General features: G+C 47.8%; 5 protein-coding genes across 10 annotated transcripts in view; 2 read left to right on the top strand and 3 right to left on the bottom strand.

The window, feature by feature from the left end:
• The window catches only part of LOC120395729 (guanylyl cyclase-activating protein 1-like), a 20,580-nt gene extending 1,721 nt beyond the window's left edge, over positions 1–18,859 (bottom strand). The window contains exons 1-4 of the mRNA XM_039520402.1: positions 18,590–18,859; positions 10,023–10,172; positions 8,264–8,354; positions 1–1,395 (exon numbers count right to left, since the gene is read on the bottom strand). The exon at positions 1–1,395 is cut by the window's left edge and continues 1,721 nt beyond it. Coding sequence (XP_039376336.1) covers positions 1,268–1,395; positions 8,264–8,354; positions 10,023–10,172; positions 18,590–18,787 — 567 coding nt within the window. The 5' untranslated portion in view covers positions 18,788–18,859 and the 3' untranslated portion in view covers positions 1–1,267. The remainder of the gene's footprint in view (positions 1,396–8,263; positions 8,355–10,022; positions 10,173–18,589) is intronic.
• Positions 18,860–44,798: 25,939 nt separating this feature from the next.
• On the top strand, positions 44,799–158,569 carry GOLGB1 (golgin B1). 6 transcript variants are annotated; one of them, XM_039520397.1, is made up of 23 exons: positions 44,799–44,998; positions 59,100–59,196; positions 60,698–60,844; positions 61,363–61,518; positions 71,151–71,309; positions 71,946–72,068; positions 72,567–72,680; positions 74,576–74,987; positions 76,508–76,623; positions 76,898–77,012; positions 84,954–85,027; positions 91,167–91,257; positions 92,420–92,493; positions 93,876–99,097; positions 100,537–102,487; positions 113,036–113,214; positions 114,087–114,255; positions 139,362–139,511; positions 148,267–148,425; positions 148,638–148,735; positions 149,343–149,477; positions 150,837–150,942; positions 156,597–158,569. In XM_039520397.1, the coding sequence occupies exons 2-23, from the start codon at positions 59,107–59,109 to the stop codon at positions 156,729–156,731; spliced, it is 9,975 nt and encodes a 3,324-aa protein (XP_039376331.1). In that variant the 5' UTR covers positions 44,799–44,998; positions 59,100–59,106; the 3' UTR covers positions 156,732–158,569. The 6 variants fall into 6 exon arrangements, with proteins under 6 accessions (XP_039376331.1, XP_039376332.1, XP_039376333.1 ...); XM_039520398.1 differs by having other exon boundaries at positions 44,837–44,889; XM_039520399.1 differs by lacking the exon at positions 44,799–44,998 and adding an exon at positions 45,782–46,091.
• A 9,000-nt stretch (positions 158,570–167,569) lies between these two features.
• On the top strand, positions 167,570–226,600 carry HCLS1 (hematopoietic cell-specific Lyn substrate 1). Its single transcript, XM_039520395.1, has 15 exons — positions 167,570–167,694; positions 174,331–174,414; positions 183,736–183,809; positions 199,345–199,474; positions 203,349–203,459; positions 205,054–205,108; positions 206,784–206,894; positions 208,022–208,132; positions 209,419–209,474; positions 216,960–217,029; positions 217,352–217,509; positions 220,223–220,336; positions 221,776–222,106; positions 224,071–224,142; positions 225,726–226,600. The coding sequence occupies exons 2-15, from the start codon at positions 174,331–174,333 to the stop codon at positions 225,860–225,862; spliced, it is 1,614 nt and encodes a 537-aa protein (XP_039376329.1). The 5' UTR covers positions 167,570–167,694; the 3' UTR covers positions 225,863–226,600.
• A 1,968-nt stretch (positions 226,601–228,568) lies between these two features.
• LOC120381102 (olfactory receptor 5V1-like) lies at positions 228,569–232,502 on the bottom strand. The gene is made up of 2 exons (XM_039499221.1): positions 231,394–232,502; positions 228,569–228,619 (listed from the first exon to the last, which is right to left on the bottom strand). Exons 1-2 carry the CDS (start codon positions 232,327–232,329, stop codon positions 228,569–228,571), a joined length of 987 nt encoding a protein of 328 aa, XP_039355155.1. The 5' UTR covers positions 232,330–232,502.
• A 31,665-nt stretch (positions 232,503–264,167) lies between these two features.
• Positions 264,168–265,151, bottom strand: LOC120381036 (olfactory receptor 5V1-like). The gene has a single exon (XM_039499101.1). The coding sequence runs from the start codon at positions 265,122–265,124 to the stop codon at positions 264,168–264,170; it is 957 nt and encodes a 318-aa protein (XP_039355035.1). The 5' UTR covers positions 265,125–265,151.
• Between the last annotated feature and the right edge of the window lie 10,293 nt (positions 265,152–275,444).

The raw sequence follows: 275,444 nt of genomic DNA, 5'->3' as shown, positions 1-275,444 counted from the left end.
TGTGACTGCACTTTGCACCTTTAATCAGAAGAGTTCCATGTTCTGGCAAAAGCTGCAAACAACACTAATAATGGTGCCCAGTTCAGTTCAGTCCCTGGGAGTCAGCAGGGAACAGGATCCATTACCACTGCCCTTTGGGCACTGCTCCCCAAATGGTGAGTCCCAACCCACTGGTGAGTCATGGGAAGGTTCTAGATAGGTTGTGGGGCCCTAAGCAAACATACACTTGTCCTGGCCTGGTGCAGTCTCTCCTATCCCATGGAGTGGGTCCGGCTCCCATACTAGGCGTTGTGACCTTGCATATGGGTCACAACGCCTCTCACTCAAATTTGGCCTAGTCTCTGTTATGACAGAGGGGTGGCTGGACCAAACCTGAGTGGCTCTGCAACCCTGTGCAACAGATCGCAACACCTGGAGCCAGGTGAAAGGCCCAGTTCTGTGAGATGGGAGCTACTCTTGTGGGGATGAGTACAGAGCAACTTCTCCCATGACCTCTCCCCTATACCAGACAGGGAGGTATTAGGGAGGAGGATGCATATATGTAAAGGGGTGTGTGTGTGTATAAAAAGATAAAAATGAAGTTGATGAGTAACCTTAGTAAAAAGTTTTGGGAACCACTGCCTTAGAAGTTAATTTGTTTCTTCTAGCTAGTTGGCTTTGTGTGAGCAGGGCCACTTCAGACAGGCTGCCAAACTTACAGCACACGTGTGCCTCACCCAATCAAGAGAGGGTGAAGTGCTATCAGGACCATTAGTGCACTCACACCAATGCCACGTCAAGTGAAGCATGAGTTGCTTTGTGCTGACAGAGCTCTATGATAATAAAAGCTGACTCCCCTGGGGCTTTCCAGCCTCCCTTTTCTCCAAGCTTTTGCCACAGACACAAACATATGTGCTGGACACATTACATATTCCCCACCCCATGGGTTTGACACTCTCCCTGTTATCGGGCATGTCAGAGCAATCTGGGGCAGGCAGAGGGGAGAAAGTTGTGCACTTGGCCCTTTTGGCCCAGAAGGCCAATCAAATAGCATCATGGGGTCCAAGTTTGCTGAACCAGCGTTGTGTGTATGTGTCTGAGTTGCAGCATGTATTCAAGCACACACACACGCATATGCAAAAGAAAACACACACACACAGAACCACATCGCTCTCTCTCTCAACCTACATACCATATCTGTTTTATTCTCACACCCACTTTCTTTACCTAGTTGCACACCCATCCGTAGTCTCTCTTTCACAAACACCCCTCTCTCTCCCAGATGGCTCTAGACACTGTGCCGCCGGTTGTTGATCATGGTCACAATGTGTGACAAGTCCAAGCTCTTCATCATCACCTCCATGAACTCCTCATCTTTTCTGGCTCCTTCCACAAACTCATCCAGTGAAAGCTCACCTGTTACAAAGAGACAGATGACAGCAGGTCACTCTCATTCATGTCTGGGGCACAGAAAGGTGGGAATAATTGCCCCCTGCACAATCAGTGAGGCTCGCCCCCTACAGAGTCAGTGTTTGGAAGTACCAAACAGCTTGCTCATTTTGAAGCCGCCAGAACTGGCAGTGCTGGTAGGTCTGGAGCCTCCTTTATCTCCTGGTAGGTCTGGAGCCTCCTTTATCTCCATGCAAGTCTGACCTTCGCTCCTGCCTCCTGCCCAAAAAGGAGTTAACCCATAAGAAACTGGTTCCTCTCCAGAGACTGGTCACTTGGGGGTACATTATGGGGCAGTGTGCCATGCAGAAGGGAAGGTCTGTGGGGCCAAAGAGGAAGGGCCATGGAGAGACTGCTCTAAACAGTGAGTTGACATTGGCCTGAGTCTCCCAGGGCTAGTCTGAAGTACTGCTGTGCCCATCTCCCCCACTACTGGCTCCTGCCCTCTCAAGGCTAAGCAGCAACAGAAGCAGACAGTGCACAGCAGCAGCTTAGAGAAGCTCCATGCAGGCCAGGCAGCCAGCAGCATGGGAGTGGCAAAGCTAATGTTCAGGGAACGGGTCTCTTTCAGAATTCACAGGGAGGCAACTGAATGGGGCTTATGTTGGGGGAATAGGAGAGAGTTAGAGAGGGAAGGATAGAGGACAGGAATCCAGAAAACCTATTTAAGCTGAAGTGGCATACCTCCTGTGACTCTACTGCCTGCCCTGGCCCAGGTGACTTTTTATTATCCCAAGCTCCAATTCCCCCAATCCCCATTTAGCTGGGACCCTAGTTTCCATCCCTAATTCCACTTTCTCTCTTGGAAAATTTCTGGCACCAGTTCTACATCCTCCATAAACGCAGAGGGAAAAAATGATTGGATTTTTGCCAATATCTCCGTCTTCTGTCTCAAAAGGCTGGATTCTGTGCAATGCTGAGTCCTACAGTGCTCACTGGAAACAGAGAGATTGCCAGGGGTTGCTGGCTTCTAGGAACACAGGAATTGCAAGACTGGATCAGACTCATGGTCCGTCTAGTCCAGTGTCCTTTCTCCAACAATGGCCAACAGCAGATGCTTAGGGGGAAGAGTCAGGAAACCTCACATTAGGGACCTAGGATTGGAAGGGACCTCCTGGGTCATCAAATCCATTCCCTGTAATTACAGGAAACCCTGGCATATAATCTCGTTAATAATGTATTTCAATATCCACCCTGGAGCTAGTTTGTTTGCACCCACTACTCCTATTGGAAGACTGTTTCAGAACCTCATTCCTCTGATAGAAACCTGCTAATCCAACATTGCTTAAACAGTTGTTCTCCCTCTTTGTTGTTTCTCCCCTGATGTATTTATAAAGACCAAGCATATCCTTTTTCTCCCTTAATTTTGCTAGGGTGCACAAGCCAAGCTCTTTTAGCCTCCTCACATGAGATGGATCCAAAAAAGAACTAGATAAATTCATGGAGGCTAGGTCCATCAATGGCTATTATCCAGGGATGGTGTCCCTAGCATCTGTTTGCCAGAAACTGGGAATGGGTGACAAGGAATGCATCACTTGATGATTACCTGTCCTGTTCGTTCCCTCTGGGGCACCTAGCATTGGCCACTGTTGGAAGACAGGATACTGGGCTAGATGGACCTTTGGTTTAACCCAGTGTAACTGTTCTTATGTTCTCTATTCCCCAGCCATCCTGGTAGCCCTTCTCTGCACCTGTTCCAATTTGAATTAATCTTTTTTGAACATGCTGACCAGATCTGTATCCAGTATTCCAGACAAGGTGTTCCCAGTACTTTGTAAAATGGCTTAAATATTTCCCTCTCTCTACTGGAAAAATACTTCGCCTGATAAATGTTAGATCTGTGTGTATTAGTCAACTGCAGCATGCCTATGAGGCTCCAGTGTAATGGAGCTATAAAAAAAGCAAATGCAATCTTTTCTCACCCTCTGTCATTTCCAGCGTTCACACACACACCCCACCCCAGCCTACACAAAAATTCTTCTTAGTTTCTAAATGCATGAATTTGCACTTTAGGAAGCTATAGGATAATCTGTCCACAGGAAAGACTCCTCCTAACCCCCACTAGTTAGACAGTGGCTGAAGCCCTAAAGCAGAAAGTTTATAACTCTTCCAGAACTCTTTTGTTAGTCTTCACTGTTGTCATTTTGGATATGCTTATTATCCATATAACCATCTAATACCTCTTGAAGTCTCTGTTCGAACCTTGGCTTGAGCCAGTTCTGCATTTTTGCCACTGAACATCAACACTCATCAAAATGTGAAAATCTCTACCAGGGACAATGTGGCCCACAAGCCTGGGAAAAGAACTAGTAGCTGATGCTGCTCTGCTGCCTGGTCAAAAAAATAAAACCTAGTGTGACAGAGTGGGATATGGCTGTATCAAACTGTGAGTGAGCTTTTGTTTTGTAAACTCCATTTTTGTACCCTAGCTGCCATTTTGTGTTCTAGGTTAAAAAAACAGCCTGGCCTGGACAAGGTCTGTCTGTTCCAGACACTGCCCCACTCAGGAGGCACATGGGACACCTTGTAGCGGACTATTAATGATGGAGCCATCCACTTTGAAAAACTCTCAGTGACTACCCAGCTCAGGGGACAATGGTTTTCTTCATATAGGACTCACATAACAGGTTGGCATTTCCCAGCTGGGTACCTGGCAGAACAGGGTCAGACTAGATTCAAGGAGGGGGCTTCTCTGAGAGAGGGGTCAGCACCTGTCAGATGTCTAGGCTAGAAGAGGGATGCTACCTAGCCTGAAATGCTGACCAGACCTCAGACTCACAGAAGGGGTGAGATCAGACTAAGTGGGGGTGGGCATAGGGCAGGGAGTGCATCTCAAGACTGTTTGTTATTTTGCAAAGATCTGTAACTCTCTAGTGCTTTCCTAAGAGTAAATTGATAGTGATTAAGATTCCTTGACTAGGTCTGTGTTCTTTGCTTGCTGGCCAAATTGTCCCTGAAAGGGCTAATTGAGAAGCTCAGTGCTCCCACAGCAAGGTGGAACTCTGAGGGAACAGGTCTAAGGCAGCTGGACTGCTGAGCCCCACATCCCAAGCAAGGGTGGAAGATACATTTTGTGCACCTGGGAGTGTACTTTAAAGACCCAGAGCTTGGAACAGGGATTCAGCTTTTCCCCGACCTGGTTGATGTAAGTTGTGATGAACTAGAAACGGTCTTAATGTTTTCTCTGAATACTGTGTTGGTGCCTCAGTGTCCCCTCTGCAGTTCTTCAGTATCTAGGTAGTGGGATAAGGGTGTATGGTTTCTGCAGAGCAAAGGGCCAGTGCACCTAAATGCCTGATACCCTGTCTCCTAGCAACTGATGGTGCCAACTGAAGGTGTTGGAGACAAAGAGGGATCAGGTGACCTCCTGGTCCGAGAAAGGAACTGAGCAGAAAAGGAGGGGCTGGAGGGCGTTTTCAGTCTGGAGCTGTCTGGGGAGGAGGAGTGAAGTGCAGACATGGGTGTCTGTCTCACTGCCCCCCAAAATGGACCCGGTTGAGGGGTCCGGTTCTCTGTACCTGCAAGCTCTGTTTTAGATCGTTTTCCTGTCATCAAATAAACCTCTGTTTTACTGGCTGGCTGAGAGTCATGTCTGACTGCGAAGTGGGGGTGCAGGACCCTCTGGCTTCCCCAGGACCCTGCCTGGATGGACTCGTTGTGGGAAGCGCACGGAGGGGCACATGCTGAATGCTCCAAGGAGAGACCCAGGAGGTGAAGCCCTGTGAGCTTCTTGCCCTGGAGACAGTCTGCTCCAAGGGAGAGGAGGCTCCCCAAAGTCCTGACTGGCTTGGTGGGGAGCAGTTCCAGAGCATCGCCTGGGGACTCCGTGACATAAGTGCGCATGGAATCCAGCAGTTGGCTTTACTCACATCAGTATTGTGTCCTCTCAGAGGGGCAATGGGCCATGTACTGACACTTAGGCCTGGTCTACACTACGAGTTTATCTTGAATTTAGCAGCGTTAAACCGAATTAACCCTGCACCTGTCCACACAACGAAGCCCATTATAGCGATATAAAGGGCTCTTAATATTGATATCTGTACTCCTCCCTGACGAGGGGAGTAGCGCTGAAATCGGTATTGCCATTTCGAATTAGGGTTAGTGTGGCCACAATTCGACGGTATTGGCCTCCGGGAGCTATCCCACAGTGCATCATTGTGACCACGCTGGACAGCAATCTGAACTCAGATGCACTGGCCAGGTAGACAGGAAAAGCCCCGCGAACTTTTGAATTTCATTTCTTGTTTGCCCAGCATGGAGTGCTGATCAGCACAGGTGACCATGCAGTCCCAGAATCAAAATAGAGCTCCAGCATGGACCGTACGGGAGATACTGAATCTGATCTCTGTATGGGGAGATGAACCTGTTCTATCAGAACTCCATTCCAAAAGACGAAATGCCAAAATATTTGAAAAAATCTCTAAGGCCATGATGGACAGAGGCCACAACAGAGGCTCAACGCAGTGCCACATGAAACTTAAGGAGCAGAGACAAGTGTATCAGAAAACCAAAGAATCAAATGGATGCTCACGGAGGGAGGGGCAACTGACGACTGTAGCTATCTCACAGTTCCCGCACTCTCCGAAAACCATTTGAATTCTGGGCTGAGCTCCCAAAGCTTGAAGGGTCAAAAACATTGTTGCGGGTGATTCAGGGTATATGTCATCAGCCCCCCCCACTTCCTCCCTCTGTGAAAGCAAAGGGAAAAAAATCGTTTCTCGCCTTTTTTCAATGTCACCATATGTCTACTGGATGCTGCTGGCAGATGCGGTGCTGCAGCGCTACACAGCAGCATCCCCTCACCTTGCCTTGCGGACAGTACAGTATGACTGATATCCATCATCGTTATCCCATGGGTGCTCCTGGCTGGCCTTGGTTAGGTCCGCCGGGGGTGCCTGGGCAAAAAAGGGAATGACTCCAGGTCATTCTCTTCTTTAAGTTTTGTCTAATGGAGATTCAGTTCTGCCTGGAATATCATGGCAGCTGGAGGCTTCTGCCTCAGGCTGCTCTCCCAGTCAGCAGCACCGTGCAGTCACGCCTACCCCAGCCTACTCCTTGCTACCAGGGCTCACAATCAGATACTTAGACCTCTACATTTTGCTGCAAATAAAAAAATTAAGCTGCCATTTAGAACTGTCCCCAAACATACATATCCTGGGACATTTTGTACTTTACCAGTGTCAACCAAAGGCCCACACACAAATGGAGATTCAGTCCTGCCTGTGCTTCTATCCTAGTGCTTGTCATAGATTCCTATTTTCAGCTATAGGCTGAGCAAGTGCAGAATGGTGGTTCACTCTACTTCACTGTAAGCCAACCGCCCTCCCCTCCCCCCTTTGATCTCTGCTTGCAATAAAGTCAGTGTTGTTTCTTATTCATGTATGTTTTATTACTTCATCACACAAATGGGGGGATAACTGCCACGGTAGCCCAGGAGGGGTGGGGGAGGAGGGAAGCAATGGGTGGCGTTGTTGCAGGGGCACCCCCTAGACTGGCATGCAGCTCATCATCATTTCTGTGGGATGTCTGGGGCTCTGACCCAGAGCGGCCGTTTGCCTCTCTGGTTCTTTAGTAGGCTTGACTGATATTCTAGGCAGGACTGACTCTCCATTAGACAAAACTTAAAGAAGAGATCCATGACAGCAGACGGTACAGTATGACTGGTAACCGTCATTGCCACCTTCCAAAGCAGCAGACGATACAGTAGGGCTGGTAACCGTCTTTGCTAACTTGCAAAAGGCAAGGGGATGCTGCTGTGTAGTACTGCAGTACCGCGTCTGTCAGCAGCATCAAGTAGACATACAGTGACAGTGAAAAAAGGCTGAACGGGCTCCATGGTTGCCGTGCTATGGCGTATGCCCGGGCAATCCAGGGAAAAGGGTGCAAAATGATTGTCTGCCGTTGCTTTCACAGAGGGAGGATTGACTGACGACATTTACCCATAACCACCCACAACAAATTTTTGGCCCCATCAGGCATTGGGATCTCAACCCAGAATTCCAATGGGCGGGGGAGACTGCGGGAACTATGGGATAGCTACCCACAATGCAACGCTCCGGAAGTCGACGCTAGCCTCAGTACACGGACGCACACCGCTGAATTAATGTGGTTCGTGTGGCCGTATGCACTTGACTTTATACAATCTGTTTCCAAAAATCAATTTCTGTAAAATCGGAATAATCCCGTAGTGTAGACATACCCTTAGTAGCTCAAGACATCTGAACTATCTGGAGTAGAGGGCCTGCAGAAAGTGAGGAGCTTACCTACCACAATACTGGGGTATTAGCCTAGACTCTAGCTTCCCAAGACAGATGTCCAAAAGCTGGAACCGGCCCAGACAAGGCAGGTCTGCTGGCAGGTCTGACTTTCACTTCCTGGCTTGATCAGTTCTCTTCTCCTCTCCTCTTCTGATGTACAAATCTTTTCTCTACCCTTGATTGTTTTATCATTTTTTGTTGCCCCATATTAGGGCCTGTCATCCTCACAGGCTTCCCATTCATTTGTGTCCAACTGAAAAAGTTGGAAAAAGCCAACTGGCTGTTAGCTCAGGCTGCAGAGCAGAATCATTTTCTCTCTCTAAGTGGTCTCGGTGCCACTAGATAGGACAGACCACCACACTCAGGAGGTGTGTGGATTACAGAAGCATTAAATGAAAGGAGCAATGCCTCAGAAAGGGCATAGATGGAGGGGTGTGTGAGATCTTATCAAAGACAAGAGAGCGTAAAGTCAGCAAGGAGGCTACTGGAGGAGACTGGGCCCCAGTGTATTTCTGGCAAGATGAAGTGTGAGGGGCTGAAGGATTAGCTGAGTCAGAGGGCAGAGACAGGAATCTCACCATCGCCATTGACATCGATCTTATTGAAGACTCGGTTGGTGAACTCCTCCGCACTAGTTTCATGGTCACAGCCATTAATAGCACGAATAGCCTGGAAGAGAAGAGGAGGAACTAAGCAGCTGGCCCAGGATTAATCTGCTGCCATGGGACCATGGGTGGGATTGATCAAACACACACCTCATAGTGCAGGCTCAGAATATAGAACATTGCTCATATTGAGGCCATTTGTGAAAGGTGTCTCCTCACTGTCACCCACCGTTTCCAAGGGAAAAGCCTGGGGAAACCATCAAGCCTCACAGCATGCCCTGAAGGGCATGAAATCTGGCCTCTGGTGCATGGAATGAGCAACTAAAGCTCATTGAGCATGCCATCCAACAGCCTCCACTCATGCAAGATAGTGGAGTACTAGCCCAAGCAGCTAGTAACAACTGCCCGTGAATCAGACAATGCCAGAGGCAGGAAGGCAGGACCCAAATTACTTAGGTCTTTAGAGGTTAAAATTCACCCCTTGAACTTTACCTGGAAATCAGTTTGTACTAAGGAAAAGTCATGGAGCACTGGTGGGGTCACATGCTCTCCAGAAATAATGTTGCTGGATAAACAGACCACCATATTCAGAACTAGTTGCAGTTATTCATTCAATTTAAGATGCAGCCTCACAGAGTGCTTTGTAGTAATCCAAACACAAGACAACAAAGGCTTGGGTAAACCCAAAGGGCATGCACCCAAAAGAAAAAGGTTGCAAACCTTGTGTCAAGTGCAAATGACAAAAAGCACTCCTAGAAACATGGAAACTACCAGGTTGGCTCTGAGCAGGATCCATACAGCTCAAGATGCTATCTCAGCCAACAGCCAGCAAGCTGATTCTAAGGATTTTAATTTTATCATTTTGAGTTGAGAGACTTTTTAGCAACCTTCTTCAGTCTTTTTAAAATGTCTTTTTCTAAAGTTAAGTGTCATCTTGTTGTGTTTTTGGTACCCTTTCTCCCCCAAGAATGTTGCATTAATTTATGCCATGGTCACTCTTACTTAGTGGCCTAGCTACAGTTATATTTTAAACCTGCTACTTAGTTCTAAGTCAATAGTTAGCTGACTCCCTAGCTGAACTCGGATGGCTCCCAAGAACTCCCAAAGGGAAGGGTGAGCTAGAGTGGGGGAAGTGCATTCAGGATGTTTGTTGTTTTCTATGGTCCTGTACTTCCTGTGTATTTCTCATGCTATTAAAGACAGAGCAATGGTGTTTTAGAAACCTGTGCAAAGAAAGTCTGAATGTGATATGTGCTATGCCTACCATATGCCCCTTGAAGAGGTAAAATAAACCAGGGTCCCAGAATACCTACATCTGGAGTGCAGGGAGATAATGTGTTTGAACTAAGAGGAAGTCTGGAGGCATCAGCCTTGGTAAGAGGGGCTAGGCAGTTGGGCTGCAAGGTCTCTATCCTCAGGATGGGGTGCTTGACAGAGAAGCTGCATCCCAAAAGTGTGTCTAGAATCCTAAGGCAGGGGCAGTGCCTAGACTCAGTTCAGACTTTGGCGGCTTAAACATATGAGATCCAGTAGCTGGAGCACCTCACGGGAGTCTGGTGAGTGGCGAAAGGATCTGTGACAGGGACAGCTGCCAGAATTGAGAGCTGCAGCACAGCAGGAATCCCTCTGGACTCTCCGCTGGTCCACCAGTGCTGGTGAGATTCAGTGTGGGCATCCCACTGATTTACAGAATAATGAGGGCCAAAGTGTACACAACCCTCTGTGTTACCACCTTAATGATGTTGAGCAGTTCATGTCGGTCAATGCAGCCATTGCCATCCACATCATAGAGCTTGAAGTACCAACGCAATTTCTGTTCCATCTTTCCCCGGAGAACTAGGCTGAGTGCAGCCACATACTCCATGAAATCGATATACCCATCCTGTGAGAAAAAGAAAGGGAACATGAGAGTTAGGGTTCACAGGCTTAGGTGCTGAGAGAGTCCTGCCTCTACAGCTAATATCTCTGCAAGGTCAGGACTGGGAAACGTGTAGCTAAGTGCCTGGGCACCAGAAGCTTGGCCTTAGCAGAAAATGGCTGGCTTTAGTCTAAATTGGGAAGAGGAAACAGGCAGCAGCCTGGCTCTGCTCAAGATGCATGTGATAATTATGGGTCAACTTCAGATTTTTCTACAAAATGGTTCTGGAACACTTGAGAAAACGGGCTCTATGTAATTATTCTCTCTTACATGTTTATAAATTATAATAGCCTCTGTGCTCAGTGCTTTCCAGATGTGAAGCCCTCACTCCACATGTACATGAACATGTCCTTCTCACCACAAGCCATGACTGACTGAGGGCAGAAGAGCCAGCCCCAGAACACTGGTTGGCTAGAGGACTGGGATGACATCTCACCCCTGACTTCCTGGTGTCAGCCCATCTCTCATTGTAGGTGAGGAAAGCCAATTCAGAGCAGGAGCTCAGCCATTCCCAAGTGGTTGTATCCATGCCAATCAGATGGCACAGGGAACTGAACTCCATACAGGGGCGACAGGGCTTAGGCAAGAGCACACATTGCTATTGCTACTGCTGGGAGGAGGAAGAGACCCAAATGTATCTTGAACTTGGGGTTAGGGTATCAGCCTAGGGAGCAGGCTGGGGCATATTCACAGGAAAGCTGGGAGGATGCAGCAAAGGAGACCTGACCATCATGGCATCCATGAATATGGACACCAGACAATGCAGCAGAGATGAATTCACCACTCCAAGCTAGCACAGGCAGTAGCAGAAGTAACCCTATTTCGGGATGAAGAAATTTTGGCCAGCGGCTGATAGGACTCCTAATCAGATTAGAGAGCATTCCTCTGTATATTTAGGCACAGGGGACTTGGTCCACTGTACTATTGCTGAGGTAGGGGAGGCATGTGTGACTTTCCCCTCCTAGGGGCCCCTGAATTGTCCTTCGTACTAACTGAGGTCTGGCTCTACCCAGCTGAAAGTGTTCATTTATAGCTGAGTGCAGCAGTTTTTTCTGGGGTTAATTTCTGACTCAGAGAAGACAGAGGTCAGGGGAACAAATGGGGATTCGCTGTGCTGAGATCAGAGCATGGATCTGGATGCCATGTGTTCTAATGTACTAAGGTACTTCACAGATTTTAGGCCAGAAGGGACCACTATGATCAAGTCTGACCTCCTACATAATGCAGGTCTTAGTTGTTACCAACAGATTCTTGCATCAAGTCCATAACATTTGGTTGCAATACAGCAGTGGTTCTCAACCAGGGGTATGTGTACCCCTGGAGGTACTTAGAGATCTTCCAGGGGGTATATTAACTCACCTAGATATTTGCCTACATAAAAAGCACTAGCGAACTCAGTATAAACTAAAATTTCATACAGACAATTACTTGATTATACTGCTCTACATAATATATAATGAAATGTAAGTACAATATTTATATTCCAATTGATTAATTTTTTATATGGCAAAAAAGAGAAAATAAGCAATTTTTCAGTAATAGCATCCTGTGACACTTTTGTATTTTTATGCCTGATTTTGTAAGCAAGTAGTTTTTAAGTGAGGTGAAACTTGGGGATACTTGGAACAAATCAGACTTCTGGAAGGGATACATTAGTCTGGAAAGGTTGAGAACCACTTGTGACGAAGTGGGACTATTCTTACTGTTTCCTCTGAATACTGTGTGGATGCCTCAGTTTCCCCTATGCATTTCTTAAGTGTTCAGCGTGCATAAATGGCCAGGGCCATTCCCCCCTGCAAGGGGATGGATAAAGGTGAACAAAGAGATCAGGTGACCTCCTGGCCCGGGAAAGAGACAAAGGCCAGAAAGGAGGGGGTTTCAGTTTGGAGCTGGCTAGGGATGAGGGGTGAGTGCAGATGGGGTTGTCTGGCTCGCTAGGCCCCAGAATGGACCCAGCTGAGGGGTCCCATTCTCTGTACCTACAAGCTCTGTTTTAGATTGTGTTCCTGTCATCTAATAGACCTCTGTTTTACTGGCTGGCTAAGAGCCACATCTGACTGCAAAATGGGGGTGCAGGACCCTCTGGCTTCCCCAGGACCCTACCTGGGTGGACTTGCTGTGGGAAGTGCTCGGAGGGGCAGAGGATGGTGAATGCTCCAAGGAGAGACCCAGGAAAGTGAAGCCGTGTGAGCTTCTTGCCCTGAAGACAGTCTGCTCCAAGGAAGAGGAGGCTCCCCAAAGTCCTGACTGGCTTTGTGGGAAACAGTTCTTAAGCATCACCCAGGGACTCCATGACACTACTGCACTAGAGCATCACTTTTAGAAAGATATTTAATCTTGTTATAGTGATAGAGAATCCAGCACATCCCTATATAAATTGTTCAGCAAGTTCATTAACCCCATCACAGATATTATTGGCCTGCACCTGCTGGCCACCCATGATACTGCTATGAGGAAACCCAAGCCACTAGGTTCCTAGGGTGTTTTAAGCAACTGGAGCCTAAACAGAGTCCAGCTATTGCCCCTCCACCTTGGGATCCTTAGGTACAGTCTCAGAGTGCAGACCCTCTGTTTTGCACTCCCTCTTGAGAGCTGGGTTTGGAGAGGGTCCCATAGGAGGAAAGATTAAAGAGGCTAGGACTTTTCAGCTTGGAAAAGAGGAGACTAAAGGGGGATATGATAGAGGTATATAAAATCATGAGTGATGTGGAGAAAGTGGACAAGGAAAAGTATTTACTTATTCCCATAATACAAGAACTAGGGGTCACCAACTGACATTAATAGGCAGCAGGTTTAAAACAAATAAAAGGAAGTTCTTCACACAGTGCACAGTCAACTTGTGGAACTCTTTACCTGAGGAGGTTGTGAAGGCTAGGACTATAACAGCATTTAAAAGAGAACTGGATAAATTCATGGAGGTTAAGTCCATAAATGGCTATTAGCCAGGATGGGTAAGGAATGGTGTCCCTAGCCTCTGTTTGTCAGAGGGTGGAGATGGATGGCAGGAGAGAGATCACTTGATCATTGCCTGTTAGGTTCACTACCTCTGGGACACCTGGCATTGGCCACTGGCGGTAGACAGATACTGGGCTAGATGGACCTTTGGTCTGACCCGGTACGCCCGTTCTTATGGAAACTGTGATGATTTTGGTGATCTGTCTACAGCTTATGAAGTCTGATTAATATTATGGAATTGCTCTTATGAAAACTACTGTATGATGAATGCCTCTCTGTGTGTGTATTCATTATTCCATTCTATTAAGAGTCATACAGCATTCCTCACCATAGTATCTGTGCACATTCCAGTCACACATTAAGCAATGTGACCACACATATGTTGTATGTTTACTCTCATCCTCTTCCCACAGAAAGCAGCATGTGCAGTGGAAAATCTTGTTTTGGTGGTGTATAGGTTTTTTTTTTTTAATATAAATATACCTGTTGCTATGTGTTTATGTTAGAGAAGGCAAGGTCAAAGAAGTGCCTGATATTAAATGAGGATATTAATATAATATAATAGACATCACAGAAACTTGGTGGAACAATTATAATTAATGAGACATGGTAATACCAGGGTACATAATACTGTATATAGGAATGACAGACTAGGGCACACTGGGGGAGTGGTACTATATGTGAAAGAAAGCACAGTCAAATATAGTAAAAATCTTAAATAAAATCAGACAGTACCATAGAATCTCTAGGGACATAAATTCTGTCCTTGACTAATGAATACAGCAATAGGAATATACTAGCAAACACCTGACCAGGATGGTGATGGCGAATGTGAAATGCTCAAGGAGATTAGAGAGGCTATAAAAACAGAAAACCCTATAATAACGGGGGAGTTCAACTATCCTCATATTGACTGGAAACATGGCACTTCAGGATAGGATGCAGAGATAAAATTTCTAGACACCATTAATAACTGCTTCTTGGAGCAGCTAGTCCTGGAACCCACAAGAGGGGAGGTAATTCTTGATTTAGTCCTAAGTGGAGCACAGGATCTGGTCCTGAATATAGCTGAACTGCTCAGTAATACAGATCATCATGTAAACTTACATTTAACATCCTTGGGGCGGGGGGTGGGGGGAGAAATACCAGAGAAACCCATCACGGTAGCATTTACGTTTAAAAAAAAAGGGGGGGGGGAAATTACACAAAAATGAGAAAGCTAGTTAAACAGAAATTAAAAAGGAACAGTTACAAGAGTGAAATGCCTGCATGCTGCATCAATACTTTCTAAAAACCCCATAATTAGAGGCTCGTACTATATGCATACCCCAAATTTAAAAAAAAACCTAATTGGACCAAAAAATGTCACCATGATTAAATGATAGAATCATAGAAGATTAGGGTTGGAAGAGACCTTAGGAGGTATCTAGTCCAACCCCCTGCTCAAAGCAGGACCAAACACCAACTAAATCATCCCAGCCAGGGCTTTGTCAAGCTGGGCCTTAAAAACTTCTAAGGAAGGAGATTCCACCACCTCCCTAGGTAACCCATTCCAGTGCTTCACCACCCTCCTAGTGAAATAGTTTTTCCTAATATCCAACCTAGGCCTCCCCCACTGCAACTTGAGACCATTGCTCCTTGTTCTGTCATCTGCCACCACTGGTAACTGCCGAGCTCCATCCTCTTTAGAACCCCCCCTTCAGGTAGTTGAAGGGTGCTATCAAATCCTCCCTCACTCTTCTCTTCTGAAGACTAAACAATCCCAGTTCCCTCAGCCTCTCCTCATAAGCCATGTGCCCCAGCCCCCTAATAATTTTCATTGGAGAGAGTCCAGTGGGGGGCAATTTCTGTAGTGGGCGGCCCAAAACTGGACGTAATACTCCAGATGTGACCTCATCAGTGCAAAATAGAGGGGAACAATCACTTCAATCAATCTGCTGGCAATGTTCCTACTAATACAGCCCAATATGCTGTTAGCCTTCTTGGCAACAAGGGCACATATTTTTCCTAATGGCACAGAGAAAGCAACTGCCTTTGCATCACAAATACTCACCACTTCTAAGAAAAACTAGGCACCAATAGACCGTGAAGCTCTCAGCATTATCTTTGGAATTTGGAAGTTCTATACCTATCTGTATGGTAGACATTTTACCTTGCTGACAGATCATTGCTTGTGCCTTTCAATTTTTGTACTGAAACATGAAATTCCACCATTAGCTGTTGCTTGTATGCAGTGTGGGCACTGCTACTTCCAGCTTAATCCTATACTATTCAATTCTGTAAAGAGACTCAGCACCGCAATGTTGTTGCACCTCAGGAGAGTTCTCAGAGTCTTAAGCTGTTCAGGAAAACTGGCTCTTAGGTCCCCCCAGGATAATCCTGGTATTAGGTGAGACACTTATGTAATTCAGCTCCTCACACTAGGGATTGATTTGTTTCCACTATTAACTGTTCTGCTTTTTTCTCTCTCTCATGTCTATAATACAAAGTTAAATATTCCTGCACCCACAGCAAGCACCTTCTGCACACAGCACTTGGCCTTGCACAGTGTGTAGTGTCCAAGACCAATGCATGGATGCATTAGAAAGCTTGGAAGCCCTAGGTTCAGGTTCAAGGATGGTTGCAAGAGGGACTTGAAAATGTTTAACGCTGACACTACAAGCTGAGAAGTTGACGCTAGCAATGGGCTACAGTGGAGGGCTGTGCTGCACCAGGGAGTCAAAGAAACTAAAGAGAGGTGGTTGAAAGAGGAAAACAAAGAGAACGAAGAGGCATGCATAGCTGGCCTCAAGCATGAGTAGTGTGTTGGCTTCATCATGTGGCTCTGTGCTTTATGCCTGGATTATCTGTGGCAAGACTGTCACTCGAGAATTTGATTTTTTAGCCACTCGCAATGTTGCAGCATAACAAATTGTATCTCAAGAGCTTTGGTGCTTATACCATCATCTTTTGAGAAAGATGGTTGCCATTCACTACAAAGCTACACATAGTCTTAGTCCTATGCTCTGTAATAACCCTACACAACAGCTCAACACATTAGGCTCCCTTCATACTTAAAGGGAAATCTGTTATACACCCTGTGTGAGATTGGAGGTCACCTGTACTGACCTGCCAAACCTCAGCTTCACACCCATTACTCTTGGGTTGTTATGGCTTTATTTAACTACTCCAACTTCAAATCTAGTTATTTTATTTAAAAAGTGACAGTGTCCTTTTAAATAATTAATATTTATTGCACAACCTGGTGCTTAAACACTATAGTGCCAGGCACTTGGGAATATATATAAAATATTCTTTTATCATTAATAACATACTGAACAGCCCCCTTCAATACTTCTCACAGTCCCAAGATACCTCAAGAAAGTGACTCTGGAAAGCAAGTTTCAGAGTGGTAGCCATGTTAGTCTGTATCAGCAAAAAAGAATGAGGAGTACTTGTGGCACCTTAGAGGCTAACAAAATTTATTTGGGCATAAGCTTTCGTGGGCTAAAACCCACTTCATTGGATGCATGCAGTGGAAAATACAATAGGACACACACAAACAAAATTTGTTAGTCTAAGGTACCACAAGTACTCATTCTTTTTTTCTGGAAAGCAAAGGGCTTTGTCTGAGCTGTCTTAATATTTTTGGGTGGGCCTGCAAAACCAATTTCCTGTTTACCATGGTCACCACTCTAGACACAGGACCGACCTGTGGATTTTAGGAAGGGACACTGATTCTTTGGAATAGGAGATATTTATGTAGAACCCTCAGCCCTGTACAGCTGTGCAGGAGTGCAGCTGCTCATCTCTCTCAGCTTTGGTGTCAAGTATCAGAGGGGTAGCCGTGTTAGTCTGGATCTGTAAAAGCAGCAAAGAATCCTGTGGCACCTTATAGACTAACAGAGGTTTTGCAGCATGAGCTTTCGTGGGTGAATACCCACTTCGTCGGATGCAAGAACGAACGAAGTGGGTATTCACCCACGAAAGCTCATGCTGCAAAACCTCTGTTAGTCTATAAGGTGCCACAGGATTCTTTGCTGCTCTCTCAGCTTTATAGCTTGATTTACATCCATATAGGTTTTCAAGGTTGTTGTCACAAGGAATGGAGCTAGAGACATACTGTTTTCCCTCAATGAAAGCAGACAGCTACCTTTAAATTTCCAGACCCACTGAATCAATGGCTCATGACTTGGCTTTACTGGGCCCCAAGGCGGCTCTGGTGCTTTTCAGTTTCTAAGCACTTTACTGTAAACTGATTGTACTTCCCAAAAATGCTGTAAAAGCAAAAGGACAGAGGATGCCTCAGCATCTCTATAAAGAGAGGACACCTAGGGAAGCACTTGGACCTGGTAACTCCTGCAAGACCTTCTGATTCCCCTTCCCCCAGTGCTTTTCTTTCCCTCTACCAACCTGACTGCAGTCATCTATCCATTTCACATCTGCCAATGATTAGTTCCTTCCTTGACCCACAGATACTGAGGTGGCAAGCTAGAGAGGAGCATGTAAGATAGTCAGTAGCTTGCAGCAGGGAGGTAGCTACATGAGATGCATCAGCCTTGGAATCAGGGGTTTCAGGCAGCAGGGAGGAGTCCTACCCTGCCTCCTAGGTGCTCTAGACCCCATTTCCCTATCCTCTGTTGAAAGCCCTAAGCTGAACCCCCCTACACATCCATAAGACAGTCATTTCAATTGCAAACAGTCTGGAAACTGCCCTATTGTGTAAAGTTTACAAATAAATCTATTTTAGTGTTCCATATTCTCAAGTGATATCTGATACTGGGCAAACTACAAGACTGTAATGAAAGAGATGAAGAGAGCCTGGTTCAATCCACTTCCTACAATGCTCTATTAGCTAAGCACGAGAGATACACTGCAGCTTATGGCAAGCACCTGAGAAGAGGGTTCATTATGCAGGTGACCAAACTCAGGACACACAGACAATGAAGTGCCATAGCAGAAGATGCAGGTACCTCTCTTACCTAGAATCATCCAAAAATACAAAAAATGAATGTAAAATGCATAATTTTGCATTCCTACACACTACAAATACACAGGATTCCTGAAATATACTAATCCTGCCAGAGCAATGAACAGTAATGTGACAGTCAGGCTCCCCTCTCTTTTTCAATATTCTAAACTCCGTCTCCCCGCCCCTCCCTGAATGTAAGAAAGGCACATTTCTTACATTCAGATGTTTAAGTTTGGTGCCCCTGCTATAAAGTATTTTGCTGACCAAGATTTGGAAGTAAAATCAGAGATGCAATCATGACTGCACTAACTATGATACTTTGGTTTCTTTGTGAGCAGTACAAGGCTGACTACATGCATCCGACAAAGTGGGTATTCACCCATGAAAGCTCATGCTCCAATACGTCTGTCTATAAGGTGCCACAGGACTCTTTGCTGCTAAGGCTGTCTAAGTTTCCCATTGGGTAAAAACATACCTTGTTCATATCAAAAGTGCGGAACATCTGTTCAATGTACTCATTGGCCGCAGGATCCAGCCCCCGAAGCCCAAAGAACTGTTTAAATTCATGCTCAGTCAGCTGTCCAGATGGACACTCGGTCATAAACTTTTTGTACCAATGGTGGATCTCAACAGCTTGCAGATCATCTACTGTGGAACTACCACTGTTCCCCATTTGTGTGGTGGGATGCTAAGAGCCCTCTGGAATCACCTCTTCCTCTTACAGTTCTCAAAGCAATTTCAGTCTGCTGCCTTCCACCTTCACTCTCAATATCAGCTCATTTAAGTGAGGGATATACCCTCCCAGAAGCCAATTACAGTTGTTAATCTGCTCTTATGCTGACTTAGAAACCTTAAAGCTTCAATGATATAAAGTCTCCTGGAAATGGAAAGAAGTTGAAGGATAATCTAGCAAAGCACTGCTATTTCAGGAGGTAAATCAGAAGGGGTGAGAGATAATCAGATACTGGCAGGAGGAACTGCTTTGGTATTGCCCTTGTTTTCCATGCATTGGTCTAATTTTACATGAAGATGTTATTGGACCTCTCTGGCCCAAGAAGGCTGTGGTGTTTGCAGTAAAAAAAATAAATGAAGAATTAGAATTCATAGACTCATAGACTTTAAGGTCAGAAGGGACCATTATGATCATCTAGTCTGACCTCCTGCACAATGCAGGCCACAGAATCTCACCCATCCACTTCAACAAACCCCTAACCTATGTCTGAGTTACTGAAGTCCTCAAATTGTGGTTTGAAGACCTCAAGCTGCAGAGAATCCCCCAGCAAGTGACCCGTTTCCCACGCTGCAGTGGAAGGTGAAAAACCTCCAGGGCCTCTGTCAATCTGCCCTGGAGGAAAATTCCTTCCCGACCCCAAATATGGCGATCAGTTAAACCCTGAGCATGTGGGCAAGACTCACCAGCCAGCACCCAGAACACTGTCTCTTACCCAGCCAGAGGTCCCTGTTTCAGAGACTTTTCTTGGGGTTTTTTGTCTTTGTAAATCCTCAAGCCCACACCTGGTTCAGATAGCAAACGTGGCTGGCTCCATGGATGTCAATTCTTCTCAGCGTTGATTGAATTAGCCCTGAGACTGCACCTTGCCTTTGGTGACAAGTCTCACTTTAATAGTTTTGAAACCTAATATTCTATATTTTACATATTTCTTAAATTATTTCCCATCAAAACCTCTCCCAATAACCACGACAATCAGCTCATTCTTTGTTTTTGACTGAGCTACCATGGCCCCCTTTGGTGAATTTGTGATCTGCTCCTATGTGGCTTCACAGTGACTGAGTCAAAGTCTTGGATAACTTTGTATAAAAACACATATGGGGAGATTTTGGTATCACATAAAAACTGTCCTATACATGGCAGAGAAGACTCATAGGCAGAAAGGGCAATAACCTTCTCTACTCTAGAGATTCCATTACAGCCTCTCTTCAGACCCAGTTTCCCTTCCACACAAACAGGTCTCTCTCTAGAGTCCCCTTTCACACAATAACACATTATTTCTACAGTGTCCCTCACCAGGGCCGGCTTTAAGCTGATTCCCCAGAATCGGGCCCCGCGCCTTAGGTGTCTTTTTTTTTTTTTTTTTTTTTAAACCACACACTTACTCGGCGGCAGGGGCAGGGGTGGGGTCCACTCCAGGTCTTCGGCGGCATTTCGGTGGCGGGGTCTGTATGTGTGTGTGCGCACTCTCCGGGTCTTTGGCGGTGGGGGGCGGTCCTTCGGTGCCGCTGAAGACCCGCAGCGGACCCACTGGTGCTGAAGTGCTGCCGAAGCCCTGGACCGCTGCCAGGTATTTGAATCAGGCCCCCCTGTTCATAAAGCCGGCCCTGTCCCACAAAGGACCAGGGCACTTTTTAATTAAACTAAGAACCATCTCTTCAATTTTGACATGAAATCTAGAACAGTGGCCACCAGTTCTGCAAGCAAGGAGCCAATACTAAATGTACAAGGCTACCTAAATATTCACTAAAAAGAACAAGGAGTACTTTTGGTACCTTAGAGACTAACATATTTATTTGAGCATAAGCTTTCGTGGGCTAAAACCCACTTCATCGGATGCATGCAGTGGAAAATATAGAAGGAAGACACACACACACACACACACACAGTGTTGCTATACTAACTATAATGAGAGTAATCAATTAAGGTGGACTATTATCAGCAGGAGAAAAAATAAATACTTTTGTAATGATAGTCAGGATGGCCCATTTCCAACAGTTGACAAGAAGGTGTGAGTAACAGTAGAGGAAAAAATTAGCATGGGGAAATAGTTTTCCTTTGTGTAATGTAAAGCTGGACGAGCACAAGTCCATGGGGCTGGATGCACTGCATCCGAGGGTGCTAAAGGAGTTGGCCAATGAGATTGCAGAGCCATTGGCCATTATCTTTGAAAAATCATGGCGATCGGTGGAGGTCCCAGATGACGGGAAAAAAGCTAATGTAGTGCCCATCTTTAAAAAAGGGAAGAAGGAAGATCCAGGGAACTACAGGCCAGTCAGTCTCACCTCATTCCCTGGAAAAATCATGGAAGAGGTCCTCAAGGAATCAATTCTGAACCACTTAAAGGAGGGGAAAGTGATCAGGAACAGTCAGCATGGATTCACCAAGGGCAAGTCATGCCTGACTAACCTAATTGCCTTCTATGATGAGATAACCGGCTCTGTGGATGAGGGGAAAGCAGTGGATGTCCTATTTCTGGACTTTAGCAAAGCTTTTGATACAGTCTCCCACAGTATTCTTGCCAGCAAGTTAAAGAAGTCTGGACTGGATGAATGGACGGTAAGGTGTATAGAAAACTGGCTAGATGGTCTGGCTCAACGGGTAGTGATCAATGGTTCCATGTCTAGTTGGCAGCCAGTATCAAGTGGAGTGCCCCAAGGATCGGTGCTGGGGCTGGTTTTGTTCAATATCTTCATTAACGATCTGGAGGATGGTGTGGACTGCACCCTTAGCAAGTTTGCAGATGACACTAAACTGGGAGGAGTGGTTGATACGCTGGAGGGTAGGGATAGGATACAGAGGGACCTAGACAAATTAGAGGATTGGGCCAAAAGAAATATGATGAGGTTCAACAAGGACAAGTGCAGAGTCCTGCACTTAGGACGGAAGAATCCCATGCACTGCTACAGACTAGGGACCGAATGGCTGGGCAGCAGTTCTACAGAAAAGGACCTAGGGGTTACAGTGGACGAAAAGCTGAATATGAGTCAGTGTGCCCTTGTTGCCAAGAAAGATAATGGCATTTTGGGTTGTATAAGTAGGGGCATTTCCAGCAGATCGAGGGATGTGATCATTCCCCTCTATTCAGCACTGGTGAGGCCTCATCTGGAGTACTGTGTCCAGTTTTGGGCCCCACACTACAAGAAGGATGTGGATAAATTGGAGAGAGTCCAGCGGAGGGCAACAAAAATGATTAGGGGGCTGGAGCACATGACTTATGAGGAGAGGCTGAGGGAACTGGGATTGTTTAGTCTGCAGAAGAGAAGAATGAGGGGGGATTTGAGAGCTGCTTTCAACTACCTGAAAGGGGATTCCAAAGAGGATGGATCTAGACTGTTCTCAGTGGTAGAAGATGACAGAACAAGGAGTAATGGTCTCAAGTTGCAGAGGGGGAGGTTTAGGTTGGACATTAGGAAAAACTTTTTCACTAGTAGGGTGGTGAAGAACTGGAATGGGTTACCTAGGGAGGTGGTGGAATCTCCTTCCTTAGAGGTTTTTATGGTCAGGCTTGACAAATTCCTGGCTGGGATGATTTAGTTGGGTTGGGTCCTGCTTTGAGCAGGGGGTTGGACTAGATGACCTCCTGAGGTCCCTTACAACCCTGAGATTCTATGATTCTATGACTCATCCACTCCCAGTCTTTATTTAACCCTAAATTAATGGTGTCCAGTTTGCAAATTAATTCCAATTCTGCAGTTCCTCGTTGGAGGGTATTTTTGAAGTTTTTGTTGGAGTATTGTGACTTGAGATCTGTAATCGAGTGACCAGGGAGGTTGAAGTGTTCTCTGACTGGTTTTTGAATCTTATAATTCTTGATGTCTGATTTATGTCCATTTATTCTTTTGCGTAGAGACTGTCTGGTTTGGCTAATTTACATGGCAGAAGGGATTGCTGGCACATGATGGCATATATCACACTGGTAGATGTGCAGGTGAACAAGCCTCTGATAGTGTGGCTGATGTGATTAGGTCCTATGATGGTGTCCCCTGAATAGATATGCCGACAGAGTTGGCAACAGGCTTTGTTGCAAGGATAGGTTCCTGGGTTAGTGTTTTTGTTGTGTGGTGTGCAGTTGCTGGTGAGTATTTGCTTCAGGTTGGGGGGCTGTCTGTAAGTGAGGACTGGCCTGTCTCCCAAGGTCTGTGAGAGTGAGGGATCATCCTTCAGGATAGGTTGAAGATCCTTGATGATGCGCTGGAGAGGTTTTAGTTGGGGGCTGAAGGTGACAGCTAGTGGTGTTCTGTTACTTCTTTTGTTGGGCCTGTCCTGTAGTAGATGACTTCTGGGTACTCTTCTGGCTCTGTCAATCTGTTTCTTCACTTCAGCAGGTGGGTATTGTAGCTGTAGGAATGCTTGATAGAAATCTTGTAGGTGTTTGTCTCTGTCTGAGGGGTTGGAGCAAATGCGGTTGTATCTTAGAGCTTGGCTATAGACAATGGATCATGTGGTGTGGTCTGGATGAAAGCTGGAGGCATGCCATGGTCTGGTTGTTAGGGGGCATATTCCTTCACCCTCTCACTTCCCTGGTCCTTCCTCGCATGAACAGAGAGCAACAATACCCAAAGTCCGAAGATGCAAACAATTCAATGTTTATTGGGGTGATCTTCCAGCAAGCATGATTCCAGTTTCCTTCCTTAGTGTCCCCCTTCCCAGCTCTGACACCACAGAGCCGTCCCTGTTCCCATTCCCCCCTTAGCAAAGCATAATTCCAATTTCCCCACTGTTGGAAAGCTTAAAGAACTCAATAGAACAAGGGACGTGTATTTACCTATGTCAGCTATCTGCTTATCAGCTTGTTTGGCCCCCCAAGTATATGCAGCTGTTTTCCCATGTATGTTTCCAAAGTATTTAGTACAAAGGGTCAACAGGTGTATCTTGTTTCCCCTTCAGAATGACAAATGTATCCTCAACAGCTGCATCTTGTTTCCCCCTTAAAATGATATATGTATCCTGTGTACCCAATTATCCCCTAATAGATACATTTACAGGTTCTATAGGTCAGCCAAATGACGTGGAAGGATGTAGGCTAAGTTGTTTGTTACTGGTTATAAAAAGGGGCCTGTTTGGCCGTGTGAAGGTGTGTCTCTCTTCTGGCACTAGCCGATGAGAGCACCCGCTCAGCTGACCGATCAATAAAGAGAGTGGTACTCGTCTTCCTGTCTTCCGTGCCTCCTTGGTGTAATTAGGTAAGCTCCGGGGGGAAACGAGCCCTTTTGGCTAACACCACCTCCAGTCCCTGTTCTCATTCCCCCCCTTACTTCCTGATTGACTGCAAACTATATAGTAAAACTTGAGTTCTGCTTAGCTATACCTTAACCAATCATTTTACTGAAATTTAAACTAACCAATCCTAACATTGTAACATGGTTAGGGTTAGGAAGTGGAGACTACAGTGATAGAATACAGAAATGAGGATTTCACATCCCAGCTATTGATAAGGGAGTTCTTGCCAGACAGGATGCTATCAAACTAAGTTTCCTTTTACATCTTCTAGGCTCTTCCCTTTCTCTGGAGGTGACAGGAGTATCAGGACAGGATTGTATTCCTAACAGCCCAATAGCACCTTATTTCAATGTGACTAGTTTGGAATGTGAGGATGTGACCATACACTTCCCAGCTTATGGCTGGCCTCTGCTGCTTAGCAGAAGGCCTTAGCCTAAGAACCAGGCCTCAGACTGTCACAGTAAGAGAAGGCTATTACACAGACAGAGATTTTGATTCTCTCTTTTATACCTCTAGAACTAGCTAAGTGATAAGAATGCACTTAAATTCTTAAAGTATAGGCCTTTGCAGATAGGCCTGAATATCTATATCCTAACACTGGTGATGGCCTTCACACTTATCTAATACATACATTCCTCATTAACACACAAAACAGAATTGATTTACACAGAACATTTGAACAGGAACATCAAATTGCAATGCAAGAGAAAAAACAATCATTGCATTATTTTACTTATTTTAAAATGCTAAACCTACAACAAAGTGGTCACCCTAAAAGGTCAGTTACTGCCTTGAAATCAGCACAGACACAGATTCTGGTAAAGATGCATCTTTACCAGTGGCCACCCTAGGCCATTCCTTTCTGCTTTCAGAAAGGGTGGCTGGCAGGATATGGTATAGTATTAATCTTTCATTCTAAATTATACAATACACAAACAAAATACTACTACAAGCATTCAATATAAAATGAGATGTTATGAAGTGTAAAAAATTGATAGAGAAGGCTAAAGATATCAGGGGAAAAAAAATAATCAGACCCAGCTGCTTAATAAAGAGTCCCTGTGCTGGAACTAGGGTTGCCAACATTGTATTTCAAAAATATGGAATGGTTTTCTTAGCACCTCTGCCCCACCCGACCCACATCCCAATATCATCAAATAAGCAATACTCACCTATGTTCACCAAGGACATTTCTTGATGCTTTTTGCTGCACTCAGCGACTCTGGATCTTGCTGTATAGAGATGAAAAAATAAATAAGGGACATCCCTTGTAATAAGGGACTGTTGGCAACCCTAGCTGGAACCCAGAGCAGCAGGAGAGTCTGTGTTCGCCTTCCAGCACTCAGAAAGGGGTGTACAAGCCCAACATAAGAACTATTGAGACCATATTGTGGCTGGAAACTGAGCCTTAAGGATAAGCCAAAGAATAGCTCAAGAAGTGGGTAGACATTTTTTATTGTGCTGGACTCTGTTACCCTGGAAAGGTTATAAACAAAACATGACCTGCCCAGAGAACTCAGCCACAAGAGGAGGCAGGGCCAGAGCACCCATAGCCATAGGGTGACACTGCTACATCATGCACAGCTATGAAGAGGTGCTTCAGCAGTGAGTCCATCTTTCTACATATGTTAAATGGATTAAATGCTGGATAACTGACAGATCACAAAAAGTAGTAAATCATCTGAAGACTTGAAGTATCATTGACTGTTCACACAGGAGAACTTTGAACTGGTAACATTTAACTAATACTACAAAATGGAGAAACTTCCTGGGTGCACGTTGAATATGTACACGATAGTACACATCTTGCAAGTCAAAGGTACTGAACCAGTCAACATGATCTAGGGAGGTTTTTGAGAGAAGTGAGTGTTATGTGAAATCTGAGGTCATGAATTTACATGTTTTGTGTCAGAGGTTGAAAAATCAGACTCCAACCCCCTGTCTTTGGTGGAATCAGGAAGTATGGAGAATAAAATCATCTCCACAAATTGGGGAGGAACTCTATCAGACCCCATTGTAACATCAAGTCTCTCTTGTTGCATGACCACCTTGTGAGAGTGGTCCCTGAACAGGGATGAGTAAGGAGGAGGAATGGACTGTAATTGTATAGCTTAACCATCTTGAATGACTTGAAGAACCCAGGGAAGAGCATCTTTGCAAGCAGGCTGGCTAACCTAGTGAGGAGGGCTTCAAACTAGGTTCACTGGGGGAAGGAGACCAAAGCCTTGAAGTAAGTGGGGAAAATGGGATACCAGGAGGAAGCATGAGCAGGGAAGTGCAAGAGGGGAGGACTCCTGTCTGTCCCGCTTTCTCGGTCTAAATCAGTGAGTTATCTTAAGTGCCTATACACAAATGCAAGAAGCCTGGAAAACAAGCAGGGAGAACTGGAAGTCCTGGCACAGTCAAGGAACTGTGATGTGATTGGAATAACAGAGACTTGGTGGGATAACTCACATGACTGGAGTACTCTCATGAATGGATATAAATTGTTCAGCAAGGACAGGCAGGGCAGAAAAGGTGGGGGAGTTGCATTGTATGTAAGAGAGCAGTTTGACTGCTCAAAGCTCCGGTATGAAACTGCAGAAAAACCTGAGTGTCTCTGGATTAAGTTTAGAGCAAGAAGGGTGATGTCGTGGTGAGAGTCTGCTATAGACCACCAGACCAGGGGGATGAGGTGGACGAGGCTTTCTTCTGGCAACTAGCAGAAGTTACTAGATCGCAGGTCTTGGTTCTCATGGGAGACTTTAATCACCCTGATATCTGCTGGGAGAGCAATACAGCGGTGCACAGAAAATCCAGGAAGTTTTTTGGAAAGTGTAGGGGACAATTTCCTGGTCCAAGTGCTGGAGGAACCAACTAGGGGCAGAGCTCTTCTTGACCTGCTGCTCACAAACAGAAGAGTTAGTAGGGGAAGCAAAAGTGGATGGGAACCTGGGAGGCAGTGACCATGAGATGGTTGAGTTCAGGATCCTGACACAAGGAAAAAAGGAGAGCAGCAGAATATGGACCCTGGACTTCAGAAAAGCAGACTTTGACTCCCTCAGGGAGCTGATGGGCAGAGTCCCCTGGGAAAAGAACATGAGGGGGAAAGGAGTCCAGGAGAGCTGGCTGTATTTTAAAGAATCCTTATTGAGGTTGCAGGAAAAAGCCATCCCGATGTGTAGGAAGAATAGTAAATATGGCAGGCGACCAGCTTGGCTTAACAGTGAAATCCTTGCTGATTTTAAACGCAAAAAAGAAGCTTACAAGAAGTGGAAGATTGGACAAATGACCAGGGAGGAGTATAAAAATATTGCTCAGGCATGCAGGAGTGAAATCAGGAAGGCCAAATAACACTTGGAGTTGCAGCTAGCAAGAGATGTTAAGAGTAACAAGAAGGGTTTCTTCAGGTATGTTAGCAACAAGAAGAAAGTCAAGGAAAGGGTGGGCCCCTTACTGAATGAGGGAGGCAACCTAGTGACAGAGGATGTGGAAAAAGCTAATGTACTCAATGATTTTTTTGCCTCTGACTTCACAGACAAGGTCAGCTCCCAGACTGCTGCACTGGGCAGCACAGTATGGTGAGAAGGTGATCAGCCCTCTGTGGAGAAAGAAGTGGTTCAGGTCTTTTTAGAAAAACTGGACGAGCACAAGTCCATGAGGCCAGATGCGCTGTATCCGAGGGTGCTACAGGAGTTGGCGGATGTGATTGCAGAGCCATTGGCCATTATCTTTGAAAACTCGTGGCAAATGGGGGAGGTCCCAGATGACTGGAAAAAGGCTAATGTAGTGCCCATCTTTAAAAAAAGGGAAGAAGGAGGAGCCGGGGGAACTACAGGCCAGTCAGCCTCACCTCAGTCCCTGGAAAAATCTTGGAGTAGGTTGTCATAAACAGTTAGTTAAGGGTTAAGGTTTTTGTCTACCTGTAAAGGGTTAACAAGCAGTACCTGTGGACACCTGACCAGAGGACCAATGAGGGACAAGATTATTTTCAAATCCGTGTGGAGGGAAGTTTTTTTTCCTGTTCTTTGTTTTTTTGGAGAGTCTCTTTTGGGAATTAAGAGAGTCCAGACATCTTAATCAAGTCCTCCCAGGTTTCTGCAATAAATTCTTCTATTCAAGCTAGTGAGTATTAGCAAGGAACTAGTATTCTTATACTTTTATTTCTGTATTTGCAATTCTGTGTTTTGCTATAGAATTTCTTTAAGTCTGTACTGTATTGCTTTTACTGAGAAAGAAAGGAGGGGGAATTCTCTCCAGAAATTAATAAGTTTAGACCTGTATATTGTTCCATCTTGGTTACAGAGACCGTGACTTTCTTTTTTTTTTAATTCTTTAATAAATTCTTTTCTATTAAAAAAAAAATCTTGTCCCTCATTGGTCCTCTGGTCAGGTGTCCACGGGTACTGCTTGTTAACCCTTTACAGGTAGACAAAAACCTTAACCCTTAACTAACTGTTTATGACATAGGTCCTCAAGGAATCAATTCTGAAGCACTTAGAGGAGAGGAAAGTGATCAGGAACAGTCAGCATGGATTTGGCAAGGGCAAGTCATGCCTGACTAACCTAATTGCCTTCTATGAGGAGATAACTGGGTCTGTGGATGAGGGGAAAGCAGTGGATGTGTTATTCCTTGACTTTAGCAAAGCTTTTGATACAGTCTCCCACAGTATTCTTGCCAGCAAGTTAAAGTAGTATGGGCTGGATGAATGGACTATAAGGTGGATAGAAAGCTGGCTAGATCGTCGGGCTCAATGGGTAGTGATCAACGGCTCCATGTCTAGTTGGCAGCTGGTTTCAAGCGGAGTGCCCCAAGAGTCAGTCCTAGGGCTGGTTTTGGAAGGGATAGCTCAGTGGTTTGAGCATTGGCCTGCTAAACCCAGGGTTGTGAGTTCAATCCTTGAGGAGGCCACTTAGGGATCTGGGGCAAAAATTAGTCCTGCTAGTGAAGGCAGGGAGCTGGACTCGATGACCTTTCAAGGTCTCTTCCAGTTCTAGGAGATTGGTATATCTCCAATTATTACCTTTAATATCCTCATTAATGATCTGTAGGACAGCATGGACTGCACTCTCAGCAAGTTTGCAGATGACACTAAACTTGGAGGAGTGGTAGATATGCTGGAGGGTAGGGATAGGATACAGAGGGACCTAGACAAATTAGAGGACTGGGCCAAAAGAAACCTGATGAGGTTCAACAAGGACAAGAGCAGAGTCCTGCACTTAAGACAGAAGAATCCCATTCACTGTTACAGACTAGGGACCACATGGCTAGGAAGCAGTTCTGCAGAAAAGGACCTAGGGTTACAGTGGACGAGAAACTGGATATGAGTCGGTGTGCCCTTGTTGCCAAGAAGGCTAATGGCATTTTGGGCTGTATAAGTAGGGGCATTGCCAGCAGATTGAGGGACAGGATCATTCCCCCTCTATTCGACATTGGTGAGGCCTCAGCTGGAGTACTGTGTCCAGTTTTGGGCCCCACAATACAAGAAGAATGTGGAAAAATTGGAAAGAGTCCAGAAGAGGGCAACAAAAATCATTAGGGGGCTGGAGCACATGATTTATGAGGAGAGGCTGAGGGAACTGGGATTGTTTAGTCTGCAGAAGAGAAGAATGAGGGGGGATTTGAGAGCTGCTTTCAACTACCTGAAAGAGGGTTCCAAAGAGGATGGATCTAGACTGTTCTCAGTGGTACCTGATGACAGAACAAGGAGCAATGGTCTCAAGTTGCAGTGGGGGAGGTTTAGGTTGGTTATTAGGAAAAACTTTTTCACTAGGAGGGTGGTGAAGCACTGGAATGGGTTACCTAGGGAGGTGGTGGAATCTCCTTCCTTAGAGGTTTTTAAAGGTGAGGCTTGACAAAGCTCTGGTTGGGATGATTTAGTTGGGAATTGGTCCTGCTTTGAGCAGGGGGTTGGACTAGATGACCTCCTGAGGTCCCTTCCAACCCTGATATTCTATGAAGGACAGGTGGGAATCAAAAGGAGAGAAAAAATATACGTCATCTGTAACTTTGACCATATCCTCAAAATGATTTATTTTGAGAGTGACCAAACTGAGGTGAGATATTAGACAAATTAAATGATTTTCTCTTCTGGAATCTTGGTCTGTCTACTGTCTTGAAAGTAAGATGTCTGATGAAAGATGTAACCAGAAGTAGAGGTTTGAGGACTCTTCCTATAAATTTGTGGTCTATATTGTTTCTTCTTGAAAGACAGAATATAAAGACCCTGGGGTCTTAAGTAGGTCTTGAATCCTTTAAAGAATGTAATGCATCATCCATCTTGGAACTAAACAGATCCTGACCCCTCACAGGGTAAATATATATTTTAGCTCCTAGAACTGGAAGGGACCCTGAAAGGTCATTGAGTCCAGCCCCCTGCCTTCAGTAGCAGGACCAAGTACTGATTTTGCCCCAGATCCTCAAGCGTCCCCCTCAAGAATTCAACTCACAACCCTGGGTTTAGCAGGCCAGTGTTCAAACCACTGAGCTATCCCCCCCACACCAATCCTATACTATAGTCTGAACCTCTTTTGTTAGGCCTGATGCCGAAAGCCAAGAATACCTCTTGTTCATGCTCCTGTATCCACTCCATCCAGAACTGCTTGTAATGAGATTTTAGCACTTAAGCTGTCATTGCATAAGGAAGTAAAACTGCCCTCTGAATTGAGAGAAGAGTTATCTTGAAAACTTGCCACTCTGACTCACTGTATGTAAATATATTTGGTTATCACTGCTTGATAGTTAAAAATTCTGATATGAAGAGGGGCCAAAGAAAAAATGTCCCCGCCCTTATTCCTTCTCCTTTGTTGCAGATCTGGAAATCTGTTTGGATTTCTCATGAACAGCAGTAATTACTAAGGATGAAGGGGAGTATAAAAATATTCCTATCTACTTATTTGGAAGTCTCAGATACAGAAAATGGTGTTGCCCATAATTCCTTTGCTGGCTCAAGGATTCCTTCATTAAATAGGTAAGACTACTTTATTTTGAGTAGAAGATTGTAGGATATCAAATTTTTCATGACTTTCTTGCACAAGTTCCAAAGGAATTTCTGATGTCTCCAATATCCTCTTTAACAGCTCTTGGTAAGTTTTGAAGTCATCTACTGTTGTTGGAGTAGAAGATGCAACAGCCTCATCAGGAGAAGGAGATGGCATCCCTCCTTCTGGAGGCGGATCATTCTGAATCTGCTCTTCATCTTCCTTGGATAGAGGTGGAATTACAGACTGAGGAGAACATGTATGCAATTAAACTTGCCTCTGTGGGCATCTGCACCCTGAATTAGAAGGATACAAACACTGCTGATTTGGATTGTGTTAAAGAATGCAGTATGGCCAAATAAGTGGGGTCTCTTTTAAAAAACCTCACTTCTGCTAAAGGAAAAAGGAACATGAAATGTATTGAGTAAAGCTTTTATTTTAACTTTACATTTCAAATGCTTTAACTGTTTTCTCTTTGTGATGGGTTGGGACTGCCACCTGATGTGCTGAGATTACCTCTGAGCCTGTTTTCCCTGGCAGCTTTGGACTTCAGTACTCTGTCTTATTGAGCCAGACACTGCTGCAAACACAGACCCAGGTCTGTACCATGTCCCCCAAAAGCTGCAAACTTAACAGAAAACAGCTTAAGTGCTCCTGTCTCTAGCACCCAGACACCCAGTTCCCAGTGGGGTCCAAACCCCAAATAAATCCATTTTACTCTGTATAAGGTAATAATTGGAGATATACCAATCTCCTAGAACTGGAAGGGACCTTGAAAGGTCATTGAGTCCAGTCCCCTGCCTTCACTAGCAGGACCAATTTTTGCCCCAGATCCCTAAGTGGCCCCCTCAAGGATTGAACTCACAACCCTGGGTTTAGCAGGCCAATGCTCAAACCACTGAGCTATCCCTCCCCCTGTTACCCTGTATAACGCTTATACAGGGTAAACTCATTAATTGTCCGCCCTCTATAACAGTGATAGAGAGATATGCACAGCTATTTGCTCCCTCGGTAATTATTTACTCTGGGTCAATTAATAAGCAGAAATGATTTTATTAAGTACAAAAATTAGAATTTAAGTGGTTTCAAGTAATAACAGACAGAACCAAGTAAGTTACCAAGCAACACAAAAACATGCAAGGCTAAGCCTAATACAGTAGGAAGCTAAATGCAGGTAAATCTCACCCTCAGAGATGTTCCAGTAAGCTGCTTTCACAGACTAGATTCCTTCCTAGTCTGGGTCCAGCAATCACTCACACTCTTGTAGTTACTGTCCTTTGTTCCAGTTTCTTTGAGGCATCTCTTTGGGGTGGAGAGGCTCTCTTGAGCCAACTGAGGACAAAATGGAGGGGGGGGTTAGGGCCTTTTCTATTCTCGCTAGTGGGAGGAAACCCCTTTGATCTCCTGTGCAAGATCACAGCCACAAAATGGAGTCTGTAGCCACCTGGGCAAGTCACCTGTCTATGAATGATTCAGCTTTTTGCAGGCTGATGCCATTGTTTTACATGTTTGTTTGAATGTTCCCAGGGAGGCTCAGATGTGGATTGGTGTCTCCCAAAGTCCATTATCAATTAAGTGTTTCTTGATTAGGCCCTTACTGAGAATAGTCCTTTCTCAAGAAGCTGACCAGATGCTTCACTGATGCTACTTAGAATTAAATGATTACATAGCCAATATTCATAACTTCAAATACAAAAATGATACACAAATACAGACAGCATAATCATAACCAGCAAACTACAACCTTTCCATAGACACCCCACTTGGCCTCTTCTGTACAAGGCCTGGTGCAACCATAGGACCCTGGTTGCAACAATGATCTATACAATCACAGTTCCTGTCAATAACTCCTTCTTTACTGTATCTTTAATCAAATATTTAAAAGAACGTTTGTGTTTGTGCCATGGTTTTAAGCAGGCGCAGTCTTTGTATACCAAACCTTGTTTAATAATGTTCAATGTTGAACAGTTTCAGGGACATGTTAACATCTTAAATGTTTTGGGTCCTTTATTCCATCTAAATAAATAGAACAGATGAACAATGCTGAAAGAGACCAAGTGGCGATAAGATAGGGAACTCAGTGGTGGATAGATCACAGTAGTGTTTGGTGAACACAAGGCCTAGTGAGTGGAGACTGGACCCAAGTCTGCAAGTCAAAAGAGGTGGTGGGGCTAAGGGGTCCAATGGGCCATCAACAGGGAAGTTGAAGGGTGATGAGGGACTTCAACTACCCAAACATCTGTTGGGAAAATAACAGCAGTTCTTAGAATGTATTGGAGACTTTTTTCTTTTAAATTTCAGAAGGCAGAGAAAGCTACTAGGGGAGGGGCTGTTCTAGATTTGATTTTGACAAATAGGGAGAAACTGGTTGAGAATTTGAAAGTGAAAGAGATCATGAACTCATCACTTCATGAGTTTAAGGAATGGAAGGAGGGAAAACAGTACAATAAAGACAATGGATTTCAAGATGACAGATTTATCAAACTCAGGGTGTTGGTAGGTAAGATCCCATGGGAAGCAAGTCTAAGGGGAAAAAGAGACATTAAGAGCACAATAGCAAACTATCCCACTGTGTAGGAAAGATAGGAAGTATGGCAAGAGACCACCTTGGCCTAGCCAGGAGATCTTCAGTGATCTGAAACTCAAAAAAATCCTATAAAAAGTGGAAACATTACACAGGATGACTATAAACAAATAACATAGGTATATAGGGATAAAATTAGAAATGCCAAGGCACAAAATGAGATTAAACTAGTTAGAGACATAAAGGATAACAATAAAACATTCTGCAAATACATTAGAAGCAAGAGGAAGACCAAGGACAGGATAGGCCCATTACTCAAGGGGTGGGGTGGGGTGGAGAACAATAACAGAAAATGTAGATATGGCAGAAGTGCTTTCACCAAAAAGGATAGTGGTATTTGGATGTAAAACATAGTGAATGTCAGTGAAAATGAGGTAAGATCAGAGACTAAAATAGAGAATTAACAAGTTAGATGTTTTCAGGTCACCAGGGCCTGATGAAATGCATCCTAGAATACTTAAGGAGATGACTGAGGAGCTATCTTTAAAAAGTCATGGACGACAGGAGAGATTCCAGAGGACCAGAAAAGGGCAAATATAGTGCCCATCTAAAAAAGGGGGATTAAGGGTAACCCAGGGAATTACAGACCAGTCACTTTAACTTCTGTACCTGGAAAGATAGTGGAGCAAAAAATTAAGCAATCAATTTGCAAACACCTAGATAAGGTGATAAGTAACAGTCAATGTGGATTTGTCAAGAAAAATCATGTCAAACTAACCTAATAGCTTTCTTTGACAGGTGACAGAGCTTCTTCTCCACCTTGGTGGGTCATACACTTCTGTTTAGCAGTGTGCTGGGGTATTCCTCTTTCCTCTGAGTTTCCCCCATGCACCTGGGCTTGCTGCTGGAGCAAGGTTCCTCCCATCCTCCTTGAAGGAGGGGTGGGGGGAAAGGGGCAACAGAACCTCTCAGTCTCTGGTAGCCTCTGCAGGCATGGTAGCCACAGACTAGACAACCAGTTCAGTCTCTCTCCTCGGGAGGGGTCTCTTCCCTCAGATCCCAGTTGGGCAGAGATTCTCTCACCCTTCCCCTCTGTACCTGCAGGGTTTCTTTCCTGGTGCTTGTCAGCATCTGCATTACCCAGCTCACCAGTTGTTCACCCTCCTCTCCTAGCACAGGTGCCTATCTGGCTGGAGGGGAGGCTTTTAACAGGTTTGAGGTTTGGGCAGGTCCTTGATTGGCCCCAGGTGTCCTAATTAACCTAGAGTACCCCATTCAGCTATTAAGAGAAATGGGACCTGCTTAGCTTGGGGATAAAGATCGGCCTTCCAGACCACTCTCTTGCAGGTGTGGAACTGCTGCTGGGCCCAGGGCTCTTGCTGCCTCAGTTTCTTATCTGGGTCAGAGCCCTGCTGCCAACTTGCTGGCTGGTGGACTCCCTGGTTTCTGCTTCTCCTTGGGGCGGGGGAGCCTGCTGGCCTGATCCCTGGAGGGGGAGTGAGGGACACTGCCCCTGTTGTTGCCGCTGCCAGCACCAGAGGGGTCTCTCCTGCCTGGTTGCCAGACTACCTGCTGGTGCTGCTGCCACTGCTGCTTGGTAGCCTGCTGATGCCTTCAGGAGGAAGGAGACCTCTGTTTCTGAGGGAGTGTGCAGAAACCCTGCAGGACACTGTGGAGGGGGACCTCCTGAAGGACTGAGTAACTTTCCATCTTTGCTCTTATGGTGGGGGTATTGACTGTTGCTGTGGAGTGACAGGGTGTGATGTGGAGCCTGCCTCTGGTCCATCCGCCCACTTCCCGGAACCCAATAGGTATACTGCCCCTCCTGAGTGATAAGGGTAGTTAGCATGAGCAACTCCATTTTGTGGGTATCAGAGTAGCAGCCGTGTTAGTCTGTATCTGCAAAAAGAACAGGAGTACTTGTGGCACCTTAAAGGCTAACAAATTTATTTTAGCATGAGCTTTCGTGAGCTGCAGCTCACTTCTTCGGATGCATAGAATGGAACACACAGACAGGAGATATTTATACATACAGAGAACATGAAAAGGTGGAAGTATGCATACCAACAGGAAGAGTCTAATTAAGATGGCCCATAGAAGGTGTGAGGAGAACTTACACTAACCCTAACCCTAACCCTAATTGAATCTATTTCCCTATGTTAAGTTCTCCTCACACCTTCTATGGGCCATCTTAATTATCACTTCAAAAAGTTTTTTTTCCTCCTGCTGATGATAGCTCATCTCAATTGATTAGACTCTTCCTGTTTGTATGCATACTTCCACCTTTTCATGTTCTCTGTATGTATAAATATCTCCTGTCTGTGTGTTCCATTCTATGCATCCGAAGAAGTGAGCTGCAGCTCACGAAAGCTCATGCTAAAATAAATTGGTTAGTCTTTAAGGTGCCACAAGTACTCCTGTTCATTTTGTGGGTAGTTAGCATGAGCAACTCCATTTTGTAAGTTTCCCTATTTTGTAACCATCATTAACTAAAAATGAGCACATCACATACACAGCTCCCAAGGGTAGCATTAAAGAAAAAGTCAGGAACAGGAAAGAGGATAGGAACACAGCTGTAGCAATATAATTAAGGAAAAATTCTAGTATGCAAGGTAACAGCTGGACTGCACACTAGCCAGCACGCGGACAGTGATTGACTGTAATAGGCTAAAGATAAGAAAATGGCTTGTTTATTGGTTAAGGCTTCCGATTCACGAGGGTAGCATGCACTCCTAAAAGGTATATAACTTCTATGTAATCTGTAGCCTGGGTCTCTCCCTGACTAGCAGGGGGACACCACGTTTGAACGTTGTTTGAACCTTGCGCAATAAAACTTTGTTATTTGGACACTGTAAATCTTTGGTTTTTGTGCCTCAGCCTAGAAACGAACGGTGCGTGGCCTACAGGTATAATTCGCAACACGAGGGAGAGGAGGTTGGCCGCCAATGGAGACTCCTGTGACTGTGGGGCTTGTTTCCGATCCTCTGTCCGTTCATGTATCCGGGCAGAGTTCCTCTGGGCGGTGTCCACCAGCTCCCTTGACGCCTTCAAGGAGCAGTGGGCGCTGTCTGGGGTTCTCTGCTTGGTGTTCCCGTCAGGCTCTCTTCTTTTGACCCTCTGAATGCACTCTTGTCCCTATTCTTTTATTAGTTGTCCCCTGAACTCAGTTGGGTTTTCTGGTCCTGTAGATCCTCCCCTTAGGCTGGGGGGGGGTCCTTTAGCAGTGGGTGGGCTTCTGCCTGCCCACTTCCTGGAACCCAATAGGTACACTGCCTCTTCCGGTCCATCCACCCCCTTTTTTTTGCTGTGGCTCCGGTAGCTTCAGTTTGTTTGCCTGCCTCGCCCTTGGGTGTTTTGCTTGTTTGCCTGCCCTGTCCCAGCCCCTGAAGTTAGTACTTTTCCTTTGCTTGCCCTGCCCCCATCCTGTTTCTAGCCTGTTTGCTTCTCCCCGTCCCAGCTAGACCCCTTGTGCCAATGTCCTTCTCCTACATGCTTGTGCCCCCCCTTTTATGTTGAACCTCAGTATTCACTGCACTCCCCATGACGTTGTAGTCATCCCCCGCCTCTGATGGATCCGGAGGAGCTGGTAATCTCATCTAGTGTTGGTGACCGTGCCCCTCCTTCCCTGCCTTGAGAGGTGCCCCTGTGCTCTCCCTCCTGCAGCCTAGTGTGGAGGAGCGGTTGACCTTCACCCCCCCACCCTATCCCTACCCTTGACCGTATCTACCTCTCTCCCCAGCTTAGTATCATCCACAAATTTGTTGAGGGTGCAATCCATCCCATCATCCAGATCATTAATTAAGATGTTGAATAAAACCAGCCCCAGGACCAACCTCCACTTGATACTGGCTGCCAACTAGACATGGAGCCGTTGATCACTACCCATTGAGCCCGACAATCTAGCCATTTTTCTATCCACCTTACAGTCCATTAATCCATTGTTGTAGGGGACAACCTTGGCTCGAGTGATCATGAGCTAATTCGTTTCCAAATAAATGGGAGGATAATCAATAGTGCATCTGAGACTAGGGTGTATGATTTCAAAAGGGCTAATTTTACTAAATTAAGGCGACTAGTTAGGGAAGTGGACTGGGCTAACATATTTAGGGATCTAAGGGCAGATGACGCCTGGGGTTACTTCAAGTTGAAGTTGCAGGAGTTGTCAGAGGCATGTATCCCGAGAAGGGGGAAACGGCTCGTAGGTAGCAGTTTTAGACCGAGCTGGATGAGCAAGCGTCTTAGAGGGGTCATTAAGAAAAAGCAGAAAGCGTACCAGGAGTGGAAAATGGGAGGGATCAGCAAGGAAACCTACCTTATTGAGGTCAGAGGGTGCAGGGAAGCTGTGAGAAAGGCAAAGCGACGAGTGGAGATGGATCTAGCGAAGGATTAAAACCAATAGCAAACGGTTTTTTAGCCATATAAATAGGAAGAAAACCAAGAAAGAAGAAGTGGGACCGCTTAAAACTTTAAATGGAGTGGAGATTAGGGATAATCTTGCAATGGCACAATATCTGAACGAATACTTTGCCTCGGTCTTTAATGAGGCTAATGAAGGGCTAAGGAATAGTGATAGAGGGACCGATGGGAATGGAGATATGGGGGTAGACATTACGGTAGCTGAGGTAGAAGCCAAACTGGAACAGCTTAACGGAAGTAAATCGGGGGGCCCGGATAATCTTCATCCTAGAATATTAAGGGAATTGGCGAGGGATATTGCTAGCCCGTTAGCGATAATCTTTAATAAATCCCTAAATTCGGGGATTGTACCGACTGACTGGAGATTAGCTAATGTAGTTCCTATATTCAAGAAGGGGAAAAAAAGTGACCCAGGGAATTATAGGCCTGTTAGTCTAACATCTGTAGTATGCAAAGTCATGGAAAAAATCTTAAAAGAGAGAGTGGTTCCGGAGCATGAGGCCGATGGCAACTGGGATAGATTACAGCATGGATTTACGAAAGGTAGATCGTGCCAAACCAACTTGATCTCCTTCTTTGAGAGAGTAACAGATTTTTTAGACAAGGGAAATGCGGTGGATCTCATATATCTGGATTTCAGTAAGGCATTTGATACGGTACCGCATGAAGAATTACTGGTTAAATTGGAAAAGATGGGGATCAAGTGAAAATCCAGAGGTGGATAAGGAGCTGGTTAAAGGGGAGACTGCAGAGGGTAGTATTGAAGGGGAACTGTCCGGTTGGAGGGGGGTTACCAGTGGAGTTCCTCAAGGCTCGGTTTTGGGTCCGATTTTATTCAATCTATTTATTGCTGACCTGGGAACCAAGAGTAGGAGTGGGCTGATAAAGTTTGCGGATGACACCAAGTTGGGGGGTATTGTCAATTCGGAAGAGGATCGGGATATTCTCCAGGGAGATTTAGATGACCTTGTAAACTGGAGTATTAGTAACAGGATGAAATTCAATAGTGAGAAGTGTAAGGTTATGCATTTAGGGATGTCTAACAAGAACTTTAGTTATAAGCTGGGGACGCACCAGTTGGAAGTAACGGAGGAGGAGAAGGACCTAGGAGTCCTGGTTGATCGCAAGATGACTATGAGTAGGCAATGTGATGTGGCCGTTAAAAAAGCTAATGCGGTCTTGGGTTGCATTAGGCGAGGTATTTCTAGTAGGGACAAGGAGGTGCTAGTCCCATTATATAAGGCGCTGGTGAGACCTCATTTGGAGTATTGTGTGCAGTTTTGGTCTCCCATGTTTAAGAAGGATGAATTCAAACTAGAACAGGTACAAAGAAGGGCCACTAGAATGATCCGAGGAATGGAAGGCCTTTTGTATGAAAGGAGACTTGAGGAGCTCGGTTTGTTTTCCTTAACCAAAAGAAGGATGAGAGGAGATATGATTACACTCTTTAAATATATCAGAGGGATAAATACCAGGGAAGGAGAAGAATTATTTCAGCTCAGTGCTAATGTGGACACGAGGACGAACGGATATAAACTGTCAGTCAGGAAATTCAGGCTTGAAATTAGACGAAGGTTTCTAACCATCAGGGGAGTGCAATACTGGAACAGTCTACCGAGGGAAACAGTGGGGGTGAAGGACCTCCATGACTTTAAGATTAAGCTAGATAAGTTTATGGAGGGGATGGTATGATAGGATAACGGGCTTAGTCAATAGGTCAATTATGTGCCTGGTATGATATAACCTTTTCCAGAGGGTTTGGCTGGAGAGTCTTGCCCGCATGCTCGGGGTTCAGCTGACCGCCATATTTGGGGTCGGGAAGGAATTTTCCTCCAGGGAAGATTGGCTATGGCCCTGGAGGTTTTTCGCCTTCCTCCGAAGCATGGGGCAGGGTTCACTTGCTAAGGAGTGGGTGGATTGGCTTATGTGGCCTGCATCTTGCAGGAGGTCAGACTAGATGATCATAATGGTCCCTTCTGATCTTGAATTCTATGATTCTATGATTCTATGATTCTATAATCCAATCATACTTTTTAAGTTGCTGGCAAGAATACTGTGGGAGACTATATCAAAAGATTTCTCTTAGAGGAGAGTCTATTGATAGAGATTCTCTAGGTTTTAGTCAGGAGGAGAGGATGGAAGAGGATAATGTAAGGGCCAGATCAGATGACAAACATTCACATAAAAAGAATCGGACACATCAGAAAAGGGCAGACAAATAAACAGTGACAAGTTTTTAAAGTGCTTGCACATAAATGCTAGAAGTCTAAATAATAAGATGGGTGAACTAGAGTGTCTCGTGATAAAGGAGGATATTGATATAATAGGTATCACAGAAACCTGGTGGACTGAGGACAATCAATGGGACACAATCATTCCGGGGTACAAAATATATCGGAAGGACAGAACAGGTGGTGGTGGGGGGGAGGGAGAGTGGCACTATATGTGAAAGAAAATGTAGAATCAAATGAAGTAAAAACCTTAAGTGAATCCACATGTTCCATAGAATCTCTATGGAGAGTAATTTCATGCTCTAATAAGAATATAACATTAGGGATCTATTATCAACCACCTGACCAGGACAGTGATAGTGAGGATGAAATGCTAAGGGAAATTAGTGAGGCTATCAAAATTAAGAACTCAATAATAGTGAGGGATTTCAATTATCCCCATATTGACTGGGAACATGTCACCTCAGGATGAAATGCAGAGACAAAATTCCTCAATACTTTAAATAACTGCTTCTTGGAGCAGCTGGTACGGGAACCCACAAGGGGAGAGGCAATGCTCGATTCAGTCCTGAGTGGAGCGCAGGAATTGGTCCAAGAGGTAACTATAATAGGACCACTTGGAAATAGTGACCATAATATAACAACATTTAACATCCCTGTGGTGGGAAGAACATCTCAACAGCCCAACACTGTGGCATTTAATTTAAAAAAGGGGAACTGTGCAAAAATGAGGGGGTTAGTTAAACAGAAATTAAAAGGTACAGTGACTAAAGTGAAATCCCTGCAAGCTGCATGTATTCTTTTCAAAGATACCATAATAGAGGCTGTCATAAACAGATAAGGGTTAAGGTCTCTTTTACCTGTAAAGGGTTAACAAGCTCAGTAACCTAATGAACTCCTGACTAGAGGACCAATCAAGGGACAGGATAATTTAAAATCTCTGTGGAGGGAAGGCTTTGTCTGTGTCCTTTGTTTGATTTGAGTGCTCTCTTTGGATCTAAGAGAGGCCAGACATGTCTCCAAGTTCTCCTGGAGTATTTCCTACTATCCAGTATAGTGAGTATTAGAAAGGCGAATTAGTCTTATAATTTGATATTTACATTTGCAATTGTGTGTTTGCTGGAGAAATATCTTTATTTCTGTTTGCTGTTACTTTGATTATTCTGAGAAAGGAGGGGAGGGGGAAAAGTGAATCCCTCTTTGTTTGATTCAAGGAGTTTGAATCCAGGTATCTCTCCTAAGTACTAGGAGAGGGGAGGAGGGAAATGGATTATTTCCCTTTGTGTTGAGATTCAAGGTGTTTGGATCTGTGTTCCCCAGGGGAAGTTTTTGGGGGAACAGGGAGTGTGTCAGACACTTAAAACTTGACTGGTGGCAGCGAGAACCAGATCTAAACTAGGATTTTAGTTTAGAGGAGTCCATGCAGGTCCCCATCTTGTGAACGCTAAAGTTCAAAGTGGGGAATAAACCTATGACAGAGGCCCAACTTAAATGTATATCCCAAATTAAAAAACACAGTAAAGGAACTAAAGAGCCACCGTGGCTTAACACCATGTAAAAGAAGCAGTGAGAGATAAAAAGGCATCTTTTACAAAGTGGAAGTCAAATCCTAGTGAGGTAAATAGAAAGGGGCATAAACACTGCCAAATTAAGTGTAAATATGTAATAAGAAAAGCCAAAGAGGAGTTTGAAGAATAGCTAGCCAAACACTCAAAAGGTAATAACAAAATGTTTTTTAAATACATCAGAAACAGGAAGCCTGCTAAATAACCAGTGGGGTCCCTGGATGATCAAGATACAAAAGGAGTGCTTAAAGACAATAAAGTCATTGCGGAGAAACTAAATGGATTCTTTGCTTCAGTCTCCATGGCTGAAGATGTTAGGGAGATTCCCAAACCTGAGCTGGCTTTTGTAGGTGACAAATCTGAGGAATTGTCACAGATTGAAGTGTCACTAGAGGAGATTTTGGAATTAATTGATAAATTTAACAGTAACAAGTCACCGGGACCAGATGGCATTCACCCAAGAGTTCTGAAAGAACTCTAATGTGAAGTTGCAGAACTATTAACTATGGTTTGTAACCTGTCCTTTAAAACGGCTTCTGTACCCAATGACTGGAAGATAGCTAATGTAATGCCAATATTAAAAAAGGGCTCTAGAGGTGATCCCGGAAATTACAGACCAGTAAGTCTAACGTCAGTACCGGGCAAATTAGTTGAAACAATAGTAAAGAATAAAATTGTCAGACACACAGAAGAACATAAATTGTTGGGCAAAAGTCAACATGGTTTCTGTAAAGGGAAATCATGTCTTACTAATCTATTAGAGTTCTTTGAAGGGATGAACAAACATGTGGACAAGGGAGATCCAGTGGACACAGTGTACTTAGATTTCCAGAAAGCCTTTGACAAGGTCCCTCACCAAAGGCTCTTACATAAATTAAGTTGTCATGGGATAAAAGGGAAGGTCTTTTCATGGACTGAGAACTGGTTAAAAGACAGGGAACAAAGGGTAGGAATAAATGGTAAATTCTCAGAATGGAGAGGGGTAACTAGTGGTGGTCCCCAAGGGTCAGACCTAGGACCAATCCTATTCAACTTATTCATAAATGATCTAGAGAAAGGGGTAAAAAGTGAGTTGGCAAAGTTTGCAGATGATACTAAACTGCTCAAAATAGTTAGGACCAAAGCAGACTGTGAAGAACTTCAAAAAGATCTCACAAAACTAAGTGATTGGGCAAAAAAATGGCAAATGAAATTTAATGTGGATAAATGTAAAGTAATGCAGATTGGAAAAAATAACTCGAACTATACATACGATGGGGGCTAATTTAGCTACAACGAGTCAGGAAAAAGATCTTGGAGTCATCGTGGATAGTTCTCTGAAGATGTCCACGGAGTGTGCAGCGGCAGTCAAAAAAGCAAACAGGATATTAGGAATCATTAAAAAGGGGACAGAGAATAAGACGGAGAGTATCTTATTGCCCTATAGAAATTGATGGTATGCCCACACCTTGAATACTGCGTACAGATGTGGTCTCCTCATCTCAAAAAAGATATACTGGCATTAGAAAAGGTTCACAGAAGGGCAACGAAAATGATTAGGGGTTTGAAATGGGTCCCATATGAGGAGAGATTAAAGAGGCTAGGACTTTTCAGCCTGGAAAAGAGAAGACTAAGGGGGGATATGATAGAGGTATATAAAATCATGGGTGATGTGGAGAAAGTAAATAAGGAAAAAGTTATTTACTTGTTCCCATAATATAAGAACTAGGGGCCACCAAATGAAATTAATGGGCAGCAGGCTTAAAACAAATACAAGGAAGTTCCAACTTGTGGAACTCCTTGCCTGAGGAGGTTGTGAAGGCTAGGACTATAACAGGATTTAAAAGAGAACTGGATAAATTAATGGAGATTAAGTTCATTAAGGGCTATTAGCCAAGATGGGTAAGGAATGGTGTCCCTAGCCTCTGTTTGTCAGAGGGTGGAGGTGAATGGCAGGCGATCACTTGATCATTACCTGTTAGGTTCACTTCCTCTGGGGCATCTGGCATTGGCCACTGTCGGTACACAGGATACTGGGCTAGATGGACCTTTGGTCTGACCCAGTACGGCCGTTCTTATGTTAGTACCGGAACAGGCTTCCTAACCCTAACCCTCACTGATTCCCCTTGTCCCTCCCTTTATCCCCACTAATCCAGCCCTATAGACCCTACTAGGTCCCCACAGTCCCAAACCTTCCAATAGTAACAGTTTGTAGTGCTGACTTTATTTTCTGGAGGATGTGCCAAGCTCTATGCACTGACTGGCTTTTATCCTTATGTTGTTGTCTTTCGAGACCAAAGAGGACACCGACAACAGTATTACAGCTTGTGAGTGTGTGTGGTTAAAAAGGCCAATGGATGAATGGCAGTCCTTTCCACACTGAATGCATACGTAGTTCAATATTGAGGAAGGAATTAGTCTCTGCCCACTGAATCTTCTGCTGTTTATGACTCATCCTTTGTGCCTCAAGATCCATACGGCCATTAACCTCGAACCGAGTAACTGAACTGTTGACTGCTGCTCGCCACAGTGACCCATTGCTGATGACTCCCAGCATCAAAGCTGCACTACTTCAAGCTGTGTTTCAGTGTGTACTTGACGTGTTGTTGTTTTTTCAGGCCCCCTGGCAAATGGTTACCCACTGTCAAGTCCCCCTTGAGCAACTCTGCTTTGGCTTCTGGTGCCATCCGTCCCCAACAGGCCTATGCCAGCACCAGGGTGATGTGCTGAGCATGGGGTCCATCCCCGCTCGTGGCTGTGCCCCAGAACCGGCCTATTGGGACTTTACCTGCCATTTGACCAGGGGTGTGGCACGTGGCACTCAGCGCCCAGCCTGACGCGACACCTGTAACAGGTCCCGGCCCCACACACCTACCTCAGCTGTGTTTGACGTTTAACTCCGCCCGCGGCCAGCCTGACTTTCAGACCGAACCAGCTATGTCTGCTGATTGGCTGCTGTGTTGTTATTGGGCGGATCCCCTTAATCCCTCTTGTGATTGGCGGTTTCATGCCTCGTGTAACTGTAACCCTAGCAACGGCTCAAACGCCTCATTGTGACTGGCAGGTGGCTATGTCCATCGCTCTGTGCGGGTGGCTGGCTAGTCCAATTCGGAGGCGGGAGGAGAGGTGACGCCGGAAGTAGCTGTGGTGTGTTCCGGTGCTGATGTGGCTGGGGGTGGCGCTTGGCACCGAAGGTCGGAACTGGGGGCGCTACCGGAGTCGGGTGAACGCGGGGGAGACCGGGCTCCCGGCGCAGGTGAGTGGCGGGCGGGCCCCTGAGCAGCGAGTCCGACCTCAGGCGGGCCCCGAGGCCCGCCAGTGAGAGGAGCCTGCTCCGGGTCCCGGGTGCCCGGCTGAGGCGCTGCTCCGGGCCACCACCCCCTGATGCGTGGCTGCTCCGGGTCCCCGCCGCCCGGCTGAGGGGGAGCCCTGCTCCGGGCCCCCACCCCCCGCTGCGTGGCTGCTCCGGGTCCCTGGTGCCCGGCTGCGGCGCTGCTCCGGGCCCGCACCCCCTGATGCGTGGCTGCTCCGGGTCCCCGCCGCCCGGCTGAGGGGGAGCCCTGCTCCGGGCCCCCACCCCCTGATGCGTGGCTGCTCCGGGTACCAGGTGCCCGGCTGAGGCGGTGCTCCGGGCCACCACCCCCTGATGCGTGGCTGCTCCGGGTCCCCGCCGCCCGGCCGAGGGGGAGCCCTGCTCCGGGCCCGCACCCCCCGATGCGTGGCTGCTCCGGGTCCCAGGTGCCCGGCTGAGGCGCTGCTCCGGGCCCGCACCCCCTGATGCGTGGCTGCTCCGGGTCCCCGCCGCCCGGCCGAGGGGGAGCCCTGCTCCGGGCCCGCACCCCCTGATGCGTGGCTGCTCCGGGTACCAGGTGCCCGGCTGAGGCGGTGCTCCGGGCCACCACCCCCTGATGCGTGGCTGCTCCGGGTCCCCGCCGCCCGGCCGAGGGGGAGCCCTGCTCCGGGCCCGCGCTGCTGTCTCTTCCTCACTTCCCAATAGGAACCGTTTCCCCAATCAGCTCTGGGTCGCTGCTGAAATAATGACCTTTGTCCCCCCCGTGTTTCCGGTTCCCTGAGAGCCCGCGGGGCGCTGCCTGATCCCAGGGCGCTGCTGCTTCTCGCTTCACGGCAGGGAAGAGCCTGAAGGCGTGTAAAAAGTATCTAGAGAGGAGGAGCCGCGGGCTCGCTGCCGCCTAGGAGAATAAACAGGAGCGGCTTTCAGCGACACGAACTGCCCCTCTGCAAGGGGGAAGGGAACTGAGTAGCAGGAAATAGTGTTTGAACGGAGGGGTCCAAAAGGAGAGAGTGGCAAAGTTTGGCATGGGTCATGAGGCGTGAAAGGAAGAGCAAAAGTAGGCAATTGTTTTGCTTTCATTGAAAAAAGCTAATCTAAGCACCACTTTTAAATCACAGGTTTCAGAGTAGCAGCCCTGTTGGTCTGTATCCGCAAAAAGAACAGGAGTACTTGTGGCACCTTAGAGACTAATGCTAAAATAAATTTGTTAGTCTCTAAGGTGCCACAAGTACTCCTGTTTTTTAAATCACACATTCTCTTACTGTCACTGTGTAAACAATTGCTTTAGATGTTATAAAATCGTGAATGGGAAGGGAAGTGTTGAGTCACAAGTAATCTGTTAAACTGTGGTATGTGCTATGATAAAGTCTGAGAACCTTTGACCTCAGAGTTTAGAGAGAGACTTTTCTAGCAGCCAAATTTCATTTTGAAATTACTATAATTCCAATATAGTCAAAATTAATCTAAATAAAATCTCCTGCTGTGTTCAGCTGAAGCTGCAAGTGCTATAATTAGAAGCAATTAAGAGAATTTAGTTCCAGAGGAAGAATTTTTTTTGTCTCTTTGGAACCTTCACCTTTTGCTGCACTCACACCAACCCTAGACACAGGGATGAGCTTTGCACCTATCATTTACAAGAATGTTGTTAACCCCCCACCCCCCCAAAGTGCATGCTGCCTTCCTCTGAACTGATAAAACCTGAAATGTTGAACCCAGACAAAAGATGTAAGGCGATGCTGGTGGGAAGAGTTTTTCATATTACTTCCTTCTTCCTAACAATCTAATCCTCAAAGGCATCTGCTCTCATTTTGTTGAATCAGTTCTTAGCCTGAAAATCCTAGTGGATTCCACACAGCGCTTAGACACCTATATAGTGACAATGGCAGAAAATGCTCACTTCCATTTGTGACTGACAGAAGATAGCATAAGAATCTATCAGACTTAGACCTGGTCACAGTGATAGTTCCCTCATATTCATACTTCATATATTTGTTAAAAAAGGGAGTAAAATGATGTTTGCTTCTTGTCCTCAGGAAAAGAGAAATACTGCTGTCACTTAATGGAGGGATATGTCAGCTATTACAAAGATGGGCAGATATATAATACAAACTTGGATGAATCATAGAATATCAGGGTTGGAAGGGACCTCAGGAGGTCATCTAGTCCAGCCCCCTGCTCAAAGCAGGACCAGTTCCCAACTAAATCATCCCAGCCAGGGCTTTGTCAAGCCTGACCTTGAAAACCTCTAAGGAAGGAGATTCCACCACCTCCCTAGGTAACCCATTCCAGTGCTTCACCACTCTCAGAGTGAAAAAGTTTTTCCTAATATCCAACCTAGACCTCCCCCGCTGCAACTTGAGACCATTGCTCCTTGTTCTGTCATCTGCCACCATTGAGAACAGCCAAGCTCCATCCTCTTTGGAACCCCCTTTCAGGTAGTTGAAAGCAGCTCTCAAATCCCCCCTCATTCGTCTCTTCTGCAGACTAAACAATCCCAGTTCCCTCAGCCTCTCCTCATAAGTCATGTGCTCCAGCCTCCTAATCATTTTTGTTGCCCTCCGCTGGACTCTCTCCAATTTATCCACATCCTTCTTGTAGTGTGGGGCCCAAAACTGGACACAGTACTCCAAATGAGGCCTCACCAGTGCTGAATAGAGGGGAATAATCACATCCCTCGATCTGCTGGAAATGCCTCTACTTATACAACCCAAAATGCCATTAGTCTTCTTGGCAACAAGGGCACACTGTTGACTCGTATTCAGCTTTTCGTCCACCGTAACCCCTAGGTCCTTTTCTGCAGAACTGCTGCCCAGCCATTCGGTCCCTAGTCTGTAGCAGTGCATGGGATTCTTCAGGACTCTGCACTTGTCCTTGTTGAACCTCATCATGTTTCTTTTGGCCCAATCCTCTAATTTGTCTAGATCCCTCTGTATCCTATCCCTACCTTCCAGCGTATCAACCACTCCTCCGAGTTTAGTGTCATCTGCAAACTTGCTAAGGGTCCAGTCCACACCATCCTCTAGATCGTTAATGAAGATATTGAATAAAACCGGCCCCAGCACCGACCCTTGGGGCACTCCACTTGATACCGGCTGCCAGCTAGACATGGAACCATTGATCACTACCTGTTGAGCCCGACCATCTAGCCAGTTTTCTATCCACCTTACCGTCCATTCATCCAGCCCATACTTCTTTAACTTGCTGGCAAGAATACTGTGGGAGACTGTATCAAAAGCTTTGCTAAAGTCCAGAAATAGCACATCCAGTGCTTTCCCCTCATCCACAGAGCCGGTTATCTCATCATAGAAGGAAATTAGATTAGTCAGGCATGACTTGCCCTTGGTGAATCCATGCTGACTGTTCCTGATCACTTTCCCCTCCTCTAAGTGCTTCAGAATTGATTCCTTGAGGACCTGCTCCATGATTTTTCCAGGGACTGAGGTGAGGCTGACTGGCCTGTAGTTTCCCAGATCCTCCTTCTTCACTTTTTTTAAAGATGGGCACTACATTAGCCTTTTTCCAGTCATCCGGGACCTCCCCCGATTGCCATGAGTTTGCGGACCCATTGGCCATTATCTTTGAAATCACATCCACCAACTCCTTTAACACCCTCGGATGCAGCGCATCTGACCTCATGGACTTGTGCTCGTCCAGTTTTTATAAATAGACCCGAACCACTTCTTTCTCCACAGAGGGCTGATCACCTTCTCCCCTTACTGTGCTGCCCAGTGCAGCAGTCTGGGAGCTGACCTTGTTTGTGAAGACAGAGGCAAAAAAATCATTGAGTACATTAGCTTTTTCCACATCCTCTGTCACTAGGTTGCCTCCCTCATTCAGTAAGGGGCCCACCCTTTCCTTGACTTTCTTCTTGTTGCTAACATACCTGAAGAAACCCTTCTTGTTACTCCTAACATCTCTTGCTAGTTGCAACTCCAAGTGTGATTTGGCCTTCCTGATTTCACTCCTGCATGCCTGAGCAATATTTTTATACTCCTCCCTGGTCATTTGTCCAATCTTCCACTTCTTGTAAGCTTCTTTTTTGCATTTAAGATCAGCAAGGATTTCACTGTTAAATATGGCAGGTGACCAGCTTGTCTTACTATTCTTTCTACACATCGGGATGTTTTTTTCCTGCAACCTCAATAAGTATTCTTTAAAATACAGCCAGCTCTCCTGAACTCCTTTTCCCCCTCATGTTCTTTTCCCAGGGGATCCTGCCCATCAGTTCCCTGAGGGAGTCAAAGTCTGCTTTTCTGAAGTCCAGGGTCCGTATTCTGCTGCTCTCCTTTCTTCCTTGTGTCAGGATCCTGAACTCAACCATTTTATGGTCACTGCCTCCCAGGTTCCCATCCACTTTTGCTTCCCCTACTAACTCTTCTCTGTTTGTGAGCAGCAGGTCAAGAAGAGCTCTGCCCCTGGTCGGTTCCTCCAGCACTTGGGCCAGGAAATTGTCCCCTACACTTTCCAAAACTTCCTGGATTGTCTGATTCCTGGATTGTTCTGCGCTGCCTCTGGAGGTCGGTCTGATCTCCCCACCAAGAGTGGCCATGCAGTGGAAACACAACTCTTGTCTCTCTCTAGTGTGTCTGGACTAGCAGCTAGGAGCCCCTGGCCCAGCAGCAGGGGAGGTGAGATTTCACAGAGAGAGGCTGATTTCACAGTCTGTAACACATTTTCCATGGCTGTGTAATTAGTAGGGCCCTAACTGAAAATAATCACAGTAATAGAATTGGATACCAAATACAAATATATTGTATTCATTGTTATCCTGGTAGGGCAACATTCTCCTCTCTTCACTGTGCTGTGTGTTGTAAGGTGCTTTTGTGTATGGAGACTATGTAAGGAGAAGGTAATTTATCTCGCCAACCAACACGTCCTTGGCTCTGAGGCGTTAGGCAAGTCTTGTATATCACTTCTGTGAACTATAGTCACAAGTAAGTATGAAATTAGTGCAAACTTCAGAGGACTGTTGTCATATGAGTGTTTTTGGAGTGATTTTTAAGGGTAGCTCCATGTGGAGTCCATTCCAGGGATCCAAATGCAGGGATAAATGAGGTTGGGTCTGTAGTTGAGGTAACTGATTGGAATTTTTGTATAAAAAAGGAAGCTTCTGACTAATGCCACTAGAGACTGGAGAAGTAGCAGGAGGATCCAGAAATATCCCTCAGATTATGAATCTTAGACAGATGGTGGCCACAGTCATTGGGGCTTGCATCCCCACTAAGTTATCTTAGGGGAGGGATAGTTCAGTGGTTTGAGCATTGGCCTGCTAAACCAAAGGTTGTGAGTTCAATCCTTGAGGGGGCCATTTAGGGAACTGGGGTAAAAATCTGTCTGGGGATCAGTCCTGCTTTGAGCAGCGGGTTGGACTAGATGACCTTCTGAGGTCCCTTCCAACCCTAATCATCTATGATCTAGGTGCTTGCACCAAACAACTAGCATTTCCTGTTTCTTATCTAGATTAGGGTTTAGATGAGTGAGCTTGCTGCAGCTCAAGATAGGAGAAGCACGGGAAAAACAGAAGTGCTGTACTGCCCAAATTTGGTGAAAGACCTAGGGCTGAGAATCATCCACACACTGATGGTACCATTTCCCAACCCGCTAATTGTCTCTTCCGAGCAACCTCACAAGTTTTGAACAGGACAGATGATAGATTAAAACCCCGCAGAACCCTATGTGAGAAGATTATCTGTGGCAATGAGCAGTTATACACCACCCAGTGCACTGTGAAAGGTAGGAATGGAACCACTCAAGTATCATCTTGCTTACATCAGTCAGGGTTTACAGTCAGGTTAATAATACCTCCTGGTTCAACATATCAAAGATTACTTACGGGCCTTGCAGGCTTATTGGGGATGCCTAATGTTTGCCCATCATAAGAAGAGAATTACAACCAGTGGTAAAGTGCAGTTTCAATATTGAACCTAAACTGGACTTTGTATTGAGGCAGGTCAAGGAAATCTCAGGGCTCCAGATGATGTAAGAATTGCCTTCCCATCACGTCTCATAATCTTCCCAAAAAGGGCATGTTATTGACAGGGCAATCATGAGATCACACTGGCTAGGTAGATGGTGAGCTGCAACTACTGTTCAACCTTGACTTGATATTGCACAATATTTTGATTTAAAAAAAAAAAAAAGAATGATATAAAATGAACATGGCACACATTAAATGGATTAAAAACTGACTAACTGATAGGTCTCAAAATGTAATTGTAGATGGAGAATTATTAAGCAGGTATGTTCTGAGTGGGGTCCCATGTGGATCGGTTCTTGGCCTTGTGCTTTTAAACATTTTTATCAGTGATCTGGAAGAAAACATAAAATCATAGCTGATTAAAGTTTGCAGAGGACACAAATTAGGGAAATGATAAATAATGAAGAGGACTGATTCAAAGAAATCTAGCTTGCTTGGAAAACTGGGAGCAAGCAAACAATGTGTGTTTTTAATACAGCTAACTGTAAATGTGTACGTCTAAGAACAGAATGTTGGCCATACTTACAGGATAGGGGACTCCTGGAAAGCAGTGGCTGAAAAACATTATGGTATCCTGGTGGATAATCAGCTGAACATTACCTCCCATTGCAATGTTGTGGTCACAATGGGCTAATGCGATGCATAAAAAGGAAACTCTTTAGCAGGAGTATAGAGCAGTTATTTTACCTCTGTATTTGGCACTGGCATAACTGCTGCTGGAATCCTGTGTGATAAATCCTGGTGCCCACAATTCAAAAGGATGTTGATAAATTGGAGAGGGGTCAGAGAAGAGCCACAAAAATGATTAAAGGATTAGAAAACCTGCCTTTATAGTGAAAGATTCAAAGAGCTCAATCTCTTTGTTAAGCTAAACAGAAGATTAAGGGGTGACTTGCTTACAGTCTGTATGTATCTACCTGGGGAACAAATATTTAATAATGGGGTCTTCAGTTTAGCAGAGAAAGGTATAGCATGATCCTGTATCTGGAAGTTGAAGCTAGACCAATTCAGACTGGAAATAAGGTGTAAATTTTTAATGGTGAGACTAACCATTGGAACAATTTACCAAGAGTTAGAGTGGATTATCCATCACTGACAATTTAAAAATTATAATTGGATGTTTGTCTAAAACACGTGCTCTAGAAATTATTTTGGGGAAGTTCTCTGGCCTGTGTTATGCAGGAAGTCAGATGAGATGATCACAATGGTCCCTTTTGGCCTTGGAATTTATGAATCTAAGAAAATCTATAACTTGATTGTTTCACTGTTGCCTTATCTTTCTTTTCCCCCTTCCTTCAGTCTGTTTATCATCCACCAATTGTGTCTTGCCTTAAACCTAAATAATAAACTCTTAGTTTTTGTGCCAATCCTCTTACTTCACATCTATGCAGTACCTTGCATATTGAGGCCTCTAGGTGCTTCTGTAATACCAGTAATCTCAAGCAAAGGCCTAACTACTATGCATTTGTGGTAAACTAGCACCTTGCCCTCCATTAAAAACATGCATCAAATCCAGTGCATGTGAGGGCATTGTATCTGAATATCTGCCAGCTATCCATTTATTAAGCAATGATTATTAGAGTCATAGAAAAAGTAACTCAAATAAAACTTACACACCTCCTTAAGTTCTCAATAACTTCCACTTTGAAAGTGTGTGTGTGAGAGTTCCTGTTCTCTCCATTTGCTCCTTCTATTTAACAGGTTAAATTAAAACACTTCACTCTTATTTTTTAAGCACTTGGAGGAGAAAAAGATGATCAGGAACAGTCAACATGGATTCGCCAAGGGCAAGCCATGCCTCACCAACCTGATTGCCTTCTATGATGAGCTAACTAGCTCAGTGGATATGGGGAGAGCAGTGGACATGATATAGCTTGACTTTAGCAAAGCTTTTGGTATAGTCTCCCACAGTATTCTTGCCAGCAACTTAAAAAGTATGTTTGGATGAATGGACTATCAGGTGGATAGAAAGCTGGCTAGATTGTTGGACTCAATGGGTAGTGATCAACGGCTCCATGTCTAGTTGGCAGCTGGTATCAAGTGGAGGTTGATCCTGGGGCTGGTTTTATTCAACATTTTCATTAATGATCTGGATGATGGGATGGATTGCACCCTCAGCAAGTTCTTGGATGATACTAAGCTGGCGAGAGAGGTAGATATGCTTGAGGGTAGGGATAGGGTTCAGAGTGACCTAGACAAATTGGAGGATTGGACCAAAAGAAATCTGATGAGGTTCAACAAGGACAAAAGTCCTGCACTTGGGACGGAAGAATCCCATGCACTGCTACAGGCTGGGGACCAACTGGCTAAGTGGCAGTTCTGTAGAAAAGGACATGGGGATTACAGTGGGCAAGAAGCTGGATGTGGGTCAACAATGTGCCCTTCTTACCAAGAAGGCTAATGACATATTGGGCTGCATTAGCAGGAGCATTGCCAGCAGATCGAAGGAAGTGATTATTCCCCTCTATTCAGCACTGCTGAAGCCACATCTGGAGTATTGCATCCAGTTTTGGGCCCCCCACTACAGAAAGGATGTGGACAAATTGGAGAGAGTCCAGCGGAGGGCAACGAAAATGATTAGGGGGCTGGAGCACATGGCTTATGAGGAGAAGCTGAGGGAACCAGGGTTATTTAGTCTTCAGAAGAGGTGTGTGTGTGTGTGTGTGTGTGTGTGTTGGGATTTGATAGCAGTCTTCCACTACCTGAAGTGGAGGTTCCAAAGAGGATGGAGCTCATCTGTTCTCAGTGATGACAGAACAAGAAGCAATGGTCTCAAAAAGCAACAAAGAATCCTGTGGCACCTTATAGACTAACAGACGTTCTGCAGCATGAGCTTTCGTGGGTGAATACCCACTTCTTCAGATGCAAGTGGTGGAAATTTCCAGGGGCAGGTTTATATATGCAAGGAAGAAGCAAGCTAGAGTGGGGGAGCAAGCTCAAGTTACAGTGGGGGAGGGCTAGGTTGGGTATTAGGAAAAACTATTGCACTAGGAGAGTGGTGAAGCGCTGGAGTGGGTTACCTAGGGAGTTGGTGGAATCTCCAGCCTTAGAGGTTTTTAAAGCCTGGCTTGATGAAGCCCTGGCTGGGATGATTTAGTTGGTGTTGGTCCTGCTTTGAGCAGGGATTTGGACTAGATGACTCCTGAGGTCTCTTCCAGCCCTAATTTTCTATGATTCTATTCTACTGGAATACCAAAGGCATTCCATCATCTCAAGTATTTCCTTTCCTTTCAAATATGGTACCTAAATGCTTTCCCCCACCCTCCGTATTGCTCTCCAGTATCTCAGTTCTCTGCTTGCTAAATCCTTCCAGAACCACAGACATTCTCAAAGCAGCTGAATTCTATTTTGTAAAAAAAGTTCTCATGAGATTTAACTTGGAAATTACAAACCAAGAGATCACAGTCATGAAACAAGAATATCAATCTTCTGTCAAAGAGATTTAATAGCAGGTAATGCAGCTATCTGATAAAACTCATGTTTTGGCCATGGCGTTGCACTGGGAACTCATGTTCAGCTATTTATTCACCAGGACCCCCAAATCATCTTCTGAGTACTGTAAGTATGGCCTACATTCTTTTTTCCTAGATGAATATATTTACTTTTGGCTGTTATTAAAAACTTGTATTGTTTACCAAGTGATCTGCACTGGTCTGTATCAGCAACCTGTCATCTTCATTATTTACCACTCCATCAATCTTTGTGTCATCTGCAAACTTTATCAGTGATGACTGACTTTGTTTTCTTCCAGGTCACTGATCAAAATGTTAAATAGTGTTGGGCAGAGCCGTAACTAAGCATTTTAGTGCCCGGGATGAGCAAGCATATTTGCTCCCCCTACTGTTTTTCATCATTTTCCCACCTCCAAGCCTTTGCGTCTTGGGCGACTGTCCTACTCGCCCTGGTAATGGCTCTGGTGTAGGGCCAAGAATCGATCCTTGCAGGACCTCAGTAGAAACACACTCACTCATTTATGATTCCCCATTTACAATTACATTTGGAGACATGTCAGCCAGTCTGTAGTACATATAATATAAGCCATGTTAATTTTGTATGGTTTTAGTTTCTTCATAGAAATATCATGCAGTACCATGTCAGAGTCTTACTGAAGTCTAAGTATGTTATATCAACAGTTTACCTTTTATCAGCCAAACTTGTAATCTCATAGAAAAAAAAACTCAAGTTTGACCGCATCTATTTTTCATAAACCTGTGATGATTGGCATTAATTATATAACCCTCCTTTAATTCTTTCATAATCCTGTCTTGTATTAGTTGTTCCATTATTTTGTCTGGGATCGATGTCTGGTTTACAGACATATAATCAATCACTCAGGTCATCCTGTTTACCCTCTTTAACTATTGGAGCATCTCTAGTTTTCTCCCAGTCTTCTGAAACTTCCCCAGTGTTCCAAGTGTTATTGAAAATATAGCACCTCAGCCAGCTTTTTAAAAATCCTTGGATGCTAGTTCTCTGAACCTGCAGATCTAAAAATGTCAAGTTTTAGTAGCTGCTGTTTAACATCTTCCCAAGTTGTTATTGGAATAGAAAGTGTTTCTGCCTCATATGATTACACATTTTTTCCCCAAATACCAAGCAGAAATATATATTGAACACTTTTATGCCTTTTTTTGCAGTACTGTTGACAGTGTTACTTGTGACAGGTTCCCCCTGGGGTGCCACTTGGAACTGGGGTACCACTGAGTCCCCCTGACCCACCAGCCTGGGGTCCCTCTCACCCTGTGCTGCTGTGCTAAGTTGCCAAGTTCTCCAAACTTGCTCTTTCACCAGTATTCACACAAGCAGGGTACGCACCCAGCTGCTGTACTTGTAGGCTACTGTGATCAGCTCTGCATGGGGAGTCTAGAGCTAAGGAATTGCCCAGCTGCTCAAGAACACACCCCCTTCTGGGGTGTAAACCCACAATTATACAGTCTTGCACTGCACAGAGATATGTACAGCGTAAGCTCATGAAATTTGCCCCCTCCCTCAATGAGGAGAAGGCATATACAACAGCTTTTTGCCCCAAATTATGACTCCCACACATGGGTTTGTGATAAAGTAAAAACAAATGTATTAACTACAAAAGATAGATTTTAAGTCCAGTGAAAGGAGTGTTCAGTTTGAATAATGTTTGGAGTGAAGAAAAATGTTTGGTCCCATTGGATTTAGGTCTTAAGTTACTTAAGCACTTTTGAAAATTTTAACCCATGTTAAAATCCTCCAGTCCAAGACATATGCCTTTATTGCTGAGTAAGAAGCTGGCAGTAGTGACACCATAAGAATTTTTTTTAAAATGTACTTTGTCCTTTGTATATTTCAACCCCCTAAAAATGTCACCATAAGTGTCCCTTTTTATTCTTTTGAAAATATGGTCACTTTACTCAGTAGATGTTTCCAGAACTGCATTATCAGACCGTTCGAAACAGTAATAATGTGACAGTAATAAGAAAACATGTGAATTGCTCCTTTCCTTCACCCCTACATTAACAGAAGACTTTAGGTGATGGGAATGTTTCTTTTTTGCAGTGGCCATCTGTTTCTGTGCTATGGTTATCTACTTTGGATCTAAATTAATGGTTGACATAAATGTTGACATTGACTTGCTTATATCAGTGGAGAATTTAGCAAATGATCTCAAAGGAATGCTTCTCTTATATGTGCACTCTGCCACAGAGTGCAGCAGAGAACTCTAAAATCTGCCATCCTGGAAGATGATCAGTTTAAACAGCAAGAAATACCTCATCATCCACAAGAATCTCTCAGATTAATGTTGTTCATTATAATAAAGTACCCAGAAGTCTGCTGAGCACTTTACGGTAAACCTAGAGAGAGATCACCCCTGCCCCAAAGAGCTGATAGTCTAAATGTAAACTGGGATAAAGCAAGTAAGGGAGACTACCAGTGGGAGGAGGAGGACAGGAATTATACCAACATAATCATACTGTGATTCAGGGCTGGTCTGCGCTGAAAACATACATCAACATAGCTCTGCTCTTAGGAGTGTGAAATCCAGACCTATAATTATAGCTGACATAACTCCAAGTGTAGATGGTGTTAGGTTAATAGAAGAATTCTTCTGTCGTCTTAGCTACTGTCTTTTGGGGAGGTGGAGAACCCTTCCAATCGCTATAGTGAGTGTCTACACTGAAGTGCTACAGTGGTGCAGTGCAGCATTTTAAGTGTAGACATAACCTTAATTTAGGCACATATTGGTAGTTTTAGTTAAATATTCATTCATACTGGTTAAGGCACTAGACTGAGGTTCTGGAAATCTAAGTTCAGTTCCTGGCTCTGCTGCAGACTCCCTATGTGACCTTGGGCAAGGCACTTGATTCCTGTGTCTCAGTTCTTCATATGTAACATGGGAATAACAGATACTTCCTTTGTTCCACCATTTGTCTACCTTGCCTTTTTAGATTGAAAGCTATTTGGAGTCAATTATTGTCTTTTGCTATGTGTTTGCATCGCACTTCGTGCCACAGGGCCCTAATCTTTGTTGGGACATCTAGATACTCTTGATCTTTTTCAGTAATAAAAATGTAAGTGACCATTGTGAATATTAGTGACTCACTTGTAGGTGTCACAGAAGTACTGAGATTTCAGGAAGAATTTTATATATATTTTAAAAGTGAACTTGAAAGACTTTAAACTTGCCAAGACCTGAGTTCAGTCCCAGGTTTTTGTGTTTGTAGCACCCAAATATGTGCCCTACCATAATGTTTCTCCTGTTACAGTAGATGCCACCATGGATGCCTAATGAAGCAGTTCTCAACCTTATCCATACTGCAACCACCACTTCTGGGACTCTCCTCCAATTTAGCAGTCTGGGAAGGGCAAGGGGATTGTGACCCCGTAATGCCTGTTGTAACCTGGAGAGGAGAGAGGGAGTGGGCAGGAACTGGGGAGGAGAGCAAGTTGGGGCTTGCAGGGCTGCTGTGGCCCTCTCCCCTGGCTCCAGAGCTCCCACGTTACCTGCCGGCAGCGGGAAGAGAGGACCCCTTCTCCCGGAGCTCCTGTGCTGCCTGCCAGCAGGGAGAAGGCTAGGGGGAGTCCTCTGGCCCCAACCTCGGGGCAGCCTGCCTGCACCCCAAACTCCTCATCCCTGGCCACACCCCAGAGCCTGCACTCCCAGCCAGAATCTTCATGCCCCTCCCACATCCCAACCCTCTGCCCCTGCCCTGAGCCCCTCCCCCACACCCCAAACCCATCATCCACAGCTTCACTCTAGAGCCCTCACCCCCACACTCCACCCTCTGCCCTACCCTGGGCCACCTCTCATGCTCCGAACCTTCAGCCCCACCCCATGTGGCTCTCACATTGAAGGTTTTTTGCCAAAGTGGCCCCCACTTCAAAAATAGTGAAGCGCACTGGTCTAATGTGTCCTGTGACCAAAGTATGATGCATGTGACATTTTTTCCTATTCAAAGGCAGATGGTTGCAAGGTCTGCATATTATATAGGCTATAAGAATGATGCAGCACTGTCATTTCCCCACACTGAGAATAGGGATACTAACCAGTTCCTATTGGAGGTGTCAGTGTAAAGATCAGAGCACTGAGGAAATGTTCTCAACAACTTCAGTCACTAAATGTGTATGCTGCTATATTAGTGCTAGGTGGAAGTTTTTTTCAGGGTATATGGCTTCATTCCTGTGGGTCTCAAGCCTGGAGGTCATGAATGTGTGGATCACTGTAGCCAGCTTCTGGCAGTGCTGCAGCTGAAGCACTTGTAGTATGGACATACCCCACACTTATTTAGTCTCTCCTGTAAGTCAGGTTTTTCAGATATTGCATCATTCTTGTAGCTCATTTTTTTGTCTCACTTATACATTAGAAAGAATACCTCCCTACTTCTGCTTTGTATTCCCCTGCTTATACACCTAGGGTCTGAATTACCCCTCTTAGCCACAGCATAACAGTTATTGACTTCTTGGGTTTTACTTTGGCTTCTGCTTTATCAGCAGGGAAGAAATGTTTCGTGTTCCATGGTACTGGAGATCAGCAGGGAGATGCACTTGCTTTCCCTTGCTCTTTTGCCTCTTACCTAAAGTCGTTGTCTTTCTTTTTGTGCTGCTGTTTTGCTGCAGGCCTGAGATGCTGAGCCGCTTATCAGGGTTAGCAAACACTGTTCTGCAGGAGCTGTCGGGGGATGGAAGTGATGCACAAGTTGAGTCCTCTGCCACTGTGAGTACACTCTGTCATGCCAGAACTATCACTGTTGCTGCTCAGAGCTGGTTCAGGGTGTCTGAGGCACTAGAGTGTTGTGAATAACTATCTCCTGATTCCTGTCACCGTGCACCTCACCAAACTTGTGGCCCCCACCTTTGCCACTCCCTCTGCATTTATGGCATCTTCCGTGCTGCTGCAGTGCAGAACCATATGATCTCTTCAGCTTATTAGATCAACTTGAGAGCTGGGAAAGAAGCTAGAGTTGAAGCGAGCTAGGGGGTTTCTGGGAGGGTTTTGGAGAGCTGACTACTGAATCACATGGGGACCTGCTCTCATGTTGCACTCTGGCTGTAGGAGCAGTGGATTGCATAGGGAGCAGTGGTATCGCTGCTGTGTAAAGTCTTTCAGGTTTGCTGATGTCCTGTGTCAAGGTTCCTTCCCCACTCTGAACTCTAGGGTACAGATGTGGGGACCTGCATGAGAACCTCTAAGCTTAACTACCAGCTTAGATCTGATTTTGCTGCCACCACCCAAATTCTTTGAGTCATTTGGGAAACTCTGTCTACCTCCCGCCCAGAATATCTCCCTCCCAAGTACTATAACCCTTCCCTGGGTAGCCTTGAGAGACTTCTCCACCAAGTTCCCGGTGAACATCGATCCAAACCCTTGGATCTTAAAACAAGGAGAAATTAAACATTTCCCCCTCCTTTCCCCCCACCAATTCCTGGTGAGTCCAGATCCAACCCCCTTGGATCTTAAAACAAGGAAAAATCAATCAGGTTCTTAAAAAGAAGGCTTTTAATTAAAGAAAGAAAGGTAAAAATCATCTCTGTAAAATCAGGATGGAAAATAACTTTACAGGGTAATCAGATTCAAAGAGCCCAGAGTAACCCCCTCTAGCCTTAGGTTCAAAGTTACAGCAAACAGAGGTAAACCCTCTAGCAAAAGGCACATTTACAAGTTGAGGAAACAAAGATAAAACTAACACGCCTTGCCTGGCTGTTACTTACAAGTTTGAAATATGAGAGGCTTGTTCAGAAAGATTTGGAGAGCCTGGATTGATGTCCGGGCCCACTTAGTCCCAAGAGTGAAGAACCCCCAAAACAAAGAGCACACAAACAAAAGCCTTCTCCCCACCAAGATTTGAAAGTATCTTATCCCCTTATTGGTTCTTTGGGTCAGGTGTCAGCCAGGTTACCTGAGCTTCTTAACCTTTTACAGGTAAAAGGATTTTGGTGTCTCTGACCAGGAGGGATTTTACAGTGTTTATAGTTATGACATCCTGTTACAGCAGAGATGCTCCTTTTAATATTCTTTGAGAGTATCTGGAACTTTCCTCCTGATTTCAGCTGGTCAGATCTAGTTCATTAGACTAAATGGAAAGTTTTTGTGAGGCATTTAGCCTAGGCTGTAACATAAATACAGAATTTCAGGTCTCCCTCTGGGCACTATGCTGTGGTCTTGGAATTAGTTTTAGTGAGTTACTTTTTCAGAGTGTCTGTTTGACCTTCTCTAGGTGTCAGAGCCAGGAATGGAGAGCAGGGAGGAGATGCCCAAGGATATACTGGAGCGTCTGGCCCACACAGAGCAGCTGGCTGTCCAGCTGAAAGATTTGGTCCGAGAGAAAGATGCCCAGCTCCAGCAGAAAGAAGTTGAACTCAAGGTACCATTCCTTCCACCAAGGGTCTGGGAGTAAGGCTGAAGGTATGCCTACAGTGCAATTTGACACCTGGGTCTGGCCCATACCAGCTGACTTGGACTCACGGGGCTTGGGCTAAGGGGCTTGTTAATTGCAGTGTGGACATTTGGGCTCTGGCTGGAGCCTGGGCTCTGGGACACTCCCACATTGCAGGGTCCTAGAGCCCAGGCTTCACTGGAAGCCCAAATGTCTATACCGGCAATTAACCAGCCCCTTAGCCTGAGCCCCGTGAGCTGGAGTCAGCTGTCACAGGCCAAACGTGTGAAATTGCAATGTAGACATACCCTGAGATGCTGCTATTACTGTTTTTTTCTGTGGAGTGCAGTCTCTGGCTTCTTTGGGGTCTCCTTTCTGATGTGGAGACACTTAAGTCTGTTTGACATTCCCTAACACTGCAAGCTGGTGGCTTCAGGGCGAATTAATTTCCTTGTGGATGGTGCTATGGAACCTTGAGTACAGTCTTTGTGTCTTTTCTTCCACAGGAAGAGAGAGAGGCTGCAGATGCTAAGTTGAAGAAGCTGAAGCTGCAGGCCAAAGCCAAGCTGGCAGCTCTGAATAAACGCATTGAGGAGCTGACAGACCAGGGGTCAGTGTTGCCTGCAAAGAGCCTGCCAGAAGAGCAGCTGCATCACAGGAAGGTGGGAAAGATATGGCTTTAGGGAAAGCTCTAGCATGTACTGACAATCTGGGTGTTGGAATACACCAATGAGCTGCTAGGTTCCCTTTCCTCTCAGGGTAGGTTCCTGTGATTGTAGTATTCTTGCTTTTGGAGAGCAATTAAGTTCCTGATGTCTCCTGCTATTCATGATCCTCTTTTTAAATGGCCTCTTTTTCTCTCTGAATACCCTGCCCCTAGAGGCACAGTGCCTGCTATTAGAAACACTCCAACAGGAATATGGGCACTCTGTGGGAGCCAGAGTCTGGCCTGCTTCCTCATGGTGTGGAGGCCCTCAGAGTGGTTAGCTGTGATCTCTGCAAGCCACTTACCTGCCTGCTTCCCTTTGCATGCCTTATCTGAGCCCTATTGATATTTCTACACGAATAATCTGTTCTTTAGGCCAAAAAACTTTGCATCTTTCATCTGAGCTATAGGTTTCTATCAAATAGGAACAGAGGAGGCAGTGTTGACAGAGATGCAAGAGCAAGAACCCAGATGTCAGCTAGTAATTCGATGGTAATTTGAGAGTGCTTCCTGTTTTGAGATAACTGTACGTTGATCTAAATAGGTTCTGAGGTCATAGGCAGAGGAGTTTATTAGCCCACAATATAGCTATTGTTATTACTGAGTTAATAGTTGTTATACTTCTGTGATCACCGTCTTGTCACTGATCCAGGTCGCCTACACTGTGAAAGCATTCTCTGTCCCACCCTCTGTCCCCCCGGTACCGACACTGGTCTCCACGCCACCAGTACCAGTCCCCTCTTACTAGACACCAGTCCTCGTGGTCTTGAAGCAGACCCAAGCATCCACGACCCCTCCGTGGTCTCCAGAAGGCACTTCCTCTGGTACTGAGGGAAGGTTTAACCCCTCACCTAGAACCCAATGGCACAACTTGCATACTGGGCTGCATTAGTAGTAGCATTGCCAGCAGATTGATGTCCGAGCCTCCATACACTGTTTTTCACAAGGACAGGGTCCAACTCAGGCCACACCCAGCGTTCCTCCCTAAGGTGGTCTCCCAATTCCACAGGGGTCAGGACATTTTTCTCCCTGTGTTCTATTCCTAAACCACATTGCTCCCTGCTGGAGGATAGTCTGCATTCCCTGGACATTAACATTTTATATCGAAAGAACCAGACCATTCGGGAAATCAGTCCAACTTTTCGTTGTTGTGGCCGACAGGATGAAAGGGCTACCTGTCTCGTCACAGCGTATCTCCTCCTGGATCACGGCCTGCATCCGTGAATGCTACAATCAAGCTAAGGTGCCTGCCCCGCCGATCACAGCCCACTCCACAAGGGCACAGGCCTCTTCTGCGGCATTCCTGGTTCAAGTCCCGACACAGGAAATATGCTGAGCTGCCACATGGTCTTCAATCCATACTTTCACGTCGCATTACGTCATCACGCATCAGGCTACAGACGATGCAGCCTTCGGCCGTGCAGTGCTCCAATCTGCAGTAAACTCCGACGCCACTGCCTAAATTCAGGCTTGAGTCACCTGCTTGGAATGGACATGAACAATCACTCGAAGAAAAAATGGTTACCTTCTCATAACTGTTGTTCTTCAAGATGTGGTGTTCATGTCCATTCCAAAACTCACCCTCCTGCCCCACTGTCAGAGTGCCAGCAAGAAGGAACAGAGGGGGTGGAGAGTTGGCAGGACCCTATATAGGGTGTCATGGTGGCACCACTCTAGGGGGCACCTGGGCCGACCCTATGGACGCTGCTAAGGGAAAATCTTCTGGCTGGCATGCAAGCGGCGTGCACACCTGCTTGGAATGGACATGAACAACACATCTTGAACAACAGTTACGAGAAGGTGAGTAACCATTTTTTTAGCATGGTTTCACTGGCCTCCATCATCCCCTCCCTGGATCTTGGAGACTGGGATGCTTATTTCCACATTTCCATATTCCCGGGTCACAAGTGTTTGCCCACCATGAAGCAGAGGAAACGCCATTCCCAGTTCATGGCGCTGCCCTTTAGCCTGTCTTCGGCTCCAAGGTGTTCACAAAATGCATGGCGCCAGCGGCCACTTACCTGAGACGTCGAGGGATCCAGATTTTTCCCATATCTCGACGATTGGCTCATCAAAGGCAGGTCTCGGGAGCAGGTGCAAAGGAGCCTTGATCTGGTGAGTTCTACCTGCCACGATCTGGGCCTGTTAATAAACAAAGTCACGTTAACGCCAGTCCAGAGGGATGCCCCGGGGTGTGCTCACCTCTTCAGCTTCAGCCAGCTGCTTACACAGACGTTATTGTTCGTCTACCACTGCCTCCCATTCCCTGGCCATGTCCTTGGCATTCACCTCTGCTTCGCGGCAGGCCTGCTCTTCAGCCTCCAGCTGCACACAGAGGCCAGAGTCTCCCGACACCTCTTCCTTGAGGGTCTGGGTCCATGTTGAGGCCTGCTCTGTGACAGTCTGAGTCCCGGCCTCTTGCTGGGCCCACTCTGTCCCAGTGTCCTTCCATCTGTCTGGGATGGCTCCTAGGCAGGTCTACTGCCATCACTGCAGCATCCCTCCTGCTTGCCTTCGACCCTTCTTGGTCCTCCAGCCCCTTCTTCCTCAGCCACCCTCCCATGAGGGGGTCGTGAGCAGCCCCTTCTTTATATGGCCCTGCACACGGCAGCCAAAACAGACTCTCTGCCCCTTTGCTGCCTTGAGCCGCTCAGAGTCTGTCCCAGGTCCCCCCTTCTTGCTGGGGCTCACCTGCCTGGGCATTCCCCCTGCAGGTGTCCTTTTCGTCCACAGGCCCAACATGTCTGTCGCCCCCTGGTTCTCCTTACCAGGCGGGCTGTCTTAGGGACTTGCCCCTTTCTCTGCCCTGGGTGAGGTGCCCTGCCCCATCTCAGTAGGGATAATCCCTTTTTAAATGTTCACACCACCTGCAGGCATAGCAAGCCTTGCGCTCCGCCACAGGCCTCCTGGCCCTGGCACGCGGCTTCTCACACTGTTCTCCACGGCTCCTCCGAAACTCCCTTCTGAGGAGCTTTATCAGGGCCCATTGTTCCTCTGCCAGCCTCTCCAACTGTTCCTGCAGGGCCCACTGCACCTCACAATGCCTCTAGTGAGTCTCTCCAACCTCATGCACAAGCCTCTCGTGCTGTCAGACTGCCCCTTTCCTCTGGGGACCTGACCCTGGAATGGCGCAGGAACCCTCAGCAAAGAACCCCTCCGTGTAACCAGGATCCATCGTCCCTATCTCTAGTTCTCTCCAGGCAATTATTCCCAGTCCTTCTCCTTCCCCCTATATCCGAGGTGACCGATTATACCTGCATTCTCCACCATATGCAGCATGGCAGAGCACTCGCCGGCTCAGAGCCTCCTGCTGGTTGGTCTGGGAATTAGCCCTTCCAGCTTTGGAGCGCCTCCTGCAGGCCATTGTCTCCCTTGCTGCTGCCTGCTTCTTCCTTTCTTCAGGTACCACTCTTTAGTTCAGGCCCCACGTCCCTCCCGGCCCACGGTGCCCCTTCTCTGGGGTACTGCACCGCAGCAGTGCCCCACACTAAGGGATCCTTCTCTCTCTGGGGAACCCTAATTCCCCAAAGCTCACCTTGCCTCAGTGACCAACTGCCAGTCTTCATCTATTCCCTTTTCTCAGGGGCAAACTGTAGTCTGAAATGGCTGCTCATCATTGGCAAGGAGGCTTGGACCTGCTGCCTTTTCCTGGCCTGGCTGCACTACTGCAGCCTCCGTACCACCACAGGCCCTTTTAGCCCAGCCTCAGCCTGGGGACTCGCCTGGCCAGAGCTCCCTAGCTCTGCCAGTCCTTCCCCAGCACTACTCTATTTGAGAGACCCTTCTCTAGCCAGCAGCCAGGGCCTTCCTACTCCACCACTGGAGTGAGACTCCCCTTGCCTAGCTCCCAGCCCTTTTATCAGGGCCAGCTGGACCCTAATTGGCCACACCTGTGGCTGCCTTCCCAATCAGCCTCCCTTGGCTGCTTTCAGCCCCAGCCATCTCTAAAAGGGCCGGCTTTTACCCCTTTCCGAGCCGGAGTGGGGTGACCACCCTGCTACACTGGTCTGGACTTTATTTTATTTACACATTATAAATGTGATCAAGTGCTGATCATTTGTACCTAAGCTACCATTAATTTTTAGTTCTGTGGAAGATGGGTGATATTCCAGAGGACTGGAAAAGGGCAAATATACTGCTAATCTATAAAGAGGGGAATAACTCAGACATAGGCTAGGGGTTTTGTTATAGAAGTGGATGGGTGAGATTCTGTGGCCTGCGTTGTGCAGGAGGTCGGACTAGATGATCATAATGGTCCCTTCTGACCTTAAAGTCTGTGAGTCTATGAGAACAACCCAGGGAATTACAGACCAGTCAGCTTAACTTCAGTACCAAGAAAGATAATGGAGCAAATAATTAAGCAATCAGTTTGCAGACACTATCACCTTATTAGCTTCTGGGTAACAGCATGGATTTGTCAAGAACAAATAAATCAAAGCAACCTAGTAGCTTTCTTTGACACAGGGTAGCAAGCCTGGTGGAAGTGGCAGATGTGGTATATTTTGACTTTAGTAAGGCTTTTGATACTATCTCACATGACCTTCTCATACACAAACTAGGGAAATACAACCTAGATGGAGCTACTATATGGTGGGTGCATAATTGTTTGGAAAACTGTTCCTAGCAGGGATTAAATTCAGCTGGAACCCACCAGAGGAGAGTTCCGGTAAATATTTTTAAACCCGCAGGAGTCCTGGCGCCTCCCGCTGTTACCTGGGGTTCTTTCAACCCAAAGCTCTTGGTAACTTTTACTCTGTGCGAGCTGGTGTCAGGAAATAAATCAGGGGAGACACGGCCATCCAACCAATAGATGGCTGGCACAAACAGGACAACACAAGAGTGCTTTCACTTAAAGCTAAACTTTACTTAGTCTTAAGCACTTACAAACATCCGCAACAGGTTAGTAAAACACCCCCAACCCTTGATAATTACCAAAGCTGAGTGTGGCTCTCGAGTGACACAGCAGCAGGCTCCCAGTGGCCAAATCTTCCATCTGCTGGTGGGGACCGCAAGATGTATCCAGAGGGAGAGTCCAAATGAGTCCCAAAAGAGTCCAACTACCTCAAACTTTTCCCCCTTTTCTGTACATTAGTAATAGAATGACATGGCACTTAAAGACAACTTGTTAAGTAAGCAGTTTCAATGGTCAAGCTAGAAGTTCCTTCTGATTATTGATTAACCAGGTGTGGGTTTTTCCAGAGTTTGCAGCCTTGAGGCCCCAATACACATTCCTGGGGCACACATGCATTTTAGAAGAGCAGGATATCAGCAACGTCAACACAGTTCTTATCAGGTAGGACGTGGGGTCAAGCTGGCCTTTCAGTGACACCCCAAACCCTCTCCCCTCCTGCCTTGGTCAAGCTGAGACTGCTGATATGCGATAAGCCATAGTGGTTTCAGGTACTTTACTGGTTTGCCAAAATCTCCCCGTACACTGCGAGGCTGAAGCCAAGAGCCCCGAGTGGTATGGGGGGTCTCTGGGAAATAATCCTTGAGAATTTAAACCCTGGTTCCCAGAGAGTAGTTATCAGTGGTCCACAGACAACCTGGAAGAGGATATCAAGGTAGTCCCACAGGGATCATTTCTGGATCCGGGTCTATTCAATATCTTAATGATTTAGATAAAAGCACAGAGCTGGGGAGGGGTTGCAAGTGCTTTGGAGGATAGGATTAAAACTCAAAATGATCTGGACAAACTGGTGAAATGGTCTGAAGTAAATAGGATGAAATTCAATAAGGACAAATGCAAAGTACTCCACTTAGGAAGGAACAATCAGTTGCACACATACAAAATGGGAAATGACTGCCTAGGAAGGAGTACTGCAGAAAGGGATCTGAGGATCATATTGGATCGCATGCTAAAAATGAGTCAACAGTGTAACACTGTTGCCAAAAAAAAAAAAAGCAAACGTCATTGTGGGCTGTATTAGCAGGAGCATTGTAAGCAAGACATGAGAAGTAATTCTTCCGCTCTACTCTGCACTGATTAGGCCTCAACTGGAGTATTGTGTCAAGTTCTGGGTGCCACGTTTCAGGAAAGATGTAGACAAATTGGAAAAAGTCCAAAGAAGAGCAACAAAAATTATTAAAGGCATCTAGAAAACATGCCTATGAGGAAAGATTGAAAAAAGTGGGTTTGTTTAGACTGAAAAAGAGAAGACTGAGGGTGGACATAACAGTTTTCAAGTACAGAAAAGTTGTTACAAGGAGGGGGGAGAGAAATTGTTCTCCTTAACCTTGAGTATAGGACAAGAAGCAATGGGCTTAAATTGCAACAAGGGCAGTTTAGTTTGGACATTAGGAAAAACTTCCTCACTGTCAGGGTAGTTAAGCACTAGATAATACTTAGTCCTGTCTTGAGGCCAGGACTAGAAGATCTCTTGAAGTCCCTTGCCTTCCTCTGATTCTGTGACACAAATCTAGGGTGGGTTGCCAATACTTTGGAGGATAGAGCTAAAATTCAGAGTGATCTTAATAAATTGGAGAACTGGGCTATAGAAAACAAAATGTAATTCAACAAAGACCAATGTAAGGTATTACACTTAGAGAAGAAAACATCAAATGCACAAATACAGAATGGGGGATAACTGGATTGGGAGCAGCACTGTTGGGAAGGGTCTGGGACTTGTGGTAGTTCACAACCTCAACATGAGTCAACAGTGTGATGCTGTTACAAGAAAAGCAAATGCAATTTTAGGTTTCATTAACCGAGGCATAGCATGCAAATCATGCGAGGTGATACTACTGCTCTGCTTGGCGTTGGGTAAGCCTCAGCTGGCGTACTGTGTCCACTTTTGGTCATCAATGTATAGAAAGGATAAGAACATAAGAACGGCCGTACCGGGTCAGACCAAAGGTCCATCTAGCCCAGTATCTGTCTACCGACAGTGGCCAATGCCAGGTGCCCCAGAGGGAGTGAACCTAACAGGCAATGATCAAGTGATCTCTCTCCTGCCGTCCATCTCCATCCTCTGACGAACAGAGGCTAGGGACACCATTCTTACCCATCCTAGCTAATAGCCATTTATGGACTTAGCCACCATGAATTTATCCAGTCCCCTTTTAAACATTGTTATAGTCCTAGCCTTCACAACCTCCTCAGGTAAGGAGTTCCACAAGTTGACTGTGCGCTGCGTGAAGAAGAACTTCCTTTTATTTGTTTTAAACCTGCTGCCTATTAATTTCATTTGGTGACCCCTAGTTCTTGTATTATGGGAATAAGTAAATAACTTTTCCTTATCCACTTTCTCAACATCACTCATGATTTTATATACCTCTATCATGTTCCCCCTTAGTCTTCTCTTTTCCAAGCTGAAGAGTCCTAGCCTCTTTAATCTTTCCTCGTATGGGACCCTCTCTAACCCCCAAATCACTTTAGTTGCCCTTTTCTGAACCGTTTCTAGTGCTAGAATATCTTTTTTGAGGTGAGGAGACCACATCTGTACACAGTATTCGAGATGTAGGCGTACCATGGATTTATATAAGGGCAATAATATATTCTCAGTCCTATTCTCTATCCCCTTTTTAATGATTCCTAACATCCTGTTTGCTTTTTTGATCGCCTCTGCACACTGCGTGGACATCTTCAGAGAACTATCCACGATGACGCCAAGATCTTTTTCCTGACTCGTTGTAGCTAAATTAGCCCCCATCATGTTGTATGTATAGTTAGGGTTATCTTTTCCAATGTGCATTACTTGAAATTTAATGTGGATAAATGTAATTTGCCATTTTGTTGCCCAATCACTTAGTTTTGTGAGATCTTTTTGACGTTCTTCACAATCTGCTTTGGTCTTAACTATCTTGAGTAGTTTAGTATCATCTGCAAACTTGGCCACCTCACTGTTTACCCCTTTCTCCAGATCATTTATGAATAAATTGAATAGGATTGGTCCTAGGACTGACCCTTGGGGAACACCACTAGTTACCCCTCTCCATTCTGAGAATTTACCATTAATTCCTACCCTTTGTTCCCTGTCCTTTAACCAGTTCTCAATCCATGAAAGGACCTTCCCTTTTATCCCATGACAGCTTAATTTACGTAAGAGCCTTTGGTGAGGGACCTTGTCAAAGGCTTTCTGGAAATCTAAGTACACTACGTCCACCGGATCCCCCTTGTCCACATGTTTGTTTGACCCCTTCAAAGAACTCTAATAGATTAGTAAGACACAATTTCCCTTTACAGAAACCATGTTGACTATTGCTCAACAGTTTGTTTTTCTATGTGTCTGACAATTTTATTCTTTACTATTGTTTCGACTAATGTGCCCGGTACCGACGTTAGACTTACCGGTCTGTAATTGTCGGGATCACCTCTAGAGCCCTTTTTAAATATTGGCGTTACATTAGCTAACTTCCAGTCATTGGGTACTGAAGCCGATTTAAAGGACAGGTTACAAACCTTAGTTAATAGTTCTGCAACTTCACATTTGAGTTCTTTCAGAACTCTTGGGTGAATGCCATCTGGTCCCGGTGACTTGTTAATGTTGAGTTTATCAATTAATTCCAAAACCTCCTCTAGTGACACTTCAATCTGTGACAGTTCCTCAGATTTGTCACCTACAAAAGCCAGCTCAGGTTTGGGAATCTCCCTAACATCCTCAGCCGTGAAGACTGAAGCAAAGAATCCATTTAGTTTCTCCACAATGACTTTATCGTTTTTAAGTGCTCCATTTGTATTTTGATCGTCAAGGGGCCCCACTGGTTGTTTAGCAGGCTTCCTGCTTCTGATGTACTTAGAAAACATTTTGTTATTACCTGTAGAGAAACTGGAGAGGATCCAGAGGCGAGTAACAAAGATGATCAAAGGGATGGAGTGCAAGCCATATGAGCAAAGGCTGATGGAACTGGGTATATTTTGTCTGGAAAAGAGGAGATTAAAGGGGGGACATAGCAGTCTTCAAATACTTGAAAGGCTGCCATAAAAAGATGGAGAAAAGTTGTTCTCTCATGCCACAGAGGGCATGACAAGAGGCTGTTGGTTCAAACTAGAGCATAGCAGATTTAGATTAAATCTCAGGAAAAACTTTCTAACTGTAAGAGCAGTAGGACAATGGAACAGACTGCCTATGGAGTTTGTGGAAGCTCCTTCACTGGAGGTTTTCAAAAGGAGGTTGGGTAGCCATCTGTCTTGGATGGTTTAGTCACAACAAATCCTGAATCTTGGCAGGGGGTTATACTAGATGACTCTTGCTGTCCCTTCTAACCCCATGATTCTAATAACAGTACAGCATGCTCCACTCTGGTTGAGACTGTCTAATACAGAGGTTGGCAACCTTTCAGAAGTGGTGTGCCGAGTCTTCATTTATTCCCTCTAATTTAAGGTTTCGTGTCCCAGTAATACATTTTAATGTTTTTAGAAGGTGTCTTTCTATAAGTCTATAACATATAACTAAACTATTGTTGTATGTAAGAAGCTTCATTTAAAATGCAGAGCCCCCCGGACTGGTGGCCAGGACCCGGGCAGTGTGAGTGCCACTGAAAATCAGCTTGCGTGCCACCTTCGGCATGTGTGCCATAGATTGCCTATCCTTGGTCTAATATAATTAACTAATATCTACTTTTCTGATTTCTCCTCTCCACTTGCAGCTTCAGAATAATCAGAGGACCAATGAAGAGCAGAAAGAGGAGGCTGAAGCACTCAAACAGAAACTCCAGGAGCAGGAGGAGACTGTCAGGAACCTGATGGAGCAGCTGGCTGCAACTAGAGAGAGCCTGACAGATACTCAGGCCAAGCAAGCAGCCCAGGTATGGAGATGGATTTCTAGCCATTGATATATTTACTGTCCGCTGGTAACAATCAGTGACTTCATAGTGAAAGGTGAGTAAGAAATGGCAAAGTAAGAAGACTATTGTCCCAACTAGGGGAGTGAGCACTGTGATGTTATGTTAGGTTGTTTTATATAGTGCCTTTTAATACCAATCTTTACAATATTAGCTAGACTTGCAGGCTTTTGATTTTGATGGCTATAATGATGGATTGTGACATTCAACACAAGTCCAACAACAGAAACTGTATGTTTCTGTAATTGCATGGAAATTGTAGCTTTTTAGACTCTGGGTATATGTAAAATGTAATCTGCACTTTTTACACTTCCTGAGTCTGAAATGTTATCAGTAAATATGTAAGCATATGTGAAATCATCTCTTTGAGTTGGCATGGCTATCACAGAGGCTTGTACTACTCAGGACATCTTGGCTTCTAGTTCAGATCTATTCTCACATGTAACACATGCCACAAAAAGTAGGATGAAAAACTCCTGATGGTCTGTGTGCCTGACACCCTCAGAATGGGCCTCAGTCCTTTGTACTGTCTTTGGAATTTCTACCTTGTTTCTCAGTTAGCCAAGTGACATTTCTCATGCTATGTACTATGGCTTACAGCTGAGCTCCCTGCAGGAGGTGATTCGTGAGAAGGATGCTCTCCTAGAAGAGCAGGTTCACCAACACCATGCTGAATTACACCTGGCAGTGGCCCAATCAGATCGGGAAGCTGAGATGCAGCAGGTGTGTTTGATGGGTTTGACAGTCACCTGCTTTTTGTAGAACCTGAGAAGGGAAAATTGCATGAGTTCAGTGGGATTTGCGACTCAGGGATGTGTGCAGGCAAACAAAGGAACTCGGTGGGAGTTGAGAGGAAGGTGGTTCGGTGATTAGGATGCTATCCTGAGACTTGGGAAATCTGGATTCAGTTCCCTGCTCTATCACAGACTTCCTGTGTTACTATGGGGTAAATCACTAGTGTCTCTGTGCCTCAGTGCCGGGTCTGTAGAAATGGGAATAATAGTATTTCCCTACCTCACAGGGGTGTTGGCAGGATAAATACACTGACAAGTATGAATGCTCAGATACTAAATGGGAGCTATATAAGTACCTAAGGTACACAGAGTTGGGATATGGCAGGGATGGGATCCTCCTGTGTAAGTAGCCCTCCTGTGCTTTGGGCTGCTACTGTCCTCTCAGCTTCTAATGTAGATGATGCAGCATTTTGTGTATCTCACATAGAACCTGAGGACACTGCAGAGAAAGCTGGAGGAACAGGAAGCGGCTCTCCTAGGACGAACTCAGGTGGTGGAACTGCTGCAGCGGGAGCTGCATGGTGCAGAAGAACAGAACAAGGTACCTCCTCATGCTTTCAATGTACTATAGCCGTGCTCTATTCTCTTGTGTTCCTTTACTGTTAACAGGTGCAACTGTCTCGTCAAAAGCCTAGCGCCTGACATAGCTCCCTACTACAGGGGCCATGTCTCTAGCATGAGAGAAGCTGAGAATTCCTTGAGCTCAAAGTTCAAAACTGCCAGCTCCCGAAGAGAGTGCATTTTTGTTTTGGGCACTGTATTGGGGGTGTGGTGACCCTTAGTGTCTTAATTAGCAATCTTTTCTGACCAGAATTGATGGCGCAGCTCTGTGACTGAGTTGTTGAGTCTTGTTACCTTCAGGTATGGGGCCACCTGACTCATTTTTATGCTTGCTGTAGAATCCTCAGAATGTCTAGTTCCAGGCAAAAACATCCTTTTTTCTAACATTGTCTCCTCCAGTGTCACCAGCTGACTGGGGCTTTGAACTTGGAGGTCCCAATATTTTGAGCAACACCAATTCTTGATATGAATGCACTGCAGCTTTTGGGGAATATGTAATATTACCACCTCCATGGGGTTTTTTTAAACAGTTTTTAGGAACTGTGCAGGATTTGGCCACTTCCAGATTCCCCTGCCAGCCGTGGGAGGCTTATAGGAACTCCAGTAGCAGGTAGGATCTGACCTTTATTCATCTTAAGAGTTTTAGGGGACTAGAAAGAGACTGGCTCATAGGTGAGCTGCCTCAGACTCAAGCATGTAAGTGCTTACCTGACTCAGAGCTGAGACAGTTTCTTTCTACTTTCTTAAAGATTTAAGAAAGTGAATAGGGTTATTGCCTATTTTAATGGCTCTTGCAGTATGTGAAACGTGTTTGACTAGTATAGGATTTGCAGTCTGTGTGCCTTTATTATGTAATTTAGGGGACAAAGTTAAAGGAACGCAAAAAGAAAAAATTGCTTTTTGTGCCACTGTGCTTCTCTTTTAAAGAGGCCTGAAAGGGTTGGTTTTGCATAGTTTTTACATTAGAAATCCAGTTCTCCTCTATCATGTTTTTTCCTGAAGCACTGGTAGGATAATGATATTTCAGGCAAGGGAAACTTCATGGAGAGAGAAAGTGATTTTGTTTGCTTCCACCAGTTCAGTCCCCTTCCTCCCATTCATGCAAGTCATCCTAGGCTTAAGGGAGGTGTGTGGAAGGTTCTTGCTCCTGCTGGGGCAGAGTTGTTCACAGAACTGTGGGGGCTGAGCTCTCTGAATAGTACATTGGCCCTACTGTCTGAGAGTAGGTTATACCTCCCAATGTTTCCTCACTGACAAATCCGTACCTATGCAATGCCTACTTCTCACGCCAAAGGAGCTGGCATTTGTGATACAAAGATCATTGCAGTGCCAGTCATGCTAGTCTGGTGCTTGGGAGTCAAGGCAAGCAAGAATCACTCCTGCTACCCCGAATGCCTTAGAACTTTGATTTTTGAGTTGTTTCCACCTGGCTTTTTGCTAGGGCTGGGAATTGGTTGCACTTATTTCTTCAGAGAACAGCAATTCTAAGCAAGCAGTTATCTAGCCTTTCTGTCTAAGCAGAGGTTATGTTCTCTGTGCTGGAGTGTCCTAGAAGGAGAATGTGTTGGATATTAATTCCAGCTTACAATTTCTCTCTTTCTTCACTCTAGTTCAGAGTTCTGATGTGTCTCAGCAGAGTTTTGATATTCCCGTAGGAGTCAAAAGACAGTGTTTCTTCCTGTGGAGGTTTAGAATCCCCATCATGTGTTGTTCCTTTCCTCTCATGTCTTGTCACTTGGCTAGTTGAAATTGCCTCTTGTTTAAGTTGTGTACTTAGCATGGACCCATTTTTGCCCAGTGCCTTAGGGTCTAAAACAGGAATCAATTTGTTTTCCCTTCTGGTTGAGTCCCTCCCCTTCCCATCTCCTTTTCCAGACTCTCTTGGACCAGTGTCAGAGGATGGAGGCAGAGCTGAGCTCCTTAAAGAAAATGTTGGATGCAGAGAGAGAGGAGTCTCAAAGCCTTGTGGAGAAGATGGAGCTGGAATTGGCTGAGAAGAAGCTGTCCTTCCATCAGTTACAGGAGGAGGTGCAGTATCTCTCAGAGCAGCTGGAGCAGGCAGGAAGAACTCGGGCTGAACTGGAATCTGAATGTAGAGCTCAAGACCAGAAACACAAGCTGGAGGTAGAAGAGCAAAAGCTGCATATTGCTTACCTCCAGATGGCTGAGCAAGAGCTGCGAACTAGCCACGATGCCCTCATAGCCCAGAATGATCAGCTGCTGCGGGATATTGATCAGCTGCTGGTGCAGTCTACTGAAAACTCTGCTACCATACAACACCTGCAAGGTCAGCAAGTATAGCAATTGGATCGAGTCAGCACCTTAGGAGCCTCTCTGTGGTTCTGATTTGTGTGCTTTTTTTAATGGCAATTCTCTAGCAAGGGGCAGGTAATACCTTATATGACAAGAGGAAGAATAAACCTTTCCTGGCTCCCAGGCTAATGGGAATCCTTAATCTTGTTTCAGCCTTTCAGAGCTGTAGTTACTTTCAAATTTTAGTGATGTTTGCATATTAATTTTATAAAAATGATTTAAAGGATATCCTTAACTTAGCATCAGAGGGGTAGCCGTGTTAGTCTGGATCTGTAAAAAGCAACAAAGAGTCCTGTGGCACTTTATAGACTAACAGATGTATTGGAGCATAAGCTTTCGTGGGTGAATATCCACTTCCTCAGACTTAGGAATCCCTCTTCTCTCTGAAAGTATTTAACGGACTATTGTTGCAGCTGGCACTTAATTAAGGTGATTTATAACAGAGATCAGAGAATGTTTTTATTTTGTGTAGTCAGTTTTATTGTTTTCCTGGAACAGTCAGTTATTCTTTTTGGAAATATGGGAAAATTTAATGCTAAAACAAAAAAAATTGACAATGGGACTGAGGGAGATGTACTTGAAACTACTTTTAACTCATTGTTTAAATTGATTAGATTTCACATTGGTGGCATCCCAAGAAAAACCTGGTTTACGGTGAGAGACTAGAGAAGCTCAATCTATTTAGTTTATCCGAGAAAAAGTTAAGGGATGACATGAGCATGGTACCTACATTAGGAGAAGATTTCTGATAGTAGAGGGCTTTTTCATCTAGTAGACAAGGGCAGAACAAGATCCCATGGCTGTAAATTGAAATTAGACAAATTCAGACTAGAAATGAAGTATGTATTTTAACAGTGAGGGTAATGAACTGCTGGTACAACTTACCTAGGCATGTGCTAGATTGCCCATCACTTGAAATAATTTTAAATCAAGATTAAATATATATTTCTAAAAGATATCTACTTTAGCCCAACTGACGATTATGGGCTTGATGCAGGAATTGCTTGATTGGAAAAAAAAATGGTTTTGCTATGCAGGAGATCAGACAAGATGATCATAATTTTCCCTTCTGGCCATGGCAAAGAGTGAGCATGGGTGAAACGTCTAGCTAGATAGTACAGACTTATACTTGTAGCCACTCTGCAATCTTCCTTGACAATGTGTCTAAATCCTCTAAAGAGGAATGTTCCATCTCCTCGTCTGTTCAGTCCCGTGCTTCTCTATTGGGAGGGCATTCCCTGATCCTTTGGTTGGCAAACGATTGTGGTATTTTCTGTGATGTTCTCTCATATCCACTAAGAACTGGAACTAGATTCATTTATTTAATATAGAACTGTCAGGTGATATGGACTTACTGCAGCTACCGCTTGGGGCCAGAATAGAAGCAGTGACTGAGTGGTGAAAGGTTCCATATGCCAGTGTACATACATCTAAAGTAGATCTACTCACACACAAGCAGAGATGTGTATACTTATGTTTAACTTTTTCTTTTAGATGAGCTCACACAAAAATCTGAGGAGTTCGTCCATTGCCAGACTGAGCTAAAATTGTTAAAATCTGAACTAGTGATGCAGGTCTCTCAATCAGAGGAGCAGGTACAATCTCTAAAGGTAATTGTATCCTAAGAATAAAAAAGATAGTGCAGAATATGGAAATACCTTCTCTTGATCAAATTGGCTGAGAAGGTTAATACAGGGTCTCTTTGCAAACTTCTCCAGTCTGAGCAGATGTTTTATGAAACTGCCTGCAAAAGGAGTAAACTAGTATGGGTCAGTCAGGGGAATTTAGAAGTTACTAATGGATTTGTTGAAAGTGTAACTGAAAGAACGAGGGCTAATACCTGTGGGAAAACTGTTGGTAACTTTCTATCTTTCTGCTCTCCAGACAGTCTCTGAGCAGAATGAAATACCTCTTCAGAAAAATGTGGTGGAGCAGGAGGATGAGAAGAGGACTTTACTCCTACCCACTGCGGCCTTGGAGGGGGCGAGGGCTGAAAATGGTATAATTACACTTCCTTCTGCCTATTTTTAGCTAATAAAAACACCCATGATTACTGGATTAATCAGCGCTCTCTTCTGAGGATTTCAGAACTGCTCTCTAATTCTTTCCAGAAACTATAATTGGAATTTAATTCTGAGGGCAAGAGAAACAATTTAAATTTCAGTCTGTGAGCAAAGAGTAAAAAAGATTCCCAAACTAGTGGGCCAATCTGCTGGAATGATTAAATCACAGTTTTTCTCTTTGTGATAGCAAGTAGTGATTGGAGAAGATAATCTAAGTAAAGATCAGGATGGCAAAAGGAGAGAACATGGGGGCTTGGCCAAGGAAAGGATAGGGCGAATGTGAGGCTGATCAGATCACATGGGAGGCCAGGATACAGAGTTTGGAATGCAGCGTATATTGTATTTAGGTTAATGGTTTTGGTTAATTATTAGAGTTCTCTAATTCTGTTGATATTTTATAATGCCTATGTCCAAGTCTGTTGGAATTAATTTTGTGTTTCAAGGCAGTGTGCACCTAGCATACTCCTGGATGCTATAAAATAATGTATGATAATATACAGGAATAAATAAGGTAGTGACTCCCAAATAGAGAGGAGACTTTCACAGATGTCACTGGAGGAGTACAGAGCACATACCCATCTGGAGGAATCTGATGGATCTTGCTTTAAGCTAAATGAGTATCTGAGAGTGTAGACTGAAAACAGTCACAATTCTGATAGTGTGGTAGTGCAGCTTTGAAGAGATGGGTGGCCCATGGCTTTCTATGGGTGGGTTGGAGATGACTCTTGGAATCTAGGAGTCTATTTTTAGAAGAAACGGTGAGATGAAATAACAGGCTGTACGGGAAAGGGTTTGTTACATCTTCCAGTGGCTGGTTCCTTCTGCTCCCCATCACTCTGGAGTTTGTGGGATACCCTTCTCTTGAGATTCTGCTGTGGAAGTAATACCACTATTTCTGCCATTCTATCTGTACAATACCCATGAACACCTACCTCTGCCCTCCCCTTTGAGCCCAGATTATCTGCCCACATTCTCCTCAGCTTCTGAGATTCCTGTCAATGGTTTGTTAGGATATATAAGAGGTAGCATTTGCAAAACTAGCTAAATTCCATTTTCAAAAGTCACTATTACTACTTAGCATACTCATAACATGCCTCGTGTGGCACGTGGCTGGGATTCTTCACTGAATTTGGTCCGCTGGTTGGATTATTAGCTTCCAGCTCAGGCCAGGTACTGATGGGGAGTGCAATGTGAACACTGATCCATGCCCCTAAAAAGTCACTTAAGGCTTGTCTTCTACTCAGTGCATTAGTGCGCACCAACTGGGGTGTAAATTCTAGTGCACACCAGCATGTTGGGCACTCACTGTCCATTATTTACCCCTTCACATAACACAAGAACCAGGGTCACTCAATAAAATTATTAGTCAGCTGGTTTAAAACAAACAAAAGGAAGTACTTCTTCAAACGGTGCATAGTCAACCTGTGGAATTTGTTGCCAGGGGATGCTGTGAAGGCCAAAAGTATAATTGGGTTAAAAAAAACTAGATGTGTACAGATGTGGTCTCCTCACCTCAAAAAAAGATATTCTAGCACTAGAAAAGGTTCAGAAAAGGGCAACTAAAATGATTAGGGGTTTAGAGAGGGTCCCATACGAGGAAAGATTAAAGAGGCTAGGACTCTTCAGCTTGGAAAAGAGAAGACTAAGGGGGGACATGATAGAGGTATATACAATCATGAGTGATGTTGAGAAAGTGGATAAGGAAAAGTTATTTAATTATTCCCATAATACAAGAACTAGGGGTCACCAAATGAAATTAATAGGCAGCAGGTTTAAAACAAATAAAAGGAAGTTCTTCTTCACGCAGCGCACAGTCAACTTGTGGAACTCCTTACCTGAGGAGGTTGTGAAGACTAGGACTATAACAATGTTTAAAAGGGGACTGGATAAATTCATGATGGCTAAGTCCATAAATGGCTATTAGCCAGAATGGGTAAGAATGGTGTCCCTAGCCTCTGTTCGTCAGAGGATGGAGATGGATGGCAGGAGAGAGATCACTTGATCATTGCCTGTTAGATTCACTCCCTCTGGGGCACCTGGCATTGGCCACTGTCGGTAGACAGATACTGGGCTAGATGGACCTTTGGTCTGACCCGGTACGGCCTTTCTTATGTTCTTATGTAGATAAATTCATAGAAAATAGGTCCATCAATGGTTGTTAGCCAAGATGGTCAGGGATGTAACCCCATGCTCCAAGTGTCCCTAAACCTCTGACTGCTGGAAGCTGGGACTGGACAACAGGGGCTGGATCATTCGATACATTGCCCTGTTCTGTTCATTCCCTCAAATATCTGGCACCAGCCACTGTCGGAAGACAGGATACTGGGCTAGATGGACTATTGTCTGACTCCGTATGGCCATTCTTATGTAATTATGACCCTGAGGGCCTGCACTAAAAGTTCATTAGTATCTAAAAGTTCTTTAGTGCACATTGATGTAGTGAGTATTTCCACGGAATGTCAGTGTGCATTAAATAACTTTTAGTGTGGGCCAGCATGGTCCACATGGACAGTTACTGCATGGTAGAGTTGGGTGCACTAGAATTTACATCCCAGCTTGTGCATACTAATGCACTGTGTAGCCAAGCTCTTAGACATTTTGAAAATTTTACTGTGGTCTTAATTTAAATCAGCATGACAATGCATTGTGCCTGTTAGTTGTTTGGCCCTCTTGTGCCCACATTGAAACCTTCAGCTCTTCCTGTGATTCTTGCATCCAGAGCAGTCACCAGCTGTCTCTATGCTTTTGACCCATACACAGGCTGTCATTTTCACCTTTCTCTCCCCCCTCCTTGACAAGACAAAACTGTTTTCTAATCATCAGTTGGTAATTTCTCATGGGGAAAAAAAAACTTACAAAACCAAGTTCATCTCAGAGTAAAACACAGGGCCGGCCCATGACATTTTGGCACCTGAGGCGGGGAGCTCAAATGACGCTCCCCATGCCCTCTCGCTTGGGCCAAAACTTTGAAAGGTCTCAATTCTGCCTTCTTCCTGTTCTACTCCTCTCATGGTACTGCTCTGCTACCTACCCCAATAAAGGAGAACTAACAAGTTAAAATGCCTTGTTCAAAAATTTTCAGTAACGCTTAACTTTCAAACGCCTGAACAGCAAATGTAACTTTTCTTGTCTGCATAGTAAACACTGGCATTTTTATCTGTTTGAATAATCAAAATGATGCTTTCCGTGCCTTCTTGGTTGCAAAGATCTGAACTGCTTCCTGTGGAAAGTTCACAGTCTGGGCCAGCTCATGCTCTATTGAGACAATTGCAAGGCCAACTAGCCTCTCCTGTGTCATTGTGGAGCGTTGATGTGTTTTACTAACTTCAGCTTGCATTCTCCACTGGTAGCTGTTACAGGAAGTGTTAGAAGTATGCGCAGAGCAACAAAAGCATTTGGAAAGAACGTGGTCATCTTATTTGTGCACATATATTCCAGAACAGCCTTTGGAGTTGATCCTGTTGAAATGTATCTTGAAAGGGCTTTCAGTTCATCACCTAAATCACATCAATATCGCTCATGTCATCATGTGTCAACACTGTCTCTAATGCCCTGCATTGCTGGTGTAGGTCTTCTTCAGCTATAATGAGGAGTTTTGAAAGATCATACAACATCCCAAATATATTGCTGTGTTCCTTGAGCTGCATGAAACGTTCTTCAACTGACTATATTGCACAATCTAGCACCTGGTTAAAGAATTCAACTTTGAATTGTTGTTTCGGGTCTCTTATGGGATTATCCCATGCCTCGTAATCAAAATGTTGTCTTCTTCGGTGACTCTTGTATTCTTGAATGGGTGGGAAAATAGCTTCAGTGTGAAGTTTCTCTGCTAACTTCTGTGCACTCTTCAGAACATTTTTAAATCCCTCATCTGACCGGTAAGACTGTAAGTATGACTTTGCTTTGTCCAGTTGTTCCATTGCTCCAGATATATTAAGGTCAACACCTTGGAGTCTCTTGCTTACAACATTTATTTCAAACAGTATGCCATGCCACAACACTAAGCCACACAGAAATTTGAAGTTATGTATGTTTCTAGTGATTCCATTTCCCTCTGCCACTGTTCTCCCGTGAACAGTTCCTGCCATAGCATTATCGATCATATTGGCAACTATGGCATCATCTAGCTTCCCAATTTGGTGTTTGATAGGCTTTATCACCTCCACTTGACTTTCCCGTCATGTGGCACTCAGTGGTTTCAGTGTCAGAGAGGATGTTCTCAGATGTTGCTTCAAAATTTGCCATCAATGAGTTGATGCAGAGAAAAATACATAGATGCTGCATCACTGACCACCATCAGCTTCTAGTGAGGCTGCTGAATTTTTTAAATGTAATTCAAAGCAAGTTCAATGAATGAGAACCGCATGGGACAAAAAAAAAGCTCAAAGGTTTAACTCTCGGATCCGCATCTGCACTCCTCTGTTCTTTCCTCTCATGTTGGCACCATTATCGTAGCCCTGACTTCTCATGTCAGCTGTCGCAATTCCTGTGTCTTCCAGCTTTTTAAGAAGCACATTTGTCATACCAGCTCCTGTAGTATCATCAATGTCAATAAATTCTAGAAAATGCTCTCTGACAGTCACCATTGCAGGGACATTGTCACTAGGTTCTGTTGTTGTTACAAAACGCACCATTAAAGTCATTTGTTCCGTATGGCTGATGTCAGGTGTGCAGTCCAGAATAACAGGGTAATATCTTGCTGACTTCAGATCTGCCACAACTTCTGTTTGACTTTTGTTGCCAGTAACTGTATGATCTCATTTTGAATGGTTTTTCCAAAGTAGTAGTGTGTGTACATTTCTTGGGTGGTGACTCTTCTTAGATGCTCCTGGAGTACAGGATCAAACTCAGCCATCAGCTCCACAATTTTAAGGAAGTTTCCATTGTTTGGCACATACAGGTGATCTGAAGTGCCACACAGTGCTAGGTTTTGGGTAGCAAGCATTCTCACAATGGCAATGAGCCCTTTCAGAACATTTTGCCAGTAAAGAGACTCTGCTGCAAACTTCTCTTGATGCTGATCATCTATGGTGGCCTTTAACCTTGGTCTCATCTCAAGCTCTTTCCACCTATGGAATGCTCTGTGGTGATTTGCTGCCTTCTCATGGCATGCCAAATTTCTAGCCAGATTTTTCCAGTCCTTTGTTCCTGTAGAACCCAATGTGGCTGGAACATTAGACTAGAAGAGTTTGCAACAAAAACACCATGCAGCATTCTGGGTTTTGAGTACATAAGCCATGGCCTCTTCACTTTGTCACCATTGAGGATTTCACACCAGTAATGTGTTGGACGGAAACATCTATTATTGTCTTTGGGGAGCATGAAGTTTTTCACTTGCTGTGGCCCATGCAGTACAAGTCCCCCAGGCTACTGCTCAAGTGGGTCCACAGTCCTGGATCATCTAGACTTAAGGAACTAAACTCAGTAGCAGCTGTTTTTTGCACCTCCACCACACTCTTCTCTGATCTACACTTTTCTTCAGGAATGTGCATGGTTACATCCATTTGGGATGGAGATATGGATGCTGCAATAACTGGCAGGTCACCTGCACTCTGACTAACTGGAAGATCAGGCGTCTTCTCACCACTCACATCCTCACTGGGGCCGGAAGGCTCACTGTGATTATTTGTGTCTATGTATCTCAGGAGAGCTCCTTCCTGCTTATACAGAAAAGCTTCCTTTGCTTTCTTTCTTTCTTCTGAATGCTGCCCCAGGGGGTGTTTTTCGTCTTTCACTCATGACTGCTGTTCTGTGCCAGCTATAGTGGCTCTTAACATGCAATTGAAGGGGGCGAATAAGCAGGCTGGTAGCAGGCCTGAGTGAGGGAAGATATCAGTGTCTTAAGGGCCTAACTGGTTCCTACTACTTCAGTTGACTGCCTGTTCTCTTCAGGTGGGTTCAGGGAACCAGCAAGAAACAGGAAGCTCCCTGAGAGCTGGTGTGAATCAGTCCAGGCTCCTGAGGGTGCTAGAGAGGTACATAAGAGGCTCCTCCTCCTCTCTCCCTGCAGCTCCTGCTGCTTTCTGTTATTTCTTCTCACCTTTTCTCCTGCCTGCCTGTTATGTCTCTTGTGCCCTCCTTCCTCCAGCACAGTACTCCACTATCTCTGTGCATCTAGAGTAGAGAGAATACATATGCACCAGCAGCAGACACAATTTTCTACATTCTGGGTCCTAGTGGCACCCCCACACAGTCTGGCACCTTAGGCGGCTGCCTCAGTTCACCTCATGGCAAGGCCAGCCGTGGTAATACAGTGTCTGGGTTGAGAACCACGTAGGGTGACCAGACAGCAAATGTGAAAAATTGGGATGGGGCTAGGGGGTAATAGGAGCCTATATAAGAAAAAGACCCAAAAATTGGGACTGTACCTATAAAATTGGGACATCTGGTCACCCTAGAACCACTAGGTATAGATGCCAAAGATTATGAAATGTCTGTTCATCTTCACTCTGTAAACAGATTACAAAATATGTAGCATTTTCTTGATCCACTAGGTGGCAAAAAGGGTATGGCTATCCCTGACAAAGTTCAGTGTGAGATGAGTCCAGTGAAAATGAATCAGCAGCATGAAAAGCAGACCAGCCAGCCAGTGTGATATAAAAATGTGACAAATCTCAGAGGGAGTAGTTCATCAGGGCTTTCTCAAAATGCATGTTAGGTGTTACTTAAGCAAATATTTGTCCTCTGATGTCAACTCTAAATGTAACAAACAGACAAAAAAACAAATGAACAACCGCTATCTCACTACATTAATGCAATATTAAGGTTGTACATTTGGAGCCAGGAAGTGCAGAAATTAAGGTTCCCACAACAGTGTTAGCCTGGTCCTATGGCTGGTTCTGTATGTTATCATATTTTACACCATAATAGAAAACTGTGTTTAACCAGAAAAAAAGGATCAGTTTTTGCAATGTGCTGAAGTTAGTGTTGCTGGAGGGGGGAAAAGAAAACCTTGCATAAATTGCATCTTAACTGGCCTTTTACACTGCTAAAAGGCTGAGGCAACATCTTTAATAGAATTGACTATTAATAAAATGAAAAACTCCTAGTGGCAAGACACGAGCATGAAAATGAACAGGTTACATGTCTAGCTCTTTTATGCAGGCATAGCTCTAGGAGAATGTATTAGAGGATACACATTTAAAAATCAGTCACGATAAAATCTGGACAATAACTTGTCACAAACAATACTAGATCCAGATGGAAATTCCTTGCCTGCAGTAATGAATCAAGAAAGTCAATTCTTTATTATTTAAAATCATTACCTACAAATATAATAGATCAGCACTTCTATCCCGGTTTCTGTTTCTGTCTAGGTTTTTGTAATGTGTCCATCACCATAGTATTTAGGTGCCAGTTTACAGAAAGTCACTGAGGCAAATTGAGTGCTTTCTTCTAACATCCTCACTTTTAAATTAAGGCCCTTGCATTTTGAACCCTATTCCAGTTTATTCGGATAAATTATTTAATTTAATAACCCTTCTAATAGTTTTTCATTTCACTTTATCAAAATGAAATGTGAAGAGTTCTGTTGGAATGATTGTGGGTTTTTCCCTCATAGCAAACGTTCTTAAAGCCTATCAGCTCTACTGACTGCCCTTTACTTTCCCTCTCCAGGACAATAATAGCTTTGTTCTGAAAGGTGCCCAAAGTAGTGCTCTGTCCTGGTGACATGCCATGACAGGGCAATCCTAACCTTTCTCTGAAGAGTGCCTGAAGTAATGCTCTGTCCTGGGGTGACTCCATATCTCCTCCTCCTTGCATGTTGTGGACAGCCCTGGACCCTGCTCTCTGGAGAGTACGAGAGTGCTTCCCTCACTCAGGGAGAAGAGTGTTTTCTCTGAAGGTTAATGACCACTTGTTTGTGAACATTTCAGAGACCCTGTGCTCTCAACCTACCCTCCTGGAGGCTCAGCATGAAGCTGTGATGAGTATGGAAGATTCAAACCAGGTAATGACCAAGCAGCCAGACTGAACAAAACCTAAAATAGGTTGAGGACGTGACCTTAAACTGCTTCCCATAAGCTGTTGAGTCTTCTTCTAACAATCCTCTTTGCTAGGTTATTATTAGGCGGATTAATGTGGAAATGGCCTCTAAATACAGCTTGTACTTGGCTGGAAAGCAAACCCCATCCTTGTTCACTAGTTATGTGGGATTTTTTAAGCCCCCTTCATCCATTGTCAAACCTCCCCAGTCCACACAACTGCTCCCTGTTCTGCCATATTTCTATTCTGCGGTGTCCTGTGTCCAGTTGATACCCAGTTGATCTAGGTCCTAGGGAGCACCACTCTAAAGGTTTAATTTTGTGTTACAGGTTGCATTTCAGCCCCATGCACTCCCATTGCCTTATAAGGGATCTCTCATAGAAGAGAAATATTTTTGTCCCTGTTGGTTAGAGCAGGGAGATGGAACCTTTGCACAGTCCATTCAATGGTGAACAGCTCATGGTATGATGACCTTACAAACAACCTGTAGATGAGGGCAAGAGTAGTAGTATTAGGGGACCACCTATTGCCTCACTCCATGCTGGATAGACTAGCTGATGGGGGTGGGGGTCCTCTGCCCCCAAATACCTGCATTAAGAGTTTAGCTGAAAGCAAGATCAGGGCTCTTTCCAAAGCCCCATCCTCCATTCCAACCAGTTAGCAGGAGTGCAGTGGTGATGGTGTAATACCACTGCCCACCCTGCACACCCGTCTCCTGTTGGCTTGGAAGAGTGAGTGGCTTGTGGCATGGGGCTCACGGCCTCTAAGCTATCAGGCTGTTCCTCGGTTATGTTTGTGTTTTAGATGACTGTTCACATTTTGCCACTGTCTAACTCTTTTTATTAGTCATTGATTTAAAAGCAAGGGGGAGTTTGTCCCATTTCGGGATGTACCAAAGCCACTTTATTTGGTTCTTTTTACTACTAATGGTCACCCTGCGCAAGAAGCTACAGATTAGATGGGGCCCAGTGCTGGGAATGGGGAGGGCCATTGCCATTTAAGCATCTTTTATCAAATCTTTATTTTAGACTGAGATTTGTATGAATATGAATCCAACACAGGGGGAGGCTGGACGCATGCTCAGATCTAATCTCAATTGGACAGCCATCCTCTTTCTGGTTTGTATAAATATAGGTGACGTTGCCACTCATGAAGGCAAAAGCAGTCTTGCACTTTGAGTTGGGGATCGTGCCTAATGTAGCAGTGTGTGATGCTGAATGACTCCCCAGTGGCCTGTGTTGCTATGGTATGGTCTGTACGTGATGGTAACAGACATCAGTTTTGCTCCCAAAGCTTTTCAGTGTCTCCGCATTGCTTTTGAGAGTGATTGTTGAGAGGTTTGCTTAGGGCTACTGCTGCTATAAAATACACAGCTACATATTTCTCTACGTCCCTGCTCTGATGGGAAGCTGTAATACTTAATTGACTGGTATTGCTGGAACTGGCTTAAATTTAACTTCAGCCTCATTTCTGCTTTGCTAGCTTTGAATACGAAGTGTGCTGTTTCCTTATGCCCCCTGATTTGCATTATTTTTGTTAAGGGGGCACCCTTCCTACCCTAGCTTTGCTAATTGCCTCAGTTTTGAGCCACAGACTCTTGCTATTCTGGTCTTGGTTTGCTTCTGCACAAATTACCAGTACGGCCAAATGTCTGTGGTGGTTTGTGATGTTGGCCAGTGTGTACTGGGAATTAAGATCTGAGACTTAAGATCACAGAATTCTTTTTAAGTCTGTGTCAATCCATATGTGAACCTCTTTTAGAGATGAAAGGCCTAATGCACTGAGTCTTACAAAACTAGATCCCTGTCTACTAGGTTTTAGTAGGAAGTTCTGGGGAGGAAGGAGAGTCTGTCCCCTCTGTGAGCAGCACATTCTACTCTTTCTTTCCACAATATGCTCCGCCTTCTGCACTTCTTGGGTCCTGTCACCTCAGGCTAAAAAGCAGCAGAAGATAAGGGGCATAAAGCAGCAACAATTGCCAGTGACAGAGTTTCTGGAGAGTATGGGCTTGTCATGCTGTCTGAAGTGGAAGATTGGACAAATGACCAGGGAGGAGTATAAAAATATTGCTCAGGCATGCAGGAGTGAAATCAGGAAGGCCAAATCACACTTGGAGTTGCAGCTAGCAAGAGATGTTAAGAGTAACAAGAAGGGTTTCTTCAGGTATGTTAGCAACAAGAAGAAAGTCAAGGAAAGGGTGGGCCCCTTACTGAATGAGGGAGGCAACCTAGTGACAGAGGATGTGGAAAAAGCTAATGTACTCAGTGATTTTATTGCCTCTGTCTTCACAGACAAGGTCAGCTCCCAGACTGCTGCACTGGGCAGCACAGTAAGGGGAGAAGGTGACCAGCCCTCTGTGGAGAAAGAAGTGGTTCGGGTCTATTTATAAAAACTGGACGAGCACAAGTCCATGAGGCCAGATGCGCTGCATCCGAGGGTGTTAAAGGAGTTGGCGGATGTGATTGCAGAGCCATTGGCCATTATCTTTGAAAACTCATGGTGATCAGGGGAGGTCCCGGATGACTGGGAAAAAGCTAATGTAATGCCCATCTTTTAAAAAGGGAAGGAGGAGGATCCGGGGAACTATAGGCCAGTCAGCCTCACCTCAGTCCCTGGAAAAATCATGGAGCAGGTCCTCAAGGAATCCATTCTGAAGCACTTAGAGGAGAGGAAAGTGATCAGGAACAGTCAGCAAGGATTCACCAAGGGCAAGTCATGCCTGACTAACCTAATTGCCTTCTATGAGGAGATAACTGGGTCTGTGGATGAGGGGAAAGCAGTGGATGTGTTATTCCTTGACTTTAGCAAAGCTTTTGATACGGTCTCCCACAGTATTCTTGCCAGCAAGTTAAAGAAGTATGGGCTGGATGAATGGACTATAAGGTGGATAGAAAGCTGGCTAGATCGTCGGGCTCAATGGGTAGTGATCACCAGCTCCATGTCTAGTTGGCAGCCAGATTCAAGCGGAGTGCCCCAGTGGTCGATCCTGGGGCCGGTTTTGTTCAATATCTTCATTAATGATCTGTAGGACGGTGTGGACTGCACTCTCAGCAAGTTTGCAGATGACACTAAACTGGGAGGAGTGGTAGATACGCTGGAGGGTAGGGATAGGATACAGAGGGACCTAGACACATTAGAGGATTGGGCCAAAAGAAACCTGATGAGGTTCAACAAGGACAAGTGCAGAGTCCTGCACTTAGGACGGAAGAATCCCATTCACTGTTACAGACTAGGGATTGCATGGCTAGGAAGCAGTTCTGCAGAAAAGGACCTAGGAGTTACAGTGAACGAGAAACTGGATATGAGTCAACAGTGTGCCCTTGTTGCCAAGAAGGCTAACGGCATTTTGGGCTGTATAAGTAGGGGCATTGCCAACAGATCGAGGGACGTGATCATTCCCCTCTATTTGACATTGGTGAGGCCTTATCTGGAGTACTGTGTCCAGTTTTGGGCCCCACACTACAAGAAGGATGTGGAAAAATTGGAAAGAGTCCAGAAGAAGGCAACAAAAATTATTAGGGGGCTGGAGCACATGACTTGTGAGGAGAGGCTGAGGGAACTGGGATTATTTAGTCTGCAGAAGAGAAGAATGGGAGGGGGGGATTTGATAGCTGCTTAGTGGTTCCTGATGTCAGAACAAGTAGTAATGGTCTCAAGTTGCAGTGGGGGAGGTTTAGGTTGGATATTAGGACAAACTTTTTCACTAGGACGGTGGTGAAGCACTAAAATGGGTTACCTAGGAAGGTGGTGGACTCTCCTTCCTTAGAGGTTTTTAAGGTCAGGCTTGACAAAGCCCTGGCTGGGATGATTTAGTTGGGGATTGGTCCTGCTTTGAGCAGGGGGTTGGACTAGATGACCTCCTGAGGTCTCTTCCATCCCTGATATTCTATGATTCTATGAAGTATCTCTCAATCTTTATTTCATGCTCCCATGCTTTGTCATCTGCCAGGATATGCATACAGACCATTTCTGCTGTAGCAGGATCTGGGGCATGGGGTGGCTGAGTCCCAGCCTTCTGGTCAAAGTCCATCAGCAAACCTCCTAGTTCCTTATTTGAGGTTTTCTTTCCAAAGGATAAACTCTTTTCTTTACATAATTTTTTAAGGTATTTCAAGTCAAGATGCTCATATGATTGTTGTTCACCAATTGTGACTAATTTTTAACTCTTAAAACTCTCAATATCAAATTTAAACTTTAAATACCATTGGGTTCTAATTGTTAAGCCAGTTGGCCTGTGGCATGTGAATCCTGTTTGACTACACCAGTTGTCACGCTGTCTGAAGTGGCTTCGCAACGGTGAGTGCCAATTTCAAGTCAGACTGTCAGAAAGCAGGGCAGACACCCCAAACTGATGTTGTATCCTATATTTAGATTTCATCAAGCCAATAACAAATGTGCACTTCTGGATCGCTGTATTAGTCTTACCATGAGGTCACAAACAGTCTCCTTAGGTTCTCCAACCTGCCTTGCCACCCAGACAAATTGGACTTTGTGATAATGGTCTCTTACACCAAATTCCACATCACATTAGGTTATTCCCAACCCCAAAGAGTCAGTCACTTACCGAGATAAATGAATAGTCTTGATTTCTCACCAAAAACAATTCTGGAAGCCGATTTCTCTAGTAAACGAACTAAAGTTTTATCAGTAAGAAAAGTAATTAGAGTTATTGAGAGGTTAAAGCAGGTAAAATACCAACTGACTCATCTGTTAATGTAAGTCCAAAATGATGATAGAGATGTAGTGATCTGATAGTTTTCCAAAAGTTCCTCAGGGTTGCCCAGGGTCTTGTCTACTTGTTCAGTAGTCCGCCCTGTTAGAATCCAAAACAGTTCAGAGATGGTATCAGAGGGGTAGCCGTGTTAGTCTGGATCTGTAAAAGCAGCAAAGAGTCCTGTGGCACCTTATAGACTAACAGATGTTTTGGAGCATGAGCTTTTGTGGGTGAATACCCACTTTGTTGGATGCATCTGACGAAGTGGGTATTCACCCACAAAAGCTCATGCTCCAAAACTTCTGTTAGTCTATAAGGTGCCACAAGACTCTTTGCTGCTAGTTCAGAGATACAGGATCAGTGCTTGTATCCATTCTTATAGCTGCTTTCTGTGGAAAGCAATCTGGCAAATGTTTTCATCACAACATGGGCTCTTCTTTTGTTGATTAAATGCAGAGTCTGTGAACAACAACCCATGCTCCGAAGTCAGCAATCTTTTACATTTTCAAGACTCCAATCTTGTGCAATGGGTAAACGTAATATAAACACAATGTGATAACCAGAAACAATCTTTTGTTATTTTTTCAATAAGTTTACATATCCAGTACATTTACATCTTAACACTAGTACACACTTCAATCTAGGGTTATTTAATTACCTGGTATACATAATGTAATACGATAGTAAACAACAGGTTATAGGTAAGTGAAGACAATAACATTTCTTCTGTTTTCCAGAAGCTGGGAATGGGCAACAGGGGATAGATCACTTTATATTACCTGTTCTGTTCATTTGCTCTGGGGTACCTGGCATTGGCCACTGTCAGAAGACAGGATACTGGGCTAGGTGGACCTTTGGTCTGACCCAATATGACCGTACTTATATTCTTATGTTCTTTGATATGCGCACACAAGTGAAATGCTCCATGTATACCAGGACACTTAACATTTCTTTGATATTCACCCATAAGTGAATTAATCTATGGCTTTAATCTGAGTTGGCCTGTTAAGGTCACAGGATGCTCTGCCTGCTTGGAAAGGCCCTCATCTGGTGTGTCGAAGGAAGATGATGGAAGGATAGGAAAGTGGAGTTGCTCCTTTTTGGAGAGAAGGAATGTGGGGGTCACATATAGGGTGTGGGGGGGGAGGTGCTTAGGATGTTGATATTTCTTGGTGCCCTAAGGGTTAACTTGATAGATCACTGAGATCTGCATTCTGGCTTTTATCTAGTATCTTATACAATGTTTTGTATCTCCATTAGGCTGCAGATGTAGGTCTTAAAGTAGCAGGATTCAAAGTGGTCAGACAGTGTGCCAGGCAGCTAAAACAGCTGAGTCCAAGGGTGATGATTACAGCTCTGAACCAACCAACCAATCTTTGTTTTTCAATAGACTGACAGCACTGGAACTGATTCCAAGTTATTGGACTTGCTCACTCAAGAAGGACCATCCTGCTCTGGATACTGCTCACCTGGGCCTGATGGTAATGTCACAGAATTGGAGAAGTTAGGGAGACTGCACAGCTGGGGAGAGGCTATGAGGCCTCATGGAAGGGTCTGAAGTGATTCAGGGAGCGGGACTTTGAGGTCAGGTTCTGAAGCTGTGCAGAAAGAGGAAGGTTCTGATACTATACATGGGGAGACAGAGGGAGTAAATCTGAGGTGGCACAGTGGGGAGGAAGATTTTTATATTGGGTTGTGAGGTGGCCTCTGAGATAAAAAGGAGAGAGAAGGGTTGGTAGGATCAGAGTCTGAGGTAGTATATAGGAAAGGTGTGAGGCAGCATTGTCCAGTGAATAGGACACTGGGCTGGGAGTCAGGAGATCTTCATTCTGTTCCTTGCTCTGTCACTAACCTGCTGTGTGACCATAGGCAAGTCACTTCCCCTCTTTGTGCCTCTGTTTTCCCTCCTTTGTCCATCTTGTCTAGTAAGATTCTTACATACAAATAAGACAGTCAAGCTCTTGAAAATTAGGAAATACCAGATTTAGTTTTTCTTACATCTGTCCACTTGTGTGTCCTGCACTGAATGAAGCAGGTGTCCTGTGGAAAAAATAGCATGTGATTATGTAAGTAAAGACTGTATCATAATGCATATGCAAAGGGGAGCAGAATTAAAGTGCATGGGAAACCATAAATCTGGCATTTCCTAACATTCAAGAGCTTGACTTGCCGCCTCAGTGTTCTTTTAACATAATTTTTTGTTTTTAATTTCCTGTGGGGGGTTTAAAGCAAAAGGTAAAAACTAAATCTGTTATGTGCTACCCCTTGAACTTCAGGACTAACTATGTTAACAGCCTTCTCTTGCTGCCAGCTGTTTCAGAGAGGGGGAATGGACTTGCTGGATCCTGGTGTGGGAGCCTTCTCTGGTTTCCCTTCTATTCCCCCTTTCTCCAACTCACTGTAACCCCACGAGTTAAGCAAGGTCCTGCACCATGTGGTGCCCCAGTCAAAGGTATAAGCTGCTAGGTCTGGAGGGTGAGGGGAGCCTGCCCTAGAGCACCACTGTCTGTCTCTCTTCTCCCCTCACTTCTTGAGGACTTGAGGAAGCTCCAGCCCCATGTGTCTGGATCTCTTTCCATCTGTTCACTGGCTTGCTGTGGATCTGGATTTTCTGCTGGTGAAATGTATGTATTTTGTCACTAGGTCATTCAGCAGCACTAGTGAATAATGAACCACAATCTCCTCAGCCATCTGAAGATACCATGGCTCTAACCCAGGTATGACCTTGGCAATATAGGTTCTATCAACAAAGTTAGACAAGTCTATAGTCTAGATAATGTCCAATCTAGTTTGAAAAGGCTTAAATTATAGAGCTTCCACAATCACACAACCTGATGGTGCTATTATGGTGCTGAGCAAGGCTCTAAGTATTTAGCTCTCTTTAATCATTCCTTGTTAATCAGTCCAGCTTGACAGCAGCACATCCATTGCAACACCAGAACATTAATGTTATGGGGAGTTAAAGCATAAATACGAGGGGGTGGGGGGACAGGTGACCTCCACCCTTTGCTCTGAGGAGGATTCATTGCCCCCCTATCTCCAGAAGAGAGCGAGACCACAAGGAATACTATTTGAATAAGAGCAAATACCTTTGTCCACATGTCCTATTTAGCCCTCTAATCCTGGCATCAGACACAGAATAGGGAACAAGCCTCTTGTTTTAGAGCCCTATAAACGGGTTTGGTCCCCACTGAGCCTATCTGGCTTACAGCCCAGCAACAGAAGTGGCAGAGGATGCTAAAATGGTTAAGGATTCGATGCTGTGTGTGAACAAGATCTCCCACAGGAGTCTGGTTACATTTCTGGTCTGAAGTTCCTGTCATGCTGAGCTTACCCTTCTTCCCACACCCAATCCCAATGTGGCAATTCCTTGATTCCTGCACTGAAGATGTGAGACTGGGTGTGCTGACCTTTTCCCTGCACTGGCAGGGAAAGAATGAACCCTTTTGCCCTTGGAATGGCAGCAGCTGCTTGTAATCACTGTAAAAGACAATTAGGAAGGGTCATGTAACTGGTCAAATAATCAAGGCAGGAAATAAAAAGTAAGTTCTTCTCATGTAGTACAGTTAAACCAGAAGCTGGGAAAGACCTGGTATAGATCTCCCCACAAAAACTCTGTTTGAAGTGGTACCAGGAGAGCTCCCTACCCAGAGGGATCTGGGACAGGAGTCCAGGAAGATACTGGTGGAAGAGGCCTACAGGGAGACCTGGGAGAGGCACAGGAAGAGAAGAACACTTTAGAATCTGTCTCTGCAGGGATCTAGAGAAACTATGGGCATCTTGAGAACTAGCAGGTCAGCCTATGGCAGGGCGCTCAGAGTCAATCCCTGAAGCTCTGACACGGGTAATTGGGAAGGATATAAAAGGACCTGAAGGGGACTGCCGTAAAGGTTCTTGAATATCTTTATGTTCCAATAAACAGTCCAAGAAATGGGAACCTTAGCTGCAACGTGTAAAGTGTGTACACTTTATGGTATCAGCAAAGTGGGAAAATGAGGCAGAGGCATCCAGATGCAGGGTAAGAGTAAGACAGCCCTCTCATGGGGTTCAAGAGAATTGTGGTTTATTTGAGACTAGCTCTTTTTTTTTCTTGTTCTAGACCGGTACAGAGGAACCCCCCAGAAGCAGCAGTGGGCAGTCTGCTGAAGAAAGTGGCCCAGCTAGCATTCTGGAGTATCTTTCTGCAGCGAAACATAAAGAGCTGTCAGTCTTGATGCTGGAATTGAGGGAAGCTCAAGAAGAGATAACATTTCTGAAGGGACAGCTCCTGGATCCAGGAAGCCAAACACCTGCAATGAACTGGGCAGAGGAAGAAATAAATGTTATGGGAGGAAGATTCCAGCCAAGATTCCTCGAGGGAGAAGGACAAAAGACCTCATCTATCCAGAGTGAATTGAGCAGCTGCTCGCTGACAGTGGAGGAAGTGCAGAAAACCTCTGTGCTTCAGGAAGAGACAAACAGCTTCCCAGAAGTACCCCTGGAGCACATCACGCACAGTGGAGGGGAAATGGATGCAGTGCAAGGGCTTAGAGGAGGGCTCTCTGCAGCAACTACAGAGCTTGGTCTTTCTCAGCCTCAGGAGCTGATACAGTTGCAAAGAAAAATTATGGAGCTGCAAACAAGTCTGCAGAAATCAGAGGAATTGTATAAGAAAGACTCAGAAGAGAAAGTGGCAGAAATAAATAGGCTAACCCAGCTGGCAGAGGAATGCAGGAAAAATGCAGAGAACTCTAACAGTGCATTGCATGTTCTGACTGAAGAGAGAGATCAGCTCTTGTCTCAGATGAAGGAGCTTTGTACCATAACAGAACTAAAGGAGCTTGAGGGAAATCTAATGGATTCAGAAAAGCAGAGGCTATCTGACTATGAAAGCAGAACTATACAGCACAGTCTACTGAAAGAACAAATCCAGAGCCTGAAAAATGAATATAAATCCAAAGAGATAAAAATTGAAGCTTTGCAAAAGGACCTGGATGAGGCACAGCTTCAGCTTTCGAAACAGGACGCTCTAGCAAAAAGTCTGAGAAACCAGCTCCAGAAGACGGAGTGTGAAGTGCTTGATCTACAAGAACATCTGAGGAAGAACACAGTCAAGATAGAGGAGCTTACCCAAGGCATTGTCTCAAAGGAGCTTGACACAGTAAGGCTAGAACAGCTTCTTGCTGAACGGACTGGGGATAATGAGAACCTCCAGCAAGCTTTACTGGAGAGGGATCAGCAGATGACTGAAATCAGCATCACAATGTCTGCGAAAATAGGCCAGCTGAATGAAGAGAAATTTGCTCTGGGGAGTGAGCTAAAGGGCCTTAAAGAGCAGATGAGCTTATTGCTGAATACTGAGGCAATAAGAGACCAGCACACGGGACAAACAGGAGAAGCAGAAGACTTGTGTCTGAAATGCGAGGGGTCTGAGCAGCAGAGTGAGATGGTGGCAGGAATGTGTAAGGAGAAAGAGGTGCTAGGAAGTGAACTGGAGCATCTCAAAAAAGAAAATGAGCAAGTGAAGCGAAAGCTGCAGGCAGCTCTCATCAACAGGAAGGAACTTCTGAAGAAGGTCAACAAGCTAGAGAATGAGCTGGTGCAAGTGAGAGGGACGTTTGGGGCAGAAGCTCAGAAAGCTGAAGTGGAAGGTACTACAGCAAGTGGCCTAAATGCAGAGGGAGACGTGACTCCTGAAAGCCAAGCCAGGGAGATGTCTCTCATGCAGTTGCTTTCTGAAAGGGAAGCTGAGCTGCAGAGCATCCAGAAGGACTTGCTGGAGAAGGAAGCAGCTGAAGCACAGTTGCAGGCTCTGATTGAGGAGATGAAGAAAAGTTTGCAGGATAAGACCAACCTAATTGATACAAAGAAGGCTGAAATTATGGAAAGTCAGTCAGCCATCCAGAAACTTATCACAGCCAATAAGTGCTTAGAAGGTTCTGACCCAGCTGCTTCTAAAGAGAATGAGGTGAATAGTCCAGCTGCTGCAGGGTTTGAAGAACACCATAAGTCTGCCCTGAAAGAGAGAATCTCAGCCCTTGAACAAGAAAAAGATCAACTTCAAAAGAAGCTTCAGGAAGCACTGACTTCCCGTAAGGACACTATAAAGAAGGCTCAAGAAAAAGATCGACACCACAGAGAGCAGCTGAAACAGCAGAAGGATGATTACAGTCTCCTACAAGAACAGTTTGGTAAGCAAAGCAAAGAGAAGGAAAGCATTCAAGATCAGCTCAGACAACTCCAAGCACAGAGAGAGTGTACAGAGAGCCATTCTCTGCCAGGCATCCATTTCCAGAGATCAGCTGAGTCTGTACTTGATGTAACACAAGAGCTTGCAGGAAATGTACAGCATTCTGACTGGAGCCAAGGCTGGATTGAGTCTTCATGCTTGAAAGTAGAAAATACTAAAACAAATAACCTCTTACAGGAGACAGATGTTTCTGTGGAAGAGTTTAAGGCAGAGCTCAAGAATCTGCAGACCAAGAAAGATGAACTAGAAGACAAAGTCAGTCATTTGGAAAGTGATCTTGCTTGCAAATCAGAAGCAGTCATTCAGCTACAAGAGCACATAGCACAGTTGCTCTCAGAGATGGAAGGTCTGAAGAGTACCTGTCACCAGGTGGAATCCCATGCACCAAGTCTTCAGGCAGAACTGGAAAAAAGTCAAGCAGAGATTTCCAGACAGGACAGTCTGAAGGCACTTAAACAAGAAGTAGAGGAGCTAAAAAATCTCATGAGCAAAAAGGATGAAGAAATTGAACTCTTAAACTTGCAGCTAAGGGAGAAAAGCAAAGCTCTTACTCAGGTACAGAGAGATTTCCTGGAAAAAGAAGACTTGATCAAGACTCTGCACAGTCAACTGGAAAAACAAACTAGTATGCACGAGGAACAAAGCAAGCGATTGAAAGCTGAGCTTCTTGAACTCCAGCAGAGACCAGATGAGGGGGCTGAAGAAGCCAAATATAAGAACCAAATGCAGAGAAAGCTGCAGGCTGCACTCATCTCTAGAAAAGAGGCACTTAAAGAGAGCAAGACTCTAAAAGAGGAGCTGGCTACTGCCAAAATGACTATAGAAAATCTCTCTCTGAGGTTGGCAGATATGGAGAGCCAGGTTTGTGATTGGGGTAGGGAAAAAGATGCATTATCAGAAAAGTTAGTAGGTGTCACTGAAGAGAGAGAGAAACTCATTGCAGAAGTTGACAAAGCTTTAATGGAAAATCAGAACCTTGATAGCTCTTGTGAAAGCCTGAAGCTGGCTCTAGAGGGGATCACTCAAGAGAAGGAGAAGCTAGAGAAGGAGATTGAATCCTTGAAATGTTCGCAGGCTGCTGAGAGTTCTGAGTGGCAAGAGAAATATAAGGAACTGCAGAAAGAATATGAAACCCTCTTGCAGTCCTATGAGAATGTAAGTAATGAGGCTGAGCGAATTCATCATGTTCTGGAAACTATCAGGCAGGAAAAGCAAGACATTTTCAGCAAGCTGAAAGTTGCTGAGGCTAAGAAAAGAGAAGTAGATAAGCAGCTGCAGGAGGCTGAGCAGGAGATGGAGGGAATGAAAGAAAAAATGAGGAAGTTTGCAAAATCCAAGCAACAAAAGATCCTGGAAGTGGAGGAGGAGAACGAACGGCTGAGAGCAGAGTTGCACCCTACAGAGGGTGACCTAAACAGGGATGGAAATATGTCTCTCTTGACAAGCACTAGTCTTAAAGAGGCACTAGAGAGCTCTAAGAGGGACTGCCAATCTCTTTCCATTCAACTTGAAGCATTAATGGCTGAAAAGGGTTCTCTTAGTCAAGAAGTTCAAGTCTTAAAGCACCAATTACAGTGTACAGAATCCAAGCTGAAGGAAAACCTAGATGCAGCAGCCAAGCATGGTGTCCAAAAAACTATAGTGGAAGAAGCAAATCAAGCTGTTCCCACAGCAGCATTACCTCTAGAAGTGGCTGACAATCAAGTGGATTTAGGGCCCTGCACAAAGTCTTCAGAGCCTCTTAGAGCAGGTGTTGTAACTGAGGCAGAAGAGAAATTAAATGAAGGTAGCAGCTCACGTGATGAAATTAATACTTACTTACAGCAAATAGTTCAGCTCACAGAGCGAATCACAGAACTGGAGGAAAATAGAATGGCTGCAGAAGAACAAGTAGGCAGCATCTTCAGGAGTGTTGAAACCTTAGGAGAGGAGAAGAAGGCCTTAGAGAGCCAAGTGGCAGCAAAAGTCCATGAACTGAACACCCTTCAGGAAACAGTAGCCAAGATAGAACTAACTAACAGACAAATCGAAGAACAACTTGTCAGAATGACAAAGCTGAAGGAAATGCTGGAGGCAGAGAAGGATGACTTGGAGGAAAGGCTCATGAATCAGCTAGCAGAACTTAACGGAAGTATTGGAAACTATCAACAAGACATGGCTGACCTCCAAACCAAAAATGAGCAACTGAAATCTGAGCTCCAGAGCTTGCAAAGAATGGTAAGTGAGCTGGAGGAGGAGAAGCGGCAGCTGGTGAGAGAGAAAACTGAGGCAGAAGCAGAGACACAGAAGGAATATGCAGAAAAACTAAAATGTGCTCGGAAGGGAGATGGCAGCAGAACTCATGCAAAAGAGCTTCAGGAGCTGCTGAAACAGAAACAGCAGGAGGTGAAGCAGTTGCAGAAGGACTGTATTAAAAGCCAGGAGAAGATCAGTAGTCTAGAGAGAACTGTTAAAGCTCTGCAGTTTGTTCAAAGTGAGTCTCAAAAGGAACTCACAGCAGCCAAAGAGAACTTAGCCAAAGCATGTGAAGACACCAAGAAAGCACAAGAAGAGCTGGCTTCCTGCAGAATATTACTGGATGATGCTCAGAGTGAGACAGCAAGGGTTTTAGCAGAGAGTCTCAAAGTGAAGGAGGAACTGCAGGCAAACAAAGAGCATGTTAAAATTCAAATGAAGAGAAAGGATGAAGATTTTGAGAGAAGCCTGGGACAAGAAAAAGACAAGCACTCAAAGGAGATAAATAACATGGAGGAAAAGCTGGCATCTTTGCAGAGAGAGAGAGATTATATGGAAGGGACTGTCAGAGACATTCAAGACTCCTTGCACAGAAGGGAACAAGAAGCCAAGCAGCTACAAGGCAGCCTTAACAAAAACCTGGCCCAGCTTGCAGCCTTCACCAGGAGCATGACTTCTCTCCAGGATGACAGGGATCGAGTGATAGATGAGTCCAAAAAATGGGAGAAGAAGTTCACTGAGGCTATTCAAAAGAAGGAAGAGGAGATCCATGCTAGAGAGGAGACCTGCACTGTTCTAAAGGATCAGATGAGGCAGATGTCTATGCATATAGAGGAGCTACAGATTCATGTATCCAGGTAAAGAGAAGATGAAAGTGAGCGGTGGTTACTTTGGTGTTATGGTCTTTCCTTCCATCTCTCATTTCTCAGTTATCAGCAGATACTCCTTTTTAAGACAGATTGTAGTTTATAGTCACCTTAACAAACTGTAGTCAGCAGGGAAGCATCTGTAGTCTCTCTCTACTAACATGAAACTTAAAATAAGTTCTGCTGCATATAGTGATTATATTTTGAAGTTACTAAGATAGCAAGTAAATGATGCCTTCAAGAATTCAACAATTCCTATTTGATCCAAAATTTAGATTTTTTTTTTTTTTTTTTTTGGTGGGGGGATTGCAGAGTCAAAGGGCAATAGAAATGTACCATGAAGTTAAAAATTCCAATAGAAAATTGTTTAGAAACAAATAAACCTTTCTCTGTAATATTTGCAACCCAAACACTGTAGCAATTAGAACTTGAAAGAGAAATGCATGACAAAAAAATATGACTGTAATTTAAATGACGTTCCTTAAGATCAGAGAGATGCCGAAAGTAAACATCTGGCTTAAAATGTGAAGAGTACATGAGAGTTTTTACTGTCTACATTTTAATAATTGACTGTTTCTTAGTAACATTGGTAAAGTTTTTTATTTCACCAGATAGGATTTTTAAATTGACAGTGTTCTTTTTACAGGGAATAGCACAACTAAGCTTATACAGACTTTTGAGATGTATGAACTGCTCCATTCATGTCAGTGGATGTTACATCCCCCTCCCCCACCTCAGGGCCTGAGAGCCTATGATATGTGTCAGACATGCCTATTCTCAACTCCCTGCCCCATTCTCAGCAGTGTTCTTGGTGCATGCTTCCAATGTGCCTGTTCTCAGCTCCCTGGCTAGAGGTGCAGGGCTTCCCCAGATCCTGGCTCACAGGGTGGGAAGAAGGGTCTCGGAGCTCCCATACAGTCATAGCATCCACCCAAGATCCTGGTCATAGATGCTGGAACTAGGGGTGCTCCCGCACCCCCTGGCTTGAAGTGGTTTCCATCATATCCAGAGTTTACAATTTGGTTCAATGGCTCTCAGAACCCCTACTATACAAATTGTTCCAGCACCACTGATCTTGGTACATGCACACACAACAGAGGAGAATGTGGGCTGATAGGAACCCTGTCTCTATTCTTCCTCTGCCTCCCTGCCACTCATCCCATGTCCCCTCCCCAGTGTCTCTCCCCAGTTCCTATCCCCTACCCTATCACCTGCCCCCATTTGTGGATGGTAGGGAAGAAAGGTGCTCTCATGTGCTCCCATGAGGTGCACCAGATTTCAAGGAAGTCCAAGTAACTGGATTTTAGAGCAGTTAGTCAAACTTTAAACCTTAACTCTAATAGATCTTGCAGTCTACTATAAGGGATACAAATTTGGATATTGGGATATGTTGTAGATCTGTTTGTAATAGTCTACTGTCTGTTTTTCAGGCTGGAACACAACAAACAGGATTGGGAGTCTGAGTCTCAGAGAGTAATTCAGCAGCATCAAAAGATGTCTGACATGCTGCAGGAGGAAAACAAAGGGCTTGTGTCTCAGTTAGAAGAGTATCAGAGACTGTATACAGACTCTCAAAATGAACTGCAGAAGCTGGATGCAGAAATCAAGCGCCTCAGAGACCAGCTTGCTGATTTGCATAACTCCTTCACTAAGTCTGAGGTAGCAAGAGAAGAAATGGAAAGCATGGTCAAGCAACAAGAGGCCAGCATCCAGAACTGTAAATTCAACTGTGAGCAGCTTGAGGCTGACCTGCAGGCCTCCAAGGACCTGACAAACAAGTTGCACAAAGAAATTGGTGCCAAAGATCAGAAGATTATCAGTCTACTGTCTGCCAAGGAGGAGGCAGTCATGACTGTTGTATCTGAGTTACAGCAGCAACACAGTGAAGAGGTTAAAAAGTTGGAGGACAGGCTGGGCAAGAAGGAAGAAGAGAAAGTGACCTTGGAAAATGAGAGAGAGAAAGCACTGGACAAGCTTAATCATCTCATGGAAACAATGAAGATAACCAGAGAGGAAAGTAAGCAGCAGAAGGCGCAGCTGGCTTCCTTCACCAAATGCATGTCTTCTCTGCAGGATGACAGAGACCGTGTGCTGAGAGACTATAAACAGCTGGAAGAGCGTCATCTTGTTATAATCCTGGAGAAAGACCAGTTGATTCAAGAGGCTGCTGCGGAGAATAACAAGCTCAAAGAGGAGATTCGAAGCTTCCATAGCCAAATGGATGACCTCAACTCTGAAAATGCCAAACTGGATGCAGAACTCGTGCGGTATAGGGAGGACCTGAACCAGGTGATTTCAATAAAGGATTCCCAGCAAAAACAACTCCTCAAAACACAGCTTCAGCGAATCCAAGTGCTGGAAAATGAAAAGGTCAACATAGAAGGGCATCTGAAGGAGTCTGAGCATGCTGTAGAAGATCTCAGGCAGTGTGTGGAAGCCCTGAAAGAGGACAAACAAAGCATGTCCAAAGAGATTGAGAACATGACATTCTCTCTCTCTCAGATTCAGAGCGAGATGACAGCTTTACGTGAAGAGAGACTCATCGTGGAGCTGGAGACACAATTAAAAGATCGGGAGAAGGAGGTGCAAGAGCTGAGCAGTAAGCTTGCTCTCACACAGAAGAGGGTAGCAGAACTAGAGGAGGAACTGGTCCATGTCCAAAGGAATGCAGCTGAGAAGGTGGGAGAGGCCGAGGACAAACTTAAGAATGAACTGAAGCACCTACATCATGATGCAGGGGTAATGCGGAATGAAACTGAAACAGCAGAAGAGAGGGTAGCAGAGCTGGCAAGGGACCTGATGGAAATGGAACAGAAACTTCTTACAGTCACAGAGGAGAACAAAGATCTGAAAGCCCAAATTCAGTCTTTTGGGAAGTCCATGAGCTCTCTCCAGGATAGCTGGGACCAAACCAATGAAGAGCTTCAGGTGCTGGGAAAGAAATACTCTGCAGACTTAGAGAAGCAGCAATGTCTAGTACAGAGCCTCCAGAAGGAGATGGCTCAATTACAGGAAGAGCAGCACTCCACTGCCAGAGAGAGAGACTCTCTGATGTGTGAATTGACAGCCCTGAAGAACACTGATGATAAAAAAGGCCTGTTATTTCAGCTTGAGGAACTTAACCAGCAGCTGAGAGTCAAAGATGAAGAGCTTTTCCGCTTGTCTTTGGAACTGGAGGAGTCCTCCAGTCAGGTAAAGTCCTTCTCTAGGGCCATGGCAAGCCTGCAGGATGAGAGAGACCGTCTGTTGAGTGAATTGAACAAAGCACATAGGGTGGAGGAAGTGAAGCAGCAGACAGTAGTGAACTCTTCCACCAGCCCTGCAGAAGTGCAGAGCCTGAAGAAGGCATTGTCCTCCTTACAGGATGACAGAGACAGACTGGTAAGTTCTCTTTCCCGTTCTCCCATCTTTAGGAATGTTGGCGGTAAAATTCCTAATGTTTCATTAGGGCCTCTCTTTAGAATTTTCCTTAAAACCCATGAGATCTAGGTCTGATATTTGAAATGCAAAAACATACTACCGCTTGTTGTATACCATTGTTGTGACTCCATTGTTAACTTTAAGATAATAAACTTGATTTTCAAACATAGACTCATAAAAATTAAAGGTGGGGAAACCTTTTCAACTTGCCCAGCCCATATCCTGAGGGCCAGTTCAGCACATCATAGTTTTTGATCCAATCTAATTTTAGAAGTTCCAAGCAATGCCCCTTTCTTTGGGAAACCATTGCACAACTTCATACCCCATATCCCCAGACCTCAGTCTGAACCCCTTGTTTGTCTCATCTACCTGTTTCGTCTTGCCCCAAAGACTGTCACTTCACATATGTATATGAAATAAGAAGGTAAAATTAAGGCTGAATACTAGGAAAAAGTCTTCATGACAGTAAGGTCGTCGTCGTCGTCGTCATTTAACATCGAGGCCTAGAGGCACACCACGGAGCCCAACCTGGTTGATGTCTCTAGGCACTATTGCCATACAAATGTTAAATGATGATGACAACCTTACAGTCAAGAAGACTTTTTCCTCATATTAATCCTTAATTTTCGCTTTTTAGTTCATTCAGTTAGTCCAAGTTACAACCCCTGTACCCAGGGGCGGCTCCAGGCACCAGCACGCCAAGCGCGTGCCTGGGGCGGCAAGCCATGGGGGGCACTCTGCCGGTCGCCGCGATTGCGGCAGGCAGGTTGCCTTCAGCAGCATGCCTGCAGAGGGTCCGCTGGTCCCACGGCTTCGGCGGACCTCCCGCAGGCTGCCGCCGAATTCGTGGAACCGGGGACCTCCTGCAGGCAAGCCGCCAAAGGCAGCCTGCCTGCCATGCTTGGGGCGGCAAAATGCCTAGAGCCGCCCCTGCCTGTACCACACTAGATAACTCCTCCCCTTCCTTGGTGTTTACATGTTCGTAGACTATTCTGTCTCCCCTCAGTTGCGGCTTTGCCGAGCTTCTACCTACATTGCTCTTTTAATCTTTCCTCCTGATTTAGTTTGTTGTCTTTCTGGTACACAGTGATACCCAGAATTGAACACATTAGCTGGAGAGTCCCTTACCTCAGTAAGCAGTCTGTGTGTCCACAGTATGCAGATTCTGGGACTATAATGTGTTACCTGAGGACGTTGGTTGTCAGAATCAAATTGCAAAAAAAGACTAATTTTTCTTCTGTAAAATATTTCCTCGGGAAAAGTTACTCAGCATTTTTCCAGCAAAGTATTTGGGAATATTTACTTGTCCTGTAAAGGATTGGTCTGTGAAATTCAGAGACTACATTTTATCAGTAGAGTGTAAAATAGAGGACTTAATCTATTCTTAAACTATATCCATATACTGCCTCATGCAGAGCAGATGTCTAAGCACTACTTTTCACTTACCACAGTGCCTTTCTTGGCAGTCTCCCAAAGTGTTTTGGAGACTAGTACAGGGGGTTCCAAAACGCAATCCATGTTTTGTGAATTGTGTTGCTTGTTTTTGTGTACACATCCTTGAAATTTTGCATCTGCCTGTGCATCTCCTTGTTGGATATTCTTAGATGTATGATGATGGATGTGGCATGAATACCTGAATAGAGTAGAACAGAATTAGATAGAAGTTATCACAAGATCCTTTGAAGCTTCTGTGCCTCAATTTTGTTTCCAGAGACTTTATAGCACAAGGATACAAAAAATTCTCTAAAAGTGCTGGTGTCTCTGCCTATTGGACACTGATCCAGATGCCTTCCCTCAAACTTATGGTATGCCCTGGATGAGATTATACAGTAGAACCTCAGAGTTGCAAACACCTCAGGAATGGAGGTTGTTCATAACTCTGAAATGTTTGTAACTCTGAACAAAACGTTATGATGGTTTCAAAAATTCAACTGAATCATAGAATCATAGAATCTCAGGGTTGGAAGGGACCTCAGGAGGTCATCTAGTCCAACCCCCTGCTCAAAGCAGGATCAAACCCAACTAAATCATCCCAGCCAGGGCTTTGTCAAGCCTGACCTTAAAAACCTCTAAGGAAGGAGATTCCACTACCTCCCTAGGTAACCCATTCCAGTTCTTCACCACCCTACTAGTGAAAAAGTTTTTCCTAATATCCAGCCTAAACCTCCCCCTCTGCAACTTGAGACCATTACTCCTTGTTCTGTCATCTTCTACCACTGAGAACAGTCTAGATCCATCCTCTTTGGGACCCCCTTTCAGGTAGTTGAAAGCAGCTATCAAATCCCCCCTCATTCTTCTCTTCTGCAGACTAAACAATCCCAGTTCCCTCAGCCTCTCCTCATAAGTCATGTGCTCCAGCCCCCTAATCATTTTTGTTGCCCTCCGCTGGACTCTCTCTCCAATTTATCCACATCCTTCTTGTCGTGTGGGGCCCAAAACTGGACACAGTACTCCAAATGAGGCCTCACCAGTGCTGAGTAGAGGGGAATGATCACATCCCTCGATCTGCTGGAAATGCCCCTACTTATACAGCCCAAAATGCCATTAGCCTTCTTGGCAACAAGGGCACACTGTTGACTCATATTCAGCTTTTCGTCCACCGTAACCCCTAGGTCCTTTTCTGTAGAACTGCTGCCCAGCCATTCGGTCCCTAGTCTGTAGCAGTGCATGGGATTCTTCCGTCCTAAGTGCAGGACTCTGCACTTGTCCTTGTTGAACCTCATCATATTTCTTTTGGCCCAATCCTCTAATTTGTCTAGGTCCCTCTGTATCCTATCCCTACCCTCCAGCGTATCAACCACTCCTCCCAGTTTAGTGTCATCTGCAAACTTGCTAAGGGTGCAGTCCACACCATCCTCCAGATCGTTAATGAAGATATTGAACAAAACCGGCCCCAGCACCGACCCTTGGGGCACTCCACTTGATACCGGCTGCCAACTAGACATGGAACCATTGATCACTACCCGTTGAGCCTGACCATCTAGCCAGTTTTCTATCCACCTTACCGTCCATTCATCCAGCCCATACTTCTTTAACTTGCTGGCAAGAATACTGTGGGAGACTGTATCAAAAGCTTTGCTAAAGTCCAGAAATAGCACATCCACTGCTTTCCCCTCATCCACAGAGCCGGTTATCTCATCATAGAAGGCAATTAAGTTAGTCAGGCATGACTTGCCCTTGGTGAATCCATGCTGACTGTTCCTGATCACTTTCCCCTCCTTTAAGTGGTTCAGGATTGATTCCTTGAGGACCTGTTCCATGATTTTTCCAGGGACTGAGGTGAGACTGACTGGCCTGTAGTTCCCTGGATCTTCCTTCTTCCCTTTTTTAAAGATGGGCACTACATTAGCTTTTTTCCAGTCATCCGGGACGTCCCCCGATCGCCATGATTTTTCAAAGATAATGGCCAATGGCTCTGCAATCTCATCGGCCAACTCCTTTAGCACCCTCGGATGCAGCGCATCCGGCCCCATGGACTTGTGCTCGTCCAGCTTTCCTAAATAGCCCCGAACTACTACTTTCTCCACAGAGAGCTGGTCACCTCCTCCCCATACCGTGCTGCAGAGTGCAGCTGTCTGGGAGCTGACCTTGTTTTGTCTGTGAAGACAGAGGCAAAAAAAGCATTGAGTACACTAGCTTTCTCCACATCCTCTGTCACTAGGTTCCCTCCCTCATTCAGCAAGGGGCCCACACTTTCCTTGACTTTCTTCCTGTTGCTAACATACCTAAAGAAACCCTTCTTGTTACTCCTAACATCTCCGGCTAGCTGCATCTCCAAGTGTGATTTGGCCTTCCTGATTTCACACCTGCATGCCTGAACAATACTTTTATACTCCTCCCTGGTTATTTGTCCAATCTTCCACTTCTTGTAAGCTGTTCTTTTGTGTTTAAGACGAGCAAGGATTTCACTGTTAAGCCAAGCTGGTCGCCTGCCATATTTACTTTTCTTCCTACACATCGGGGTGGTTTGTTCCTGCAACCTCAATAAGGTTTCTTTGAAATACAGCCAGCTTTCCTCAACTCCTTTCCCCGTCATGTTATTCTCCCAGGGGACCTTGCCCATCAGTTCCCTGAGGGAGTCGAAGTCTGCTTTTCTGAAGTCCAGGGTCTCTGTTCTACTGCTTTCCCTTTTTCCTTGTGTCAGGATCCTGAACTCGACCATCTCATGGTCACTGCCTCCCAGGTTCCCATCCACTATTGCTTCCTCTACTATTTCTTCCCTGTTTGTGAGCAGCAGGTCAAGAAGAGCTTTTCCCCTAGTTGGTTCCTCCAGCACTTGCACCAGGAAATTGTCCCCTACACTTTCCAGAAACTTCCTAGATTGTCTGTGCACTGCTGTATTGCTCTCCCAGCAGATATCGGGGTGATTAAAGTCACATGAGTTGCCTGCAGGCCTGGCTTCAAACAGTGTACTCTCCACACAGACTCCGCCTAAGCAGACTGCTCATGATGCTGAGGAAGATCAAGGACTCACTCAAATGATGGACACAATCAAGAAACATCTACACAGGGGCCCCATTTCTACAAAGGACCCCAACAATGACAGTCACCACAGATGCCTCTCTAATAGGCTGGGGAGCTCATTTTACTCAACACAGTCCAAGGCCAATGGTCCCCTTTGGAGTCCAACATGCACATAAACTTGCTGGAGCTAATGGCAGTCCGCCACACATGCAGTCACTTTCTACCTCTAATAAAAAACAAAGCCATCAGGATCCTCACGGACAATGTAGCGTGCATGTCTTACATAAACTGCCAAAGAGGTGCACGATCGCAATCCGTATGCACAGAAGTGATATGGCTCTGGAATTGGTACATCAGCAACAACATCCACATGTTGGCATCCTACCTGCTGGGATGCCAAAACTCAACAGCCTTAAGCCGAGATTTTGCACAGAGCCACGAATGGGAGATAGATCCCAGTGCTCTACATACAATATGCAAACGATGGGGATTCCCTACCATAGACCTCTTTGCAACAGCCCAGAATACCAAAAGACCATGATATTGCTCCAGAGCAGGATTGCGAGCCCTCTCCCTAGGCGAGGCTCTCATCATATGGGATCATAGAATCATAGAAAACTAGGGTTGGAAGAGACCTCAGGAGGTCATTTAGTCCAACCCCCTGCTCAAAACATGCGCCATTAATGTATGCATTTCCTCCGACCCCACTCTTAACCCGTGTCATACACAAGATCCAGAAAGACAAATCCAAAGTAATCATAATAGCGCCAACATGACCCAGGCAAACATGATTCCCATACCTTCTGAGATGGTGATACGCCCACCTCAAACTCTTCCTGTAATACCTCACCACCTCTCATAAGATGTGGGACGTGTCCACCATCCCAACCTCGCAGTTCTCCACCTAAAGGCCTGGCTGCTCCGTGGCTAAGATGGGTCAAGACTGCCTGTTTGGAGGAAGTAAAAGACCTATTACTAAACAGCTGTAGAACAAGTAGAAGAAACACATATATCCAGAACTGGAAACGGTTCAACACTTGGTGCCAAGATAGACAGATTTGTGCCTATATCTTGCTCGTTACCAAGGGTCCTGGGTTACATATTAGAACTTAAAAAATTGGGGCTGTCCACAAGCTCTATCAAGGTATACGTGGCGGCTGTTACAGCCTTCCACAAGAAAGTGGATGGAGTCACCATATTTGTTCACCCAACGACTAAACACTGAGAGGCATTGAGAACACTTACACCACAACAAGGAGCCTGCCATCCATGTGAGACCTCAACCTCATCTTACGCTGACTCTTGGGAAAGCCATTTGAGCGCCTCGCTACCTGCTCATTACTCCACCTGTCTATGAAGGTGGCCTTCCTCATTGCCATCACATCCGCCAGCCAGGTGAGAGAACTAGGTGCCCTAATGGCGCATCCCCCTTACACAATGTTCTTTAAAGATAAAGTTACTTTAAGACCTCACCCTAAGTTCCTACCCAAAGTCACCTCCCCCTTTCATTTGAACCAACACATTTACTTACCTGTGTATTTCAAAAATACATATGCAGACAAAAGGGAGGCATCACTTCACACATTGGACATTCACAGAACTTTGACTTTCTACATTAAAAGAACAAAAACATTTAGGAAATCATGAAACTATTTGTCTCCATAACAGAATGCTCAATAGGACAAACAGTCTCAAAACAGAGACTGTCCAAATGGATATCGGGATACATCTACCTTTGTTACCAAAAGAGTCACCTACAAGCCCCAGCAGGATTACTCTCTACCAGAGCACAGGCAGCATCTGTGGCTTTTCTCAACAATGTACCAATTACTGACATTTGCAGAGCAGCAACCTGGGCATCAGTCCGCACATTCATGAAACACTATGCTATAGAGCAACAATCAGCATCAGATGCTCGCTTTGGGCTCGCTGTGTTATCCACCATCTATAATGCAACTCTGAAGCCCCTCCCTTCCACTGAGAGAGACTGCCCAACAGGCACCTAAAGTGGAGTACCCACAGGAACGCACCTCAAAAAAGAAGAGTTACTCATCTTGTGCAGTAACTGGGGTTCTTCAAGATGGTTGTCCCTGTGGGTGCTCCACTACCCTCCCTCATCCCTATCCAATTAAAATTGGATTAGATTGAGTTCTAATCCTGTTCTCCAAAATATTTGCAACCCCTGTCAGCTTGATGTCATCTGCAAATTTTGTAAATGTACACTCTACTTTATCATCCAAGTTGTTAATGAAAATATTGAATAGTACAAGACCCAGGACATAACAATGTGGGACCCACTCACTTGATAGGTACTCCTCGTTTGACTGGGGACCGTTGGCAAGTACTCTTTGGGTATGTTTTTTTTTCCAATCAGTAGTCCACTCACTTTATACTAATTTCATGAAGACCACATTTTCATAGTTTTCTTATGAATATAGAATCGGAAAGGACCTCAAGAGGTCATCTAGCACAGTCCCCTGCACTCAAGGCAGGACTGGGTATTATCTAGACCATCACTGTCAGGTTTTTGTCCAACCTGCTCTTAAAAATCCCCTATGATGGAGATTCCACAACCTCCCTAGGCAATTTATTCCAGTTCTTAGCCACTCTGACAGGAAGTTTTTCCTAATGTCCAAACTAAATCACCCTTGCTGCAATTTAAGCCCATCGCTTCTTGTCCTAGCCTCAGAAGTTAAGGAGAAATATTTTTCTCCCTCCTCCTTGTAACAACCTTTTATGTACTTGAAAACTGTTATGTCCTCTCTGTCTCCTTTTCTCCAGACTAAACAAACCCAATTTTTTTCAGTCTTCCCTCATAGGCCATGTTTTCTAGACCTGTAATCATTTTGTTGTTCTTCTCTGGATTTTCTCCAATTTGTCCACATCTTTCCTGAAATGTGGTGCCTGGAACTGGACACAATACTCCAGTTGAGGCCTACTTAGCATGGAGTAGAGTGGAAGAATTACTTCTCGTGTCTTGCTTACAACACTCCCACTAATACATCCCAGAATGATATTCACTTCTTTTGCAACAGTGCTGACCTGTTGACTCATATTTAGCTTGTGATCTACTATGACCCCCAGAACCTCCTCCGCAGTACTCCTTCCTAGGCAGTCATTTCCCATTTTGTATGTGTGCAACTGGTCTGTAATTCCCTGGGTTGTCCTTTTCCAGTCTTCTGGAATCCCTCCCTTCTTCCATGACTTTTCAAAGATAATTGCTAATGGCTCAGATATCTCTTCAGTCAGCTCCTTAAGTATTCTAGGATACATTTCATCAGGCCCTGGTGATTTGAAGACATCTAACTTGTCTCAGTAATTTTTGACTTGTTTTTTCCCTATTTTAGACTCTCTGATCCTACTTCATTTTCACTGGCATTCACTATGCTAGACATCCAATTGCCACCAACCTTCTTGGTGAAAACTGAAACAAAGAAGTCATTGAACACCTCTGCCATTTCCACATTTTCTGCTACTGTCTTTCCCCCCCTCATTGAGTAATTGGCCTACTCTGTCCTTGGTCTTCCTCTTGCTTCTAAGGTATTTGTAGAATGTGTTCCTGTTTCCTTTTATGTCTCTAGCTAGTTTGATCTTGTTTTGTGCCTTGGCTTTTCTAATTTTGTCCCTACATACTTGTGTTATTTGTTTATATTCATCCTTTGTAATTTGACCGAATTTCCCTTTTTTGTAGGACTCAAAAAAGAGTTTTAGGTCATTGAAAATCTCCTGGTTAAGCCAAGGTGGTCTCTTGCCATACTTCCTATATTTCCTACACAGTGGGATAGTTTGCTCTTGTGCCCTTAATAATGTCTCTTTGAAAAACTGCCAACTCTCTTCAATTGTTTTTTCCCTTAGACTTGCTTCTCCTACCAACATAGTATTGTGCACATGAGTGCTTACACTGGCAAAACTTATGTCGCTTAGGGGTTGGGGGGGGCGGGTTCATAAGTGCTAGTGTAGACGTGGCATTAGAAAACGTAGTGACAGCGCTCCTCTGCCTTGGTGGGTTCTGTGCTTCCACTTGTTGTCAGAGTGCTACCGGTATGGTGCTCTGCTTTCTCCAATGTTGATATCACTCGGCTGCGTGCGTGTGTTCCCTCTGTGTGCTGTCCCAGCTCTGCGCAGATCGCTGACACAGCAAATCCCGAGAAAACCCCCAATGACCACAGAGTCCAATAAGGTACGAAGGCACATCGGCCAGGTTTATTGCCGCATTGGACACAATGATAGTTCCCCGTAAATTACTTAGTCTACCGGGCATACTACTAATATGTGCCCACGGTCAATGGACTCTGCTCAGTCAGTGGTGGGACTTTCCACTGCCCCCTCGGCCGGACAAAGACACCGCCCCAGGGATGCATTCTTATATACAAGTACAAACAAGTTACACATCACTCCTGACGTATTGAGGTGCAACCCTTCCACGTAGCAAGGTACAACCCCTCTACGTAGTAAGGTGCTGCCTCTCACCTTGTACATGTTGGTTTGAACAAAACAACTCTATCCATCATATTACCCTTTTGGCCCTGTCATTGGGATGGGTCAGCCTGTTCCTTGTTATTTGTGTGGGATGTACAAGTATGTGAATGTTCTGATATCTAGTGTTCAGTATCTTTTAGGTACGTATCTTCTTGCAGCATCAGCCCTTTCCTTGCCAGCTTCTGTGAGCAGGGCCTGCCTCTGGCTCACAGCTTAACTTTGCTTTATGTTAGCAAAGTCTTGACCATTACTTTAGTTCAGGCCTTAAGCCTCATTCCGGGCCTTGATACCAAGGTTTATATCTCAGGGCCTCCTCTTACTACACCACTTAGTGGTGGGCCGGTGTATTCCTCTCTACCTCAGAATTTCTCCATGTCCCTGGGCTTGCTGTCCACACCTTGCCTGAGCACGGTTCCTTCCAGCCTCCCTGATGAAGAAGTGGGAGGGAAGCCTCTTAGTCTCTGGTAGCCCCTCTGGGCACAGTGGCAACAAACCAGGCCCCTCAGACCTCTGGGGCACAGAAGGATTGCTCATCATGTTGGGTAGGGTTTCCCCTGCACTTCGCCTCCTGTACCTGTGGGGTTTTCCCTCCTGGTGCTTGTCAGCATCGGCACCACCCAGCTCTCCAGTAGCACACTTTCCTCCCACCGCTCCTATCACGCACGCCTAGCTGCCCGGAGGTGAGGCTTTTAACAGGTTCTGGCAGGCCTTTGATTAGCCTCTGGTGTCCTAATTAACCTAGAGTAACCGCTGTTCAGTTACCAAGGGAAAAGGGACTCGGAGCACTGACATCATGCATGCCAAGTGGCGCTGGCTGGTGATGTCAGGCTCTGCATCCCTGGACATGTTTGAACAGGTCAGCCTCATGACCCTGAACAGTTTGCAGAAATGCGTCTTCAGCTACAACAGCAACTGCAGGAGACGCCCAGTGACTACATCGTGGCCATCCTGGAGCTCAGCTCCCTGGTGGTGCAACGCCATCACCACCTGCTCCTGCTCTGACTTCCTGTAGTACTCTCCCATAGCTGTCTGGCCTGACCCTTTCACAACGTGCTTTATAGTGATTAAACTCAAGGGTATCAAGTCCTTTAGCTTAGTGAAGAGAAGGCTAAGAGGTGATGATCACAGTTTATTTACTGCTTACATGGGGAACAAATATTTGATAATGGACTCTTCAATTTAGCAAAGATGTACCAAGATCCATTGGTTGGAAGTTGAAGCTAGACAAATTCAGACTGGAAAGAAGGTGTAAATTTTAACAGGATAATTAGCTATTAGAACAACTTACTAAGGACTGTGCTGGGTTCTTTGTTTCTGGCAATTTTTAAATCAAGATTGGCCAGTTCACCAGCACTGATGCTGTTCTGAGCTGCTTTTAGCAGGACTCGTCTAGTAAGTGGTGGCTCACTCCATAAGCCCTGCCTGACTGCTGGATGTGACCACCTTCTCCAGATGCCATAGTGAAGACCACCTTAGGAATTCCTGTAAATTAATTTAAAAAACCTTGCCTGTCTATTCGGCATCAGTTACAGGATTTGTCATTCTGCTGTTTTCCTTTGATTAAAGTTGACAGAGCTGAAGAATCTGCAGCAGCAGTACCTGCAGATTGGCATGGAAACAGCTGAGATCTCTCACTTAAAGGCTCAACTGCAGGAGTATCAGCAAGAGGCTGATAAACAGTATTGTCTCCAAGAACAACTGAGGCAGGAAATGCTGTCCTGCCAACAGGAGCTCGACCAGCTCAGGTGAGAACAGCCCTTCTGCATACGGGTCCATGGGGGCAAATAATCTCCTTGACACAAGATTTGGGGGGTCCCATTGGGAATAGAGCGGATGGCTGGAGGATGAGGTCAGGTGGTTATATAAAACTGTCATTCTGGAACTCTTCTAATTTTGTTTCTTGCCTCCAGCGGTGGCTAGTATTGCATATTGCAGAGGAATGTATAACTGCCCCCATCCAATATTATACCTAATTTATACAGTACTAGAACGTGGGAGCAAATTTCTCCCTCCCCCACTGGTGACCAGTTTCTTCTCTGAGGCCCCGTAGATAGTTAACCTAATTTGTGTTACTGCAGAAGCCATCCTTACTTATGGGTAAGTAATTCTTTATTTTATTAGTTTGATGCCCAACCCATGCTGCTGTCACCCTTAACAAATGCAGTCCATAAATATTCACACAGCAGTCTGTCCTTCCCCCACAGAGCCAAAATTAACCAGCCAGTGAGAAGACTGATTTACCTTTCATCCCTGCCTTGCAGACTGACACGAGTTGTTTATCACAGTCTAGTCCAAGCTGTCTGAAGACAAAGGAAAACATATTGTCCAGGGGTACTGTAAGTGTGTAGCAGTGAACGTGCTGCAGCCCCCAAGCCAACTGCAAAATGGCTTCCTGAAACCTGCTCTGTTTAAGTCCTCAACTGTGTGAGTTGGGTGTCTCTGTCTCTAAGCAGCAGTGTCTTGTTGCAAAGAAACTCTCCTGGCACAGGTTAACTGTGGGGAGTAATGAGACTGTTCCCCTGCTAGGCCTGTGCTGGGCTTCCTGAGTACTGCAGGTGACTATGCAGGACATACTGTAGGAAGTGCCCTCTAATGTCGACTATATGTTGCTTTGCAGACAGGAGAAGGCCACATGGGAGATGCAGAACAAGAGGGCAAAAGAGCAGTACTTTATGGCCTTGGCGGACAAAGACCAGCAGCTAAGTCACTTGCAAAGGATTGTGCAAGATTGTGTGAAGTCACCCCTGTCCAAGTCGCAGGTCATAGAGGAGCAACACCAAAGGCAGGTGAGCAAGGATGGAGTTCCCTTCATATTATAGGGAAATTGGAAGCTTGGAATTCAGTCAGGGAGGAGCCAGAGTGGAGGAGTGGGGTCACAGCTAATCTGAAAGCAGGTGGGTCAAATGTATTAGAGTGGAAAGCACAAGTTTTTCTTTGAGCATCCTCTGTATGTTTCTATTCATGGGATGCACCAACTGTGCAGTGGGGATAGGTGAAAACATCTAGAAAGCAGTGCTTGTTGGAGCGTCCTTGTGTGTCCCCTTTCCCCGCCCTCACGGCTCAGAATGCTCAGAGAGTTAGAATAGAAACAGGGTGAGGGTGTGTCATATATTTCATTTACTTCCAATCACAATAGCGAGCAGATGTGGAACCTCACTCAGCTTTCTTGACCTGGGTTTTTGGAACTTTGTTCCCAGGGCTTTTTTATTCTTAAAGTCTTTTGTTTGTTTTAGTCAATTCTAGTTGGTTCTAGTTTATTTGCTCCAAATTCTGATTTTTAAATACATTTTGGCACCTGTGTGGCTGTTTGTGCTCTTGTCATGAGTCCTTGGGTCTGATATAGCAGATCAGACCTCCAAGAGACTTGCACCTCTTGTTCCGGCTGTTCTCCACATGGGCATCTGAAGTGGGAAATATGTTAAGCTTGCCCCATGGAAGGGCACTTGTCTGCTACATGTGCAGGACCTTAACACCATGGGCTAGGAAAGAGCTCCAGAACTAGCTGCAGGCAATGTTCTGCAAGGGGGGGGGGGGTCTTGCAACCAAAAAGCCCCAAATAGGGTCTCTGAGCATGGAGCATTCCAGGAGACTTGCTTCAGGCACTGATCCCCTCCAGGAGCGGCAAAAGGACCACACTTGATTCATAAAGCAGTGACCTACTTAGCTGGAGCTGAGCCTAAGGATCCACCTGGCTCAGCTCCAAAGAAGCCAGCTTCAGCCTGTCTCAGCTCACTTCTCTTTTACCCAGAACGGGAGTTACCACCACCTTTGGTAGCATCTTGGAGACTGTCAAACAAAAGGGGTTTTGCTTTAGAAAACTCTCTCCTGCTAAAGGGCGAGAGAACAAAACATGTTGTTAAAACGAAAGCCTTACTTAATACTTTACATTTCAAAGGCTTTAATTGTTTTTCCTTCTTTTCTGTATCTTTATTAAAAGATTAAAGCACTGTTTAATTATATGCTTGTCATGGTACTAAGCAGGCTGAAGTTTCTGCATGGGAAACCCAGAACCTCATTTCCAGTTGTTTAATGTTGGACAGTGACTGAGTTATGTTAACACCTTTTAGCCCATATATTCCATCAAAATTAGTTTAAGATCTATTATTTTGTGTTAGATGTAACCAATTGTCTCCAGTACTTCTACCTACTTGCTATTACTTGAAGCTCTTTTCTTGGCTAAATAAACTTATACTTGTTTTTACTGTAAACAAATCTAAGAGCTGTAAATTAAGCAGAGCAGTGATCCTGAGGTGTACCTGGAAAACTGAGGTGTACTATTCCTTTGGGAATAGTGTATCTGTGATACTGAGTGTCCAGTGGACCAGGGGCTGGGTACTACAGGGAGATGTTTGGAGGGCTCGGGGTTGGAGTGTGCCTATTGCTAACCTGCAGAAGGATAGCACAGCCTGCATGGGCTGAGAAGGGAATGCTTGCATTGCCCATGGCTGCTGGAGTCCTAGATTCATAGATAAGGCTAAGATTTTGTCTCAGATATTTTTAGTAAAAGTCACAGACAGGTCACAGGTAGTGAAGAAAAATTCATGGAAGCCTGTGACCTGTCTGTGACTTTTACTAAAAATATCTGACAAATTGGGACGCTCAGCTGCAGGATCTGCTGGGAGTGCTAGGGGGTCCCTGCCAGCTCTGGGGGTCTCCCGCTGCGTGGCAGGGGTACCCTGAAGCTACCACCCATCTCAGGTAGAAATTAAAAAATCATAGCCTTATTCATAGATTCTAAGGCCAGAAGGGGATCATTATGGTCATCTAGTATAATCTCCTGTATATCACAGGCCATAGAACTTCACCAAAATAATTCCTAAAGTATATCTTTTAGAAAAACATCCAATCTTGATATAAAAATTGTCAGTGATGGAAAATCCACCATGATCCTTGGTAAACTGTTCCAGTGGTTAATTACTTATTCATTAAAAATGTATCCCTTATTTCTGCTCTGAATTTGTGTAGCTTCAAATTCTAGCAACTGGGTCATGTTCGACCTTTCTCTACTAGATTGAAGAGCCCGTTATTCAATATTTGTTCCCCACGTAAGTACTTATAGACTGTGATCAAGTCATCCCTTCACCTTCTCTTTTCTAAGCTAAATAGATTGAGCTCCTTGTGTCTTTCAGTATAAGGCATGTTTTCTAATCCTTTTATCATTCTTGTGGCTCTTCTTTGAACCCTCTCCAACTGATAAACATCCTTCTTGAACTGTGGATGCCAGAGCAGGACACATTCCAGTAGTGGTCGCAGCAGCACTAAATATAGAGGTAAAAAATAACCTCTTTACGCCTACTTGAGATTCCCCTGGTTATGCATTAGCCCTTTTGGCCACAATGTAGAATCATAGAACTGGAAGGGACCTCGTGGCAGGACTAAGTATTATCTAGACCATCCCTGACACGTGTTTGGAGATTTTTAAGAGCAGTTTAGACAATGATGGTGATACCTAAGGTAATAGGTAATAATTGGAGATATACCAATCTCCTAGAACTGGAAGGGACCTTGAAAGGTCATTGAGTCCAGCCCCCTGCCTTCACTAGCAGGACCAATTTTTGCTCCAGATCCCTAAGTGGCCCCCTCAAGGATTGAATTCACAACCCTGGGTTTAGCAGGCCAATGCTCAAACCACTGAGCTATCCCTCCCCCCCTGCTACAACCTCCCTAGGCAATTTATTCCAGTGCTTAACCACTCTGACAGTGAGGAAACTTTTTTCCTAATGTCCAAACTAAACCTCCCTTCTTCAGTTTAAGACCATTGCTTCTAGTCCTATCCTCAAAGGTTAAGAACAATTCTTCCCCCTCCTCCTTGTAACAGCCTTTTATGTACTTGAAAACTGTTATCGTGGTCCCCTCTCAGTCTTCTCTTCTCCAGACTAAACAAACCCAGTTTTTTCAATCTTCCCTCATAGGTAATGTTTTCTAGACCTTTAATCATTTTTGTTGCTCTTCTCTGGACTTTCTCCAATTTGTCCACATCTTTCCTGAAATGTGGCGCCTGGAACCGGACACAATACTCCATCTGAGGCCTAATTAGCACGGAGTAGAGTGGAAGAATTACTTCTCGTGTCTTGCTTACAACACTCCCACTAATACATCCCAGAATGATATTCACTTCTTTTGCAACAGTGCTGACCTGTTGACTCATATTTAGCTTATGATCTACTATGACCCCCAGAACCTCTTCCACAGTACTCCTTCCTAGGCAGTCATTTCCCATTTTGAATGTGTGCAACTTATTGCTCCTTCCTTAGTGGAGTACTTTCCATTTGTCTTTATTGAATTTCATCTTGTTTACTTTAAACCATTTCTCCAGTTTGTCCAGATCATTTTGAATTTTAATCCTGTCCTCCAAAGCACTTACAACCCCTCTCAGCTTGGTATCATCCACAAACTTTATAAGTGTACTCTCTATGCCATTATCTAAATGAATGAAGATATTGAACAGACCCGGACCCAGAGCTGATCCCTGCGGAACCCCACTCATTATACCCTTTCAACATGACTGTGAACCACTGATAACTACTCTCTGGGAGTGGTTTTCCAACCAGTTATGCACCCACCTTATAGCAGATTTCCCTAGTTTGTTTGAGAAGGTCATGCAAGATAGTATTAAAAGCTTTACTAAAGTCAAGATATACCACATCTACCGCTTCCCTCATCCACAAGCCTTGTTACCCTGTGAAAGAAAGCTATCAGGTTGGTTTGACACGATTTGTTCTTTACAAATACATGCTGACTGTTACATATCACCTTATTATCTTCTAGGTGTTTGCAAATTGATTGCTTAATTGTGTGCTCCGTAATCTTTCAAGGTACAGAAGTTAAGATGATTGGTCTGTAATTCCCCGGGTTGTCCTTATTTCCCTTTTTATAGATTGGCACTGTATTTGCCCTTTTCCAGTCTTCTGGAATCTTTCCTGTCTTCCATGTCTTTTCAAAGATAATCGCTAATGGCTCAGATATCTCCTCAGTCATCTCTTTGAGTATTCTAGGATGCATTTAATCAGGCCCTGGTGATTTGAAGACATCTACCTTGTCTATGTAATTTTTAACTTGTTCTTTCCCTATTTTAGTCTCTGATCCTACCTCATTTTCACTGGCATTCACTTTGTTAGACATCCAATCATCACCAACCTTCTTGGTGAAAACTAAAACCAAGAAGTCATTAAGCACCTCTGCCATTTCCACATCGTCTTCTGTTATTGTTTTTCCCCCCTCATTGAGTAACGGTCTGATCCTGTCCTTGGTCTTCCTCTTGCTTCTAATATATTTGTTAAATGTTTTCTTGTTACCCTTTTCTGTCCAGCTAGCTTGATCTCATTTTGTGCCTTAGCCTTTCTAATTTGGCCCTACATACTTGTGTGTGTTTGTATTCATCCTTTGTAATTTGACCTAGTTTCCACTTTTTGTAAGTATCTTTTTTGATGTTTAGATAATTGAAGATAATGGAAAATGGCTCTGCAATCACATCCGCCAACTCCTTTAGCATCCTTGGATGCAGTGCATCCGGCCCCATGGATTTGTGCTAGTCCCGAACCACTTCTTTCTCCACAGAGGACTGGTCACCTTCTCCCCATACTGTGCTGCCCAGTGCAGCAGTCTGGGAGCTGACCTTGTTTGTGAAGACAGAGGCAAAAAAAATCATTGAGTACATTAGCTTTTTCCACATCCTCTGTCACTAGGTTGCCTCCCTCATTCAGTAAGGGGCCCACCCTTTCCTTGACTTTCTTCTTGTTGCTAACATACCTGAAGAAACCCTTCTTGTTACTCTTAATATCTCTTGCTAGCTGCAACTCCAAGTGTGATTTGGCCTTCCTGATTTCACTCCTGCATGCCTGAGCAATATTTTTGTACTCCTCCCTGCTCATTTGTCCAATCTTCCACTTCTTGTAAGCTTCTTTTTTGCATTTAAAATCAGCAAGGATTTCACTGTTAAGCCAAGCTGGTCACCTGCCATATTTACCAATTCTTATTTACTACACATCGGGATGGTTTTTTCCTGCAACCTCAATAAGGATTCTTTAAAATACAGCCAGCTCTCCTGAACTCCTTTCCCCCTCATGTTCTTTTCCCAGGGGATCCTGCCCATCAGTTCCCTGAGGGAGTCAAAGTCTGCTTTTCTGAAGTCTAGGGTCCGTATTCTGCTGCTCTCCTTTCTTCCTTGTGTCAGGATCCTGAACTCAACCATCTCATGGTCACTGCCTCCCAGGTTCCCATCCACTTTTGCTTCCCCTACTAACTCTTCTGTTTGTGAGCAGCAGGTCAAGAAGAACTCTGCCCCTAGTTGGTTCCTCCAGCACTTGGACCAGGAAATTGTCCCCTACACTTTCCAAAAAACTTCCTGGATTGTCTGTGCACCGCTGTATTGCTCTCCCAGCAAATATCAGGGTGATTAAAGTCTCCCATGAGAACCAGGACCTGCGATCTAGTAACTTCTGCTCATTGCCAGAAGAAAGCGTCATCCACCTCATTCCCCTGGTCTGGTGGTCTATAGCAGACTCCCACCACGACATCACCCTTGTTGCTCACACTTCTGAACTTAATCCAGAGACTCTCAGGCCCGGGAAATTCTGTCTCTGCCAGTACCAGGGGCACCGCCATGGTTGTCTCCCTGGTCCAGAGGCAAGCCACCGCTTGGATCTCCACAGTCGCCACCTGATCAGTACCATTCGCAGTTGAGGGAATGTTCCCAACGTCTTTCACCTCTCAGTGACCGCCCCATGCGCAGTCCGCACTGGTCCCCGTCAACCCCCACCAGGTTGTCTGGCTGGGTTCCGACTGACAGGGGTTCCAGGCACCGCTCTGCGTCGAGGGACCGGATCCTGTCGAGACCGAGACAGAAGGAACTGGAGGTCCTCATCTCTGAGAGGCTACCGTAGCCTGTTGCAATACAGGCGTCGACGCAGTTCCCATTCTTCATCTCATTCCAGGACCTCGCCATGGCACTGCTCCCGCAGTCCCAGGCATCGATTGCCAGCACCTTGCTGTAGCGGATTTGCCCGCCTGAGCCAATCGCAGAGCAGCTGCTACCAGCAGTACTGCTCTTCCACGTTGGGATCATGGTCTCGTGGTCAGCACCGTTCCCGATGCCACCGCTCCTCCCGATCCAGGGACAGCGACAGGTCATACGCCAGCCTGGCCTTCCTTCGTAGTCATCGGTCAATGGGACAGGCTAGTCAGGCTGAACAGCCAGCTCCGCCGGTGCCACTGCAGGTGCGGTGGCACTGGGCTGGCACTGTGGTACCTACGGCCCCCGGCGCAGCACCGGTGGGGGCTCGCTCAGTGGCTGGAGCCTTGGAAAGACCGTTGGCCTCCCTTTCCCAGCTTCCCGTCTTTGGTTCTGCACTTGGAGGACGACCAAGTGGTGGGACCTCCAGTACGGGTGGGTACACAGAGCACCGCACACACCTCCTCCTCCTCGATAAGGCAATTACAGCACCTCCTCCCTCTGTTCCGCAGGAGGACTCTAAAGCTCACCAGGAATTATTGGAAAGGGTGGCATCAAGCCTCCTCCTTCAGGCCAAGGAGGTGGAGGAAGCCTCAGATTCCCTCTTCAATGTCCTATCGGCCTTGGCACCGGGCAGGGTGGCCCTCCCCACTCCACAAAGGGGTGGCAAAAATTTCAAACACCTTGTGGCAAACCCTGGCTTCCTTGCCCCCCATCTCTAAGAGGGCAGAATGTATTTTGTGCCCACCAAGGGGCATTAATACCTGTACACCCACCCTACTCCCAACTCCCTGGTGGTCGAGTCGGTCAGCCACAGGGAGAGGCAGGGCCAACCAGCCCCTACTCCGAAAAATAAAGACTCAAGGAGGCTGGACTTATGTGGGGGAGAGGTTTATTAGTCCTCAAGTTTCCTGTTAAGGGTGGTGAACCATCAGGCTCTCCTGGGTCGGTATGAGTTCAGTTTGTGGGGCTCTCTACCCAAATTCGAGGACTCCCTCCCGGAGTGTGACAAGGAGTTCAAAGCGCTGGTGGAGGAGGGTACAGTGGCTGCCAGGGCAACCCTGCAGGCAGCATCAGATGCTGTGGATACAGCTGCAAGGTCTGTGGCCTCCGCGGTGTCCATGAGGGAGGACGTCGTGGCTCCTGCTGTCTGGGCTGTCCAGTGAGGTGCAGAACTCCTTGCAAGACCTTCCATTCGATGGCAAGGCCCTATTTGCGGAACAGACGGACATGAAATTGCACGGCCTGAAAGATTCCCGCACAACACTCTATGTTCCGGCTCCAGCCAGGACCAAGTTTAGGCCTTAGCAGGCTCCCACCCAGGCCAGCCACTCTAAATATAAGCCCCCTTATAAAAAGTCTCAGGACTATAAAAAGCACCTGCAGAGGCAGTCCCTGTCTGCCCCCCAGCCTGGGCCTTCCAGTGGCAAGCAGGCAGGAAAATGTTAGTTTTGACGGGACGCCCGGGGGCGACTTCTCAGTTCATACCAGGGATCCACCCGCAATAAAGCTTCCCTTCTCCAACGGGTTGTGTGCTTTTCTCCTGGAGTGGTCACGGCTGACCTCGGACTGTTGGGTCTTCAGTACCGTCTCCCGGGGCTATACCCTCCAGTTTACCTCTACCCTGCCCATACCCTCTGTCCCAGTCCATCCTGGGGGACCCCATTCATGAGGCCCTGCTCGAGCAGGAGGTGGGGCGGCTCCTTGGCCTAGGAGTGGTGGAAGTGGTGCCAGCGGAGTTCAGACGCAAGGGGTACTACTACTCCTTTTTCCTTATCCTGAAGACCAAAGCGGGGCTCAGGCCCATCCTGGACCTGCGAGGCCTGAACCAGCACATGGTAAAGCTCAAGTTTCACATGGTCTCTCTGGCCTCCATCATCCCCTCCCTGGATCCTGGGGACAGGTACGCCGCCCTCGATCTGCAGGACGCATACTTCCCCATTCATATATTCAAGGGGCACAGACGTTTCCTCCATTTCACAGTTGGACAGGAGCACTACCAATTTACGTTCTTCCTGTTTGGCCTGTCCACTGCTCCCAGGGTATTCACAAAGTGCATGTCTGTGGTGGTGGCCTACCTCAGATGTCGCGGGGTCCAGATCTTCCCCTGTCTGGACAACTGGCTGGTCAAGGGCAGCTCCTGGTCACAGGTGCAGGATCACATTGCACTCCTTCTGTCCACATGCGCCACCCTGGGCCTGTTGGTAAACGACACCAAGTCCACATTACTTCCAGTGGAACGCATAGAGTTTATCGGGGCAGGCCTGAATGTGACATCGGCCAGGGGCTCCCTCCCACCGGACAGGTTCGAGACCCTAAGAGGGCTCATCGACACAGTCACAAGGTTCCCTGTGACCACAGCCAGAGTATGCCTCCAGCTCCTGGGTCACGTGTTGGCATGCACATATGTGGTTCGCCAGGCTGAGGATGAGGCCCCTCCAGCTCTGGTTGGCCTCGGTGCTCTCCCAGTCCAGAGACAGGATGGACGGACAAGGTCTTCACTGTGCCCAAACCGGTGATCGCCCCCATCGGTGGAGCTGGTGTCTGACATAGTCGGCTGGGGAGCCCATGTGGGGAATGTTCAGATCCAAGGTCTGTGGTCCACACCGGACCGTGCCTTTCATAGAAACATCAAGGCAGTCAGGGCAGTCCGTCTGGCATGCATAGCCTTCCGGTTGCACCTGGAGGGCAGAGTGGTCAGGGTTCTCACAGACAACATGGCTTCGATGTTTTACATCAACCGGCAAGGCGGGACCTGCTCCTCTGCCAGGAAGCCCTCAGGCTGTGGACTTCAGCATAGCCTACGATATCTGCCTGGAGGGCCACCAATTACCGGGCGCCCGGAATTCCTGGGCGGATTGCCTGAGCCAAGACTTCTCTCAGCACGAGTGGTCACTACACCCAGAGGTGGTGCACAGGATTTTCCAAACATGGGGCACTCCCCAGGTGGACCTGTTCGTGACATGGCAGAACCGCCGGTGTCCCCGCTTCTGCTCCAGGGGGTTGGGCATGGGCACCATCTCCAATGCCTTCCTCTTATCCTGGTCGGGCTGGCTTCTCTATGCCCTCCCCCCGATACCTCTGATCTCCAAGACCTTGCCGAAGAAATAAATGAACAGGGCCTGGGTCCTCCTGGTCATCCCGGCGTGGCCCAGGCAACATTCGTACGGTGCTGTCATGAGCCTGGCAGTTGCCCCGCAGTGGCCGCCCCACCCGGACATGCCCTCAGGACCAGGGCTGCCTCCTCCACCCCAACCTAGTGGCACTCCGCCTCACAGTGTGGCTGCTCAGTGGTTACGCTGGGAGGAAAGGACATGCTCGGAAGGGGTTCAGCGCGTCCTCCTGGAAAGCAGACGGCCCTCCATGAATCGGACCTACCTGGCAAAGTGGTCTCAGTTTTCACAGTGGGTGGCTGATCGGGGAGTGTTGCCCATGGCTGCCCCAATTCAGCTAATTTTGGACTACCTCTTTCACCTTAGAGCCCAGGGCCTAGCGCCCTCATTTGTCAAGGTGCACTTGGTGGCCATATCGGCCTTCCACCTGCCGGTGTAGGGACACATGGTCTTCTCCCATGCCATGAATGGCCGATTCTTTAAGGAATTGGATCGTCTCTTCCTGTACATTAGGCCCCCAGTCCTGCAGTGGGACCTGAACTTAGTGCTTGCCCAGCTGACAGGTCTTCTGTTTGAACCACTAGCTACTTGCTCCTGGTCGTACCTCTTGTGGAAGGTGGTGGCGATCACGTCAGCCAGATGAGTCTCGGAGCTCAGGGCCCTGACCTCCGAGCCCCCTTACACAGTGTTCCATAAGGATAAGGTTCAGGTCCAACCATATCCTTCATTCCTCCCCAAGGTGGTCGCCACCTACCACATGGGTCAGGATATCTTCCTGCCAGTGCTCTGGCCCAAACCCCATGTCCAGTGAGGAGCGCCACCTCCACATGCTGGATGTGAGACAGGCTCTGGCCTTTTACCTGGAGCGGACTAAGGCATTCAGGAAATCCTCGCAGCTGTTCATTGCCTTGGCCGAATGCATGAGAGGTCTGCCTATCTCCACTCAGCGGCTCTCCAACTGGATCACCTCTTGTATTCGTAACTGTTACGACCTAGTGGGAGTCCACCCGCTGCCGATTGTGAGGGCACACTCGTCTAGGGCGCAAGCCTCTTCGGCTGCCTTTCTAGCCCATGTTCCCATTCAGGACATTTGTTGGGCTGCCGCCTGGTCTTCAGTTCACATGTTCACCTCGCATTATGCGATCATCTCCCAAACCAGCAAGGACGCTGGGTTCAGCAGGGCTGTACGCCGTACCGAGAGTCTGTGAACTCCTACCCACCTCCAATAGATACAGCTTGGAATCACCTATTGTGGAATGCACATGAGCAATCACTCGAAGAAGAAAAGCCAACCTTGTGTTCTTTGAGATGTGTTGCTCATGTACAGTCCACATCCCGCCCTCTTTCCCTTCTGTCAGAGTTGTATGGCAAGAAGGAACTGAGGAGGGGGGAGCGCACAGCACCCCTTATACCGTGACATAGAGGCGCCACTCCAGGAGTCACTAGGGGTGCTCCCCTACGGGTACTGCTAGGGGGAAAACTTCCGGCACCGGTGCATGTGGCGAGCATGCGCACCTATTGTGGAATGGACATGAGCAACACATCTCGAAGAACACCAGCTACGGAAGAGGTAACTGTCTTTTTTTTTTCACCCAGTTCCTCCCTATTTGTCAAAATCAAATCTAGAACAACCTCTTCCCTAGTAGCTTTCTCCACCTTCTGAAATTAAAAAAATTGTCTCCAGTATATTCCAAGAACTTGTTGGATAATCTGTGCCCTGCGGTGTTATTTTCCCAACAGATGTCTGAGTAGTTAAAGTCCCCCATCACCACCAAGTCCGGTGCTTTGGATCATTTTGTTAGTTGCTTAAAAAAAGCCTCATCCACCTCTTCTTCCTGGTTAGCTGGCCTGTAGTAGACCCCCTACCATGGCATCACCCTTGTTTTTTACCCCTTTTATCCTTACCCAGAGACTTTCAACAAGTCTGTCTCCTATTTCCATCTCACCCTCAGTCCAAGTGTACACACTTTTAATATATAAGGCAACAACTCCTCCATTTTTTCCCTGCCTGTCCTTCCTGAGCAAGCTGTACCCTTCTACACCAATATTCCAGTCATGCATATTATCCCACCAAGTCTCTATGATGCCAACTATGTCATAGTTGTGTTTATTTACTACTAATAATACAGTGATAATACAATAATGAAATAATAACTGGCGTTTCGAATTCTTCCTGCTTATTCCCCATACTTCTCACATTAGTATACAGACACCTAAGATACTGATTTGATTTCCCCCACCCCGAGTTTTGTCTTCTCTCCTTTATCCCTGCTATAGCAGCCCAGGCTCCCCCCAAATTCCAACCTTTCTCCCAGGTCTCCATGTTTTTTACTTACCTGTGGGCTTTGGTCACCTACTCCCTTCAAACTTAGTTTAAAGCCCTCTGTCACGGAGTCCCCGGGCAATGCTCTGGAACTGCTCCCCACAAAGCCAGTCAGGACTTTGGGGAGCCTCCTCTGTCTTGGAGCAGACTCTCTTCAGGACAAGAAGCTCACATGGCTTCACCTTCCTGGGTCTGACCTTGGAGCATTCAGCATATGGCCCTCTGTGCGCTTCGCACAGCGAGTTCGCCCAGGCAGGGTCCTGGAGAAGCCACAGGGTCCTGCACCCCCACTTGGCAGTCAGACGTGACTCTTAGCCAGTCAGTAAAACAGAGGTTTATTAGATGACAGGAACACAATCTAAAACAGCTTGTAGGTACAGAGAATGGGATCCCTCAGCTGGGTCCATTCTGGGGCCCAGCAAGCCAGACAACCCCGTTTGCCCTCACTTCCCATCCCCAGCCAGCTTCAAACTGGAACCCCCTCCAGCCCCCCCTTTCTGTCCTTTGTCTCTTTCCCAGGCCAGGAGGTCACCTGATCTCTTTATTTACCTTTAGCTATCCCTTTGCAAGGGCCCTAGCCATTTGTTGCTAGGAGACAGATTGTCAGCCATTTATGCCACTGGAGACTTAAGAAATGCATAGGGGAAACTGAGGCACCCACACAGTATTCAGAGGAAACATTAAGAACAGTCCCACTTCGTTACACCCTCCTCACTAGGTTAGCCAGTCTGTGTCCAAATATGCTCTTCCCCTTTCTCGATAGTGTTAGAGGAGAGCAGGCTTACCCAGAGGCAAATTGCATAGACGGGCTTCTTTATTGCGGTGCTTGTTCCTCTCAACCCAATTGTCGAGTAAGCACTGAATTAGTTACTAACTTAGATAAAAAGAATGTGCTGTATGTAAATACCTGCATTTACTACAACACCCCCAAAACCCTTATTGAGTAATATGAACGCCCATACAATTTAATATCAATAGCTATATACTGAATGTAATTCTCCCCACCTTGATTGCTGTTTACAACATTAGCATATCCTACAGATACATATTTTTGCAATAATTGCAGCCACGAATTCCCTTGATCAGCAGTTCACAGGGAAGGGAGGAAGGGGCCATGACCCCGAGCTCGTTTATGTGGCTGGGAAAGGAAGGGATAGGGAGATCTCACTGCTTTATATGAAGAGTAGTCTTTAGATCCTCACATTCCTTATGCAGCTGCAATGCTTATCAGTCCTTAACAAGGAGAAGGGAAGGGAGAGGGATAGCACTTTATCAAGTGAAGAGACAGTGCCTGCCTCTGCCTTCCTCCCTAATACCATGCTAGCGGTTACCTGGGTCTTTACTTAACCCTTACATATCCCAACAGATAGGTGGATCCCATCTCTGCATAAGCAGTCCTTCTTCCTGGAACAGCATCCCATGGTCAATGAAGCCGAAGCCCTCCTGGCGACACCATCCTCGCAACCAGGCATTCACCTCCAGGATGCATCTGTCTCTGCCTAGGTGCTTACCCTTGATTGGAAGGATTGAAGAGAACACTATCTATCTGTGCTCCCAACTCTTTCACCCTTATTCCCAGAGCCTCATAGTCACGTCTGATCTGCTGAGGGGGTCATACCTTGCAGTATCATTAATGCCTGCATGGATGAGTAGCATGAGGTAGTAGTCACAGGACTGGATGATCCTCGACAGTCTCTCCTTAACATCTCAGATATGAGCCCCTGGCAAGCAGTGTACCTCCCACTCAGAAGAGAGTCACCAACCACCACTATCCTACATTACTTCCTGGGAGTGGTGGCTGCAATTCTCCACGCCTTGGGGATACATAGCTTCTCCTTCTCCACCTTTGGGACTGATTCCTAATAGTTCGTTGCTAGGTCAGCACATCGGTTTTCCATCACCATGGTGGGTGGGTTGAGATTAGCGGTGGAGCTCTACCTGCTGCCAGAAGTAACCACCAATGTCCTTCCTGTGACAGAGCCATATCCTTCTCCAGTGTTGTGACAGCAGTCCTCTGTAGCTGGATAGCTTCCTCAGCCTTGGATGGCTCCATATGAATCTCTCGAGGAATTCCTCGTGGGCATGGATGCGCCTCAGCCTAGTCACCTCCTCCTTTAGCTCTCCCACCTGGTTCCTGAGAGATTCCACCAGCAGGCACTTTTCACACTGGATGGTTTCCCCCCCCCCCCAGCCTGGCTTTCTGTGAGTGGGAAATGCAGGACACAGTCTCTGCAAATCCACACCAGGATCTGGGTAGAGGCAGCCTCCTACTTTGAGCAGGGTGTTGGACTAGATGACCTCCTGAGGTCTCTTCCAACTCTAATCTTCTACGAGTCTATGATCCGTGGTCAGGTTGTCTGTCTGGATACAGGCGCAGGTGGAGGAGACAGGAGCAGTGTTCACACTGGCAATGAGACCCTTCCTAACCATAGCGACTATATTATGTCAATATGTCGTGTTCAGCTGATTATCCACCACAAACTACAAATCTGTTTCAGAGTCACTGTTTCCCAGGGTAGAGTTCCCTGTAAATATGGCCGACATTCTTTGTTTGTAAGTGTATACATTTACATTTAGCTCTCTTAAAACACACATTTGCTTGGCACCCAGTTTACCAAACAATCCTGATCACTGTGAATCAGTGACCTGTCCTCTTCATTATTTACCACTTCCCCAATTTTTGTGTTATCTGCAAATTGTTCAGTGTTTATTTTGTTTTCTTCCGTGTCATTGCTAAAAATAGTATAGGACCAAGAGCCAATCCCTATAGCAGGCCTGCACAACTCGTAAAGCGGCGAGGGCCACATTCCTCCAAAGAAGACAGCTGAGGGCCGAAACCTCCCGGCCCCGCAGAAACACCCCGCCCCAGGGCCGCCCAGCCCTGCGGAAACAAACCCTCCTTCTTCTTCGAGTGATTGCTCCTATGCATTCCAGTTAGGTGTGCGCGCCGTGCGTGCACGGCTCTCTGGAACTTTTTTACCCTAGCAACTCCGGCGGGCCGGCTGGGCGCCCCCTGGAGTGGCGCCGCTATGGCGCTGAATATATACCCCAGCAGGCCCGTCCGCTCCTCAGTTCCTTCTTACCGCCCGTGACGGCCAGTTGGAACTGTGGAGTGCTCTCTGTCCTCCACAACCCTAGCTCTCGCTACTTGTTTTTGTATATAGTTCGTTTAGTGATTAGTTTACATAGTTCTGTTAGTTAGATAGTTAGTGTTTTAGATAAGGTTAAGGGGGGTTCCCCCCCTTGCCTCCCCCGGTGCGGGCTCATGCCCAAGGCACCGGGCTTTAAGCCCTGCGCATCGTGCCAGAGGCCTATGCCAGTCGGGGACCTGCACGACGCCTGCCTCCGTTGCCTGGGCGAAGGACACCGGACAGATAAGTGTTCTTTCTGTTCCGCCTTCAAGCCGCGAACTCGGAAGGAGCGGGACATTCGCTTAAAACAACTCCTAATGGAGGCGTCGCTCCAGCCCCCGGCACCGTCCGCGCCGGCACCGAGAGCTTCATCGGTGCAGAGCGCACCGGCGGCACCGAGCCGCTCTGGCACCGCGGCCCCACAGCCTCAGCCAGCGGCTCCGAAGACCCGGCACCGCTCGCTCTCGCCTTCAAAAAAACACAAGCTGGCGAAGGCACTTGCTAAGGCCCGCGCTGAGGACTCAGCGAAGACGATTGCGCCACCTGTGGCCCCCGCGGTGGCCGTGCACAAGACGTGCACCGGGCCATTGACTCTGGCGCCGCAAGGGCCGTCGAGTCCGGCGCCGCCACGCTCCCCGGTACCGACCGTGGTCGAACCCCGTCTGCCATCTACACCGGAGACATTCTCCTCGGCACGTGAGCTTATACAGCTCATAGAGGCACCGAGCCTCCGGCCCCCGGCACCGCCGGTGCGGGCTGCCATGTCGGCAGGAAAGCCGGCCAGGATGACCCGGCCGCCCTCTCTGGACAGACGGCACGGACGACGGTCCCGGTCACGTTCCCGGTCCCATCGCAGGTCCCCGTCCCGTCGGTTGCGATCTCGGCACCGCTCACCATCGCGGTACCGGTTGCCGTCTCGACGTCGGTCGCAGTCCCGGTACCGCTCATCATCGCGGTACCAGTCGCACTCCCGGCGTTGCACCAGGTCCAGATCGCCGTCGCGTCGGCACCGACGGAGGTCTCCGTCCCAGCACCGTTCCCGGCACCGCGACTCGCGCAGCCGCTCCCGGCACCGCAGATCCGGATCCAGGTCGAGCTCCCGGCACCGCGGCGGACATTGCTCTCGGTCGCCATCCCGGTACCGAGCAGACCGGCACCGATCCTCGCTACCGTCCGGGGACAGACTGCCTTATTCGACGGCGCACTCCGTCAGTGCCTTGGCACCTCCATGGCCATCCCGCCCCGCGTTGGTCGCTTCCGGGGCGGACGGCTACGGGCACCTGCCACCTACCCCGCAGGACCAACCTCGGGGGGCACAGCAGTGGGGCTTCTGGGTTCCCTGGGCCCAGTATGAGACTCAGGGGGTGCCATTCCCCCCGAGAGCCCCGGCCTCTGAGCACAGGGTACCAGAGGCGACCGTCAGCCGACCGGCCCCTTCGTCACCAGGCGCGCGTTCCATACCGCCTGAACCCCAGAGGCACACACAGCCCGACCCTCCCGACGAGCAGTCAGCAGATCCATCGGCGGAGGCTGTCGTCCAGGGCTTATCCTCCTCATCCTCACCTGATGAGGCGGTGGCCGGAGCGTCGGCCAAGGAGCCTCCGCTGATAGACTTGAAGGCGCACCAGGACCTGCTTCGCCGCCTGGCGACGGCTATGGCTCTCCCAGTGGCGGAGGTCCAGGAGGGCGAGGACCCCATAACGAATGTCGTTGGGACAGAGGCTCCAGTCCGCGTGGCATTACCATTCGTGCGGACGATTCAAAAGAATGCCACCACACTCTGGCAGACGCCTGCGTCCATCCCTCCTACGGCCCGTGGGGTTGAGCGCAAGTACTCTGTCCCTCCCACGGGCTACGAGTATCTATATACTCACCCGACCCCGGACTCGTTGGTCGTTCAGTCGGTCAACGACAGGGAGAGGCATGGTCAACCTGCCCCTGCGCCAAAGTCAAAGGACGCGCGACGTATGGACCTGTTAGGCCGTAAGGTCTATTCGGCTGGCGGTCTGCAAATGCGCATCGCCAACCAGATGGTCCTCCTTGCCAGGTACGTCTTCGACATCATGGCGTCCCTGGCGAAGTTTACAGAGCTCCTGCCAACAGCCTCCCGCCAGGAGTTCTCGGCGATGTTGGACGAGGGAAAGAAATCATCCAGGTCCTCCATCGCGGCCGCCCTCGATGCTGCGGACTCGGGAGCTCGGACCTTAACCTCCGGCGTGACGATGCAGCGCATCGCCTGGCTGCAGTCCTCCACCCTGCCGCCGGAGGTGCAATATACACTACAGGACCTGCCGTTTGACATGCAGGGTCTCTTCTCCGAGAAGACTGATTCCCGGATCCAGACCCTGAAAGATGGTCGCATTGCCATCCGCACCCTAGGGATGCACATGCCGGCAACACAGCGCAGGTCCTTCCGGCAGCAACCCACCCAGTCCTTCTACCAACAACGCTACCGCCCGTATAACAGCCGGTGACCGGCTCCAAATCGCCGTCGTCCTTCCGGCAATAGGCGTATCCAGGGCCAGGCCTCTTCCAAGGCCCCTCAGGGGTCCAAGCAGGCCTTTTGATGGGACGCACGAGGACGGCCCATCACTCTCCCTACCTGATCCTACCCCTTTATTTTACAACTGCCTTTCCCATTTCTTTTCGGCGTGGTCCCAATTAACAACGGACAACTGGGTGCTTCAAACAGTCCAGTCGGGATACCGCCTGCAATTTGTTTCGCCCCCGCCTTCCCACCCACCCTCCCTGTCCCTCTTCAGGGACCCCTCTCACGAGCAAGTCCTCTTACAAGAGGTCCAGACTCTGTTGAGCGTGGGTGCCATAGAAGCAGTGCCTCAAGACAGGCGGGGCAGGGGATTCTACTCCCGTTATTTTCTCATCCCCAAAGCGAAAGGGGGGCTACGTCCTATCCTGGACCTTCGCGAGCTGAACAAGTACCTGCTCAAGCCCAAGTTTCGCATGGTCACCTTGGGGACCATCATTCCCTCTCTGGATCCGGGAGACTGGTTTGCCGCCCTCGACATGAAGGACGCCTACTTCCATGTCGCGATCTATCCTCCCCATCGACGTTACCTCCGGTTTGTGGTCAACAACGCCCACTACTAGTTCGCCGTGTTGCCGTTCGGGTTTTCCACCGCACCGAGGGTATTTACCAAATGCATGGCGGTGGTTGCCGCAGCCCTCCGCCGTCGTCGGATACATGTCTACCCGTATCTCGACGACTGGCTGGTTCGCGGACAGTCTCGACAGCTGGTGATGGGCCAGTTGACAGACATACTGTCCCTCTTCTGACGACTCGGTCTTCTCATCAACACCGAGAAGTCCACCTTGATCCCGTCGCAGCGGGTGGAGTTCATTGGAGCGGTCCCTGTCCCTACCATCCTGGACTACCTCTGGTACCTTAAGGAGCAAGGTCTTGCGGTCTCCTCCTTGAGAGTTCACCTGGCAGCAGTGTCCGCCTTTCGTCCATCTGTGGAAGGTCGGTCCATCTTCTCCAACCAGATGGTTTCCCGCTTCCTTAAAGGCCTGGACCGCTTGTACCCGCCGGTGCGGCGTCCTGCCCCGACCTGGGATTTGAACCTCGTGCTGGCCAAGCTGATGGGTCCTCCTTTCGAGCCCTTGGCCACGTGCTCCCTGCTCTACCTCTCCTGGAAGACAGCTTTCCTCATTGCCATTACATCAGCGAGACGAGTCTCTGAGCTTCGCGCTCTAACGGTGGGTCCACCATACACCGTCTTCCACGGGGACAAGGTACAGCTTCGACCACATCCGGCCTTCCTCCCTAAGGTGGTGTCGGCCTTTCACCTCAACCAGGAGATCTTTCTCCCGGTCTTCTTCCTGAAGCCGCATGCCTCGCCTCGGGAGCAACAGCTGCACACCCTCGACGTCCGCAGGGCGCTCGCTTTCTACATCGAGCGGACTAAGCCCTTCCGGCGTTCGCCCCAGCTGTTCGTAGCGGTTGCTGACCGCATGAAAGGCGAGCTGATCTCCTCCCAACGGATTTCCTCCTGGGTCACTGCGTGTATCCGGACCTGCTACGAGCTTGCTCGCGTGCCACCATGCCGCCTCACCGCACACTCGACGAGGGCGCATGCCTCATCTGCTGCCTTCCTGGCCCACGTTCCCATCCAGGACATCTGTCGAGCGGCCACCTGGTCTTCGGTCCATACCTTCGCCTCCCACTACGTGTTGGTGCAACAGTCTCGAGACGACGCAGCCTTCGGCTCCGCGGTACTACACTCCGCCACGTCTCACTCCGACCCCACCGCCTAGGTAACGCTTGGGAATCACCTAACTGGAATGCATAGGAGCAATCACTCGAAGAAGAAAAGACGGTTACTCACCGTAGTAACTGTTGTTCTTCGAGATGTGTTGCTCCTATCCATTCCAGACCCGCCCTCCTTCCCCACTGTCGGAGTAGCCGGCAAGAAGGAACGGAGGAGCGGACGGGCCGGCTGGGGTATATATTCAGCGCCATAGCGGCGCCACTCCAGGGGGCGCCCAGCCGGCCCACCGGAGTTGCTAGGGTAAAAAAGTTCCGGAGAGCCATGCACGCGCGGCGCGCACACCTAACTGGAATGGATAGGAGCAACACATCTCGAAGAACAACAGTTACTACGGTGAGTAACCGTCTTTTCCCCAGCGCCACCCCACCAAAACAGCTGTGGGCCAAAAAGGAAGGTTGGGGGTGGGGAGGTGATGCTTTATTTTAAATCAACCAGGGGCCCCCAGCTGAAGAGGTGGCTGGGAGCCCTCAGGGGCAAATTAAAGGGCCCGGGGCTCCGGCGGCTGGGGGAACCTGGCAGGGCCGGCTCTAGGTTTTTTGCTGCCCCAAGCAAAAAAAAAAAATTTGGCTGCCCCCCGTCCCAGCCCTGGGCTCCCCCCTGCTTCCCCCTTTCCTCCCCACCAGTGCCCTCCCCCCACCCCACTGCTGCCCCAGCCCTGGGCTCCCCCCCACCAGTGCCCCCCACACACACCTCCTGCGGCCCCAGCCCTGGGTCACTGGTAACTCGCTCCCAGGGTGGGTCATTGAGCAGGAATTTTGGATGTGCACAAAACACAGACAGGATTGGTTCCCATATAGTTACAGAGCTGCAGTAAAGTGGAACAATTTTCAGCTTGTTTGATAGGAGAATATCTGGATGCATATTATAAGACTGTCCTCCATAAATGAGGAAAAGTTGAGGTGCTTTTATTATTCTTTTGTTCCACTCTTTCTTTCTATGGGGAATTTGCCAATGCAGTATCACTGTCTTCCTTTTAAACAAACAAAAAAAAAGGCAATGGCTGTTGAAAATAGCAATTTCAGTCTAATAAGCATTTCTTGCTCAATTTTATCCTACTTTTTCTACAGCAAATTACAGTGGATTTGGGATATTTGATTTGGGAGAAATGAAGTAACAGCTTCCCAAACTGAGCTTGAGCACTCCTGAATTTTGAGGTGTTCAAATCTGGAAGGCAGGTGCTGAGGGTGGGGCGCGGGGGGGGGCTGTGGGCTCTGCGGGGGAGCATGGCAGCAACATGTCTGGAGCTGCTGGAGCCAGACACACTGGTCTGAGTGGCACGGTAAGGGGGCTAGGGGTTGGAGAAGGGGTCGGGAGTTCCGGGGGGCAGTCAAGGGACAGAGAGCAGGGGGGTTGGATGGGGCGGAGGTTTGGGGGGAGCAGTCAGGGGATAGGTAGCAGTTGGATAGGCATGGGAGTCTCAGGGGTTCATCAGGGAACAGGTAGGGGGTGAGGTCCTGAGGGGAAGTCGGGGGGATCTCAGGAGGGGGCAGTTGGGGTCAAGGAAAAGGGAGGCTTAGATAGGGGTCCCAAGGGCCAGTTAGGAGCAGGGGCGGCTCCAGGCCCCAGCATGCCAAGCTCGTGCTTGGGGCGGCATGCCGCGGGGGGCGCTCTGCCGGTCGCTGGGAGGGCGGCAGGCGGCTCCGGTGGACCTCCCGCAGGCGTGCCTGCGGAGGGTCCGCTGGTCCACCGAACCCTCCGCAGGCACGTCTGCAGGAGGTCCACCGGAGCCACGGGACCAGCGACCAGCAGAGTGCCCCTCGCGGCATGCCGCCGTGCTTGGGGTGGCAACATTGCTAGAGCTGCCCCTGGTTAAGAGCAGGGGTCTCGGGAGGGGGCAATCGAGGGACAAGGAGCAGCGGCATTTAGATAGGGGGTGGGGTCCTGGGAGAGGGGTATCAGGGGACAAGGACCAGCGGTGTTAGATGGGGGTGGGAGTCCTGGGGGGCAGTTAGGGCAGGGGTCCGTGGAGGGGGCAATCAGCGGCCGCGGCCAGGGATTCAAAGGGCTCTGGGTTGTCCGCAGCCGCGGGGAGCCCAGAGCCCTTTAAATCCCAGCCACGGCGGGGAATCAAAGGGCTCTGGGTTGCCCGCAGCCGCGAGGAGCCCAGAGCCCTTTAAATCTCAGCTGCAGCCAGGAGTCAGAGGGCTCTGGGCTGCCCGCAGCCGCGGGGAGCGCAAAACCCTATGATTCCCTGCTGCGGCTGGGATTGACAGGGCTCTGCGCTCCCCGCGGCTGCGGGCAGCCCAGAGCCCTATGATTCCCTGCCACGGCTGGGATTCAAAGGGCTCTGGGTTGCCCGCAGAGCGCCGTGTGCGGGGGGATTCAGAATCCCCCCGCGGGCCGCACAGTGAGGCTCCGCGGGCCGCATGTTGTGCAGGCCTGCCCTATAGGAATCCACTAGAAAAGCACCCCTCAGTGATTTACAATTACATTTCAAGACCTGTCATTTAGGTAGTGTTTAATCTGTTTTGTGTGTGCCATGTCAATTTTATATCATTCTAATTTTTTAATCAAAATGTTGTGAAGTACTAAATCAAACATCTCACAAAAGTCTAAGTATATTATGTGAACACTATTACCTTTATCAACCAAACTTGTAATTGTTTAAAAAATAAAAATTCAATTAGTTTGACAGGATTTGTTTTCCATAAACCCATGTAGATTTGCATTAATTATATTAGCTGCCTTTGGTTCTTTATTAATTGAGTCCCATATAAGCTGCTCCATTATCTTGCCTGGGATTGATGTCAGGCTGACAGTCCTATTATTATCTAGGTCATCCTATTTTACCCTTTTTAAAAATTGGCATAACATTAGCTTTCTTCCTGTCTTCTGGAACTTCCCCAATGCTCCAAGACTTGGTGCAAATCAACATTAACATTAGAGCAAGCTTTTCAGATAGCTCTTTTACAATATTGGATGCACGTTATTTGGACCTGCTGATTTAAGTGTCTAGCTTTAGCAGCTTTTGTTTAACATCCTCCAGGTATAACTTAGATAATATTTTTACTTCAAGGTCCCAGAGACACAGACAAGGTTTTCGTCTCGAGGCCAAAAGACCAAAAACATCAAGACACTTGATCACGGCCTTGGATAGGCCAAGAGACTACTTACACTTGATCTTGAGTATTATCACCATATGATAAGACTATATCCTCTCTCTTTTTTCCCCAAATACCGAACAGAAATATTTGTTGAACACTTCTTCCTTTTTTGCATTATTATTGATTATTCTGCAATTTCCATCTAGTAATGGACCAATAGCATTGTCAGGATTCTTTTTGGTCCTGATACATTTTTAAAACTCCTTCTTACTATCCTTAACTCAGCTGACCATAGAGTTCTCCTTGTATCCGTGGGCTTCCCTTTTCAGTTTTCTACAGTTCTTAATTTCTGCTGTATATTCATTAATATCAACTTCCCCATTCTTCCAGTTGTTATTGTTTGTTGTTTTGGTTTTTTTTACAGCTGCCATCACTTCCCTTTTAAACCAGGTGGGGATTTTTAACAGCACCGCCTCCTTCCTCAATCATGGGATTGTGGCTTTTTGGGTGTCTAGTAAGGTGTTCTTAAATTATTCCCAATTATTATTCACATTTTTTATGATTTCTTCCTCCCAGCTGATATGGCTCATAATTGTTTTCAGCTTTGTGAAACTGGCCCTTTTAAAGGGTGTGTGTGTGTGTGTGTGTGTAAAATTGGTCTGAATTTTATTCTGTTTGCACATTACAAATGTGATCGATCATGGTCACTTGTACCTGATATACCATCAACTTTTAGGTCTGTGATCAGTTCTTTATTTGTTAGGACATGGTCTAATATAGAATTCCCCCGTGTTGGATGCAACACTTCTTGAGTTAGGAAATTGTAATCTATAATTGTTAGAAATCCCAAGGATGTTTTAGTACTGGCATCATAAGACCTCCAGCATATGTCACTCAAATTGAAGTGCCCCATGATCACACAGCTTTTTTTCCTACATGTTATAGAAAGATGTGTAAAGAGGCGGTCATCCTTTTCCCTAGTGTGTTTTCTGATCTGTAGCAGACACCAACTAGTCCTCTATTCAGGATCATTTTTGCATGAGTTATCCAAGACCCAGAAACAGGTAATACCATTTTTGACAGAGTGCCACTCCCCACCCCTTTGCTCACTTGATCCTTCCTAAATAGGTTAGAAAAATTGATTTTAACATTCCAATCATGCAAACCATTCCACCAGGTTTCAGTAATACCAGCTAGATTGAATTTATGCTTATAAATGAGTAATTCCAGTTCCTCCTTTTTATTACCCAGGCTCCTAGCATTGGTGTATTGTCAATTCAGGAATTTCTTCTCTTCATATCCTTTGGTTCCTTGATTAATCTTGTTCTTAACATCTCATTTTCGTGCTGAGTGTTCGTACTGTCCGTGTTCTAACCCTCTCCGTTTGCTGTTAGTTCAACCCTCTCCTGACTATTCTATCCAGCCTGTTCCCAAGGAGATTGATCCCACTTCTGCTGATGTGGAGGCCATTCAAACTATACAGCATTCTTTCCCTCTAGGGAGCTGACCCCTGCCAACCACAGACAAGGCTTCCTCATGCTAAGGACAAGTGGTATTGAGGTGCCTCGTAGCCCTGGGAAACATCACAGCCCCACAAGTGGTTTCATGGTTCCCAAACCAAATATGGATTGTGAGACACATCCTGTGTGGCTCCAGCTTTTAGACAGGAATGTGTGCACCAGACCACAATGGCACACTTTCCCTTGCCGTCAAGGCCACAGGGAAAAAGCATAGGTCTGTTCCAGCACCAGAAATCTCTCCTTCTGTAATGCGGAGAGAATGCAGACATGAAGCTGTCAGAAAGATATTGCTGTGCTAACATCCCCAGAAACTGTGGTTCTGGTTCCCTCTTACAGGTTCTCAGAAACTTGACAGATCATCCCTTAGATCCCTGTTATGGGTTAGGCCCATCAGCATGTCAGTTCCTTACTTGAATCCAGCACTGGACTAATGATGGATGCTCTAGGTGTACCTCAGATAGATAAATTCTATGACTCTGACTGTAGAGAATTCTCTTCAGCACAAGCATGCTGATGTGTTAGAGGTTAGGGACCCTCAGTGTCTCAGCAGCAGCCATATAAAAGGTTCCAGATCCAGAGGCTCTGAGGGTTGTTTGTTACTTATATAATAATCTCTACCACTTACTTGTTGTTGCTGTTGTTCATGTGCAAAGTGCTGTACAATTGTCAATTCTCCCAATATCCCTGTGACATGGACTAGTGAGAATTATTTGCATTTAGCAGATGGAGACACTGGGGAAGAAGGTGTGGCTTGACTATAAAGCCACAGATGATGTCCATCCTACACTGGGATGAGAGCTCAGGAATTCCTGATTCATGGGTCCCTGTTCAGTTACACTGTAAATACTTAGCAATGCTGGTCTCAAGCAACCACTCAAGGTATCAACAACAAAAAATGGGAAGAGCTATGTTTGGGGATAGTGCTTTGAGAAGTTCTCTTAGGATAGCAAGCTGCCTAATAAGGATGTTCTCTGTTGCTGATTTCATACTTTAAGCTGAAGTAGAGTACTTAGTGTGGTAGACAAAGCCACTGTCTCAGAGACCTTACAATCTGTAGGCCCAAGTGGGAACAATACAGCTGGCTGGAGTGTACAGTTGTGGAGTTCTTGCATGGATCATGTGAAGGAAAGGGAGGCAGAGTGCCAGTTTTTGTCCTCTAAGCTGAAGAGCCATAGGGGCAAGGATGTCTTTGCTGATGCCCTTGCACATTCCTGTCCATGTACTGGTGCCTTTTGAGCCACTGCTGCTGTAGATCTCTAAGGAGGCTGTTGGGCAGACAGGGAAGGGCCAAAGTCCCGTGTGTGAGCCAACTGAACTTTCACTAATTGTTCTACTCTCCAGCTGCCCTGTATGCTGTGGCCATTTACTCTCACCCCTTTGGCATTGGCAAGCAAGGCTCTAGATATAGGCCCAATGGAGGGTTTTGTGACTTGTACACCAGACAGGTGCGCGGTTAAAAAGGGAACGGGATTCAACAAAGAGATCTCTGCAACAGGTACTTTCATCACTCTTTTCTTGGCAGACTTCTCCAGAGACCCACAGATCCAGTGAGACTTTGGGAGGGGACCCGTCCAGCCTAGAAGCCGAGGCAGATCACCTCCGGGTCCAACTGGGTGACAGCCTGAAAGAGCTGCACCAAAAGGAGCTGAGAATTCAGCAGTTAAACAGCAAGGTACAGCAAGTCGCCTCTGCCTGATTATGGAACTTGGGACTGAGGACAAGGAAGAGAACGGATATGCTATAGGACTTGGAGGAAGGGTGCAGTCCTCTGCCTGCTTAAGGGACTTGTGCTGGGAATGTAGACTCCTCGGAGGTCCCTAGGGCTTGTGGCGAACAAACGTCTGTCCCAGAGCCTACAGACCCCCACCCAGAGAAGTAATGAGACTCAGGGTGAATATCAGGAAAAGCTGTTGGGCTGCAGAACAACTTCCCTAGAAAAGAACTGGGGGCCCCATCACACCTTGACAGGGCCATGGGTCCAGCCAGAGAATCATCCCCAGGGGAAGAGCTGGGGGCCCTGTTGAGCCCTGGCACAGGGGTGGATCCCAGAGGAAGGGCCAGGAGCCCTGCCACTCCCCATTAGGGAGATGGATCCAGTTCATGAACTGTCTTCTGTGGCGGGGAATTCCAACACTGGGGACACTTTAAACTGGGGAAAATACTAATAAATATAGCTGCACTGGCTTCTGGGAGATTGAGTTGGCTCCATCCAGTCCATCTCTTACATCTATTACTTCTCCATTAGTCAGGGCTGTATGAAGGCATAAGCACTATGAGCCTGTGTCTAGGGCCCCCACTCCTGGAGTCATGTGATTACATCAGATTCTTCTTCTAGTGATTAGTCACGTCCATTACACATTAGGTGTGTGCGTACCACGTGCATGGACGTCGGAAACTTTTTCCCTTAGCGGCTCCCGTCAGGGCGGCAGGGGAGTCCCGCCAGAGTGGTGCCTCATGCTGGTGCATATATACCCCTGCCGACCCGACCCCCCTTCAGTTCCTTAGCTCTCTATCTCTTGCTTGCGAGTGTCCCTTAGCATAGTTTCATAGACTTAACGTCAGAAGGGACCATTATGGTCATCTAGTCTGAACTGAACTGATCAGCAGTTAACAGTTATCAGTAGTTAGTAGTTATCAGTAGTTGGCACTTCTTAATAACAGATAGTCAAGCTTTCTTTGTTTAGGTGTTGAAAGTTGTCTCCAGCACCAGCCCTGGGCTGCGGGGCGTGCCGCAGGCCCAAGGCTTTAAGGCTTGCACCATGTGCCACAAGCCTATGCCGATTAGTGACCCCCATGACTCGTGTCTTCGTTGCCTGGGGGAATTGCATCAGACAGAAAGCAGCAAGGTCTGTAAGGCTTTTAAGCCAAGGACTAAGAAAGAAAGACTTTCGCCTCAAGCAGCTACTCACGGAGGCCGTGCTGCAACCTTCGGCCTCGGGCCATCCGGCCTCGGCACCAGTGTCCTCAGTGTGGAGTGCACTGGCGTCAGTTTGCGATCCGGCACCTCTGGGGCACCGCAAGCATGCTGCACCGAGGCAACAAGAAAAACCTCGGCACCATTCGACCTCACCGGCACGGTCGAAGGGCCAGCCTACAAGCCGACGGCGCTCCCCACATAAGAAGCCAGCAGCGTGCAAGCAAACGAGCTCTCATAAGGGAAGTGCTGCCCCAAGACGTGCTCCGGCTCTGGTGGCTCTGGCGCTGAAGAGCCCGTTGAGCCCTGGGCTAAGCGCCTTGAGTGCGGAGGAAGTGCTGGAGGAGCTCCTCAAACAGCCCTCCACACCAGACATGTTTGAGGCGGCAAAGGACCTCATCTAGTTGTTGGTGGCAAGCCCCCTCCTTGCCAAAGAGAAGCCTCTGGCACCATCTCCTAGAGTGCTATCAAGAGGCAAGCCAGCAATGATGTGCTGATCGAGGTCACCACCCCGGCACCGCTCCCAGCATCGGGTCCCGGTCGAGCTCGGCTTCTGTGGATTCCCAGTTGCCCCTGACCCAGCAGGACTCAAAGGCACCAGATCCCAGCCAGCATACGGCACCAGTCCCGCCAGGGAACCACTCCCCGGCACTATCGCCAGGCTGGCTCCGAAGCGACAAAGGACTGAAGTCCCCGGGCCCAAGCAGAAGCCAACAATCCCAGTCCCGGGAGTATCAGTACCATTCTCTGTCCCAGTCGACAAGGAGCCGTTCTCCAGCCCCCCGGTGGCACCGTTCTACGGCATCGCCTTGGCCTTCCAGGTCGGTGTCCTCGGAATCTGAGGTGGACTCAGGCCGCTCCAGCTATGCCCACAGGGCACCCGGCGAGCAGGGAGCCCCCAACCATGGGCCTATCACCAACACCAGGGGCCCTCCTCCAGAGCCTTGAGATTTGGCTATTCAATGCATCGGTCCCGGTCTCCGCACAGGCACACACACCCCTCCACGCCCAAGGAGGCCACAGTATCCAGGCCACCAGACGCTTCTCCGGAACACAGGAGAGCGGAAACAGCACCGAGCCCGGTGCCGTCCCGGAGGCAGACACCTCAGGCAGGACCTGAAGGAGCCCCCAGCATGCGAGGAAGGACAAGTGGGGCTGGAAGACGAGATGCAGAAGGCCCTCACCTCTTCGTCATCCCCAGATGAAGCCGTTGTGGGCACTGTGGTTTCGGGGTCTCCTCCAGTTAACCACAGCGCACACGAGGAGCTGCTCCGTAGGGTTGCCCAGAACTTGGGCCTACAGGCGGAGGAAGCAGTAGAGCAGGAGGATCCTATGGTGGACATCTTAAGCCCCGAGGCACTCTCCAGAATTGCACTCCCGCTCATAAAGACAATCCAGCCCAACTACAAGACAGTCTGGCAAACCCTGGCCTCTAGCGCACAAACAGCAAAAGGCATAGAATGGAAGTACTTTGCCCCTTCCAAGGGGTACAATTTCCTCTTTTGTCACCTGGCCCCCTGTTCGCTGGTCGTCTCAGCGGTAAATGAACAGGAACAACATGGTCAGCAAGCCCCGGCTCCTAAGGCCAAGGAGGCTAAATGTCTAGACCTATTCGGCAGGAAGGTCTGTTCTTCTGGGGGCCTCTAGTTGAGGATCGCAAACCAGCAGGCGATCCTGAATAGACACAATTTTAATTCCTGGACGGCAGTTTCCAGATTTGAGGACTTCTTGCCCCAGGGCTCACAGACTGAGTTTGCAGCCCTCGTGGATGAAGGAAAGACAGTAGCCAAGACCTCTCTGCAGGCCTCTCTCGACTCATTGGATACAGCAGCCAGAACAATCGCCTCAGGAGTGGTGATGAGGCACTCGGCATGGCTGCAGGCTTCAGGCCTTCTGCCAGAGGTCCAGAATACCCTTCAGGACCTCCTCTTCGAAGGGTCTGGTCTCTTTTCGGACCAAACAGATGCCAGGCTGCATAGCCTCAAAGACGCCTGGGCAACCCTCAGGTGGTTGGGGAATGCACCCCCCAGTGACGCAGAGGATGCCTGTCAAGCCCCCGCTGCCTCAGCAAAGACAATATCAGCCCCGCCCTAGGCAGGAGCCGTATCGTAGGAGAGGCAGAGAGAACAGGCAGAGGCGGAACAACGCGCCTAGCCAAGACCAAGGCCAGGGCCAGGGCAAGCCGCAACCCGGCAACAAGCAAGGGTTTTGAAGGTGCGCTCGAGGATAGCGTATCAAGCCAGTTACCGGATCTTTCCTGAACCACTTGTCCCGCTTCTACCGTGCGTGGTCTTGTATAACATTGGACCGTTGGGTCTTGCGCACAGTACAAGTGGGATACGTGCTTCAGTTCTCCTCCCTCCCACCCCCCCTTCCCCATCCCTCTTCAGGGACCCCTCTCACGAGCAACTCCTTATGCAGGAGGTACAGACGCTCCTCCAGGTGGGGGCAGTGGAAAAGGTCCCTCGGGATCCAAGGGGGAAAGGGTTTTACTCCCATTATTTTCTTATTCCCAAAGCAAAGGGGGGTCTTCAACCCATTTTAGACCTGCACTGACTCAACAAATTCTTAGTCAAGGTCGGCTTCCGCATGGTCTCCCTAGGCACTATTATTCCATCCTTGGATCCAGGGGATTGGTACGCTGCCCTCGACATGAAAGATGCGTACTTTCACGTTGCTATTCATCCCGCTCGCTTGCGGTTCCTGCGGTTCACCATAAACCAGCACCATTACCAGTTTATGGTCCTACCCTTTGGCCTGGCGGCAGCCCCCTACATACTCACAAAATGCATGTCAGTAGTGGCGGCCTTTCTACAAAAAAAGAGAATTTGAGTATACCCGTCCTAAACGACTGGCTCCTCGTGGGTCGGTCCGAGAAGGAAGTCCGTTCCCATGTGACGGTGGCACTGGATGTATTCTGCAGGCTAGGCCTTCTAGTCAACGTGCTGAAGTCCTCCTTGATACCTGCGCAAAGGCTGGAGTTCATTGGGTCAGTCCTGGATTCGGTACAGGCACGAGCAAGCCTCCCAGAATCCAGATTTCTGGCCATCCAGCGTGCCATAGACTCAGTGCTGAGGTTCCCCACAACCGTGGCCAGATGCTGCCTGCAGCTCCTAGGACATTTTTCGGCGTGCACCCACGTAGTCAAACACGCTCAACTGTGGCTCAGGACTTTGCAGTTGTGGCTAGCCCAGTTGTATTGCCCAGGCAGAGACCCCTTAGACCTTGTAGTGACAATCCTGCCCAGGTGTTGGACTCCCTGCGCTGGTGGCTCAACCAGCAGGTAGTTTGCGAAGGAATCTCCTTCGCCGCACCGCAACCCACACTGACAATGGTAACAGACACGTCAGACCTTGGCTGGGGAGCACACTTGGGGGACCTTCGGATGCAAGGCTTGTGGTCCAAGGACAAAATGTTGCTTCACATCAATGTAAAGGAGCTCAGCGCCGTTCGCCTAGCCTGCCAAACCTTTCATGCTGCTTTAGAAGGTCACAGCATGACAGTTCTGAAAGACAACACTACCGCCATGTTCTACATAAACAACCAGGGCGGAGCCCGATCCTCTCCCCTCTGTCGAGAGACCCTTCTCCTATGGGACTGTTGTATAGCCCGCTCAGTACTCCTCGTAGCATCATACCTCCCAGGGGAGCAGAACGAGCTGGCGGACCGCCTCAGCAGGTCATACAACATGCATGAATGGTCGATGAGACCGGATGTCTTGCAATCGATCTTCCAGAAGTGGGGATTTCCCCAAATGGACCTCTTTGCCACCAGGGACAACAGTCAATGCCCGCAGTTATGCTCTTTCCAAAACCACAGTCCGGGCTCAGTCGCAGATGCCTTCGTGATCCCTTGTAGCGGGAGCCTGAAGTATGCCTTTCCACCTCTCCTGCTCATCCACAGAGTTCTCCTCGAAGTTTGCAGAGACAAGGCAGTAATGATTCTCATCGCCCCAGCTTGGCCCCGCCAACATTGGTTTACGACTTTGCTGGAGCTGTCAGTGGCTACCCCGATTGCCCTGCCCTTGCACCGAGAGCTCATCACACAGGACTGCAGGCACCTGCTCCACCCGAACCTGCGGTCTCTGCATCTCATGGCGTGGAAACTCTGTGGTTGAACGCGATGGAGAGCCAGTGCTCTCTTCAGGTGTGACAAATTCTCCTCGGCAGTAGGAAACCTTCCACTAGGGCAGCATACCTCACTAAGTGGAAGAGATTCTCCTGCTGGTGTGAACCAACACATATACAGCCGCTTCAGGCCTCCATTCCAGTTATTCTGGAATACCTGCTGCACCTTAAACATCAAGGTCTCACCTCCTCCTCAATTAGAGTACATCTGGCTGCCATTTCAGCATTTCACCTGGGGAAGTTGGGGCATTCTGTGTTTTCCAACCCCATGGTAGCCCGGTTTCTCAAAGGGCTGGAGAGGGTGTTTCCCTACTCATGCCCTCCGGTCCCTCCCCGGAACCGTAACCTGGTCCTGATCAAGCTCATGTGACCCCCTTTCGAGCCCCTAGCCTCTTGCTCTGTCACTCACCTCTCCTGAAAGGTGGCGTTTTTGGTGGCCATTATGTCCACAAGGAGGGTGTCCGAGTTGAGGGCCCTAACCTCGGAGCCCCCTTATACAGTTTTTTATAAGGACAAAGTACAACTTAGGCCACACTCTAAATTCCTCCCTAAAGTAGTCTCGCAATTTCATATGGGACAGGACATTTGTTTGCCAGTGTTCTTTCCCAAACCACACACAGACCCGAGTCACGGTAGCCTGTATACTCTGGATGTCTGTAGGGCCCTAGTGTTCTATCTGGAGTGAACTAGACCCTTCCGCAAGTCAACATAGTCGTTCATTGCCATTGTGGAGAGAATGAAAGGACTCCCTGTCTCAGCGCAGCAGATATCATGGATTGTGGATTGCATCCACACGTGTTATGAGCTCGCCAAGGTGCCGGCCCCAGTGATCACGGCTCACTTGACTTGGGCTCAAGCGTCCTCAGCAGCTTTCCAGGCACAGGTTCCACTCCAGGAGATCTGTAAAACAGCCACCTGGTTGTCGGTGCACACATTCACAACCCACTACACAGTCCATCAACAGGCCAGAGAGGATGCGGCAATCGGCAGGGCCGTGCTTCAATCAATTGTTCCATGGCTCCTACCATCCTCCTATGGTAAGCTTGTGAGTCACCTAGTGTGTAATGGACGTGAACAATCACTCGAAGAAGAAAAAATGGTTACCTACCTTTTCGTAACTGTTGTTCTTCGAGATGTGTTGTTCACGTCCATTACACTTCCCACCCTCCTTCCCCTCTGTCGGAGTCTCCGGCAAGAAGGAACCGAAGTGGGGGTCGGGTTGGCAGGAGTATATATGCACCAGCATGAGATGCCACTCTGGTGGGGCTCCGCTGCCGCCCTGACGGGAGCCAGTAAGGGAAAAAGTTTCCGATGTCCATGCACACAGTGCGCTCACACCTAATGTGTAATGGTTGTGAAAAATACATCTCGAAGAACAAGTTACGAAAAGGTAGGTAACCGTTTTTTAGGAGTTCTCATTTTTTAAAAAATAAGTTCCTTGCCCTTATGGTTGTGAAGAAAAACTTGAAAATGTGGCCTGAGTGTAACCAATACACTGACTGTCTGAGTTTGCACACAGCCTGAGATAATAGCTCCAAAAGGGCGGAACTCTCCCATACATCTCAATGGAGTGTTAACTCTGACCCATTGCTTTAGAGGCCCAGGCAACCCATCCCAGACAAGGGTTCTATATGGCAGATGGGGAAGAGTATAGCAGACCCAGCCCTCACCCAAGCAGAGACAGTCTGGCAGTGGGATAGTTATTGAAGGACAGTGGGGATGGGCACTTGCTGCTATTCCTGCCTCACTGGGAGGGAGAAGGGGGCCTTTGCTGCTCCCAGAGGGTGAAGTATCCCAGCTGCCATTCCTGGATGGGAAAAATTTCCTGATTCTGCTGCCCCTGAGCTCTCTGGGATCGGATGAGGGCCCCCTGTCACTCCAGATCGGGTACAGGGCTATATTGTGGGACTGGACCCCAGAGGTCCCTATGTCATGGTGTGCCTAGGGCTCCAGATTGCTTTAATTCAGTCCTGATAGTCTGTAGCCCTGGCACCAAGCATCCTTTTCACATTCATATTGTGACACAGTTCCTGCCAACTGGTAAGAAACAGATCCCGGACAGCTTCTCCTCTGCTTGCAGTGCGTAAGTTTTGAGTCATCTCTCTTTGCGTAAAGAAACAAGCAATGATGTACAAAAGAAAATGATCAGAATTGCAGAGTCAAGCACTCAAAAGTTAGAAAATGGTAGAATTATGGTGGCCTGTGCATGCTTAATTGTGGTCCCTTGTTCCTGTTCATTTTGGTACAGTCCCCTGTGTTAGTCACTACATACCTTTCAGCAAATTATCCAACAGACAATAGCCTCATTTACTACCCAACAAAGCCTTATTCGCCATCCACCCTGAGCACTGAATGATCCAGGAATCCTGGACACATTCAGATCTCAGACACACACACAATTCTGCTCACCGAATTTTTCCAGAAACTTTACTTGGCAAATTCAGTATTAAGCCTAGAGCTGGGCATTTCATATTCTACCTAATACCACCTAAACCCCTCAGCATTCAGTAAGATCTGTGCTAGTGTAGTCCCAATAAAGCAGCAGTCATCGCCATTCTCTAAGGGCTAAGCCTGCTCTCTGGGGGTGCATCTTTATAAAACAGCCAGCCTGATTACGTGAAGTCTAGTTTCAGTGAAATAAATTGCATGGCTTTTATCTTGACCGTGGCCCTCTTATCACTTGCCTCATTGCTGAGTTTTTGTTTTTTTAAATCTCCGTAGTCCTCTCTCTCTGTCACCACCCAGTCTGACCCATCCTCTCTCCAGCAGAAAGACCTTCCCCACACCAGTTCCCTTCTGCTGCTGGTCCTTACTCTTAAATGCCTCGTTGAGAGCCAAGAGCAGGGAGGTAGACTATATAAGGAAAACAGGCCACAAGTCGGTCAATTTCTATCAACTTAAGTCAGTTTCTATCAACTTAGGTCATTGATCTTTAGTGCCCTCTGCCTGCCTTCTGCAGCGCTATGGGTTGTAAGACGCCATCTCATTCCTATATAAACTAATATGGAAGTCACTGAGCCTAAGAAGTTAGCAGGATTCAAAGAGAGATTTGGACATGTATGTTGATAAGAATATCTAACATTATAAGAGTTATTGCTAACACAAATTTTAGAAGGGATATTAAGCCTCCTGCTTCAGTTCTAAAGCCAACCTCTAACTATTGAAGATCAGGAGACCTAATCTGCTATTGTGAGGTTCTTGCACCTTCCTCTGAAGTATCAGGTACTGGCCGCTATCAGGGATGGATCCTGGACTACATTAATTTTGGGTCTGATTGAGTCTGGCAATCCCTACCTTCCTAATAAAGCTCTTTTGCTGTGGATGCCAAGGGGAGCAGCTTCTCTCAGAAGTTCTGTTTTAGCATCTTTGCTTGGTCTTCTTCCCAGCTCTCTCAGATCTTTGAGGAGAAAAATGCCCTCTCTATCCAGCTGCGGGGCAGCAGCCAGAATCTCCGTGAGAGCCACCAGCACTGCCGTGAGGTCCTGAACCGCTGCACGACTCTGGAGAGGCAGCTGCAGGAGCTGCAATCCCCAAACAAGGACATGGTAAGGGGCGGAGTAATAGAGGGAAGATGGTATATTCCTCTTGATAGCCTAGGTGAATTGAAGGGTGATTCTCACTGCAGACTTTGTTTGCTGTGTGACATGGCAGCTGGTCTGGACTCTGTTCTGTTTGAGACTTAATCCTGCTCTCCCATTGCTTCACTGATTGCCCTGGCCATCACTTGATGCATTGCCACACATATACTCTGTTTCAGAGGTCACTCGTGACAGATGCTGCTCCAGGAGCCCCCCAGGAAAAGAACGAACTTCAAAGAGAGTGTTACACTCCAGAACTGCAGGAATTACAGCTGAGGTGAGGACAGAGGGAAGGGTGTAAATCCTGACACAGGACCTTGGCTGATGCCCAGTGGAGCAGGGAAAAGTCTGAGTCCTGCTGTGGCACCCTAGAATCTCCTGGAATCTCTGAGGTGCACTCAGTTGTTATGACTCACTATTCCTTTAGATGAAACCACAGACACTGAATGCAAAATGTAGCAATTGCTGCTGGCCAGTGTGGGTCAGCTTAGCTCCCCATTCACTACACTGGCTCATCAGTAAATACTGAGTACATTTATGGTCCTGGTCTCAATCTTCAAGGCTCTCAATGAGCTGGACCAGGGCTGCCTCTGGGACTGAGACCTACTATGACAACGGTGCTCCTTGGGAATAATGGAACTAACAGTGGGAGTGGGTGATGGAGCCCAGGGCTGTGGAACTCCTTTTCTGCATTGACCACAAAACCTTCATGGCTCAGTGCAAGACCCACCTCCTTATCTCAGCATTCCCACAGTAAGTAAATAAAACCCACCTGTTTGTGGAGACAAGGGAGAGAATCTCCATGTACTAGAATAGTGAATACAGTATAAGCAGAGGTCCCCAGAGAGACATTTTGGGCATTTCAGTGTCCTATTTTCTACCAGGTTATCGGCGGCCAAACAGTTGCACAGCAGCACAAAGCAGGACCTGAGGCATTTGGAAGAGCAGCTGCAGGAGGAACGAGATCAGCGTCTTGCTGCAGAGGAGGCTTTCTCAGCAGCACAGGATCACATCAGGAGGTGGAGTGTTTCTAATCAAGCAAGCTGTGTTACCTTAGTGCATCACCAAGTTTCTAGCTGTCTGTCCGTCTCTGCTTTTTATAGAATGTCCATCACTTCAAAATCCAGGCTCTACCTTGGAAAGGCTGAAAGTTGCTTATCATTTTTCCTTAAAATCCCAGTTTTAAAGGAAGCCTCATGGTCATTCCCAGTCATCTCTGAAATCTAGGATAGTTCTTCCACTTGTGGGTAGGAAATCTCCATTAGTCTGCCCTGGCCACCAGAGCTTTTTGAGCCTTATCTCAATTATGGCAGTGCCCAGATTCCCCGCTCAGGATCAGGCCCATTGTGCTGGGTGCTTCACAGACACTTCGCCAGACATGGCTCCTGCCCCAATGAACTCACAAGTTAATTTGAAATAAGACTCAAACAATGGGAAGTTGGGGTAGGGCTGGAACCAAGGTCATGCCCTTACACAGGTTGCTGGTAAGTAATTTGGATTCCCGGGGATACTAAATTTTTACAAACAAGTTCTCCTCAAGTGATGGCATAATCATGCCTTCACTGACTGACCAATTCCTTGTAGGCATCATGGCTTATTGTTTGTGGTTTCCTATTATCCCATTGTGTGTCCAGAGCCCTGGTCAGGGCATTGAAACCTATTAATCATAGAATACTAGACTAGTCATCTAGTCCAGGCCCCTGCACTCAAGGCAGGACTAAGTATTCTCTAGATCATCCCTGACAGGTGTTCATCTAACCTGCTTTTAAAAATCTCCAATGACAGAGATTTCATAACCTCTCTAGGCAATTTATTCTAGTGTTTAACCACCCTGACTGAAAGTTTTCCCTAATGTCCAACCTAAACCTCCCTTGCTGCAATTTAAGCCCATTGCTTCTTGTCCTATCCTCAGAGATTGAGAACACTTTTTCTCCCTCCTCCTTGTAACAACTTTTTATGTACTTGAAAACTGTTATCATGTCCCCCCTCAGTCTTCTCTTCTCCAGACTAAACAAACACAGTTTTTTCAATCTTTCCTCATAGGTCGTGTTTTCTAGACCTTTAATAGTTTTTGTTGCTCTTCCTTTGACTTTCTCCATTGTGTTCACATCTTTCCTGAAATTTGGCACCCAGAACTGGACACAATACTCCAGTTGAGGCCTAATCATATAGGCCTTAAACACCAGTCTCTTGAACCACACCCAGAAGTGACTAGGAAGCCAGTGCATGAGCTGAAGTAATGCACTGTTTATGGCTAGCACTGCCCAGCAGGTCAGCAGCCATGTTCTGCACTGGTTCTGGCTTCTAGGTGACCCATGTGAGCAGCTTGCTGCATTGTGTGTTCTAGCGATTAATGAGTGTTTCTCTCTCTTCTACAGGTTGGAGTCAAGTGAATGGGCATCTGCTCTGGGTTCCAGCATTGATGTGTCTCCATCTCATGAACATTCCTTGCTGATTGACCCCAGGGACAGTTCCTTTAGCAAGGTAAGAATACTACTGCAGTGGCTGTGTCCAGGGAGCTAGCTTCATAATGTAGGACATGTGAACAACTGCTGCTGCAGAGGAATGTAGCCAGAACATGGGGAACGGAGCCATGTTGATTCTAAGCACTGGATATAGTCTATAGCCTCTAGAACCTACCACTCCAACTGCATGGCTCAAGATGTCTCCACATCCTGCATCATTCAAGATCTGCAGCTACACACATGGCTCTTGCAACTGTGACCTTGAGAACTGGTTGGGCTCCTGGAGGCCAAGGTTGCATCAGGGGCTTCTCCCTCCTTTCAGGACCTTGTAATATTTGCCCAAAGTTCTAAATAAAAGAAAGTAGCAGCTGATTGTGCAGAGAGGGCTTATGGACTCAGTAAAATGGTCACTGTCTCATGTACAAAGTGCAGTAGTTAGACTCCTCCCCATCACCCACCAACGGGATGGACCTTACTCTGTGCCAAGAAGGTCAAAAATCTCAGAGTATCAGAGTCAAGAGTCACTCTGAGACTGAGCCGGTGGTTCAGCATGAGCAAGCACAATGTCAGAATCGTAGGACTGGAAGTGACCTTGAGAAGTCATCTAGTCCTGTCCCCTGCACTCCTGACAGGACTAAGTTCTATATGTTGCCTGATCATGGCTGCAGTGGTAGCAGCACATTGCCCGGACAGAAATCATATGGGCCTTATACACTGAACCACACTCAGAAGTGGCTAGGAAGCCAGTTCGTCAGCTGGAATAATGCACTGCTTATGGCTAGCACTACCCAGCAGGCCAACAGCTATGTTCTGCACTGGCTCAGGCTTCTAGTTGACCCATGTGAACTGCTTCCTGCAGTGTGTGTTCTAGAGATCACTAAAACAGGTCACCGGGGCTTGCATCCGAGATGGTCCCAGTCACCCTGCCCAGCATGGAGGGCCACAATGCCATACAAGAACACAAAAGCATCCCCAAATGGAAATCTCTAGAGGCCATCCTGCCATTTTACCAGTCCCCTGTATTCTCTGGATGGAGTCTCAGCTAGCTCATTCCCATCCAAGCCACCTATATTTGCCTCCCAGGGTCTGGCTAAGATGCCACTGGAGATGCAGAGCTGTATGCCAGCTGCATGTTGGCCTTGCAGAAGCCCAAGCTGTCTCAATGTGTGTTGAATCTCCATTGAGAGAGTTCTTGGGCAGAGGAGCCCTCTGGAGAATCCAGGAGGAAAGGTCAAACCACTGGAGCAACTGCAGCCCAGCCAGAGTCAGCAGCTGAGTCATCAGAGCTGCTGCCAGTGCTGTGGTGACTGGATGCTGCCTTGTGCTCGTGGCTGGGAGAGTATCAGCCAGACTCTATTCCAGGGGTGGCCAACCTGAGCCTGAGACGGAGCCTGAATTTACCAGTGTTCATTGCCAAAGATCCACAGTACTACATCTGTTACTGGGGGGGAGGGATAGCTCAGTGGTTTGAGCATTGGCCTGCTAAACCCAGGGTTGTGAGTTCAATCCTTGAGGAGGCCACTTAGGGATCTGGGGCAAAAATTGGTCCTGCTAGTGAAGGCAGGGGGCTGGACTCAATGACCTTTCAAGGTCCCTTCCAGTTCTAGGAGATTGGTATATCTCCAATTATTACCTTTTATCAGCAGCAGCCCCAGCACCTCCTGCCTGCCAGCAGCCCTGCCGATCAGCATCTCCCCATGCTCCCTACCCACTGCAATCAAATGTTTCGCAGTGTACAGGAGGCTCTGGGATGGAGAGAGGAGGAGCAAGGGGGGAGGGACAGCTCAGTGGTTTGAGCATTGGCCTGCTAAACCCAGGGTTGTGAGTTCAATCCTTGAGGGGGCCACTTAGGGATCTGGGGCAAAAATTGGTCCTGCTAGTGAAGGCAGGGGGCTGGACTCAATGACCTTTCAGGGTCCCTTCTAGTTCTGAGATAGGTCTATCTCCATATATTATAAGGGTGCAGCAGGTTCAGGGGTGGGGGGCTTGGGGTAAGGAGTGGAGTGGGGGCAGGGCCTAGGGTTGAGCAGTGGAAAGCACCTGTAGCTCCAGCCCCAGAGTCAGCACCTATGCAAGGAGCTGCATATTAACTTCTGAAGAGCTGCATGTGGCTCCGGAGCCACAGGTTGGCCACCCCTGCCTATTCCATGCTGATTCTCAAGCCTCACCAATGTGAATCCAGGAACCTGAGGTGCCCAGTGAGGCCAATGCTGTAAGAGCACTGGTGCCTGAGTGCCAATGCTCGTAACAACCCATTCAGCAGAACCTGGCATCCTGCCCTCCAGCTATGGATGGGTTAATGATCTTCAGCCAGTTCCCTGCTGCCTGGCCAAAGGGGTAGGATGGGTTTCTCAGCACCTCAAGTCTTCAGCAGTGCTATCATCATCATTTATTATTGTCTGTTGATGGTAATAGGTAATAAGGCAATAATTGGAGATATACCAATCTCCTAGAACTGGAAGGGACCTTGAAAGGTCATAAAGTCCAGCCCCCTGCCTTCACTAGCAGGACCAATTTTTGCCCCAGATCCCTAAGTGGCCTCCTCAAGGATTGAACTCACAACCCTGAGTTTAGCAGGCCAATGCTCAAACCACTGAGCTATCCCTCCCCCCTTGCTCCTCCCCTCTCCATCCCAGAGCCTGTGTGGCTTATCTTGATGCTATTGATCAAGATACATCTGTGATATATGTTGACTTTAGCAAAGCTTTTGATACGGTCTCCCACAGTATTCTTTCCAGCAAGTTAAAAAAGTATGGATTGGATGAATGGACTATAAAGTTGATAGAAAGCTGGCTAGATTGTCAGGCACTTGGCAGCCGTATCAAGTGGAGTGCCCCAGGGGTCTGTCCTGGGGCCGGTTTTGTTCAACATCTTCATTAATAATCTGGATGATGGGATTAATTGCACCCTCAGCAAGTTTACAAATGACATTAATCTGAGGGGAGAGGTAGATACACTGGAGGGGAGGGATAGGGTCCAGAGTGACCTAGACAAATTGGAGAATTGGACCAAAAGAAATCTGATGAGGTTCAACAAGGACAAGTGCAGAGTCCTGCACTTAGGACGGAAGAACTTCATGCATTGCTACAGGCTGGGGACCCACTGGTTAAGCGGCAGTTCTGCAGAAAAGGACCTGGGGATTACAGTGGACTAGAAGCTGGATATGAGTCAACAGTGCACCCTTGTTGCCAAGAAGGCTAACGGCATATTGGGCTGCATTAGTAGGAGTATTGCCAGCAGGGGAAGTGATTATTCCCCTTTATTTGGCACTGGTGAAGCCACATCTGGAGTATTGCATCCAGATTTGGGCCCCTCACTAAAGAAAGGATGTGGACAAATTGGAGTCCAGCAGAGGGCAACAAAAATTATCAAGGGGCTGGGACACATGACTTACGAGGAGAGGTGGAGGGAACTGGTCTTATTTAGTCTGCAGAAGAGCAGAGTGAGGGGGGATTTCATAGCAGAACTACCTGAAGGGGGTTCCAAAGAGGATGGATCTAGACTGTTCTCAGTGGTGACAGATGACAGAACAAGGAGCAATGGTCTCAAGTTTCAGTGGGGAAGGTCTAGGTTGGATATTAGGAAAAACTATTTCACTAGAAGGGTGGTGAAGCACTGGAATGGGTTACCTAGGGAGGTGGTGGAATCTCCATCCTTAGAGGTTTTTAAGGCCCGGCTTGACAAAGCCCTGCTTGGAATGATTTAGTTGGTGTTGGTCCTGCTTTGAGCAAGGGATTGGACTAGATACCTCCTGAGGTCTCTTCCAACCCTAATCTTCTATGATTCTATGTTTCCTTACACTGCACCTGAAGGGGTTGAAACTTAAACCTGGTCTACGGTACAGAGTTAGGACAACGTAAGGCAGCTTACATTGACCTAACTCAGTAAGCATCTACACTAAACTGTAGCTCCCACCGATGTAACTCGCCCACTACACCAACTTAATTCTACTTCTGTGAGACAAGTAGCACTTAAGTCGATGTAGTTAAGTGTACGCCGTGTCAGTGTAGACACTGTGTTGCTTACATCAACTGTTGCTGCCTTTCAGAAACTGTCCCACAGTGCACCACACTGGCAGTTAAATCGGTGCAAGCAGTCCTGGTGAGGACGCGCACTGCTGACACACAGAATGTAATGTGGACGTATGAAACCAATTCAATTGCTGCGGTGGCTGTACATCAGGGGAGGACAAAATATGTGGCCCGAGGGCCACATCAGGGTATGGAAATTGTATGGCGGGCCATGAATGCTCACAAAATTGGGGGTTGCGGTGCAGGAGGGGGTGAGGGCTCTGGCTCAGGGTGCGGGCTCTGGGGTGGGGCTGGGAATGAGGGGTTGGGGGTGCAGGAATCATAGAATCTCAGGGTTGGAAGGGACCTCAGGAGGTATCTAGTCCAACCCCCTGCTCAAAGCAGGATCGAACCCAACTAAATCATCCCAGCCAGGGCTTTGTCAAGCCTCACCTTAAAAACCTCTAAGGAAGGAGATTCCACCACCTCCCTAGGTAACCCATTCCAGTGCTTCACCACCCTACTAGTGAAAAAGTTTTTCCTAATGTCCAACCTAAACCTCCCCCTCTGCAACTTGAGACCATTACTCCTTGTTCTGTCATCTTCTACCACTGAGAACAGTCTAGAAGGTGCTCAAGGCTGGGACTGAGGGGTTCAGAGAGTGGGAGGAGGATCATGGCAGGGGGTTGGGGTGTGGGAGGGGGTCAGGGGTTCATGCTCCAGGCGGTGCTTACCTCAAGCAGCTTCCAGAAGCAGTGGCATATCCCACTTCCAGCTTCTACACAGAGGCATGACTAGGCAACCTTGCATGCTGCCCTGTCCGCAGGCGCTGCCCCTGCAGCTCCCATTGGCCCTGGTTCCCAGCCAATGGGAGCTGTAGGGGCCACGCTTCAGGCGGGGGCAGCGTGCAGAGCCCCCTGGCTACCCCTACACATAGGAGCTGGAGGAGAGACATGCCGCTGCTTCCAGGAGCCATGCAGAGCGGGGCAAGCCCCCGGCCCTGCTCCCCACTGGGAGCTCGAGGGATAGATTAAAACGTCTGGAGGGCCAGATGCAGCCCTCGGGCTGTAGTTTGCCCACCCCTGCTGTACATTGATATAACTTAGGTCAACTTAATTTTGTAGTGTAGACTTGCCTATAGGCACAGATGTTAGGGAATGTGTTGTACACTCTGCCACTCAGCCCTTCTTTGAGCAGGCTGTGGGTTTGCGGGGAGGTGTTTGCTAAGCCCCATGCTAGCCTGAAGAGGGAGGGCTGGTGAGCAGAACAGGAATATGTGGGACACTATTTCACTCTTGCTTTGCAGTTTTGCCTTTAAGGTCTCCCTTGCAGTGTGATTCCTACCCTGGTGGGATGGTGGAGCTTATGAGATGGGAGAGGAGGTGGGATAGGAGCCCTTCAGAGTTCTGTCTTGGTGGTGCGGGGGAGGCCCTATAGTTAAATGGTGAATTGACCCTACAGCTCCATAGCTAATCAGGCCCTGAAGCTGGAATCACATGGGTGGAAACCTGTGAACGCTGGTTAGACAAGTGCCTGCTTCTGGAGGAGCTCTATGTCTGTGCTTTGTTGGACTGGTCTCCCATGTACTTTAGGGCTTTGGGTGCAGGTGGCTGGCTCAGTACTTATTAGCACTAACTGGTTTCTCCTTTACTCTTCCCCTCAGACTCGGAGCAACTCTGGTTTGTGGCGGCAGCTGCGCTCTCTCTTCTGTTCCCGGACCCGCCTTCCACTGCTGGTGACTGTGTATTTGTTCATGCTGCACATCCTACTCTTCCTATGCTTTACAGGCCACCTGTGAGCAGGGCCAACAGTCTCTCCCTGAGCATCAGACCTTTACCGCATTCCTGCTCCAGACAGGTTTTTGGGCCAGCTGTCACCAGTGCCCCGCACCAGCTACCCACTCACATAGCTAGCTCTGGGGGGCAACTGAGCCCATCAGTCTCCAGTGCTCGCCCCTGAGCTGCTTTCTCTGGCCCAGCTGGGTGGCTGCTGCGGCTGAAGGTCGGGGTCTGTCTGTTTCTAGAAGACAACCTTTCACACACACCCCTGCAAAGTGTTGTCCAGTCATCTTTTCTGAGCGAGGCTCGGAATGAGTGAAGGCAGTGATATAATCTGCAGCTTCCACCTGCCGAGGGCTCCACTCCAGCTATTAATCATCTGTGATGGGGGTTGCAGAGAAAATGCTGTCATGTGGCTGCAGCTCCCCAGTGCCTTCAGCAGGTTAGCTGGCACCATTGCATCTTGTCATCCTTACACTCAAGCCGGTGTCAATGACTGTACCAGCCTAGAAAGGGGCATTGGCCACCTGCCCCTCATTAGTCCACATGTCACTGGCTTTGCAGGAGGTGGCTCACCCTACCCATCTGCAGTGTTCCTTCCCTTTCACAGATAGCACCATCATATTGCAGAGATTGCACCAGTCCATGAGCAAGGGAAGGAAGCACCCTCCCCCGTCATCCCTCAGCTCTTAAACCCACCCACTTGGGCCCTTCTAGTGATGATTTAAACAAGAAAGGGAAGTTGTGGAGTTTTTACGGGATACTATATACAACCAATCAGGGTCTGTTTTATACCTTTTTCAATGGGGCTAGTTTTTGGGTTTCAGCTCAGTAGAGTTCCCTGCAGGAGAAGGGCAGTCACTGCAGCATGCAGACATGCTGAGCCTTCCATCTAAGGGCTCTTGTAAGTATTTGCTGTTATGCCCCTGCAGGAGAAGGGCAGTAATTTAATTATTGAGGGAATAGGAGACTTGAACTTTTATCTCTAATTTAATCATTGCACTAATTATAAAGCTTGTGCAGCTCTTGCTGAGGACAGGAGGGGAGAAGAGAAGAGAAGACCTGCTCCTGCACCCTGTTTCCTTTTCAAAAGACTAAACCTGGACAGTTTGTGCTACAGGGTATAGCTCCAAGGGGTCTGGGCTCTCCGTGGACTACAAGAACCTCACAGACAAACCCCTCCCTGTTGTGAGGGGAAGATTCCTAAGACCTCTGCCCCAACCCCACTTCATGAGACTTCTTTCTGGAGCAGCCTGTGACTGGTGTTGCTGGGGTGGCTGCATGGACCCTATGGCATACACTCTAAGTGCAGTTGGACCTGTTCCCATTGATTGTGTAGATGGCAGAGTTCAGAGCTCTCTACAGAGCCCCTGAACATGCTCCATACAGATAGTGAGATACTAATGTACCTGGAGATGAGGATTCTGAACACAGCAGTGACTGCTCCAGTTGAGAAAGGAGGGTGGAACCCATCAGATAAGCCCTCACTTAGTGCTGCCGTCTACTTTGTAAGGTGTGCCTCTCCCTTCCTGGTTTTAGAATGCCCTCCCTCCCCCCACACACAGTTTAATGGAGGAAAGTTAATGCTCCTGATGCTGTTCTTAGTCCAGGTTTCCAGGGCCACTGAACTGAGCCTGTGAAGAAACAGGAACTGGTTCCTTTGCTGTCCCTAAAGCATCTGGGCCTCTGGCTAGGTCCAGAACACTGAAGCCATATACCTGTACTCCCCCATGAGTATTTATAGAGAGCATGCCCTGCAGGATTCTCCCTTTGATTCTATGAAATCCAGTGACTGAATCTCTCACCTACAGCTTCCTGGGGCACATGCTCCTGTGTACAATAAATATTATTTTTCAGAGTGAAGCCGAGTGGTGTTTTGGTGTGAGTGTTGCTATAGGAGCTGACCTCTGAGGTTCCAGAGCTGCAGGCCATGAGCATGACCTACTGTGGGAGCAACACAATACAGTGGCTGCGCTCATTATGCTTTATCCCTGGTGCAATGGGAATTCCCTCTCTGTTTCCTCATATTGATGAGTGTCCCATGGAGATTGCACTAGCCTCTTCCTCACCTCCCTCAGATGCACAGATCCTACAGTGGCTGTGAGGGACAGGAATTATAATTTTGAGAACAGTTCTGTCTGCTGTCTTTACTGTTTCTTGCTATCTGAGTTTAGGCAGAACTATGCAGCCCCATGGGCATATGTAGTTTCAAGATGTGGTGGATTACATGGTAGCCACCTTGACTCTCCTGATGGTACCTGCGGAAGAGACTTCCCACCCAGTATTTGACATAATTGGTGCCACTGCCAAGAGTAAAATATCACTTCCTGTCCCGGATGGATTGTTGCAACTGGCCAAATCTTTGTGGTCCAGTGCCACTTGTGAGCCCATCTCCAAGAAGGCTGACATGCTCTACCAGCTTCCCTCTCATACTTTCATGCCCACTCTGTGCCCAATTCACTGGTAGTGGCTGCTGACAGCAACAGAGCAAGGTCATGCCAATTACACTCCATACTAAATGATAAAGAGGAAAAGAAGAGTGACTCTGTGACGGGGTCCCAGTGGGGGCCAGCTATGGTCACTCAATTAGGGTGACCTGCAAAGAATGGGGCAGAGAAACTAAATGGATTATTTGCTTCAGTCTTCACGGCTGAGGATGTTAGGGAGATTCCCAAACCTGAGCTGGCTTTTGTAGGTGACAAATCTGAGGAACTGTACCGGGTCAGACCAAAGGTCCATCTAGCCCAGTATCTGTCTACCGACAGTGGCCAATGCCAGGTGCCCCAGAGGGAGTGAATCTAACAGGCAATGATCAAGTGATCTCTCTCCTGCCATCCATCTCCATCCTCTGACGAACAGAGGCTAGGGACACCATTCTTACCCATTCTGGCTAATAGCCATTTATGGACTTAGCCACCATGACTTTATCCAGTTCCCTTTTAAACATTGTTATAGTCCTAGCCTTCACAGCCTCCTCAGGTAAGGAGTTCCACAAGTTGACTGTGCGCTGCGTGAAGAAGAACTTCCTTTTATTTGTTTTAAACCTGCTGCCTATTAATTTCATTTGGTGACCCCTAGTTCTTGTATTATGGGAATAAGTAAATAACTGTTCCTTATCCACTTTCTCAACATCACTCATGATTTTATATACCTCTATCATGTCCCCCCTTAGTCTTCTCTTTTCCAAGCTGAAGAGTCCTAGCCTCTTTAATCTTTCCTCGTATGGGACCCTCTCTAAACCCCTAATCATTTTAGTTGCCCTTTTCTGAACCTTTTCTAGTGCTAGAATATCTTTTTTGAGGTGAGGAGACCACATCTGTACACAGTATTTGAGATGTGGGCGTACCATGGATTTATATAAGGGCAATAATATATTCTCAGTCTTATTCTCTATCCCCTTTTTAATGATTCCTAACATCCTGTTTGCTTTTTTGACCGCCTCTGCACACTGCGTGGACATCTTCAGAGAACTATCCACGATGACTCCAAGATCTTTTTTCTGACTCGTTGTAGCTAAATTAGCCCCCATCATGTTGTATGTATAGTTGGGGTTATTTTTTCCAATGTGCATTACTTTACATTTATCCACATTAAATTTCATTTGCCATTTTGTTGCCCAATCACTTAGTTTTGTGAGATCTTTTTGACGTTCTTCACAATCTGCTTTGGTCTTAACTATCTTGAGAAGTTTAGTATCATCTGCAAACTTGGCCACCTCACTGTTTACCCCTTTCTCCAGATCATTTATGAATAAATTGAATAGGATTGGTCCGAGGACTGACCCTTGGGGAACACCACTAGTTACCCCTCTTCATTCTGAGAATTTACCATTAATTCCTACCCTTTGTTCCCTGTCCTTTTAACCAGTTCTCAATCCATGAAAGGACCTTCCCTTTTATCCCATGACAGCTTAATTTACGTAAGAGCCTTTGGTGAGGGACCTTGTCAAAGGCTTTCTGGAAATCCAAGTACACTATGTCCACCGGATCCCCCTTGTCCACATGTTTGTTGACCCCTTCAAAGAATTCTAATAGATTAGTAAGACACGATTTCCCTTTACAGAAACCATGTTGACTATTGCTCAAGAGTTTATGTTTTTCTATGTGTCTGACAATTTTATTCTTTACTATTGTTTCAACTAATTTGCCCGGTACTGATGTTAGACTTACTGGTCTGTAATTGCCGGGATCACCCCTAGAGCCCTTTTTAAATATTGGCGTTACATTAGCTAACTTCCAGTCATTGGGTACCGAAGCCGATTTAAAGGACAGGTTACAAACCTTGGTTAATAGTTCCGCAACTTCACATTTGAGTTCTTTCAGAACTCTTGGGTGAATGCCATCTGGTCACGGTGACTTGTTAATGTTGAGTTTATCAATTAATTCCAAAACCTCCTCTAGTGACACTTCAATCTGTGACAGTTCCTCAGATTTGTCACCTACAAAAGCCAGCTCAGGTTTGGGAATCTCCCTAACATCCTCAGCCGTGAAGACTGAAGCAAAGAATCCATTTAGTTTCTCCGCAATGACTTTATCGTCTTTAAGCGCTCCTTTTGTATTTTGATCATCAAGGGGCCCCACTGGTTGTTTAGCAGGCTTCCTGCTTCTGATGTACTTAAAAAACATTTTGTTATTACCTTTGGAGTTTTTGGCTAGCCGTTCTTCAAACTCCTCTTTGGCTTTTCTTATTACACTCTTGCACTTAAGTTGGCAGTGTTTGTGCTCCTTTCTATTTGCCTCACTAGGATTTGACTTCCACTTTTTAAAGGAAGTCTTTTTATCTCTCACTGCTTCTTTTACATGGTTGTTAAGCCATGGTGGCTCTTTTTTAGTTCTTTTACTGTTTTTCTTAATTTGGGGTATGCATTGAAGTTGGGCCTCTATTATAGTGTCTTTAAAAAGGGCCCATGCAACTTGCAGGGATTTCACTTTAGTCACTGTACCTTTTAACTTTTGTCTAACTAACCCCCTCATTTTTGTATAGTTCCCCCTTTTGAAATTAAATGCCACAGTGTTGGGCAGTTGTGTTCTTCCCACCACAGGGATGTTGAATACTATTGTATTATGGTCACTATTTCCAAGCGGGCCTGCTATAGTTACCTCTTGGACCAGCTCCTGCGCGCCACTCAGGATTAAATCTAGAGTTGCCTCTCCCCTTGTGGGTTCCCGTACCAGCTGCTCCATGAAGCAGTCATTTAAAGTATCGAGAAATTTTATCTCTGCATTTCGTCCTGAAGTGAAATGTTCCCAGTCAATATGGGGATAATTGAAATCCCCCACTATTATTGTGTTCTTAATTTTGATAGCCTCTCTAATTTCCCTTAGCATTTCATCATCACTATTACTGTCCTGGTCAGGTGGTCGATAATAGATCCCTAATGTTATATTTTTACTGGAGCATGAAATTTCTATCCATAGAGACTCTATGGAACATGTGGATTCGCTTATGATTTTTACTTCATTTGAATCTACACTTTCTTTCACATATAGTGCCACTCCTCCCCCTGCACGACCTGTTCTGTCCTTCCGATATATAAGAAACGCCCCATCATCTCAGTGGCGTCGAGAGAAAGCAGGGGGAGGGGCTAGACCCGCGTCGAGCAGCCCCAGTCCCCTCCCGCCCCCCCCAACCAGGCTCCAGGGCTCCGACTCATGTCGAGCGGAACAGCCAGGTGGCATCGACTCAAGCCTCTCCGGATGTCCGGGTGCCTTCAATGCCAGAGGCCCTGCAGGCGGCCCAAGACATTATGACTCTGCAGGTACCCAGGGCACCACCGGCACCCAAGCCCTGCTCTAGACATAAGCCGCCGCTAGGCTCTGGACAGTCAACTCCGACCCAGCACAGATCCCGGTCAGGGGACTGCTCTAGGGCACGCTCGCCGCTCAGCGCCCTGTCAGGACACAGTCTCCAGGCTCCACTTTCGTCACCCACCAGGTTGTTTGGTCGGTGCCATCGGATCGGAGTTCCAGGCACCATTCCACACTGAGCAGAGAGTATTGATGAACCGGGCATAGGCACCATAGGTGCTCCCCTTCTCGTCGGAGCTACCATAGCCGCTCCCGACACAGGCACCGTCACCGTTCGCACTCCAGCTCGCTCTCCTTGAGTCACTGCATCCACAACTCCCGGCAGGGGTCACCATCGCCGCGCTTTCACGGATCTCAGCGTTGTAGCGTCTCAAGAAGTAGTAGCTCGAGACAGCACCGTTCCTCGATGTCAGAGTCCTGGTCCTGTGGCAGACATCATTCTCAGCACCATCGATCATACCGCTCCCTTGGTACCGATTGGTCATTGGTAACCCCGACCTCCACCCACATGAGGCCCCCTATGGCTCAGCCCGGCCAACCTGACCAGCTGGTGCTGCCGGTGCTGCAGCATAGTCAATGGCAGGGATCCCCATGGCAGGGCCAGTGGTGCCAGTGGACCCCTTGGTCCCCCATGCACGCCCAGCCAGGGACTCGTTCGGTAGCAGGGGCTTTGGCGGCTCCCTCCACTTCACTATCCAGGCCTCCAGGTGATAGATCAGTGGGTCATGGATCCTCGGCACCGCACACAGAGTCCAACCAAGGGGCAGAGCCCGCAGTGCCGACCGACGTGCAGCGCTCTGTACCGGCCTCCTCCCCTCACTGGATGACAAGGTTGTGGCCCCACCCCCCTCCGCACCGCAGGAGAACTTCAGGGCGCACCAAGAGCTACTGAAGTGAGTAGCGTCGAGCCTCCATCTCCAAGCTGAGGCGATGGAGGGACCCTCAGACTCACTCTTCAATGTCCTTTCGCCTCCGGCATTGGACAGAGTGGCCCTGCCCCTGCACGAAGGGGTGGCTAACATTTTCAATGCCCTCTGGCAAACGCCAGCCTCCCTTGCGCCAATATCAAAGAAGACAGAGCACAAATATTTTGTGCCCACAAAAGGGCACGAGTATCTCTATACCCACCCGGCTCCCAACTCCCTAGCGGTGGAGTCTGTAAATCATAGGGAGAGACAGGGTCAACCAGGACCTACACCCAAAAATAAGGACTCTAGAAGGCTGTACTAGTTTGATAGGAAACTTTATTCATTGTCCAGTTTCCAGCTCCGGGTGGCCAACCACCAAGTCCTCCTCAGTCGTTATGATTTAACCTGTGGGGGTCACTGCCTAAATTCAAACCCTCCCTTCCAGAAAGAGAAAGGAAGGAATTCAAGGCACTCATAGAGGACAGTGCCTCTGCTGTGAAGGCTGCTCTGCAGGCATCATTGGATGCAGCTGACACGGCTGCTCGGTCCATGGCCTCGGCGGTGTCCATGCGCACGGCGTCATGGCTACTGCTGTCCGGGCTCTCCACGGAAGCTCAGTCTGAGATGCAGGATCTTCCCTTTGATGGCAAGGGCCTGTTGGCAGAACAAACAGACGTGAAACTTCATGGCATGAAGGACTCATGTATGACCCTTCAAACCCTCGGGCTTTATGTCCCGCCCAAGGAAAAGCCTAAGGCATGACTGGGCATTTCCTCAAAGGGCTAGACCAATCTTTTCTGTACGCTAGGCCCCCTGTTCCTCAGTGGGATGTAAATTTGGTACTATCCCGCCTCACCAGGGCCCTGTTTGAGCCCCTAGCCACATGCTTATGGTCTCACCTTTCATGGAAGGTAGCCTTCCTCGTGGTTATCATGTCAGCCTGGCGGGTTTCGGAGCTCAGGGCCCTGACCTGCAACACCCCCCCACACACACATACATACACACACACACAGAGTCTTTCACAAGGACAAGGTGCAGCTCTGCCCACACCCATTCCTCCCTAAGGTGGTCTCCGCTTTTCACATGGGCCAGGACATCTTCCTGCCTGTCTTCTGCCCCAAACCTCATGCCTCTAGCGAGGAGCACCACCTCCGTACGCTCGCTGTGCACAGGGCACTGTCTTTTTATCTGGATCTGACTAAGCCGTTCAGCAGATCTTAGCAACTCTTTGTTGCTTCAGCCGAGCGCATGAGGGGCCAACCGGTCTCAACCCAGAGGCTTTCCCGGTGGATCACGTGCATCCGGACATGCTACAACTTAGCAGGGGTTCCCGCACCACCTATCGTAAGGGCTCACTCGACAAAGGCCCAGGCCGCCTTTGTGGCCCACGTCTCTATCCAGGACATCTCAGTGCACACATTCACCTCACACTACGCAATTGTCTCACAAGCCAGGGATGACGCTAGTTTCGGTAGGGCTGTGCTTCAGCCAGGGAATCTGTGAACTACTACCCACCTCCATCAGCTATAGCTTGGAGTCACCTACTGTGGAATACACAGGAGCAGTCACTCGAAGAAGAAAGGACAGTTACCTGTTCCATAACTGGTGTTCTTCGAGATGCATCGCTCAGGTGTATTCCACATCCCACCCTCCTTCCCCTCTGTCGGAGTTGTCTGGCAAGAAGGAACTGAGGGTGGGGGGAGCTCATGATGTCAGCCTCCAGAATCCAATTCCGACGAAGTGGGCATTCACCCACGAAAGCTCATGCTGCAAAACGTCTGTTAGTCTATAAGGTGCCACAGGATTCGTTGCTGCTTTTACAGAACCAGACTAACACGGCTACCTCTCTGATACTTGACAGATTGAAGTGTCACTAGAGGAGATTTTGGAATTAATTGATAAATTTAACAGTAATAAGTCACCAGGACCGGATGGCATTCACCCAAGAGCTCTGAAAGAATCAAATGTGAAATTGCAGCACTACTAACTATGGTTTGTAACCTGTCCTTTAAATCAGTTCTGTACACAATGACTGGAAGATAGCTAATGTAACGCCAATATTTAAAAAGGGCTCCAGAGGTGATCCCGGCAATAGCAGACCTGTAGCCATGCGCAAGACTCACCCCTGTGGCACCCCCTGCTTGTCATCCAGGGAATCAGCTCATCAGCTCCAGGGTGCCCTCTGTCGGCCGGTGTCTCACCTTATGCTGGCCCGTGTCCCTCCCGGACCCCGGGTGACCCTTTCAGTGGGTACTTTCAGTGGGTACTGCCAGAAAGCCTTTGACAAGGTCTCTCACCAAAGGCTCTTACGTAAATTAAGTTGTTATGGGATAAGAGGGAAGATCCTTTCATGGATTGAGAACTGGTTAAAAGACACGAAACAAAGGGTAGGAATAAATGGTAAGTTTTCAGAATGGAGAGGAGTAACTAGTGATGTTCCCCAAGGGTCAGTCCTAGGACCAATCCTATTCAACTTATTCATAAATGATCTGGAGAAAGGGGTAAACAGTGAGGTGGCAAAGTTTGCAAACTGCTCAAGATAGTTAAGACCAAAGCAGACTGTGAAGAACTTAAAAAGATCTCACAAAATGAAGTGATTGGACAAAAAAATGGCAAATGAAATTTGATGGGGATAAATGTAAAGTAATGCAAATTGGAAAAAATAACCCCTACTATACGTACAATAAGATGGGGGGCTAATTTAGCTACAACTAATCAGGAGAGAGCTCTTGGAGTCATCATGGATAGTTCTCTGAAGACGTCCACGCAGTGTGCAGCGGCAGTCAAAAAAGCAAACAGGATGTTAGGAATCATTAAAAAAGGGATAGAGAATGAGATGGAGAATATTTTATATAAATCCACAGTACGCTCACATCTTGAATACTGTGTACAGATGTGGTCTCATCTCAAAAAAGATATATTGGCACTATTAAAGGTTCAGAGAAGGACAACTAAAATGATGAGGGGTTTGAAGCGGATCCCATATGAGGAGAGATTAAAGAGGTTAGGACTTTTCAGTCGGAAAAGAGGAGACTAAGGGGGGGATATGATAGCAGTATATAAAATCATGAGTGGTGTGGAGAAAGTGAATAAGGAAAAGTTATTTACTTGTTCCCATAATATAAGAACTAGGGGCCACCAAATGAAATTAATGGGCAGCAGGTTTAAAACAAATAAAAGGAAGTTCTTCACACGGCGCACAGTCAACCTGTGGAACTCCTTGCCTGAGGAGGTTGTGAAGGCCAGGACTATAACAGTGTTTAAAAGAGAACTGGATAAATTCATGGAGGTTAAGTCCATTAATGGCTATTAGCCAGGATGGGTAAGGAATGGTGTCCCTAGCCTCTGTTTGTCAGAGGATGGAGATGGATGGCAGGAGAGAGATCACTTGATCATTACCTGTTAGGTTCACTCCCTCTGGGGCACCTGGCATTGGCCATTGTCGGTAGACAGATACTGGGCTAGATGGACCTTTGGTCTGACCCAGTATGGCCATTCTTATGTTCTTATTTTCTTAAGATGCTTGGGGCAGGGACTGTCTTTTTGTTCTGTATTTGTACAGCACTGAGAACAATGGGATCCTGGTCCATGACTAGCACACCTAGGGGCTACAATAATACAAATTATTATTTATTATTATTTTATTTATTATTAAGGATCAAAGTTCCTGGAGATCATCAGGTGGTTCCTTTCTATCGTCCTTGACCAACCTGTTCCACTGTTGCACTCTGACTTGGCAAGACCTTTTTGGAAATGTCCCTTAAGGCACCTAAACTCCCAATTCTCCAACAGCTCCTGTAAGCAGAGGTCTGATATCTCAGCTGCTCACTTGACAGAGCCAGTTCTAGGGGCTTGAGTCATGTAACATTTCTAAATTGCCACAGAAGTATGTGGCACTTTCTGGAGCAAAATCAGATGTGGTCCCTGTCCTGAGGAGTTCACAGGCTATTACTGACTAACTTAAATGTGCCCCATCAACTCCTGTTGGCTTAGGCAGAGTACCATCCCAGTCCCTGACAGTTCCTGAGAGAATAGATAGGGCTGATTCTGTGTCTCCCTGACACTTTTAGTACCATGTTTTCTTCCTGGACTTTGTCTGCGTGACACTGACTTATTCTACTCAGAAGCTGTGCAGAGGGCTGAGCTGCAGGAAGTGCAGTTAGCTGAAGTTAAAACAGGAACTGTCACAGTGCACTGCAGTCTCATAGAAGCAGCCAGCGAACAGGTAGTTGGGCAGAAAGGAGCAAGCGTGACGCACCTCTACCAAGGTAAGTACCAGTGTAAAAGTGGCATTTGTCGAAGGAAAGTTACCAGATAATGTTGAGGGTCCATGGCCTTCAGGGATGGGAGTGGGAAATTCTTCCCTGATCAGGCCAAATGCTACTCTGCACCTCTTCGCAGTTACTTCTCGAATGCAGGCTTTGCTCTCTGGGAGCTGTTGTAATTTTTCAGGGTCCAAATGACAGATGCCTTATCTAAATCAGGCTAACCAAGTCTCAAAACTGCATGCAAGCCCATGCTTATGCTTGTGGTTGGTCTGGGCTATAGATACATTAGGGCTAATTAAAAATGGGACAAATTAAACTCACTGTGGTGTTGCCGAGTCTCAGTGTTAGTCTATAAGGTGCCACAGGATTCTTTGCTGCTTCTACAGAACCAGACTAACACGGCTACCCCTCTGATCAGTGTAGGGGTTATCCTAATCCTGTGTGGTAGTACAGGCCACGGTTTGTAAAGAGACCCACCATAGAATGGTGTGCCTGGGCAGGTCAATATAAAGGTGGTCCAGCTGTTATAACTGGTTAAAAAGATGGCTTGCTAAGCCAGTGGCTCTCAACCTTTCCAGGTGACTGTACCCCTTTCAGGAGTTGATTTGTCTTGCCTACCCCTGGTTGAGAGCTAAGCTGAGGCCTTGGTTAGGCTGCAAAAACAGTCATGCCAAGGAGCCCTGTGTTAGCCTAATCATTAGTGCTTTAGTGTCCAAATGTGAGCAGTCTTGTGCAGGCCATACAGAGATGTTGTCCCTGCATTGTCAGTCTCTGATCTTTCGTGCCTCAGACTTCTGTCTCTGATTGTCCCAAGAGCCTCATGTGACAGCTACAAGCTCAGAGCAACACACCAGGCTGGACTCTGCTTTATTCATCTGTACATTCACCCTCCCACTCCCACCCCACTCCTATTTTCAATTTAGATTATTGGCCTGTCAGAGGTTGCCAGTTGGCGGTTAGTGGCCTCTGCCCGACTTTTCAGACACCTGGGTCCACACTGGAGGTGAGGAAGAGGAGCCAGCAGGCATGACCTTAGTAAGGAGATGGCTCAGAGCAGCAGCATGAGCTCCTAGTCCTTGGACCTCAGCCCTGGGGAGCAGTCAGCTCTGGCTGAGGGGGAGAAAAGATTGTGCAGGCTCAGGAAATAAGGTGTGGGGGCGACATCTGCTTGGGATGATCAATCTATGTCAGAGAGTGGCACAAGATGTGGACAAGGTGAGTGAGCTGGCACCGCCACCGACAGTCTTACTGGAGCCACAGGAAACCAGCCTTTCGTTCACTATTGCTTGGTTTATATAAATGCTGATTCTTTTTTCAAGCAGCAGGAAGAAACGCAGGGAAGGACTTCTGAGGTGAGACGCTAGCTCTTAGTGGCTGATCGTAGGCCTATGGGACCATTTGTGGGGAGACTTTGTGGTCTGAACAATTTTGTCTCTAAATAAGGAATGTGTCTCCTTTAAATATAAGTGCAGAATTTTTTAAGTTTTACACTGAAATAGCATTCAACTTCCTCTTCCCCACTTCCTGCGCCCAGCACGTCCTCCAACTGGGCTTCCTGTCTTGTCAGCACATACAAACTGTACAGCCGCAGACCTCCCCATGCACAGGTTATAAAGCCTGTCTCAGGGTTGGGGTGCGTAGCCCCTGACTGCAATCGCTAGTTACATCTTTCTTTTTGAAACGCAAACACAAATAAAACATATTTTGGTAAAAACAAAAACAACAGCCACCAATGGATACAGGCAATTGGCAAAAGGCACAAATAGAGAAGCCATGTTAGATGACCTAAACTCTCTGACAGATGAGACAATTATTCTACCTTTTACTGGAACTATGTTGGCAAAGACCATCTTCAAACCTTAATGGCTTCTGATCACTTGGCCATTGCTTATTCTCAGAACAGTGCCTTCTGCTGTGGTCTGCTCAGGTGTAGCTGCCTCTTGAAGCCTGCGTTTGCTGCTACTCCTCTTAATTGTCCATGACTCAATGGGCATGTGCTACTTCTGTCAGTGTGGGAGCACTGTGTGTAGCAGGGGTGTCAAACTCATTCTGTGGTGACGGCTAAATTACCCTTTCAGTTAGGGTCCACGGGAAAGTGTGGAGCCTCTTTAGCTAATACAGTTAACTGAGTATGCACTGAAGCTTTACCACAGGGATGGCCAACCTGTGGCCCCGGAGCCACATGTGGCTCTTCAGAAGTTAATATGAGGCTCCTTGTACAGGCACCGACTCCAGGGCTGGAGCTACAGGCGCCAACTTTCCAATGTGCCGGGGTGCTCACTGCTCAACCCCGGGCTCTGCCACAGGCCCTGCCCCAACTCCACCCCTTTCTGCCCCCTCCCTTGAGCCGGCCGTGCCCTCGCTCCTCCCCCCTCACTCCCCGAGCCTCCTGCATGCCACGAAACAGCTGATCGGGAGCTGCAGGGAAGGAGGGGGAGGTGCTTATTGGCAGGGCTGCCAGTGGGCAGGAGGCGCTGGGAGTAGGGAGCAGGGGGGAGCTGCTGACATATTACTGGGTGGCTCTTTGGCAATGTACATTGGTAAATTCTGGCTCCTTCTCAGGCTCAGGTTGGCCACCCCTGCTCTACCATGAGGGTGAGCTTGGGGGGGGGGGGCGGGGGAAGACTGGGCATTGTTTCCTCATCCCGTCACATGACAAAGGGGAGTGTCACAGGGGCCAAGACCCACCAGCCAGACATCTGGGAAAGAATTCTCTTTAGTAACTCAGAGTGTCCCATCTCTGGCTGGTTGAAGATATTTGCTAATAGCAGTCGCAGCTGGGCCATATGCCATGAAGACAACCCCATTATACCATCCCCTCCATAAATTTATCAAAGTTCAGTCTTGAAACAAATTAGATTTTTTGCCCCCCACTACTTCCCTTTGAAGGCTGTTCCAGAATTTACTCAGTCATCTAATCTCAAACTTAAATTTGTTGACAATTTATATCCATTTGTTCTGGTGCCAACATTGGCTCTTAACTTAAATTAACTCCTCTCCCTCGCTGGTGTTTATCCCTCTGATTTATTTATAGAGAGCAATCATATTTCTCCTCACCCTTTGTTTTGTTAGGCTAAACAAGCCAAACTCCTTAAGTTTCCTTTCATAAAGTAGGTTCTCCATTCCTCTAATCATCCTAGCAGCCCTTCTGTGCACCTGTTCCAATTTTATTCATGTTTGTTTATTACTGTTCATCTTTCTTAAACATGCTTTGAGCAGGGGCTTGGACTAGATGACCTCATGAGGTCTCTTCCAACCCTAATCTTCTATGATTCTATGGGAGACCAGAACTGCACACAGTATTCCTGATGATGTCTCACCACTGTCTTGTAAATGGTAATAACACTTCCCTAGCTCTACTGGAAATACCTCATCCAATGCATCCTAGGATTGAATTAACCTTTCTCATGATTGCATCACATTGGTGGCACATAGCCATTCTGTGGTTGACCAATACACCAAGGCCTTTCTCCTCCTCTGTCATTTCCAACTGATAAGGCCTGAGCTTATAGCAGAAATTCTTGTTAGTCTCTCAGCACATGACTTTCAACTATGAAATTTCACCTCATTTTTACTACTCCAGATTTCAAGGTTGTTCAGATCTTTTTGTATGATATTGCTTTGGTCCTCCATATGGGCAATACCTCCTAATTTTGTGTCATCTGCAAATTTTATTAGCACACATTTTATTAGTGTTTATTAGATACCATGCCTGCCCATCCTGGTTAATAGCCAATGATGTCCCATCCCCCATGAATGTATCTAATTCTTTTTTGAACCCTGTTATCGTCTTGGCCTTCACAATATCCTCTGGCAAAGAATTCCACAGGTTAATTGTGCATTGGGTGAAGAAATACTTCATTTTGTTTGTTTTAAACCTGCTGCCTATTAATTTCATTTGGTGACCCCTAATTCTTGTGTTACACAAAGGAGTAAATAACACTCCCTTATTTACTTTCTCCACAACAGTCATGATTGTATAGACCTCAATCAATGCCCCCCAGTCGTCTCTTTTCCAAGCTGAACAGGCCCAGTCTTATTAATCTCTTCTCATACGGAAGCCGTTCCATACCCCTAACCATTTTTGTTGCCCTTTGCTGATCCTTTTCCAATTCCAATATATCGTTTTTGAGATGGGGTGACCACATCTGCATGCAGTATTCAAGATGTGGGCGTACCATGGATTTATATAGAGGCAATATGATCTTTTCTGTTTTATTATTTATCCCTTTCATAATGATTCCCAACATTCTGTTCGCTTTTTTAACTGCCACTGCACATTGAGTGGATATTTTCAGAGAACTGTCCACAATGACTCCAAGATCTCATTCTTGAGTAGTATCAGCTAATTTATACCCCATCATTTTATATGTATAGTTGGGATTATGTTTTCCAATATGCATTACTTTGCATTTATCAACATTAAATTTCATCTGCCACTTTGTTGCCCAGGCACTCAGTTTTGTGAGGTTTCGATCCATATCAAATTAGATCTTGGGGGGGTGTAGCAGACCCCCAAACACTATCCCAGCCAGGGCTTTGTCAAGCTGGGCCTTAAAAACCTCTAAGGATGGAAATTCCACCACCTCCCTAGGTAACCCATTCCAGTGCTTCACCGCCCTCCTAGTGAAATCGTGTTTCCTAATATCCAACCTAGCCCTCCCCCACTGCAACTTGAGACCATTGCTCCTTCTTCTGTCATCTACCACCACTGAGAACAGCCGAGCTCCATCCTCTTTGGAACCCCCTTCAGGTAGTTGAAGGGTGCTATTAAATCCCCCCTCACTCTTCTCTACTGCAGACTAAACAAGCCCAGTTCCCTCCACCTCTCCTCATAAGTCATGTGTCCCAGCCCCTTGATAATTTTCGTTGCCCTCCGCTAGACTCCAATTTGTCCACATCCTTTCTGTAGTGGGGGCCCAACACTGGACACAATACTACAGATGTGGGCTCACCAATGCCGACTAGAAGGGAATAATCACTTCCCTCGATCTGCTGGCAATGCTCCTACTAATGCAGCCCAATATGCCGTTAGCCTTCTTGGCAACAATGGCACGCTGCTGACTCATATCCAGCTTCTCATCCTCTGTAATCCCCAGGTCCTTTTCTGTAGAACTGCTGCGTAGCCAGTTGGTCCCCAGCCTGTAATTCTTTCTTCCTAAGTTAAGGACTCTGCACTTGTCCTTGTTGAACCTCATCAGATTTCTTTTGGCCTAAGTCTCCAATTTGTCTAGGTCACTCTGGACCTTATCCCTACCCTCCAGCGTATCTACCTCTCCCCTCAGCTTAATGTCATTTGCGAACTTGCTGACAGTGCAATCCATCCCATCATACAGCTCATTAATAAAGATGTTGAACAAAACCAGCCCCAGGACCAACCCCTGGGGCACTCCACTTGATATTGGCTGCCAACTAAACATTGCGCTGTTGATCACAACCCATTGAGCCCAACAATCTAGCCAGCTTTCTATCCACCTTATAGTCCATTCATCCAATCAGTGCTTTTTTAACTTGCTGGCAAGAATACTGTGGAAGACCGTATCAAAAGCTTTGCTAAAGTCAAGATATATTACATCCCACTGCTTTCCCCATATCCACAGAGCCAGTTATCTCGTAATAGAAGGCAATTAGTTCCAGCAGGTTGCACTTCATGCAAGTGAAGCACCTTCCAGGTACCTCTGCAGAATAACGTACATCCTGCCGCTTCCACATTCAGTCTTCTTCACTTGCCTCTTCCATTCTTCAGATCCCTGTAGATGCCATAGACTTCCCTCCTAAATGCTTGTCAAGACCCTTCCCCCCTGAAAAAAAATCCCAAACACACACACACACACACCTCCCCCAAATTCCCCTTACAAACTTCCATGCAAACTCTCCTGTTTTCAGCTGTTTGCTGGTTTCTGTGCTGCTGACTGGCCAGCGGGCTGCCTTTGTAGGCTGGCTGCCTAAGGAAGCCCCACCACCAATCAAGATTCAGCTGTGAGCAAAGTCTTTGCTTCTCTTCCAACATATTGCCCCCATCAGACTCTGAAACTGAAAACAAACCAGGAAGCAAGCAAACACTCTTTCAAGAATTCACTCACCAGCCCTAAGGAATAGGCGTTTGAGTCCCTTGTCCTCCAACAGATCTCCACTCAGCCCCCGCTGCTATCAGCTCTGTTTTCTGGCTTTCATGCCATTGTGCTGCCTAGGAAAGTTGTCCCCCGCCCCCACCCCCATCGAGGTTTCAGCTGTGATTAATAGAGCGCTCTTCCAGCCAGCAAAGGTGTAACACAATCCAATGGCTGGCAGCTGAAATTAGACAAATTCAAACTGGGAATAAGGCATGAATTTGTAACAGTGAGAGTGATCAATCATCGGAAAAACTTACCAGCCTCATGGTGGAGTCTCTACCACTGGAAATTTGTAAATCAAAATTGGATGTTTTTCTAAAAGATCTGCTGTAGGCATTATATTGGGGAAATATGAGCATAAATAAATGGTCAGGCTAAATGAACACAGTGGTCCCTTCTGACCTTAGAATCTATGAACCTATGAGCCTGGTCATTGTGCACTTTACACTGTGGACGGGAGGAGGCTATAGGCTCGTCCCAACCCCACCTCCTGTCTCTAACACTGTGCTCTCACCCTGGGCAGATGTGGAAGGCAGCTGTAGGGCACAATGTGGCTGTGAAGGAGGAGTCCCAAGGAGATGACTGGGACACCGATCCTGATTTTGTGGTGAGTTTCACTCATGTTTCTGGACTGTGTCAGTCATGGGAACTCAGAGCTAAGAGTTGGGACTTGAGCCCTCATAGGTCCCATGAACGAGATGGGGATACAGAGCTCCTTCTGATCCTTGGGGATGTTTGTTGCTGGATCTATCAGCCTAGTCTAGTGGCTGGGGCACCTGGCTGAGAACTGGGTGACCTTGGGTGTTCTTACCAGTTCTGCCATGACCTGCTGTGCATCCCTGGGCTAGTCACTTCCTCTCAGTGCCTCTGATTCCCTTCCTAGCATTTTTGTTTCATGTCTCTTTAGACTGTAAGCTTTTGGGTGCAGACTGTAAGCAGATCAGGGCCCCACAACAGGGCCCCAATCTCAGCTAGGACCTCTAGGAGCTACCCTAATACATATAACAACAATTGGCAGTCTCTGCTCAGCAGAGGTGTAAGACTGACATAGCATGGGTCTGCAGTAGAACTGTTCTGAGAACAGAACTGGAATAACAGAGTGCTGTGGGTTGGGGTTAAGGGGCATCAGCAGAGCTGTGGGGGAGACCAGTGTTTGACTAGGAGATGCTGTGTTACACAACACAGGCTTGTGTAGCATTTAAGGTATTTCTAGGCAGTAGAGTGGTGCAGTGCTGGGGGTTGATATGTTTTATAGTCACAAAGAGCAGCCATATTCTTAGTCTGGGTTACTTTATTTTCGATTAAGGGAAACAACAAAAAACTCAACTCAAGTCAAGTAACTTGAGAGAGTGGTGTGTCTCCTCTATAATATTCTGTGTCCCCAAATAGCAACTGCCCCTGCAGAGAGTGGGTTTCTAGACATGCAGAGGTGCATTTACACTCTCACTGGTCGCCATCAATGTGCTGTTTGAGTCTCTGCAAAAAAACAAATTCAGAGTGATCCATTTAACCTAGGACATTGGCATGCAGGAATCTTTGCACTAATTTCTTTGTATTTGTACATTCTTCTTTGAGTGATTGCTCCAATGCATTCCAGTTAGGTGTGCGCGCCGCGCGTGCACGGCTTCTCCGGAACTTTTTCCCCTAGCAACCCCGGCGGGCCGGCTGGGCGCCCCCTGGAGTGGCGCCGCTATGGCGCTAAATATATACCCCAGCCGGCCCGTCCGCTCCTCAGTTCCTTCTTACCGCCCGTGACGGCCGGTCGGAACTGTGGAGTGCTCTCTGCCCTCCACCACCCTAGCCTTCACTCTTCGTTTTTTGTATATATATAGTTAGTTGTATAGTTAGTGTTTCAGTTGTTATAGTTATCTTAGTGTAGTTGTTCTAGGTAGTAGTTGGTTAAGGGGGGTTTCCCCCCCCTTTTCCCGCCCCGGTGCGGGCTCATGCCCAGGGCACCGGGCTTCAAGCCCTGCGCTGTGTGCCAAAAGCCTATGCCCGTTGGCGATCCACACGACGCTTGCCTCCGTTGCCTCGGAGAAGGACATCGCACCGACAAGTGCGTTATCTGTTCTGCTTTTAAGCCACGGACACGCAAAGAACGGGACCACAGGCTTAAGCAGATACTTATGGAAGCGTCGCTCCAACCGGCGGCACCAGCGACGCCGGCACCGAGAACCTCCTCGGTTCAGAGCGCACCAGCGGCACCGGGCCGCCCCGGTACCGAGGTCCCGCAGGCCCCACCCCCGGCGCCGAAGACCCGGCACCGCCGCTCGCCGGCGAGGCGTGGGCTTCGCCAAAGCCGTAGCTAAGTCCCGTGCTGAGGACTCAGCTAAAGTGCTTGTGCCGCCTGCGCCCCCAGTGGTGACTGCGCGCAAGGCAGACACTGTGCCGTTGACTCCGCCAGGTCCGTCGAGTCCGGCACCGCCGCGCTCCCCGGTGCCGTCCGGAGTTGAGCCAAGGCTGCCGACGACGCCGGAGACGTACTCCGCCGCGCGAGAGCTAATTCAGCTCGTAGAGGCACCGAGCCTCCGGCCCCCGGCACCGCCGGTGCGGGCTGTTCCGTCGGCTGGAAAACCGGCGAGGATGGTCCGACCACCATCTGTGGACCACCGGCACGGTCGGCACTCTCGGTCCCGCTCGCGCTCCAGGACCCGTCGCCGCTCACCGTCCAGCCGATCGAGATCTCGGCACCGCTCCCCATCGCGGTACCGCTCGCCATCTCGCCGCCGGTCGCAGTCCCGGTACCGATCGTCATCCCGGTACCGGTCGCACTCCCGGCACCGGTCAAGGTCCCGATCACCGTCGCGTCGGCGCAGCCGGAGGTCCCCGTCCCGGCACCGTTCCCGACACCGGAACTCCCGCAGCCGCTCCCGGCACCGCAGGTCCGGCTCCCGGTCGAGCTCCCGGAACCGGTCGAGCTCCCGGCACCGCGGTGGCCGTTGGTCGAGGTCTCCCTCCCGGTACCGGACGGACGGACACCGGGCCTCCAGACCATCTGGCAGTATCCCGCAAGCCTCGGTTTCGGGCTCCGCCCCACCCTGGCCGTCTCGTCCGGCATCGGTCGCCTCTGGCGCGGACGGCACCGGCTCATTGCCGCCAACCCCACACGACCACCCTCAAGGGGCTCAGCAGTGGGGATTCTGGGTGCCCTGGGGTCATCACGAAGCGCAAGGCATTCCGCTTCCCCCACGAGACATCGCCGCGGAGCGCAGGGTGCCCGAAGCGTCGATCAGTCGCCCTCCGGGGTCACCTCCCCGCGAGCCCTCGATGCCGCGGGACCACCAGGCCCCCGTCCAGCCTGACCTGGCTGAGGCGCCTCTAACGGCCCCTCCCGTGGAGGCCATCGGACAAGCAATGTCCTCGTCATCGTCCCCGGACGAAGCGGTGGCTGGGACTTCTGCTAAAGACCCGCCCCCCATTGACCTTAAAGCCCACCAGGAACTACTCCGTCGGGTGGCGACGGCCATGGGCCTTCCGGTGGCAGAGGTCCAGGAGGATGAGGACCCCATTACTAATGTGGTCGGTTCGGACACTCCAGTGCGCGTGGCACTGCCTTTTGTGAAGACCATACAAAAGAACGCGGCCACGCTCTGGCAAACACCCGCGTCCATCCCTCCCACTGCGCGGGGGGTAGAGCGGAAGTACTCAGCCCCCCCCACGGGCTATGAGTACTTATACTCGCACCCAACCCCGGACTCGCTTGTCGTGCAGTCTGTGAATGGCCGTGAACGGAACGGTCAACCGGCCCCGGCGCCCAAATCCAAGGACGCTCGGAGGATGGACCTGCTAGGCCGTAAAGTCTACGCCGCGGGCGGCCTGCAGATGCGCATAGCCAACCAAATGGTCCTCCTGGCCAGGTATGTGTTTGACATCATGACATCCCTGGCAAAATACACCGAACTTCTGCCGACAACTTCCCGCCAGGAGTTCTCGGCGATGCTCGAGGAAGGAAAGACGTCCTCACGTTCGTCCATTACGGCGGCCCTCGACGCGGCGGACTCGGGGGCGCGGACAATAGCGACAGGGGTGACGATGCGTCGCATCTCATGGCTGCAATCCTCTACGCTCCCACAAGAGGTGCAGTACACGCTGCAGGACCTGCCGTTTGACACGAAAGGCCTATTCTCCGAAAAGACCGATTCGCGGATACAGACCTTGAAAGATGGGCGTATTGCCATACGAACTCTTGGCATGCACACGCCGGCTCCGCAACGCAGGTCTTTCCGGCAGCAGGCCCCTCGGTCCTTCCCGCAGCAGCGTTACCGTCCGTACACGTCTAGACGTCAGGGACAAAATCACCGGCGGCCTTCGGGTAACCGTCGCAACCAGTCCCAGGCCTCTTCCAAGGGCCCGCAAGGGTCCAAGCAGGCCTTTTGATGGGACGCCCGAGGGCGGCCCATCACTCTCCACCTCGGATCCTCCCCGTTTGTTTTCCAACCGCCTCTCCTATTTTCGTCCTGCGTGGTCCCGAATAACATCGGACAGCTGGGTTCTTCAGACTGTCCAGTCGGGATACCGTCTACAGTTTGTTTCGCCCCCTCCTTCCCACCCACCCTCCCTGTCCCTCTTCAGGGACCCATCTCACGAGCAAGTCCTCCTGCAAGAGGTCCAGACTCTACTGAGCGTGGGTGCCATAGAGGTAGTGCCTCCAGACAGACGGGGCAGGGGATTCTATTCCCGTTATTTCCTCATCCCCAAGGCGAAAGGAGGGTTACGTCCTATTCTGGACCTTCGCGAGCTGAACAAATACCTGCTCAAGCCCAAGTTTCGCATGGTCACCTTGGGGACCATCATTCCCTCTCTGGATCCGGGAGATTGGTTTGCCGCCCTCGACATGAAGGACGCTTACTTCCATGTCGCAATTTACCCCCCTCACAGGCGCTTCCTTCGGTTTCTAGTCAACAAAGACCACTACCAGTTCGCCGTGTTACCTTTCGGACTTGCCACGGCACCGAGGGTGTTTACAAAGTGCATGGCAGTGGTAGCAGCAGCCCTCCGCAGGCGCCAGATCCACGTCTACCCCTATCTGGACGACTGGTTGATTCGGGGGCAGTCGCAGGGGCTAGTACAGCGACAGGTGGCGGAAATCCTGTCCCTCTTTCAACACCTCGGACTGCTTGTCAATGCCGAGAAGTCTACCTTGCTCCCAGCACAGCGGGTGGAGTTCATCGGCGCGATCCTCGACTCCTCGGTGGGCCGCGCCTGCCGCGGTCTCGGCACCTGACAATGGTCTCCCTCATCAGGGAGCTGGTCAACTTTCCGACCACGACGGTGCGGTCATGCCTCCGCCTCCTCGGTCACATGGCATCGTGTACATATGTCACCGCGTACGCGCGACTCCACCTCCGTCCGTTCCAGTCGTGGCTGGCGTCGGTGTACCGCCCGCACCGCGACCACATCGACATGGTGGTCACGGTCACGAGACCGACCCTCGAGTCCCTCCGCTGGTGGCTCGACCCAGAGATCGTCTGCGCTGGAGTGCCGTTCCACCCTCCTCGTCCGTCCGCGACGCTGACCACGGACGCCTCGGCACTCGGTTGGGGGGCCCACCTGGGAGGCCTTCACACTCAAGGCCTCTGGTCGCCCCAGGAGCTCGCTCTCCACATCAATGTCCGCGAGCTCCGGGCGATCCGTTTTGCATGTCACGCCTTTCGGACCAACCTGCAAGGCCGCTGGGTGACAGTATTCACGGACAACACAACAGCACTAGCCTACGTGAACAAGCAGGGCGGAGCTCGCTCGTCCCCCCTCTGCAAGGAGGCGATCCTCCTCTGGGACTTCTGCGTGACCCACTCCATTCACCTGGAAGCGTCCTTTCTTCCGGGAGTGCAGAACACGCTAGCCGACCGCCTCAGCAGGTCGTTTCTCTCCCACGAGTGGTCCCTCCGTCCCGACGTTGTACACACGATTTTCCAGAGGTGGGGGTTTCCCCGGGTCGACCTCTTCGCCTCCAGGGCGAACAGGAAGTGTTTCCAGTTCTGCTCGTTCCGAGGGCACTCGCCGGGATCTCTGTCCGACGCCTTTCTCTATCCGTGGCAGACTCACCTCCTCTATGCCTTCCCTCCGTTTCCGCTAGTGCACAGAGTGCTCCAGAAGCTTCGGAGGGATCGAGCCACCATGATACTCGTGGCTCCGGCCTGGCCGCGGCAGCATTGGTACACCCTGCTGCTCGAGCTCTCCGTTCGGGAGCCCATCACCCTCCCATTGTGGCCGGACCTCATCACACAGGACTTCGGCAGACTCCTCCACCCCAATCTGCAATCTCTCCATCTTACAGCCTGGTTCCTGCGTGGTTGACCCACGCAGAGAGGGGCTGTTCGGCAGCCGTACAGCAGGTCCTGCTTGAAAGTAGAAAGCCTTCCACCCGTACTACATACATGGCGAAATGGAAGAGGTTCGCGCTCTGGTGTGACCAGCAGGGGCTCAACCCATTCGTGGTACCCATCACTACCATCCTGGACTACCTATGGTACCTTAAGGAGCAGGGTCTGGCGGTTTCCTCTTTGAGAGTCCACCTCGCCGCGGTGTCCGCCTTTCGTCTGTCGGCGGAGGGTCGGACCATCTTTGCCAATCCGATGGTCTCCCGCTTCCTGAAGGGCCTCGACCGCTTATACCCGCCGGTGCGTCGCCCCGCCCCGACCTGGGACCTGAACCTCGTCCTGGCCAGACTCACGGGTCCTCCATTCGAGCCTATGGCCACGTGTTCTCTCCTCTACCTCTCCTATAAGACGGCCTTCCTGGTTGCCATAACATCGGCAAGGAGAGTCTCGGAGCTACGAGCATTGACGGTGGGCCCTCCCTATACCGTCTTCCACGCGGATAAGGTGCAGCTTCGCCCTCACCCGGCCTTCCTACCAAAGGTGGTATTGGCCTTCCACCTTAATCAGGACATCTTCCTCCCGGTCTTCTTCCCAAAGCCCCACGCTTCGCCCCGGGAGCAACAGCTCCACACCCTCGACGTCCGTAGGGCGCTGGCGTTTTACATCGACCGGACAAGGCCTTTTCGGCGTTCCACCCAGCTCTTCATCACAGTCGCTGATCGCATGAAAGGCGAGCCAGTCTCTACCCAACGCATTGCCTCCTGGGTGACCCAATGCATCCGGTCATGCTACGAGCTAGCTCACGTGACTCCATGCCGACTCACCGCTCACTCTACGAGAGCGCAAGCCTCGTCCGCCGCCTTCCTGAGCCATGTCCCCATCCAGGACATCTGCAGAGCGGCCACCTGGTCTTCGGTCCACACCTTCGCCTCCCACTACGCGTTGGTGCAGCAATCTAGAGACGACGCAGCCTTCGGCTCTGCGGTTCTACACTCCGCCACGACTCACTCCGACCCCACCGCCTAAGGTAAGGCTTGGGATTCACCTAACTGGAATGCATTGGAGCAATCACTCGAAGAAGAAAAGACGGTTACTCACCTGTAGTAACTGGTGTTCTTCGAGATGTGTTGCGCCCTACAAATCCAGACCCGCCCTCCTTCCCCACTGTCGGAGTAGCCGGCAAGAAGGAACTGAGGAGCGGACGGGCCGGCTGGGGTATATATTTAGCGCCATAGCGGCGCCACTCCAGGGGGCGCCCAGCCGGCCCGCCGGGGTTGCTAGGGGAAAAAGTTCCGGAGAAGCCGTGCACGCGCGGCGCGCACACCTAACTGGAATGGATTGGAGCAACACATCTCGAAGAACACCAGTTACTACAGGTGAGTAACCGTCTTTTAGAATGTGTCTGTCACTGGTGTAAAACATACTGCAAGAGTAAAAATGACATGCAGCTGATTTTTCAGTTGTGGCTGCAAGTAAACAGCAGTGTGGGAGGGTGTTCCACTTTGTGAACTGCAGATACTAGTCCTCTCCCCTCTTCCACTGTGGCACAAGAAGAGACACTGCATCACCCTCAGCTTTCTGCTGCAGTTGCTCACGATACATCCAGATGTAAGTAGGCTGCATGTGGGTTGGTATCACAAATAACCGGGGTCAGGTAACATTGCTGGGCATCCGGTGACCCTGTTGGTTGCTCACCCTGTGGCACAGTGACTCTGATGGTGTAGTACCCCATTGCTGTTGCCTCTGCAAAGTTCTGGTTCAGTGGATGAAACCTGCCTGGCATCTCTGCCAAGGATCCCACCAACTTCATGGGCAGGTGTCATACTACAGATTCTGGTCCAAACAACCTCTCTGGTGACAGATCCCTGGAGCTGGAGGCCATATGTGCTGCAGGCCTGGGGCTAGGGCAGTATCAGAGCTAGAGCTGGTCAGGAACCAGAATTTTCAGCTCTTGAGAATATTGATGTTAAAAGAAAATGGTTGCCAATAAGAATGGAAAGCCAAAATTGTGAAATTTCCTGAGAAATGAAATTTTAGGGAAAAAGGAATTTGGTTTGGGGGGGCTCAATCAAAATATTTTGTTTCTATTTAGACATTATTATATTTTTATTTTATAGTAAAACAAAACAAGCACACATTGTTATATTTAATATTTATATTGAATATTATTGTATATGATAATTTATAATATAAAATTCGTAAACAGAAAATTAAAATATTCCATTCCAATAAGGTCTAAATGGAACATTTTGACTTTATTGAAACATTTTGTTTTGATTTTTATGCAAAATGAAATTTAATTAGAATCAACACATTCCAGCAGAATGTGTCAATTCAACTAATCATAGAATCATAGACTCAGCATTTCCTCATGGGAAAAAGTTCAGCAGGAAACTTTTCATCACATATCGTCCATGCACTCATCTGCCTGGGGAAGCCACGTGTCTCCTCAGGGGGGAATTTCTAAGAGGGGTTTCTGAATGCAGACAGGCCTGCAGTCATACTGAAATATTCTGAAAAGCACAAGGTGCCACTGAGCTGAAAGAAATTTTCTTGGAGACACAGCTGCTTCCTTTAGCTGGAGCCTGCCCAGCTGTGGGGTAATATCATGTCGGGATCTCAGTCCATTGACGTGTATGGGTGTGGTAAGGTGATCCTATGTGCCAGGCTCAAAGCTTGTCAATAGGTGCACGTGCAGTAATGGTAACCCCTATGCCATGGGCAGGTCTTGCTCCATCCATGGGTGCGTGCGCAGTAATGGTAACCCTGTGCCGGGGCAAGGCTTGGTCCATCCATGGATGTACATGCAGTTATGGTTAACCTGTGCCACGGGCAGGTCTTGCTCCATCCATGGGTGCATGCAGAGTAATGATGAGCCTGTGCCACGGGCGGGTCTTGGTCCATCCATGGGTGCACGTGCAGTTATGGTTAACCTGTGTCATGGGCAGGTCTTGCTCCATCCATGGGTGCGTGCAGAGTAATGGTGACCCTGTGCCACGGGCGGGTCTTGGTCCATTCACAGGTGCATGTGCAGTAATGGTGACCCTGTGCCACGGGCGGGTCTTGGGCCATCCATGGGTGCATGCAGAGTAATGGTGATTCTGTGCCACGGGCAGGTCTTGGTCCATCCACAGGTGTGTGCACAGTAATAGTGACCCTGTGCCACGGGCAGGTCTTGGTCCATCCACAGGTGTGTGCGCAGTAATGGTGAGCCTGTGCCACGGGCGGGTCTTGGTCCATCCACAGGTGCGTGCGCAGTAATGGTGACCCCGTGCCAGGGAGTTTGTCTGTTGATGGAAGCGTGCATGGTAATGATGACTCCTGCACCTGAGGGGTCTTGACCCATTGATGTGGGTGCGAGGTAATGGGGATCTCTGTGCTGGGTTTTTTGGCCAGTTCTAGGGGCAGGCGAGCAGGGCAGTTGCCCAGGGCACCAGCTTCCAGGGCCACTGAAGTGCTGTGCCCTCTGCTGGTTTCAGCCCTGGCCAGTAAAACACCTGGTCCTATTCCAGTCTGCAGGCAGCAGAGGAGTGGTTCCCTGCACCCAGCACTGTTGTCCCCAGAAGCCCTGTGGGGCTCCTCTCATGGGGCTTGGGTTTGTTTTGCAGAACGACATCTCAGAGAGGGACCAGAGATGGGGAGCCAAAACCATTGAGGGCTCCGGACGGGCCGAGCACATCAAGTAAGTCTCCTCCTTTTAGCTGTTATCCAGGCTGTCTGCTAGCACCTAGATCAGCTCAGTCCAGGAACCCATTTGGTCCAGTCTCCAGAGCCAGGTGTGTCAGATGGGAGATTCCCAGGGGTGAGGAGGGGGGTCCCAGGTCACAGTCACATGCCTGTGCACAAACACCAACTTTCAAACCCTCCCAGGTGGTCCATAGCTAATTCTGGGTTCTTATTTTGGAGTGGCACTCATCCTTCCACCAGTCAGGCAGAGTAGGGGGAGAAAGGAAGGGGCAGGGGGAAGGGGCTCTCTACCCGGTTTCTCTGAGTACTTCTGATAGAACTTGCAGTATGGTTGGGGCGTGGATGTTCTCTACCAGGTCCAAAGACCACTTGTCCACTGTAGCCCTCCCAGTCCACCAGGTTTTGAAGCCTTTCCCTAACTCACTGAAAGGTGAGGATTTGGTGAACCAAGCATGCCGCCTGTCTGCAGACTGCTATGGGTGGTGGTGGCAGGTATGAGGGGCTTGGGTGTAGGTTCCCACTGTAGAGTGGTAGTCTAGTTTGGCAGATAGGTGGCTGAATTTTAAGGTTCTGGGCAGAGCGCCACACCTTGTCCCCCATGGACAGATTAGGGGCAGCCTGACGATCTTGGTCCATGTGGAGTTTGTAGGTTGCTTTGGAGGACTGAAAGGATTCCTTGAGCTCCTGGTACACTAGGTGGGAGGCTACACCCACAGTGGCTGGTACTGGGGAACTTACGGGTAAGTCTGGGCAGAAGTGGGGGTGAGAGAAATAGTTCCCAAAGAATGGGCTATGTTGGATCAAGGCGTGGATTGCATGGTTATAGGAGAATTGGTGTAGCACAGCAGGCAGAGGCAGTCATACTGGTGGTAATTCAGAAAACAGTGAAGATACAGCCAAGATTTGGCTGACTCTCTGCTTGCCCATTACACTGTATATGATGGGCGGATGAGGTAAGGGAGTCGATACTAAGGAGTCTGCGGAAATTCCTGCGAGAAACAGGAGATGAACTTGGGTCCACAGTCTGATACAATGCCTGTTGGTAAACCACGGTAATGAAAGACATTTTCCAGGAAGCTGTCTCCCATGCGGTAGAACAGTAAGCACGGGATGAAGTGTGCCATCTCTGTGAGGAGACTGACATCACCCAAGATTACTGAGTGTCATGGGAGCATGGCAGCTCTACAATGTGGTGCATTGATATAGTGGACCAAGGCTGTGGGGGCATGGGTAGAGGCTGGAGGAGACCTAAAGGTTTTGATCATGGGTTCTTACTATGGGTGCAGAGGTTGCAGGACCTTATATAATCTTTGATGTAGGCCTGGCCACCAGAAGCTCCTTGAGACCAGATTCCAGGTCTTGAATTGGCCAAAATGGCCTATAAGCAGTGGATCATGGCATAGCTTCAATACATGAAGCCTAGGTTTTCCCTTTGGAACATAAATATAATTCTTGCAATAGAGGAGGCCATTTTGTAAATGGAACTCAGAATTGGGTTGGGTAGTCACATCGTTCAGGGTCTGGTGGATCTGGGTTGCAAACAGGTCATTGAGAAGCAGGGAGCAGATGGAAGACAGCAGATTGCTGTCAACTATCTCATTGGCAAAGCTGGACACCTTGAACACAGTGACAACAGGCTCTTTGCCAATGCAAGATATTCATCTTGCCTTCCTGTTTCTCATCCCTGGACAATAGGTTACTACAAAATTGAAGTGAGCAAAGAAGAGGGACCAGTGGATCTGGCATTAGTTAAAGTGTCTAGCAGTCCATAGATATTCCAGTTGTGGTCCATCAAGACTTGGACTGGGAATCAGCCCCTTCTAGGAGGCCGAGTCACTCCTTAAAAGCTGCGTTGATAGCCAGTAACTCGTTGTGCCAAATATAGTATTTTTTTTCTACCAGTGTTAGCGTCTGAGAATAAAAAGCACAGGGGTGCAGTTGGTTGTGGGCCTGCATGTTGAGACAAACTTGCACCTTTGGCAAAATGGTTTAGTGAGTGTTACATTCCAAGGTGAAATCCAGACCAGTGAGGTGTTGTCCCCTCTGTCCTATACCTTTGGGTGCCTCTCAGTGACTTGCTGCTGTAGCTCCCCTCAGACCGCTCACAAACAGCCTGCCAGCATGCAGGTCACACCATGAATGTCTGTGTATTGTCACAGCCCTGGCCCACCAACTCTGGCTTCCAGCAGACTTGTTTACTACTTGTAGGGTGAGCCCAACACACTCCCAGTCCCAGATTTTCTCCCCCCAAAACATGTGTCCTATACTGTCCATCCCTCTCCTGGACAGTGCAGATAGATTAGGTCTGTTGCCCTTTTAAGGGGATTAATATACAACAGTCTGCTACCCCCAATGGAGTTACCCACACAGTTCACAACACTGGATTAGTTTTGATTAAAGAATAAAACAAGTTTATTTAACTAAGAAATAGATTTTAAGTGAGTAAAAGTATAAGGCATTAAAGTCAGAAATGGTCACAAGAAAAATAAAGATAAAATGCTTCCTGGTACTTAAACTTAACAAACTAAACTTGGTTCAAGCTAAAATTCTTACCACATGCTCCCAGCAACAGGACTGACCAAGTTTCAGGTGAGGATCTGCTCCCAAAGTCCAATGGCTGTTTCTGTGGTTTTCTTTAGTGAAAAAGTGAGAGAGATGGATAAGGAGAGAAATAACTTGGAGTGGTTTTGCCTCTCACTTTTATAGTTAAGTCATCTTTAGAAAATGCATTTTCCTGAGGGTTACACCTAGATAAAATTTATCAAAGGCTGACTGAGCCTGCAAGGAGCAGGCCAACCAGTTCCCCTTTTACGGGAATGCCATTATCGGTGCAACCAGGCTAAAGAATCCTTTAATAAATTGCATGTAGAAATTGGCAAACCCCAGGAATCACTGCACCCAGTATATATGCCTGGGTGCAGCCCAGTTGGATACTGCTACTACCTTACATGGGTCCATGGTGAATTCCTTAGGTGACATCATGTATTCCAAGAATTCCACTGTGTCCTTATTGAACTCCTATTGCTTGAACTTTGTGAGGAAGTGGTTATGGTAGACTCTCTCTAAGACAGTGCATATGAGATGATTGTGGAGGTCCTGAATTTTGGAGAAAACGTGTATGTAGGCCAGGAAAATGATGACAAATTGGTCCAGCGTGTCCCTAAAGATGTCATTTATGAAATGTTGGAAGGTCACCAAGGTGTTGCACAATCCAAATGACATGACCAACTACTTGAAGTAGCCATATCTGGTCCAGAAGGTGGTCTTCCATTCATTTCCTTCCTAGATTTCCTCCAGGTTATAAGCTTCATGGAGGTCCAATTTTGTGAAGACCTTAGCAGATCAGAGTTTTTGGAACAGCTTATGAATAAACAGTAAGAGGTACTGATTTTGAATTGTACTCTTGTTCAGAGCTTGGTATTCCATACAAGGCCAAAAGGGATCCCTCTTTCTTTGCCATGAAGAAGATTGGGGCCCCTGTGGGGGATGTGGAGGGGCCAATGAACTCTTTCTACAGGTTCTTCTTGAGATACCTCCAGAATGCCTGTAGTTCTGGTTTAAAGAGGGAGTAAATGTGCCTGAAGGGAGCCTCTGCGCCCAACTGGAGGTCCAAAGGGCATTCACAGCTGTGATGAAGTAGAAAAGTGTTAGCTTTTTTTTTGTTGGCACAGTGTTGCTATTTAACAGGAATCTCTGGAGCCGTTGGGGCGGGGTAATGTGAGGGTTTCTGGGGTTACCTTTGAATCTTCTCTTCACATCTCGGAATTATTTGGAAGACCAAGTAAGCTGCAAAGGGTTGCTGGTCCTGGATCAGCTCTTGGGTAACAGGACTGTCGGCAAAATGGGGAGTCAAAATGTACCATGCCTGACCACCAGAGGATGTTCTGGTCATGGGTAATGAGCCAGGAATGCCAAGAACAACTGATGAATTAGCCCAAACTGAATAATTTCTTGGTGGCCTTGAAGGGTAGTTACCTCTAAGGTAATTGTCTGGTAGGTTTCTGGTCCTGATGAAAGGAGTGACCAGTCAATGGACTCCACTAAATCAGGGGGCTTCTTGTGCTGGGGGTGGGGGAACATGGTGTGGGTGGGTGAACTCTAGATCCATGAAATTGCCTGAGGGTTAGTGTTAGGGTTAGGGTCAGTACCTCTAGGTTGGTGTCAGGCATTGCAGGGTGCTGAGCCGGACAGGGAGTTGGAGATGTGTTGGATGGTGATTGGCCTTCACCAGGGTACAAGTGGACAAGCATTGGTGTAGATGTCTGGGAATGGCGTCAACCCAGCCAGGAGGACAGGTTTTTTTTCCTTGGAATCATTTGGTCAGGCAGACATTGATCTTGATGCATAGGTTGACAAAGACATCCAGGCCAGATGGGATTCCACCCCTACCAGTTCATTTCTAATATCATTGTTTAGGCTGACCCCAGAAATGATATTACTGGTGTTAGGCTCTGATGGAGTCCTCCCTATGGGATAGGGGAGCAGGCAGATACCGGACACAGTGTTGGTATATAATATTCTAAATACTTTTACTGATTACAATATAAACCCCAATCACTCCATATTCATACCCCTTTCAAACTACACAAGAGTCTGAAGATTAGAACGAAGTCCCGATGGCCAGTCAAGGTCTGCTCCAATCATAAGGTGTGGGGAGCCCCACAATGCACACCTCTTCTTTATCAGGGCTCTGGATCAATGTCTGGCTCCAAATTTCAGATATGTCAGGGAACTATTGATAGACCAGTCCATCGCATCATTAGCTCTTTGTCTCTTTGCTAAGCCTTTCACCTATAACTCCAGGAAAACAGTTCCCGGGGAGGCCGTCGTAATCCAAGACATTCCATTTCCTCCAATGAACATGACAAAGTTGTTTTGCACAGACAATCCTTGACCTCTCATAACCTAGAGCTAGTCTGCTGACTCTTCCTACCCATCAGGAAGTGCAGCCAAACAGGCAGCCTACTACAGACACCTGCATTCATTATGTTGCTCAGAGACTGGCTCTGCTGCAGGCCCTGATTCTGGACAGTCTCAGGTTTGGCCCATGTTAGTGACTACAGTCCAGCCTCAGGCTCATGGACCCATTCTGGGGCCCCGGACCCTGGTTCATGTCTATTGGCAGCTGGCCATGTCTGCTGAATGTCAGCAAGTAGGGGTTATGCTTTGTGGAGGTGTTTGCCATGCTATTATACACACAGGTCAGCTCTGGCAGGTAGGAAGGTCAGTCTCTCTGCTGTGTCTCTGATTGGGTCCTTGGCCCCGTTAGTGGCATCTGTTGGCTCACTCACAGAGGCCATTGCCTTGTGGGTAGTGGGCTGTCATCCTTATGCCATATCAGGTCAGCCCGGGGGTCAATTTCCCCCAGTCTCCAGTGGCAAGTGGAACCCCAGTTATCTGAGCTGGAATCCCAGTGTATAAGGCAACACTGCTGAGCCCACTGCTTTGCAGGCTCCACTGGAGGCATAGGCTGCACAGTGGCTGCAGTGTCACTATCATAACGAAATAATTGATTGGCAAGTCACAATGACAAAGTGAGTTGCATGTGTGCTGTGCAAGCCCAGTCAGCTGGTCTATGGGGATGAGGCTGTGGCGAGTCTGAACTGGGATGCTAGCTGGTGGCCAGGGTTGAGGTCACCAGTACACAAGCCTTAGACAGGAAAAACAGATTCTTTGTGTTACAATGTCAGGGTTACTGCACCTTTGAGCCCTGCTGTAGTCTGCTCTAGGAATGCCCGTCACATCTCAGGCCTCAGCTGTCATGTCTCTGGTCAGAGATCCGCGTCCCTCTCCTTTCTGCCCGGGGCTTTAGGCTATAGCCCCCTGCTCTTTACTGCCATTGTCCCCTGGTCTGACAAACATCCAGCCCCTGCTCTCTGGCTTCTGTCCAAGGACAATGACAGGGTTTTTGTAAATGAGCAGACAGCTCTTCCTAAGCAAGTACATTTATTAAAGGACAAAGGCATGCAGAAAAAAACAATACAGGTATATACACACACGCTAAACCTACCAGAAGTCACCCAGCCACCCTATTGGGCCCTGGAAGGCCAAAGTCCTTCCAATACAGCAGCAAGGGTTTGGGACTCTCTTGGACAAAAGGTCCTGTCCATTTCCTAGCCCAGAAAGAAGGCACTGAGTCTGGTTAAACTCAGCCTCTATATCCCAGAAATCTTTTCCTCCCAGCATCTTGGAAACTGGTAAAACCCATACATCCCCCTGGCCCCAGGTAGCCAAGCTTCCAAAGCAGGGTATTGGCGTGCCCAGCCTTGGGATTCTGTATTTATCACCCCCTAGTGATTTCAGATTCCACAGGAACACCCCGCCCCTATGAGCCAGGAACACATAAATACACATCATCTGTATTGGTTCAAAGGGCTATGAATAGTCTATGGCTCAAACCATCTGGCCCACCTCAATAGAAAGTCTTTCTTTTTTGAAGTTTTCATGCTTTCAACATAAGATATGCTCTGGTCCCCATGTCAGTCACTATCTGCCACACTTTGTAAGCAGCATTGTAGAAAGAAGTGATGGATTCGCAGACAGACACTGACTCTGGCAGCTTTGGGTGCCGAGTCAAAGAGAGCCTGTTGCGGGGGCTCTAAGCGAGGCAAGCGGTGCAGGGGAGAGAAGGTCACACAGAGGTGGTATTTCGCTAGAGCTCTGTGTAAGGGAATGGCGATACATCCTCCCCACCCCCAGCTCCAGCCCCAGAGCGAGCTCAGGCACCAGACTGCCTCTGGTTGTTTCATTACCTCTAGGACAGGCTAGTGAAGGAGCTGGGAAGCGTCCTCCAGCCTATGGGACTGGGCACACAAGCAGGGCCTCCTCAGCCACTGTGAGCCCAGCAGATCAGCACCATTAGTTGTGAGTGACATCTCCCTGCGTGGATGGAGTTTGTGCCATGACTCCCACTCCTAGGCAGTAGCCCAGCTGCAGCGCTCTGTCTGGGAGGGGCAAGGGGGAACCACAAAGACGCCTGGGCCTTATGAATAAAAGCAGCTTTTGGACTTCAGATGTGCAGAGTTCCTGGGGACAAGGCAGGTGTGACTCTGCAGTCCCTGGAGCTGCAGCTGCTCCCATCGCTGGCCTTTGGCATCTACCTAGAGTGAACAGAGATGTGGCAGGTTAAATGGCTGAAAAATAGAATAGGGGCTTCTGCATTAATGTCCTGATCCCACAAACCAGGGCTCAGTCTCCTGCCCCACACAGCCTCCCAAGGGTTCCTTGTACAGGGCTATGGGGAGACCAGGGGAAGGTCACATATGCCTCAGCACCCACTGCCAACAAGCCTGTTAGGTTCCCACAGACCTCGCATTTCATCTACTCTCAGGCCTCTTCCATCTCCACCCACATGAGAGTCTGAGCCAGATGGGATGGGCCCCTAAGGGAAGGGGAGGGAGCCCTTGAAAGCTAGAGGGGGGGACCCTTTAGGGGTGGAGGAGGTGGTGTGTCTCGGGGGTCGCAGCACATTTGGGAATGATTCTGGTCTTGGGAGCGTTGCACAAGGGGTACACTCCTGGCTGGGGATAGTGTGTGTGTGTTTGGGGGTGGGGGGCAGGGGAGTGATCCATGTTTTGTGTGTGTGAGAGGGAGAGAGAGATTCTGGGGTACAAAAGGGGACTGATCCTGGCCTGAGGGTCACTACTAAGGCAAAACCATTTCCCTCAGACTGAGCTAACAGACACCAGTGCCTGCAGCTCTGATGGGATTTTTGGTTTCTGAGGAACAGTGAGGGGTAAGTAGGCTGTTGCCATGGTGATGTCTACCTACAGGAAGAGGAAGTGGTGACTGCATTCAGTGAACTGAAATCAGCCAAATAAGGGCTTCTGCAAATCAGCAGCAGTGAAACTGGGGGGAGGGGTATGGGGGCATGTTCTTTCACACCCATTCCTGTCGCCTACTCCACTTGGGCCTTGCCATGAAGGATCCTGGGTGTTTCCTTTGGGCATGGCTCATGCTGTGACCTCTCGCTCCATGCTTAAGGAGCTGGGATTTGTGCACTGGCCCCAAGGCACCGTAGCTCTGTCCCAAATCCAGCAGCTCCTGAAATGCACTCTCTCATGGCCCAGGAAAAACCTACTCAGTATCCACCCTTCTGCAAATCAGGGCTGGACTCTGATTCCCCAGTTGGTGAAGGCCCTAATCCTGTGGCCTGTGAGGCTGTGGCTAGGCATGGAAATGGCATGCCAGCAGGGCCAGCTCCAGGCACCAGCCCAGCAAGCAGGTGCTTGGGGTGGCCAACGATGAGGGGCGGCACATTTGGGTCTTCGGTCTTTGGCAGTGGATCCCTCACTCCCTCTCGGAGCGAAGGACCTGCCGCTGAATTGCCACCAAAGACTGAATGAAGCAGCTGCGTTAGTGCTGCAGATCATGATCACGGCTTTTTTTTATTTTTTATTTTTCCCTGCTTGGAGCGGCAAAAACCCTGGAGCCAGCCCTGCATGCCAGCCAATTACATGCCAGCTGCCATTTCCTGCCCAAAGCATACCCATGGTCCTGCACAGAGGCCTGCAGGGAATGCACTGGCAGTGTCATGTTTTCTGTGATGTTTTAGTGGTGGAGATGGCACTGCAAAGAGTGAAGTCTGCAGCCAGCCTGAAACAGTAACTCTAGAAGGTGAGAACTGTCATGTTCCTGTATGAGATGTGGACTGGCAACAGAGCTTGCTTATACATCCCAGATGTATTCATTACAGAATCATAGAACTGGAAAGGACCTCGAGAGGTCATCTAATCCAGTCCCCTGCACTCGTGGCAGGAGTAATTATCTAGACCAGGGGTGGCCAACCTGAGCCTGAGAATGAGCCAAAATTTACCAATGTACATTGCCAAAGAGCCACAGTAATATGTCAGTAGTGCCTCATCAGCTTCCCCCGCCCCGCTCCCACCACCTCTTACCCACCAGCAGCCCCACTGATCAGGGCCTCCCCCCTTAGAGTGACCAGATGAGAGGAACAAAATATTGAGACACATGGGAGCGGAGCGCCAGCAGAGCAAAAAAAAAAGGGAGTCTACCCCCACCCCGGCACATTGGAAAGTTGGCACTTGTAGCTCCAGCTTCAGAATCAGTGCATATACAAGGAGCCGGATATTAACTTCTGAAGAGCTGCATATGGCTTTGGAGTAGGGTGACCAGACGCCCCAATAAAATCGGGACTATCCTGATATTCAACTGTTTGTCCTGTGTCCCAATGGATGTATTGTCGGGACACCATTTGTCCCGATATTTGGCTTCGGCAGCACTCCGGCTTTTTTTTTTTTTGCTTCGGCAGCACCCTGCCCCCCCCATGTGTCCCAATATTTTGTTTTTGTCATCTGATCACCCTACTTCGGAGCCACTGGTTGTCCACCTCTGAGCTAGACCATCCCTGACAGGTGTTTGTCTAACCTGCGCTTAAAAATCTCCAATGATGGAGATTCCACAACCTCCCTAGGCAATTTATTCCAGTGTTTAACCACCCTGACAGTTAGGAACTTTTTCCTAATATCCAACCTAAACCTCCCTTGCTGCGGTTTAAGCCCGTTGCTTCTTGTTCTGTCCTTAGAGGCTAAGGTGAACAATTTTTCTCCCTCCTCCTTGTAACAACCTTTTATGTACTTGAAAACTGCTATCATGTCCTCTCTCAGTCTTCTCTTTTCCAAACGAAACAAACCCAATTCTTTCAGCCTTCCTTCATAGGTCATGTTCTCAAGACCTTTAATCATTCTTGTTGCTCTTCTCTGGACCCTCTCCAATTTCTCCACATCTTTCTTGAAATGCGGTGGCCAGAACTGGACACAATACTCCAGTTGAGGCCTAATTAGAGTGGAGCAGAGCGGAAGAAATACTTCTCGTGTCTTGCTTATAACACTTCTGCTAATACAGCCCAGAATGATGTTTGCGATTTTTGCAACAGAGTTCAGGGGTGAAAGTAATTTACAGGACTTACTGGTACTGCTGGAGTCCTGAGGGGGGCGTGGCCTCAACCAGAAGAGGCGGGGCCTCTCAAGATTTAAAGGCCCTGGGGCACCAGCTGTGGCTGGGAGCCCCAGGGCCTTTAAATCAACCCAGGGCTCCCAGCTGCAAAGGTGGCTGGGAGCCCCCGGGGCTCACGGGCAAATTAAAAGGCCCCCCTTAAATCCCCACCGCAGCTCCAGCTTGGATTTAAAGGGCTCGGGGCTCCTGTGGCTGCGGAGAGCCCAGAGCTCTTTAAATCCCGGCCCCAACCCAGCTGTCGAAGCTGCGGGCAGGATTTAAAGGGCTCGGAGCTCCCATGGCTGCGGGGAGCTCCAAGCCCTTTAAATCCTGGCCCCAGCCCAGGCACCGGTGCTGCAGGCGGGATTTAAAGGGCTCAGAGCTCCCCCTACTGTGGGGAGCCCAGAGCCCTTTATGGAGCAGCATGGAGTACTGGCTCTTGCCGTACCGGCTTACTTTCACCTCTGACAGAGTTACACTGTTGACTCATATTTAGCTTGTGGTCCACTATGATCCCCCAGATCCCTTTCCACAGTACTCCTTCCTAGGCAGTCATAAAATCTTTTAATGCTCTGCAGGCTATGGGTCAGGTTCGTTTATTATTATTTATTATTGTTTATGTAAGGTATTTTATACAAGTGCCACCTAGTGGCCGAACAGTAAAATACAATTTAGCATTCCATGATATCTCCCTCTTTAAGTTCTACATTCCTACCATTTACGTTATTACATGGTCTTTGAAGTTCAGTACAGATCAATAAGTTAAGTGTGTCTAAATCACACTATTTTTCTAATTACACGACCTGAAGGCATAACAGCTTGGTCATCTGGCTGTCCATTAGTAGCAACGATTGACTGGTTGGTTTGGAAGTCTTGAGTCATTGTCTTCTGCACCTGCTATCTGTAGAGTTTCCCCTATTGATTGCTGTTGCTGAAGAACAAACTGTAGATGTCGACAGTCCATCTTGATCACATATGATCTGGGTGTGGAATTCTTTTTTTGTTGTTTTTAAACAACGATATCTGGACTTGTCCATTCATTTTTTCCATCCAATTTGACTTGGACACAGTCACCAGTTTCTAGGCCTGGTAGTTCTCTGAGTGACATCTGCTGTAAAAGTGTTCATAAGATTTTTTAGGTTTTTATTCAATTTGGTCGCTCTCTTCATGTCTGGCCATTTTGGAAATAGGTTCTTTTCAAAACTTGGTCCTAATTATCTTCCCATCAGGAGTTGTGCTGGACTACATTGAGTGGCTGCTATTGGTGTTGGTCTGTACCTCAGAAGGGCAAAGAATGGATCTTCCTGCAGTAGGATTTCTTGGCAGTCTGTACAGCTCTCTGTCTCTCCATTTACTTGGAGGTAACATGGGCTGCTAGTAATATGATCAAAATTATATTTTGCTTAGAATGACTTAAATTCTGCTTCAGTGAATTATGATCCATTGTCTGTCACTAGCTGTTCTAGAATGCCGAAGTGAGCAAACGGGCACCAGTTTCTCAATAAAACTATGACGTGATATGTCTGTCAAGTACATTACTTTTATACACTTGGAAAAATAGTCCATGACGACAAGGTCATGATGTCCTCTGAATATGCAGCTAGTTCCTCCAAGGTCTATTTGGTAGGGGTGTTGTTACTAAAGGTTCTTTGTGTTGTGATGGTCCATTAGTTCTGCAAGGTTCACATGCAGACACTTTATGTCCTTGCTGATGCCTGGCCACCACACTTACTGGTTGGCCCATTCATGGCATTTAGTTAATCAATGATTCCCTTCATGGATGAGGTTTAGGATTTCTCTTCTCATTTCGTTTGTAATTACAATGTAATTGCCTTTAACAATGAGTGCATTTGACTCGCTTAGTTATCCATGCACTGCAAAGTACTGTCTTGTCACTTCGTTAGTGTGGTTTAGGTTTAGATATTTGGGCCAGCCACCCCAATGTAACTTAGAACTTCCTGAAGTTGTGTGTCTATTTTAATTGCTTTTTTGGAGCTGGAGTCGTCTCTTTTCTGACGCTGGTCTGTATGTGTCCACAGCATCCACATACACCTTTACATCAGCTCTGAGCTCACAGGTAGCTGTGTGTGATGCTGGGCTCCATAATGGAATGTCTGCTAGTCCCAGATTGTTCCCAGGAACATATTTAGTAATTGGGTTAAATTAGGGTGACCAGACAGCAAATGTGAAAAATCAGAGGACGGGGGTGGGGGGTAATAGAAGCCTATATAAGAAAAAGACCCCCAAATCGGAACTATCCCTATAAAATCGGGACATCTGGTCACCCTAGGTTAAATCGCAGTAACCTTAGCAATAGACACTGACATCTCAGCTGTGCTTGATCCAGGTCTTTTTCATTGCTGAGAATTACAAGTGGTTTGTGGTCTGTTATCAGCATAAATGAATCTAGTCCACACAGATATCTGTTAAAGTTCTAACATGCTCGGACACTTGGCAGGCATGCCTTGCCAATCTGTGCATATCATTTTTCTGCTTCTATAAGTGCGCAAGAGCAAAATGCATCTGGCTTCCACTCTGAGCGCTGTTGTTGCAACAATACACCACGTAAGCCGTAGCTGCTTGTATCCTCACTGACCATTGTGGGTTTGTTCACATTGTAGTACTTGAGAACTGGAGCGGTGGAGATCATTTGAAGGCAATTTTTTTATCCCCCCCCCATAATCAAAAGGTGTTGGATTTTAATAATACATTCAATGGTTTTGTCACTGTAGAAAGGTCCTGAAAGTATCGACCAAGGTCATATGCCATCCCCAGTATGCATCTCAGTTATGGTACATTAATTGGTGCATTCAATTCGCGAATGGCTTTTACTTTCTCAGGGCTAGGACAGATCCCATCTTTGTTTATTGTCTATCTCCAAAACTCAATTTGGGGTAGGCAGGAAACACATTTTTCCTTGTTTTGCTTCCATCTAGACTAATCAGTTAGGCTTAGGGTGAGTGTTTTGTTGTGTTCTTCCATTGAAGATCCATATATCAGAATATCATCCATGAAACTACAACTCCATTTGTGTTCATTAACAGTTCTGCCATCAGTCTTCAGAAAATTAAAGGTGCACTGGTAATCCCAAAGGGTAATCTTCGAAAGCAAAATCTCTTAAAGGGTCTGATAAATGTAGTCAGTTTAGCACTTTCTTTGGATAAAGGAATCTGCTGGAATCTCGAGGCATCCAGCTTGCAGAATACTGTAGCTCCTTTCACTCTGGGAAGGAAGTCACCCAGTGCTGAGAGGATATATTGTTCTCTCACAGCTGCTTCACTGAGGCTTTTAAGATCTACACATATTTGTATTTTTCCATTTTGCTTTATAAATGGTACCATTGGGGCACACCATGCTGTTGGCTCAGAGATTTTCTTGATTATGCCAATCCACTCCATTCTGTTTAACTCAATTTCCACTTCATGTAGTAAGGGGATAGGAATCCTGTGAGGTGTATGTACACTATATGGTTCAGCATTGTCTCTTAAAGTGGTTTGTATTGGATCTCCTTAAAGTCCAATATGACCCAATATTCCGTCAATTTCTTCCACATTTCTCACTAGGCCCATCATGGCTGCCACGCTGCAGCTGAGAAGGCTGATGGTCAGTGGTCCTTTAATCACATAAACCCTGAATGCAAAGCTGTTGTCTTTGAAAGTTGTTTCTGTGGTGAATTGGCCCAAGTTCAGAATACCTCCAGGGCTAGTCAGAGTGACTTCAGCTCTGGGAGGGGTTGAAGGTGACTTGTCAGTCCCTTCTGAGATGACTGTGACATCAGCTCCTAAAGTCAATAGTCTTGCCATGAATATTCAATTTTACTGTCCAAACTGGTTCTGTGTCAGATCCAAGAAAGAATGGGCTTGATTGTCTGTAGTATGAACCAGCTCCCTGACTTCCTTAGTGCAGGATATAGCCTGCATTTATTACACCATGTGCCTCTGGCTGGACATGGATCAGCTCTTGGGATATGATTTTTTCCACACCTTGTGCATGTAGGCTGGAATTTGTCCCTGTTAGCGTGGGAATTCTCTCTCCTTGCCGCAGAGGTTTTATGATAATGACTTTTAACCTTTGCTCTATGTATAGCTATCGCTAGGATTAAATCTCTCTTCGGTTGTAGCTGCTGTGAAAGGTTTTATCTGTTATCCCCATAACCAGCCTGTTTCTGATATTTTCATATTTTGCATTACCCAAAATCATAGTTTTCAGCTAATGTATGCAGAGCTCTTATAAAACATTCTACATTTTCCCCTGGTTCTTGAATTCTCTGGTGAAAACTTGCTCTTTCATAAAACACATTTCTCTGAGGTATAAAGTATGCTTGAGACATAGCCAGAACCTTTTAATAGTCATCCTTGTGACCGTCTTCAGTCAAGTCAGAGGATTTAAAGATATGCTCTACTTGTTTCCCCAGAGCATAAATTAAAGAAGCTAACCTGTGTATCCCCAGTTTCCTTGTGAAGCTTAGTAGCAAAGCAAAATCTTGTTTCTAGTCTGTCCATTCTGAAGGTTTGTCAAAGCTGAAGTTCTCCAGGTTATTGAAGATGGGCATGTTGATGAGATCCTGAATTCTTTGTTGCTTTGGTCCTTCTGTTTTTGTTCGTAGTTTACTCCTGACACCATGTCATGTCCCTGTGCTAAATATGGACTGGTCACAGAGCTAATTTATACACCTCAGCTCTGTTCAGCATAAGATCCTTTAATGCTCTACCTGGTATGGTTGAGGGTCATTTAAATAAGGTGTTTTATGCATAGTGCCACCTAGTGGCTGAACTGTATAATATAGTTTAGCATTCCATTACAAGAACTGCCCCAGTCTTACCAATGGGGTGTTAACTGTGAAACTACTTCCCTGCTGCTGATCACGGCAACAGAGTGACCAGTGAATGTGCTTACCTCACTTCCCAAAACGTCTCCTGCTCCTCCCTGGTTCCAATCCCCACTTCCCTCATAACTGGCTGCACCAACCACCAGCTTCCCCAATGACTTCTTCAGCACTGCCCTGCACTGTCAGTGCAAAAATCTGCCACATGTAGAAAACGGAATATGTAGGGAAAGTGTAAATAATGTAATAGTGCACAAGAGGAAGGAGGCACCATGCTGAATGGACTATTCATTTTCACATCCAAATCTCCAGAGCTTCATTACACGAGGTTGCTGCGCTGAGGCCACAGAGTTCATATCTGCCTCACTGGGGAGCACCTGAGCCTTGGCCACATGATGCGGCCCCTGGCTGTGAAATGCACTAATGGGTCTAAAGAGGCAATGCCATAGGCCTGGTCTGTGTTTCATTTGCAAAGAGTGAGGCTGGATGCAGATTATGTTGAACAATTGGATTTATTAAACCCCGTGGCTGAGTTGCTTCCAGCCTAACTCCTCACATTCGCTGTTCCACTGGTGTCCTGTTAATAACAATCCCTCCAGGGAAAATGGGCCATCTGATTCAGATTCCACAGATCATGATACAGTTTGCACTGCAGCATGCTCCAGTCTGTAATGGAGTGTAACGACTGTTGGGTTGGGCCAAGTCTGAGGGGTTTTGTAGTGATTTGCCCTGACCCTCTATTTCTTCCCAGCATCCATCAGCTGAGGAGCAAGGTGTCTGAGGAACATGAAGTCATCAAGAAGAAGGAGCTGGAGACTGGGCCCAAGGCCTCTTATGGATACGGGGGCAAATTTGGAACAGAGCAGGACCGAATGGATAAGGTAAAAGCTGCTGTGTCTTGTCTGTACTCTCCAGAGAGTTTCCTGTCCCAGCAGTGGAGGGGTGGGTCTGTCTGAGTGCCTGTTCCACAGCAGGGAAAGAGCAGGAACGGAGACTTACAAACGTTAGAAGTGGAATAGGTCTGTGCAGTCCCACCCATCTCCCTCTCCATGGACCAGAGCAGGATTATTCCTAATGAACTGTTAGACCAGACAAAGCTCTACTAACTTTAAATGTCCCACATGATTGGATGCCCAACCTTTCTCCTGATGGGATGATTCCCAGCCAAATCCATCTTCCTGACAGGGAATATTTCCTGATTAATTATCATAATCATCCCCTTTCTAAAATCTGTCCGATTCCTCCTAGTTACATGCCCTTAAGAATCCCAGAATTGAACACGCTGATGCAGGTGGGCTCACGGCACAGCAGCATAGAGAGAGTTCGTTCATAGATCCAGAGAGTTTAAGGACAGAAATGACCATTAGATCATCTAGTCTGATCTGTATAGCACAGGCCATTAAATTTTACTATTACCTCTGTATTGAGCCCCATAACTTGTGTTTGGCTAAGGCACCTCTTCAAGAAAAAAGAACAGGAGTACTTGTGGCACCTTAGAGCCTAACAAATTTATTTGAGCTTTTGTGGGCTACAGACCACTTCATCAGATGCATAGAATGGAACATATAGTGAGGCTATATATATATATATATAATACACACACACACACACACACACACATACAGAGAACATGAAAAGGTGGGAGTTGTCCTACCAACTCTAAGAGGCTAATTAATTAAGAGAAAAAACTTTTGTAGTGATAATCAAGATAGCCCATTACAGATAGTTTGACAAGAGGTATGAGAATACTTAACATGGGGAAACAGATTCAATGTGTGTAATGGCTCAGCCATTCCCAGTCTCTATTCAAGCCTAAGTTGATAGTGTCTAATTTGCATATTAATTCAAGTTCAGCAGTTTCTCATTGGAGTCTGTTTTTGAAGCTTTTCTGTTGCAAAATTGCCACCTTTAGGTCTGTTACTGAGTGGCCAGAGAGGTTGAAGTGTTCTCCTACTGGTTTTTTAATGTTATGATTCCTGATGTCAGATTTGTGTCCATTTATTCTTTTGCGTAGAGACTGTCCGGTTTGGCCAATGTACATGGCAGAGGGGCATTGCTGGCACATGCTGGCATATATCACATTGGTAGATGTGCAGGTGAATGAGCCCCTGATGGCATGGCTGATGTGATTAGGTCCTATGATGATGTCACTTGAATAGATATCTGGACAGAGTTGGCATTGGGCTTTGTTGAAAGGATAGGTTCCTGGGTTAGTGTTTTTGTTGCGTGGTGTGTGGTTGCTGGTGAGTATTTGCTTCAGGTTGGGGGACAGTCTGTAAGCATGGACAGGTCTGTCTCCCAAGTTCTGTGAGAGTGAGGGATCATCTTTCAAGATAGTTTGTAGATCTTTGATGATGCACTGGAGAGGTTTTAGTTGGGGGCTGAAGGTGATGGCTAGTGGCATTCTGTTGTTTTCTTTGTTGAGCCTGTCCTGTAGTAGGTGACTTCTGGGTACTCTTCTGGCTCTGTCAATCTGTTTTTTCACTTCAGCAGGTGGGTATTGTAGTTGTAGGAATGCTTGATAGAGATCTTGTAGGTGTTTGTCCCTGTCTGAGGGATTGGAGCAAATGTGGTTGTATCTTAGAGATTGGCTGTAGACAATGGATTGTATGATGTGGTCTGGATGAAAGCTGGAGGCATGTAGTAAGTATAGCGGTCAGTAGGTTTCCGGTATAGGATGGTGTTTATGTGACCATCGCTTATTAGCACAGTAGAGTCCAGGAAATGGACCGCTTGTGTAGATTGGTCTAGGCTGAGGTTGATGGTGGGATGGAAATTATTGAAATCATGGTGGAATTCCTCAAGGGCTTCTTTTCCATGGGTCCAGATGATGAAGATGTTATCAATGTAGCATAAGTAGAGTAGGGGCATTAGGGGATGAGAGCTAAGGAAGCGTTGTTCTAAGTCAGCCATAAAGATGTTGGCATACTGTGGGGCCATGTGGGTACCCATAGCAGTGCCGCTGACTTGAAGGTATATATTGTCCCCAAATGTGAAATCGTTGTGGGTGAGGACAAAGTCACAAAGTTCAGCCATCAGGTTTGCCATGACATTATCAGGGATACTGTTCCTGATAGCTTGTAGTCCATCTTTGTGTAGAATGTTGGTGTAGAGGGCTTCTACATCCATAGTGGCCAGGATGGTGTTTTCTGGAAGATCACCGATGGATTGTAGTTTCCTCAGGAAGTCAGTGGTGTCTCGAAGGTAGCTGGGAGTGCTGGTAGTGTAGGGCCTGAGGAGAGAGTCTACATAGCCAGACAATCTTGCTGTTAGGGTGCCAATGCCTGAGATGATGGGGCATCCAGGATTTCCAGGTTTATGGATCTCGGGTAGCAAATAGAATATCCCTGATCAGGGTTCTAGGCATGTGTCTGTACAGATCTGTTCCTGTGCTTTGTCAGGGAGTGTTTTTGAGCAGATGGTGTAGTTCTCTTGTCAAACTGTCTGTAATGGGCTATCTTGATTATCACTACAAAAGTTTTTTCTCTTAATTAATTAGCCTCTTAGAGTTGGTAGGACAACTCCCATCTTTTCATGTTCTCTGTATGTGTATATATATCTCTCCTCACTATATGTTCCATTCTATGCATCTGATGAAGTGGGCTGTAGCCCACGAAAGCTTATGCTCAAATAAATTTGTTAGGCTCTAAGGTGCCACAAGTACTCCTATTCTTTTTGCAGATACAGACAAACATGGCTGCTGCTCTGAAACTCTTCAAGAAAGGCGACCCATTTTGATCTGAAAACATCAAGAGATGGAGAAATCCTTGGTAGTTTATTCCAGTGCTTAATCTTGCTCTCTGTTAATTTATGCTTTATTTCTCATTTACACTTGTCTCGCTTCAGCTTCCAGTCACTTGTTCTTGTTCTGCATTTCTAGGTTAAAAAGCCCTTTAGTGCCTGGGGGTTTTCTCCCTGTGAAGGTACTTATACACCGTTATCAAGTCTTGATCTTTTGGATAAGCCAGAAAGATTGGGCTCTTTAATCATAGAATATCAGAGTTGGAAGGGACCTCAGGAGGTCATCTAGTCCAATCCCCAACTAAATCATCCCAGCCAGGGCTTTGTCAAACCTGACCTTAAAAACCTCTAAGGAAGGAGATTCCACCACCTCCCTAGGTAACCCATTCCAGTGCTTCACCACCCTCCTAGTGAAAAAGTTTTTCCTAATATCCAATCTAAACCTCCCACACTGCAACTTGAGACCATTGCTCCTTGTTCTGTCATCTGCTACCACTGAGAACAGTCTAGATCCATCCTCTTTGGAACCCCCTTCAGGTAGTTGAAAGCAGCTATCAAATCCCCTCCCACAATCTTTAAGGTTCTGACTGTAGCGCATTCTCCAATGCTTGAATAATTTTTGTAGCTCTTTTTCTGTCCCTCCAACCAGTTTCCTCCTCACCGTTGGAAAATTAGCTCTTTTGAAGCATCAAGTGTATGTACTGCTGGGTGGGACTGTCCTCTGTTTGCCCATATCGAATGTCATCAGGTCATGAGCGCTATGTGGGAATGGCTCCAGGGATGCTGCCCTAGAGCTCAGCCAAGTGTCTCTCAGAGCTGAGCCTGGGCTCAGGCAGGGACGTTAGTCAGTGGGACTAAATGACAGTGCAATATATTCTGTTTGTGCCTCTGCCCATGTGTCTGTCCTGACCGCTAGAGCAGAATGAAGTTGTGATTGACTCTGTCTGTGCGTCTGTCCTCTCCGTTGGAGAGGAACAATGGTGGTGCCTGACACTGTTCTTTTTGGTTTTCTAGAGTGCACTGGGCCATGAGTACGTAGCTGATGTTGAGAAGCATTCATCTCAGACAGATGCAGCTAAAGGCTTTGGGGGGAAATATGGAGTCCAGAGGGACCGAGCTGACAAGGTAGGTGGCCACGGTGGTATGGGTTAGAGCCCTGCAGCGGGACAGAAATCCCACGGGTTCCACAGGACCCACTGCCATAATCGCAGGAGTGGGTAAAATGTATTTTGTTGCAGGCAGGATTGGGTGGGCAAAAAAACCAACTGCAGTAATTTGTGGGAAAACACTAAATCTCTCATCAGTTTGTCATAAATAGAATTTCAGCGATGGAAAGCAAGTTTTTCTTTAAATAAAGAAACAGTGCAGGAGCGAGTGGGAGTAGGTGTTGTGGGGCAGATTGAGAGAGGGATTAAAAGAATAGTCCAGCGCAGGGCTCTGGTACAGGGCACAGTGAGAACACGCAGCCGGGTGCCCTGCTCCTGCCGCAGCAGGAAATTAAAGGTCTTAGCCTTTATTTTCAAGGCGCGCAATGATCTGGGCCTAGGATTGCTGTGTGCTTTGTGCACCTCAGAACCGCCACTGACAACTCACTCCGGCACAATGCAATTGCCTTCTCTTCTGAGGGGTGCAAGGAACCGGGCCCATCTCGCTGGGGAGCCCTGCTCACAAATCAGGTGTCAAACTGACACTTTTCACTAAATCCACACAGTGGTCTCCAAACTGATATTTCTGGCTATCTGCAATTTTTCTCAATTATGCAAACTAGCTAATTCATTTGCATAAACTGTCACCCATGGAGCTACACAAAACTTGCAGCTCTGCACCTGGCATGTGTCATGCTGCCCCCGTCTGGCTGGATACCTGACTTGTGCAGCACGTGTAACTGACATCACAGCATGGGGCAGCCTTGGTCTCTAAGCTCAGGCACTGACCTTTGGCAGGGGGTGGTGGTGCAGTGGCTGTGGTGTGGGAGCAGCTGATGAGAAGGGAACACTGTCATCTTGGCATCTCAGCGGAGGCCGAGCAGGGGGAAGGGCTCTGTGATGTGGAGCCCCCACCCTGGGACAGAGCTGGTGACCTCCCAGGCAGTGCAGTGTGAGCGGCTTGTATTTCAGTTGTGGGCGTCTCTGCGCACAGGGAGCCCTGTGCTGCCCTGACCAGCGGGCAGCCCATCATGACCAGAAAGGATGAGCTAGAATCCCTGGTTATGTCTCAGTCAGCGCTGCTGCCCCTGCCGTGGCTTCTACTGGGGTCATGGCTACTGAGCAGGGCAGTGCATGCAGAGACCTAACAGCCTCAGAGCGGTGTGGCAGGGGGGGTGTGGGTGGGGGCGAAGGGATCTTCTTGTGGAGTGCCTCAGGGCGAGGGTGCCATCCTGGGGCAGCCCATGGACGGACAGGTGGAGATAGCTGGGAGTGACGCAGACAAACGAGAGGTCAGGGCAGGGGCTGGTGGCACAATGAGGGACAAGAATGGATGGGGGGGCATAGAGTGGGCAGGGCTTGATGGAGAGGGCAGGGCAAACAGCCTAAGTTTGTTGAGGTGGGAAAGGGGGGCCTGGGTTGGCTTGAAGCCTGTGACCCCGAGGTGGAAGGCTTTCTGGGCACAAATGCAGCTGCCCAGCTGGGAAAGCAGAGGGTGAAGAGGCCAGGCCCTGGCTCTGACTGGGAACTACGTCCCAAGGAAACAGCTGATGCTATTCTCATTCCTCCTCCAGTCAGCGCTTGGGTTTGAGTACAAGGGCGAGGTGGAGAAACACTCATCCCAGAAAGGCAAGTTCAGTGGTAGTGTTCACCTCGCATGACCCATCTGCTATTACTTCACTTGCCACATCCCGACTCCCGCATCCTCTCATTTACTCCTTCCCTCCCCTCCCCTCCGCCTCTCCCTTCCCCATTCTTTCTCACCACCTCCCCTCCAACCCCACTCTCTGCCACAGTGATCCCCTGTCCTTGCCACCCCCCACATTCCTTCCACCATCACATCCCCCTTCTCTTACCCTCCCCTATGCCTCTCCCTTCCTGAGGCTGGATATTAGGACAAACTTTTTCACTAGGAGGGTGGTGAAGCACTGGAATGGGTTACCTAGGGAGGTGGTGGAATCTCTTTCCTTAGAAGTTTTTAAGGTCAGGCTTGACAAAGCCCTGGCTGGGATGATTTAGTTGGGTTTGGTCCTGCTTTGAGCAGGGGTGGGACTAGATACCTCCTGAGGTCCCTTCCAACCCTGAGATTCTATGATTCTCCCTCACCACCTCCCCTCCCACCCCAGCCTCTGCCACAGTGCTCCCCTGTCCTCTGCCACCCCCTCATTCCTTCCCTCACCACAACCCCTTCTCTTACCCTCCCCTCTGCCTCTCCCTTCCCGATTCTCCCTCACCACCTCCCCTTCCACCCCACTCTTTGCCACAGTGCTCCCCGTCCTCTGCCAACCCCTCACTCCTTCCCCCAGCACATCCCCTTCCCTCCTCCACCCCCTCACCTATCCCTTCCCCATTCTCCCTCACCACCTCCCCTACCACCCGATCCTCTGCCACAGTGCTCCCCTGTCCTCTGCCACCCCCTCACTCCTTCCCCCACCACAACCCCTTCTCTCCTCTGCCCCTCCCTTCCCTCTGCCTCTCCCTTCCCGATTCTCCCTCACCACCTCCCCTCCCACCCCACCCTCTGCCACAGTGCTCTCCTGTCCTCTGCCACCCACCACTCCTTCCCCCACTACATCCCCTTCTGTCCTCTGTCCCTCCCCTATGCCTCTCCTTTCCCAATTCTCCCTCACCTCCTCCCCTACCACTCCACTCTCTGCCACAGTGCTCCCCTGTCCTCTGCCACCCCCTCATTCCTTCCCTCACCACAACCCCTTCTCTTACCCTCCCCTCTGCCTCTCCCTTCCCCATTCTCCCTCACCACCTCCCCTCCCAGCCCACTCTCTGCCACAGTGCTCCCCTGTCCTCTGCCACCCCCTCATTCCTTCCCTCACCACAACCCCTTCTCTTACCCTCCCCTCTGCCTCTCCCTTCCCGATTCTCCCTCACCACCTCCCCTCCCACCCCACTCTCTGCCACAGTGCTCCTGTGTCCTCTGCCACCCCCCCACTCCTTCCCCCACTACATCCCCTTCTCTCCTCCACCCCCCGCCTTTCCCTTCCCCATTCTCCCTCACCACCTCCCCTACCACCCCACTCTGCCACAGTGCTCCCTTGTTCTCTGCCACACACCCCACTCCTTCCCCTACCACAACCCCTTCTCTCCTCTATCCTTCCCCTCCCCACCCCCTTCTGCCACTCATGGACCCCATCCTCCCTCCTCTTCCACTTCCTCCTAGCCTCATCCCTCCACCCCCACCACTGCCCTCTCTCTCTTCTTGCATTTCTCCTGCCCCTCCCCATGTCCGCCTACCCTCCCCAGTGGATTGGAGGGCAGCACTAATCTCTGCTTGCGTGCTATTCCCCAGATTACGCCAAGGGGTTCGGTGGCCGCTATGGGGTGGAGAAGGACAAGCTGGACAAAGCAGCCGTGGGGTTCGACTACAAGAGTCAGACAGAGAAGCACGAGTCGCAGAAAGGTCAGGCCTGCGGTGACCATTGTTTTTGGGTGCCCAGCATGTGTCTGGCCTTTCCCACACTAAGATGAAACATGGGCAGGAAGGGGCCAGGAGTACTTGAGGGGGCACTGCCCACAGCAGCGTAACTCACAGAAGCCCAGCACATTTCTGGGGAGTCCAATGCTGAGCCAAGCCAGGACCCACCACTTCCAGCAGTCACCGTGGCAGAATGAGACCTGTGGAGGGGTTTGGCTGCCTCTTGGGCCAGGTTAGGGTGTTCCAGGCCCAGGCAGCGCAGCCACAGCCTGGGGGGGACGGGTAAGCAGGCAGGTGAGGATAATGTCACTGGGGACTGGAGGGTTGGGAGGCGGCACTGAGTGAGGTGGAGGGAGCGAGTTGCCTCTCTGTCAGCGAGGAAGGGGTGGAGTGGTGGTGGATAGCAGGCTGTGTCCCTAGGGCCCCTGTGTGGGGAGCTCAGGACTGAATGAAGATGGAAACCAAATTCCCTTGTGCCCCAGGGACCCAACAGGGAGGCAGATCAATGAGGGAACAGCATGTGTGTGCAGCATGAATGCCTCTCTCGTCCCACAAAAGGCTGGGGGGGGGGGGATGTCTCTCTGGAGCAGGGCTAGGCTTAGGGTGACCAGCAAGCAAGTGTGAAAAATTGGGACAGGGTTGCGGGTAATAGGCACCTATGTAAGACAAAGCCCCAAATATCGGGACTGTTTCTAAAAAATCAGGACACCTGGTCACCCTAGCTGGGCTGTTGATGAGAGAACAGTGTCTGAAGGGACAGTCCAGCCTTCAATACACCAGCCTGCTCCCCACACATACCCCAGGTTAGGGGCGTGGTGAGCTGGAGACGGCTTTTATTTTTCCCACTTTTATAAGGCAATGAGGAAAAAAATCAGTTAGATTGGCCCCTCTGAGCCCTGCTTCACCCTCCCATCAGCCCCTGTGAGCTTCTCCATCCCCACCCCTGCCAGCATCCCATTAGCCCTACCTCAACCCCCCACCAGCCGCTGACCCAGGGACTGGAGCTGCCTTCATTAGAGTTATGTGAGCCTGAATTAATGGACCGTCTCTGTTTGTCTCTCTATGTTGCTGTCCCCTCACCTCCCGTGCTCTGTCTTCCCCCGTGACTGCAGACTATGCTGTGGGCTTTGGTGGGAAGTTTGGGGTGCAGAAGGACCGTCAGGACAAATGTGCCCTTGGCTGGGAGCACCAGGAAGAGTTGAAACGTCATGAGTCCCAGACAGGTGTGTGCTGCTTCTACTGGTGTCATGTTCGTTGGGCCAAGCTATGGTGCATTTGGCCCAGCTAAAGCTCAGGGGCTGACCAGACTGCACTGTGATACAGATGTGGGAACGCTGAGAATTGAAACACAAAAAGCAGGGCATAGTGGGGGGTTCAGGCAGCTGGAGCAGTGGGGGTCAAGGAATAGGGCATTGGGTGGGGAGCAGCAGCCGAACAAGGGCTGGGGCACCTGGATCAATGTGTGTTGGAGGGCAGAGCAAGGGAAGTGCTCACCTACAGCAATAAGGAATGGAGGTGGGGAGCACCCATCTCAGAAAGGGGTGGGCTACTGGGCGGGCACCTGGATTAATGCCACATTGCACAGATGCAGAATTCATTCTTGAGGAATCTGTTCTGAAGAACAACCCCCAAGCCCTGGGGCTTGGACATCTCCCCGGTGGCCACCTGCTGCCTTCCCCAGGCTGGCTGCTACTGCTGATGTGCCGCTGGTCAGGCAGTAGGTCTGTGGTGAGCACACATCATTGGTCCTCTTAGCAACAAAGATGCCATTGCAGCATCTGCTGCCATTGCGACAAACGAATGCAGGCCCTGCACAAACACCATTTAATTTTGTACTTGGCATTTGAAATTCATGATATATTGAATGGGCATAAAGGGTCCATGGTCCGTTTTGGTTCCAGATTGGAGAAATGTGTTACAATCAGGATTCCAGAGCAGATACTTGGCTATGAATCTGAAATTGGCTGTGCAGAGCTATTCTGAGGTGTTGACTAAAATTCCTGGTGTCAGGCACATTCCTGTGGCACGCAGGGATCAGACACTGGGTGGTGCAAAATCAGGCAGTGATTCCAGAGACTATCTGTGGAGGCTTTTTCCAGTGTTTTCATAGCATCTCCCAGGCCTCTGGCTAAGATGAAATGACCAGGGTTCTGAAGCCCCTGCCTTAAGGCACCAGATGGGGAGTCAGGAGGATGTTTCCCCCTGCTGGAGTATCGCCCAGTGGATGCTGGGTGCATGATGTGGGTTTGCCATGTAATGGGGATTTCACGCCTTCCCCAGGAGCATCCAGCATTAGTACCTGACTGAGTGGGCTAGTTCTGAAGTACAAATGGATTTGTTGGGCTGCTCCGGCAGTTCTTGTTTGTTCATAGGTTGCTGGAATGGGATAAAATCCTCCCTGGTCTGTTTGGGCCCAATCCTTCCCCTACTACGTGGGGCATCTCCCAGTGAAGTCTATGGGAGCTTCTCCTGATAGCTGAGGGCAAACTGAATCCTTTGTGTGTTGCAGACTATGCCAAGGGCTTTGGAGGTCGGTACGGTGTGCAGGAGGACAGAGTGGATAAGGTAAGACTGCTGCACTCAGCACAGTTCACAGTTATGCCACCAGAACCCCCAAAACTTGCTCCTCTGCAAAGGGGAGTGGCACCTGCTGTGCCTCTACTTGCACAGCCTTTCCCCCGTGCAGTTATTTAGCTGTGGTGGCAGAAGGGCTGGGCCTGGTGTGATGAAGCGTGGGGGGAGAGAGATGGACTGTGGGGGACCATGTGGTATTTCCATTTTAAGTCCTTTCTGAATGGCTCCCCTCTTGGGCTGAATTCTCCCAGGTCCGGTCTCTGCCTGGGGGTAAATTTCACTGTGCGAGTTTGAGCAGATCCAGGTAATTGATTTCTGAGTGAGGAGCAGACGCCCTTCCCATGACAACAAGATTTTTTTCAACCGCTCTGCAGCGAATGGGGCTACAGTAGGAATCTGGTGAGGAGGGGCCATTCCTCTCGTAAGTTCTTCATTCTGAAGGACCTCACTCACTGTGGTCCCAAAACTGCTTTGCACACAGATTTGGTGTTGTTTCCCTTCTGTCTTTCACACACACTTTTTTATTGTTAATTATTTATATCAGAAATAAGGAATCACAAGCCTGGGGTTACAAAGCATCGTTTCTATTAACAAGAAGGATTCCTGCACCATTTTCCATCTTCTTCACCAGTGTTTGTGTAGCCCTCATGCTGGTCGTCTTAGCGCAGTGCACCCCACATTTGGGCCATGGCAGGGTTTGAGTTACAAGAATGGGCTTAGTGCAGTGGTTCCCAAACTGGGGTTTGTGAACCCTTGGGGGTTCGTGAAATGTTACAGGGGGTTCTCGGGAAAAAGTTCCCTAATGGTGGACAGAGCTGTCCCTAGGGACCCTGAGCAGCATGGTGCCAGCAGCACGGAGCCCCTGGACTTCCAAGAGCTAAGCAGATCAAAGCAAGCATATCTATCACACTGAGGAGATTTAAATTTCAAGATTCCTTATAAGAAATAGAAAGGGAAGTGGATATTTTTTGCTGTTTTTAAAATTAAATAGGCAGCTAGTATTGTTTTAAAAATTATTTTGAAGAACAAGTTTAAGCTTTGTTGTAATGTGTGTTATTTGCCTGGACTGCTCAAGACCTGAATGCTTATGTAGGAGGAACTCTTTGAGTTGGCTTCTTAAATACCTTCATGCTGTTTCGTCTGATACTCCTTGATGAAACTTAGGAGCCTTGTCTATAACAGGCTTATTCAAAGTGATACAAGCTATGAAAATGAAATCTGGAAGAGTGTTGCCGTTTTCCTAATGTAATAAAAATACTGTAATGATAAATAATAATAATAATAAACAGTGTGTAATAAGCATGTCATAAAAACAAATTTTATATTTCCAAGATCACTGCTTTTATCATTTATATTCAGGTAAAAGAGAAAATCCCTGGAAATACCCATTTTTTAGGAGAGGGTTCGCGAGACTTGAAATTTTAGTGAAAGGGGTTCACAGGTTGTTAAAGTTTGGGAACCACTGGCTTAGTGTGTTCCACTGCCCATTGGTTTGGGTCTGGCTGAGTTACAAGCCTTTTGGGATCCTGCACTGTGCAGTCACAGGTGGTTGGGTGTTTTCTTACTGAGTTCAGATGGTGCAATGGGAAGGGAGGCTGCATTGAACATGTATGTGCTGGGAAATGAGCTGCATGGTCAATAACAGCGGTGAGCATGTGTGAAGGCCATGGCTCTGCAGGAAATTACCTTTGTAGTTACCTGCCTCATCTCCAATACTGCACCTGTGGACAGATGTGCTGCTGGCACAAAAGAAAATGGAATGTTAGGGTTTTACAGGTGCAGCGTATGCAGGGGAAAGTGTTGGGCTCCTGGTAGGATTTTACCCACAAGCATAAGTGATCTAGATTCCATTCTATACAGGTTCTCATATTGCACTCAAACTGCAGTATTTGAGCACCTTCCTGTCATTCATTGACGGCTGTGACTAAGAACTGTCACATGTGGTTTGTTCTTTCTCTCTCCCTCTCCCCAGGGGGAGAATTTTGTGTGCAGTGGAGTGTTTTGTTCTGGTATGGTTTTCGTTTGGGGAGTATTTTATGTGCATTTTGCTCTGTGCGTGTTAGAGAAGGCAGGTTTCAGAAGTGTGCCTGGCACTTAGAGCAGAGCAATGGTGGTGAGATTTGGGGTGGTCCTTAGTTCCTTTGTTTGACAGTCTGGGACTGGCCGCTGAGAAAGCACTGACACCTACAGAAATGACCTTACACTTGGTGTAGCCAGCTCTGTTGTGCAGAGTAGGGGACTTGTTGACCATGGTTTACATCCTGGATCTTAGGCTCTTTTAGATATGGTGGGACTAGGCCTCTGAGCACCCTGAAGATAAGGATTGAGACCTTGAACTTGATGTGATATTCTGTAGCCAGCCAGTGTCAGGAGCAGAGAGCAGGTTGGATGCTCTCATGGTAGCCTATGTTGCTGAGGAGACACATGGCAGCATTCTGTGCCAGCTGGAGTTTCCTAAGTGATTCATTGATGGCTTCATACCCAGGTGTATTGCACTACTGTAGCCCAGAAAGGAGTTGACAAAGGTGTACATAATCCAGGCCACCAAGATGGAATGAAGTCTCCTAGCCAACTAGAAATGGTTTGTTTTGTGAGAGCTCAGTGTCAGTGAGGAATCAAAGAGCCCCCAAATATCGGGACCACCGCAGGAGGAGCTCCTTTTCAATTGTTACACCCACCTGTCCGAGTCTTCGGCGGCATTTCGGCAGAGCGTCCTTCAGTCGCTGACAGTCTTCAGCAGCATTTCAGCAGCATTTTGCGGTGGATAATAAACCTTGCTGCCAAAGAAGAAATTACCCGCTGCTGAAATGCCGCCGAAGACCATCGGCGACTGAGGGACCCACTGCCGAAGTGCCGGGTGAGTGTAACAATTGAAAAGGCATGCCCCGTGCCGGTCACCGCCGCCTAAGCAACAAGGAAAAAAATAAAAAAAATTAAAAAGCGCTTGAAACAAGATATCGGGACAAATGGCGTCCCGACTGAAGGGGCAAACTGCTTAATATCGGGACAGTCACGGTTTTATCGGGACTTCTGGTCACCCTACTGGAAATAAGGTGTACACTTTTAACAGTGAGGGCAATAAACCAGTGGAACAATTTACAAAGGTCATGGTGGATTCTCCATCACTGACCACTTTTAAACCAAAACAGGATGTTTGTCTCAAACCCATGCTCTAGGGATTATTTCAGGAGGTCAGATTAGATGATCACAATGGTCCCATCTGGCTTTGGAATCTAGGAAATATGAATTCATGACTCTCGTGGTAGACAGTACTAAATGCTGCAGCAAGGCCCAGGAGGATGAGAATAGATGACTGACTGCCCTCCATCCATTGATATCAGGACAGTGCCATCCATGCCACTAAAATGTTTTCAGTCCCGGGCCTTAAATCAAATGATGCCACGTCGAGGATATTAACATCAATTAGATGATCTTGAATTAGGCATTTGCCTACCCGCTTTATGAGCTTGCTCAGGAGTGGGAGCTTTGATGCTGGGTGGTAGTTGGTTAGAACCAACGTGTCCAGGGTTGGCTTTTTCTGTGTCACTTGCCCTATTGTGAATTTGAAGGGAGAAGAGATGATTCCTTCCCTGAATGAGGTGCTAGCCATTTTGGTCAGGAGTGGCATCAGTTCATGACTCTCTCTTTCACAGGCCAGGAATAGAATTCTCTGGTCATGCCTCCTGTTGGGCATCCAGGACTTCTTGTAGAGTGAATGTCCTGCCCTCGGAGAATGCAGGCAATCACTGGTGTGGGGGTCTGTTTGAGAAGTCTTCCCAAATGTGTGAGAATGTATAGATCACTTTGTGTCAATGACCTGTCTTCCTCATTATCCACCACTCCACTACCGCTTGTCTCATCTGGAAATTTTACCAGCAATGGCTTTTTAAAAATTTTCTTCCAGATCAATTGATGAAACCTTTAACTAGCACTGATCATTGTGTAACGCGGACAGACCCCCATCTGTCAGCAGGCAGGATTGAACCTGTGAACGTCTGGAGTTTAGTGTTTGAGTCGCTAGTGCATGAGCTAAAAGCTACATGGTTCTTAGCTAAGGTGGTAGCAGACTCAATCTCTATATGATCTAGGTGCCACTGGAGGGGGACTGAGTGCCATACCAGGCAGGCAGGAAATACCAGGGTTACAGTTGCAGGAAATAAGAACGGCCAGACTGGGTCAGACCAAAGGTCCATCTACCCCAGTATCCTATCTGCCAACAGTGGCCAGTGCCAGGTGCCCCAAAGGGAATGAACAGAACACGGAATCATCAAGTGATCCATCCCCTGTCACCCATTCCCAGCTTCTAGGGACACCATCCCTGCCCATCCTGGCTAATAGCCATTGACAGACCTGTCCTCCATGAATTTATCTAGTTCTTTCTTGAACCCTGTTATAATCTTGGCCTTCACAACATCCCCTGGCAAGGAGTTCCACAGGCTTACTGTGTGTTGTGTGAAAAAAATACTTCCTTTTGTTTGTTTTAAATTTGCTGCCTGTTGATTTAATTTGGTGACCCCTAGTTCTTGTGTTACGAGAAGGAGTAAATAACACATCCTTATTTACTCTCCACACCAGTCATGATTTTATAGGCCTCTATCATATCCCCCCTTAGTCGCCTCTTTTCTAAGATGAAAAGTCCCAGTTTTATTAATCTCTCTTAATATGGAAGCCATTCCATACCCCTAATCATTTTTGTTGCCCTTTGCTGAACCTTTTCCAATTCCAATATATCTTTTTGAGATGGGGCGACCACATCTGCACGCAGTATTCAAGATGTGGGTGTACCATGGATTTATATAGAGGCAACATGACATTTTCTGTCTTATTATCAATCCCTTGCTTAATGATTCCTAACATTTTGTTCACTTTATGACTGCTGCTGGACACTGAGTGGATGTTTTCTAAGAAATATCCACAATGGCTCCAAGATCTCTTTCTTGAGTGGTAACAGCTAATTTAGACCCATCATTTTGTATGTATAGTTGGGATTATGTTTTACAATATGCATTAATTTGCATTTATCAACTTTGAATTTCATCTGCCATTTTGTTGCCCAGTCACCCAGTTTTGAGAGATCCTTTTGTAGCTCTTCGCAGTCTTCCTGGTATTTAACTATCTTGAGTAGTTTTGTATCATTTGCAAATTTTGCCACCTCAGTGTTTACCCCTTTTCCAGGTCATTCATAAATATGTTCAATAGGACTGGTCACAGTACAGACCCCTGCGGGGACACCACTATTTACCTCTCTCCATTCTGAAAACTGGCCATTTATACCTACCCTTTGTTTCCTGTCTTTTAACCAGTTACCGATCCATGAGAGAACCTTTCCTCTTATCCCACAAGAAATATTCCTATTCATTGACGATTCCCCATTTACAATCATTAGGTGTACTATCATAGAATCATAGAATCTCAGGGTTGGAAGGGACCTCAGGTGGTATCTAGTCCAACCCCCTGCTCAAAGCAGGACCAATCAGTTAACCAGTTTTTAATCCATTTGACAGATGTCATATTGATTTGTATACAATGTTATTTTTTAAGCAGAATGCAGAGCAGAACTAAATCTAATGCCTTACAGGAGTCTATTACATCAGCACAGTTATCAACAGGGGCGGCTCTACCTTTTTGGCTGCCCCAAGCAGTCATGTGCGGGAGGCGCCCCGGAGCCGCGGGAGCAGCGGACCTCCCGCGGGCATGACTGCAGAGGGACCGCTGGTCCCGCGTGGCTCGGCTGGACCTCCCGCGGCTGCGGACGGTTTGCGGGTCCGGCGGCTCCGCTTGAGCTGCCGCAGTCATGCCTGCGGGAGGTCCAGCCGAGCCGCGGGACGAGCGCCCCCTCCGCAGTCATGCCTGCGGCAGGTCCAGCCGAGCCGCGGGACGAGCGCCCCCTCCGCAGTCATGCCTGCGGCAGGTCCAGTCATCCCGGGGCTCCGGTGGACCTCCCGCAGGCATGACTGCGGCAGGTCCACCGGCCCAGCCTGCCGCCCCCCACGGCTGCAGGGGACGGGCCGCTCCTCGGCTCGCAGCGGCAGGATGAGCTGGGGCCCCAGCCTTTTGCTGCCCCCTAGATTTTGCCGCCCTAGGCACCAGCTTGTTTTGCTGGTGCCTAGAGCCACCCCTGGTTATCAAGCAGGCAAGTACTCTCCTGAAAGAATATCAATTTCACAGCGTGGCACAGGAGATTTAAGAAGGAAGAGGGCAGTACACCTGTGACTTCTCAGCTGACCCCCAACCGAGCTTAAAGGAAGGCATCTGGGCCATATAAATGGACAGAGCAGCCTGAGAGTTTAATTTGGGTTAATTCAGTTTAATGCTGCTAAATTCGGTATAAACCCGTAGTGTAGACCAAGCCTGTGAGGCAGAGGCTTAGTTGAAAGCTGCTGGAGTTCAGTCTGGCAAGGGCAGGTGAGAGCTGCCAGGGACCAGGGGACTGGAGAAGGCTCCCTGAAGCAAGCTGTAGCTGATGCCTGGGGGAAGGCTGAAGCAGGAGATCAGCTAGAGGGGTTTGCCAGCTGAACTTCCCAAGCCAGAGAGCCTGGGCCAGTGGGCTGGAGAGGGCTGAAGGCCACAGAGCAGCAGAGGGAGTTGATTTCTGACTTCTAAGCCAGCAAGCTGAAGCTAAGGGCTAGAGAGGGCTGAAGGCAGGGGAGCTGCAGAAGGGCTGATGTCTCCATGCTGGAGAGCTGAAGGCAGGGGAACAGTGCATGGGCTTGCCTTCTGAGAAGGGATTTGCACTCCAGCTGGAAGGGCTGGGCAGTTGACCTGGCAGAAGGAAGGAGAGGACTGAAGAAGAGCCCAGGTTTGGTAGAAGATGCCACATGGGTATGTGAAGTGTTGAAAGATTAGATGTTAAGGATTGTATGCATAGAGAGTGATCAGTGGACTATGTTTTGGGGCTTTTGTTATGGTCTATTTTCCACTATGTTTTTGTAATAAACTGGCCCCAAGGAGGAGGCGAATTGAGGCAAAAAAGCTTGCATGGCATTACTGGGGATTTTGAAAGAGGGAAACTGAGGCAGGCGTGCTGGTCTGCCATGGCCTGCTGCTGGAGGGTGCTTCAGATGATGCCCTGTGACAACCAGGTTGGTTTGATAAGACCTATTTTCTACAAAACCATGTTGAATATCATTAATTATATTTCTACCCGTTATTTCCCTATTTTCTGCTGCCCATGTCAGCATTCCATTATTGTGGCCAGGCTGAGAAGTGCAAAGAATTAGCAACAGAAATTAACAATATTAATAGTCAGTGGAAGAACTAAGACTCTCCTTCTGGCTCCCAAGCTTCCGAGGTGCTATAGAGTGGGGAAACTGAGGCATAGAGAGATGTGACTCACCCAGTGTCACACAGCAGACCAGTAGCAGAACTGGGAAAAGAATCCAGATGGGTGTCTGGCTGGGCCATTGCCCTGGGGACTCTGGTTCTGCTGCATCTTTTCCCTGGCATGCTGGATGTGCCATTCTCTTCCCTTTTCAGAGCGCTGCTGGCTTTAATGAGATGGAAGCTCCAACTTCTTCATATGAGAAGACCAAACCTGTGGAGGCAGGTAAGACACTCGGAAACAACCAGACATCTTCCCTGGCCCTGCAGCTGGGAAGAGACTGTATTCCATGACTGTTCCTACTGCCTCTGCAGTCAGAAACTCCGCACCGGGCATGTGGCTAGGGGGTTGTGCAGGTTTGGCCTGCAGGCTGGAGGGAGGAGATGATGGAGTCAGGGGTTTGGCCTGGGGCGGGATGGAGGCAGCCCATTAAGATGGAGGGGGAACCCGGGGGGGTTGTCCTGTGGAGACGGGAGGCCAGTTGAGTGGTGTGTCCCAGCAAGCTAACCCTGGGTGCCTGTTCCTGAGAAGCCATTTCTCTGTGCAGCCTCCAGTGGAGCCAGAAGCCTGAAGTCACGATTCGAAAGCATGGCCAAGTCAGCTGACGAAGAAAATAGGAAGCGGGTGGAGGAGGAACAAGTGAGGCGCCAGGCCCGGGAGCAGCGGGAGCGCCAGGCAGCCCAGCAGCAGCAGCAGAAGCAGCAGGTGAGAGGCCCAATGCCCAGCCACGGCAAGTGCTGTCCTGTCCCCCCGGCAGGGCCAGGCTCTGGGGGCTGTGTGCTGAAGGGGGCACAGCCAGGCTGTGGACACAGGAGCACAGCAGCATTGTCCCCCTCTCTCAGAGCGGGCAGGGACTTGCCTGAATCCCCTCAACCAGTTAGTGTTGGAGCCAGGCATCCTGATTTCCAGGCCAGTGCCTGATCTGCCTGCCTCAGGGCAGACACACACTAGAGTGACCACCCATCCCGAATTGTCTCTGAGGCAGCATTTGTCCTGGACTCCCTGAAGTGCTGCTCCACAACTGCCCAAGGCTTGGGGTGGGCCCCAGACTCTTCCCAGTGAGGGGGCTGAGGTGGGCCTTAGTCCCCCCTTGCCATGAGGCTCCGTCCCTCGCTGCTCGTCCTCTTCCCCACAAGGCTCCGGCCATGACCAGGCTGCCGGACCGTGAAAGGAGCTGCCCGGGGATCCTCAGACTCTCCACCTGCCCTGGGGGGGGGCATGCCCTGGGGATGGGCACACGGGCTGGGTGCTTCTCTCAGGCCCCCCCACCCAGGGCAAGTGGAGGATCTGGGGCTCCTCACAGCGGCCTGAGCTCCCTGGGTGGCTCTTACTATGGACTCAATCTGACTTCTGGCCTGGCCATGGGCTGGGACCTCAGAGAGGAAGAGGAGGAGCAGGGGGAGGGGCCACAGAGGCGGCGGGGCTCCTGCATGTGTCCCGTTTTTTAATGTTGAAAAGCTGGTTACCATAGCAACTGGGAAAGGAGACATCAGCCCTCCAGCACTTGGAGCCCTATGGGAGAATCTTTCTCTTCTTTCTGAGCCCTGGTCTACACTACAAACTTATGATGGTATAACTGCATCACTCAGGGGTGTGGCAAATCAACATAGTTATACCGACCTTTAGAGTTTGTCCACACCTATAGCACTGCAGCAGCGCCTCTATAGTGTTTAGTGACACAGGTACATATGCTGATGGGAGAGCTTCTCCTGTTGGCATAGGTACTCCACCTCCCTGAGAAGCAGTAGCTATGTCGATGGGAGAAGCTCTCCCATCAACATAGCACTGTCTACATGAACCGGACTCATCCCAGCACCAGGCAGGGCCCTCACCACTCCCTGACACATGGACCAGACTCACTTCAGCACCAGACATGGCCCTTCCTGCTCCCCATGACCCCAATGCATGGACCGGATTCATCCCAGCACCAGGCAGGGCCCTCCCCACTGCCCAGTGCAGGGACTGGATTCTTCTTGACCCAGATGCACAGACCACAGTTTTGAGTCCACCTTATATGCCCCCAAGACTGACATACTGGGGGGATGTAGCTAGTAGGGTCTTGCAGGGGACTGTGCTTATTCAATATTTCGATATTTTAATATATTTGAATATTCAAAATATTTCAATATTTTCATTAATGATTTTGGTAATGGAGTGGAGAGTATAGATGCTTATAACATCGTGGATGACACCAACCTGGGAGGGGTTGCTAGGACTTTGGAAGATAGGTTTAGAATTCAAAATGACCATCACAAATTGGAATATTGGTCGAAATCAAGATGAAATTCAGCAAAGACAAGTGCAAAGTACCACACCTAGAAAGGAAAAATTAAATGCAAAACTATAAAATGGGGAACAACTGGGTAGGTGGCAGTTCTGCTGAAAAGGATCTGGGGGTTCTAGTGCATCACAAATTGAATATAAGTCAATAATGTGATGCAGTTGCATAAAAGGCTAATGTCATTGTGAGTTCCACACTTTAGGAAAGATGTGGACAAATTGCAAAGAATCCAATGAAGAGCAACAAAAATGATAAAAGTTTTTTGAAAACTTGACCTATGAGGAAAGGTTTTAAAAACTGGACACGTTTAATCTTGAGAAAAGAAGAGGGAGGGAGGGACCTGATAAGTCTTCCAATATGTTAAAGGCTCTTACAAAGAGCACTGTGATCAATTGTTCTCCACGGCCACAGAAGGCAGGACAAGAAGTAATAGGTTTATTTGCCGCAAAGGAGATTTAGGTTAGATATTAGGTAAAACTTACAGGTAGTTAAGTTCTGATACAGGCTTCCAAGAGAGGTTGTGGAATCCCCGTAGTTAAAAACAGGTTGGACAAATACTTGTCAGGGATAGTCTAGGGTTTACTTGGTCCTGACTCAGCGCAGGACCCTTGAGGTCCCTTCCAGTTCTCCATTTCTACTACGTGACCAGATACCTGCTTTCCCTCCACAGAGCACTGGGGACTGGTCTCAGCCTTTCCCCACACTGTGGCCCTTTCTGGCACATGGATGGGGGGTGGAGGCTTCCTGAATGAGAAGCATTCCTGCTCAGAGGTGCTGGAACAATTTGTATAGTGGGGGTGCTGAGAGCCATTGAACCAAGATGTAAATCCTGTATATACTGGAAACCACTTCAAGCCAGGGGGTGCGGCAGCACCCCCAGCACCCCTAGTTCCTGCACCTATGTTCCTGCTGAGTGGACCCTTCCTGAGGCTGATTCCTGCCGGTCTCACACGAGCAATGGATCCATCGCCATTAGGTCCGTTAATCTCCTGAGTGGGGTTTATGGGAAATGGGACAGGCTCCAGAGGGAGGAGATTGAGGCTTGTGTGTAAACTGTCCCATCAAGAGTAGGAAAGGGAGTCACTCTGGATCCTGTGCAAAAAGACTGAATGGTGTTGATGATCTCTTTCCTGAAAGGAAACCCAGGAGAGTGAGGAGACAAAACGTAACAAGCCAGGTCCCACACCAGCTCTGGTACCCAGGAGGGTTTGCAAAGAACCAGCAATGCTGCCTAGTCCACAGACACAGCAGGTACGGGGGCAGCACTGGGTAAGGGCCACAGCTGCCGGGGAAGGACAGCGTGTAGGTCAGAATCGGTGGGAGGGGAGGGCTGTTACTATGAAGGGAGGGCAGTGTGGGGAGGGGGTCATGGCTACTGGGCACTTTACTCTTCCACCCTTCTGCAGACCAAATCTGGAACTGGACTCAGGGGAGGGGTCAGCAGCAGCTGAGTGGGCAAATGCCTGAAGCACAGGTGAGGGGCAGAAGAGATTTCACAGGGCAGCACGAGAGGCCTGCAACACTGGGAGAATGGTTCCAGTTCTAAGTGGCTCTGGATAGTACCAGATGTTGATAATGCTGGGCTGGGCCCACATGTCTGTAATGGGGCAGGGAGCTGCTGCAGCAATGTTATAAAAGTGCACACTAAGTCTTTCTGCACCTCAGCTTAATGCTCTGCTAAAGCACAGGCCAGAGCCAGCTTTTCAGGACTCTTCAGGAAGCATGCACAGAGTCAGTTCAACCTCAGGACTAGTGTGTGTAAAATCCTGGCAAGTAGGTGTTAATAGCTTCCAGCAGCTTCAAAGAGAGAGAGCCACACTGCTCTTTATGGCCACAGAACACCTTGTGACTAGTATTTGGAATGCTATGAATAACTTTTAACCAAAAGCTGTTAGGCCATACGTATACTGCTGTGCCTCATACAGACCTCTCACTTTGTTGCTGTTATATACACTTAAATATAAGGTTCCAACATAATGTCTACACTTCTATACTTCAACACACACACACACACACACTCGCCACCAATCTTCTCTCAGAGGTGATTTCTCAGTCTTTATGCTATAGCTGTAATATGTAGTGTGTCACCTGCATTCTTCAGAGCTTGACACACGCACACGCTTGGTGAGACAGATCTATATTGCTGATTGGGTCTGATCTCTGCCCATATTGAATGTAATCAGCTCATGTTTCCTGTTACCATTTAAATGTGCTATGGTATCGCTTGTATAGCAGCTGGACAAGACACACAAGCCTGACAGCACTTGCCCCAAATTGCCTTGCTGTAGTCGGGGAGTGTGGGTGTTGTTTTTTATCAGCATTTGGTTTAAACTGGCTCAGCCATTTTTAAACCACAGGGTTTCAGCTGGTTTGTGGTTTCCAGCAGCTCCCTTCCCTTGGGACTAGCTTACAAATGGCAGTTTTGCCAGTAGTGAGATTGGCACCTGCCAGGTAAAGCTCATGTCCTGTGGCTCTGCACAGTTCTTGGGCAGCTGCTTAAGTCTCTTATTGGGATGTTTCGTTAAAAGCCCTTCGTTAAAAGCAGCGGGCACCATCTGTATGCAGGTAGCCCCCCTCTCAGGGATCAGACCCCTTAATACTGGCGATGCACAGTCACACGCAGGTCGAGTCCCTGCCCCACAGTTTATACTTGACATGGGTTAGTTTCCCATTCTTCCCTCACTGCACAGCAAGAGGCAGACGTACAGGATGAGGAGCAGCCCCCTGCACTGCCACCGCGGCCCTCAGACCTGGAGGAAGGTTCCAGCAAGCTGCATGAGGAATCGCATGAGGAGGAGGCCATCTATGCCGACAGCGTGGATCTGCAAGGGGACTATGAGGAGCTGCCAGAGCCCTCAGACGATAACAATGGTGCTGATGTGGACAGAGACTATGAGGAGCTGCCGGAGCCCTCGAGGGAGTCGGAGGCCATCTACGATGAGAATGTCGATACGAGTGAGGACTATGAGGAGATCCCCCCAGAGAGTGCATCCAGCAGCATCAGGAACATTCCCTGCCCTGGTGAGTGACAGGGAATGAGCTCCTGGGGCATGTCTCTAGGGATGCAGGTGTCTGTCTGCACTTCAGAGCCAGGCCAGGCAGGCACTATGGTGCCATAAAAACGTCAGAGAGAAACCCATCATCATGTTGCTCTGCAGCGATTGTCCTCCCCAGACACCGTGGGGAGCCTTGCTGGGGGCAGCCTGCTTTGCTCCTCCAGTTGGGAGAAATGGTGACGGGATGGGGGGTACACAGAGCACTGCCCTGCTCTAAGTTCTGAGACCAGCTCAGCTAGTCCTGGGCCGGCAATAGACTCAGCTGCTCAAGAGGGGCCAGGGTGGGCTCGCCAAAGATGGGACAATGCAGGGTGTTCTGGTGCAATTCAGCGCTAAGTGCTGTGTTTTGCAGGGAGTGATTTCCAGCCATGCCCCAAAGTCTGTGCTGATTTGGTTCATTTCCAGCTGCAGTTCAAAGAACTGACATTGACCTACAAATGCCTAAGTGATTTAGAGCCTGCACCTTCCTGGTGTGAGGCCTTCAGAGTTGATACCTGCTGGTTTCAAAGGGTGTGGCTGCCAGCAGGCCATTCTGAGCGAGTGGAGCTGAGTGGCACGTGCTCCCTTGTAGCTCACAGCAGGGCCGGCTCCAGGCACCAGCGAAGAAAGCTGGTGCTTGGAAAGGCCAATGGAAAGGGGCGGCACGTCCAGGTCTTCGGTGGCAATTCGGCGGCAGGTCCCTCAGTCCTTCTCAGAGCGAAGGATCCGCCGCCAAATTGCTGCCGAAAAATGAAAGCAGCGCGGTGGAGCTGCCGCCAAAGTGCCGCCGATCACGGGTTTATCTCCCCCTACTCCCCCCGCTTCGCCGCTTGGGGTGGCAAAAAAGCTGTAGCCGGCCCTGGCTCACATGGTACACTGTCTGGTCTGTGGCTGAGGTTTTCATGCCTGCTAGGAGTGTGCAGCCAAATCCCCGTCAGCTTTTACCCCAGTGTCCCAGGGGCTCAGAAGGGATGATGGGGCAAGGGGTGGTGCTGTTTAGTTGTAGATGGCAAAGGATCAGTTTGATACAATGCAAGAGGCTAATTTTAACAAACCAAAATAACTAGCACCTTCCTGCCCACCTTGTCGGTACCCAGCATGTGCAGGAGACAGTGCCCAGTGCTGGCCCTGCATCCGCGCAGAAAGAAACAACTGAGAAGAGCCCTGCATCCTGCCAGCCCATGGAGCAGATTCTGGGCACCGGGAGAGGCACCAGCGTGGAGCACATGGGCACTTGTTGTGGGAGGTGGCTAACAAAGCTGGATCACAGAGCTGAACACTGAACACTTTGCCTGGGCCTGGGAGCCCAAGTGAAAGCGAGTTTGGCTACGGCTCTTTGGCCCAGCCAGGCTGTGTCCTGGCCTGCTTTTGGCCAAGCACCTGGACCCTCTCTGTTTGGCAGCATCTAGGACCCTCCCCTGAGCGAGTACCAGACAGTGCATGGCCCAGGGCAAGGCCGCTACCAGTGGCTAGCTTAGCTGGCTTCCCGCCTAATGTGCTGGCTTTTGTGCATTGCATTGTAAGGCACTTCTCGTCCCCATTCAGTGGGAGCTGGGTGCCTAACTGCCTTGTGGTAAGTGTCAGCCAGTGCATCCATCTTAGGGTGACCAGACAGCAAGTGTGAAAAATTGGGACAGGGGGTGGGGGGTAATAGGAGCCTATATAAGAAAAAGACCCCAAAATCGGGACTGTCCCTATAAAATCGGGACATTTGGTCACCCTAATCCATCTTGTGCCCTGGCTAAGGACCGAGAGGTGCAGGGAGTGCTCTGTCCGGTCTGGCCCTTTTCCGCAGAGACAACAGCCACTCTGAGAAGGGATGAGCCCTTTCCCCGATGATGAGAACTGAGGCTCAGCAGGGGAGGCAGAGATCACCCCTGTAAATCTGGCAGGGTCTGTGCATGGTTTGGGGCTGCCTCTCCTGAGCTACCCTCTGGTGTTTTCCTGCAGAAGTATGTGAGAATGTGTACGAGGCGGATGATGCTGGGATTTCTGCTGTGGCTCTGTATGATTACCAAGGAGGTGAGTCTGTCTGCTTGGCCTGGGGAGTAGGGGGAAGGAGGTGATCTGCCTGTATGGGAAGATGTGGGAGGGGTCAGCCTGGATGGCATGTAGGGGAAGGGGAGGGGAGAGTTCTCCCTGAATAACGATGCAATATTAACCTCATGCTTCAAGGCCTAAGCCAGTCTCTAGCTATGAGGGTACATCACACTTAGGGTTGCCAACTGTCTAATCACACAAACCCAAACACGCTTGCCCTTCCCTGAGGCCCCACCCTTGCCCCTTCTCTGAGGTCCCGCCCCGCTCACTCCATCCCTCCTCCCTCCGTTGCTCACTCTCCCCTACCCTCACTCACCTTCACTGGGCCGGGGCAGGGGGTTGGGGTGCAGGAGGGGGCTCTGGGGTGCGGGCGGAGATGAGGGGTGCGGGCTTTGGCCAGGCGGCACGTACCTTGGGCGGCTCCCAGTTGGAGGCACAGCAGGGCTAAGGCAGGCTCCCTGCCTGCCTTGGCCCTTTGCCACTCCCAGAAGCAGCCGGCACATCCCTAGAGCCCCTGGGGGGGGGTCAGGGGGCTCCACGTGCTGCCCATTCCCTGAGCGCCAACTCCACAGCTCCCATTGGCCGGAAACTGCAGCCAATAGGAGCTGCGGGCACTGAGCCTGCATTAGCCCCACTGCACCACAGACTGGGAGCCGCCCAAAGTAAGCGGGACCAGGGTGCTCTGCGTGCTGCCCCTTCCGTGCGCTGCTCCCGGAAGTGGCCAGCACGTCCCTACACTGCCTCTGCCTGTAGGCACCACCCCGGCTTGCAGGCACTGCCCCCACAGCTGCCATTGGCTGCAGTTCCCAGTCAATGGGAGCTGCAGAGGACTTTTAGTGGCCTAAAATCTCCTGGTTTGGCTTCAGTAGCCTCCAGGAGATAGAGCCCCATTCTCCCAGCAACTCCCAGCGAAACCAGGAGGGTTGGCAATCCTAGTCACACTGCAATCCAAGACCCGCGGCACCAAGTCTCAGAGCATGGGTCAGTTGACTCAGGTTAGCAGGGCTCAGGCAGTGGGCCTAAATATTGCAGAGTAGATATTTGGGCCGGGGCTGACGCCTGAGCTCTGAGACCCACCCCCCTTGCTCAAGGCCGAACAGATAAACTGCAATTTTTAGCCCCCCAGCCCGAGCCTGAGTCAGCTGACTTGGGCCAGCTATTGCTGTGCTGCGGGTCTTTGATTGCAGTGTAGACGTACCCTTAGAGACCAGAATGAGACCTAATGTGGGGCAGGGGTACTCTGCTTCTGCCCTGTTCTTGTGCACTCCTCTGAGGCATCTGGTACCAGCCACTGACAGAGCTTGATACCAAACTAGATGGGCCGTGGGTCTGATCCAGTCTGTCATTTCCTATGGTCCTATGCTGGGATGGGACACTGAGGAAGGAGAGGCGGGGGAACCACTGGTGTGGGATGTAAGTGGAGAGGAGGGGAGGCCTGCCTGGATGTGGTGGTGGCTTCCGCTGTACTCCCCGTGGGGTAAGTTTTGCCCCCCACCCTCCCCAAGGTGTCTTTGCCCCCAAGAGCAAATCGCACTGTGCCTCATTTTCCGCTTTCATTTTTGCAGAAGGTGACGATGAAATTTCCTTCGACCCCAATGACACCATCACTCACATCGAGATAGTGGACGAGGGCTGGTGGCGGGGACACTGCCATGGCAGAGTTGGCCTCTTTCCAGCTAATTATGTGAAGCTACTTCAATGAGACCTGCCATTGCCCGAACCCCTCTGCGCTGCTACCTCTTACTGCTTCAGCGCTTTATGTGTCGCTAGGGCCACGTTCCAGTGAGCAGCTCAGCTCAGCCCAGCACACCTGCATGAGGGCGAAACTAACAAGAAATGACAAATAGGATACTGGGGGTCAGGGTGGCCCACGTGGGAGTGGTGGGTGGGTGGGTAGGTAAATAATGGGGCGTGGGGCCTTTCCCCTCTTGGAGGTGCTGGTTCCAATCCAGCCCCAGGGTGGGGGCACTGGCTGCCCCAGGGGAGTGGGGAATGGGATACGGGGCCTTTCCCTCTAGGCTCTCATTTAAGATGAACCCCTGGCTAGTAATCAGCAAAGTCTTCTGCATGCACTGTGTGGCTTAGCCCAATTCCAGGTGCCCCTGTATCTGTGTAACAGAAACCATCCCATGCATGGCAGCCATCCCAGAGACCAAGAGCAGAATGTGCCATGAGGAACGAAGTCCTTGTAACACTCCGAGGGGTTCAGCTCAGGCCAGGGTAAAGCACAACGGCAAGTAGGAGAGGGAGGCTTGAGATTTTGCTGCCTGGGGGTAAACAGGACTTCAGCCTCCAGGGTGGGGAACTGAGAACCTTTCGCCTGCACTAATCTCACCAAGTTCTCCTGTGTTGAAAGTGTGATTTTGGCTGTAACATGCTGTTCCATTAAATGGGAGGTGCCTGTGCAGAGGCAGACAATAAAGGAGAATCTTGCTAAGGCCTTAGACTTCCTGCCTTTTGATCCTCTGTCCGGTGAAACCGTTGCTGGATACCGCGTCCAGTTCTGGGGTAAAAGGAAAAGGATATTGGCAACATTAGAAAGGGTTCAGAGAAGCACGAGACAAGTTCTGGGAACAGACCTTAGAGTTTCAGAGTAGCAGCTGTGTTAGTCTGTATTCACAAAAAGAACAGGAGCACTTGTGGCATCTTAGAGACTAACAAATTTATTTGAGCATATGCTTTTTTCGTGGGCTACAGCCCACTTCATCGGATGCAGCAAAAGAAGGTTGAGAGGTGACTTGAGCATGAGCTAGGTCTGATAGCAGAGAGCTGTTTAACGGAGCAGACACTGGCAGAACAAGAGCTAATGCACAGGGGTAATAGAACATTTCTACTTGGAAAATAAACTCTTTTTTTGCTTAGAGTGAGTGTAATTAACCAGTGGGACATGGGCCCAGGGATGTAGTACATTGTCCATCAGTTGGAGTCTTTGAATCAAGCTTGGAGTCCTCTCTGAGTCAGTCTAGTTCAACCACAAGTTTTTGGGCTGGAGACAGGAATCACTGGGTAAAATTCTCTGGTCTGCATTAGGCAGGAGGTCAGACCAGATAATTGGCCTTAAATCTGTGGATCTAGGGCCAGGTTACCTGCAGCCAGAGGTCGGGGGCGGAGTGGGGTACCAATGGGATGTGAACCCCATGTGCTGTTATTAGCAAGCTGCGCTGTAACAGCCCCCCGAGCTGAACTGTGTGTGTATCCCCAGCCTGGAGCTGGGGCAGCTCAGGGAGGACTGGTGCCTAAAACACAAGCACTACCCCCACCCAGCTCTCCAGCTTACAGGAATGGTGGCAAAGGGGCGCAAGCTGCAGTATCCCTTGAGTGGGGGCCACCTGCTACCTCAGTGCACCTAGTCACCCCGCGGGCTGAGGTGTGGGTGGGGAAAGGGCTGTGGAGGGTGACCAGAGAGCAAGTGTGAAAAATCAGGATGGGCGTGTGTATGTGTGTGACAATAGGGTCCTATATAAGATAAAGACCCGAATATCTGGACGGTGCTGATATTATCGGGACATCTGGTCACCCTAGGGCCATGGCCCAACCTACTCCCTCCCCGGCATGATTAGCATGTGTCGCTGACCCTTTTATGTACGCAGTGGGAGGGGGAGGCGCCTTGTGTCCCATTGGCAAGAGCCAGGGCTAATCTGGCCCTTGGCACCAAACCCTGAGCTCCTTATTCCCCTTGGAAGCAATGTAAAACTGAGTCAGGGCCTCCCAGAGCCCTTCCATCCCTGTGTCTCATCCTTCCATCCGGGGCGGCGCTAGACATTTTGCCGCCCTAAGAACAGCGGCATGCCACGGGAGGTGCTCTGCCGGTCGCCGGTCCCGCGGCTCCGATGGACCTCCCGCAGGCGTGCCTGCGGAGGGTCCACTGGTTCCGCAGCTCCACCGAAGCCGCGGGACCAGCAGACCCTCTGCAGGCACGCCTGCGGGAGGCCCACCGAAGCCGCGGGACCAGCAGAACCTCTGCAGGCACGCCTGCGGGAGGCCCACTGGAGCCGCGGGACCAGCGGACCCTCTGCAGGCACGCCTGCGGGAGGCCCACCGAAGCCGCGGGACCAGCAGACCCTCTGCAGGCACGCCTGCGGGAGGCCCACCGAAGCCGCGGGACCAGCAGACCCTCTGCAGGCACGCCTGCGGGAGGCCCACCGAAGCCGCGGGACCAGCAGAACCTCTGCAGGCACGCCTGCGGGAGGCCCACCGGAGCCACGGGACCAGCAGACCCTCTGCAGGCATGCTGCCGAAGGCTGTCTGCCTGCCGCCCTCCCGGCGACCAGCAGAGCGCCCCCCGCGGCATGCCACCCCAAGCACACGCTTGGCGTGCTGGGGCCTGGAGCCGCCTCTGCTTCCATCCCCTTTGGAGCCCACCCACCAACCCCAGTGACCACAGCACATGCACCAGTTCTGGGAGCCTTTATTGGGATTTGTTACAGTGCGTCTGCAGGGTGCCCACCCTGGGGTTGGCCTGTTACACAAGAGAGATCTGGGTAACTCTCACCGCTTGCCCCAAGCCTAATGCACAACAGGGTGCAGGGAACAGACCGAACTGGAGTAGGATGGGTAATGTGTGTGCCATTTCTTTTTATCGTATACAAGAGAAATCCAATACAAGCCCTTCTGTTGAAGAGCAAACAGACTCATGTACCTCACACCAACCACCATCCTGGCAGCTGCTGAGCCAGGCCCACAATCCCCAGGCTAGGATTTGCTAACTACTACTTTAGAGCCATTTAAATACCATCAGAGCAGTAATAACCCAACCCGGGGCTGTTTAATAACAGCAGAGCAGCTACCTTGCACAGGCTAAGCTGTAAGAACAAATCACAGCACATGAATGACAGCTTCAGCAACAAGCAGCAGAGCCCTTGGCTATCAGCGCTCACTCCACTTGTGCCAGCACCTCTTAGCTGAGGGTCTCTGGGAGCTTCACAGATATGGACGACTCAAGCATCTTGGAAGTAGCGTAAGGTCCCTGTTTGGCGCTGGGCACCAAGCCAGCTAACACAGAGTGACATTGCTACCAGCACTCTTTACAGACACAGGAAGGCAATTGTGTGTTTTATTTTGGAGCCGTTTCCCTGCAGTAATTTGTCCTGTCCCCTCTCCTCAGGAACGTCTGGACTCTTGGAAGCATTTGCTATTTATTTCTTGTGTTGTCTGCCTGGTGCCCCGGTCTGTCATGTTCCTGTACCAGGTACGGACGAGCTGCAGAGCTTGCATCTGCGCCAGAGGCACTCCAGATCTGCTCCTCATGAGCTCAGTCAATGCAGTGACAGGTCAGCTTGGAAAACGTTTGATACTTGGTGTCACCTAGTGGCTGAACAGTGTCATACAGTTTAACGTTCCACTGTCCTGTCTCTAGAGGCTCTGGCGGACAGGGCCCAGTGACGCGGGGGCAGGTCTGTTCTTCTGGGGCAGGGGAGTGCAAATACATCCAATCAAATGGGAGCCATGAAAATGGCTGTAGATGCAGGGGGAGGTGTCTGTAATCCAGCTGGTGCCAAGGGGCAAACTCCACCCCCAGGTTACATAAACATTCTTTCCAGAAATGGCTAAGGGGTGCCCCCTGTTGGCACCTAGCCAGATGGCATCCCAGGGAGGAAGTGATGTCAGGGCAGTGCTAGGAGTTCTCTCATGGAAGAAGCTGCCCACACTCAATTCCCCCAACCCCTTCCTCTTCCAGCCTTGGGTGCCCTGTAGAGGGAAGCAACCTTCCAGCACCCATCTGCCAGGGATGGGAGGGGAGCGGAGCGATCAGTGACTCTGCCTCACCCTGTAGAAAGTGTGAAATGATCCTGTCTGCCCTGCAATAGCCCAGCCCCTGCTGCCCAGAATACCAACTTTTTCAACAATTATGTTTCTAGCTTTTATGATTGTATGGAAACCAAGTGAATGTGTTTATCCCCAGCCCAAACTGCCTTCCCTGTGGCTCAGGCACCCAGCTCCCATAATCATAGAAGATTAGGGTTGGAAAGGACCTCAGAAGGTCATCATCTAGTCCAACCCCCTGCTCAAAGGAGGACCAGTCCCCAGACAGATTTTTACCCCAGTTCCTTAAATGGCCCCCTCAAGGATTGAACTCACAACCCTGGGTTTAGCAGGCCAATGCTCAAACCACTGAGCTATCCCTCTCCCCCAAATGTACTGTAGTTCTACATTTTCAATACAAAACGCTGCAGTACCTTGAAATCTGAAAATTATGGAGCAGCCTAAAATAACCTGAATATGATGAAAATCAATAGTGTGGGGGTGGGAGGAGAGGGGATTTTTGCTGATTGAATTATTTCATATGACGGCTTTTATTAATTTGATGCTACTCTAGTGGCTCCTGTCTACTGCATCAGTTTTGCAGAATCTAGGGGCTTTGTGCAGGACTTAGGTTGAGCATGATGCAGAACAGACAGGCCTTGATTATCCATCTTCTGCTCTCTCAGCCAGGCAGAGAAGCCTGGTGTTATATTTCCAAACAGCTGCAGCAGATTTGCACATGCAAAATATGCAGTTGTGACTTAGCCCACCTGCAGTTCATGAGTTACTGTCTGTCTGTCAAGGGCTTTGAAGACTAGAAGTGCTAAAAATGGTTGTAATTATTCATTTTGAAACGCAGACAGCGGCTAAAAAGGATACCACAAGTGCTGGCCATTTGTCATGTGCCCTGCCGCCTGCAGCTGTGTAATGTTTGCCCACGTCAGGATATTTTCATCTGCAGTGTAAGTGATTCTCTTGAGTTCCAATGTGATGCACATCTCAGAGTGGCAGGTCCAGCGGAGCAGTCTGGTGAGCTCAGTCCGTGCTCAGCTTGAGGAGCAGAGACACAAACCTAGCATTCTAGATTAGCTTGTATCCTATTCCTTCCTTACTTTGCCATTTAGCTTCAAAGACATGGCAGAGAGCCTTGCTAGCAATGGTAGCTGTGAAAGGAGTCCCTCTGCCCCATCCCCTGGCTCCTTACACAGCTGCCAAGTCTAACAAGCCATTTCCCTGCCCAGTCAGAGCAGAGCAGGAGTCACTCCCCAGCTCTCACCTCAGTCTGGACCTCAGGGAGGGATAGCTCAGTGGTTTGAGCATTGGCCTGCTAAACCCAGGGTTGTGAGTTCAATCCTTGAGGGGGCCACTTAGGGATCTGGGGCAAAAATTGAAGGCAGGGGGCTGGACTCAATGACCTTTCAAGGTCAGTTCTAGGAGATTGGTATATCTTCAATTATTACCTTTATTACCTCACTGCCTGCCTGGGGAAGCACATTCCCTCCTCTGGCTCCCCAGAGCCTTCCTCAGGGCCCCCTTCACTTCCTGGTTGCGGAGGCTGTAGATGAGGGGATTCAGCATGGGGGTGACAATGCAGTACAGCGTGGAGACCAGGGTGTCCACCCCCACAGAGTAGCCTGCGCTGGGGCGATTGTAGTTGAGGTTGGCCATCCCAAAGTATATGGTGACCACGATCAGGTGTGCGGCGCAGGTGGAGAAGGCCTTGTGCCTTCCCGTGTTGGAGCGGATCCTGAGGATGGCTGCCAGGATGTAGAGGTAGGAGATGACGATGAGCAGAAACGGGCTCAGGCCCACAAAGACACTAGCAGCATGAAGCGCCATTTCATTGACATAGGTGTCACTGCAGGCGATCTTCAGCAGGGGAGGGACATCACAGAAGATGTGGTGAAGCTGGTTGGCGCCACAGAAGGATAAGCTGGAGGCCATGAAGGTGTGTATGGCTGAGTCCAAGAGACCCCAGAGCCAGGATCCCATGGCGAGTGGGACGCACACCCTCCGGCTCATGATGTCAGTGTAGCGCAGGGGGTTGCAGATGGCTGCATACCGGTCATAGGCCATGACGGCTAGGAGTGCACACTCGGCTCCCGCGCATGACATCAGGAAGAACATCTGGGCCATGCACGCGCAGTAGGAGATGGTCTCCTGCTCACGCAGGAAGTTCACCAGGATCTTGGGGACTGTGACTGACGAGAAGCAAATATCCAAGCAGGATAAGTGGCTGAGTAAAAAGTACATGGGGCTGTGAAGATGGGAATCCAGCTGGATGAGGGTGAATATCATGGAATTCCCCACCAGGGTGATGAGGTAGATCACCAGGAACACCAGGAAGAGGAAGGCCTGGCCATGGAGAAGGCTGGAGAAGCCCAGGAAGATGAACTCTGTCACCTGTGTCTGATTCTCCTGTTCCATGGAGCTGGTAAAGTTTGTCTGAGGGGGGTGGGACAGGGAGAGAGAAGAGACAGGGAGTGAGTCAGGAACCTTCAGCAGCACGCCTGCAATTTCACATGCAGAAGGGCTGGACACTTAGGGTATGTCTACACTGTGGTTAGACACCCGAGGTTGGCTGCTGCCAGCTCACTTGTGCTCACAGGGCTTGGGCTGCGGGAGTGTTTCACTGCAGTGTGGACATCCAGCCTCAGGCTACAGCCCAGGCTCTAGGACCCTGTGAGGTAGGAGGGTCCCAGAGCTCAGGCTGCAGCCTGTGCAGGAAGGTCTACACAGCAATGAACCAGCCCCGCAAGCCTGAGTCAGCTGGCACGGGGCCAGCCGGGGGCTTCTAATTGCAATGTAGGCAAACCTTGAGTCTGTCAGGAGCTTCCACCCCCACAATACTCCTTTAGTTTTGTCTTTCCTGAGCCCTGTGTCTTACAGAACGATCAGGTTCCTAGTCAGGATCGGGACCACATTGTGCAGGGCACGTATGCAGGGAGGAGTGCATGGTAGGCCAGTGCCTGCCTGAGCTAACAGCCTGTTAATTTGTCTAGCTTCAGCTATTCCAGCCATTGGCTCTTGATATGCCTTGGCCTGCTCAATTAAAGAGTCATCTATAGTCAAATATTTGTCCCCCATGTGGGTGCTACATTCTTTGTTCCTAAGTGCATGACCTTATATTTGGCCATATTAAGCTTTCCCATTTACCAATCAGCAAGATTGCTCTAGATCAGCGAAAAGGCTCAACAATCATTTGAGGTCTGGGGCTAAACTGGCTTGCACTGAGGGACTCAGGAGCTTGACTTGTTTAGCAGACCAAAAAGAAGGTTAAGAGCTCCCTTGATTGCCAAGTGTGAGTACCTTTGTGGGGGGAAATACTGCTAGTAAAGGGTAGCTGGCGGAGAAAGATGTAACAAGAACCACTGCCTGGAAATTAAAGCCAGACAAATTCAAATTAAAAATAAAGACCCAAGAACGATTGACCATTGGAACAAACTGCCAAGAGAAGTGGTGGATTTGCCATATTGTGTCTTCAAACCCAGGCTGGAGACCTTTCTGGAAGACGTGCTTTAGCCCAACACAAGTTGTTACATTCAATTCAGGAGCAACTATGTGCTATAATCCAGGGCCAGCTTTAGGCACCGTGGGGCCCGATTCAAAGGAGCTGCTGTCGAAGTCCCACTGCTGTCTTCGGCGGCAGCTCAATCACTGCCATGGAGGAAGGTCCCTCCACAGAAATGCTGCTGAAGACAGCGGCAATGATTGAGCTGCTGCCACCAACAGTGCCGGGACTTGGGCGGTAGCTCAATTGGCTGCCGGTGCCTTCGGCAGCATTTCAGCAGAGGGACCTTCCTCTGCGTCAGCGACTGAGCTGCCACCGAAGACAGTAGTGAGACTACAGCGGCAGCTCCTTTGGGACGTTGCGGTGCCCTCTTAGGGGCGCGGAAGCGGCTGAATCACCCTAAAGCTGGCCCTGCTATAATCCTTTGGTCTAATTTTGGTTGTTAGGTTTAATGCGTAGGAGCTGGGTGTGTGTGTGTGATATACAGGAGGTCAGACAAGATGATTTAATGATCCCTTCTGCTGTTAAAGTCTACAAAGCAAAGAAAATATTAGCATGCATAAGGAATGGGATAGAAACTAATATTGAATAGATACAAATCAGACATCAAGAATTATAACATTCAAAAACTAGTTGGAGAACACTTCAATCTCCCTGGCCACTCAATTACAGACCTAAAAGTTGCAATATTACAACAAAAAAACTTCAAAAACAGACTTCAACGAGAGACTGCTGAATTGGAATTAATTTGCAAATTGGACACCATCAAACTAGGCTTGAATAAAGACTGGGAGTGGATGGGCCATTACACAAAGTAAAACTATTTCCCCATGTTTATTCCCACTCCCCCACCTGCCAGTTCCTCACAGTGCTGGAAATGGGCCATTTTCATTGCCACTACAAACAGTTCTTTTTCTCTCCTACTGATAACAGCTCACCTTAACTGATCACTCTCCTTATAGTGCAGGGGTAGGCAACCTATTCCATGCGTGCCAAAGACGGCACGCGAGCTGATTTTCAGTGGCACTCACACTGCCTGGGTCCTGGCCATTGGTCCAGGGGCTCTGCATTTTAATTTAATTTTAAATGAAGCTTCTTAAACATTTTAAAAACCTTATTTACTTTACATACAACAATAGTTTAGTTATATATTATAGACTTATAGAAAGAGACCTTCTAAAAACGTAAAATGTATTACTGGCACGTGAAACCTTAAATCAGAGTGAATAAATGAAGACTCGGCACTGCACTTCTGAAAGGTTGCCGATCCCTGTTGTAGTGTGTATGGTAACACCCATTGTTTCATGTTCTCTGTGTATATATATATCTTCCTATTGTATTTTCCAGTGCATGCATCCAATGAAGTGGGCTGTAGCTTATGCTCAAATAAATTTGTTAGTCTCTAAGGTGCCATCAGTACTCCTGTTAATATTGAAACTGTGATTGTGCTGTTATGTAACTCAGTGGACCAACTCACCTGATATAGTGGGTTCTGTTCTGGTCACCCTGTCTTAGACAGGATATAGCAGAAACAGAGGCACCTCTTAAATGTGTGATAGAAACCCAGAAAATATCCATTTGAAGGGAGAGTTAAAAGACTGAGACCTTTTAGTTTAGAGAGGAGACAAATTACAGGGGATAGACGGTGGGCTACAGAATAATGAAAGGGAGCGAGAAGTAGAGTGTTTGCTTCTGTTCACCATCTCTCGCAAGAGCCGGTTTCTCTGTTATGTTCACAGCATACACACGGACAGGCTAAGATAAAAATATGAATACTCTTGCTGGAAGGCTGCAGCATAGCACTGCTTTGTGTTAGAATTCAGAACAATTACACAGCTGGTGGAGGCTTTCCAGTGCTGCAATTAGTAACCATCTACACCTGCAAGGCACATCCATTGCTGCAACTCCCTGGCTGCAGCGCTGGCTGTACACCTGGTCTGGTTGGGGTGTAACGATTGCAGCACTGGTGATCCAGCGCTGCTCGTCAAGTGTGGACACACACCAGCGCTGTTATTGGCCTTCAGTGTATTAGCAGATATCCCAGAATGCTTTTATAAATTACTCTCTTTGTTTTGTTATGCAGCCTCTCTTTGTTTTGTTGTGAACTCGGAGCTCCGGAGCTCCGTTGATCCCGGAGCTGCTTATAACACAGCTCCTGTTTGCTGTGATCAATCTGTATCTGGCTGTGAACAATCAAATGAGATAATGAGGCAGGCAGGGAGTGAGTGTTTGCTTGACAGCGGGGAGTCCGTTTGGATGCAGGCTGTTTGCAATTAAGAGTTAAGACTAAGGGGTTGTGAACATTTTCTGATTTTTCAAGGCAGGAAGCTAAACACACAGTGTTGGCTCCAAAAATCCACTCTCTCTCTCTCCCCCCGCTCCCTGTCACACTACACCACCCCCCACCCCCCTCTTTTGAAAAGCACGTTGCTGCCACTTGAATGCTGGGATAGCTGCCCATAATGCATCACTCCCAACAGCGCTGCAAATGTGGCCACACACCAGCGCTGGTAGCTGTGAGTGTGGCCACACACCAGCGCTGTCCCTACACAGCTGCACGACCAGCGCTGTAACTCCCAGCGCTGCAACTTTCAAGTGTAGCCAAGCCCTAAGACAGAGAGACACAACATCCCACCTCTGTCTAGACTGACTGCTGCTCCCAGAAATTTCACTACAGAGCCCCTAGCCTGCAAGCAGAACTAGAAAACTCACCCACTCAAGGTCACAGCTTGCAATCCAGCACAGTCCTTAATGCACCACGCTAGGGTACACACAGGGAAACCGAATGCAATAAACTGAAAGATCAGTAGGAATCAGAGAAGGATCCCACATGTATATAGGTAATGAGAGCATTCAGAGCCACATGAAATAGAACAACATAATTATAAGAGCTGTAAAGCCTCCCACTCAGGGCAAGAGCCAGCCTCTGACTGATGGGGTTCAGAACTCCTGCTGTGGAGTGGTTGTTTCATTTTGGGTTTCTTGCCTTTTCCTCTGAAGGGCTTCACGGCTGAGATCTGTAGGGATGAGAAGAAAGTGAACAGCTTCCCTCTCATAACCTAGAGCAGTGGTCTCCGAAGTGGGGTGTGCGCAAGAGGATCCTTCGGGGTGCGCGGCAGGAGGAGCGCCACCGGAGCAGTGCCACTTTATTTTTTTCCCTTCGGCAGTTTGGCCAGGAGTTTGAGTGGCTTTTTTTTTTTTTTTTTGCTTCAACAGTTTGGCCGGGAGCAGGGGGTGCATGCGCAAAATTTTTTTACTGATGGGGTGTACGATCAAAAAAGTTTGGAGACCACTGACCTAGAGACACTGGGAGGAACAGACTATGGCCATGTCTACACTGGCGAACTTATAGCAGCAGAGCTGCACCAACGCAGCTGATCGCTCCCGTAGCCGCTCTTGGCCGACGGGAGCGAGCTCTCTGGTCAACATAATTAAACCACCCCCAACGAGTGGCAGTAGCGATGTCGGTGGGAGAGCGTCTCCTGTCAACACTGGCACTTCTGTCGGTGTAACTTACATCGCTGAGGGGCGTGTTTTTTCACACGCCCAAGCGACATAAGTTACACCGACAAAAGGGCTAGTGTAGACACAGCCTCAGTTAGAGTCTGAACTAGTGCAGTGTGTGTGAGGGTCCAGTCAGAAAGCAGGGTTGTTATTACAACAGCAGCCCAGAAACAGGAGAGAAACTGCAGAGTCCAGTTCTGTGACTGAATTAATGTTGCTGTGGAAACCACTATACTGTCTTAATTTTCTGTTCACAAGTCTGGCCGGGAGCCCGGATTAAGGTTCTTTTTCCTTTTGATTTCCCTATTTTTAAAGAAAATGCTGGAGTTACAGGGCAGGAAGCCGCACTGGAGGAGATTCTGGCAGTGAATAGCAAGGTCTCTCTCCTTATTACTTGTCCCACCCTGGCCCAGCTGTGGCGCTAGCTGCACTGTCAGAGGCTTTGCACAGCCATCTGGTCACTTTCCTAAAGCTTCAGAGCTTCACCAAGGTGCTGGGAATGCAGCCTAGGCCTAGGGCTGGACTTCTGCACAGTGGTGAATTCACCATCTGTGCTGGGAGAGAGCAACTCCCCTTCCCTGAGAAACTGTGACCCCTGCTGCTAGGGACTGTGCAGCTGCTTTGCTCCCATGTGGCTTGGACAGCAAATCACTTTGCTCTGCAATGTTCCACCGGCACAGACATTTTCCTTCCACACCTGCCAATGTGACTCTTCTTTGGTGCAGGCCCACTGCATGCCCAGGACTTGGGGGGATGCTCTGCTGGACTCCAGCTCCTGCACCCCACCAATCAGAGAAATGTCAGGTTGGAAGGGCCTTCAAGAGGTCATCTAGTTCAGCCCCCGTGCTGGGACAGGGCCGCGTAAACCTAGACAATCCCTGACAAGTGTTTGTCCAACCTGGTCTTAAAACTCTCCAGTGACAGGAATTCCCCAACCTCCTTTGAAAGACTTTTTCTAGAGCTGAACCACCCTTAGAGTTAGAAGCTTTTTCTAATATCTAACCCAAATCTCCCTTGCTGCAGATTAAGTCTGGCTACAACAACACTGCATACCCACTTAGAGTAATTTAATCTAGAATGCATTTGCTTTTGACCATGTCCTTTGGGACTATGTCAAAAACCTTACTAAAACCAAGATTCGTCATGTCTGCTCTTTCCCCACTCCACTAGTCCTGTAACCCTATCGAAGAAGAAAATTAGGTTGGTTTAGCATGCTGTGTTTTGGATACATCAGTGCTGGCTTGTCCTTATACCACTGTTATTTTCTAGGTGCTTTGTTCCAGTATCTTTCCACATAGTGAAGATAAGCTGACTAGTCTATAATTCCCTGTGGTCTCTTTGTTCCCCTTTTTAAAGATAGGTGCTATGTTTGCCCATCTTCAGGGATCTCACCTCTCCTCCATGAGTTCTCAAAGATAATTGCTAATGGTCATGACATTGTTTCAGCTAATTCCTTAAATACTGTAGGCTGAATTTCATCAAGCTCTGTGGACTTGACCTTATCTAACTTAGCTAAATAATCAGTGACTCTCTGACCCTTTCTTTCCATGCAGTGGAAAAAATAAAATAAAATAAAATAAAATAAAATAAAATAATTGGAGATATACGTATCTTGTAGAGCTGGAAGGGACCTTGAAAGGTCATTGAGTCCAGCCTGCTGCCTTCACTAGAGGGACCAAGTACTGATTTTTGCCCTAGACCCCTAAGTGGTCCCCTCAAGGAGTGAATTTACAACCTTGAGTTTAGCAGACCAATGCTCAAATCACTGAGCTATCCTGCCCCCCCCCCTCCAAGGATCCCTGACCGACAGCCCCATGGGGAAGGGGCTGGGACTGGCTTTGAGCTCTTTCATCCCTGGGTTTCAGTGAGTGATAGAGCCCAGAGCAGAGGCTGCAGAGCGACTTACCCAGCAGGGTGTCCTGTCGCTGGGTCCATCAGTCTGGCTGGAGCCACATGGCCATGGCGGAGAGGAGTGAGTGGCAATAGTTCTATCTGTGCCCTTGCTGCACCTCTGCCCTTGGGAGTCGGAGGAATGGCAGCTCACACTCGCACCAAATGCTCTGTGAACAGGAAAGATCACGGAAATGCCTGGGTCTCACCTGCCGGCCTGAGGAGGAGCCCAGCTGCTCCCTGGCACTGAGGCTGAGGCTGCATGAAGGGGGTGGTATTTAACCCTGGGTGAGGGAGCCCAGGGGACAGACTCTCAAAGGTGGCTCATTATTAATGACAGGAACAAAGCCCAGAAAAAACACACACCCCTTCCCACTCCACCCCATGGGGCTTCTCGGGTGTTGGTGCTGGAGCTAAGCTGGCTGGTTGAAACCCAGTACATGGACTTAGTTGGCCTCTCCCAGCCCAGGATCTCCCAACCCCAAGCCCGCACTGTTTAACTCCAGCCACAGGGCTTTGCTGCACATCTCAACCCTCGCATTTCACTCACTCCACTCTTCTGCACCCCTTGTAACTTAGACCCAGGATCCTGCCTTATCTATGACAGCCAAACACTCGTCCTTACATCCAGCTCCCGGCCCTACTGCCCTCTGGATCCTGCTGTACCTCCCCCTGCACCATCCTCACACCCAGCTCCTAGAATCATAGAATCTCAGGGTTGGAAGGGACCTCAGGAGGTCATCTAGTCCAACCCCCTGCTCAAAGCAGGACCAAACCCAACTAAATCATCCCAGCCAGGGCTTTGTCAAGCCTGACCTTAAAAACTTCTAAGGAAGGAGATTCCACCACCTCCTTAGGTAACCCATTCCAGTTCTTCACCACCCTACTAGTGAAAAAGTTTTTCCTAATGTCCAACCTAAACCTCCCCCTCTGCAACTTGAGACCATTACTCCTTGTTCTGTCATCTTCTACCACTGAGAACAGACTAGATCCATCCTCTTTGGAAACCCCTTTCAGGTAGTTGAAAGCAGCTATCAAATCCCCCCCTCATTCTTCTCTTCTGCAGATTAAACAATCCCAGTTCCCTCAGCCTCTCCTCATAAGTCATGTGCTCCAGCCCCCTAATCATTTTTGTTGCCCTCCGCTGGACTCTTTCCAATTTATCGACATCCTTCTTGTAGTGTGGAGCCCAAAACTGGACACAGTACTCCAAATGAGGCCTCACCAGTGCCAAATAGAGGGGAATGATCACATCCCTCGATCTGCTGGAAATGCCCCTACTTATACAACCCAAAATGCCATTAGCCTTCTTGGCAACAAGGGCACACTGTTGACTCATATTCAGCTTTTCGTCCACCGTAACCCCTAGGTCCTTTTCTGCAGAACTGCTGCCCAGCCATTCGGTCCCTAGTCTGTAGCAGTGCATGGGATTCTTCCGTCCTAAGTGCAGGACTCTGCACTTGTCCTTGTTGAACCTCATCATATTTCTTTTGGCCCAATCCTCTAATTTGTCTAGGTCCCTCTGTATCCTATCCCTACCCTCCAGCGTATCAGCCACTCCTCCCAGTTTAGTGTCATCTGCAAACTTGCTGAAGGTGCAGTCCACACCATCCTCCAGATCATTAATGAAGATATTGAACAAAACCGGCCCCAGCACCGACCCTTGGGGCACTCCGCTTGATACCGGCTGCCAACTAGACATGGAACCATTGATCACTACCCGTTGAGCCCAACCATCTAGCCAGTTTTCTATCCACCTTACCGTCCATTCATCCAGCCCAGACTTCTTTAACTTGCTGGCAAGAATACTGTGGGAGACTGTATCAAAAGCTTTGCTAAAGTCCAGAAATAGCACATCCACTGCTTTCCCCTCATCCACAGAGCCGGTTATCTCATCATAGAAGGCAATTAGATTAGTCAGGCATGACTTGCCCTTGGTGAATCCATGCTGACTGTTCCTGATCACTTTCCCCTCCTTTAAGTGGTTCTGAACTGATTCCTTGAGGACCTGTTCCATGATTTTTCCAGGGACTCCTGACCCTACTGCCCTCTGGATCCTGCTGCACCTCCCCCTGCACCGTCCTCACACCCGGGTCCCAGCCCTACTGCCCTTGGGATCCTGCTGTAGCTCCCCCTGCACCGTCCTCACACCCAGCCCCCAGCCCTACTGCCCTTCGGATCCTGCTGTACCTCCCCCTGCACCGTCCTCACACCCAGCTCCCAGCCCTACTGCCCTCTGGATCCTGCTGTACCTCCCCCTGCACCATCCTCCCACCCAGCTCCTGAACCTACTGCCCTTGGGATCCTGCTGTACCTCCCCCTGCACCGTCCTCATATCCAGCTCCCAGCCCTACTGCCCTTCGGATCCTGCTGTACCTCCCCCTGCACCGTCCTCATACCCAGCTCCCAGCCCTACTGCCCTCTGGATCCTGCTGCACCTCCCCCTGCACCATCCTTTTTGCTACTGACAACAGCTGGCAGCAGTTTTACGTAAGACATGAGAGATTAGAAATCCTCCAGGCCTACACTGGGTGAACTGCAGCCCAGGGCAAGGAGACAACCTGGGTGTAGCCAAGACCAATCCGTGCAGGTGAGTGGGTTCAGTGGGGCAGGGTTGACCTCCTTGCATACTGGGCAGTGCTTTGCTATGGGAGCACATAGGGGCCCGCTGAGAGCCCATCAGACTTTACCTGGGATGTGCTGAAGTTGATGTAGAAAGCCCTCAGTGGTGCAACTCCCTGGCCCTGATCCCCCTCCTTGAAACTTGTCCTAAGAGGCATTTGAGCAGCATCATTCCAGGATGTGAACTTGCTCCTTGTGACAACTGGCTCTGACCCTCCCAACCCATTGTGGAATGACTTCTTTGCCTGAAGTCTAGCACCTGACATGTATTGAGCAGCAGAGCTGCATTTCCCCAGCCTATGTTTTTGAGGTTTAAAAAAAAGGTCCTGTCCTGAATCAAGACAAAATGTCCATTGTGAGAATTTTTGCAAAGCAAAATTCCTAAAACAAGGTTTGAGTCAATCAAAATGTTTTATTTTGATCATTTTGTTTTGAATTTGACCATTTTTTATTTTTAACAATGTCTTTGCTCTTAGAATGTCAGGGTTTGATGGGACATCAGGAGGTTAGCTAGTCTAACCTGTTGTTTGAACCAGGACCAATCTCCAGACAAGTTTGTGCCCTAGGTCCCTAAATAGCCCCCTTCAAGGATTGAACTCACAATCCTGAGCTTAGCAGGCCAATGCTCAAACCACTGAGCTATCCCTCCCCTCTCTTATTTAAATTTTAAAATGTATAGTCATTTATAACCAAAAAAACAGGGGGTTTTTTGTTCCAAAAATGTCAAAATGGGACATTTAAACAATTTAGAAACATTTTTCCCCAAAATATTTTTAGACAAGAAATTTGTTCAAAACTGAGTCTTCCCCACTAAAAGTTTCACTTTTCACAGAGTTATCCTGAGGCTAAGCAAACCTGAGTACAGATTGAGCCACACCTGACAGGAATCAGGTGCTTTCCATATAAAAGGAGCAGGAGAGGGCGGCTTAGGTGACTGCAGTTCTGTCTGGAGTTGCCACATGAGGGTAGTAAGATGGTTCCTGTGTCAGTAGGTGGAAGGCACCAGCTAAGACAGTCTTTGAAGGAGGTGCTGGAAAGCAAACAGATTGATCCCCAGGCCAGCTGAAATGGGGATGAAGATTGTGAGGGTCTGTGTTATGTTTTCAAATCCGTTGTTATTTTTGCATTACTGGGGGAGAGAGTGAGACTGAACTAGGGTTGGGGCCTGCAGGGCCAATGTGTACCTAGGGAAGTGATTTTTGACCTGTGGTCTTAGAGCTCCTGGAGATCCGCAGAGTGTCTGAGAGCAGTGGTGCTGGATCTGGGGGTGCTCTGGACCCCTGGCTTGAAGCAGTAATAACAAACACTGAATCCATGGCTTCCATCAGTGGCACCCCCACAACAAAAATTGCTCTAGCATCTGTCTAAGACTCCAAAGGGGTCTATGCCTCCTTTTGAACATTTTTAGGGGTCTCTGAAGGAAAAAAGGTTGAAAACCACTGATCTACAGCAGGGGTTCCCAATCTCTTCCCTCAGGCCCACCTGTGCAGCTGCAAGAGGCCCTTTGGCCCAGCCCTGCTGCCTCCCAGGGCTCCTGACCCATCAACCAGGGCCTGCTGCCTGCTTCTCCCCACCAATTGCCCTAAGCTCCCTTCTGTGGCCTCATGCCCCAGGACCACCCTGCTCCTTGCCTAGGGTTGCCAGCTTTCTACTGGCACAAAACTGAACACCCTTGCCCTGCCTCTCCTGTGAGGCCCTGCCCCTGCTCACTCCATCCCTCCTCCCTCTGGTGCTCACTCTCCCCCCCACCCCATCCCTCACTCATTTTCACTGGGCTGGCTCAGGGGTTGGGGTGCAGGAGGGGGGTGAGGGCTCTGGGGTGGGGCTGAGGATAGGGATTTGGGGTGCAGGAGGGAGCTGGGGCTGAGGGGTTTGGAGGATGGGAGAGGGATCAGGGCTGGTCCAGGAGGGGGTGAGGGGTGCAGGCTCCAGGCAGCACTTGCCTCAGGTGGTTCCCAGAAGCAGTAGCATATCCTCTCTCTGGCTCTTATGCAGAGGCATGGCTCTGTGTGCTGCCCCATATGCAGGCACTTCCCCGTATGCCGGCGCCACCCCTGCAGCTCCCATAAGCCTGCCTTAGCCCCGCTGTGCCACTGACTGGATTTTTAATGGCCCAGTCAGCAGTGCTGACTGGAGCTGCCAGGGTCCCTTTTTGACTGGGCATTCTGGTCAAAAACAGAGATGCCTGGCAATCATATCCTTGCCTCTTGACAGTGGCAGCTGCTGGCCGGGCAGCACAGAAGTAAGGGTGGCATGCTGGGCACTCAGCCAGCAGCTGCTGCTCTCTGGCTAGCTGGACCGGGTGGCACAGGGAGGAGTTTCTGAGCTGGAAGGCTCCCCTGGCCATACACCTGTAAGCAGAATCTAGTGATGAGCTGTGGAAGAGGAGTTCAGGAGCTGATTTCATTTGCATGGGCACACCCACCCTGCCTAGGTGCTCAGCATGATGGGACTGCTTGCCCAAATGATCACTTTTGGCTGGTGTTGGATTCTCAGTCTCCTTGTTATTGTGGCAGGAGTAAATAAAGTGTTGTTATCCTTGTGTGAATCCAGGGCAGCAGAACTGTACTTGGCCTTTCCTGATTGAGGGACTCACCCTCAACTAAATGGCAGTTGCTAGGCAGGGGACATGGGTTTCAAGCCAAGGGAGTGGAGAGAGGGGGTGGGGACTGTCAAAAAGTTGTAGACATTAACTGACCACTGTGTAATAACTGAGCTAATTTAGACCTAATAGAGAGTTTTGTTATATGCTGCAAAACTGAAATTGCTGATACCTAGGCCTGGTGTGCACCAGTAGTGAAGCTCCCCCACTAATTGCTGAAATCACTGAGAGCTGTGTTAAGTGGGGCTCTGAAGATATCTTGGTGGGGTTGGTAGAGAATACTAGACTAGAGCCCTGCAGAGAGGGGTGGGAGGTGAACTCTGCAGATGCACTGTCCAAGGACAGCAACTGTGCAGAGAAGGGATGGGCATGTTAAAGGGACTTTTGGGTTGCTAGACTTAAGAACCTGGGGGGAAAAGGACACAGACCAATTTACTTGATGGTGGGTCTTTTGCTCTTGGTTTATGTTTATAAAACCTGTTTGTAGTGTTTCCCCAAATTAATGCTGCATTATTTCCCTCCTTTTATTAAAAGTGTTTTGCTACACTCAGACTCTGTGCTTGCAGGAGGGGAAGCTTTGCCTCTCAGAGGCGCCCAGGGGGTGGAGTGTAATTGTCCCAGGTCACTGGGTGGGGGCTCGAGCTGGTTTTGTGTTGTATTGTTGAAAAAGAACCCTAGATACTGAGCCCGGCCCTTGTTGCTGCCAGCTCTGACGGGCAGAAGGATTACACACCCTCTGACCACCATGCCTGCAAGAAGGGGGGTCCTAGGGCTGGGCTGCTGGCTCCGCAGAGTTGAGCCTCGCTGTCTGCATCTTCCTGCCAGGCTGGCAGCCTTGGGCACTGTCATCTGCTCCCCACCTAGCTGGCAAGGTACTCCAGCCCCAGGCTCACCAGCACTCAGCCACCCTGCCAACAGCCACAGATCCCTGGGTGTGGCAGCTCAGAGCAGGAACCTCTGCAAACACTCCAGCCTCCTCCAGCTGCCCTGGGAACTGCCACCTCTCGGGGTCAGCCCCTTCTCCTTGCCCATCACCCAGCAACTGCACTTCACCTCTGCTGCCCACCCAGGCTGCTGATCTCCTCCAGCCCTGGGCAGGGGCCATTGCTGGCTGCCTCTGGGACTGTGTCATGGCCCACAGTTTGGGAACTGCAGCTCTCAGGGATTGTGTCCCCGTGAAGATCTTAGGGGACCCTGAAGAGGGAGAACAGAGGGCAGGGTGCTGCAGAATGACTTCTGGCCATGAGGGGGTGCTCAGGAGGCAGCTGACCCTGTTACACTGATGAAAAAGTTTCATTGAAAAATTCCACCCAGTTGTAGTTAGTACAACCATGAGAGCCCTGCATTTATTCCCCCCTCCCAATATTCCTGTCACAGAACGTGCTTTGACCTACTTATGTCTTTGCTATATTGATGTCCAGTATCCTGAGCCCTTCTGTGGGGGGAGGGGCATTTATTACCACAGCATCGTTATTGCTCATGGATGTAAACATGGAAATAGGCAAACTAACAGATCTGCCTGAGCTTCCCCTGCTGTGAATGCAGGTGTTGGTACAACTGCCATTTAGGACTTGCTGGCTCCTGGGGCTCGGGTCTGAGCCTCTGGGGGCCCTACCTAAAGGGCTACAACTAAGATGGCTGCCAAGGTTTCGGAGCCCAGTGCTAGCATACCTGGAATAAGGGGGCCAAGAGAGAGGCTTCTGCCTGGGGACCACTGGGCCAGTGACAAGTCAGGGCAAAAACCCCCTCAAGTTAACTGGGGAAAGAGTAGCCTGACTTTCAAAGAGAGTTTGGAAGAGACAGTGCAGCTCGGGAAGGCCCTGCCCCTGAAGGGGGATTGCGGGGGTCTGAAAGTGACCATATGGATCAGGTGGCTCCAGCGCTGCAGTGACTTGCATCCAGAGAGAGACAGCGAGATCCAAGAGCCAGTCAGGACCCCAGGAGGATTCCAGACTACGGAGCCAGTGATCCTGGCTGGAGTCAGGAGAAGCTCCTGCCCCACTTCTGTGTTAGCCAGCCACCCCCACAGTGCTGCAATGCTCCGTCTTAGGGCATGTAACCTTGGCTATGCCACCTGCCTTGGGTGGGGTTTGAAGGAGTTTGAGAGTATCAGGAGGCTGATAATTGGCTTATTTATAAATTGGATAACTCCTTCCTTCACCAGATCCTGTTCCCAACAAAGTCACCCCCCTCTCTTATGGTGCAATTTGTGGAGTGCTATTTCTTTGTATTTGTTTGATTTTACCTTATTGTCCTCTGTGTGGTGGGCTTCATGCTCCTTGCCAGTTAGGAATACTACTAGGGGGCTGCAAATTTTGTAGCTTTAGTCAGCCACACTTACAGTATTGTCCATTTCCCCCACCTCCCAAGTCTCTGGGTGCCACCCTCCCATCCCCTCTATTTCAGGGATATATATCCCAGTCTTCTGCCTGCCAAGGTTTTGGTTTGCTCTACATTGTCCCACCATGCCAGCAGCTTATAGTCAATTACTTGACCACACTTATGGCTGTTTTAGCAAGCTGCATAAGCGACAATCTAAAATTGATACTACTTGTAGAACAATTAGCCTTAAAGATGACCTCTGTTCCCATATTAGAAATAAGTACCGTGCACTCTTGATTATCTGGGGGACACTGATTTTATCTGGATAATCAAGAGGGCAAGAGTAGGGTGCTTCCCCCACAGCTGGGGGCTCATAGGTGTCCTCTTTGCAGTCCTGGCTTGGGGGGGTGGGGGGGAGTGTCTCTGCTCTGCCCTGCCCTGCTTACTCCTGTGATAGCAGCACTGCAGATGGATGCCTGGCTGCTGCAGGGCCAGTGACACCCAAAGGCTGCAGTCCCAGCAGGGCAGGGACCCCGGCTGGAACACCGCTCTGCCCTGCCAGGACTGCAGCCTTCCCTGTGCCTTACACCTTCAAGGATTGGGTGTCCCTGGCCCTGACTCAGCACAGGCTCCCTGTACTGACACAGGAATCACTCAGCAGCAAGGTGGCCTCTCCCACAGCCTGGGGTCCATCCTCCTCCTCACAGTCCTGGCCAGGGGTCTCTGGTTTAGTATCCGACCCTCTGCATTAGCCAATCCGTTCTTTGTCCCCCAGCATGAGATACATGCTCTCTGCAGCACACATCTCATGCTGAGCTGAGGGCCAAGGCAGGGATTTGGGTAATGCAGAGCTGGATAATAAGGTTTGGGATAAATGGGAGTATACTGTATTTCTATGTCACCTTCACGTATTAAAGCTTTGGATGAGTTCTGCTTTATGCACATCATTGCTAATTTGAAATGTCTTTTCAATCTAATATTTTTTTTTAAATTCAGTGGTAGGGGATCAATATGTGCGTTTAAAAACTGACATTTTTCAATTTCATCCTAGTGATGGGGCTCACTTTGGGTAATGGAGTCATTCTGGAAAAAGTGGAATAGGCATAATTATAGTTCGACCCACAATACTATGTACATGAGGCATAAAACACAAATCTGGAGTAGTGGCGTTACTAGTGAGGTTGCCATGCATAATTTTTTTTGGTAAATAGTTACTACACAATACCGTTCATCCATATTATAGATTACCTTACTGCTGGCCGTTAGCCCTTGGTACCACATTACAGGTTAGACAGTAGCTGCTAGCTCACTTGTCTTGTTGATTCATGTCAGCCTGGTATGGCCACAAAGAGGAGTTGTGATGTTAGACATCACGCCTGCACTCGTATCAATACCCTTGCACAGAACCACAGGCTGTATGGAGCTCTCTAGGTTTGTGTTGCTGAGTGAAATAGCTGTAGTAGATCAGGTGCTCCTTGTAGATATTGTCTTATAAATGGCTGCTGTCCACTCAGTAGGCTAATCTATTAAATGTTGCAGTGTCAGGAGCCAATATTGATAAAGATACTGTAAAGGGAATACAGACACTCCCCGACTTACACAAGCATTCCGTTCCAGAACCCCTTGCGTAATTCGAATTTTGCGTAAGTCGGAAACGTGTCTTCGACCATTACGCAACACAAAAAACAAAACAAAACAAACAAAAAAACCACCCCTCCTATTTCTAGTTTACGGAACTTTTTCCATAAGCTCGGATTCGCGTACATCGGGTTTATGTAACTCAGGGAGCGTCTGTATACACTGAGTCTGACAGTGAGCAAGATTGTTTGGAATAGTGCCTTGATCAGAGTGTGGTCACTGATCCCAGATCACAAATGGTGCTAAAGGGAATCTGTTTACATGACTGGATACATTGCCAGTTTACCAGATTAGTGTGTATCAAAGGCTTTAGTAATTGTTTTGTTATTATTAGGCAATTTTCCCTTTTCAACATTCCTTAATGAACTGGTTATGATAGTTAACAGACAACTTCTGGAAGCTGTGCAAATATTTTTACCTACTAGTTTCTAAACTGTTTCAGCTGCCTAAGACTTGAAATAATCAATGTGCTTGTTTATATTTTCCTTATCCACCCTGTTCCAATAGACATCCCCAATCCAGATAATCCTGAGATGGAACCAACAATTCCTTCTAAACTTTGGAGTCACATAGTTTGAAAAATATGACTCTGGAACTGTCTCTTGCCCAGCCACTGGATTTTGCGCCCATTCCTGGTATGATTATATCTATTAATGAAGTATACACCAAGGTTCCATTTCCTTTTACAGAGTGGCCAAATTCAGCCATATTCCAGTGGGAAAGATTTAAAATGGCAGGGGTATGCTTAAAGTGTACATTATGGAGCAAAGTCCCAGGCATGGCTGTAGCAGTTAAAGCACTGGATGGGCCCAGTTTTACCTTAAGTCATTGTTACATAATTGTCCATACACGGTATGTTGAAAGGCAGTTGACCAGTCTATCTGTGGGTTTATCTCTTTCCCTTCTGGTGGCTGGGGGGTGTCTCTTCACTGTGCATTGATACAGTCCAATGTCCTCATTCTGTGGGATGCATCCCTAAACAACTTAAGGTGATTTGCAAGGCAAATTTTATCTGCATTTTTCTGGTTTCCAATAACCTGAATTGTATACACAGATTAACTTAATTTATCCACAATATAATAGAGACCAAGCCATTTAGGACACAAGGTACATTGCAGCCCAGCATATGACAGACGCATGACTTGGTTTTCTACTCTTTGTTAAACTACATTTGCTTTTTTGTTTTGAATTTCCTTCCTCCCCCCATACAAATGTCCTTAGTTAGATGCTTTTAAAATCTTTTTTCCATTCCAATGCCTGGGCTTTCATTAATAGCTATTACCTTTCCTACATCGCTTCCCTCACTTCTTCCTTCCCTTTGTTCTAAAGGGGAAATGTAAGAGGCATCAGCCAAAGGAGATGAATCAAAAAAGTTGGAGTTCTGTGAGGGCATTACAGACCCATGCAGAATAGGAAAGCAAAGCAAAGATCTAGAAATTGGAGCAAAGTATTCCAAAGCACAGGCAACAGCAGCAAGTTTAACTGTCCTCATAAAAAGGTAGCATGGTAGAATCATAGAATCATAGAATCTCAGGGTTGGAAGGGACCTCAGGAGGTATCTAGTCCAACCCCCTGCTCAAAGCAGGACCAATCCCCAACTAAATCATCCCAGCCAGGGCGTTGTCAAGCCTGACCTTAAAAACCTCAAAGGAAGGAGATTCCACCACCTCCCTAGGTAACCCATTCCAGTGCTTCACCACCCTACTAGTGAAAAAGTTTTTCCTATTGTCCAACCTAAACCTCCCCCTCTGCAACTTGAGACCATTACTCCTTGTTCTGTCATCTTCTACCACTGAGAACAGTCTAGATCCATCCTCTTTGGAACCCCCTTTCAGGTAGTTGAAAGCAGCTATCAAATCCCCCCTCATTCTTCTCTTCTGTAGGCTAAACAATCCCAGTTCCCTCAGCCTCTCTTCGTAAGTCATGTGCTCCAGCCCCCTAATCATTTTTGTTGCCCTCCGCTGGACTCTCTCCAATATATCCACATTCCTCTTGTAGTGTGGGGCCCAAAACTGGACACAGTACTCCAAATGAGGCCTCACCAGTGCTGAATAGAGGGGAATGATCACATCCCTCGATCTGCTGGAAATGCCCCTACTTATACAGCCCAAAATGCCATTAGCCTTCTTGGCAACAAGGGCACACTGTTGACTCATATTCAGCTTTTCGTCCACTGTAACCCCTAGGTCCCTTTCTGCAGAACTGCTGCCCAGCCATTCAGTCCCTAGTCTATATCAGTGCAATTTAGATTTAGATTTCTTTTCCTTTCTACATTTTGTGCAATTTACCAACGTGCCTTTTTTTTTTAAACCACAGTTAACTGTTTCAGGGCCACTTGAAATGCACTTTTAAAATTCTCAGTCTGAGTTTACCAGCCTAATTTATTTCTGTGTGCACCTGGCTGCACCAAGTCTGACAATCTCCTAGTCTCCCTCTTATTGTTTCCAGACTAAGCAAGTGAAGTATTAAGGTTACCTAGCAAAGCTTTTGATACAGTATTCTTTAAGTTGCCAGCAAGAAGTATGGGCTGGATGAATGGACTATAAGGTGGATAGAAAGCTGACTAGATCATTGGGCTCAACAGGTAGTGATCAATGGCTCCATGTCTAGTTGGCAGCCAGTATGAAGCAGAGTGCCTCAGGGGTCAGTCCTGGGGCCGGTTTTGTTCAATATCTTCATTAATGATCTGGAGGATGGCGTGGACTGCACTCTCAGCAAGTTTGCAGATGACACTAAACTTGGAGGAGTGGTAGATACATTGGAGGGTAGGGATAGGATACAGAGGGACCTAGACAAATTAGAGGATTGGGCCAAAAGAAACCTGATGAGGTTCAACAAGGACAAGTACAGAGTCCTGCACTTAGGACAGAAGAATCCCATGCACTGCTAAAGACTAGGGACCAAATGGCTAGGAAGCAGTTCTGCAGAAAAGGACCTAGGGGTTACAGTGGACGAGAAGCTGGATATGAGTTGACAGTGTGCCCTTGTTGCCAAGAAGGCTAATTGCATTTTGGGCTGTATAAGTAGGGGCATTGCCAGCAGATGGAGGGATGTGATCATTCCCCTCTATTCGACATTGGTGAGGCCTCATCTGGAGTACTGTGTCCAGTTTTGGGCTCCACGCTACAAGAAGGATGTGGAAAAATTGGAAAGAGTCCAGCAGAGGGCAACAAAAATGATTAGGGGGCTGGAGCACATGACCTGTGAGAAGGGGCTGAGGGAACTGGGATTGTTTAGTCTGCAGAAGAGAAGAATGAGGGGGGATTTGATAGCTGCTTTCAACTACCTGAAAGAGGGTTCCAAAGAGGATGGATCTAGACTGTTCTCAGTGGTAGAAGATGACAGAACAAGGAGTAATGGTCTCAAATTGCAGTGGGGGAGGTTTAGGTTGGATATTAGGAAAAACTTTTTCACTAGGAGGGTGGTAAGCACTGGAATGGGTTACCTGGGGAGGTGGTGGAATCTCCTTCCTTAGCGGTTTTTAAGGTTGGGCTTGACAAAGCCCTGGCTGGGATGATTTAGTTGAGAATTGGTCCTGCTTTGAGCAGGGGGTGGGACTAGATGACCTCCTGAGGTCCCTTCCAACCCTAATCTTCTATGATTCTATGACTCGCCATATTTGGGGTCGGGAAGGAATTTTCCTCCAGGGTAGATTGGCAGTGGCCCTGGAGGTTTTTCGCCTTCCTCCGCAGCATGGGGCAGGGGTCGCTTGCTGGAGGATTATCTGCTACTTGAAGTCTTTAAATCAGGATCTGGGGACTTCAACAGCTGAGTCAAGGGAGAGAATTATTTCAGGAGTGGGTGGGTCAGCTTTTGTGGCCTGCATCTTGCGGGAGGTCAGACTAGATGATCATAATGGTCCCTTCTGATCTTAAGTTCTATGATTCTATGATGACTTGTTGTTGTTAATTTTTTATTTTGTTCTGTTTTCAATTATCTTTCATTTTGCTTTTCATTTGTGCTACCTTATGACCTGCGTAGCCTGTAACAATAAAGAAGCAATGCATTGCCTTGCCTGTTAGTTTTTATCCTTTCATTTTTTTCTCAACTTCTACTGCATATAATGAATGCACATAATCATAGGGGTCATTTTTATGGATAGCATCCAGTGTTGGCAAACCACCCCCATATTCAGTTACATATTTTCTTAGAAAAGATTTGAGCACTCCCTTATGATTTTCAGCTATCATTATTGCTAATTGGGCTCTGGCATGTCGTTGCTTTAGTCTTTTGCTATAACAAATGTTTATGTAGCCTCAAGATATGGCATTTGACTGAACTGTTTTGCTATCTTTAATTTTTTTGTATTATCACTATATGGCATTTTTCTATTCCAGTACTATGATATATAGATTTATTTTATTAACAGGTTTCAGAGTAGCAGCCGTGTTAGTCTGTATCCACAAAAAGAACAGGAGCACTTGTGGTACCTTAGAGACTAACAAATTTATTTGAGCATAAGCTTTCGTGGGCTACAACATCTGAAGAAGTGGGGCTGTAGCCCACGAAAGCTTATGCTCAAATAAATTTGTTAGTCTCTAAGGTGCCACAAGTGCTCCTGTTCTTTTTATTAACAGGTTATTTAAGGCGTTTCACCAATATAGCACTACTGTAATCTCTCTCCCTTCTAGGCTTCCCCTTCCGAACTGTTTATTAGGACTTTCATGTTTAAAGGTCCTATCTCTATGCAATTACTACCAGAACCCAGTTAACCATATTGTGATTGTCTGCTATTTGGGCTGAACAGTACTGGGCAGTGGTCTCAAGGCTGACTTGGTACTGTTAACTAGGTATAGTCAATCTTTTGACGACTCCTACAGTTTGCTATTAGAAATATTTTAGAAACCCTAAGCTTGGCTATTTGGGATGTCTACACTGGCAGAGTTACAGCGCTGGCAGTTCCAGTGCTGCTCAGAGAGCGCTGAAGGGAAACCACTGTTGTGTGTTCACAGTCAGCTGCCCGCACAATAGCGTGTTCACACTCGCGGCGCTTGCAGCGGTATTCAGAGCAATGTACTCTGGGCAGCTATTCCACAGAACGTCTCTTCCTCTTCTGCCACTAAGAGTTGTGGGAAGGCAGAGGGGGTAGTGGGGCATCCTGGGTCCTGTCCCAATGCCGTGTGATGCATTGCGTCACATCCCAGCAATCCCTGTGCTTCCGTCCACCTTTTGCGCCATCTTTCAATGGTTTGCGTACTGCACGCTCTGCCTTTTCGGTCTGCAGGAGTGGATCCTGAACCACTGACAAGTATGCTGCTCACTCTGACTAACACGTCACGAGTGGCAAAGGCAAGGGGAGTGTGACATTGATCTCGCCACCCGTATTAGCTACGACACGAGATTGCTTGTGGCATTCACGGGGGTGCTGACCACACTGGAATGCCACTTTTGGGCTTGGGAAACAAGCACTGAGTGGTGGGATCACATCGTCATGCACGTCTGGGATGACGAGTAGTGGCTGCAGAACTTTTGGATGAAGAAAGCCACATTCATGGGACTGTGTGATGAGCTCATCTCAGCCCTGCTGCACAAGGACACGAGAATGAGGGCTGCTCTGTTGTTGGAGAATCACAGAACTGGAAGGGACCTCAAGAGGTCATCTAGTCCAGTTCCCTGCACTCAAGGCAGGACTAAATATTATCTAGACCATCTCTGACAGGTGTTTGTCCAACTTGCTCTTAAAAATCCTCAATGATGGAGATTCCACAACCTCCCCAGGCAATTTATTCCAGTGCTTAACCACTCTGACAGTTAGGAAGTTTTGCAATCTAAACCGCCTTTGCTGCAATTTAAGCCCATTGCTTCTTGTTCTATCCTCAGAGATTAAGAACAATTTTTCTCCCTCCTCCTTGTAACAACCTTTTATGTACTTGAAAACTGTTCTCATGTCTTCTCTGTCTTCTCTTCTCCAGACTAAACAAACCAAATTTTTTCAATCTTCTCTCATAGGTCATGTTTTCTAGACCATTAATCATTTTTCTTGCTCTTCTCTGGAATTTCTCCAATTTGAACACATCTTTCCTGAAAGGTGGCACCCAGAACTGAACACAATACTCCAATTGAGGCCTAATCAGCACGGAGTAAAGCAGAAGAATTACTTCTCATGTCTTGCTTAAATATTCCTGCTAATAAAACCATTCTGGGCTGGCTTCTATTTTTTTGCAATAGCGTTACACTGTTAACTCATATTTAGCTTGTGATCCACTATGACTCCAAGATCCTTTCCACAGTACTCCTTCCTAGGCAGTCATTTCCCATTTTGTATGTGGGCAACTAATTGTTCCTTCCTAAGTGGAGTACTTTGCATTTGTCCTTACTGAATTTCATCCTATTTACTTCAGACCATTTCTCCAGTTTATCCAGATCATTTTGAATTTTAATCCTATCCTTCAAAGCACTTGCAACACCTCCCAGCTTGGTATTTTCTGCAAACTTTATAAATATACACTCTCTGCCATTATCTAAATCATTGATGAAGATATTGAAGAGAACTGGACTCAGAACCAATCTTTGCGGGACCTCACTCACTATGCCCTCACAGCATGGCTGTGAACCACTGCTAACGACTGTCTGGGAATGATTTTCCAACCAGTTATGCACCCATCTTATAGTAGCTCTATCTCGGTTGTATTTCCCTAGTTTATGTGTAACTTTAGCGCCCTTGTGGCCAAGATGGAGTCTGCTCTGCAGGCAGCTCTGGCCAAGAGAAGGCGCACACAGGAATGCAGGAAGAGAAATCCCTTCCACCCCAGGGGCACCTGTTCCAAACCCCCCAGAGCGAACACACCCACCCACAGGAAAAGTACAATGGATATAACAAAGGGAGATATTTATTTACAGAGGGATGAGAGGAGAAAAACAACAAGGGGAAATATAGGGGGAGCAGTAAAACAGGGCTGCACCCAAACCAAAACCCCATGGGGCCCAGTGGTAGCACAGTCTGACAGGGCAGACACTGAGCAATGTGTCTGCGCACAGAGTTCAGGAGGCCTGAGCAAAGTTCCAGTCCAGTGGTGAGTCTTGGGTGCTCCTGGTCGTCTTTGGCGCCAGTGAACTCTCCCCAGCAAACCCCTCCGGTGCCCTCTCCTGCCGCTCTCTGCAAAGCCCCACAGAGCGACCACCTCCCCACTTAACTAGCTACAACCTCCCTCCTTGTTCCCAGTGCAGAGTCACAAGCCCCAGTACTCACCGCCCCAGGCAGCTCTGGGCAGCCGTGATACTGGGTCCAGCTCCGGCCGGTCCTTCTCGGGTGATTTCCCCCTGGCACAGGGCTCCTCCTGGCTCCTGTCCTGGGCTGTCCCCGATCGGGCCTTTCCTTCTCAGGCCTCAGGCAGGTTCTCCCTGCTTCCTTCTCCAGGGCCTGCCAGCTGCCTCTCTCCCTCCCTGGAGCTCCAGACCCGCCCTCCTGGAGTTTCCCTCCTTTTTCTTACTCTCCCGCTGCCCCCTGGGAAAAAGATTTAAAGGGGCCATGCTCTCTAAACCCCAAAGGGGTTACATATGAGAAGGTCATGTGAGACAATATCAAAAGCTTTACTAAAGTCAAGATATACCACATCTACCGCTTCCCCCCTCATCCACAAGGCTTGTTACCCTGCCAAAGAAAGCTATCAGGTTGGTTTGACATGGTTTATTCTTGACAAATCCATGATGACTGTTATTTATCACTTTATTATCTTCTAGGTGTTTGCAAATTGATTGCTTAATTATTTGCTCCATTCTCTTTCCAGGTACTGAAGTAAAGCTGACTGGTCTGTAACTCCCCAGGTTGCCTTTATTTCCCTTTTTATAGATTGGCACTAGATTTGCCCTTTTCCAGTCCTCTGGAATCTTTCCCATCTTCCATGACTTTTTGAAAATTTTTAATGGCTCAGATATCTCGTCAGTCAGCTTCTTGAGTATTCTAGGATGCATTTCATCAGGCCTTGGTGATTTGAAGACAACTAACTTGTCTAAGTAATTTTTAACTTGTTCTTTCACTATTTTAGACTCTGATCCTACTTCATTTTCATTCGCATTCACTATTTTAGATGTCCAATCGCTACTAAACTTTTGTCCCTAGGATGGAAACCAAAACAAAGAAGTAATTAAGCACCTCTGCCATTTCCACATTTTCTGTTATTGTCTTCCCCCCTCATTGAGTAAAGGGACTACTTTGTTATTGGTCTTCCTCTTGCTTCTAATGTATTTATAGAATGTTTTCTTGTTTCCTTTTATGGTCCTAGCTAGTTTGATCTTGTTTTGCACCTTGGCTTTTCTAATTTTGTCCCTATGTACTTGTGTTATTTGTTTATATTCATCCTTTGTCATTTGACTAAGTTTCCATTTTTTGTAGGACTCTTTTTTGAGTTTTAGATCATTGAAGATCTCCTGGTTAAGCCGATGTGGTCTCTTGCCATACTTCCTATCTTTCCTATGCAGTGGGATAGTTTGTTCTTGTACCCTTAATAATGTCTCCGAAAAACTGCCACCTGTCATCAATTATTTTTCCCCTTAGATTTGTTTCCCAAGGGATTTTACCTACCAATTCCCTGAGTTTGCTAAAGTCTGTTGTCTTGAAATTCATTGTCTTTATTGTGGTGTTCTCCTTCCTACCATTCCTTAGAATCATGAACTCTACCATTTTATGATCACTCTCACCCAAGTTGCCTTCCACTGTCAAATTCTCAACCAGTTCGTCCTTATTTGTCAAAATCAAATCTAGAACAGCCTCTCCCCTAGTAGCTTTCTCCATCTTCTGAAATAAAAAATTGTCTCCAATACATTCCAAGAACTTGTTGGATAATCTGTGCCCTGCTTTGTTATTTTTCCAACAAATGTCTGGGTAGTTGAACTCCCCCCGCCCAATCACCACCAAGTCTGGTGCTTTGGATGATTTTGTTAGTTTAAAAAAAGCCTCACCCACCTCTTCTTCCTGGTTTGGTGGCCTGTAGTAGACCCCTACCATGACATCACCCTTGTTTTTTACCCCTTTTATCCTTACCCATAGACTTTCAATAAGTCTGTCTCCTATTTCTATCTCACCCTCAGGCAAGAGTATACGTTTTTAATATATAAGGCAACACTTCCTCCCTTTTTTTCCCTGCCTGTTCTTCCTGAGCAAGCTGTATCCTTCTATACCAATATTCCAGTCATGCATATTATGCCACCAAGTCTCTGTAATGCCAACTATGTCGTAGTTGTTTTTATTTACTAGCATTTGAGTTCTTCCTGCTTATTCCCCACTGTGGAAGCTGGCTACTCCAGACTGCTACCGATCGGTTGCTAACCAGTTCGGAGAGGAAGTCAACCATTGAACTCATGTTGGCGGAAGTGTGCAGGGCCATTAATCGCATCCTGCTCTGAAAGACCGTGACTCTGGGCAATGTGCTTGACATTGTGGATGGCTTTGCACAAACAGGCTTCCCTAACTGTGGACAGGCAATAGATGGCACGCATATGCCAATTCTGGCACCAGACCACCTAGCCACCAAGTACATTAATCAGAAGGGGTATTTCTTCTCCAGGTGCTTGTGGGTCACTGTGGGCATTTCATGTACATTAACACAGGTTGGTCTGGAAAGGTGCATGGCGCACACATCTTTTGGAACACTGGCCTGTTCAGGAAGCTGCAAGCAGGGACTTTCTTCCCAGAGCAGAAGATCACCATTGTGATTCTGGGAGACCCTGCCTACCCCTTAATGCCATGGCTTATAAAGCCATTCACGGGGCACCTTGACAGAAGCAAGGAATGGTTCGACAACTGGCTGAGCAAATGCAGAATGAGTGTGGAGTGTGCTTTTGGTCATTTAAAGGCCCGCTGGCGCTGCCTATTTGGCCAGGTCTAGCCACCCAATGACAATATTCCTATGCTCATAGCTGCATGCTCCATAATAATTGTGAAGGGAAGGTTGAAAGCTTCACTCAGGGCTGCACCACTGAGGCTCCACACCTAGAGGCTGAGTTTGAACAGCCAGAGACCAGGGCTATTAAAGGGCACAGCACGGGGCCATAAGGATCAGGGGTGCCTTAAGGCAGCAATTTGAAGCTGAAAGCCACTAATATTTGTTGCTATGCTTGGGAGTGCAGTGCTTGTAATGCTAGGAGGTGATTGTGATTGGTGCAGACAATGCTATGAAGGTGTAAGAAAATTTCCTGTTGCTTTGCAGGGCTCTGTTTGCTTTCAATTAATGGAATAAAGATTGCTTTCAAACCAAACAACTCTTTTATTAAAAAACAACAACCGGAGGAGAGAGACAGACCAAAAAAAAACACATCAGCACTGAGAGGGATGGGGAAAGGGAGGGTCCCAGGACGGTTAGAGATTTGTGTATGTCCAGGTATCATATCCAACCTTCTCCTTTGGAGTACAGTGCAGCAGGTACTGTACTTCAGCTGGGCTAAACTGCAGAGGGACGGGTGTTGAGTGCAGTGGGTACTGGGAGTCTGCAGCGCTGGTTACAGGGCAGGAGTGCAATGCAGCAGGTACAAACTGGAGCCAGAAGGTTGATAAGAGTGTGTTGGTGGTGTCTGGGGGGTGCATGGGGAAGAGCTTTGTGACAGTGGCTGCAGGGGAGGGCGGGTGTGGAGCTGCTCAGTTTGCAGTGCTAGTAGCGCCTGGAATGTTTCCGCTTGGTGCTCCATAACATTTAAGGGCCGCTTCGTGGCTTCATCCTGGTGCACCACATTCTCCATTCAGTCCCTCCTCTTGCTGTCCCTCCGCTCCTTCAATTCTTTTTTTTTCGGCCACGGAGCGCATCATCACATCACGCAGACAGTCCTCTTTAGTTCTTTGTGGCAGCTTTCTAATTCTGCGCAGCCGTTCAACTGGCAATAACAAAGGGAGGGTGGGCTCCCAAGGTCATATCTGTGAAGCCAAAATGCAACATTTTACAGAAGCAGTATTGTTTGCAACACACAGACCACTGATTCAGTGACTTAAAAACAGCCCTATGCACATACCTGTCACTAACTGGCTGACCCCAGGCAAGCACACACGAGCCATAAGACCCCAAAATGGTGAGTAGCTGCAGGGGCAGGGGAAATCTGTGTTCCAGGACCGTACTGTCCACTGGGCATGTGGCTCTTGGGGAGAGCCAGCACTGTAGAGGGGGCTTATAATCATTATTGTCCCCACATTTTCCCCAGGCTGTGTTCATTATGGAAGATCTTGCTGCTGAGGGTGAGCAGGGAATCAAGGGAGGGTCTTCTCCAAGACTGAGGCTTCTGCCCTGCCCCATATGTGGCTCGCCTGTGTGCAGCAATGGTCCCCCCCACACACCCAACCAGTGACGACAAAGTGTTGTGGGAAAGTTACCCTTAATGGGGCAAGAAACAAAGCAGCTCTGCCAAAGAACCTGCAGCAGTGGATTGCCCAGTATCTCCACGAGAGTTTCCTGGAGATCTGAGGCAGATTCCTGTGAAGTGAGGGAGTCAATCAACACCCTGTTCCACCGCTCCACATCCTTGTCCAAGATTTCCTCCTCCTGGCTTGGTCTATTCTCAGCTGGCACGCGAGCCCCCGAAGTATCCACAGTGGCCTTCGCAGTGGAGGTGTGGTCACCACCGAGTATTACGCCGAGCTCTTTGTAGAACCTACAGCTCGTGGCACAGCACCGGAGCGGTGGTTTGCCTCCTGCGCCTTGTGGTAGGCGTTCCGCAGCTCCTTCACTTTGACCCTGCACTGCAGTGTGTCCCGGTCATGGCCCCTTTCTGTCATGCATTGTGAAATCTGTCTGTAGGTATCATAATTCTTATGGCTGGAGTGCAGCTGGGACTGGACAGCCTCCTCTCCCCAAATTCTGATGAGGTCCAGCAGCTCAGCACTGCTCCAAGTCGGGGATCACCTGGTGCGTGGAGCAGGCGTGGTCACCTGAAAAGATGCACTGAGACCACTGCACACATCACCGAGCAAACAGGAAGAAGACTTTCAAAATTCCCAAGGAATTTAAGGGGTGGGGAAGACGGTTGGTCACCTGAGGGCAGGGCAGTAGAGTTCAAACCGATGACCAGAGAGGCGAAAACAGGCATTGTGGAACACCTTCTGGAGGCCAGTCACACCGATGTAATTGACCAGGGTGTCTACACTGGCACCAGGGCTCTGTAGGCCCAGCGCAGAAAGCTGTACGCCTCATTGGGGTGGTTTTACAGCACTGTATCTGCACTGTTTCTGTGCACTAAGTGGCTTGGCAGTGTGTACACCTCAGGAGTTACACCGCAGAAAGCTGCTTTACTGCGCAGAAACTTGCCAGTGTAGACAAGACCTTAGTTAGGGCTTGTCTACACTAGCACTTTACAGCGCTGCAACTTTCTCACTTGGGGTGCCAGTATAGACAGTGCACCAGCGCTGGGAGCTGTGCCCCTCGTGGAGGTGGGTTTTTTAGAGCTCTGGGAGAGCTCTCTCCCTTGGCTCTGACACGTCTATACAAGCCATGTTAAAGCGCTGCCGTGGCAGCACTTTAACGTTGCCAGTGTGAACTAGCCCTTAGTTTTAGGCAAAGACAAAGTCGGACACCAGGAAAAAGAAGTGTATCACTTTCTGGGAAGTCTCACTGTGTTCACCTTACATAAAGGGTCTGCTTCCAAAATATTGATACATTTATAAACGCATACTAGGCCTGTAAGTATACTTTATTTCTAATAGACCTTTGTAAAAGCTAGTAAACAACTTATGTTACCCAAGACTCAACCCATTAGTTTATATTCATTCCTTATTCTGTTTTTCTGTACCTTCCTTATCTTTGTTTTGGATACCACATTCCAGGTGTCAATGAGCCATGGAGCCCCTCTTAACTATACCAGGACATACTATTCTTATCCTGTTTCTGACAGGTTTTGTATCCTGTGCCAAGGACAGATATCAGCTGTGCAAAGTGTCATGGGCTACACCTTAGTGTGAATGATCAGCATTCTGGGAAAAGCATATTCCTTGTAATACAACTTGGCATAACTACCCAATATTCATCTAGGCTATAAAATAAACAATATTGATGTTATGCTTCTAATGCCTGTTAGTGTGGTGTGCCATACACATCACCAATATAGATTGACTAACATGTGGGTGCCCCCCATTGCTGGCACTCTGTGTGCTCCTCATTCTCCCCTCTCCCCATACTATAGTCCCCCAATTTCCACCCCCACCAGGGGTTCTGTGTGCCCCATTCCTCCTCTTCCTCCCCCCCCCAAACCCTGCCACGGCAGGGACTGTGTGCATGACCCCATTTCCCTCCACCCCCTCCACCTACCATTATTTTTCTGCCTGGGAGTTGTCACTGAGTGTGTCAATACATTAAGCTCTGTTGAGAGGATAGGCAGAGATGAGATTGGCATATTGCTGTTCTGCGTGTCATTAATGGGTTCCAGCAACCAATTGTTTGATCTATAGACAATTTCAGAAGTGCTTGAAGACATGGGTGTGCTAAAGAGCTGGCAAGGACTTCAAGTTCCCCCATTTTCCCCTTTCAATTTTCCAATTTCCCCCCAAATCAATAGGGTTCTTTCCCTTGATGCCTAGCATATTTCCTGAGATGTTTTGATTGATTGGATCCAGCATTCAAAAACTATTATGGTACAGACAGACAGAAATGTCATTGAGCGTAAGGCCTTCACAAGCTCAGTCAAGTGCTGGTTTTCTCAAGGAATAGTACCGCTGTATATCTGGTGTAGTGAGGAGTTGCTTTGAGTGGAGGCATAAAGAAAAAGAACGTAGGACCCAACTGAAGTGAGGAGAGAGAAGCAACTCCAAATACTGGTGATACTAATCATCTGGGTGAGAAGGAAGGAGGTTTAAGCCACACCTCAGGGAGGGGCTATTTAGGCAAAACCTCAACACAGATTCTACTCCTGCTGCATCTTGCAGTGATGTTATCAGGCTTGATTGTCATGGAAACTAACATGGGGCAAGAAATTCTTGTGTATGTATCTTAGAATCATCCATCGTAGTAAGGAAATGCACTGCTAGACCACATGTATTAGCAGGAGTGTTGTAAGCAAGAAAGGAGAAGTAATTCTTCCACTCTACTCAGTTCAGATCAAGCCTCAGCTGGAATGTTGTGTCCAGCTCTGGGTGCCACATTTCAGGAAAGATGTGGTAAACTGGAGAAATTCCAGAGGAGAGCAACAAAAATGATTAAAGGTCTATAAATGTGACCTACAATGAAAGATTTAAAAAATTGGCTTTGTTTAGTCTGGAGAAGAGAAGACTGAGGGGGAACATAAATCTTCAAGTACATAAAAGGCTGCTATAAAGAGGAGGGTGATAAATTGTTCTCCTTAATCACTGAGGACAGGACAAGAAGTAATGGGCTTACGTTGTGGCAAAGAAGATTTAGGTTAAACATTGGGAAAAACTTCCTAACTGTCAGGGCAGCTAAGCACTGGAGCAAATTGCCCAGGGAGGTTGTGGAATCTCCATCCCTGGCGGTTTCTAAGAACAGGTTAGACAAACACCTGACGGGGATGGTCTATAATACTTAGTCCTGCATCAATGCAGGGGACTGGGCTAGATGCCCTATTGAGGTCCCTTCCAGTCCTATATTTCTATGATTCTACATAATTTTGTGCTGCCTGATGGTGTTGCTGAGTGCTGGGGTACACCCAACCTTCTCAGATACTCAGCACCTGGTGTACCTGGAGTTGTTTGTCTAGGTGGTATTCCTCCCATTGTTATAGTATCTGACCGCCTTGCTAAATCCATTAATGTATGCCTCACATGCCCCTCAGAAGTAGGTGAGTATTATCCCTATGTTACTGTTGGGGGACTGAGGCACTGAGAGAGAAAGTGACTTGGCCTAGGCCACATAGTGAGTCTGTGGGAGAGGTGGGAATTGCACTCAGGTCTCCTGAGTCACATACCGGGGCTTGAACCGGCACCACAAGACCAGCCTGCCTCTTGGGAGGCTTTATAGACTGGAGCACCTGGTGGATCCTAGTAAGCACTCGCACACATGGCTGAAATTAAAAGATCCTTTAGTGGGGCTGGAAGAGAGGCATGGCTGCGAATACCTTCAGTCAGTTTCAATCAAGAATGAACACAGCCATTCCTAGCTCAGCCCTAGGGCAGCCCAGTTGAGGGTAACAGGGCTAACCAGCCCCCCAGGCTCCTCAGGACACATGTCTACATGCCCCTTCTAGTCTTTCGTCTGCTGGACGCAACTAGGCATCGGCCTGTAGGGCCTACTGGCCAGGGCTCCGGCCTCTAGTCTGTCTTGTGAGCGGCTCCTCCACTTTCTTCTCCTCTCATCCAGCTGTATGTAAGAATTTCCAGGCTAGGTCAATGAGACTGGCTCTAGCTTTTAACATGGACACTCTCTGATGCTTTTGTTGTTGTTGTATTTTTATCAGTTTCTTTTGATCCAGGTAGTCGTTTGACTTAACATGGGGTGAGAGATGGGATCACAACCAGGCTTTTGCCATTACTTGGAACTTAGCCAAACTTTCCCCATCCTGGTTCCCAGGAGAATAGATGAGTCCTTCCACTGCACTTCATCTGAACAAATCTTATCCACTCAGAAGAGCAGATCCTGCCCGACCAGCCTGGCAAAGGAATGGAGCCCTGGGTTACAGCTCTGGCCATTAGGAAGGGCTCTAATGGTAGGCGGCATGTTTGTTGCTTTATTAGCAGTTAGGAAGTGGGCATTATGAATGTAGGCCAGCTGTGTGAGCCCCACACATCTCTGGTGTCTGCCGGGTCCCTGGAGAGCAGCAGGGAGCCTCCAAGAACAGAAGGATCCCAAAGGGAGACAACTTCAGCAAAACTGGTAAATTCTGCCAATGCGGCTGTGCAAAATTCTGCATAGCTCCCACTTCTTGGTTGGAGAGCAGAGTGAAGGCTAGACTCAGCTGGTGAAGCTGAATTTCAGTGGAGATTGGATCCATGAGCTGGTGCTGTGTAACCCACAAACCCAGGCCTCAGCAAACAGCAGAAAGAAGATTCAAACAGCAGAGAAGATGATTATTTATTATTGCAGCAGTGTGTATGGGCCCCACCAGGGACTGAAGCCCACTGTGCCAGGCAGATGACAGAGACATAAATCCTGCACCCCCCAGACTGCATCATCAAGGAGCAGCTAACTTATTCTAAAGAAAAGAGGTTTTCTTTAACATAAATATAAAATAAAACATTTCTCTTGGAAGTGTGAGGAGCCATTACAGTCAGAGCAGAGCAGGAGTCACCCCCCAGCTCTCACCTCAGCCTGTACCTCACTGCCTGCCTGGGGAAGCATATTCCCTCCTCTGGCTCCCCAGAGCCTTCCTCAGGGCTCCCTTCACTTCCTGGTTGCGGAGGCTGTAGATGAGGGGGTTCAGCATGGGGGTGACAATGCAGTACAGCGTGGAGACCAGGGTGTCCTCCCCCACGGAGTAGCCTGCGCTGGGGCGATTGTAGTTGAGGTTGGCCATCCCAAAGTATATGGTGACCACGATCAGGTGTGCGGCGCAGGTGGAGAAGGCCTTGTGCCTTCCCGTGTTGGAGCGGATCCTGAGGATGGCTGCCAGGATGTAGAGGTAGGAGATGACGATGAGCAGAAACGGGCTCAGGCCCATGAAGATACTAGCCAGATGGAGTGTGACCTCATTGACATAGGTGTCACTGCAGGCGATCTTCAGCAGGGGAGGGACATCACAGAAGATGTGGTGAAGCTGGTTGGCGCCACAGAAGGATAAGCTGGAGGCCATGAAGGTGTGTATGGTTGAGTCCAAGAGACCCCAGAGCCAGGATCCCATGGCGAGTGGGACGCACACCCTCCGGCTCATGATGTCAGTGTAGCGCAGGGGGTTGCAGATGGCTGCATACCGGTCATAGGCCATGACGGCTAGGAGTGCACACTCGGCTCCCGCGCATGACATCAGGAAGAACATCTGGGCCATGCACGCACAGTAGGAGATGGTCTCCTGCTCACGCAGGAAGTTCACCAGGATCTTGGGGACTGTGACTGATGAGAAGCAAATATCCAAGCAGGATAAGTGGCTGAGTAAAAAGTACATGGGGCTGTGAAGATGGGAATCCAGCTGGATGAGGGTGAATATCATGGAATTCCCCACCAGGGTGACGAGGTAGATCACCAGGAACACCAGGAAGAGGAAGGCCTGGCCATGGAGAAGGCTGGAGAAGCCCAGGAAGATGAACTCTGTCACCTGTGTCTGATTCTCCTGTTCCATGGAGCTGGTAAAGTTTGTCTGTGGGGGGAGGGACTGGGAAGAGAAGAGAGAGTGAGAGTCAGGAATTCAGAGCTAAACCACCTCCTTCCAGCAATGAGTCTGTGATTTCACATGCAGAAAAGATGGAAACTTAGAGCTCAAGATGCTACCTGTTGTCCCTTGTGTGTGTAAGTCTGACTAGGAGAGGATCATGTTGTGAAAGGTCTGGCAGTTTCCTGCAGTATCATTGGGAGATCTTACTGTATTAAGTATATGTATCATTGCAGGCCAGACATCTGTAATTTCATGAGAGAAGGTGACTGCAGCCCTCCCAGAACAAAGAACAGTGGGTGGGAGGGGAGGCGATTAGGCCAATTCACTCAGGTTGTATCACCTCCTGGAGATGCTCACATATATTGGTTCAATTTGGATTCTCCAGAGACCAAAAAAAGAAAGGACTTTTGGATAAATAGTCAGTTAAAACTCAGGCTCAGTACGATCTTCCTGATCAGCTAATGGAGAGAACATTCTCACCAAGGGGGGCCCCAAACTTTTCTGGGAAGGGTTGGAAGAATTTTGGCCTACAAAGGCCATGTCACACTCATGGGTGACTTCTGGTAAGCTTATTAGCATGCATATTGGAACTTTTATTGTTTGTGTTTTCTCTAATGCTTTCACATTAACAATAAATGTGCTGCTCATAAAGGACTGTGTGGTAATTTTTTAAATAACTGGGTAATTACACTGTTCATAGTTTTTGGAGAGAAAGCAAAATAAATGCTGGCCTACTTAGGTAGACTTGCTGGGGAATTCACAGTACAGGCAGGGAACTGTGCAGCCTTGGAAAATCCTGGTCAGGTGAGAGAGAGAATCATATTCTATGAGCTCAAGAGGTCATAGTCCAATCCCCCGTGCTCAAAGCAGGACCAACCTCAACTAAATCATCCCAGCCAGGGCTTTGTCAAGCTGGGCCTTAAAAACCTCTAAGGATGGAGATTCTACGACCTCACTAGGGAACCCATTCCAGTGCTTCACCATCCTCCAAGTGAAATAGTGTTTCCTAATATCCAACCTAGACCTCCCCCACTGCAACTTGAGACCATTGCTCCTTGTTGTGTCATCTGCCACCACTGAGAACAGCCGAGCTCCATCCTCTTTGGAACCCCTCTTCAGGTAACAAATAAATTTGTTAGTCTTTGAGGTGCCACAAGTACTCCTGTTCTTTTTGCGGATACAGACTAACACGGCTGCTACTCTGAAACCTCTTCAGGTAGTTGAAGGCTGCTATCAAATCCTCCCCTTACTCTTCTCTTCTGCAGACTAAATAGCCCCAGTTCCCTCAGCCTCTCCTCATAAGTCATGTGCCCCAGCCCCCTAATCATTTTTGTTGCCCTCTGCTGACTCTCTCCAATTTGTCCACATCCTTTCTGTAGTGGGGGGACCAAAACTGGACGCAATACTCCAGGTGGGGCCTCACCAATAGAGGGGAATGATCACATCCCTTGATCTGCTGGCAATGCTCCTACTAATACAGCCTAATATGCCATTAGCATACTTGGCAACAAGGGCACACTGTTGACTCATATCCAGCTTCTCATCCACTGTAATCCCCAGGTCCTTTTTTGCAGAACTGCTGCCTAGCCACTCAGTCCCCAGCCTGTAGCAATGCATAAGATTCTTCCTTCCTAAGTGCAGGACTCTGCACTTGTCCTTGTTGAATCTCATCAGATTTCTTTTGGCCCAGTCCTCCAATTTGTCTAGGTCACTCTGGACCTTATTCCTACCCTCCAGCGTATCTACCTCTCCCCCACACCCCAGCTTAGTGTCTCTGCCCAAAAGAGGATACCTAAGCCAGAAGTGTAAAAGTGTGTGCCTCTCTTGACTCTTAACCTAGGCCTTTCTTGGGGGTCCCCCTTAGGGAGACAGAGCGTACCCTCTCTGGCCCTTGGGAACAGCTGATTTCCTGGTGGTGGGGAGTCCTTATAGGGGCAGATCCCTTGTCAGAGAATCAGAGAAGTGTGGGACTGGAAGGGATCTCAGTGGGTCACATAATCCAATCCTCTGCACTCATGGCAGGACTACGTAATAACTAGACCATTTCTGACTGGGGTTTGCCTACGGAGGCTGTGGAATCTCCATCATTGGTGGTGTTTAAGAACATGTTAAACAATTTGTTCCAGTGCTTTACTACCCTGACAGGAAGTTTTTCAAAATGTCCAACCTAAACCTCCCTTGCTGCAGTTTAAGCCCATTGCTTCTTGTCCTATCCTCTGAGGTTAACAAGAATAATTCTTCTCGCTCCTCCTTGTAACAACCTTTTATGTACTTGAAAATTGTTATGTTCCCTTTCAGTCTTCTCTTCTCCACACTAAATAAACTCAGTTCTTTCAATCTTCCCTCCTAGGTCATGTTTTCTAAACCTTTAATCATTTTTCTTGCTTTCCTCTGGACTTTCTCCAATTTGTCCAAATCTTTCCTGAAATGTGGTGCCCAGAACTGGCCACAATACTTCAGTTGAGGCCGTATCAGCGTGGAGTAGAGTGGAAGAATTATTTCTCGTGTCTTGCTTATAACGCTCCTGGTGATACATCTCAGAATTATGTTCACTTTTTTTTTTTTAGCAGTGTTACACTAACACGCATTTATCTTGGAATCCACTATGACCCCCAGATCCCTTTCTGCAGTACTCCTTCCTAGGCAGCCGTTTCCCATTTTGTATGTGTGCAACTGATTGATTGTTTCTTTCTAAATGGAGTACTCTGTGTTTGTCCTTATTGAATTTCATCCTATTTACTACAGACCATTTCTCCAGATCACTTTGAATTTTAGTCCTATCCTCTGAAGCATTTCCAACCCCTTTCAGCTGGGTATCATCTGTAAACTTTATAAGTGTACTATCTATGCCATAATCTAAAACTGTATTTCCCTAGTTTGTTTGAGACGGTCATGCGAGACAGTATCAAAAGCTTTACTGAAGTCAAGATATACCACATCTACTGCTTTCCCCCATCCGCAAGGCTTGCTACCCTGCCAAAGAAAGCTATTAGGTTGGTTTGACATGGTTTGTTTTTGACAAATCCAGGCTGACTGCTACTTATCACCTTATTATCTTCTAGGTGTTTTTAAACTGATGACATGATTATTTGCTCCATTATCTTTCTGGATACTGAAGTGAGGGTGACTGGCCTGTAATTCCCCATGGTCTGTCTGGATGTCCCAGCTGAGGGTGAAGGGACGGTCAGGTCCAGTTAGAGCCATGCTGGGCACAAGCAAACGTGTTTTTAATATGGCTAAATGTATACACCTGGGAACAAAGAACGTAGGACCTATTTAAAGGATGGGGGACTCTATCCTGGGAAGCCGTGACTCTAAAAACATTGATGACCTGGCTTTGATTATCCTTCATTTCCTAGGATGGGCTCTTCTAGGATATCCTTAATACTTACAATTTTACACTTGGTTTTGGTATCCTCCCTTGTTGGTTAAGTGGCAGTTTTGTAGTAAACTGTCATCTATCACATCCAGGAATAAGTGGGTCCTACTAGTATGGGTAGTATTTATTCTCCAGTCTATATCTGGGAAGTTAGTCTCCCTTTATGACCCAATTCCTGGTAGTAATTATCTCTGTAATAATAGAGATTTCTAGCCATATCTAAGACTGACCCTGGGTGTCAATAGCAGACCCCTAACATTATTTTATCTTAACAGGACCTCTTTTACAATCCTGCCACAGAGTGTTTTTGTCCATTCCATCACTTCTTACAGTTCACCACTTTGTTGAAGTACAACACTACCCCACCACCTTTACCTTTTATTCCTCTCTTTCCTAAACAGCACATACCCTTGAATATCTGTATTCCAGTCATGAGTGCTATTCCACCCCGTTTCAGTAATCCCTATAATATCTGGTTCAATCTTCTGCACCAGTAGTTTCAGTTCCTCCATTTTATTGCCTGGACTCCTTGCGTTCATGTACTAACATTTCAGTTGTTTCCCTGGGACTTCATCCAGTTTTCTAGTTGGACTAGGTATAATCCTTTCACTAACTGTACCACCTGCCTGATCACTATTCCAATCAATATTTGTACTTTCTTTCTTGCTGTCCATACTCTTACCTTGTGGAGTTCCATTATTCCCTTACTAAATCTTCATTTAGCTGATTTTCTCTCGTCTTGCATATTTAAGCCAGGCATGAAGACTTCCTGAGTCTCTCCCATCTTTCTTCCTTCATCTCCCAATTTAAAGTCCTTCTTAGTCATCATTCCAGCCTTGAATCCAGAAGGCAAATACCCCAGGTACTCAAGTGGAGCCCATCAGCTGAGAAGAGTCTTTTCTGTTAATGCCTCCCAATGATTGATCATCCCAAAACCTTCCTTGTAGCTCCAATCCTTGAGCCATCCATTGATCTTCATTATCTTGTCACGCTTTTGCCCTCCTTCACTAGGGACCAGAAGTATTCTGCTAAAGATCACCTGAGTTTCCACTTCTTTAAACATCTTAACCATAGTCATCCTTGAGCTATGCCAGTGGGAATCTAGCAGTGTCATTTGTCCCAACATGTTGCAGAATCAGTGGATTTTTTTTCTCCAGTCCTACTGAGATCCTTTTCAGCCTCACGTCTACATCTTGTATTCTTGCTCCTGGTGGATAGCATGCTCTTGTCTGATGACTGGCCTGTCCATTCTTCTGAGTATGAGGTCTCCAATCACATAGACCTGTTTCTCCCTGGTGCTGGTATAAATCAGTCTTCTGTTCTCTCTTGTGGTCCCATTTAAATCATCCTCATTTTTCCTTAGGCTGTGGTCCCTGGCTATGTCCATCATATGGAAAAAGGGAGGAGGTGTTGCCTTATATATTAAAAATGTACACACTTGGACTGAAGTGGAGATGGACATAGGAGACGGAAGTGTGGAGAGTCTCTGGGTTAGGCTAAAAGGGGTAAAAGACAAGGGTGATGTCATGCTAGGAGTCTACTACAGGCCACCTAACCAGGTGGAAGAGGTGGATGAGGCTTTTTTTAAACAACTAACAAAATCATCCAAAGCCCAAGATTTGGTGGTGATGGGAGACTTCAACTATCCAGATATATGTTGGGAAAATAACACCGCGGGGCACAGACTATCCAATAAGTTCTTGGACTGCATTGCAGACAACTTTTTATTTCAGAAGGTGGAAAAAGCTACTGGGGGGAAGCTGTTCTAGACTTGATTTTAACAAATAGGGAGGAACTCATTGAGAATTTGAAAGTAGAAGGCAGCTTGTGTGAAAGTGATCATGAAATCATAGAGTTTGTAATTTTAAGGAAGGGTAGAAGGGAGTACGGCAAAATAGAGACAATGGATTTCAGGAAGGCAGATTTTGGTAAGCTCAGAGAGCTGATAGGTAAGGTCCCATGGGAATCCAGACTGAGGGGAAAAACAACTGAGGAGAGTTGGCAGTTTTTCAAAGGGACACTATTAAGGGCCCAAAAGCAAGCTATTCCGCTGGGTAGGAAAGATAGAAAATGTGGCAAAAGACCAGCTTGGCTTAACCACGAGATCTTGCATGATCTAAAAAATAAAAAGGAGTCATATAAAAAAAATGGAAACTAGGTCAGATTACAAAGGATGAATATAGGCAAACAACACAGGAATGCAGGGGCAAGATTAGAAAGGCAAAGGCACAAAATGAGCTCAAACGAACTACAGGAATAAAGGGAAACAAGACTTTTTAATCAATACATTAGAAGCAAGAGGAAGACCAAGGACAGGGTAGGCCCACGGCACAGTGAGGAGGGAGAAACAGTAACAGGAAACTTGGAAATGGCAGAGATGCTTAATGACTTCTTTGTTTCGGTCTTCACCGAGAAGTCTGAAGGAATGCCTGACATAGTGAATGCTAATGGGAAGGGGGTAGGTTTAGATGATAAAATAAAAAAAGAACAAGTTAAAAATCACTTTAAAAAGTTAGATGCCTGCAAGTCACCAGGGCCTAGAATACTCAAGGAGCTAATAGAGGAGGTATCTGAGCCTCTAGCTATTATCTTTGGAAAATCATGGGAGATGAGAGAGATTCCAGAAGACTGGAAAAGGGCAAATATAGTGCCCATCTATAAAAAGGAAAATAAAAACAACCCAGGAAACTACAGACCAGTTAGTTTAACTTCTGTGCCAGGGAAGATAATGGAGCAAGTAATTAAGGAAATCATCTGCAAACACTTGGAAGGTGGTAAGGTGATAGGGAATAGCCAGCATGGATTTTTAAAGAACAAATCCTGTCAAACCCATCTGATAGCTTTCTTTGATAGGATAACGAGTCTTGTGGATAAGGGAGAAGCGGTGGATGTGGTATACCTAGACTTTAGTAAGGCATTTGATACGGTCTCGCACGATATTCTTATCGATAAACTAGGCAAATACAATTTAGATGGGGCTACTATAAGGTGGGTGCATAACTGGCTGGATAACCATACTCAGAGAGTAGTTATTAATGGTTCCCAATCCTGCTGGAAAGGTATAACAAGTGGGGTTCCGCAGGGCTCTGTTTTGGGACCGGCTCTGTTCAATATATTCATCAACGACTTAGATGTTGGCATAGAAAATATGCTTATTAAGTTTGCAGATGATACCAAACTGGGAGGGATTGCAACTGCTTTAGAGGACAGGGTCATAATTCAAAATGATCTGGACAAATTGGAGAAATGGTCTGAGGTAAACAGGATGAAGTTTAATAAAGACAAATGCAAAGTGCTCCACTTAGGAAGGAACAATCAGTTTCACACATAAAGAATGGGAAGAGACTGTTTAGGAAGGAGTACGGCGGAAAGGAATCTAGGGGTTATAGTGGACCACAAGCTAAATATGAGTCAACAGTGTGATGCTGTTGCAAAAAAAGCAAACGTGATTCTGGGATGCATTAACAGGTGTGTTGTGAGCAAGACACGGGAAGTCATTCTTCCGCTCTACTCTGTGCTGGTCAGGCCTCAGCTAGAGTATTGTGTCCAGTTCTGGGCACCACATTTGAAGAAAGATGAGGAGAAATTGGAGAGGGTCCAGAGAAGAGCAACAAGAATGATTAAAGGTCTAGAGAACATGACCTATGAAGGAAGGCTGAAAGAATTGGGTTTGTTTAGTCTGGAAAAGAGAAGACTGAGAGGGGCCATGATAGCAGTTTTCAGGTATCTAAAAGGGTGTCATAAAGAGGAGGGAGAAAACTTGTTCACCTTAGCCTCTAAGGATAGAACAAGAAGCAATGGGCTTAAACTGCAGCAAGGGAGGTGTAGGTTGGACATTAGGAAAAAGTTCCTAACTGTCAGGGTGGTTAAACACTGGAATAAACTACCTAGGGAGATTGCAGAATCTCCATCTCTGGAGATATTTAAGAGTAGGTTAGATAAATGTCTATCAGGGATGGTCTAGACAGTATTTGGTCCTGCCATGAGGGTAAGGGACTAGACTCGATGACCTCTCGAGGTCTCTTCCAGTCCTAGAGTCTATGAATCTATGAATCTCTTCTCCTCTGCAGGGACTGGCCTCCTTTCTTTTCTTCCTTGTCATGCCATCTTCTGCCTCCTCTTTTCCCAGTGCAGAAAATCCTGTTATTCAACTCGATTTCACCATACTAGCTGGTTTCTTCCTCTGTCTTGTCCTCATGGTCACATTCTTCTATGGATCTAGGAACAAGAAATGCAGGCTGTACCTACATAATGGAGGACTGTATCCTGAAAACGATTTATGCATCATAAAGGACAAAAACTCAATAGGAGCTCTCAGTGCTATGCTGTGGCAAAAAGAGCTAAAGTGCTCCTCGGATGTACAAATGGGAGTAGTGAGTAGAAGCAGAGAGGTAATTTTTTACCCCCTGTGTACGGCATTAGGGAGAGCGCTATTGGAATTCTGTGTCCTGTTCTGGCATCCACATTTTAAAAAGAATGTTGAAAAATTGGAGAAGGTACAGTAAACAGCCACAAAAGTGATTTACAGGCTGGGGAAACTGTCTAATGTTGAGATACTTAGAGCTCAGGATGCTTAGTTTATCTAGGAAGAGACTCAGAGGTGACTTGCTTACACTGCATAAATATCTTTCACAGGGAGAAAATAAAGGGCAGTTTAATCTAGCAGAGAACGACATAACAAGAACAAATGGCTGAAAGCTGAAGTCAGACAAATTCCAATTAGAAATAAGGCACAAATGTTTAATGGTGAAGGTGATTAACCATTGGAACAAACTCCGAAGGGAAGTGGTAGATTCTCCATCTTGTGATGTCTTCAGATCAAGACTGGATGCCTTCCTGGAGTATATGTTTTAGCCAAACCCAAGTAATTAGGCTCAATACCAGGGTAAGTGGATTAAATGTAATGGCCTCTGATATATAGGAAGTCATATAACATGATCTAATGGTCCCTTCTGGGGAGATATTACAAAGCTAAGCGATGGAGCAACTTGATGATAGAAGCTATTCAGTTTACTTCCACGCTGAACTTCCTAGATGCATTTCTAGATTCTAATTTAACTATAATCAAATTAGCAAAAAGAAATAGATATTGTGGCCAGGTCAATGCAAACATCTGCTTACTGTGCAGCAGTAAAAGCAAATATAGATTCAGATTTAACAAAAGGTTAGAGAATAGTACTGAAGATGGGTGGCATACATTCTACAAATTGATGGCACGTATCCCCAGGAGGCGATGCTCCGTTCTGGTCATCGTCATCTCAAAAGGGGTAAAGCAGAACTAAGGGACTTAAGAGACTGATAAAATGGCTGAGTCTGGAAAGACTTTCATGTAAAGAGAGTCTGAAAGATTGGGATTACTTGGTTTACAGGAGAGGGAACATGAGAGGGATCCAGAATGACTGGAAGGGGAATGCTCCTACTCAACTTTTCTCATAACAAGGGCGCATACAATGAAACTAAAAGGCATCCTCTATGTATTACCATAGTTTGTTACTCCTTTACTGTATACAACGGGGCTGTATTAATGGAACTCAGTGTTTTGAATTTCCTCACTCTTCTGTTTAAAATTCTTATTCTGGAAGTTGACTGGAGTTTTTCCACATTTAATTTCCCCCTCTCTTTTTTTTCTCCCCTTCTCCCTGCTCCTCCTCTCACCCCAAAAGGAGAAACCCAGCACCAGTTGCAGGGTAGATGGCAGTTTCAGGGGAGCAGAATGCACTGAATGGCAGGGTAACTCTCTCTGCTTCTCTTGAGCAAGTTCCTCTCCAGCCCAGCTCTGGCTCTAGCTGCCCATTCACAGGCTTTGCAGAACTGTCTGTGCTGGCAGGTCACTTTCCTCAAGTTTCAGAGTTACCCAGAGCACCCAGCACCTTTGTGAAAGGGAAATTCTGCCTAGGCCTTGGGCTGACCATCTGCTCAGGGGTGAATTCACCCCCTGTGTTTGGAGAGAGCAGCTGCCCTTCCATGTGAAGCCTCTGCCACCATGGACTTCACAGCAGGTCTGTGCCTACGTAGCTGGGAATCACTTTGCTCTGCAATGTTCCACCTGCCAAGACACTTCCCTACCGAACCTGTCAAAGTGGCTCTTCTTTGGTGCAGGCCAGCTGCGTGCCCAGGACTCGGGGAGATGCCCTGCTGGACTCCAGCCCCTGTGTCATTCTCTCAGTGTTGCTGAGGGAGATGCCTGTCCAGAATTTCCCCGCCCCAATACACAGGGTGAGACAGTGAGAGAGACGCCTGGCTGGAGCTGTCCTCTTCCCCACCCCCATCACTGAGGGAGACTTTCCCCAGCACCCCAGTAATCAGTGACTCTCTGACCCTTTCTTTCCATGCAGCAGAAGCAGCAGGATCACTGACTGACAGCCCCATGGGGAAGGGGCTGGGACTGGCTCCTTCATCCCTGGGTTTCAGTGAGTGATAGAGCCCAGAGCAGAGGCTGCAGAGCGACTTACCCAGCAGGGTGTCCTGTCGCTGGGTCCATCAGTCCGGCGGAGCCACATGGGCATGGCGGAGAGGAGGGGGTGGCTGCACCTCTGCCCTTGGGAGTCAGAGGGATGGCAGCTCACACTCGCACCAAATGCTCCGTGAACAGGAAAGATCACGGAAATGCCTGGGTCTCACCCACCGGCCTGAGGAAGAACCTGTCTGCTCCCTGGGTCTGAGGCTAGGGCTGCATGAAGGGCGTGGTATTTAACCCTGGGTGAGGGAGCCCGGGGGGACAGACTCTCAAAGGCAGCTCTGACGGGAACAGAGCCCTGTAAAAACACCCCCCCTTCCCACTCCACCCCCATGGGGCTTCTCGGGTGTTCGTGTCGGATCTAAGTCTGATGGATGAAGCCCAGAATGTCGGCTTTACTGGGCCTCCCCTAGCTCCCAATCTTCCAATCCCAGGCCCCACCTCTAGGTCC

The sequence above is a fragment of the Mauremys reevesii genome, linkage group 1 (genome assembly GCF_016161935.1).
Source record: "Mauremys reevesii isolate NIE-2019 linkage group 1, ASM1616193v1, whole genome shotgun sequence".
In the NCBI taxonomy this organism is placed as follows: domain Eukaryota; kingdom Metazoa; phylum Chordata; order Testudines; family Geoemydidae; genus Mauremys; species Mauremys reevesii.
Note: the sequence above shows the minus strand (reverse complement) of the source record. Positions and strands in the feature narration are given on the sequence as shown.

What these genes read in the sequence shown, in the direction of transcription:
- GOLGB1 (XM_039520396.1), top strand. An exon ending in CTGCTCACCTGGGCCTGATG is followed by an intron (nt 91,258 to 92,419) that starts GTAATGTCACAG and finishes TTTTGTCACTAG; the next exon opens with GTCATTCAGCAGCACTAGTG. An exon ending in GGGACAGTTCCTTTAGCAAG is followed by an intron (nt 150,943 to 156,596) that starts GTAAGAATACTA and finishes TCTTCCCCTCAG; the next exon opens with ACTCGGAGCAACTCTGGTTT.
- LOC120381102 (XM_039499221.1), bottom strand. Translation starts at nt 232,329, where the DNA reads ATGGAACAGGAGAATCAGACACAGGTGACAGAGTTCATCTTCCTGGGC. An exon ending in GGAGCCAGAGGAGGGAATGT is followed by an intron (nt 228,620 to 231,393) that starts GCTTCCCCAGGC and finishes CTTGTGTAACAG; the next exon opens with GCCAACCCCAGGGTGGGCAC.
- LOC120381036 (XM_039499101.1), bottom strand. Translation starts at nt 265,124, where the DNA reads ATGGAACAGGAGAATCAGACACAGGTGACAGAGTTCATCTTCCTGGGC.
- HCLS1 (XM_039520395.1), top strand. Translation starts at nt 174,331, where the DNA reads ATGTGGAAGGCAGCTGTAGGGCACAATGTGGCTGTGAAGGAGGAGTCC. An exon ending in GAAGCACGAGTCGCAGAAAG is followed by an intron (nt 206,895 to 208,021) that starts GTCAGGCCTGCG and finishes CCGTGACTGCAG; the next exon opens with ACTATGCTGTGGGCTTTGGT. An exon ending in ACGTCATGAGTCCCAGACAG is followed by an intron (nt 208,133 to 209,418) that starts GTGTGTGCTGCT and finishes TGTGTGTTGCAG; the next exon opens with ACTATGCCAAGGGCTTTGGA.